At 40.6% G+C, this 276,195-nt stretch overlaps 3 protein-coding genes and 1 long non-coding RNA gene across 9 annotated transcripts; 2 read left to right on the forward strand and 2 right to left on the reverse strand.

The window, feature by feature from the left end:
* The first annotated feature begins 11,215 nt into the window (after positions 1 to 11,215).
* Positions 11,216 to 45,183, forward strand: BRD7 (bromodomain containing 7). Of its 2 annotated transcripts, XM_038368488.2 has the most exons (17): positions 11,216 to 11,571; positions 14,311 to 14,519; positions 17,948 to 18,077; positions 18,527 to 18,584; positions 20,776 to 20,920; positions 23,588 to 23,698; positions 28,408 to 28,589; positions 29,922 to 30,045; positions 31,105 to 31,180; positions 32,311 to 32,418; positions 34,163 to 34,295; positions 36,747 to 36,858; positions 40,452 to 40,505; positions 41,730 to 41,838; positions 41,984 to 42,127; positions 43,630 to 43,773; positions 44,971 to 45,183. In XM_038368488.2, exons 1-17 carry the CDS (start codon positions 11,523 to 11,525, stop codon positions 45,033 to 45,035), a joined length of 1,953 nt encoding a protein of 650 aa, XP_038224416.1. In that variant the 5' UTR covers positions 11,216 to 11,522; the 3' UTR covers positions 45,036 to 45,183. The 2 variants fall into 2 exon arrangements, 1 of the variants encoding a protein (XP_038224416.1); XR_006275093.1 differs by lacking the exons at positions 41,730 to 41,838; positions 44,971 to 45,183 and having other exon boundaries at positions 43,630 to 43,765.
* Positions 45,184 to 50,235: 5,052 nt separating this feature from the next.
* Positions 50,236 to 169,517, reverse strand: ADCY7 (adenylate cyclase 7). Of its 3 annotated transcripts, none has more exons than XM_043494964.1 (27): positions 169,369 to 169,517; positions 104,272 to 104,799; positions 102,889 to 103,095; positions 100,679 to 100,843; positions 93,134 to 93,283; positions 88,372 to 88,520; positions 87,754 to 87,865; positions 84,774 to 84,901; positions 82,870 to 83,028; positions 77,820 to 77,952; positions 73,040 to 73,225; positions 71,860 to 71,903; positions 69,985 to 70,065; positions 68,774 to 68,846; positions 66,982 to 67,079; positions 65,371 to 65,455; positions 63,195 to 63,332; positions 62,160 to 62,222; positions 61,076 to 61,138; positions 58,531 to 58,703; positions 56,756 to 56,837; positions 55,327 to 55,482; positions 54,175 to 54,321; positions 53,536 to 53,643; positions 51,922 to 52,036; positions 51,086 to 51,210; positions 50,236 to 50,967 (listed from the first exon to the last, which is right to left on the reverse strand). In XM_043494964.1, exons 2-27 carry the CDS (start codon positions 104,440 to 104,442, stop codon positions 50,821 to 50,823), a joined length of 3,258 nt encoding a protein of 1,085 aa, XP_043350899.1. In that variant the 5' UTR covers positions 104,443 to 104,799; positions 169,369 to 169,517; the 3' UTR covers positions 50,236 to 50,820. The 3 variants fall into 3 exon arrangements, with proteins under 3 accessions (XP_043350899.1, XP_043350898.1, XP_038224340.1); XM_043494963.1 differs by having other exon boundaries at positions 102,889 to 103,100; positions 104,274 to 104,799; positions 169,369 to 169,499; XM_038368412.2 differs by lacking the exon at positions 62,160 to 62,222 and having other exon boundaries at positions 169,369 to 169,500.
* On the forward strand, positions 64,339 to 69,615 carry LOC122456285. The gene is made up of 3 exons (XR_006275094.1): positions 64,339 to 67,411; positions 67,618 to 68,468; positions 68,791 to 69,615. It is a non-coding gene; the product is annotated as an uncharacterized LOC122456285 (long non-coding RNA).
* A 24,915-nt stretch (positions 169,518 to 194,432) lies between the features above and the next one.
* On the reverse strand, positions 194,433 to 247,289 carry TENT4B (terminal nucleotidyltransferase 4B). Of its 3 annotated transcripts, none has more exons than XM_038368404.2 (12): positions 246,617 to 247,284; positions 222,348 to 222,471; positions 218,670 to 218,716; positions 214,644 to 214,764; positions 213,501 to 213,608; positions 204,801 to 204,929; positions 201,268 to 201,481; positions 200,334 to 200,460; positions 200,133 to 200,236; positions 199,163 to 199,350; positions 198,428 to 198,592; positions 194,433 to 197,183 (listed from the first exon to the last, which is right to left on the reverse strand). In XM_038368404.2, exons 1-12 carry the CDS (start codon positions 247,129 to 247,131, stop codon positions 197,004 to 197,006), a joined length of 2,022 nt encoding a protein of 673 aa, XP_038224332.1. In that variant the 5' UTR covers positions 247,132 to 247,284; the 3' UTR covers positions 194,433 to 197,003. The 3 variants fall into 3 exon arrangements, with proteins under 3 accessions (XP_038224332.1, XP_043350784.1, XP_038224333.1); XM_043494849.1 differs by lacking the exon at positions 246,617 to 247,284 and adding an exon at positions 237,971 to 237,988; XM_038368405.2 differs by lacking the exon at positions 198,428 to 198,592 and having other exon boundaries at positions 246,617 to 247,289.
* Positions 247,290 to 276,195: the final 28,906 nt, after the last annotated feature.

Below are 276,195 nucleotides of genomic sequence, written 5' to 3' on the forward strand. Positions count from 1 at the left end.
GGCTGGAGGGAGCTGGGATGCCACCTGAATTCTAGTACCCCGGAAAGAGACTCCCCTGCATAGCTCTGCGTTTGGAGGGATGTTAGAAGAGCGGGGTGAACTCCATTGAATTTCCTTCCCTACCCAGGGCTGCAGTACCTGGTGGAGCTGGGCAACCAACTGATTTTTTGGTTTGATGGTAGTTCCAAAAAAGAAAAAAGTCATTTGGAGTCAAATTAAATCTGATGGAATTTTTCAGTGAATTAAATAAACCCATTTCAGGTCTGTTCCAGAGTAGGGATTCAACTTGCATCTCCCACATCACTGCTGAATGGCCTAATCACTCAGCTAAAGGTTATCAGGAGATAGGGCAGAGAACAGCCACCCCTAATGTCCACATTTCGTTCCTCTGTATAGTCCGAGGGGATTTTATTGAGTCTATTTGTGTAAGTAAGGCAAAAGTAACTTTGGTAAAGTTGTTCACATTTGTACTAACTCATAAAATTACATTAGCTACATTCCATACACTGGCCAGTGACTTAAACTGCTGAACCACTGGGTTTGTTTTCTTCTTGATTTAGAAGACTTAAGACCAATTTAAAGCACGTTTAATGATTAATTAACCCCATATAATATGCATTATCAGATGTCAAGCTAAATAAATATATACTAATATATATTAAAAACAATTATGGTTATCCATAGTTTTTAATACAAAATAATCTCACTTAATCCAAGGGCAAAAGAGGCTGTCCACGGATATACCTGGATTTTATTTAATATTTTCAAACATCAGCTCTATTTATAGAAGGATAACGACTCATTTATTATCTAGCACTCTTACTCTAGTTGCTATGACACCGATTAAACTAAAGAACACAAAGCTCTGTAAAATATGCAGCAGATTGAAATTATTGCCACAACATACTAAAACAAGAATGACAGTTTACATTGGTTACCAAACTCATTAGTAGTAACCAGATTAATATATATGCTCTCCATTGGGCAGGTGGAAAAGGCAAACTATGTATTTCAAGAGTAGGAGGATGCAAAGGCTCACCTTTACATAGAAAACTCAGTAGTTTAACCCCTTAGATTATTTCACTTTATTGGGCATTGTCTAAATACAAAGTTGTACCCCTTTGACTATACTGCTATAGTTTGGTATATATACACACATTATACTGGTATGGTTAACATGGTACAACTGCCCTAGTGTGGGCACAGTTATATTGGTATAAATGTGCTTACACTGGTATAACATACTCTAGTTTGGGAAAGAAACTATAAACATGCTATACCAGTATAATCACATTTACACACTTATAACTCTTCCACTCTAAGGGTTATACCATTATAACTATATTGGTTAACAAAAAACCCTCTCTCAATTTACAGTTAGATTGAGTGTAAATCAAGCCTTGAAGTAACAAAGAACAATGCTTAGGAGCCCTACTAAACCCCTCATCCCCTCAACCACACTTCAAAGCATCAAAACCCTCAAAGATCTCTCTTCTTCCCTCTTAGTTGAATTTCACGTTCCTTTAAGAAGGATTAAAAACCTACATTTGTTAAATGCCCTTTTACTTTTCCATAAAATCTGTCTCAGAATTCTGCAATCAAGTTCTTATACCCAGGTTATAGAAAATGCATAGCCATTCTTTCACCAGCAAGTTAACAGATGTCTAGCTTGTTATAAACAATTTAGTCAATAGTCTGTGTGAAGGTTCTTCTATAATCAAGGTTGTGACAGGTTATCCCCCACTGAGCCTGCCCATTCCACCAGCCTGGGCTCCCTCACCCTGTCATGCTGTGCTAGTCCCTCAAGTCCCCTCCAGCACACACACAGATAGGGACACACACAGCTGCAGAAAGACTCAGACACTGAGATCAGCTCTGTGTGGGAAGACTCAGCTCAGCGATTGCCCAATACTCAAGTGCACACACCCTCTGGAGCATAAACTCAAAATTGTATTGTCTTGCACAGCACAAAAATCTGTACAGCATAAACTCATGAAAATTGCCCCCTCCCTCAGTGTGGAGGAAGACATGCACAGCTTTTTGCCCCCTCCCCCCACCAGTTAAGAATAGGTTTTAGAAAAAAACCCAAGTTTATTAACTACAAAGGATAGATTTTAAGTGATTATAAGTAAGGCTGCATGTCTGTCACGGAAGGTCACGGAAGTCACTGACTCCGTGACTTTCCATGACCTCTGTGACTTCTGGAGCAGCCGGTGCTGGCTCAGGGGCTGCCTAAGTCGGGCAGCCCCTGAACCAGCAGCAGCAGTTTGGGTGTGTGGGAGGGGGCTCAGGGCTGGGCAAGGGGTTAGGGTGTGCAGTGGTGCTTACCTGGGAGCGGGGGCTATCTCTTGCTCCCATAGTCCCTGCCAGCAACTGATCTGTCCATCATCCTGCCACTGCTTCAGCAAGGAACACAGTCCTTACTCCTCCAGTTCCTCTGATACTGCAGCTCCTTTTAGATATCCCTGTGGGCCCTGATTGGCTTCTCCCTGCAGCCTCCTTCCAATTGGGTGCTTCCCCCGCAGCCACTATAGGCAGCCTGGAGGACTTCTCTACTGTTCCTTTCTGGGATGGAGAATGGTACGTGGCCTCTGGGCCTAGTACTGTACACCTGTCACACATATGTTGTAGATAGACACAATTGCTATATAAATCACACCAGTGGGAGCCAGGATTCCTAAAACTTGAACCAAAGGAAAGTTTCTGTAGCTGGCAGGAACAGCAGTAGGTCCTCTAGCCTTTTTATGGGGTAGTCACTAGAAGGCAATATTGTTCAGTAACTCATGCACACCAAAGAAGTACACTCAAAGAAGTACATCCTTTACAGCCATTGAACCCATTTTAAAAGCAATAATTATCCTGTATGTGGTTGTGTGCCTTGGAACATGGCATTTCAGTAATTTCATTTTGTAATTACCATTCTCAGTCACTTTTGCATACAAGTGAGGAATGCCACAGGACAAACATGTCACAACTACTTGCCAAAATGGGAGTAGGACAAGCTTGGTGTTTGCCAGTATATTGCACCAATTATATAAAAAATCTTAAAGTAATTAATAACTAATTGGTAAAAGGAGATTACTAGAAGAATCCATGACATTTGGCCAAGCAGAAATTAATGACTTAGCAAATTACAGAATGGTATTTCTACTAGTAATAGAGAAGTGGCATGATACAATATTACTATCCAGATTGCACTCAATATTGATTAACAACAGTAGATTCGAAAACTTCTCAGCACTAAGTCTTACTGAATTTGGAGTCAAAGCATGCTTCTCATGAAACAGAGTTGTTTTTCATTGTTAAAAAACTGTACACTACAAATGCCCTCAGCCTCTCTCAGGTTTGTCAGTTTCAGTGCAAGTATAGATCAATAAATGTTTCTTTTTGAAAAAAAAATCAATGTGCAAACTCAAACACCTTGCCTGTCAAGCAAAGTTTGCTAAGAAAAATGAAAGTCCTTCAGCACTTGAAGAAGGATCTGCATCTGATCAAAACCAAGATTTTGAATCAAATCCTTGCATGCTGACATAACTTAAATTGCAAAGCTAAGAGAACAAAGACTGTTATGATTATCAGCAGAGATGCGCTGCACAGATTAACACATTTTCCCTTTTGTTATTTAAGTTTTTTTTAACAAAAAAGATTCAGAGCAATGTGCAGGGGAGGGAATGTTTTTTTTTAAATTAAACTTCAGTTTGGACCAATACCCCAATATTCAAACATTTTCTAAAACTTTTAAACCTGCAAGGTTAGCGTTCACTTTCTCTAGGGCACAGCCACATGACAAGGGGAGTCCAGAGGAAGACCACCACAGAAGATGATGTCAGAGGTTTTGCACCTATATATATTCTTAACCCATCTATTCTTGGCATGTGGGGATCTACTCAGGACCATCAAGCAAACAATAAAAATGGAGTGCCCCATATTCTGAACCAATACAATCTTTAAATGATTTTACTAGCTGTATGAATTTGAAGAAGCAGGATGGCGGGACACTTCAAGGACTATTGCTACATAAAGGAAATTTTTAAACATACGTTGTCTGTACAGGTGGGCCCAAGTCACAAGGTGCGGACTGTGAACAGTATTACCAATCCAAGTAACGAAAACTCATGAGTCAGTCCCCGCCAAATCATTAGATTGTCTTAAAAAACATGATATTTAATAAAATAAAAACTGGATTAATTTTATTTGACATCTGAGCCTCTAGGGTGCAGTTTGCTCATGTTTTCAAGCTTTCCCCCCACAACTATAAGGACTACATGCATTTTTGTTTGTTTGTTTGTTTGTTTGTTTGTTTGTTTTTTAAATGAAAACTGAAATTCCTACGCAATCACATGAATGCAGCTGGGGCTTTAAGAAAAAATACCAGATAATGTGTTGGCATTCTTTCATCTGTGAGAGACTGTGGGAATTGCAGCCTATGATGTAGATGGTTTGCAATGTCTCATGTAACTGAAGAGGCCAATCTGAGATTTGCATGATCTTTGGCAGTTATTGCAAATGTCTGTGGCTTGGTTACTTCCTATGGCTCTTTTCTCCTCAAGTTGTAGGAGCTAGCTCCTGTCATGGAATTTGATACCCTGATGGAGACAATAGCGCCACTTGTTACAGTCACTTGCCAAGATTTCTCATTGATCAGGATCAATTTCAAATTCCTTCATATCTCGCTTGCATGTGTCTTTATAGCAAAGCTTAGGATGTCCTGTTGTTCTTGTTCCCTCTGATAGCTTCCTGTATAGCATGTCCTTGGGGACGGGTCCGTCTTCCAACTTATTCAGACAGCCCAGCCAGCGCAGTCATCTTTGCTTGAGCAGGGCTGTCATAATTGGTAAATTTTCCCTTTGAAGAACCTCTGTGTTGGTGACTTTATCTTGCCATTTGGTGTTGAGTATGCGGTGTAAACAACATAGGTGGAAACTGTTCAATCTTTTCTCCTGATAAGCATAAGTGGTCCATGTTTTCTCACCATACATAAGAGTGCTGAGGATGCAAGCTTGGTACACTAGCATTCTGGTCTTAATGGTAAGTTTAGAGTTGTTCCATGCTCTTTTAGTTAGTCTGCTAAAGGTGGTGGCAGCCTTTCCAATGCAAACATTTAGTTCTTCATCCAGTGAGAGGTTGGTGGTCACTGTAGAACCTAAATAGCTGAACTTCTGGACTACTTCTAGCTGATTTGCATTTAAGGTAATTGAAGGACCTTGTAGAACCCCCTGTCCTAATATAACCGTTTCCTTGATGCGGATGGTGAGAGCAAATGCCTGACAGGTACTTGAAAGGCAGTCCATGAGTTCTTGTAATAGATTGTCATTGTGGGCTATGAGGGCAGCATTGTCAGCGAATAGAAGTTCCCTGATTAGCACCTTTTTGACTTTGATCTTTGACTTAAATTGGGACAGGTTGAAGAGTTTCCCATCTGATATTGTGTGGAGATATACTCCATCTTTCATGTCCTTAAATGCACAGTTCAAGAGTACTGAGAAGAAGATTCCAAAGAGTGTAGGGGCAAGAACACATCCTTGCTTCACTCTGCTTTTCATCTCAAAGCTGTCTAAAGTGGACCCATCAAACTGGACAGTTGCTCTCATGTTGTTGTGGAATGAATGTATAAGATTTAAAAGGGTTGGTAGACATCCTATCTTTTCTAGTATCTGCTGACTATGTTGAATGCTTTGGTTAGGTCCACAAAGGCGATGTACAATGGTCGGTTTTGCTCTCTGCACTTTTCTTGGAGTTGACGCAGAGAAAATATCATGTTTATAGTTGATCTTCCAGCCCTGAATCTGCACTCTGATTCAGGGTAGATATGATTCGCCAGCTGTTGTAAGGGCACTAAGATGACTTTTGCGAAAGCTTTTCCTGCTACACTTAGTAGCAAGATACCCCTGTAGTTGTTGCAGTCACTCTTTTCACCTTTATTTTTATACAAAGTGATGTTGTTTGTGTTGCACATCTCTTGTGGTACCTCACCGTCTTTCCAGCATTTAAGTAGCAGCTGATGAAGATATGGTAATAGGTTGCCTTTCCCACACTTGAGGATTTCCACTGGGATGCCATGTTTTCTAGGAGCCTTGCCACTTGTTAGCAAATCAATGGCCTTGCTTAACTCTTTTACAGTGGGCTCCACATCTAGCTCTGGCATGACCTGTAGAGTTGGTATTTGGTCCAGTGTTTCACTGGTGATGTTTCTTTCTTGTGTGTATAGCTCTGAATAGTGGTCAACCCAACAAGACAACTGTTTGCTTTTATCTGTAATGATTTCACCGCTGTGCAATTTGAGAGGGGCAACAGTGGGCCATCTTTCTTCAGGTCATCATACATGACTTTGAGGTTTCCTGTGTCTGAGGCTGTCTGTATCTCTTCACAGAGATTGATCCAGTAATGATTTGCACGGTGTTTGCTTGCTTGCTGTATCTCGGTTTTTGTATGTCGAAGTCTCACTTTGCTGCTCTCTGTTGGCTTCTTGTTGTATTTCAGATAGGCTGTGTTCTTAATGTTGATGAGAGGTAAAAATCCCATTTCATTTTCTTCAAACCAGTCCTTTTTTGATGGTCTCTTTCCCACAAATATAACTAAAGCTGTTTCATGGATTATTGTTCTTAAATCTTCCCAAAATTCCTCTGCCTTCTCTAGTAATGACTTCCCATGCATGCTAAATTCAAAAGCCTGCATAAACTCCTGGCATTTCCTCTGTTTTTTTGTGTTAATAGCATTGATTTTGGACTTGCTCCTAGGTTTTGCTCTACGTAGTTTCTTGAAGGAATCTTCACTTTACTAATAATCAAGGAGTGGTCAGTGTCACAATCAGTGCTGTGGAACACGTTAGTGTTCTGCACTAAGGGTAGGTCTTTCCTCCTGATAACAAGATCTAATTGGTGCCAGTGGCCTGATCGTGGATGTTGCCATGACACTTTGTGGTGATCTTTTCCTGTAAAATATGAATTGGTAATGCACATTTGGTTTTGGGCGCAGAATTCAAGAAGTCGTTGGCCATTCTCATTCATCTTGCCAATGCCAAAATGTCTTAGGCAATCTAGCCATGAGTTGTTGTCTGCACCAACTCTTGCATTAAAGTCACCAAGAAGGAAAAGTTGCTCAGTTGATGGTATTCTTCTGATGACTTGATGCAAAGAGTTGTAAAATATATCCGTTTCCTCAGGGCTAGATTTGAGTGTTGATGCATAGGCACTAATGATGTTCACAGAGCCAATGGTCTTCTATAGTTTAAGTGAGATGATTTTCTCTGACTTCCCAATGGGTATTTCTAGGAGATTTACCCACTTGTTTCTCACAGCAAAACCGAAACTGTGCAGACAATTTTCTTCACTGCTTTTACTTTGCCAAAAGAAGGTGTAATTAGCCTCTTGGATAGAACCAACATCTGCAAGTCTTGTTTCCTGAAGTGCTGCAATGTCAACATTGAGTTTGTACACTTCACAGTCTATCAAAGCTGACTTCCGTATGCTGCTTGTGGACTGTAGATTGTCATCGTCTGTCAATCCCGGACACATGATCTTGACATTCCAGCTGCCAAGCCGGAAAGTTCTTGGTTTCTTATTTTTGCCAAGTGCAAGATTTCCATCTGCCATTCAACTTTTGGTCTAGCCCCATACACCCCATGAGGCAGGCAGACTGTGGCGGGTCAGCACCTACCGTCCGGGGGCTGCCTGGCTTTGTGGCGGGTGGTAGCTGACCAATGGAACACAGTGATTCCTCCCACCGTCGAAGGTGACCCATGGTGCCCTCCTCTATGCCAATCAAGTGAGAGGTTATAACCCATAACTGCCACCTTCTGTGTTGTGTCCATGTTGCCAGCAAGGATGGAGTGTCCTCTCCATGTGATGTGGCTGCAAGAGCCTGGGAAGTTGATATGGAGACGCTGCTTTGCCCATGTGTCAGCGTCCCCCTCTTGACATCACTGGTTTGGAGCAAAGAAAGGATGGAAGTTGATATATTTGGAACCAGCTATGCTGCAGGAGTTGCCAGAGCAGTGGACATCTTCCATCTGCCTGCCTTTCAGGGTTCCACTCCTAGACTGGTTATCAGCCACAGCTGAAGGACCCAATCTGTCCTGCATGGATGTCGTTGGGAAAAACACTGAGTGAATTTGCTCATCCGCCTTTTGATGGCATTTCCTTCATCAAGGGTTCCACTATCCTCCTCAGGTGCTCATCAGCCCAAAGCTGTTGGCACTTCCTGAGGTTTCTGGGTTAATTAACCACTGGCGAGCACGCAGATAATGTGAGACTTGCAATAAAACTGCAAGAGCTAGCAAAACTGTGAATACTCCAGAGTTTTAAATAGTGCTGAGTTTAGGCCTGACTCTCCATTACCCAGCATCTTATGTAGTCACTTACACCTGTGTAAGGTGCATGTAACACTATCAAAAACAGAACTTAGCATTGTGTACCCACTTTGCACTGGTGTGGTGAATACATAAGGAGCAGGTCAACAGAAAATCAGACTCCCAGAGTTTTGGATCTGTCTGGTATAAAGATAGAAATCCAGATCTGAATTTCCTATATGGACTCTTAACACACCCAGAGTTTGGGGATTCAGATCCAGAGTTTTTATCTGGAGACCATTCCTAATTCAGTGTGTTACGCTGGGCTATTAAACCTTACAGTCAATTTCAAAAGATCCTTTCAGATTTGTAGAAATCATTCCTCAAGTTGCTGCTCCATTTGTTCAGCAAAACCACCACAAAGAGTATTCTAAGAAAGCTATATCGGAACACAGGCAACTGTCCTGTAATGTCATGGCTTTTCAAAGGACAAGATGTTGAAGATTGAGTGGAAGAAAACTTGTCCCTTGAGGCCCACTGACATAACAACCGTACTACTATGAGGGACATTCCAATGAAACCCAAGGCTACATTAACCCTTTCCTGTCCCCAAAACAAGAAGTAATATAGATCCCTTCATTCTTTTAAGTGTAAGAGATCTTTAGTCAGTCTCCTAACCATCTCCAATTGTCAAGTTGACCACCTAGCCTTCATTTCTCATTAGGGAAACCAAACATACTTTTACAAATTATGTGATGGAACTGGAGTTGCTCAGCATCTCACAGCTTTGGGCCTTTAATCTGACAAGCCTTCGATTGGACAGAGTCTATATTCAGCAGGATAGATGCCAATTCAATGAGAAAGGGCACATAACATGAATCTCTTGTGTGGACCTGAAGTGTTCAGGTAGTGCCCTACTTCTCAAATACTTATAATGCCACCCTCTTAGCATTTTGTTGAATGCTTTGTTCCAGATCGTGCCCAGCCTCTGTGTTGGCATGCAGGGGTCATGGATCCTCTCCCCTTTCTCTCTGCAAACAACATACCAGCCAAGCACAACCATTCTCAGCAGAAGGCAAAGACTGCAAAGACTACTCTCTAGCTAGCAGTGCTAGCATTACTAGTCACCTGAAAAGGCATAGTGTGTGGGAAGTATGCTGGACCATAACTCCTTTCCCTCGCTCCCCACTGCTTCCACACAACCAACACGCAGTGAGTTATGATGGGGAGCACATTCTGCTTCCTGTAAATGGTTAGCACAAGGGATTTCTGAGACACACGCTCCATCCTGGAGCTCCATCCCCCCAAAGCAGGACTGTGCTTTAAAAGCACCACTGAGTTCTCAGTGTTTTGGAGAGGAAAGGGAATGTTACGCTGAGAGTGCGAAGGAGACCTGGAGATAAAGGGAAACAAAGGTTTATTCGGGCTGTGAGTGTCTGTGTCAACAGTTAAAATTTCTACTTGTAAGATGCAGGATGTGTCAATAAAACTGACAACTAAAAGGGTATATTGCACTCTCAAAGGCTGGCAACAAGTCAGACTTACTTGGCTATGCTATAATTCTCTCAAATTTCAGTAGATTCAGGACAGGGTTAGTCAGTAAAATTCAGAAGAACAATTGTACAAATGTTCTTGCCATGTAACATGAAAGAAACCTTGGAAAGTTTACCAGTCCCCTAGGGGGAATGGAGGATACAGACACATTTTTGTTTGCATTTTATGAAACATGTCCTTTAAACATTTACTAGACTTGTATTTTTACATATGGCCTTATACCCAGACAAAAACTCTCTGCCTCCTACAGAAATATACTTAAGAACATATTGTTGTGTTTGTAATAAGAGTATTAAAAAGTCCAGATGTGAATTAGAAAATCAACTGATTTTATTAGAGCTAAATTTCAAACTACTGGAATAAGATCAAGCAGGAAAGTTGTGGTTTATTCCAGGCCCCCACCCACACAATTCTCCTGGTAGAATATTGAATAACAACAAATCTAGCCAGTGAAACACAAAAGTATCACATCATCCAACCAAATTCTCATTGCCTCTGGCCAGGATTGTTACCTTGTAACTCCCCAGAGCTGCAGGCTTTAAAAATTAACCATTTGCTGCTGCTCTGTCACCCACCCACAGATGTCTAATTAAAATAAAAATAAATAATCCTTTCATCTATAAAAAGTGGTATATGACCTAACAAATCTGACGAGCTCTAATAGGACCAGTTTTCAGAGTAGCAGCCGTGTTAGTCTGTATTCGCAAAAAGAAAAGGAGTACTTGTATTTGTTAGTCTCTAAGGTGCCACAAGTACTCCTTTTCTTTTTATTAATAGGACCAGTTTGTAATGTTCAGAATGAAAGCTTTTTCCTGGTGGAACAGAATCGATTTCTTAGCAACACCTTTCTGATCACCTCCCTGTATCTTGCCTAACTCAAATTCCAGGTGGCACTGGAGAGTAGATCCAGCAACATCGCTATGGTGGCAGCATCTGCGGGATCAATCAGAGGGTGAAATGCCAACAGCAATAAAAGCAAGTTGGGAAAAGCACGGAATAGAACCTTACAATATTTGGGGGGAGAGGAATAGCAAAAAGAGAGAGAGGAGGAGGAATTCGGAATCACTGAAGAAACAGACACTGTTGAACTCCGATGGGCAGCAAGAGCTGCCTGCTGATGGTCTGGAGCTCACTGGGAATACTCACCTGTGTAATTTCAGCACATAGATAAACGCTGACAGGAGCCAAGCCACATGTCGGGCTTGTTTACTACAGCGGCACAGCTGCAGTGTAGACGGTACCAGTGCCGACAGCAGGGGTTCTCTCCCCTGGGCATAGTTAATCCACCTCCCCCAGACCAGGGCCCTCCCTGGGGGGGGGTGCAGGGCCCGGGCCATTAGAAATGTGGCCCCTATCTGCGAATAGTACCATCTACTCTAGGGGTACTCAGCCTACGCCGGGGCCCGCCTGCTACGCCAAGGGGAGTGCACCCCAGAGCCGGCGGGATCCGCGGCCTCGCGCCCACGGCAGCCGCTGGGCCGGCGGAGTATACAGAGCACGGGGAGGGCGCCGCGCCGCGCCCTGCGGCCGCCAGGGGGCGCCGCTCACGATCGCTCTCCGGCTCTGCGCTGCCGGCTACCCTCTTGCCGCGCGCGCGCGCGCGCGGGCGAGCTCGGCGGCGTCCCCGGGGTGACGCGGGGAGCTGGCCGGGGAGCGGGCGCTGGGCCGGCCGCGGGGCGCCATGGGCAAGAAGCACAAGAAGCACAAGTCCGACAAGCACCCGTATGAAGGTGACGCGCCCTCTGGCTCCGGGGGCCGGGGAGGGTCTAAAGGAGACAGGAGCGTTCCCGTGTGGGGATGGGGACCCCGGTGGGGGAGTGGAAACGGGGGGGGGGGAGGGATAGAAAGTTGAGGGGAAGGGAAATGGGGCGTGTGTTTGGGGGGAGGTGGGGAAATTGGGGGGTAGTAAGTTTGGGGGAGGGGGAGTGTGTTTGTGAGGGGGAAGTGGGGAGTAGGGGTGGGATAGTAAGGGGGGCAAGGGGGAGTGTGTTTGGGGAGTAAGTGGGGGGCAAGGGGGAGTGTTTGGGGGGAAATTGGGGGGCAGTAAGTGGGGGGCAAGGGGGAGTGTTTGGGGGGAAATTGGGGGGCAGTAAGTGGGGGGCAAGGGGGAGTGTTTGGGGGCAGTAAGTGGGGGGCAGTAAGTGGGGGGCAAGGGGGAGTGTTTGGGGGCAGTAAGTGGGGGGCAAGGGGGAGTGTTTGGGGGGAGTAAGTGGGGGGCAAGGGGGAGTGTTTGGGGGGAATTTGGGGGGGCGGTAAGTGGGGGGCAAGGGGGAGTGTTTGTCGGGGAAATTGGGGGTAGTAAGTGGGGGGAGGGGGGGTGTTTGGGGGGAAATTGGGGGGGCAGTAAGTGCGGGGCAAGGGGGAGTGTTTGGGGGGAAATTGGGGGGTAGTAAGTGGGGGGACGGGGAGTGTTTGTCAGGGGAAGTGGGGGAAGTAAGGTGGGGAAATGGGGAGTGTGTGTGGGGTGGGGTAAGTGGGGGTGGGGAAATGGGGAGTGTTGGGGGGAGGTGGGGAAATTGGTGGGGGTAGTAAGTGGGGGGGAGGAGCAGTGTGTGTGTTGGGGGGGAAGTGGGAAGTAGAGGTGGGTAGTAAGGGGGGGAAATGGGGAGTGTGTGGGGTGGGGTAAGTGGGGGGTGGGGAAATGGGGAGTGTATTGGGGAGGTGGGGAAATTGGTGGGGGTAGTAAGTGGGGGAGGGGGAGCAGGAGTGGGGAGTAAGGGGGGAAATGGGGAGTGTGTGTGGGGTGGGGAAATGGGGAAATTGGTGGGGGTTATAAGTGGGGGGAGAGGGAGTGTTTGTTAGGGGGAAGTGGGGAGTAGGGGTGAGGTAGTAAGGGGGAAAATGGGGAGTGTGGGGGCTGGGGAAATGGGGAAATTGGTGGGGGTAGTAAGTGTGGGGGAGGGGGAGTGTGTTTTGGGGGAAATTGGTGGGGGTAGTCAGAGGGGAGGTGGGGGAATGTGTTTGTGATGGGGGGAGATACTGGAGTGGCTGGACTGTTTTTTATGGTTCGTGGATTCATTGAGGCTCCATGTTGCAGATACGTTTAGTGTCCTGGGTTCAGCGCATCTTCCCTCGGGGGCTCTGGGTGCCTGGGCTGGGTAGAAAAAGTCGGGATTTCTGTTAAAGTGCCTTGAAGAAATACCACAGGGAAGAGATTATCCATGTGTTGTGTATTAGGTTAGACAGCTCAAAAGTGTAGATATCCTGATTTTGTTACAGAGCAGCCTGTTTATGCCACCAACTTGTTCTGAGACATAGAAAGTTAGTTACCCGCTCAGGTTGATAGCATGTACGTCATAACCTTTTTGGAGGGTCGCAAACAATGGGCATTGAATAGGGACAATACGAAAATTTTCTTCCATTGATCTAGCTAGTGCTGCCTGGGGAGGTGGATTATCTACCCCAGTGAGAAAACCCTCTACCTCCCCCCCATCCCCCATTGGTATAGGCAGTGTCTGTGCTGAAGCGCTACAGTGGTAGGTAATGTCTCTGCTGAAGCAGCTGCACCACTGTAGCATTGTAAGGCTACACCTACACCACACTTTCATCAGTAAACTTTTTGTCAGTCAGGGATGTGAAAAAACACACCCCTAACCAACGAAAGTTTTACCAGTGAAAAGACACTCTCCTGCTGACAAAGGTACTAACCCATAGCGGGCGGTTTTATTTTGTTGTCAGGAGAGCTCTCTCTCCTGCTGACAAAGAGTGGTTACAATGCGTACCTTAGAGCAGTACTGCTGTAACGGCACAGCTATGCCACTGTAGGGTATGCAGTGTAGACATAACCTTAGATGTAGAGACTCTCACTGAAGAGATAGAAAAGAGAGGGGGGAAAAAAACCACTTGGAAATAAGGTGAGAGAGGTGCCTGGCTACTTTTAATCTGGGCCTAAGTACCTTCACTTCAATTGAATTTGATGGGAGGTCTGCCCTTGGACTTCAGTGGACTTAGACTCAGGAAAAATGCATTTTTGTTTTGGAATATGTTATCTGAAAACAATTCTACTATAAAACACTCTAGTAAGTTTTATCTGGAACTATTTTTGATTTGGCCTAAGTGTATGAAATGTAACAATTTTAATAAAGACCGATAGGAGTGCCAGTTTTACCAACTGTTCTCCGGGATCTAGTTTGCCTTTGTCAGTAGCCAACACCTAGTGAGTATGAGAAAGGGAAAAACGTCCACAATGTCAGATAACTGTGCAATACTTGGGGGGAGGAGGGTGTCATTCCTGGTGTAAACTGATTCTCATAGAAGCCATTGGACATGAGCTTTGATTAGCCTTGGTCCATATACTGAATTTGACAGATTCTAATTGTAATTTCCTGTTGATTAATTATAGACCTGTTCAGAAGTAGTTTTATAATGTCAGAAATAAATATTGGAACACTATCCAAATTGGCTAAATAAGAGTATGTTCTCTGATTTCTATGCTTTAATCATATATCTCATTTCATTGATGCTTTAAGAATATGTAGAAAAACCCTTAAAGCTGGTACTAAAAGTGGGAGGAAATGAAGTCACTGAACTCTCTACTGGAAGCTCAGGACATGATTCAAGCCTCTACGAAGACAAAACTGAACATGAAAAACACAAGGACAGGAAAAGAAAAAAGAGAAAGAAAGGAGAAAAACAGGTTCCTGGAGAGGAAAAAGAAAAAAGAAAGAGAAAAGTAAAGGTAGCTAATGTTACATTATGTACTTTAGTGCTAAAAGCTTCACCTTGCCCAAATATCTAAGTCAGTAAGGTGTAAGAGAACAGTTAAATCATGAAATGACTTGCCACTTTTGGGAGATTTTTAGGATCAGGGCCTCTAGTTTACTAGTAATTTGGACAAAGGTGAATGCCATGTGTGCTTCAATCTGAGTAATTTAAATTTCAAAACATTAATGTTTTGCTGATTTGTCCTCCAATCCCCAAACTATTTAGATCAGAAGAATATGGGTCTTGGATATATGAAATTATTTTTCTCATCTGCATTAAAATATTTTCTGGCATAACAATGAAACAAAGCATGATTTCTTGTTCACTTTCATTTAATGAGTAAATCCAAAGCAATATAAAGACCTTATTAAACTATACATTTAGTAAACAAGGGAAAGTACCATCTACTCTAGGGGTACTCAGCCTGAAAGGTCAAGTCTTTACATCTTTCATTTAAAAAAAACGTTTAGTCCTTATAGTTGTGGACAATATAGAAAATATGAACAGTGTGTAAATTGATGAATTTATGCCTGTCTGAATCTGCCGACAGCCTGAAACAATCACTCTAAGGGCAGATCTTCACTACCCGCCGGATTGGCAGGTAGTGATCGATCTATCGGGGATCGATTTATTGCGTCTCATCTAGATGCAATAAATCGATCCCCGAACGTGCTCCCCATCGATTCCGGAACTCCAGCTCGTGAGAGCAGAAGAGGAGTTGATGGGGGAGCAGCAGCAGTCAACTCGCTGTCATCCTCATGGCCAGGTAAGTTGACCTAAGATACACCGACTTCAACTACACTATTCACGTAGCTGAAGTTGTGTATCTTAGATCGACACCCCCCAGTGTAGACCAGGGCCAGGAGAAGTGAACTGCATCATTCATCTTAATCAAGACCCTGTCGACTGCAGTTCTATGGCCACAGAATTTGCCATTTTGTTGCAGCCAGGGACCCAATATTTTGTTTTATCTCATTGCTCTTTTGGGATCTCTTTGTATTTTCCTCTTGCTCTCTAACTTCCCACTACAGGGGTCAGCTGCCCTATCTGTCATGGTATAGGGCAAGTTGCAGTGCTATCCCCTCTCTGGGTCAGTGCTCCATCACAGGTGACATGCCTCAAGTTTGCATCTCTCTTGGGGTGAAATCATGAGATTCCCCCATCTTGGATCTGAATTCTAGACCCCTGCATATTTACCATGATTACCTCGGCAGACCCAGCTTAGGTTCAGGACCTGCAGTTCTGCCCTCCAGGGCCTGTGGTCAGTGGTTTATACAGAGTGACCATACAGCCTTTTCAAAACACAGTATTATTTAATCTTCCCAGTAGGATCATTTCACAGTATAAGAGAACAAGGATTTTAAAACAATAAAATAGTTTATGTGCAAGTCTCTGTACCTAGAGTTTAGCATCCCCCGATGTTAGCCACATAGATCCAACTTCTTCATACTCCCTCTGCATCTTCTCTTTGTGTCCGTGTTGACATCCCTGGAGAACTTACCCCCTCCCTGTCTAGAGAACTTTTTAACTGTTTGGTGTCCTTTTGATCTAAGTCTCCCACCCTAGCAAAATAAGCCTTTTAATCTTGTGGGAGCCAGCTAGGCAATTAATAGCCAATTTATAGTCCGGCCTTTGTTGCCTTGAGGACCTTTAGGTAGTTTGCCTCTTAGGTTTCTTTTCTTTAGTCACTGTTTCGTTTCCTGCTTGTTTTTCCTACTAACCCCTTTTTTACTTAACTCCTTAGACAAAAAAAAACAACTCCCTTACAGCAATCTGGCAGTCATGTAGCATAGCATATTTAGTGTTCATAAATTAATACAGAGCCCCACATCCTCTGTGTTGTCAAGCATCCTGCCATGCCTTTTTTGTTAAGTTGGTGGGAGGGATTCTGGTTATAAGGGCAAGGGGCAGTCCACATCTTAGCCCTATTGTTTTGGTACCAGTAGAGAAACACTTGAGACCCACTGATCTACCTAAATTCTTGAATTATAGAACTTAAGATCAAAATAAAGTAATTTCAACAGAATGAGCTGCAGATACTGATAAACTAATATAAATTGAAGATACTTTGCCTCATTGAAGTCCATTTCTTTGACATGATGCAAAGGTGTTCCTTGGTCCTTCATATTAGAGCCCTGTGGGGGGACTATTCTTTTAATCCTACTCCTGTCCTACCCTGCAATACCCACTCCCACATTGTTTCTTCATTTTTATCCCACTCCCACCCACAAAAATCTTAGATCCCACAAAAGAGAGCAATTTCCCCTATGTTACTAAAAAAATAAAAAGCCTATGGTTTAATATAAACAGAATTCAGACACAATTTTTATATGGTAAACTGATGAGAGATTTAGGGTTTTCTCTCAAATTACTGCAATCTGTGGGTTTTGTTTTGTGTTTTTTCCCCACCCAATCCCACTTGCAACAAATTACATTTTACCCACTCACGCTATTATGGCAGCAAGTCCTATGGAACCCACAGACTCCCAGTACGGCTGAAGGGCTCTACTCCATATCCAAAAGTTACTCCAGTTTCACTTTACCCTTACCTTGCACAAGTGATCAGAGGAGTGGATTCATAGTATTATAAAATGTTTGTTGCCAGACTGTGGAATTCAAATAGACAAGTCACTTTACATCCCAGATATGCATGATTGCACAGGTGATATTGAAACGGAAGAAGATTTAAGGTTGCTGGGGAATTTGAGTATAACTAATATTCAGTTTTCTGGCTTTCTAATGGCTTGTAATGAACTAGTGTGTTTTTTCCCAAAAGTTTGTGTATTCTTAACATTAATCTTAGCTTTAAAGGTTTGGTTGTTTTTTGACAGGTTTCAGAGTAACAGCCGTGTTAGTCTGTATTCGCAAAAAGAAAAGGAGTACTTGTGGCACCTTAGAGACTAACAAATTTATTTGAGCATAAGCTTTCGTGAGCTACAGCTCACTTCATCAGATGCATAGCCCCTCTTTTTTCCACCAAATGCATCCGATGAAGTGAGCTGTAGCTCACGAAAACTTATGCTCTAATAAATTTGTTAGTCTCTAAGGTGCCACAAGTACTCTTTTTCTTGTTGTTTTTTGTGTGTATGGCAGGGCGAGGTGGGGGGGTTGGTGAGGGTACCCTGGGGAGAATTCTCTGTGTAGGAGGTTGCTCCTGTCACTCAGTAAAAATCTCAGTTGTATCACAAATACCATGTAAAAAGACTCTCTAAATGATAGTTATTCTGCTATCTGAATTACTCTATCTTCCAGCAGGTAGAGACAGTGCCTTTAGAAATGTGAAATCTTGGCATTCCTGTCCTTTGTTTCTTGTCTTAAGTAATCTGAACAAAGCATTAGTTAGCCAACAATAATGCAGTTTCTACAGCATCACTGAAATTGCTTATCTTTCTCTTTTTCTAGGAAGATAAAAAGAAGCGAGATCGGGAACATGCTGAAAGCGAGGGAGAAAGAGAACTGAAATGTCAGACTCCTGTGAGACTGGAATTGCCACCAGAGAAACCACTGGCGAGTAGTTTAGCAAAACAAGAAGGTAGAAATCATTAAGAACTAATTGGTTTTGTTGAGATGCTTTAAAAGCTGAAATTGGTTCCTTAAATAGAATGTCCTGTAAAAGATGGCTAGTATTCAGCTTTAGTAAAGTCCAATTTTCTTGAATTGAGAATGTTTTACCTGTTCTCATCTTCATATCAAATGACTTGACCTTTGATACCATCCAAAAGTAGCTGAACTTTGAAATACTGCTACTATGGTGGCATTTTCAAAAAGAGGCTTGTTGCTTGTATACAGGCATCACTACAATGCTTAATAAGGCTAATTAGAAAGGTAACCCCCTACTCTGTTTGCTGTGGTGCATTTAGGGTAGTAAAGTTAATATTTGACAGAATGCTCTAATGTAAAGCACTTTTGTAAAATCAGATGATCTTGGGGTGGGGGGGTTTTGTTTCCTTTTTTCCCCATCTTACTTTTTTCCCCCCATAGAAGTAGAACAAACACCACTTCAAGAAGCTTTGAATCAACTCGTTAGACAGTTGCAGAGGTGAGTACTTGCTCTATCAGGACTATGAAAAGGAAATTGATAACATTAGTTGCTAAAGGGTATAGCAGGAGATTTGAAAATTTTTAAGCTATGTGGCCTATTAACAAGCTTGGTCAATTTTAAAGTGCTTGATAAATATTTGCCTGGCAGCAGCAGAACTACAAACTATCAAGCATTCAAATGTCAGCATTTTATTTGCTTTCATTGGCAATTTGTAGGATATTCTGTAAAGACGACATAAATTGACAGTGAACCTCTTTTTGTTGGTAATGTTAGCTATGCATTCTAGGGTTACAGCTGCATACAAATAATCAAAAGTGAGGGGAACTTACAGAGCTATTTTATAAACTTGTCATAAACCGGTCCACACAAGAGATCCACTTCCTGGACACTACGGTGCTAATAAGCGATGGTCACATAAACACCACCCTATATCGGAAACCTACTGACCGCTATTCCTACCTACATGCCTCTAGCTTTCATCCAGATCATACCACTCGATCCATTGTCTACAGCCAAGCGCTAAGATATAACCGCATTTGCTCCAACCCCTCAGACAGAGACAAACACCTACAAGATCTCTATCATGCATTCCTACAACTACAATACCCACCTGCTGAAGTGAAGAAACAGATTGACAGAGCCAGAAGAGTACCCAGAAGTCACCTACTACAGGACAGGCCCAACAAAGAAAACAACAGAACGCCACTAGCCATCACCTTCAGCCCCCAACTAAAACCTCTCCAACGCATCATCAAGGATCTACAACCTATCCTGAAGGACGAGCCATCGCTCTCTCAGATCTTGGGAGATAGACCAGTCCTTGCTTACAGACAGCCCCCCAATCTGAAGCAAATACTCACCAGCAAGCACACACCACACAACAGAACCACTAACCCAGGAACCTATCCTTGCAACAAAGCCCGTTGCCAACTCTGTCCACATATCTATTCAGGGGATACCATCATAGGGCCTAATCACATCAGCCACACTATCAGAGGCTCGTTCACCTGCGCATCTACCAATGTGATATATGCCATCATGTGCCAGCAATGCCCCTCTGCCATGTACATTGGCCAAACTGGACAGTCTCTACGTAAAAGAATGAATGGACACAAATCAGACATCAAGAATTATAACATTCAAAAACCAGTTGGAGAACACTTCAATCTCTCTGGTCACTCGATCACAGACCTAAGCGTGGCTATACTTCAACAAAAAAGCTTCAAAAACAGACTCCAACGAGAGACTGCTGAATTGGAATTAATTTGCAAACTGGATACAATTAACTTAGGCTTGAATAGAGACTGGGAATGGATGAGTCATTACACAAAGTAAAACTATTTCCCCATGGTATTTCTCCCCCCCACCCCACCCCCCACTGTTCCTCTGATATTCTTGTTAACTGCTGGAATTAGCCTACCTGCTTGTCACCATGGAAGGTTTTCCTCCTTTCCCCCCCCTGCTGTGGGTGATGGCTTATCTTAAGTGATCACTCTCCTTACAGTGTGTATGATAAACCCATTGTTTCATGTTCTCTGTGTGTGTGTGTGTGTGTATATAAATCTCTCCTCTGTTTTTTCCACCCAATGCATCCGATGAAGTGAGCTGTAGCTCACGAAAGCTTATGCTCTAATAAATTTGTTAGTCTCTAAGGTGCCATAAAATATTTGCTTTCAGAGAAATGCAAGAATTTTTAATTAGCATTCTGTCAAAATTGCAACCTCATTTAACTGAATATGAATTTGTGTAGTCTCTTAATCTTTAAAGTAAAAAGGTAAATGCACATACAAAGTAATGACTTTCTAAAGCATACAGTGAGCATCTTTTTTGAATAAGAAATTCAGATTTCCAGATGATGGTGGATTGGGGATTTTTTTGGTTACAGTTTTGCAGGAAGGACCAAATTAAGCATAAATCATCTTAATTTAAGCCTTCTCCATTTAACTCTGAATTTGGGAGAGAGGTTCACTGTCTGTGCCTGACATACAAATAGCAGATGATGGGGAATCAGGTTAAGAGATTTTGTTAACCACCCTAAATTCTCAGGTTTTCTCCCACTCTTCCAGACTCCGATTTAGATATACAGTATATCTAATTTAGTCTTCTCTCTTCTATTTAATTCCAAGCTCAATATGTTCTTATTTATAAAAATAAAATATAAAGAGTGCATCTTTTCATATCTTAACAGAAAGGATCCAAATGCTTTCTTTTCATTTCCTGTGACTGATTTTATTGCTCCTGGCTACTCCATGATCATTAAACACCCAATGGATTTTAGTACCATGAAAGAGAAGATCAAGAACAATGGTTACCAGTCCATAGAAGAATTAAAGGTGCTTATAAATTATATTTTTGCTACAGAGAGGGATTAAATGATGACACTTGGAGGTACAAGCAATTGCATTGTACAAGATTATTCCCTCTTTTATTCAGTTTTCCTTAAATGTTCATATTCTATGAATATATGAAATTGGCAGAAATCAGCACATGTGCCTTTAGCAATGTTTTCTGTTGACCTTGTAAGCAAACAAATTCTGAAAATAAAAAATAAATTACACTTCCTGTTTTCAAAAAATAATCTGGATGGCAAAAACAAATATGTATAGTATTGGTTAGAATACAATATAGAAACGAGTTATATGTATGTTAATATGGTATAACTAGAATCGTTTCATGAATGATTGCCCATTGGTCTAAGTGGACTTTTTTTTCCCTTCTATGTCTACTGCTTGTAGGATGTAACCCAATGAATTTTCAGAATTGTACTAATTGGGTTAAATATTTACAGCTCCTCTAGAACCCAAAATACGTAATGTATTTATAGCCATGTTGGTCCCAGGATATTAGAGAGAGGATGTGGGTGAGGTAATATCTTTTATTGGGAAAGGTACTTTGAGTACCAAAACTGAAGAACTCTGTGTGGCTCGAAAGTTTCTCTCTCCAACAGAAATTGCTCCAATAAAAGATATTAAATCACCCACTTTGCCTCAGCCCAAAATATAGTCTTATACTATTAAACAACACAATGTGCAAGTCAGAAGAAAACCATTCCATTTGATGTCTTTATTTCAGAATAAAACTGCAAAATTTACAATGGACTGAATATAAACAGAAAATGTAAGGATTGAGATGAATGAACTTGTCATCCTTGCCTACCTCTTACTACTCCATCAGATTTCCCATTCCCCTCCCCAGAAATAGCAAGTATTTAAAAGAAAAACAAAATACACATATGGCCCTTTTACTGCTGTTTTCTGTCTGAGAAGTATAACCGTGTGATCTCAGGGAAAGCTGTCTATGCCTGGCATTGCCTTTACCTTACCATTAATATTAAAGAGGTAGTCAAATGTCTGTCAAATTGCTTTGGCCTCAAGAACAAACTGGTCATCTCAAGAAGAGATGAGCTCCAATCTGCAGGCCTTGGTGCCTTTGAAGATGTCCAGTGAGTTAGGGAAGAAGCTGCCCTTTTGCTGGTATATCTGGGGAACTCTCGTGCTCAGTGGAATTCACTGTTATCAAGAAATTGGTTAAAGATGCTACTTCTGACAGTCCATGTTAAACTCAGGAGTTTCGCTGACATACTGATGTTTCATGGCTTCTCAGAGTAAATTTGGCATTCAAAAATGTCCCAGAATAATAGCTTGTGGAACATAGATCACCCCCAAAGAATATCAGTGATCCAAAACACCTGGGACAGATGGCCATAAATCTGACATAACTGGGGTGAGCAAAGTTGAACCCACCTCTAGGGAAGGGGTTACAGTGCTATGATGTCTTGACAGGTCTCCTGTTCCTGCCAAAGAGGATTTCCTCTGAGGATTTGTAATTAGTTTCCAGGAGCCAACAGTCATTGAAGCTTAATTTGACAAAATTGAGCCCTCAGGGCATGATCGTGTATTCCATGCACACCAAAACTCCCAGCAGTTTAGGATGAATGAGGAATGCGAGCTTGGGTTCCAAAACTCTTAAGCTATGTATCACCTTTAAGATCTGCTAACTTTCTAGTTTGTGCCCCTTTCCTGGAAAATTTTGAGGATATAAAGCACCTTTTATTTATCAGGATGTGAAAACAATATAGGCAGAATCAGAATCTTTTTGCTCATTGGTAAGAAGAAATACTTTGTAGCCCTTCACCTGCCTGATTGGGTTTAAGTGGGGCCCTCAATTGAAATTTCTGGCTATAACATGTTTGCAGTCTGGATTACTGTTAACTTTTAATTTTTTTTTTCCAAATATATGTTCTCACTCAAAGCTTTGAAGCTGAAGAAAACATTCCTTTGTTGTTTCAGCTGCTTCAGATTAGTCTGGCACACAGATCTACAGAATCTATTTCTCCCTGCCTTTTTGGGTTCTTCGCCTTTCACACATAACTGCACTGATTCATAGTGGAAGATATTTTGCGCCAAAACGTCAGTTTTCATTTCAGCTTTGACATTCTGTGTGGATGGTTGAATGGGAGGTCTAGCACATCTATGTAGAGAAAGTCTGACATAGTTCATCCTTTCTGTTAAACAGTCTTTGGGATACCCCTTGCTAAGCTTAGGAGTCTGTATTTCTTTTTCTCATTGAAATACTAAGGAGACACAACTGACACCTCAATGACTAAGTGCAATTCAGTCAAGTATTTATATATTTTAAAAGTTTGTTTTAAGGGTTTGAACCAAGATTTTTAAAAATAGAGACCAACATCAATAAGTAAGTACTTAAATAAATGGCCTGATTTTTTTTCTGAGAATTCCTGAGCACCCAAATCTCATATCAGACTGCTTATGTGGGTGTCAACATATAGATCTAGACCATTTATCCATATGTTCTGAAAAGTTTGATCTTAATATTTAATTACTTAAACATCTTTGAAATTGCCACAGGCGTTTTTTGGAGCTGTTTGTTACCTTCAGCTCAAGACACCACTTGTATTTCCTCCAATTATTTTAATATAGCATCATGTATGGTCTAACTTAACTCTCATTCAAAATTCATTCATTTTTTTTTTTGTACAGGATAACTTCAGATTGATGTGCACTAATGCCATGATCTACAACAAACCAGAAACTATTTATTACAAAGCTGCAAAGAAACTATTGCACTCAGGGATGAAAATACTTAGCCAGGTAATGAAAAATTTAAATAAAATTTTGTTTGGCCTGGGTTTTTTTTACTTTAATTGAGGAACAGAACATCCATCTGATTTATTTGTTTTTTTTGGAACAGTAAATGTGGTAACATTAAGGAGTAGTGGATAGGGCTCTGGACTTGTAGTTAAAACCTGGGTTCTGTTTCTGGTTTATTACTGATCTCTCTTCACATATGTAAAGTGGTGAAACTATTCTTACCATCTTTTGTAAAGCACATTGAGATATATGGCTGATAAGTGCATTGAAAGAGTAAAGGTTTTTTTTTTTTTGTACTTTAACAGTTGCATGAAGATCCTCAAACTTTCTTTTCAAGATGGACAGGAATAATATTGTAAAACGGTGTAAGATTTGTCATTTGGGGCCTGATACAGTGAGGAAGGAACCATAGTATTTCTTTGACATAATTTCTTCATTATAACTTTTTGGTGAAAACCATTTGCTGTTCTCTCATAAGGCACTCCAATTGTAGGGAATTTGTATATGGAACACAAATACTAAATCCTGGAAAAATGTTGATTTCATTGGTCAAAACTTTTAGTGAGAAATCTTGCTTTTGCGGTGAAATATGTGGGATCCATTTTCTTAGAGTTTAAGGACTATAACATCATTTAAGCTGATCTTCTGTATATCACAGGCCATTAAATTTCACCCGGTTATCCCTGTATTGAGCCCAATAACTTATGTTTGACTAAAGAATCACTTCCAGAAAGCATCCATTTTTGGTTTGAAGACTCAAAGAGATGGAGAATCCACCACTTTCCTGGGTAGTTTGTTCCAGTAGTCAGTCACCCTCACTGTTTTTTAATAAATAAATAAATAAAAAATTGTGCCTTATTTCCAATTTAAATTTGTCTGGCTTCAGCTTCCTACCGCTGGCTTTTGTTGTGCTTTCTCCACTAGACTATTGAGCCCTTAGTATTCAGTGTTTTCTCCCTGGGAAAGTGCTTATACACTATAATTAAGTCACACACATACACACCCCTTTTTTTAATAAGGTAAACAGATGGAGCTTTTCAGGTCTCACCGTTAGACATTTTCTCTAGCTCTCGAATCATTTTTGTGGCTCTCTTCTTTACCTTCTCCATTTTTTTTTCAACATCCTTTTTAAAACAGGGAAACCAGAAGTATATAGTATTCCAGTATCAATCTCAGCAGTACCAATACAGAGGTAAAGTTACCTCCCTACTCCCCTATTTATACTTCTGTATTACATATAATAAAGGACAAAGTGCATTGCATATAGAATAGTTAGGAAAAGCTATTTTGCTTTGTATCTACTTCACTTTTATATTTAGAAGAATAGAGTTCCCAAAGCCACCAAAAGCTATTTACCACTGTAAAAGACGGATGAAAAATTGTAAACACTCTGAAACCATTTGTGCTGAAATAGTGCTTGTCCATTTTAATTTACAACAGGTATTAATTTGACAAGTACACTCTTTCATAAAAAAAATCAACCCATTAACTTGAACTTGATACGTGTTAAAGGAGAGAATTCCTTATTTACAGCAGGAGGCACTCTACATGCATTTGATTTTAACTATTGATAATATCTCATACTCAGTTTTCTAGAGTGTACCTGAGATCTTGCAGTTACTCTAGCTACAGTTTTGCCCCTCCTCCCTCAGATCTCATGTGAGCAGCCAAAATAGCACTTTGGTACATTTGCTGTTTACATATAAAGGTGACCACAAAAGGAAATCCGTTAGAATCATGCAGGTTTTCCTCTGTAGCCTTTCAATGTAAAATGCTATTTTCTGCTTTCAAAAAGAGGAGGAATAAAGAGCAAAAGTGAGAAAACAGGAAGATGACTTAACAAGCAGCATGAAAAGAGAGAAATTCAGACACTACTGGGTAGGATATGGAAGGGGAGAAAGGATGTCAAACAATGTCCTTAGTGATGGCAACACATATCCCTTTTAATTAATAATTTTGTGGGAGACAAGATGAGAGAGCTAGAAATAATATTTTTCACAGGATCCAGTGAAACAATTTGATATCTCTGCAGATTGCTCTAAAGCAGGGGTCCTGAAACTTCATTGCACTGTGACCTCCGTCTGACAACAAAAATTACTACATGACCCCAGGAGAGGGGACTGAAGCCTGACCCTGCCTAGTCCCACTGCCCTGGGTGAGGAGGCCAAAGCCCAAGGGCTTCTGCCCCAGGCAGGGGGCTTGTAATCTGGGCCTCGCTGCCCAGGGCTGAAGCACTCAGGCTTCGGCTCCAGCCCCAAGCACTAGCAAGTCTAAGCCAGCCCTGACCACCCCATTAAGATGGGATCACGACCCAATTTGTAGTTCCAACCCACTGCTTAAGAATTGCTGCTCTAAACAAAGCATCTTTGAGATGTAAGAGGCAAAATAAACTTAAAAAAAATCTTTACATTGTTCCTTCCCCAAAATCTTCTAACACCTCTACTATTGCTTCTCCTCTATCCCTACCCTTATATTTCCTTGTACCATTAGCACTCAGACCACCTACCCTTTGCTAAAATCTTGGGGAGGGAAGGGTTGACATTACAATATAAACACACCCTTTAACTTATAAATAAGGAGGAGTTTTTTGCACCCTTGTCACTAGGAGCTATGAAAAATTAAGACATTAAATCCAGTATCAGATACATTAGAGATGGATCAGATGTAATGTGCCTTAAATATAGGAGTATAGAAATCTATACTGGTATTAATTAAAATAGTCTACATAGAACATTAATAATAGTATAACCTTTGTGCTTTCAGTTTAACATTTTAGTGCTTTATAAATTGTAGGTATCTAAAGTAAGTTTTGTTTTACAGTGGTGCCTGTGGGTTCCACACTAGACCAGAGAGCCATTCTGCTGGATTCTTTACAAACACAAATAACAGTCCTTGTCCTAAAGAGCCTACAGTCTAATAGACAAAATAAACCAAGGGTGGGATAGGAGACAGTGGCACAAAACGGTAATGTTATTTGCCTGAGGTCACACCAGGTCAGTGGTAGGTTCCCTGAGTCTTCATTGCTTCTTAAAGGAATAGTGATAGAAAAGTTCTATTTTGAGATTTTCTTAAATATAATCTGATTAAAACTTGTTTTATGGTACATCTGTTAAGTCACAACATTGGTTTTGCTTTGAACAAACTATGATTTCAAAAAGCAACAAAAAGTTTAAAGATGAGAAACAAACAAAAGCCAGGAAATTCAACACCTTTATGCAGTCCTTTTCTTTCTGTGGCTGATTCTACGCTCATCATTGTTTTCAATTTTTTAATTTAATAATGCTGTCAAGTATTTTCTTGCTCAAAAGCCCAACCCTTCCTACATTACTTTGTTTTCTCCTTCTCGATCCTGCACAGGAAGGATTCATCAGCTTACTGAAAATTTTAAGAAAAATTGCTCTGTTCTTGTTGCAGCTCTTAGCAATGAGAGGCAAATAAAACAGCAAAATATGTCACTGCTAAAAATCCCCTTTCCTTTTGTCTACAAAACCCAGCTGTTCCACTCAAGCTATAGTGACATAATTGCACAACATGTGCATTTTATTGCTTTAATGTTCACGTTGGAGATTGGGAGAAGTGTTCCACACTCCCATAAATAGTTAGGTGGGGAGAGAGGAATAATTTTATTTTTCTGAAGGCTGTAACAGTTCCTGGTTGGCTTCTTGGATGAAACTAATAAAAATATGCTACTTTATAACAAAACATTAAATTACATATAAGAACATCCTCTACATGTTCAGGAGTTCATTAAACAGCAGCTTCTTCACTGTGTTTTCTTTCATAAATTCCTGCAAAATTAACTTAAAAAAATACATCTTGCTTTTGATTCATATGCAAAAGGTTAAGCTAAAGTTTAAGATGGTTTCTCCATGCTGAACTAACCTGACAGTTTATTTTAATGATGCACGGGATGTTTAATGTCTTAGGCCTTGTCTACACTTTAAGGGTTTGAGAGTATAGATATATTAGAAGAGCTATATAATCATGTCTCGCCTCCCAAAATGAAGACACAGAACTCTTACTGCAGTAGCTTAAACCAGTTTCCGACTCAGAATAAGCTATATCAGCAAAATGACTTTTTTATAACTGCATTTACACTAGGGCTTTTGGCAGCACAGCTATATTTGTTAGGGATGGTGCTGGTTTTTTTTCCTCCCATATTCCTAACCAACACAACTATGCCAGTAAAATTTTCTAGTGTAGACCCACTCTTAGCTAGTTGCTAACACTACATAATAAGTAAAATAGCACTCTTAACATTGACTATTATTTTAATGAAACACCTTGACAAAATTTAACTGGCCACAGGCATTACTTTGTTATAGCTGATAACTTTTTGTAGCTACTAGAATTGCAGCCATCTGTAAACAGCGATATCACTTAAGTGCACATTTCCTCTTGGCCCTTTTTTCCATGTTTTTCATTGCGTGGATCCCATTTAGATTAGTGAAAATGTAATATTTCTTTGCTGTATGCTACACTGGAATTGAGTCTCACTCCATTATTTTAAGTGTCATGCTTCAGTACTGGTGCCAGATCACCTCTTAAACACAGTGTCCATATTAATCTATTAACCATCTAATGACCCAAGTTGTCCTTTCTAGTTGATAGTGTTGAAAGAAAAGCGTTTAACTTAAATCTTTGTGAACCCAAGTTATGAAAGGGTTAATTGGAGATGTGAAATGAAAACATGCCTTGTATATTTTTAGGAGAGAATACAGAGCCTAAAACAGAGTATAGATTTCATGGCAGACTTGCAGCAGAGCAGAAAGCAAAAAGATAAGATGGAATTACAGCCAAATGGGGAGGATGACAATGTTCTTGGGAAAGACGAAGAATCTATGGAAGCTGACATCAAAGCATTCAAAACCCCCAACAAGGAACATAAAAAGTAAAGTATTGTTTAAGTAATGATTTAAAATTACCCACTCTAATTCCATTGAAAGAAAGTGCTTGTAGACATGGCCTGTTGCATTTCTGGCACTGTTTATGTACCAAGAAACTCTGATTCCTAGACTCCTGGAAATTACTTTTGTTTTTTTAACTCCATTCCTTTTTCTTCTAGCCCTTTCCTTTGGCCAAAATAATCATGAATGTGTTTTTTTTCTTTTTATAGAAGGTCTTCGTTTTGCATTATCAAGGTAATTCTGCACCAAGACTAACTCATTTCAAGGTTTTTGGGGGGGTTTTTGTGTCTAATTGTTCCCCCTCAAGTAATGCCAGTTTGGTGCAAGCTGGCAAACATGACTTTTCAACGTTTTGATGCATTTAACAATATGTAGTCTATTGAGAATTTCAGCTGGCAACTACTAGCTATTTTTGCTGTCAGATATGTCTTAAACGCTGCAGAGAGTGTGTGTAACAGCAGCAATTCTGCTGTATTGAAATATCCTCAAATACTTGAAAATATTTGCCAATCAGCGGCTTCATTCTTCTGAATGTTGGGTACTCAAGATATGACAACATAGCTCCAGCAAATCAGAGTTTAAACTGTTGTAATATATGTACGAAAACTATTCTTTGTAGTTTATGGGAATGCAGCTGCAAAGCATGGCAATGCTCCAAACTGGCAAATCTCTAACTGGAGAAACCCATGTGTGAAGACAGCTGTAAAGAGACTAGCACACAGAGAACCAAATTATTTCTATAAATCCGCTCTGGCTTATAGATTGAGCAGGCAGGAAAAAGTATTCCCATCCAGCAAGAATTTGAGATTTCAACATTTTTTACAATCCAATAACCTGAAAAAAATTCCATTTTGGATCAATCAAAACATTTTGTTTCAATTCTGACTTAACTTCTTTAGTATAAATTCAATTTCAAAACAAAGTAATTCAATCCAAACCAAACTCCTAAGATTTCTTGTTTTGAAAATGGGCCACTTTGACAATTTTGAAACTTTTTTCAACTTTTTCGAGTTGGAAAATGTGTCAAAATGGACCCTTTCCCGCAAATAGTTTGTTTTGATGTACTGTCGTTTTTCAGTGAAAAAACATTTTGGCGAAAAATTACCAAACAGCTTTACTTAGAGATAGTTTTCTAATGCATATTTTCTCCTGTTTAAACCTGCTCATACTGATTCCTTTGTACATACCAGGTACTTGACATTCTGGTGTAATCGTCTGACACAGACAGTTTCTCCATTTAACCTTTGCCAATACTTGTGACTCAGTGACTTCACTAGTTTGAGGCAGATAATGTGAGGAACTGTATTTATTTCCAGGAAAGACAAAGATCTACTTGAAGAAAAATTAAGGAATAATAACTTAGAAAGGGAACAGGAGCAGATTGATCGTATCGTTAGAGAATCTGGAGGAAAGTTAACAAGAAGACTTGTGAACAGTCAGGTGAATAGTTGGGTGGATTTCGAAATTTCAATTTTACCCTTTGGGAAATGCCCATTTAACATTGTGTAGCATTTGAAATTCTGGGTGTAACTGCTATAATTTGCATTGAGTTTTACTCATGTCTAATCTTGATTCAAATCTAACATTTTAAACATAGGAAGTTTAAAAAAAAGTACTTTTTAGCTGAACATTTCCTGAACTTGTTGAACTACATAAGATCTCTACTGTGGGCCCTTACACTTCTTGACTTCAGTTGAAATAAAATTTTGAATGAATTTTAGAGCTCAGTCATGCAGCACTGCTAGAAACAGTTTTAATCAAAGATTAAACTTTGAGTCACTTGAAGTTTATAGTAAATGGTACAGTGCAGAACCACTAAACATTTTAACTCTAGCATGCAAAAAACATTGTTTCAGAATAGTCCATTCTAAGCAAAGACTGCTAACTGTATCCAATGATACAGGGATCTTGTGCTGAAGACTGGTGTTAAAGACACTAGACTAACACAAACAGGCCCATTTAATTTGTGATCAAATACTTGAATGCAGCCTTGTAGATATATTATTCCCTTGTACCTTGTTGATGAAGGAGAAAAACATTGAGCTATTCAGAGCTCTTTTTCAGGTGAATATTAGTCATATCTAACGCAATAAATCTGTTCAATCTTTCATAACAATCATTTCTATTTGCCCTATTAATAAAGAAATTAAAAATTTTCACAAATTGGTAACTGGAGGAGTTACAAATTGTAGACAATTTTTTTTAAAAAAAGCCTGATGAATTTTGACATTTACCATTTAAATGATTGAATACCCTGGATTTAGGCCATCTGTGAAGGTATCAATTGAAGAATAAGTGTAAGCATAGCAAAGCTACTGTAACATTTAAGTTTGTGGGTCAAATCTGATCTCTTAATACTCCTCACTACAAATATGTATCACTGAAATTTTTCCCTATACTATCTAAAACTCTTAAATCTAAGTTCCTATCAGTTCAAATATTATGAATCCAAAGTTGTTTGTAAAATCAAATGTTTTTAATAATTTAATTTTATTTCAGTGCGAGTTTGAAAGAAGAAAACCAGATGGTACAACAACACTGGGACTTCTTAATCCATTTGACCCTAATGCAGGAGGTATGTTTGTCTGTTGAGCATGTTAATTATCCATGGCTAGACCCACTCTTGGTGTGTGCTTCAGTTACCACCAATTTTATATACGTCTCCATTGGTGTAAGGAGCTGCAAACCTGCTGGAACAAGCCATTGGGGAATCCTTGGATAACTTAGGCTGTGTCTACACTAACGTGGTAAGTCGACCTATACTACGCAATTCCAACTACGTGAACAACATAGCTGGAGTCGATGTACCTTAGGTCGAGTTACCCCGCGGTGTAGAACCCACAGCATCTCCTGTCCACTTACCTTACTCTTCTTGTCAGGGTAGAGTACAGGGATCGACTGGAGAGCGATCTGCAGTCGATTTGGCGGGTCTTTACTAGACCTGCTAAATTGACTACTCGTGGATTAATCTCAGAGTGTCAGTCCCCGCTATAGTGTAGACCTGTGGTTAGATGTGCAGTGCTATTCCCCTCCCTGCCATGTGGTTTAGGGAGCATTTCCAGCTAAAAGGGGGCATGGCTAGAGTTTTTGGCTATTCCTAACTTGTGCCAGTGCTGCACTAGTTCCTGACTAACCCCAAAATGGGAGGAAGTATAAAGATGACATAACGCTGTCCCTTCCCCTCCCCTGGTTTCTGCACCAAGCAGAACTTGGCAAGAATGAAGAATTGGGATCCAAGTTATGTTACATTCCATATGAATTTTTTTTTTTGTGCTATCTCAGATAGGGTAGTGTGGGGAGGAGGGAAAGAACTTTATATTAGCAATGAATTATCTGTGGAAGGTGGTGGTAATTGTTTACCCAGCAACTCTTTATAGTATTACTGATAAATATATAAATGTTTGTTTAAACATATTTAACATTAAATACATAATCAGAGACTGGTATTATTTGGGTCTGTCTTACACATCTGCAAAAATTTAAGTATCTGTTCATAATGGCCTAACTCAAACAGAGAGTTAATGCAATTTTGAGAACACCTGATTTTTATTTTTTTGGTATCTATATAGTTTGAACTTAAATCTTTGGAAATTGCAGACTGACAGAATTTGTGCACTGAACTCCCATATTAAGTTGGACATTTTGCATCTGTTTAATGTTAACTATTCCTTGGTCACTTCTGTTTTGTGATGTGCTGTATTGTAGAACCAGGTTACAGCCCTGTGAAGTTAGGTATGACAGCTGGAAGACTACAGTCAGGAGTTAATACATTACAGGGGTTCAAAGAAGACAAAAGGAACAAAGTTACTCCAGGTGAATGCTATGTATTTTCTTTAAACCTTTATTCTCTTACCTAGCTTAGATGAACTACTGCTGTTATTTAAACCTCACGACAGCCAACAAAACAGCTTGGAACTGGGTTTTATGCAGCTGTTAGAGCAAAATCTTAGTATTCTCAATTGTTCTTTGAAGCAGATTATTATTACATATCCTATCTATCAAATAACTACTTAAGCAGATCTAAAATATTTTCTAAACTGCACATGCAAAAATGTACATACTTACATGCACAGATGCAAATGATCAGGTCGGCACAGTTGTTCCTTTTAATGTGTATTGGTTGATCACGGGACTATGAGCTGCAATGTGATGTGGCTGTGAAAAAAAGGCTAATGCAGTCCTACCATGCATCAGGCAAGGTATTTCCGTTAGAGATAGGAAAGTGTTAGTATCATACAAGGCACTGGTGAGACCTAATGTGGAATACTGTGTGCAGTTCTGGTCTCCCATTTTTAAGAAAGATGAATTCAAACTGGAACAGGTGCAGAGAATAGCTACTAGAATGATCCAAGGAATGGAAAACCTACCTTATGAGGAGACTCAAAAAGCTTGGCTTATTTAGCATAACCAAACAAAGGCTGAGGTGAGATTTTTTTTTTTTTTTTATAGAGAACAATCATATCAGATGGATAAATGCCAGGGAGGAAGAGGAGTTACTTAAGTTAAGCACCAGTGTGGACACAAGAACAATGGATATAAACTAGACATCAACAAGTTTAGACTTGAAATTAGATGAAGGTTTCTAACCATCATAGGAGTGAAGTTCAGGAACAGCTTTCCAAGGGGAGCAATGGGACAAAAGCCTAACTTGTTTCAATACTCTGCTTGATAAGTTTATGGAGGGAATGGTATGATGGGACTGCCTACAGTGGCATGTAGCTGATCTGCAACTGATAGCAACAAATATCTCCAATGGTCAGTAATGGGACACTACATGGGGAGGGCTCTGAGTTACTACAACAAATTCTTTCCCAGGTGTCTGGCTGGTGGGTTTGCCCACATGCTCAGAGTCTAACTGATCACCATATTTGAGGATTGGAAGAGACCCTAGGGTTTTTCATCTTCCTTTGCAGCATGGGGCAAGCATCACTTGCAAGTGTAAATGGTAGATTCTCTCTAACTTGAAGTCTTTAAACCATGATTTGAGGACTTCAGCAACTCAGCCAGATGTTACGGGTCTATTACTGGAGTGAGTGGGAGAGGTTCTGTGGCCTCCAATGTACACAAGGACAGACTAGATGCTCATGATGGTCCCTTCTGTCCTTAAAGTCTATGTGGAAATACAGATTTGTGCACACTCAGTGATGGCATGCATTTTTACATCATGCTTTTTAGAAAATCATGCCCTTAATGTTTGGAGAATTCAGCTTTAGGTGGGGACTGTATCTTGTAGAAGCCAAATAACTTCTACACAGCGAAGAAATGGGATGGAAAATCTCTTTTAAGTCATCTGGTCTGTATACCTGCCAGTGCAGGACTGTACTTCTGTATGTATTCTAGTGCTTTAACCAGATATAGTTGATAGAATGTTTGTATGTAAGAAACTCTTTGGAATTAAATTGATGCAACAAATTAGTAAAAACTTGTAAGAAATGCATTGCTTAAAGGTTCCCTGTTTGGGACAACTTTACAACACTGAATGTTACTCCTAATGTTAGAATCTGATATTGTGCACACGTAAGATAAGATTAATTAGTGATATTGTATTATTCAACAGTGGTATACTTGAATTATGGGCCCTACAGTTCCTATGCTCCAGCCTATGACTCCACATTTGCAAACATCAGCAAGGATGATTCTGACTTAATCTATTCAACATACGGGGAAGATTCTAATCCAGAATGTTTCAGGTAAGTAACAAAGATCTGTATTCCAGTTTGACAATTACTGAAGTTATCTTGAGAGTAAGTAGAGTTTGTACAGACTTCTTTAAACCTATGCATATCTAGGAAAAAGTAAATATACCTGTTTCCAGGAGTGAAAGTAATAAATTCTTACCAGTTCTGGGGGCCGGTGCCTCGGGCAGGGCTGAGGGGTCAGTCTCCCCCAGCCAGCCCATCCATGTTGTCTGGCCCCCGTCGCCCAGGGCTCCAGCAGCGATTTAAAAGGGCCTGAGGCTCTGACAGCTGTCCTTTTGCCCCCCACATCTGTGGCCCGGGAGGTGGAGGAGACAAAAGGGGCAACGATGTTAAAACACTCCAGCAGCGCTTTAATGTTCCTGCCTCCCCTGTTGACGACCCTGCTGTTACAGACCCTACTGGCAGGGCCGCTATCGGAGGAGGTGAAAGGCAGCGCTTTAATGTGGACTACATACGGGCCGGTACTGGCTCAGTTTCACCCCTGCCCGTTTCCCTATCAATAGCAGTTGCAGCATCTAATTCTCCTTTGCGATGAAGAGATCCCATTTCATCTAGTATGCTTACCTTTAGCAGTAAAACAAACTAATCTTAAGTTAAAGTTTCCAAAATAGTTTGAATAAAACAGTTGTGATAGTCAAATATTGATGGTAAAGGCTGTGTCTTGCAAATTGAATGCAACCAAACAAGATTCTGGTTCTTACTCATAATTCACCTACTCTGCCTTTTAAAATTGGTGCTATTTTAAGACATAGCTCCTTTAATAACAATGCACCTGTGACATTAGCAAGGGAAGAGCAATCTTAGGGAGTTTGATAGTCTTGATCCATGAAGTGCATGAAATCAAAAACTCCATTGCAAAGGTAACACTGACTGATGCTGGAAAACTGTATTTTACAGGCTCTTAATGACTGCCATAAATTATGATAGATTTTCACGTGTTTTAACCAGTTTGATGGCTCTGTGCAAATAAATGAGTCATCTTTGTATTGACTCACTTAGTTGCCATTGCCATAATCCAACAATGTGTAATTCCACAACTACTTTAAAATAAGACTGCAAGTGTCGTTTACTGGAAGAAAAAAAAAATCCTTTTCTAAGAGCTAATCTTTAAAGCTATCTATCCAAAGTATAAAGAAAAGGAGTACTTGTGGCACCTTAGAGACTAACAAATTTATTTGAGCATCGGATGCATCCGATGAAGTGAGCTGTAGCTCACGAAAGCTTATGCTCAAATAAATTTGTTAGTCTCTAAGGTGCCACAAGTACTCCTTTTCTTTTTGCGAATACAGACTAACACGGCTGCTACTCTGCAACTTATCCAAAGTATATGAATATGCAGAAGGTCTGAGGGACATCTGCATATTTAATTTTAAAATACTACTTAATTCCCCCCTACACACACAATTGTATAAATGAAATAGTTAATGAGTGACTTCAAAAAATAATCTGGGTTTCACTTTCATCAGAACTTAATAGTTTTCTTTCAGTTAACTATATTTCTGTATGCTTATATTGTTAAATACTTAAAAGTATTTTTGCACTTGGATGCAATGGTGATATGCTTGGTAGAAGTCCCTAGATAGTTGCTTAGTGTACAAAGATGTTCATAAAAAATGAAAATACACTCCCCTGCAGTTATTTCACTGGTGAAACCATTGCATTTTTGAAATCTTAGAAAATGTGCCATCCTGCTTTAATACCGTTCAGAAACTGAAGAATAGTGTTGATGGCTATGGATGTTTAGATGGAGTACTTTTTATTACTTCTAAGGAACCTGGTTTTATTGTGTTAGACATGAGGCACCTTTACTACTGGTGTCAAACGTCAGTTCATGAACCATGGTGGTAGCTATGGGACATCTCAGTGCTACACAAACTTCAGTTTCAAATATAATGTATGTAGTGCTTGAAATGATGATCATCAGATTCATTATTATGAGCAAAATGACTATAATTGTCTCACATCTTTTATAACCACCCTTGATTCTAATGCCTCTACTCCATGAGCATTTATTTGATAGTTACGAATACACCTTTGTCTTGATGTGCTTTAGAAGCATCTCCTGAAAGAAAATTAGAAAACTTTCTAGTGTTAATACTCCATGATATAGCTCACTTCAAATACCTGAATTGTTTAAACAAGTGCAATAGCAATAATGAATATCAAACATGCAAAACTAATTGCAGTTTGAGAACTTGCTGCTTTAAAGCACTATTCAGTTGCATTGTAGGCTGCATTGGGACTCTAAGTTAAGCCACAGGCTACAAAAGCCTTGGCTATTTAAACAAAAAGTAAACCCATTAGACTGAATCCCTTGCCAGTCTTCTAATATCAGTATTTTTAAAGTTCAGTATGGTGGTTTGACATACTAACCATTTACAGGGTTTTTTTTCTATCCTCCATGCTTGATATGAAATTGATTTCTTTGTAATTACCTTTCAGTATTCAGAATTTTTTGGCAAAGTCTCAAGATTACCCATGTGTAATGGCTGATGGTTTGCTGGATGTTTTAACTAAAGGGGGACATTCTAGATCTCTGAAAGAACTAGAAACGGTAAGAATTGTGATTTGGGAACTTTCTGGTGCTTGGTTTATCTCTAGAAGAGAACGAAAATTAAAAGTTCTGATACCAGTTGGACTGATGTGATTTAGAAACTGGTATTTCTCATTCTTAGCTAATGTGTTTTTGAACATGACCCATTTTCCTAGTCTAGATATACCCTATCACGTTTTAATTAACATGCATCCACCCTCAAGTCGATGATTGACAAATTAATGGGTTTTGAAATGTGTTAAACCCTGTATGTCCTAACTATTAAAACATATTTGTTAACCCATTGTTAAATATGATCTATTGTCCTAGGTTAGATAAGGCCTTAAAGTAGTTCTGCCAGGATATGGTGTAGATTTTTTGGGTGTTGGATGCTGTTGTGGCAATTGTCAAACTGTTTGATTTAAGGATTAAATAAAAGACTTCACCTCGAGTAGCTTTAAGTTTTCTGCCTTTCAAGATCAAAAAGGATATTTTCTCATACATTCATACACAAGTCCTTGGAACAATTCAGGGCTTACATACATATTCAGGGCTTGGGAGTTTCCCGTTGGTCCTCACAACACATCCCATTATAGGCAATGAGTTACAATTATTAAAAGATTTAATCTTTCCAAAAACAATTCATAGACTGAATGAAATGTTTTAATCTGGTTTTCATACTCCACTGACAGTGAAGCTGAGAATATAATTTGATGTAAGAAATTCACTTTCAGATCATTTCATATACCTCTAGTTATGCTTTTGCATTTTTAAACTTTGTTATAGAGAATACTGGGAGGGAAAAACAGTCAACGTGTAATAGTTGGGGGTATTGTCCAGCAATGTCACTTAAGTAGGTTGAAGCAGGAAGTTGACAGTGCTATTAGACTCATGATCTGAAGCAAATCTCATCATAACAGTTTGATAACTGGTATGGTTTTCCAGAAGATAGCTGTAGCAAAAAAAGCTGGAAAGAGAGATAGTAGCAAACACTCACTGCTTTCCAAAGGCAAAAATGCAGTTATGCCAACTTGATTTGCAAAAATTGATTCAGCTTTATGTATTGTTGTACGCAGTAACTTTTATAACCTTATAGTATGTAACTATTACCCAACTTTATATAAAACCACATGATGGACAGAGTACATACTCATAAAACATGGCTTCATAGCATAAATTGACACAAGCCTTGTCAATTACTTTTTTAAACAAATAATTCCACAGTGAACAGTTGAAACTCTGCAGGTGAGCATTTTCAAACTTAATTTTTATAAGTAGTAGTAACTTACCGTAAGCAGAATAGTTCCTGAGTGCAGAAGATGGGCACCAAGCAGAGGTATAGTCTGTTCTGTATGCATAACAACTTTTGAAGAACTGAGCCTGCTAGCTGATGATTAAATATACAATATGGTTCTCGTCTCTTCCCATGATGTTTAGACTTTAAAATTTGATCATTATGACATATAGAAAAGGCAGAGGAGTTCTAGATGCTTTGACAACTTACTGGTTCTAATTTTATTCGTCCCTCTGTCTGTGTGGTTCAATTCATGATACTAAGGTGAACCTGGCTTTACAAAGAGGAAGTACAAAAAGCAAATGACTTCAACTAAAATTGCTCTTCTGTGAACTATAGCACGAGCAAAACACACTGTGTATTTTGCCACTTGTATGCAGTCATTCCAAACACAATTTTTATACTACAACATCTAATGCAGCGTTAAGTCAGACAGTTAAAATAAAAGCCAGGAAATGCAGAAGGGAAGGCTCCTGTAACAATGTTAACGTAGGCCATGTCTGAAATAGTACAGATGTGCAACTGTTGTTCCAAATGGGCAGTTGAATGTATTTAATGTATGTTATAACATGCGGGAAGTGCATTCTCCTTTTGTAACTGAGCCCTAATGTTGCATTGATGTAACTATTAATTAATTTAAATTCTACTTTTCTAAAGAAAAAATTGTCCCTTCCTTATAATATTTAAATAGTCACAGTTAAGCACAAACCTCTGAGATGAATGGGAGGGGAGGATTCTTGCCTTTGCTGTTGGTGAATGGCTGGAAACGTTTTTTGCAGGGTTTAACCAGCCATCATCACAGCTTTATATTATGACAAATGTGTCTTTACAATAGGAAAATATAGGACTAGATCATTGTCACTTCCATTTCCATAAGCAGGATAATGGATCTGATTGTGGTGCATCCCCAGATCTAATGAAGCTCTTTTGGGGGTATTCAGCTCTGCAGACAGGAAAGACACTGAGGCTGCTGTTCATTCTGGCATTGTGCCCTGGTACAATGGTATTAGCAGAGTCAGGAATTGACCCCACTGATAGGTTCACCTTCTCTTGATAAAAGGTTGAAGTGGAAATTGAGTGGCATGTCTTTGGTTCCTTGTGCTTTTTTTTTTTCTTCTTCTTCTTTCCAACCTAGGAGACAGACAATCTGGCCCTCAAGTTCTGTAACAAAGTGAAAACTTGCAAAATGAACCAAGTCCCTTGCCCCTCCCTATTGTAATGGTCTCTGAAGAGTCAGCCCACAATTTTCTTTTGCCTTTACTGGTAAGGGAGTATAGTTTTGCATTTTTGGGAGCAGGAGGTTTTTGCTCAGTTTCCATTAAAAGTTTAGTGTACCCTCAGCAGCATCCCATCTGACTAGCCTAGGAGAATGAGTCCGTCTTGAGGTGAATAAAAGGGCAGAGTATTATTATTCTGCTAATTAAATACTTAGTTATTTACCCATCTAATCCTCCTGGATCCCTGTGAAGTTTTAGCAAGTGCTCATGCTGAATGTTCTCACCAAGCAGAAGGGCTGATTTGGCAGGAAGGAAGTGTGGTAACAAAATGCTGCCCACAGTCCGAGAGTGAGCTGAAAACCTTTTAAAAACAAAAACGGTCTAGCTAACTATATTCCCATTTTTAAAGTATTAAGTTTTAGAGTTTCACACCGTTGAAAGGAATGGGGAGTTCATAGCTCTAAGATATTAAATTAATTGATCAACATTTGAAAAATTGTTGGCTGCCCTTATGACTGAAGATAATTTTTGGCTGCAAATTAGTCAGTTTCATACCCATGGACACTGGGCAGTGAACCTCTGCCCAGAAGTACTATTTATTTAGTTTTAATTTTTCTTTAACCCCAGAGACATTATCTCAGGACCACTTACAGGATTCAGTCACTTTTGCTTTAGATGTAAAGAAAAATATGATTAGAATTTTTGGAATAGAACATTTCAATCTCTAACCTAGAAAGGAATTTTCCACCAAAAAACCCCCAAAACAAAAAACTTTCATGCATGCAAAGAAAATTTTGGTTCAAAAAGGAAACTTTTGCAATATTTACTGAAGTGGTTGTCATTGTAGTAAATTACACTAGTCTGGTTCAAGCAACTTAATAGAAGGAAAACCCCTTATTGCTAATTTCTTGTATAAGACAAATATAAGGAATGCTCTCTCCATAAAAACTGCAGTGTAGTTTTTGTTACCAATGAAAACCCATAACACTGTTTTGTCTCCCTCCATTTATGAAAATCCCACTGTAAGGTCTGGTTTTGCTTTGTACTTTAAAATAGGAACTCATTTTAAATGTCATACTAAATACTTTTTCTCATAATTTCAGCCAATGGTGGATGCAGAGAGACATGGGAGAAGTGATGCAACAAAAGATGTGGAGGTGATATTTTCTATCTTTTTCCAAGCAGCTACTCCAAAAGGCATTTTTAACCACTGTTCCCTCTAAGCTGTGTGTGCGAACCTAAACCCTGCGTGCACAAAAATTTGCTCAGGAGAAATTTTTTGCGCACACTGCCTGTCAAAAATTAGAGGGAACATTGCCCCTAACTGCAAAATAGCTTAAAGCTGGAGAAATGTGTGCAGTTATATAAACAGATGTTGGGTACCACCATTCAAAACTGCATGCTTTTTATTGTAACTGTTTTGTATTCCAAGTTCCAAGGATAAAGTCCAAAAGGTAAATCTCACATCAGAATGTAGATCTGATTGGTTTTGATATTCATCTGCGTAGCAGAAAAATCTGAAGCATTTATTCTTAAGTAAAATCTTCCATTTTTACAATACACAGAATGAGACATGTACAAGTTTATATTTGTTGTTGTGTGTCATTTAGAACTTTGATTACAGGAGTCAATATTTTCCGGTACCTGCAACATACTACAGTAATTTTGTACAACTTGTGTCATTTAAGATACGGATTTTAAACCTCCAGTGCCCCAAATTGCTTAGGGCCTGGTTATCTCAAACTGCCTGTCTCCTTGCGTTACTGAACCAATTAACTCAACAGCGGGTGTTCAGTTGGGAGGGGGCTGGAGCCAGTATTTTCAGCAAATGGACTGTACTTTGGAATTTCATCATCTTTTGGTGCTCCAGAGCCCAAATTGTTTGATCTGCAGCTTATTTGCTAAATGACTTTTGGGGGGGAATGCGGGTTGTGGGAGAGTCCTGGTTTGGGATGGGTTCAGGAGGAGTTTAATGTTTGGAACCTGGTCGTAATTTGTATGTTTGTTACATTACTTTTATATGTGTGCCCAGAGCTCTGGATACTTGCAACTCTGAAAATACATAAATGGGATGGAATAGTTAACTATAGAACTGTAAAAGATTATTGTTGCTTTGATGTGAAGAACAAATGGGGTAAATCTAAATTAGTCAGTCGCCCAATATCTGACAGTTTTCTAATTTACACATTGCAAAAGCGGTGGCATGCATCAGCGTTTGCGTTGCACTCCCAGTCAGTACCCAGCCTGGAAAGCTACTGATACAACCAGCAGATCAAATTAGGTGATGAATCCTGGTTACATGCCAACTGAGGCACTTGCGCATACACTAAGATGACTGCAAAAGCATTTTTTAAAAACTTCATTTAAACACTTATTTGCAGATTATAGAAACAGATGTGGCCAACAAGTTGGACTCTAATAACGATAGGCTTACAGCACTGAAAGCAGTAACAAATTTTGGAATTCATGTAGAGGAATTCGACTCTGAAGGTGAGTAATCTATTGCAATTAGGAATGCAAGTGCTATTTTTGGGCACATTGTATTTTGTATTCTGTGAATGTGTGTGTGTGTGTATATGTATGTGTCTATATATAATCTCCTCCTTTCACTGACATGGGCTTTTCTTTCAATCAGAGGCTGAAATCTTCCAGAAGAAGCTTGATGAAACCACAAAGTTACTCAGAGAGCTCCAAGATGCTCAAAATGAAAGACTGAGTACAAAACCACCTCACAATATGATTTGTCTTTTGGGTCCATCTTACAAAGAAATGCATCTGGGTGAGTATAACATTTAATTGATGTTTAGAAAACAATTAGGTCAGTTGGAATTTTTATAAAGTTATTACAGGTTAATAACTTCCTAGTAAATTTGTACATTGGGTGAAGGTAGTTAAGAGTGACTTTTTGGTTAAACTGTTATCTTTAGTGTGAAACTGAAGGTGAATTTGTTGAGTGTTGCGTTAAAATAGGACAGTCAGAACGAGAGGCCCCACTTATCAATTCTGGCCAAGGAGCACATGAATCAGGTGGCTCCTGTTTGATTTTCTTTCTGAATAATTTTGTCTCAGATAGTGGCGTTCTAGCTCCTTCAGTTGAGATTGCAAATCGATGTGCAGTGCACCACCTTGGATTGTTGGATGTTACAAGTTATGATAGAACTCTAACTTTTAGTTGCTTATGCTGACTATTAAAGCCTTGTACATCTGAGGATTGAGTTATTTTAGTGTTAAATTCTCAGTGTGATATAAGCACAAAATAGAGGGCCTGGGTACTAATCCAAACTCTGATATTGCCTTAAAGCAAGCATCCTCTCTACTTCTTTTCCCTATTTGGAACTTACTAATCTAGAAAAGTAACTGCCTTCTTGAGTTATTGTGTGCGATGTATCTAAACAGTTGTACAATGTGAAGTGTTCTGCTTGTCAGCTACGGTCAAGTAAATATTTGAGAATTATAGCTTCATTCTAAAATGTCATGTCAGTTTGAGAGGCTTTTAGCTCTTGTGCATTCTCATAGTGCATTTCCTCTTCCATTAGCCACATAACCTTACCAATTTCATGCAAGTCTAAAGTAGACCAAATCCTCCCTTTCCTGAGGGGAAAATATAGCTGATGTGACATACTTTACAGCTGTGGGATCTGAGAACTACTGCATTTAAAGTGACAAGGGGCAATAGCCGTGGCCTCTTGTTCACATGCAGGATTGAGAACCCAAGGCGAAATACCCAAACCCAAAGATCAGTGCCCTGAGCGCAACATGGTCATTTTGTCATTGGTTTTCCACCAGCTGTTTGCATTGTGACCCTTATGATATGGAGCACAGTTAATGATGCTTGAAGCAGCATTACCTTGTGCTTTAAATCTGCCTCGCTTCTGTTGCTTCTCAAAGGGGTCTTAGAAAGGAGCTGTTTCATATCCTTCTCCTTTGTCCTGCTCTCTACGCTAACCCCCCCCAAATCTGCTGGTAAGTAACAGTTTTGGAATGTGCAAGGAAAATGCTGCATTCTCTCCCCCTCTGGTTCCTAGTGCCTTTACTATGTGATTAATGCCCATCTGCTCCCCTGCAATGCCGAGTGCAACACAGGAGAAGCAAAGAGCCACTAGATTTAACTGTCTGAATGACAGTAAGATGTCTCTGCTATTATAGGAGCTTATTTAGTTTTTATATAAATACAAATTCATCAAAGCTAAATACTATTTACAGCTGTGCTGAAAGGCAGACTTCAACTCTTCTGGGCAATTTGTAAAAACACAAATTAATTTACAGTATTTAACTTTCTAGCGGAGAGAGTGACCAATAATTTAAAAGAACTTGCACAACAAGTGACTCCAGGTGACATTGTAAGCACGTATGGAATCCGAAAAGCAATGGGAATTTCAGTTCCTGTACCCGACACTGAAGCCAGCTTTGTGGATTTAACAGATGGTGAGTATAGAGTGTATTTAGACACGTGTTGCAGTAGAGCAAAACTACATCTGCAAGTCATAGTAGTATTGTTGGTAGCAACTGCAGAAGTTAAGGTGGAGTCCCAACTTCTGGTCTCTCTCCCTTTTTTAAATACTTCTTGGGTGGAAATTTGACATGGTTGTTCTCAGCCCAAAGGTAACTTTGTTGTTTAGAGAAAAGTGTGTAGAATTGGTGCAACCACTTAAATTGAGTAAGAAAAAGTTTTCCGTCTGTGCATGTTGCAATTTTTGCATTTGCACATCTGACTGAAGATGAAAACAACCCAAGTAGAAAAAATTGCATTGACTGCTCTTAAACATTTTTAATATTAATTTGGCATGTATGCATTATAATTTTTCCTTTTTTAAGCTTTCCATTTAAGGGTGCTCAGTTATGAAGCCACCACATATTGAAAATAGTGAAAAGAACAGGAATTAAAGATTTAAGCCGTAGTAATGTCATTTTATGGTTGGCAAGTCAGTCATGAAAATTACTAAAGTTTTCTACTGCAATGTTTGTATTTATACTATTTTGCATTTGTTTGCCTTAAATACATACATCCCTTTTTATGGCCTAGGCTATACAACGTAACATGATTATTGACACTGCAACAGAAACTTTGACTCTTTTGAATTAGCAGATGTCTCAACATGTACCCTGCATTAAATGCTAGCTTTTCAATTTCATTTAGTATTTTTAGGTCAGTCTTGTCTTGTTTAAAAAACAGTGAATAGTGTACAATGCCGTACACGCCATCCCTCTTGTTTGTAACAGGTTTTAGTTAAACTATGCTACTGACAGAGTAAAACCATTTCTTGATAGTTTTTTACTCTGAAGCAAACTTTTCAAGCAGTTTTGCATATTTCTTAAATGAAAAACTGACAATCAATCATACTTCTGCGATCAGTACATTTATAAAAGATATTTATGGTGATGTATACTGCAAGAGTAATGCCCTATCCGGTTACTTAACAGGAATAGAGCAAGAAATATTATGTCCTAGTATAATTACTAACTCCTTAATACTAGTGGATTCACTGCATAAATTGATTGATTCATGCTGATGCAGGAAGTTGACTTCAGGAGTAGTAAGGGAATTAGATAATATATACTACTTTAAGGGAAGTTGAATGGAATAACTGACTGACCAATCTGTGTGGAATAACTTTTTTTCAGATTGTCAAGAATCTAAAAAGGCTGCCATGGTCAGTGGAAATGAATCTGGTCCAATTGGAATTTGAAACTTCAGTTGTTTTAAGTTATATATTTGTATTTGGTCCTATTAAAGAACTAGATTTAAATTTTGTTCAGGATGTATTCACTGAACATTTGTACATTGAGTTAGAGGAAATATTTTGTCTATTAAATTTTGGAACTCATTAAACTAAATCAAAGGTCATGATGGTTTCATGTTAGATGTCAGTTACTTCTAATGCATACACATCTAATCGTGAATTTGGATGGACTAACTCATCATTTTCAAGGGATATGTCAGGCCCAACGTAATTGTGGCTACATAATCTGCCTATACCACTATTTATCCAGTAGTATTCCAAAGCCATTTACAAACTTTCAGATCTGGCCCACTTGAATGCACGCAAACTTTCTTTTAAATAAGTATATAGCCTTTATGGGTGCAAAAGAAAAACTTCTTTCTCAATGGAAGCTGCTTTAATTAGTGGAAGATGCTACATTGAGGCTGTATAAATGTAGCTTAGGCTTCTTTCATGACCTTGCTCTGTTTATCACTTTCAACCAACTAGAGTGTTTATAATGTTGCTGCTAATTATTGCAGCTATCAGGACAATAGGTTAAGAATGCCTAGCCAAGATGCATTACTCTGAGTAAGGTAATTAAACAGTGACATTAACAAATCTCTTGCCAAAAGATTCCATAAACCTCTAAGAGGGCTTGAGCACTCAAAGTTTCAAACTCCCAGACTGTGAACCCAGCTCAGATAATTAGCAGTTATTTCCTAGGTGACTAAGATGGAGAGCTTTAACTCAGTTGGAATAGCTGAGCTGGTGTAGGAGAGAGACAAGGAAAGTACTGTTTTAATGGCTGCCATTCTCCACTGATCCTTAGTCTACTTTGGTGACTAAGTTGAGGATGAGTAAAACCTGCAAGCTCCCCAGCATCACTCTGATTAAGCATGTACCACTTCCTTTCCCAAGGTAGGTTTGCACTGTCATTGCATATCATGGGTCCACTCCTTCTCACAGCCACCAGATTTTTCCCAAGCCCCTTTCTTCCACAGCTTCTCTTGAATGTAATCAGGCTCCTTTCTCTTATTTCCACTATCCATAATCCTGCAATAATACACTATCTATTCCCCTTTATTTTGGAAATACAATTTCTCCTCTCACCTTTTGTCTTATACATACCTGTCTCAGGTTCCCAGCAGTCCCTATCATGTTGACAAGAAAATGCTTGAACTGCACCTAATCAGCAATTATGCAGTTAGTGGAGATGGGCTGCACATGATTTGTGAATTTACTTTGGGGTGTTCAAGTGCTCTATGCTGACTACCTAGACATGCAGTTACTACATGTTCTAGTGCACTATGCATCTAGGCAAATACTCTAAATTAGGAGATGATAGAGGCGTAAACCCACTCTGGATAAATTAGAGAAATTACTCTCCAGTTCTCAAAAGATCAATCATGAGTTCATGATTACATATTTTCAAGTGAAGAGTCTAGTTGTAATTAGGCTTAAGTTGCATAACAGGTGAAGAAATATGAAGGCTCATGTAGGAATCTGCTTTAGATGTTATGTTCCAACAAATAATTACAAGGCAAGCAAGTTTCAGAAAAGTCTTTATTTTAAAGTAAAAAAAAAAAAAGTTTGTTCTTTCTGTGCAGTAGTTAACTTACTCCATCCTTAAAAGTTACAGTATACAATCAGCTTTAAATTAGATAAATTGGCATTTCATATTTAAAGACTTGACAGTTTGTTTTTAAAGTCCTAATAGGTAAGTTTCACAGTTCTGGTAAAAGCATTCTGTATTACTAAGGCTCCATTTAAGACTTTAGCCAAAGAAATGACCCTTCATGTACACAATCTAAACATTTTAAAGTCACTCAAGGTGTCACGCGCCCCCCCCCCCACCAATATTCATGGCTTTCCAATGTTTCTGTGGGTGAGTCTTTCATATCACAAGGTGAATTGAGGATACAAAATGCTGTTAAATACTCTACAAAATTTCAAAGAGCTTAAGTTGATGTCCCTTTAAGATCAAATAGCAAATACAACCGGTAACAGAAAGACAACCCTACTTAATTTAGTCCAAGAGCTACAAGCTACTGAAAAATACTTTACATCACTTCCATAATTGAGAGCAAGCTGCAGCATATTAGCTTGAATGGCAATGCAAAGCAGTTCAGAATGTTGTTAAATATAGTTTAGTTCCACAATCCTAATTACATCTAAATCTCTAGTACTATTGTGGACAGTGCCATAATTTCAGAACTGGCTCTGTCCATAAGCAGACTTCATGATTCAAAATACTGAGGCAGTATGGTCTGTCAAACTGAAGTACTGTAGCAAAGGCCACTGAATGAAGCCTTAATGCTTCTTATAAAAACAAAAATAAATTAACATCTCAAAACTCATGCTTGTTAAATGTCTATCACCACAAATAAACAATATAAAAGCAATAGGGAACTGAAAGCTATTTGATAGAAATATACAAAAGGATACTAAATTACACTGACCTTTTTATTAGCACAAAGTTTAATACTTAAACTAGTTAATATATTATGAATCTGTTGACAGAAAGGAAACAGCCAACCTCAAACTAAAGTTGTCTAATATACTTTTTTTTGTAGGAGACTGCAGCAAAAGCAGTTTTGACCAACCACCCTCAGTAAGGCTTTAAAAACTAAGTTTTTAATCCACAGTAGGACATTACTCAGATTTGTTCCTGTCATGAAACACAGGCACTTTCCAAGAAATTACACAGTAATTAGAAAACAGCAGTGGTGCAGGCAACAATTGTTAAAGAGACAATTTGGAGTCATATGCCCTCATACTAAAATTGAAATATTGGCAAATGCTGCTTTGTGTGTGGTGTAATAAATTATCTGAACATAGCACTTTATACTGAACAAATACTTGAATTTATTGTAACCACTTCACTTTCTAGTCACAATATATACAGGGAATGGAGGAAAAGCAGCCTTTCCTGATTAATGTTTATACTTGAACACCAGGTGTTATCTTTCTGAGACACTATCTTCCTCATAACCAAAATTTTGTAGTAGGAGGTCTTGACATGATTATGTATAGTAGGAACTTGTTAGTTGAAATTTAAAGCTAATTACACTCACCTGAATAAACTTTAAAGGAAAAATATGAACATTAAACTAATAGAATTGGACTTACTATAGATGACTGTTTAACTTTTACTAACACCCACCATGGAATAAACTAAGTGGAGTAGCTCTCAGGAGCATGGTTCTATTATGTAGGCCATGATGAAACATTTCCACCATAAAAGTGATTTTTTTCCACACATCCTTCTGTAATATTAAATCGAATCCTTTAAACAAACAGAACAATCAGATAAAATTCAGGTTTGTGCTATGTATAAAACAGTTACCTAAATTGAGCATACAAAATGTATGCGGAGTAATTAGGGGCACAAAATACAAGTTGAGTGAACATATACATCATATTGGCTATTCTGTTTTGAAAGTTTGTCCCTTGGCTCCTTGCACTAACTCAGATTAAAGAAAAAACATTTTTATTTGACCTACCGTAAAATAACTATAATAAAGTATGTCAGATTCTACCTAGTTCAAAACATTTTTTGGCCAAGAATTTCACTAAAGATGTACCCCTTCTTCATGTAGGTCCTACTACTAAAATGTTTTGTGCTCTGGTTCTGAAGAGTTAATTAAACAAAGGGGTACCATTTCTAGCAAATAGCTAGTTAGCCCAAAGCTGAATACTTGCATATTTCTTAAAAATTAATGTACATTTATATACATCTATGTCTGTACTTTCCTTGTGAGATACACACCTCATAAGGGGTAAAATGCTGAAGATCAGCTGTATCCTTACTCTACAGAGAAATAGTGGCCCCAAGTTACAAATTTGCCTCAAATTTTTTTAGAACCTATGTAATATGGAGCTCAGTTTGATTGGCTGTTTCCAGAGTTGTCCCAATCCTTTAAAGACTGCTGGTGCAAAATGGTCAAAAAAAAAACATGTTGAGGGCATTTATTCCACAGAGAACATAAAATGGAAAAAAATACATATTGATAACATTGACTTCTGAAGATATCAGACATGTCAAATGTTTAGAAACATGCACAGCTCTGAGAACACAGGCATAAGTGATTAGTTTGGAAGGGTTGTCAAAGGGTAAGTGCAACCTAGCTTCAAAGTTTGCCTCAGGTCACAAATCGGGGGTGGGGGGGGGAGAATTGGTCTTGTATTTGCCTTTATCACAAAAACACTACACAATTTGAGTGGCTGTTTCTTGTCAAGAGAAGGTCTGAGCAGGAGAATAGCTGGCAGGTCAGAATTAAGGTGCACTGAAAGATCTGTTAAGGGAAGTTTGCACATCAGCTGCTGGTATCCTGCCTGACTGGCCAATGCAGTTTATACTTTCACCTTCATAAGCACCAGATCCTGACTAATACGTTAAATGCAAAGGTTGTTAATGACAAGAAAAAAGTTGGGATAGCAATTCTGTATGCCTCAGAAACAAATCAGCAGTTTGAGGGACTGGCCTCATCCAGGCAAGGGAAACCAAATGAGAGAACCACACGTACTCCTTTTCTTTTTGCGAATACAGACCAACAAGGCTGCTACTCTGAAACCTGTCATCACAAAACACAGTATAAATATACACAAGCAAAGGGCATGATTGCAGTGAATGCAATACTCACATTTCTGTGCTACTCCCATTTACTGTCTCACTGCAACATGCACATCCCTAAATGGGCTTTCACTCTCCGGAAATAGTCTGGATTTCTTCAAAGTCAAAAGACTAATTCTGAAGGTCAAAGTGGCTTACTTCCAATACCTACTAAAACAGTTGTTTTCATCTCATCTAAGAAATGAAATATGGTTTGTCCCTTGGTATAGTGAAAAGCAGGGTAAAAAAAGCAACATGGGTTGTATTCATACAAGGTATTTTGAACCAACTTCAGACAAAAATCATTTCCTGTATAACTGCTGATCGAGAAAGGCTTTACATAATGTGGGGGGAGGCATAAGTTTGTGGAAAAGTCATCAAGGGACAGAGGAATGTGAATTATTGCACAATTACTCTTTCCAAAAGGAGCTAGAATATAATCACCATATAATAAACTGTAGTTTGCTTGTGAACCCCCCCTTCCCCAGCAGTCTTTTGTCATGAAAACAGCTTTGCACTAAAGACCATGCATGGTCCAAATGTACTGTCACTTTTTCTTAAGGTCTCTGACAAGTGCAACACTGCTAGCAGATCTAACAAAGAATGAGGCAGTGGAATCATAAGTATAGGATTAGAAGAGACCTCAAGAGGTCAAGTCTAATCTCCTGCACTCAAGGCAGGACTACATAATAACTAGACCATTCCTGACAGGTGTTTGTCTAACCTGTTCTTAAAAACCTCCAATGATGGATATTCCATAACCTTCCTAGGCAATTTATTCCAATGCTTAGCTACCCTGACAGTCAGGAAGTTTTTCCTAACGTGTGTTTTAACTGGGAAATTAGTTCAACAGTGCATCTGCATGTGCTATTAAAGCCTTTAATCTACCAGATTGCATGTAGGAAAGGAAATACTAGGAAATGCTGCAAGACAATTCCAGAAAAATCTTGAAATTATCCCAGAAACAGGCAGTCCACAATTGCTTCAAGGCATTTTCTGACTTCTTTTAAAGTCAGTCTCCTACCTTGAGATGCAGAGGGACCATTAGTAGTACACATACATTTGGAATGATCTCCTTTACATAAGGAAGGAAATTTTAAGACTTCATAGAAGGGAAGTGGTGGCTAAAAATACTTTTTGACAAACTTCGTTACAGATTCAGTTCAATCCAATACCTTGGGATTTGGCTGTATCAGTACACACAAAGTAAGTCCTTAGTTCTCCCTTTCCTTTGACATTAATGAGTCCCCTACATTCACATGAATATCCCAGTTTCTGTAATATTTTGCTCGTCTCTTCTGTAACCTGAGTGAAACAGAAATAGTGAAATTCTTGTAAATCACCATGGAAATGAACTTTGAGCATTAATCAATAAAAATGTAAAAGTAGTTTTCTAGAAACATCTGAATGCCCGTCTTTGTACCTGGATTTTTCCAAGTTCACCAGTACTCTCCATCCTGCTAGCGACATTGACAGTGTTGCCCCAGATATCATACTGGGGTTTACGAGCACCAATCACACCTGCTATTACAGGCCCATGGTTTATCCCTACAGAAATAAAAGTACATGCCCTTAGAGTTAATATAATTTTGCACTTCAATAACTCCTTCCAGCAGAGGACCACTTTAGTGACTTAGAACCATCAATGAATATAGCCTCACTGCACCCTTTGGGGATAAAGAAGCACAGAGAGGAAGTGACTTGCCCAGGGTAAAGGGAAGTTTGTGGCAGAGTTGAGCATGTCATCCAGATCTCCTATCTCACTGACCTGTGCGATAAGCAAAAGTCCACCCTTCCTGCACTTCATGTAGAACATTAACCGTCTAATAACAATCCTAGAATTGCCATGTAACGAGCCAACAGCAGCACACTATCCAGCTCTCTCATCACCCCCATATCCAACCAGCAAACAAACCATACTCTCCCTCTCCTCCCCATTTGCAGCTGCAGCATTATTTCCCCTTTTTCCACACCCAGTACCAGAACATCCCTGAATATTGCAGGAATATCAGGATGATGAGACTACAGCCACAATCCAAGGTTAGATGTGGAACCTCACGGCTTGGCGCATTTCAAAGCTGGACTAGACAATGTTCTGTCTCTTAGTATTTATATTATGCTTATTACCATAATATTCATAATGTTCAGTGTCAAGAATAATTCAGCACTGACTGGTCGCTTGACCATCTAATAATCCTTTTCCAGCTCTAGTTTTTGCGAAGCTTCTAGCATTCACATCCTGTATGAAACTGAACTTACCAACCCGTAGGCGGAAATTGTTAAAGGAATGTCTGTTGATGCCATCTAGTTTACTCATCAAGGCAATTCCATACTCCACCATGATCCCAATTTGAGCATGCTGTCTCTCCTGGTCCTAGGTAATTTATAATGGATATTAATGCCTTAATATGCAAGACCATGTCAAGCTCTCAGTGTAATGAATGGCAACTGTCCGTCTCAAAGGACAATGATGTAAGCACCAAAGCAGTTCAGTTATTGTGTGTCGTGCTACTGCAGCATGAATGGTCACTGTAATGCTGTTTTCTGATTAAGTCCAGTACTATCAATTAATTACATATCAATTTATAAAGACTGGAGGCCAAATCCATGTCAAGCCCCAGGTGAAATAAGATACCATTACACAATCACAGCTCAGATCAGTTCAGATGAACATGCACAATAATTAAAATGATTATTAAAGTAAATTGGGTCTGGCTGGCAAAAGGAGAGCCTGCTCTGCTTAGTATTCATAAACCTGGCTCTTTACATCTCTTTCCAGACTTTAGTGCAGATTTAAAATTAAGTGTCCTGTATGTACAGCACATGTACTCTCACTCCTCACACCAAAACCTCCTGGTGATGGGCCTGAACCAAAAGCCTGGTTTTAAACACCTCTTTGCTACAGGGTGTTTGAAATTTAGATCTGATTTTTGCTACTTGAGTTTATTGTTATACCATGTTCTCTACATAGATAACAATTATATTAGTCAATTTGCCATCAAATCCTGAATCCAAATCAAACATGGCTGAGGTTGTTAGTTCTTTGGTATCAATAGCCCCTCAGTACTCCTACCATTCAAGCTATTCTGTTGCATCCCCAGGAACATTCAAGCTCCTGTAGTCAAAGATTCTTGAGAATTTAAAGAAAAACGATGTTGGTTTTTGATTTAATATCTGCTCTCGAGGAACAGAACCACAAATAAATGAAAAAAGAAAAGGAGTACTTGTGGCACCTTAGACTAACAAACTTATTAGAGCATAAGCTTTCGTGAGCTACAGCTCACTTCATCGGATGCATTCAGCTGTAGCTCACGAAAGCTTATGCTCTAATAAATGTGTTAGTCTTGAAGGTGCCACAAGTACTCCTTTTCTTTTTGCGAATACAGACTAACACGGCTGCTACTCTGAAATAAATGAAAGTTAGTCAAAATCACAAGTTTCCCAGTGCTTTGAATCACAGAATAATGTAGAAACAGTTGTAAACAAGAAAACAGCAAATTGATTTTAAAGGAAATAAGCTGACACCAGCTTCACTGGTCTGGTATTAAAGAGTGATGAATTCTCTGCTGTATGTAGAGCTGTAATTCCATCACATATGACATCTTGGTGACATTTTAAACCACAGTATTAGTTCTCAACACCAGAACTCAAATATTGGAATTATAGCCTTAATTTTGGAACATTTTAGAAATATTATTTATAATGTGATACAAAATACAGCCTCAGAATATATTTCCCATCCTCCTCTTCCATACCTGAGACTACGATTGCTGATAACTTTCATCTTCCTTTCCATCCCACTACACTCTGTCCCCTACATAGATATGGACAATTAGAATTCTAAATGTGTTTATATTTCCAAAGGGATCATACCTGATTGTTCTCTTGGCCTGGTGCAACACTAAGGCCTGCTGCTGCCATGTAAGTGCTTCCAATGGTTTTGATTTTTTCAACACCACTAAATTTAGGTTTTAACAATAGCTGTTTGGAAGAAAGAAACTAAATTATAATTTGAGACCTTAATGCCTTATATCCCCATGTGTTCTCACCAGCGATCTTGTATTCCCCCTACCACATTCATAAGATTTATCTCTAGATAGAATACGTCACTATTGGAGAAAACATACATTTTAAATAACAAAGCATGGAAGATTTCTTTTACTGCTGTTTCCCTCCACCCATCCCCTTTTTTGGACATACATCATAGAAATGCAGTAAATCCTGCAACCCAGTAATAAAATCTGTGACAGATCAGAATTTGCATCATGAGGAAAAACACTAAGTCTTGTTTATACTGTACTATTAAAGGGTTAGATGGTCTAACTACATGAGTACATCAGATGGAAATGATTAGATTTCACTTTCCAAGACGAAGGCTGAACTGAGAATCCTGGTTCATCTTACTACATTCTTTCACTTTTCATGGTTCCTACATTGAAACACTGCTCTAGACAGACATTTTATATTGTAATCATGTAAATCCAAGCTAGGTGTGCCTGAAAGTTGAAATACCTCATCAAAATCAGCAATGATTTCGTTCAGCAGCCGCAAGCACTCCAGTCCCTCTTTATTGACATCACATTCGGTATAAAACACCTTAAAATCAGGTACTGATGCAAACATGACACAGACACAGTCATAAGACTGATGGTACCAATCCTGTTGGAAAGCAATAGTAATTTCACAGGTTTCAGAGTAGCAGCCATATTAGTCTGTATCCGCAAAAAGAAAAGGAGTACTTGTGGCACCTTAGAGACTAACAAATTTATTTGAGCGTAAGCTTTCGTGAGCTACAGCTCACTTCATCGGATGCATTCAGTGGAAAATACTGTATTTTCCACTGAATGCATCCGATGAAGAGAGCTGTAGCTCACGAAAGCTTACACTCAAATAAATTTGTTAGTCTCTAAGGTGCCACAAATAATTTCAGAGTTTCCCTGTAATCCCACAGTGTGTAACCAAAATTGCATTCAGCTTTTAGAACCTTTAAATACACCTATGACTAGACATTAACCAAGTTAAGCCACTGGAACTCAGCAAAATTAACAGGAGGACCATATTTTCCTATTTTTAGGAAAATCAGAATTTTAAGTGCTGAGAATGAAATCCAGTCAGATACCCCCAGCTACATTCTGCACACTGACTTCCCTCTCTGCTACAATAGCCCCCATCCTGCCAGCTCAGTCAATCCAGTGACTCACTATGGAGGTGTTGGCAGAGTGAGGTGCAGGGTCTAAGAAGCGTCGCTATCATCTGCCATCAGGGTGCTGCCAAGTGGATGCTGTCTGCCCCTCAGCTAGCTCCTTATAGGAATTAAATGAATCAGCTCTGTCAAATGGGGTCTTTGGAGAGGTGAGTCCTAACATCACCTCTGAACCAATTATCAGTGCCAAAGCCAATGATCATTTCTGATGTGGATTTCCATGCCCCACTCTTGCCAGTGCTAAAAGCAAGCATTCATTTAAACTGAAGTCCTCTTAATGCCATGGGGGTAGCAGCTCCTTGGGCTTGGGAAGGCCATGGGATTCTCATATCGTGGGTCAAGAAGAGGGAGGAACAGAGGAAGCAAGCAGTAGCTTGTAACCCATTCATGGGTGGTGAGGTTCCATTCTCACTGGAGTCTCATTTACCATCCTTCCTACGAATACAGTAGATTAAATATACCTCATTTAATTTGTCACCAATGAAATGAGCAGCAACATGTGCCGGAAGGACATTTTCCAGCAAGAGCCTGTTTACGTTCTCCATGGTTTCAAATTGTTCATGTTCTTTTTTAAATTTATTCTTCCACAAGCAATCTAGTCGACAGTAATACTCAATCTGCAAACAAGAATTCATACAGTAAAATAAACCCCCAGAGCTCTGAAATAAGAGTTTACAGGTTTCAAATCAAGTGCAAAAGTGACAGCCAAGTTTTGTCAGGACACTTCGGATCCAAACGGCCACTGAAATTATGACTGAAAACCTGCACAAGCACCTGTTTGTGAAAACAGAAGTCACATCTACACAAGCCAACAGCCATTTGTGCATGCAACTCAACTGGCATCAGATGTACAATTTGCACATAGAATCAGAGGACTGGAAGGGACCTCGAGAGGTCACCTAGTCCAGTCCCCTGCACTCATGGCAGGACTAAGTCTTATCTAGACCATCCCTGACAGGTGTTTGTCCAACCTGCCCTTAAAAATCTCCAATGATGGAGATTCCACAACTTCCCTAAGCAATTTATTACAGTGCTTAACCACTCTAACAATTAGGAAGTTTTTCCTAATGTCCAACCTAAACCTCCCTTGCTGCAATTTAAGCCCACTGCTTCTTGTCCTTGTGACGTTACGTTTAATAGCCTTTACGCAAATATCCTTATGACGCATCTTCGTTATGTCATATCTGTATTTTATGCAAGATGGCTCATGTAAGATATCATTGGAAAGGTTATGATTTACTGAATGGGATTATCCAATTTGTATGCATGTACCATTTCTGTATCTAAAGTTAGGAATATGGACTAGGTAACAATTACAACTGGATGCATATTGGGAAGACACCCACCAGATGACAGGCCACCAGATTTGATGGGCCATTAGGAAGGAACTACAAGACTGTGAAGATACTAATCTCTCCCCCTCCTGGGATGTAACTGTGACACTATTAGGTCAGGTGGTCTTGTCACTTGATACTAAACATTATCTAAATCATTGTAAAGCACATCTGAATTTTTATTATAATTCAATTTAATAATTACACTTTAGTTTAATAAGTATATTTATTTTGAATATTGCAGAGTCCCAAACCACCCTGCCAGAAGGGTAGAAGGTGATTTATAAATACAATTAAAAGTGACTAGACAATGTAGATTCTGGGTGCCCAATTTTGTGAGTGCAATATCAGAAGCCACTTTTAAAAGTTTGTGTCTTCAGAGTTAGAATCCAAAATACTATTGAAAAATGTGTAAAAATCTTTCCCTCCTTTCCCAAACACTATAAAAATGATTTTTTTGGTGTCTAGGACAAACTACAGAGATAGAAAAGAGGTGTCTTTTATTTAACTCAACTATCATTGAGTGAAAAGGACTGTGGGGTTCTTTTATCCATACCTGTCTTGAAAATAGGATCAGAGTTATGTAAAACAGAGCCAGGTATAACTTAGTCATCTCTACTGGATCTCTCATGAAAAACCTGGAATACAGAAAAGCAACATACAATTGTCATTTTGAATATTTTGGAATCTCTGGATGTTTCGAAACAGAACCTCCTTGTGTTCCAAAGTACTCTTTAACAGAAACAACACAAGTGACAGTCCCCCAATTTTAACATAGCCTCTCTGCTTATGGGTCCTGTCTACATAGCTATTTGCCTGCATCTTAATGGAGCTTTTCAATCATATTGAGCTAACACATTTGAAAATCACACCCCTTTTTGCCCAGCAAGACATAACCACAGAGGCTTAAAGTAGGAAACAGCTTCCTTGCTTGTGATGGACAAAGAGACTAAGAGCTTGTCTACAAGAAAACTGGAACTGAAATCAATCAATCAACCTGCTGTAGTTCACACCTTTAGATATTTCAGTGCAAGTCTGAGTGGACACACTTATTTTGGAATAAGAGTATTCCATGTCACACTTCCCATCCACTCAGATTCTCACTGAAATAACTAAGTGTGAATTACAACTGGTTTAGCTTTGGTTCCAGTTTGTGCATTAGACCAGCCTCAAGTCTCAGCACACTCAAGCTATCTTTTGGCTTGATCCCACAGCTCAGATAACTGCCACGCTATGAAACAACTTTGAGATTGAACCCAGAAGATTTGCAAATGAGCACACAAAGCTTCCCACATGGTACACGCAATTTATTTTATGGCTTTGCCCTGTTCAGTTAGACTGGAGGAGTTAAATGTTTGGTTTTTAAAAGTATTTGGAATCAGGAAAGTAATTTAGCAACAGTTAACTGTTGTGCTGATAAAAGTGGTATGATTAGCATTGCAGCAGATCGATTGATTGATTTCAGTTCCAGTTTTCTTGTAGACAAGCTCTTAGTCTCTTTGCCCATCACAAGCAAGGAAGCTGTTTCCTACTTTAAGCCTCTGTGGTTATGTCTTGCTAGGCAAAAAGGGGTGTGATTTTCAAACGTGTTAGCTCAATATGATTGAAAAGCCCCATTAAGATGCAGGCGAATAGCTATGTAGACAGGACCCATAAGCAGAGGGGCTATGTTAAAATTGGGGGACTGTCACTTGGGGGGTGTTTCTCCACAAACACTCATTCCCCATCAGCTCCGGACAAATATTGAATATTCCATGAATATAAATATCCTACCATTTTCATGTACAATGTAGACAAAGTGCCCTAGACTTTGCCACGCCATTCTTTCCCGATGGAAAGTGGAGCACAAAGTACCACACATCTTAGGGTTATTACATTGTGAAGTTTATTTTTAAAGACTATTTTAAAATGTGTGAAACGAGCAGCTATAGTAAGCTCACTTAAGAACCAGCTAAAGCCGATCTATTGACTGAATAACTCAGTATTATGGAGAATACCGCAGTTTTATGGAGGAGAATAGTCTTCTTCATAGTTATAGGTTGAGGCCAGCTTCCCCTGATAGGCTCAGTTTTCAAACTCCCCTCTAAAATTCCCAAAATGAAACCAGTCTCCCCAAGATTTCACATCCCACATCACAACTCATGCATGGTACAATTTTTATGGGAAGTCTGGTAAAATAATTTTTTTCTAAGATTATCATGTATAAAAAAATGTCCTAATGGCTTCTGGCTCAAAGTGTTGCAGTACCTCAAAATTCCAATGAAAGTGAAGGAATCTATCAACCCTTTTCCCAGAGAATTATTGTCCACTACTGGGGACTTCAGAGCATACCTTTCAGGATTAGCGGTGTCATTGGTGGAGCTTGCACTCAAGCTCTGATGGGTATTAAAGATGATGATGTACACAGTAACAGCGATGGACAGAAGGAGAACTTTGAGTTCGAAGCTCATCCGAAGGAATACAGAGCAAGCAATAAACCCTAATATGCAGCAATAAGTATAATACTGTAACAGAAGAAGTTAATGAGATGCTGAATAATTCACACTCTTAGGACAAAGTATATTTTACTGCTTGTAAGGCTAGGAATTTCATGGCTATCATAATTTAGATCAAGTAAAGAATTAAAGCAGTTGTCAGATAGAATCTGTTTTTTAGAAAAATTACTAAAAGACAGAATTTAGGCTTTTACCAATTTACCCTTTGATTTATCCAACATAAAACATCATTATATAAAAACCAGTTAAGCAACTCCTGGTACAAATGAAAGCAAAGCGCTTTTGACAAGGGGCTTTGTTTTCTATAACTTATTAGTTTTAAAAATGGATTTCTATTAATGTTTTGAAGATCAAGACTAATTTAGAGAAACAACATAGTCTAGTGACTTAAGCACAAGGCTGGGAACCAGGAACTTCAGGATACAACTACACTATTAAAAAAACACCACACAGCAGTGAGTCTCAGAGCCTGGATCAACTGACTGTCTTGTGCTTTGGAGCTAAAAGTAGCATTTTAGACATCGCTATTCAGGCAGAAGCCTGGGTTCCGAAACTGAGCAAGGCTCAGGCCTGAGCAAGTACATCTCCACTGCTATTGCTAGCCCATAGCAGAAGCCTCACAAACCTGATTCAGCTGACCCAGGTTCTGAGACTCACTGCGGTGTGGGTTTTCTGCAATGCAGATGTACTCTCAGAGTTCTAATCTGATTTTTGACAGTGACTCCCTTTGCTACCTTGGGCAAGTCACAGCCTCTTGGTGTCTCAATTTCCTCATCTGTGAAATAAAGATACTACCTCTACTTATTTACTTACCTGCTGGGTGGCTTTAATTAATGTTGTAAAGAATTTTGATGACTTGATCCAAAACCCAGTGAAGTCAATAGAAAAACTCCCATTCACTGCAGTGGGCCTTAGATCAGACTTTAGGCAAATCTTAAGTATTGTTTCACTTTCAAAATATTTACCAGTTTTACAATCACATTCTTTGTTTCTTTTGAGTATAAAGGAAAAAAATATGTACAAGGCACTGAACAAATTACTAAGATCTTTGTACCATAATGGTGATAACAGTGCAGGTATAACAAAGATACAGGGGCAGATCAATAGAGCTATCACAATTTACACCAACTGAGGATCTGCTCAATAGCATGTGATATACTGATTGGGCCAAACGTGTCCCATCAAAAGACCTTTGGCCTGATTTTCATAGATTCAGAGGCCAGAAGGGACCATTGTGATCATCTTGTCTGACCATCTGTATAACACAGGCCACAGAACTAACTCAAAATAATTCCTAAAGCGGATAGTTTTTAGAGCAACATCCAATCTTGATTTTAAAATGGTCAGTGATAGAGAATCCACCATAATGCTTGGTAAATTGTTACAATGGAGAATTACCCTCAATGACAAAAGTTTACACCTTATTTCCAGTCTGGATTTGTCCAGCTTCAATTTCCAGCCTTTGGAATGTGTTATACCTTTCTCTCCTAGATTGAAGACCATTAGTAAATTATTTGTTCCCCGGGTAGATACTTACAGACTGTAATCAAGTCACCTTTCTTTTTGTTCAGCTAAATAGATTGAGCTCTTTGAGAACACCGTATTCCAGTAGTGGTCACACCAGTGCCAAATACAGAAGTAAAATAACCTTTCTACTCCTACTTGAGATTCTCCTGTTTATGCATCCCAGGATCACATTCAAAGGTGCTGAGCGCTCAAAGTTTCCATCAGGCCTTTAAGAGTGAAATTCACTATAGGTATGTCAACACTGCAGCAGGGAAAGTACTTCTCAGTGCAGGAAGACAGACAATGCCAGCTCTACATGAGCCAGCATACAAAGAGTAGCAGCATAGCTGGGGGTAACCTAGGTGGCAGCTTGAGCTAACTGCCCAGTATGTACCAGGGGCTCTTGATGGGTTTGTACTCTGGCAGCACCTTCCCAGCTGCAGTGTAGACACACCATATATGCAAGAGGTCAGTGCATATTCATGTACCATTTAAGCCCTTCCCCCCCAGTATACCCAAATACACTTTGCAGTGCAATAAATGAGCCTGAATCAATATTTCAGTCATACCCACCATTTGTGTTCTTACTGCTTTTCTCAAATGCCAGCTTTGCTTTTCTAAAGTCTGAAATTTCCTGAAAGAGAAGCTATAAAAGCATCTTCTTTAGATTCTACCTAATGCAGGTAAATAGTATGATCGATCATAGACAGGACAGCTGGACTTGCAGAGGTGAAGCTTTGTGCACTCAATAATTAAAAAGCTATATTTTTAAAGAGCAAGGGGAAGATACCAAGCACCTGCCAGCTGTCAATATTAAACCCAGCATTTGAGATGTGTGTGTTTTAATCTTGGAAGAAAACTGGTGTTCTACTCACCGGCAAGGTGACATCCTTAGTATAGGATCCAGTAGAGTTCACAGTTGTACTTTTTTGAGTAGCCTGATTCACAGGCAAGAAAGAAAGGAAAAGTTGATTAGCAGCAGAATGAGATGTGTCCCGTACACAAACGGCACATCATTAGAGTGATGAGGGATTGCACAAAAAGGTCATGTCAGAACTTGCAGCATGTGTTTCAAAAATGGACCTAACTCAGAGCTGGGACACCAAGTGAGAAAACTTATTCATGACCATTTTGGTGACACTTCAATAGACTTTCATTTCTGAACATTAACTGCCAAAAGCTGAATACAAGGCCCCTGAAATCAATGAACAGACTCCCTTTGGAGGTCAATGGGAATTGGGTCAGTTCTTAAGTAAGTGCTAACTATTCTTTAATTTTAAAATATTTCCCACCTTTAAAAGCACATTCTTGTCTGTTTGGGCTATAAATTGAAACATCTACAAGACTAAACAAAAGTCCCTCAGGGGGAGGGATAGTTCAGTGGTTTGAACATTGGACTGCTAAACCCAGAGTTATGGGTTCGATCCTTGAGGGGGCCATTTTGGGATCGGGGCAAAAATTTGGGATTTGTCCTGCTTTGAGCAGGGGGTTGGACTAGATGATCTCCTGAGGTCCCTTCCAATCCTGATATTCTATGATTCTATGAAAAGACTAAATTGCCCAATAGGATTCTATGTAAAGTTTAACAGATAGATAATAGTACACTCTGTTGAACTGTATCAAATTGGTCCCCTAAGAAGACCTGAATTTCAAAAGGTGGTGAATACCCACAACTAACGACTTCAACTGGCGTCAGGAGTGCTCTACACTTCTGGTAGTTCCAGAAAGATGAACTACAAAACCATCTCTTGTAGAACCCACATAATGCAGGGAATTACATCTGTCAGAGCAAGCAGCTAGAAATGCTTACTGACAGGAGTTAACCTTTGTGTTGTCAATCATTTAAAAGCTCTATTTTCATAAAGGGAAGGGAAGTTACAGAGAACCTGCTAGCAAAATTACACAGAGCATTCCAGATCTCCGTTTTTATCTAGGAAATGGAAGCGGTGCTCTACTCACCACGAAGGTGACAACCTCATCATTTGATCCAGTTGCGTTTATGGATCTACTTTTTTCAGCAGGCTGATTCATTGCCAAGAAAGCATATAAAAGCTGATTAGCGGGCAGGGGCGGGAAAGTGGGGAGAGGGTCATTTGTTACAAATAATAGCACCAGCACCCCGGGGCCCTGGTCTGATTGCCCTCTGGGCCCTACTGTACCATAAATATTAAATATCAAATATCAATGAGGATGCTCTGTACACATGTGGCACATCGTCAAAGTGATCTGGGGTTGCAAGAAAAGGTCATGTCAAAACTTGACACACATTTTTCAAAAGTGAACCTGTTTTCAGAGCTGGGTGACCAAGCGAGAAAAGTTATTAATGAATATTTTGGTAACTTCTAAACAGATTTTTGCTTTTCAGTTTTATGGGCCAAAAGTCCAATACAACATGTACATTGAAGTCAATAAAAAGACTCGCTTTGGATTTCAATGAGAATTGAATCAGACCCTAAATCCTGTAGTCCTTACTTAAACTGAACTCCCACTATGGGAGTAACAACTGAGTAAACACGCCTGAATAGGACCATAAATATACCATAATGGCTTTGTTTTAAAACAGGGTCCGATTCATACTTTCCTTGATTTTCCCCCTCAGTGATCTTAGCTAGTGCAATGAAGAAGTGCCGTATTGCCTATACTTCATAAAACCACTACCCACTCACGCCAAATAATTTAATGTTATAAAAAAGCTGCAGTTCTCTTATAGAATAGTAATTATAACCAGCAGATACTATAAACCGACAGCCTGAAACAAAGAGAATGTGATATAATATATGGATTTCTGGTTCTACAAATTGTTTGGGTGTCTTTCCTCAGCATTCTGCTTTGCTCAACATACATCAGTTCAATGTTAAAAGCAAGTAGTGAAGAGTTAAACATCAGAAAATAGGGCCAAGAACATGGTAGATAGGAGAGGAGTGGGGTGATCAAGTCTGCAAAGGTTATAAAAGGAAAGAAATGCATAGAATAAAGACAAATGCAAGTACTTACCAAATTAAAAATGGCTATAATCAGCAATGCACCTATAGTGATGATTGCTAAAGGGAGTCTCACTAGAGGCATTGTTTCTACCTTATCCGAAATAGCACAAAGGTGGCGCATAGAAGGCCATTGTTCTGAGCAGCATTTCTGTAAAGGAAACAAGTTTGTCTTAACAAGATGCATTACATGTAGGCTTTAGTGTGCCAAGAGTCATAATTCTAGATACAAGAAAAAACATTTTGTCCATTGCACACACAGAAGTCTCAATATAGTATTAAACAATCACCAGAGCACAACAAGAAAATGTTATCTCTGTTTTAAACAGAGAAGTGTTGTTCTCTAATGGTCAGAGCAAGAGACTGAGAGCCAAGACACTAGGGTTGTATTCCCAGCTCTAGAACCGACTCACTGAAAGACACTGGACAAAAATCACAACTGTGCCTCAGTTTCCCCATTAATAAAATTGAGATAAATACTTTCTTATTCCACAGGGGATATTTCCTGCGACTCAGTTAATTTATGTTTTCAAAACATGTAACATGTCACCTAATGAAACATGCTAGAGAAATTATTATTAAAATGTTTACACTAAAATTTGCTAATTTTTCTTTTATACTTAAAACTAACAACTTAAAGGAGACCAAATAAAATAAACCAATCATACACCAAAAAGACCCCAAACCGGCACTTCCTATTATGGAAAAAAAAAATCTCTTTGCTAACGCATACATCTATGCAGAATGCAAACATTATGCCAATGTAACAAAAGCTTCTTATTCTGGGATACTGAATCCAAACTGTCCTTTTGTAGTACCCAGCTGCCAAAATCAAGCCTAATGCAATGTTGGTTATGGATTTCTTCTTTTTTCTTCCTTCCTGTGGCTCAGCAGAATACAATACAATACATGCAATTCAAGAAGGGTCTGCTACTTAATCCTGTAACAAAATTACCATTCATATATCAGGGTGCAGTGAATGCAGTATTTTGGCCTAAGAGTTTGTCTACACTGAAATTAGACACTTGCGGCTGGCCTCTGCTAGCTGACTGGGGCTCACAGGGCTCAGCTAAGTGGCTGATTAATTTGTGATGTAGACGTTCAGGCTCAGGCAGCAGTCCAAGCTCTGGGACTCTCCCACCTCGCAGGGTCCTAGCTCAAAGGTCTATACACTGTAATTAAACAGCCCAAGACCTGCAAACCTGAGTCAGCTGGGACTGTCAGCCACAGGTTTTAATTGCAGTGTAGACATACCCTAAATGGCTTAGCCCTGGCTACCTAAGAGAACCATCTCTTTCCACATCTTTTTTCATGGTAGCTGAGATCTGCCATGCTGGGAGTGGCTGATGGCAGGAAGTTCTCAACAAAGCTTTAAAATTCACTTCCCTCCTTGTTCCACCACAGCCAAGTTTAGTGACCTTAAGGACGCACAGTAACGCTCCCCTGTTCTCCCAGGCATTTCCAAATCAGAGGGCTGATTTGGGGGTGGGTGATGGGGAGGCTGGACTGGAGGATGTTGTCTCTTTTTGTACATCATAGGACTTGCACTCTGTTTTTGTGCAGCCAGTTTTAATTTTATTAAAAACACTGTTTGCATACATTTGGTAATGTACCTGTGCACCACAGCACAGTCAATTCAAATACTAGTCATTTTACTTTCTAGAATTCTAGGTTTACTTAGGTCCAACTTTAAGAGCGTTACCCTTCAGCCAGCTATGGAATCACCACCATTACAACATTCATGAATTTGCATTTTTCTTATTTGTTTATGAATTCTTATATGAATCAAGTCCTAAAATCAATATGCACTCAAAACTCCCTTTCACTTAATGTCAGTTTCAGCACAGAAAACTACAGGATCCATACTCAGGATTACCACTACATAGGGTAAAACCCCCAGAAAATATGACTGCAAGAACAGAAAGGACTTTTTAAAAATCCAGTTAAAAGTGTGTTTACAGCTGTATAACAGCATGTAAAAATTATGATCAGAATTTTCAAATGCAGATGCTGGACATTCAGTCCTAATTTTTTTATAGGCATCTAATATGAATATCCTGACTGTGGGAAGTGCTGAGTATCTGTAACCCTTACGAAAGTTCGGCACCTCTGAAAAACAGGTCATTTATATTTAGATGCCAAACTTTAGCCATCCGCTTTTGAAAATGTTGGCCTATGTTTTTACTTACCAGGCATTTATCAGCAAAACACACACACAAAATAAGCACAATTATGACTGCTACAATTCCAAATGAAAGTCCTAGTTTTGTGGTTCTAAAACAGAGAGAGGAGAACAAAGTTAAACAGAAGTGTTATGCATATTGTCATAGTCAAATTGCAACTAACCAAGCAACAGTCACTAATGCAGTTTCCCATAACTAAAATAAATATCATTGCTGTTCTTTTGGCATTACATGATCATGAGAAAGGGCCTTCCATGGACGTTTATTGCCCTCTCTTGGCAAAGATTCACTTTCAGGTATTCCACTCTCTCATTGAAATCATGTGCTGTTACCCCATGGATAAACCACACCACCATCATTAGTGTCACAGCAGGGAAAAACAGACCTGGCAGAAAATTTAAAATACCAGGGAAAGTCAGCTGTCTCCGAGCTGTGACAAAGAGCCATTTAACAAACCTTCTCTGACCTTAGAATCAGATTAAGCAACTATATTAATAATGGTATCCATGATCGGATAGGAATACTAGAGCTAATATTACTAACCTAATTCATAATCCTAACATTATTACAAGAGATATTTGTGGTGAGAGTTTCCTTACTGCTCCACAGCCAATTACACGTGTCTTGCCCTTCTCTCCCATGATCCAAATTCTCACCAAATCTGGTCTTCCTCCTCCAAGCAAATCTGAAGGTGTCTCCATCCTGACTGCTTAAATCTTTGTCAAAATTTGGGCCATCTCTACTGATCTACTGCGTCTTCGCTAGCCTCCGCAAATCTTATCACCAGTCTACACAAGATGCCACTGCTACAACTAATTTCTTCTAATGATTACAACAATAAGAACGTCTAGTAGTTTCCCAATATGAATGTATAGTAGTCCCCAAAGATTACACTGTATCGTTGAGCTAGTCACTTACATAATCAAACCCCTTCATTGATTTTCTTTCCTTCCACATCAGATTCAGGCTTCAAACCCTCCTAAACTGCCTAACCCTACTCTCCTTTGTTCATCTTCAGTGATTAAGGTGATGATCAGAAAAACAATCTAAAATGCACTTCCTTACTTAATAGATCTTCTCCCTCTGTATACTGAGCATAGCTAAAACACACTGCTAAGGAAACACTGTCCACTTAGATTAGTGCAGCTGTCCAGGCTGAGGTGCAAAACTACCTATGAATGCACCATACTAACAAAGAGCATGTCACAATTAAGAATGAATATGTATTTGTGTATGTATGTAACTTATTAGGCCAGGTCTACACTAAAAAGTTAGGTCAACCCAGCCACATCATGCAGGGATATGAGAAATCCACATCCTGAGAGACGTACGTAAACCAATCAAACCCGCGGCAAAGACAGCTCCAGGTTTATGGAAGAATTCTTTCATTGACCTAGCTTGGGGAGGCAGATTAACTACAGTAACAGTAGAACCCCTCCCATCACAGTAGTGCATGTCTACACTGAAGCACTACTATAGCGGTTTAAGTGTAGACAGCCTTAGCTACAGCCCTTCAGGATGATCCGTAAGAGCTAAAGGTGTTGCTCACATGCAAGCAGCGTTTGATCCAGAGAATCCATTTAAAATATAAAGAAATGCAAAACACCACACACTTACTTTGGCATGACAAACACCTGTATTATAAATATACAGAGCAACACAATACTGGCACAGCCAAAGTAACTCCTCAGTCCGGGGATGGGGATGGTGCGATACTGAAACAAAGATTGTAATAATTTAATAAGAATAATTCTAGAGTTTGTTTTTGTAATCTGCTACTTGTATTTTTTTAAATTCTACCACAAAGTATCTTTGCACCGCACTATTAAGCCAAGAATGTGAAGAGAAACCAACCAACCAGATAAAATGTACAGTTAGGCATCATTGAAGAAAAAGTCCCCAGTCCAACAGAATCAATTTCTAACCAGCTGGGGACACCTAATGAGGTGCAGTAACTGCACAACGGATCATTACACAACATGTAAGTCAGCTTCCAAACTAATACTTACTATACGAGTTGATTATATGACTATTTATATTATCATAGGTTTCAGAGTAGCAGCCGTGTTAGTCTGTATTCGCAAAAAGAAAAGGAGGACTTGTGGCACCTTAGAGACTAACAAATTTATTTGAGCATAAGCTTTCGTGAGCTTCATCGGATGAAGTGAGCTGTAGCTCACAAAAGCTTATGCTCAAATAAATTTGTTAGTCTCTAAGGTGCCACAAGTCCTCCTTTTCTTTATATTATCATAGTGATTGGGGGCCCCATCCTGTGTGAGTAGATTAATACACACACAGTGAAATCTGTTTTAAACTACCACACGAGATATCAGAAGAACAACTTTTAGGAGAAGTTCATTTAACTGAACGCTACTCAAAACTGAACTGAAACCTTGAGGACACTGACAGCAGCCTCAAACCGAGAAGGCTCTTGATGCAAGTTTTACTATATATACATATTCCTCATGAATGTGTCCATATGCGTGAATCACTCTGGGTTTAACCAGGGCTCTCCTCAGACTGCAGTGGTTCAGTGAAGGCTCTTATTTTTGGGGGGTACAGGGATGGGTTGCGAGTCCTCCTGAGTTTGGGAAAGGGCGAGGACTAGAATGGTAAAATATCGTATACATAAGGGCATTTGAAATTCAATCCTGCCTCCATTTAAGCTATGACTCAGGATGTTTTAAGTATCAAGGATAATGTTACCATTCATATAGAGTATTTACGGTACCTACCAAATATCATACTGATGTATAAAGAAATTATCATGGAAAGCAGAATCCTATTTGCTACAATGTATGTAAAGACACTTTTTAAATACCTCATTGCTTTTTTATAATAAAAGATGTTCAGACTAATGCTGGACCCACTGCCAAAACGTCCATTGACTTTAAAGGGCCAAGGTTTAACCCTAGATTATTTACTGATTCCTTTAGTCCATATTAACAACATTACCAAGAAGGAGGGAATAAGCCAAGTGAACCAAGAGATCTGCATTACATCATGTCATCTAAGATGCATTTGGGGCTGCAGTCACCTCAGGAATCCCAATATAGGAACGAACATAATTTCAGTTTCAATTGTCCTTTCATGTTTCTATGAAGGTATGTCTACAATGCAGCTCCCAGTCCCCGCAGACAGACACGTGTGTGATAAAAATAGCCATGTGGACATGGCAGCCCAGGCTAGCTACCCAAGTTCAGACCCAGAGCTTGGGCTTTGACATGTGCAGCTAGCCCAAGCCAGCACCTGTGCCACAGTGTCCACACTGCTATTTTTAGCACACTCAATCAGAGCTAGTGTGTGTCTGTCTGCCCAGACTGGGAAGCATGCTCTCAGCTCCCATGTACACATAGTCCTTTAACTGTAACTTAGGATAACTAAAAAGATTGCTTAATCTCTTACTAACCTCTTTTTCCAATCCAGATTCTACAAAAAACAGTGAGAATCCACAGAAGTCATCTGAGTTATTATACCATGGTCTGCATTAAAATAGAAATAGGTTATACAAAATGTATGCAATAAACTAACATAACAGAATGCAAAAATCGTATGTTTCAGGTTGGATTCCATTGTTCACATAGTTAATGACTTGTTTATCATGGTATAATGTTTTTCTGAACAGCTGACAAAGCACTTTAAGAGGCTTTACATTTCAACTATCAGTGGTTTTGCACTAGTGGTTTTGCACCAGTTTAGTTATCTCATGGTTGCATCTCATGGTTTTGCACCAGTTTAGTTATCCCTTTGGTAGTACAGTCATCAGTAGAAAAGGAATCCAGTCTGAAACCTTCTTGGCTGGGTACCCTGTCATAAATACGACAGGGTAAAGAGAGATATTAGAGATGGATTAGAGATACTAGGTCACCCATGCCTTCACCCTGCAAATACCTGCCATTTATTGGGGATGGTTTGAGTACAAGTATATCAGTCTTCCCATAACCCAGTAGAAGGGATGGATGGCTCCCTCCCAATTGAAATGATTCTATGTTTGTATAGATCATAGGAATTTCTATGCTAGAATTCATTTTAAAATATATAAAATACAGCCCTCATATGCTTTTTACAGATATATTGTGCCAACTGCTGTGCCTGCTATTAGCACTGATACTCCATGTACCCTCAGTGAACCAGCCATGGGAGTCATATCTGCAGTGCTCCCAGCAGTTACCCATGTGCTCCTGACCTCTGCCCACATGTGTGCCCCAGCTGCCTCACCCTCTGACCTTCCCACATTTCCTGTGACCTGTATTCAGCCCACTATTGTGTAATGTGCTGGGAGATGCCTAGAATATTGAATGTGCTGGGACAGTTAAAATGTAGTATTCAACATCTGTACTGGAGATTATCTGTTTTCAGTTACAATTTCTTGTTTTCTCACAAATGAACATTTTTCTGTAACCTGGCTGAGAATTTCACAATGGAACTATATTATTAAGCTGTACTTTAACACAAAAGAATCCCCACTGTACTCAAGTTAAAAACAAGCACACAAGCAAACAAACAAAATTTTGAAAGTTGACATTTACGTGTAGCTTTAAAATTGAGAATGCAGGTTCTCTGTGGAGAAAAGGGGAGCTGCTTTTAAAACCTAGAAAAACAATTTAAAAAATTACATACTTAGTCGAACTGAGACCCTCAATGGTCGACATCATTTCATCATAAATATCTTCTTCCATTCTTCCCTTCTGGGACGTATTTCTAAATCGAGAGAGAGAGACAGACAGACAGACAATATTAAGCATCAAATCAATTTCTGGCTTATGAATATGATGCATCTTTACTCAGACTTCCAAAACATGCTGTAGAATATATGCACAGTGTAGCTCTCACATACTGCTATGGTTATTCATCATTGTCACTTAATTACAAATATCCTCAAAAATATATCAGAACAACAACATGATCTCCAAAATAAACCCAAGAAACTATTTAAACAAATATAAATAATTCCAATACTTTATTACACACTGAAGCCAAACTCAGGGCTTATCAAAGCAAAAATACAATTACCTTATGTCAATTTTCTGAAAATTTTCAAACAAAACTTTTTAAAAACTACTGGGAATATTCTCAATTACTGCGAATATGAAAATCAAAAAGGAATGGCACACAAAAGTATAAATTTCTCTAAAGTTACCCTCCCTCCTTACACAAACAGCATCTCACTTACTTTCCTGTAAAAAGAAGGATATGGAGTCAGTGAGGAAATATAGGGCGTCCAGAGTGACAGAACAAATACAGAAGTAAAAGAAGAAAAGTGGAACTCACTTATAGTTTACAAGTGAAGAGGAAAATAACTGTTCTTGTCTAGATCCATGCAGACTAACACAGAGAGAGAGACATTTAATGTAATACAACAGCTCTAGCAGATTAACAATAATCAAATTAATCATTCAAGACAAAAATTATTTTGAAGGCAGCCTTTTGTCAAGATGAAAAATCTCTTCCTAAAGAAGTTTTCATGAGAAGTCTCAAAGGCCAAATTTGGTGTGGTTGGTTATTCATGAGAGACATTAGCTGCAATATCCATCATTCAGAAAGAGTCAGCTCTAACCTAATAAAGCATAAGTGCAGCTAAGAAGCATCTTGTGATTAAATGCAACATTTAAAAATTGTACTTTACGAAATTGTTCTACTGAAGATGGATATGCAGCCTGTATATGCAACCATGAGATATTTTAAATGTCTCAGACACCAGTTCATCTTGAAATGATGTACCCTGCAAGCTGGAGAACCATACAATAACTTCATCTAACAGAGTATGTATAAAGAAATCGCCAAAGCTTGCTATTGTGAATGAGAATAAAGAGGGGGTGTAGGAGGTCTGCCTGGAAAAATTCTGTCCCTGACAAGTTAGTGGGATGACTATGTCACACCAGAACACAAGTAGGGAACAAGTAAACCATGCAGAGCTCAAAACTAGTTTTACGATTTTCAGGCTCATATAACCACTGTATTAGCGGGAGGATGGTCCAGTGGTTAGATATTTAGCCTAGGACCTGAGTTCAGTTCCCAGAGACCCCCTCCCATGTCACTTTGGCAGGGAGGGATAGCTCAGTGGTTTGAGCATTGGCCTGCTAAACCCAGGGTTGTGAGTTCAATCCTTGAGGGGGCCATTGAGGAATCTGGGGCAAAAATTGGGAATTGGTCCTGCTTTGAGCAGAGGGTTAGACAAGATGATTTCCTGAGGTCCCTTCCATCCGTGATATTCCATGATTCTATGATTAAACACGTCTAACTTACAACCAAAGTTATTCTTCAACCAAGATCCAATATTTTTCTTGCTAAACAGAAGCAGGTGCAGTGTATCTGAAATTTATCTAGAGTGAAAGAGTGGGGCAGGTACTGTTTTATTACTTCTTTGTACAGTGCCTACCACAATAGGTCTTCCTGCCAATCTAGGGGTTTTTTTTGTTTTAATAAAGTCACATAATTACAGCATATCAAATTGTAATGGGACCACACAGTACATAATAATGGTGCTGGACTCACCTATCTGAAGTCTTTTGACGACCTGTAGAATTCAAAGGTATCTCCTAAACAAGAGGATTTGTGAGTGAGTTATACATTGCATAAACTGGAAAAAATATTTTATATGGCTGGTAAGAGAAAGCTAGTTAGACACAGTGATACAGCACAAGGGGGAGGAACTCAACTGACAACTCATACTGCAGCACTTTGTTCCCCAGTAGGCAAGCAGACACAGAGGAGCTGCAGAGGTGTTGTGTACAGCATTACATGGTATTTGATTAGCATATAAGTATGGGTTAGCTGAGAGCAAGATGCATCTCTTTCATTTACTTTTCAGCACCAGAAGACCAAAGATTCAAACACCATATCGTAACTTGGTGTTATGTAAGCAGTGAGGGGGAAAAGAGGATGCTGCAGAGTTAGAGATGCTATCCTTCAGAGGAGACATTAAAGTGAGATCTCTTTTGGGTCTAGTGGGTCCTCAGGTGAAAGTTAAGATACAAAAAGGACAGAGGATAACTGATAAACTGGAGACAACATCACCTCTCTCAGTACGATGAGCTTGATGGTTGGTTGATTTATTTACTTACAGTCATTGCACTCCCATGGCCCGGATTCAGCAAAGCACTTAATTAAAATAAAGCCGGACATCAATAGAATTTACATGTGCACTGAAGTTAGGCATGGGCTTAATTACTTGGCAGAATCAGAGCCTAAATTGTTACCTTTAAAATCCTCTCTGAAATTCCAGGAGTATGAAAAGATGAATAAATCCTGTTTTATTCTTCACGTTAGCACTGTCAAGCTAATTAGGGTTCCCATTGGGAAAAGCAGTCGTGGCCCCCTCCAGACTGGGGCTACGGTTTAAATTGATCCAGAAACTGAAGCTGGTGCAGGATGCAACAATCCTCTTGTTACATGAGTAACCTTTCCATTCATCCTGTGCTCGGTTATCTGCACTGGCCCATTCATTTCTGGGTTGATTCTATGATGTGGTTATATGATCACTGGTGTGTATGTGTATGTATGTTGCCTTCCTGCTTCGTACTCCCTATCCCTGTTTTGTTTTCTGGTGCCCTCTTCCTGAACTCAGTGTTTCTGTTCCTGCTTAAAGCTATGGGTGTGTATGCATTGCACTGGATATCACTCCCCCCTCCCACACACCTACACACACACTATGCAGTGCCAATCCAACCATCACCTTTCTTTGTCTCCCACTTGGAGCTGAGGAGTCACTGCTGACACTTTCTCTGTGGTTCAGATGGGCAAAGGGCCTGGCTGCTCCCCAGGACTCCAAATAACGTGTCATACGGACAGAGGCACGCATCTTCAGCCCATCGTTCACTCGTGTTTTAGGAAGATGATTATTCAACATCTGCTGTTTAGACTAAAAGTAAGAGAGACACACATTTACATTCCAAAAAAAAAGTACACTGCATTCTGAAGCTCTGTTGGATTGTACCTGAGAGCCACACAGCTATGTAGGACCTTGGTCTCCAGGGACATGGCACTAAATACATCAGCCAGAGTGCCATCCTTGATTCCCCATCCCTGGTCTTGATTAACTCTAGTTTAAGCAAATCATAAACTGAATTGCCTGAGGTTCCCTGCTTTGAACTGCTCTGATTCAACCTTCTGGCTTTCTGGACCATGTGTAGCATTATCAGAGATCGCAGAGCCTTGCAGACAGATGAAGGGGTTTCCTCACTGTCAGAGGAAAAAGTCAAGGCAGAATGAGACCATAAGCACAAGGTCTTGGGTACATGACACAGAGGGACCCACACAATGGTTGGGAGGAAGCTGGACAGAGTTCTACGAAGCTCAGCCCTGGATTGCAACAGAGATTATGGCCTTCTGCCATGAATGTGTAGCAAAGGAACATATAAAGCCTCATATCGCCCTTTCATGTGACCAAAAGCAGCTGACACATTAGGAATAACTGGGGTAATAAAAGCATCAGATCTCAGATAGTGCACTGATGAATAATTATATCCCACATTTTAGGCATCTCCAGGAGTGCAAGACCCATTTTAATGGAGGTATATCAAATCCCGCTAATGAGTATACACACAGCATAGTGTGCCAGTAAAAATCTAATCACAGAATAGTGTAAAGCACCCAATCACCTGCATGTTTTTGTAGTATCCAGTCTGTAATTTAAAATAGCTGAAGAAGATCATTTGATTTGTTTTCTGCTAATTCTTTTTCTTTCCAATCTTTGGATACTTGGATTTAAAGGGAATTACGTGGCCTCAGTTACTAATTACAGGGAGATAAAAATTTGCATACTGCTTCAAGCTATTATTAATCAATGAGATTGTACAGGGATCATTTGATGATTGCCCTGTTCTGTTCATTCGCTTTGAAGCATCTGGCATTGGCCACTGTCGGAAGACAGGATAGTAGACTAGATGGACCTTTAGTCTGACCCAGTGTGGCCATTCTTATGATCTTAGGAGTTCTTGTGATTATTTGGAAGTTGTAAAAATAAGTAGCACACAAACCACTTCACCTCCCCATAAAGCTGCGGGGGAGGGGAATATTACATTCCCTTGGAAATGTTATGTACCTTTTAAAAAAATAGCACATCTGACAACTGTGTTGTATTTGTACACAACATGTGTGTAAGGAAGTGTATCTAGGTATGGTAATAAGTACTAGACACCAAGCATGCAAGAGAAAAAGCAGGTTGTTACTTATTCAACATTTCATAGAATTTCTAACTCTCAGTTGTTCGCTGAACACACACTGATATTTTGGTCTCAGTAAAAAAGCATGATTACGGTCAGAAATGTGATCTGTGAAAAAGGCACCTTTCTTACCCCATAGAGCAGTCATCCAGCTCTGTATATTCACAGTCCTATCTGCTTGCCTTACTGACCAAGATAAAATTCTGCTCTCAGTACCACCTTCATAGAAATCAATGGCACTTAAACAAACAGTACTAAGGATATAATTTAGAGCTATGGAAGAGGGAATTCAATTCTATTCTGGCTGAGGTATTAACTGTAAATTAAATTTTAACTGCAGACTCTTTACTACTGATGACGCATAAGGGAGAAAGGCCCCAGCTTGGTTTTAGATCTCAAGTGGAGTTTTCAGGACTAGCAGTTTAGGGACAAAAAACAAAAATATACTTTCATTTGGGGCTTGTCTAGACAGAGAAAATTTAACCTGGAATATACTATGGTGCCATTTTTTTTTCCAAAACGCTTTTCAGAATACCAGTTTAACTGCACGGTGGGTGGCAAAGATCATATTATTTAAATTACGAACAGTTTGAATGGCCTGTTCTGGCAATATCACTGAAGAGAGAAATTTGAAAAACGGCCCGTGACAGTTCATATCCCCACATTCACCCTTTGTACAAAACTCTTTTGTAAAATGATTTTGTACAAAGAATGCCTTATGAGGGATCATTTGAAAACTCAATCTGTTGATCATTATTGTCCTGGTAAAACGTGTGTGACGATGTTGTATGTAAAGTTGCATGTCTACTGTATGACATTCCTGAGACATGTTCCCATTTCAGAAAAGCAGGCACAAACCAGTTCCTCAGAGACAAAAGGCAAACTGACACCTCAGCCAGCTGTCAACAAAATGAAATGGACTATCATCTGGCTAAGCAGCCATTCTTTGGCAGGAAAAAGGGTGTGAGCAAAAAATGTACAACTTGGCAAAGGAACAGCTGAAAGTTCCCGTGCAATCAGACTTTGTCTCCTGAGCCCCAGCTGGAGATGATTTTCAAAGAAGAGAATTGCTATGAGAAAGGGGAGCAAACTCCCCAGATCTCTCTCTTCATTTCTATTCACAGCATCGACGACAACACTGGAAAGATAAAGGAAGCATCATGGGACTGGGGAGAGATCCTGGCTGAAAGATTCAGCCAGTAAAACTGCTAGAACATACAGTGAGAGAGCTCCACCAGACCCACCCTTCCCACACTCTCTGCAAACACATTCTGCAGTGAGAGGAGCTCCTTGAAGCTGCCCACATTCCCTCCCTGCTCCAATAGTAATGCCTAATGTAGCTAGCCACAGTAGTAGCTCATGGGACCTGGCTGGGGACTCGGGCAGCTGCTTCGCTCACCAACATAAATTTCTTGCTCCCAAGGTACTCAGCTCAACCACAAGATACACCAAGTGGTAACTCCACCCCAAGGTGCATATAGATTTCAGCTGAGTTAGAGGAATGAGGGGGAGAAAAGAGGGGAAGTAACCAGAGCAGAGGGACCTAAAAACAAACAACAGTTTGGGGGGGAGGAGAGAAAGATGGCTCCTAACAGATTTAGAAAGTTTCTGACCGATGCTCTAAGTGTCTGCATGCTCTGGTCTGGCTATTCATTTTTCTTACTTCTATCTGTTAAATGGGAATTTAATAGCAAACTGCAGCACTTCAGTATGATCAGTGTTTAAAGAATGGCTTTCAGGGCTATTGACCCAGAATACAGAAATGAGTGAGTTACACATGGAGGTTATATAAAGCATCCTAGATAGAAAGACTAATCAAAACAACAAAGATAAAATCATCTTCAGAGTCTCTGCTACCTGAGCCACAGAACTCCTATCAGGGAACATAAGAACAGCAAGAGCTAGGTTTCAACAGGAACAAAACTTTCATATTTCCGAGGGCATAATAAAGAAGGATCAGTGGTACCAGTCAACAGGGTCTGTGTACAAGAAAAAGCTAAAGAAGCCGAGCTCTAGGCATATTACTTCCATAAACAAAATGGCAAATGTTTACTCACAGTCATCCAGTTAATTAACAGTTTTGCTATTGACAGTTAATTAACGTTTTGCTACCCTAGATGGATGTCTGTTCTGTCTGCAGTGCTGAGCCAGCCCTGACTGCACTAGCATACCCAGGGAAGCTCAGGATTGACTGCAAGGGCACGTAATCCATGCTCGGGGAACCCAATGAAATACAGGAACTGTTGGGTTTCATTGCAATAAACTTCACAAGCCAAGCTCTGGATGTGACATAGCAGAGCCCAGTCTCAGATGGTATTTCAGGAGTGCCCCAGATTCTCTTCTTTTGATTTTTTATTTGCTTTTCATCATAAAACTCTCAAAACTGTTAAACACCCAAGTGGCTTATTTTGCTTGTTTACAGATAGCCAGAGAAAAGCATGAACTATAGGAGGAGATTTAGATGCATCCCTTTGTTTCATTTGTAACGCTAGCACTTCATCCTGCAATGGAGTGTATTGGGGTAATAATGAAAGAGTGAACAGTGTGACTTATTGAGGAAGGGCTAATGGTGATGAAGCCCCAGCTTGGCACTAATTCAGAGATTAATCATACTAGAGAACCCTTGTAGATGTGGATGAATTTTCCACTTCTGGCACACAAGAGGAGGATTGAGGAAGGCTTTAAGGAACAAAGAGGATCTCTATTGGGCAGACAGTCTCAGTAGTTAACAAATATTCATGTGTGACCATCACCCTCGAACATCCCTTTCTGGGGACAGCAGTAATAAATGAATGGTTAACATTTGGCTACTGAGGCATCTATGGCGAAGCTACTTGTATGTCCTACACTGAATGCTATTTAAAACAAGCTTTCCTTCAGAGAGAGCAGGCAGATCAATTTCATAATTATTTGCTTTAGGAGCTTCAGACATTTTTGAGATGGACTTTATGGCAGAGTTTTTCCTTTGAAATTCAGGATTATTATATAGTTTAGCTTTATGCAAAGCCTTTATCCTTAAACTGCTTTGCATGACACACACACATCAAATAATAGATATGCATGCATTTTTGTCCCTCTCTAGCGGCTGGACTACGCAAGACATTTGTAAGTCAGCTATTGCCTTCAAGCTATTGGACCTTTAATTCAAACAGTTCAGGCACGTGCTTTTAGATCCAGAGGTCCTGCATTCAAATCACACAATGACCCATTCTCTCTCTCTCTCTCTCACACACACACACACAATATTCCTGAACTAAAACACAAACACACACTTTAAATGTAGACACATACCCTTGGGTCAATTACCAAGTAGGTTTTGATGTTCATTGCTTTAAGGTATGGGTCTCTCAGGTGTCCATTCCCTTCTTCCACTTCGTAAGCTTTGCCTAGGTGATTTAGCGTTGCTTCAGTGATGTGTACACGACTAGAGTGGGGGGAAAGAACAAAATTCATGGAAAGGTCAGTTTAAGCAACTCATTTACATTTCAACAGCTTTGGCAGATGACTCCAGGATCCTGACAGCAGTTCAAACAGCATTGCTTATTTATGATCCTTCATGGTATATTATACAATACAACTTTATTTGTGTTGCATCTTTCATACCATGTGTATCCCAAAACACTTCCTGGTACTAAGTAATACATGAAAGTAAATAGCAGAGAGATAGAGAAATTAAGAGGTGCAGGCAAGGTAGAAGAAATATCATCAATGAAGATTTGATGACTGACAAGGCAAAGGAAGGTTGTTCCAGATGACAGGAGCGTCAGAGAATGTGCGCGCGCTCTCTCTCTCTCTCTCTCTCTCTCTCTCACACACACACACACACACACACACACACACACACACACACACACACACACACACACAAAACAATAGTTAAACTGTGTGGAGGGATGAGTCCTGTGCTAGAAAGACAGACGGAATATCAGCAAAGCGGGCTAGAATAAATCCATGGAAGGTTTAACAACAAGGAGGGGAATTCTGAACATGTATTTTTTTCCTGGAGAGATCAATCAGAAGCACAGCAGCAACAGTGCAGGTCTCTGAACAGGATCTGCTAATACTCCCATGCATTCATTCTGATCACATGAGTCTTGTCTTGAATATTTCGTTGCACTAGGTAATCACATGGAATCAGGTGTTTGTGCAACCCCTTTCTATAGAATTGCTCAATAAAAGACATTCCAAATAATTAAGTGTGTTAATATAATAAAATAACAATAATGATCCTTTCACTTATATGCTTCTCTGTAGCTACAGATTTACCCTATTTTATAGATGGAGTAATTTAGGCAGAGAGAGGTTAAATAATCTGCCCAAGGTCACCCAATGAATCAACTATAGAGCTGGGAAGAGAACCCAGTCACTGACTTTAAAATGGAGTTTGTGAGAGGGTTCTGATGGCTTACCCAATTACAGCAAGAAAGAGGTTAACGGCAGCTCCCCACTCCCTTTCCCTGCACATGTGCTCAGTGGAAGGGTTGGAGACTGCTGACCAATCAGATTTCCCAGGAGGAAAGGTAGCTCTTTGGGAGTCAATAAGTGAGAATGCCTCGGAGCAGGGAGGGCTGAACCCAGTCCTGACTGCACTTAGGGTGACCAGATGTCCCAATTTTATAGAGACAGTCCCAATTTAGGGGTCTTTTTCTTATATAGGCTCCTATTATGCTCCATCCCCGTCCCGATTTTTCACATTTGCTGTCTGGTCACCCTAACTGCACCTGACCCCACAGCAACTAGAGATATTTCTGTTTTGTTTACTGGCAATTGGCCTATGAGACTATTTTGCTGCAATTCTTATCTCAGTTTTAACCAGCCTAAGAGGACTTTCTAAAATGAAATTTTATAAGATGCCCTAAATCATTATTATTTGTGTCCAGTAGCAACTGTAAAATGCTAGGTGACACCCCAAAATTAACCGAGGCTTATTTAGATTCATTCTCCCATTCAGCAAATTCTTTAGGGATTTCCAATAGATTGGAAGCATTCAAATGCAACATCTGTTAGACAGTATCTTGATTGAAGAGTTTGCTCGGCTGCATATTACGATTAACATCAGATGCTTTTTTATGCCTACAGAATAAATGCAGCACACTTCAGACCTTGATGCAAGCATGTCTTCTGTCCTTCACTTAAACTCCCATTGTAAAGTAAAGGTCAGTATCATACAGACTATATTGTTTATAAGATTACAATCATCAGGTCACAACAAGAGCTGGTCATAAAGAAAAGCTTTTTCTATATATTTAGAAACAAGAAAGGAAATATTTCCACAATTTCTGAAATGATTAAGGGAGCTTTATTTGCTCATGGACATTACTTTAGCCTCACTGAAAAAGGGACAGGCATATAATGCCAACTGCTGCCTCAATGCCATTTCTGGTCACTTCCACAAAACAGTAAATATACTCTCCCCTCCTCACCCAGCCTTGAAGACAAAGAGGCTACTCGCAGTAAGGATTGCAGGGCTGGGCCTAAACTAGTCAATGTTTTTTAAGTCAGCTTGGTCTTCAGATGAAGAAAAAAAGCTATTAAGCTAAATTACAACAAGAGTGATGTTTCAAAGGTTACGGTAAAACACTTTCTGATCTTTCAGACACATGCAGAAATGGCCATCAGTAACCAGCTCAGCAACACCAAATGCTTTCAAAAAATTATTCAGAAGCACAGAAAAGAAATGAGGCCACATTACTATGGTACAAAGAACTCAGCTCTAGGTCAGAAGCTCATGTTTCCATAGAAAAATGGCTATTTGGGTGCACCTCAATAAAGTATTTTTGGGTGCATTTGTACAGGGACACTGAAAATTGAGAACTTTAAAAAAAAATTCACCAGTAAACTAATAATCGAATACTGCAGATCATTTGCAATGGTTATTACACATTGTACCGAGAAAAAAAATCAGATAGCAAAACAAAAAAAAAATCACACCCTACAGTAAAATGAACAAACAATCAGTTTTGCATATAATTCTGTTATAGTGTGGGGTTTTCCATAGCGCTCAGTGTCTGCCTCGCTGCTCCCCATGAAATAAAACTTCCATTAACTGCAGTGATAGCAAACTTAGCCAACACTGTGTGCTTATGGGAATCTCACTCACGCTGTATTTTCTTCACAGGAGCTGTGTAACAAGCAGCCCCCCTGTGAGGCTACGCCATAACCCCTGTGACACAAAATGTCCCCTTCAGTCAAGCAGTGTAAATTTTGAACCCCATGACGACCCAGTGCTACGCACACGTAGAAAGTGCAGTATTACACGGTGCTGTTTCAGCACAGCGGGCCAACCCAAACCAGTCATAATATTAAACAGAGAATTAAACATATGCATGTATAAGGGAACAGAGCCATCAAAGCTTTATGATGTGGTTATGGTCCTAAAATGGATTGTAAAAATGCACCTTCTGACTCCCTCACTGTATTTGGAGTCATGCTAGCTTGCTTTACAGGCAAAAAAAAATTCTTTACAATTCTGTACTCCTGTTAGCATTGCAGAGTCAACACAGCACACAAGCAGCGTGCTCGATTCTACTGTGGCTGGCACATCACAGCCACAACTGGTAACTAACCAATTACTTTACATTCTGGCTCAGCCACCTTCACCAGTAAACAACTCAACTTTCAGATTTCCTGTTGAGTCTGCAGGGCTCTTTCTCCATTAGTAAACTCATTTTATTACTCTAAGCTGAGCAATCTGTAGTCACTCAGGCAGGTGGTAACAAGGAACCATCCCTCAAGACCGAGCTATGCTTTAAGGGGTTTTAATGGCAATCATAGATTTATGTAATTGTCATTCCACAAAACATTGTTAGAATTGCACAGGCTATGAAAGCCCCCAGAAAATTACAGAATCATTTGGGGTGGAAGAGGGAAGGGATAGAATCAGCTTCCTTGGTCCTGTACAGGTTGGAGGAAAAAAGAGAAAGAAAAAAAAAACAGGTTTCTTTGCTAAATCCTGTCCATAGCGCTCGCGCTCTCTCTCTCTCTCTCTCAAAGCAGCAGCTATAAAGTATCATGTTGTGAAATAACGCTGTAAATTACAAAACTAAAACCCCATAAGTGTATCTCTAGATTACACATAAGCATCTGACTCAAGGTAATAAAACTGCTGTTCTAAACCATTTTACACAGAGGTAGCATGGTTCATTGGCTAGGACACTGGCTGAGAGCCAGGAGACCAGGCTTTCATTTCTAGCCCTCCCACTCACCGGCTGTGTAGTTTGGACAGGTCACTGCACTTCCTCATGCCTTTGTTCCCTCTTCAATATTGGTTTCTCTTGTCTGTTTAGACTTTAAACTCTTTTGGGCAGAGCTTGTCTCTTACTACACATCCGTACAGAGCCAAGTACAAAGGGGCCAAGCCCTCAGTTGGGGCATTTAGGTCCTACTGTAATTCAAACAGTTAATAATAAGAGTGTGTGCAAGCCCAGGACATCTTTATTTGTTTTGTTTTTAAAAAACAGAATTTGGGGTATTTTATAAATCACAATTTCAAATATTACATACACTGCAACACAGAAAAACAGTAAGTTGCTATTCTTTCTGAATAAGGGAAATACTAAATGGTTGTGTTTTAAAGAATAATTACATTTCATGTTATTTTTAGTAAGTATCTCAGATAGGCAGCTTGAACTAATGGATAGACCACTGCAGTGGGAGTCCGGAGACCTACGTTCTATTCCCAAATTCCACACTGCCCTGCTGGGTGATGTCAGGCAGGTCACTTTACATCTCTGCCTCAGTTTCCCCAACTATAAAAATATATAAACATGCTTACTACCTTCTTTTGTAAAGTGCTTTGTGATCTATAGATCAAAAGTGCTATTAATTATTAATTATTATTATAGACAAACTACACATAAACCTACTGTTTATACATCATAAGGCTGCATTTTTATCTCAGTTTTCTTGATATCTCTCTAGATAAACGTATCACACTTGATTTAAATCATCAATAGAAACACTAAGTAAATATACAGCCTTGTATTGCCGACAGAAGCTGTGTATGTGTTTTCATCTCAAATTTACAAATACAGATATATCTTAATGTACAATTGAATCAAGTCAGTAAGAATATAATAAAACACAGTTTCAGGGATTCAAGAAAGATCAAGAGCTATATATGAAGCATTCACTCACATAAGATCAGAGTTCTATGGATCAGGTGAGAAATTATCAAGAGACAAACATTTTTCACAGTAGAACTGGACAGACATTTTTGCCGATTTCAAACCTTCATTATTTAAATTAAGTGTAGCAGCCCAACACAATATAATGAAATACTGAAATAATATAAAAACGATCACTGTAGAACTGAAGAAGCAGCCAAAACAAATATTCTTACCCAGGTATTCCTGAGGATTCCATACGATTAGCTAAGGAAACATCATGAGACCACACATCATACTGCCATTTCCGGAGTCCAATCACGCCACAAAGCACATTCCCAGAATGGATACCAACTCTCATACTGATGTCCACTCCAGTGGCTTCTTTCACTTGTCTAGGGGGAAAGGGGCAGAGGGGAGAAAAATCAGAAGATAAGCTATCTGCCCCATATATATACACATTACTTACTAGCGTTTGATTTCCTCCATTCACTAAAAAGCAGGTGTGAAACTTACAATTGCTGAAGACAGGAGGGGGAAAAATGTGGTGATTTATTAAAAGTATGCAAAGATTTTACGGAGACTTCCTCTGATTTGTGCATCTGAAGCTTTTCTAATTTTATTGCATAGAATAATATCGTTACTATGGTCTCCCAAATACAGGGTAGACAAACAAATTGATTCTCAGCTCACAGCACAGCAATTCAGAACAGCAACTAATATTAGAATACACACAAGGCTCACTTTCATAATGAAAAGAAACATGAATTTAGGATGGGATTGTCAAAGCCCTAGGAAGTGGTCTAACTCTGCTCCTACTGAAGTCAATGGGTACAAAGTTAAGCCAACTTTTGGCTACCCCTGGGCTAAAATATACAAGAAAGGAGAATTAAATCCTAGGAACTAAAATGTAATTTACACCCAAACAAACCATTTTGTGTTATGTAGATGTTAGGCTGCTGCTAGAGTTTAAATGTTGTGAAGTGTTCTTAAACACATGTCCTTTCTATTCATGCTCGGGTTAATAGAGGTTGTAGGTGGTCTCATGGCAGTATTTGAAAGAGTTGTCAGTAACTTCAGTTGTCCTAGCCAACTTTGTTCTCTTTAATATAAGCAACAACATAATTTAATTACCTTCACCACTGAAATTTAAGCCTGAACATAAGACGGTGCTGGAACGTAATAACTAGTCAATCCATTCTCACTGTATAACCTTAGAATGAAACATTACAGAATCCCACATTATTGTGGGAATGGAACCATACCTTTGCATTACCACCTTGACACCTGACCTTGCACTCCTTGTGCATCCAAATCTGCATTCCTTCTGCACACAAGTGTGCAGGCCTGGTACACTACCCTCTTCTCCTCCTCAATACATTTTGCGTGCTAAGCAATAGAAATAATAAAAGGTATGGTGACTGCTCTAGATATGTGGAAACAACTCTTTTTAAACCAAAAATAAAGGGAGCTTGTCTATATAGCATTGTCAAAGTGCATTAGACGAGTGTGATTTGTAGAGCACAACACATCAGAGTGCTTTAACTGCATTGTGTAGATCCTGCTGGCATGCTCTAAAAGGTGTCTTGTTCATGCTAATGTAGATCCTCCAGCAGGGTCTACATGGGGCAGTTTAAGCACAACACATCAGAGTGCTTTATAAATTACACCCCTCTGATGCAGTTTGCTGCACCAGGCAGGAAAGCCCAAAGGAATACTATCATCATCAAGCAGACTTTGCCATTTTTGGTCTTAAGGATTTATGATAAATCATGTATAACTAAAAATAATAAATTGGCTTTAAAGTATTTAATTCAGCATTTTATTCTCTTCTGATTTCATCTCCTTCCTATATAAGCCATGGAGACCCATGATGTTCTGCTCTCGTAATACATACTTTGTTTATAGAAAAGAGACTGGAGCCATTTGAACTTGACACATGCAAAATGAAATAGCATAACTGATACAATAGTTAGTGAATCCACTCTAGACTGTCCACACAAAAGACTAAGAATGATCTTATCCAATGGCTTCATGACCTTTTTAAAAAAAAAAAAAAATCCCAGTCCTACATTTCTAAGGTGCTTGTCTATTTTCTGAGTGTCTATAGGTTAAAAAGTCCTTTTTACACAATACATACTTTATAGCTTCACACATGTCGAGTCCCATTTTCACACAGTTCCGGGCATGAACTGGTAAGGACACAGGTAGGCCTGAGACACAGTAATAACAGTCTCCCAGAATTTTTATTCTCATGCATTCATTTTCCTGCAAAATAAGGAGAAAGAAATATAACAGGAAAAAAGCACTGCTTATATGCATCAGTATGTACACAGAGTACATAACAGGAGACATCATCACTTGTTAATGTCATTTTGAGAAAAGTTAGGCAAGAGATGATAATAGCTCATCTTAATTAATTAGCCTCTTACAGTTTGTATGGCAACTTCCATCTTCTCTGTATCTATGTATAAATATATCTTCTTACTATATGTTCCATTCTATGCATCCGATGAAGTGGGCTGTAGCCCATGAAAGCTTATGCTCAAATAAATTTGTTAGTCTCTAAGGTGCCACAAGTACTCCTGTTCTTTTTGCGGATACAGACTAACATGGCTACTACTCTGAAACCTGTCTTTATGAAATTAAAATCACTCCTATTTTCCTGACATTTCTGCACCATTTTGTAAGAAAATAGGTTTTGCTTCAAAAATATCAATAATTGATTTGGGAATGTTATGTAGCCATATTACTGGTGTCTCAAAATATCACAAAAACTTCGGGTAATGTTTGAATTCAATCAGGCAAAACAACACTGGAGAAAGTTTAATTAAAACATTTCCACAGTTTTGTGAAGTCCAAAATACATATGTATTCAGCTGAGCCTTCACATCGACAGATGCTAATCACAAGACATAAGGTAACCTATAAAATATATTAATAAATCAGCTGTAGAGTATTTTGAGATTTTTATCAACCATTATACAAAAATAAATTATTCTGTTTTATAAAGGCAATTCACCTGTTACTTTTTCTGAACCTAAAGAACCATTACAAACAATGCCCATAGTTATCCTTTCAATTCATTTTAATTTAAAAAAAATCTATGCTTATTTTACTGATTTTATATATTTTTATCCTGCAGCATAAAAATCCCACGCAACTGAATTAACAGTTTTATCTAGCCATGTGTTCATAAGGGTTGTCATACAAAAATATAGCTCTAATAAGAAGGTTAATATTCTCCAGAGCTTGCAAAGCTGTAATTACAACTCAACTCCTGGAAATACTATATGAAAAATTAGAAGTGTGAGGAAAAGATAATTTATTGTTTACAAGGCTCTAATGTGTGCTATTTTAGCACAAGGGATACAGTACATTCAACAATCTAATTTGCCCACATCCATTAAGATTTAATTTAATTACTTTGTTAAGGATTCTTCTCTTTCAATTATTTATAGCATAATTACACAATACTTTAACAGCAGCATAATCCCCTATTCTAGAATTTACAATTTCTCCTGCTTACTTCCTGGAAAGCTTTACAACTTTACAAACTAAATGAGATTTTTTCCAACCTCATTAAATTCTTCTAAATATGCTTCAGTTTGTTACGTATACCCAAATATGCTCAGTTTATAAATCAAACCACAATCTTTAAAAAAAAATCAAGGATTGGAAGTTCTGAAAGCCAGGCTTTGGTCTTTCCTTATTCTTCATCAAAAAAATTTCTAGAACCACAACGTGGCTGGCATTTACTTCTTGTACATTACAGGACAAAATAAAACGCAGCTTTACTCTTTTGAAGCTATATTAGCTCCATAACACGGAGAGTTGGAAAATCATTAGTTAGGACTCTCAACAGCCTTCCACCTAGTCCAGAACAAGGAGATGCAAGTGGAACAGCTTTAAAGGAGTAGCCAGAGTTAGCTGAATAGCAAACCAGGGAGATTCTAGAGCTAGCCAGGAACATAGCAGTTCCTAGACATGTAAAGCTCATTCTATGCTACAGTCTTAAATTCTGGTCATCAGGATATTTGAGATCACGTCAGTAAATAAAGAGGCATTTACAAACTATGCAAGTTAGGGCAAGAAGTCATTTGCATACATTCTCCAGATTTCTGAGCCTTCAGTTTTAATAGGCATGTTCTTGCTGGACACTGCAATCCACATTTTATAATTTGTTCCATACCTATCATAGGTACAGACAAAAGTAATTTTGAGAACATTGGCAGACAGCCCATGCCATCACAAGCAGTATTTTTACCAACATAGTTTCCAGTTTAGCTATATTAATTTGACGTTTTTGGCACAATATTCAAAGATAGATTGTTCTGAAATTCTTTACCCATTTGCTTCATAAAAGTATATCAAAAGCAGATGTTACAATGATTCATTCTGCCAGCCTAAGGTCAAATTGTATATACGCAAATGACTAATTACAGAGAAAACAGGACAAAATATTCTATAATGTGACTCAATCACTACATTATACTGCAAATATAATTCCACTCTAAAAAAAAATCAATCAAATAGCACAAACCCCTTTTTCATGCTACATTGTCTCTGACATGGTTTTATATTGTACAGTTCCCAATGTTCAAATTTTATTACTGTATTACATAACTAAAATATCCCAATATTTTGCACTTCATACAGTGCTCTTTAGAGGACTTCAAAGCATTTTAGAAATCTTAAGGAATTCAGCATCGCAACACCCTGTGAGGTTTTGCAGATAAGTATTACTGCTCCCATTTTCCCAATGGGTAAACCAAAACACAAAGAGTTAGGGAACTCACCCAGAAATCCACAGTAATTCAACAGAAGAGCTGAAAAGTAGAATCCCAGAGAACTATCCTGGTTTCATACCACAAACCCTCCTCCTGGCACTCAAATAGCTTTCCTGGTTCTTTTAGAGATTTTTAAATCAATTTTGCCTTTTGCTGGGATTTTTAGCTTGAAAGTCAGGTCAAGCAGAATCTCCAGTGAATACTTCCTACCCTGTGTTTTGCATCACCCAGACTTCCCAATGCGGGAGGACTCACTCCCAGGAGCTTGGAGCTAGTAGTTTTCTAACAGTGGCATTTACCCCCATTCACATAATGAAGAGCAACACCTACCTTTGCAATTTGATCAAACTTCCCAAAGAGCTCATTCAGCATCACTACCAGCTCCTTTGGAGAGCAGTCACTAGCCAGACGAGTGAATCCCACAATGTCTGCATACAGGATGCTGGACAAGGACACACTATTTAGTCACATTTTAATTATCTTTGTTTTCTCATAATAATATGGACATTTAATTGCATTGTGGTTCAATACTAAAGATCTCTAACAGAGCACCTCTCTCTCTGGGTTTGTTTTTATTTAAGTTTAAAATATAGCATGCTAGTCTAGGGCACACAGTCTTCAAAACAAGCTCACTTCGGCATGAAAACACAAAAAAAACCCCTGACTTTACCCAGTCTAGGATGTGGATTTGGACAACTAAAGAGGGTAGGTAACTGGGGTTTTTTACCATTGCAATGAAAAAAAAATCCCAAATCTGGCAAAATAATTTCAAATCAGTTCTCTTCCCTCCTCTCACCTTGACAGATGTGTTCAGAGCATCTGAACATAAACTCTTCATTCAACCTGTCTGATCCCAACCATGACACTTCTTACCATCAGTAAATAGACCAAGTATTAAAAAACAGAAGCATATCTTAATGCAACCATTTGTCATGTTTCTTTACTTACCTAACATTCTGATGCCTTTTCACATATAGACTATGGAAGTTGTTATCATGCATTTGCCTATCGTCATTGGTTTCCTTCAGTCGCTCTATGATGGCTAGTTTCATTCCCATTGAGATATGAGCTGGCAGAATAGATAAAAGCAAGCTTTCCTGAGAAGAAAAAAGATTTAATAATGTTAAGTTATTTGAAATGCCATGTTAGGAATCTCAGTGTTTTAGAAAATTATTGGGGGAAGATAAAAAAAGAAGTCTCCTTAATTCAGCAGTTTCTGAGTGTTGCAGCGCAGGCTTTCAATAAAGGATTCTTTTTTCTGCTCTCAAAATGAGAGTTATGAGTGTATGCATTATTTTTTTAAATATTACATGCACCTCAGTTTACCGGTTTGATGTTATCCTGCCTGAAGGCAACAAAGGAGACTGTACGGGGGAAAGCAATCAGCAACTGAAACAATGACAAAGAGAACAATGTGGGCAGCTATTAATTGGAGAATGCCCCTGTTTGGCTCCCTCCAGATTAGCAAAAGTTTACTCTTCCACCAACGAGTATACTAAACCCTTAAGCATACGCAGGAAGGAGGTTTGAGTGCGCCATCAACATGCTGACAGAGGCCCATACTGACAGAAAGAGACACAAAGAAAGAGACAAGCATCAAGCTGTCTGTTTTTCCTAACTCTGAGATGGAGGTAACTAGGCTGAGTGGAGCTTACCAAAGCTTGCAAGGAAAAATTCAGGATAAGTAAGGGGATATGCATGTATAGGCCTTTTTTGTTTTTATACATTTGTTTTGTTTTATACATTCGCTCTGTGTGCTTTGTACCTTTGGATGAACAAATGCTTTGTTTTGAGGAAGCTGTTTCTGTGTCACTGCAAACTTATTCTGTCACAGGCTTCTGGAGGAAAATTTCTTACAGATACCGCTCACAGTTGGGCTTGTTTGGTGGCTGGCCCAGTAGTGTCCATTGGGCCAGGGTTGAAGGCAAGCTAGTTACCAAGCTGAGTCAGGTACTAAGGTCAAGCTGGGCCAGGGTAAAAGGCAGGAGTTGGGAGCACAATCGGGCAAAAAGGAGAGATCTTTAGCAGTAGGAAGCCAGAGTCTGCACTGTTGTTCAGATGGTTCCCTAGGGCAGATTTCTTGTTTAAATAGTTGGTGTTGACCAATCAGGCAGCTGCAGGGTTCTGTCGCTCGCCTCTTCAGGCAGTACTTCCTGCTGTGCCTAACCTTGCAGTAATTTTGGGATGCTGCTCTGCCTGGCTCTCCAGTGGAGTCATCAGTTGCCCAGGACCCCACAATCCTGGAGTCTAGACCCGCAAATCCTTATACTGTTAGGTTAATACAGTTGGGAAGTGGGGGCATAGGGGCTGCAGCCCAGAGATCCAGTCCCAGCGTGGTTGAACCACATGGCTCCGCCCAGAGTGAGATGCAGGAAGCCAGACCTATCACCTGAGGTATGCACTCAAGATGGACTAAACAGGGTCTAAAGCACAGCTTGCCCAGTCAGCATGAAACAAACATTCTTCTCTCAATTTTTTGCAATTCTTCTCTCAACTTCTCCTCAGCAGGCTTCCAGCATCTTTCGATAGAAGTTCAGACTCAAAAGCTCACTCTGTAGAAGTAACAGACTATAAAATATTCAAACCATCTGAATTCTTAGCACATGATGTGAAGAATTTAATTGCCTTCCTTGCTGGATGAAGCATTGGATTAATTCAGATACTGGATAGGAGACTTTAAATAGAAAAGTCTACTGCCAAAATGCTAACACAACTTAAAAGAACTGAGTTACTCAAGGCTATTGAGGTACAGCCTTTTAATGGAATCCTTTCCTCAGAAATTACTAATGTTGCTCAGCTAATCGGAGATCAATAAAGCTTTGTCCTATGTGCCCAAACGAACACCTGGTAATGAAATTACACCTCTGACCGGGGAACAAGTGTCGGTGGACAAGAATAAAAGAAAAGCAGGAGTATCAGTGCTTTCAAGTCATTTGCTGCTCCCTGCAGAGGAATGAAACCAACAATACTTTGAAGAGCTTACCTGGAATAAAAAGGATCATAAGATCCTTCAAAGAATGAGCACACTCAGAACTGATCCAACATTCTTCTCCACAGACTGCAGAAATCCCTTTGCTGAAGCAATTAAAGGAGGGAATTAAGTTAGCCTCCTTGGCCTGGTAGACCAAGGTCGGTGGTCAGGAATTCTTACTGCACCCCATCACTTGGAAAATATAGTCGAATTTCAGTAAAATATTGTTTTCCTTTTAAAAACAAGAAAATACAGCAGAAGATGGAAAGCCACAGCAGCGGCAGTTTAGGAAGCTGACAAATGGTTCTGGGTACCAATCTGTAGCTTGTGCAGGGAGAAGGATTCTCTCTCTCTCTCACGTACAACATTGTCTAAATAGTTATGTGTATGTGATGAGTATGGGTTGGGGGGAAAAGGTCACCTTATTTCTGAAGCATCAAGAACTCCTCTTCCTTCTGCTGTGCAGGAGGATTAGACAGAAATATAGTTTGATCTTGTTACAGAGAAATCTACATTCCACTGCCTCCCCAAGGAAAAAGAAGCCAAAGTCTCCCTTCCCTTCCCTGGTATTTTGGGAGACTTGAGGTTAGTGAACAATTAGGATGACAACAGAACCATACTGAACTTGACAGAACAGTTCTTTAGCGTGAGATAATGTTACTTTACCGGTTGATGTCATTTGTTCAGAAATTAAATTGCCCTTCTCACATCTTCCTGGTTGGTGGGGCAAGGAAAATGGAAAGCTGGGAATCTGACAAACAATGTAGGTGGCAAGGAAAACTACATGTAGGCTGCAAGACAGCTAGCTTTCAAGTAGGGCACCAGGACAAAAAAAATAAAAGGAAAAAAAAAAAAGGCAAGTTCCCATAGCAGGATCAATCAAGTGGGTTACAGAAAGCTTGATACTAGTGCAAGCTGATTAGATGCTTCCCTAGCTACTATCTGTGAAAAAAAAATTAGCATTTATAGCAAGATTTTTTTTTTTAGGGCTTTGTCATCTCACCTGGTAAGATAGGCAATAAAGGGCAAACTGGACATTAGTAATGTGGAGTCATCTTCTTTCCAATTCAGCCAACTCAGTCTTTTCAGCCTTTGCCTTTTAACTCACAGTTTATGAGCTGAGATCACCATACACATGCAGCACTCTAGATCAGTGGTCTCTAAACTTTTTGACTTGTGCACCCCCAGGGTGAAGACCGGAAGACCTGCCGCAGGCGCGCCGCTGACGGAAGAAGACCGGAAGACCTGCCGCAGGCACACCGCCAGAGGGGGAACACCAGCTGTGGACGTGCAGAGCTGCCGCCGAAGAAAAAAAAATGGCAGAATGCCGTCCAACGGCGCTCCTGCTGCCGCACACCCCAGTTTGGAGACCACTGCTCTAGATCAGCAGTTCTCAATCTTTTCCATACTGGGACCTTTCCTTCCATTTAGCAATATGGGAAAGGCAGGATAGTTGTGACCTCAAGATAACTGTTTGCAACCCCCAAGAGAAAAACCCATGTTTCTAGTTCATAGGGTCCAACAAGCATTTAAAGAATCACCCCAACAATCCAACCATTGCTATAAAATTTCAAAAGGTTTTCTTTTTCTTCCACCATCTGCAATTTTGAAACTCTCATTTTATCAAGAAACACTGTTTGCAAAAAAAAAAAAAAAAAAAAAACCACTTGGGTGTGTTTGTTAAAAACGAGTCAGCAGTGAGCCCTCTTTGGATCAGTGTTTTCAGGATTGGCCTCATTGTATATGCAACGAACACAAAAACGTTGTTAAGCAGCCTACAAGAGGGGAAAAGAAAGTGTGCTGTGTATAAGACTAACAGTCTGGCAATAATAGTCTTTGTTTGGTGAAGTAGCTAGAGGAGACTGCAATAGCTGAATCTGGGTAAGTAAAATGGACACACTGAGATAGGAACAAAAGAGCCTTTAGAGCAGCTGATCAAGGTAGAAAAACACCAAACCCAGATAAAAAAAAATTTCTCTGCCTACCATAAGGGGTTGGCTCCTGCCGTTAGAGCTTTACAGTAACTAGCCATCAATGCTAGTTTACGACTGAATTATACAAAATTACATTTTACATCAGTATGAATATCAAAGTTTCATAGTGTTTAATGTTATTCACTTCTATCAATGCAAAGCAAGTAATTATTTGGCACTCAAATGTTTTCAATGTATTTATTTTACATAATAAAAAAATTTTGTTTACTTGGTTGGCTACTTTAAAAATAGATTTCTATCTGTCTCTGCATTAGCAGAAGAACAACATCATCTTCAAGTACTCTTCCAGGAAAGAATAAGACTACAGAATTTCAAACATCCAACATCTGCATAAAGAAGGCAGGATCGTTGCTGAATTTAATTAAAAAGGTTTCTCATCAATACAAATCTGAAGACTAAGAATTACTTTTCTTCTGAATTGCCTGAGATTATTTTACATTTTATTATTTTAGGAAAACAGGTAAATGATTGATAATCAACTTCGGGTTTCGAATACTATGTCTAGTATGTACAGATTTGTCATTTTTTTTTAAAGTTTTTAAGTAAGACAAACCACACACAAAGCAGCTTTTTCCCTTTAATTTCCCCCTCTCTATTGTCAATGGCATGGTTGTTTTTGACATTAGGTGGTTTTCATAGGGATTGGACCACGCCTTTCAGTGTGCATTAGTCACAAACTTAGAAAAAAAGACACACGTCACCCAAAAGAAAACACATAACTCATGTAATAGAGGCTTTTACTCACTTGTTGCCTCTTTTCAATCTTCAGTTTCATTCGGACTTGAATGCACTTTAAAGTGTATCTGTACAAATCCCATGAAGCATCTTGCATCCGATGCTTGTGAAATGCACCCATCAGGTTACCACAAAGAAAAATTACAGCATTGGCAAGTAACTGCAAGAGAAGAAAAGTGCCGCAGAAGAGTTTGATTAGTATTCTATACTGAAGAAACTTAAAATGTTTTTGTCCAGAACATAAGAAAAAGCTTAAGTTTTTCCCATCCTTTCAAACAAGCTTTTTCAAACCACCACCAAACTTTGTGTTAGCCAACTTGTGTGTGTTAAATACACGCTAACTCAATAACATGAGTACTTCTATTTAACTCATTCATGTTAGTCCATTAAAACACCAGAGGGATTCAGTCACATAATTTAAGGCCCATGTTTGCAAACATGTGCCTGCCACTGGGACACGTGTTCCCAATATGATGCAGCTGTGAAAAAGGCATATCTGATCCTAGGATGCATCAGGCGAGGCATTTCCAGTAGAGAGAGAGGGATATTAATGCCATTGTACAAGGCACTGATAAGACTTCATTTAGATACTAGAACGCGTACAATTCTGGTCACCCATGTTAAAGGCTGGACAAATGCAGAGAAGAGCTCCTAGGATGGTCAGGGGAACAGAGGGCCTATTTTATGAGAGGAGACTGAAAGAGTATAGCTTCTTTAACCACACAGAAAGATGGCTGACAAGGGGATGTGATTTCTCTCTCTAAGTACATCACAGGGGTAAACACCAGGGAGGGTGAAGAGCTATTTAAGCCAAATGGCAAAGTTAGCAGAGAAGCAAACGAGTATAAACTGACCAGGAACAAATTCAGGCTGGAAATTAGAAGAAGGTTTCTAATCATCAGAGGTGAGAGGTTAGCTTGGGGGCTAACTTCATTAGTTGTAAGAGAGCTGGACAAATTTATGAGTTCAATTGTATGATAGAGTTGCTCAGAATAGTAGGGGACAGGCAGCCCTAGGGATCACTTCCAGTTTATATCTTATATTCCTAAAAGCTCATGCTTCAAGTTTTCAACTAACCATTGCAAGGATCAGGCAGGGATTTCCCTATACCCACCATGCACTCGGGGGGGGGGGGGGGGCGGGGGGGGTGTCTCTTTCCTCTAAAGCATCAACAATGGCCCTGACTGGGGATGGGATATCAGGCAGAATGAGCCCAGGCTCCGATGTGGCACCAAGCATTCTCTCTCTCAGCTGCATGGCCAGCTGGTTCTTGCTCACATGCTCAGGGTTTAACTGTTCGCCATATGTGGGGTTAGGAAGGAATTTCCCCGAAGTCAGACTGGCAGTAGTAACCTTGCAGCGTCTTGGTCTTCCTGTCGTGTGTGGGTGCAGGTCACTTGCCAACATGATCTGGGTGTATCTCAATCATTTTCCTGGCATTGCAGCGGCCTCAGCACACCTCAGTCACTCCTATTCTCTCCCTGTGGCACACACTAGTCTAGTCTCCTGCGAGCTGTAATACTTTGGTCTCATTTCCGTTGCTGGGTTTAGTGTGCAAGTGCTGGGTAGTGCTTGTGACCTGTGATATACAGGAGGTCAGACTAGATGATCTGATGGTCCCTTCTGGCTGTCAACTATGACTCTCTGTTTTAGGCACAGAAAACTCCATGGGCACATACCTATGCCAAAAGTACATGCATGTATGCGCATGCAAGTTACCACCCTACACATGTATGTATTCATCAGACATGGACACACCAGAAACTGTTCAAACTTGCTGGGTTCTTCTGTGAATGCACCCTGGTAAGTGTTCAAACAAGGAGAGACTAATGCTGCTGACTCCTTGTAACGACCATGGCTCATTAACTCCAGTGTGGATTGACGAGAAGTGGAAGTCACCCTTTTGAGAGATGAGTCTAGGGTCTGGGTCTGAAAGGAACCCTTGGAACAACAGCCAAGTCTGGGGGCAGGGATTGGGCTAGAGTTTATTTTTATATTTTGAGTTATCCCAGGAGCAGCGCCAGCCACTTCCCGGTTGGGGGTGGCCTCAGGGGGATCAGACAGAAAATTGAGTGGTCTGCTCCCCCCTTGCCATGAGGCCCCTCCCTTCTCCATGGCTCTGCCCCCTATGTGGCCCACCCCATGGCCATGGCCGAGCAGTGTGGGGCACTGGCTGCTCGCAGCCAGCAAGAGCCACCCAGGCAGGGGAACACTAGACCCTCTGCCTGCCCAGTGGGCAGAGACACGGGCCGGGAGTGCTTTCAGGCATCCCAGCCTCCCGCCCAGGCTTTCTTCTCCTCTGCTGCTGGAGCTGGGCACCAGGCCAGCAGCCACCTCTCTCCACTCTGCCTTCAGAGATGGGCAGCGGGAGAGCGGCAGCTGCTACAGGGTGGTTACAGAAGATCTAAGGGACATTTTGAGGTGACTATAGCCCTCACAACACCCCCCCATACTGCCGGAGCTACCTGGTTAATAAAGCCAAACCTCAGGAAGCAGGCAAGTTTTGATCCAACACAGCATGTTTGTTCTTGGTGTTTAGGAGGGAGAGATATGGGGGAAAGGGCACAAAGGTGCTACTGGCTCTCTGTCCAGTCATACACTTAGGTGTACAAGTCTGAAAATGCGTGCCTTGATTTCTTCATCTCAAATGAATCAGTCTCAAAATACCAGAATATGCCTTCACCTAGGTCTACACTCCAACTTATGTCAGCATAATTTATGTCGCTATGGGGGGAGAATAAATCACCCCCCTAAGCGACATAAGTTACGCCGACATCAGCGCTGGTGTGGACAGCACTATGCCAGCGGGAGAGCTTCTCCCACCAACAGCTACTGGAGCTTGTGGGGGCTGGAGTAGCTAAGCCAACGGGAAAGTTGTCTCCTGTCAGTTTAGAGCAGCTGCATCAGAGAGCTTACAGCAGCACAGCTGCATCGGTAAACTCTCTAGTGTAACTGTGCCCTAAGTAACCAAAGCTCATGTGACAGGTTATAGCAGGTTTAATTCTTTCAGTATATGTACTTATCTAATTTTGTATCCTACTTCAATCTATAAACTCTTCATGGTCTCCCAGCATGGACTTTATTTGCATGTGAACAAGCCCTTTCTGGTGTTACCTGAACTCGTTTAGCAATACCAGAGTGGTAGTAAATTTAAAATTACGTGTTTACCTGAACGAAAGGTACCAGGAAAAATAAAGAAAATCATAGGTAAGTTTATTTTGGCAAAACATCTGAAGGTCAAGAGACCCTGTTTGAAAGGGGCATGATTTAATAACTAATAAAAGAAAATTAACCATGTCAAGTAGATGCATTTTGATGAAGAAGTAATAGGTGGTATGACTCAAGAAAAAGGCAACTACACTTTCAATTGTAACATCTAAAGATCAAAGAGGAACTGGCCTATCTAGGAGGATATTGAACCAAAAATAGGAGCTAATAGACAAATCCACTTGATGGCAAGCTATAAGGTTGAAACTGGATCACACTTGCCTCTTGGATAGGTACAATCCAACTGACTGGACTATAAAAAATCCATTAACCAATGACAAGTGGGAAACATTCCCTCCAAACTCCATGCTTGCAACAGAAACATAGGGCTAAACCAATCATTTTTGCAGATCGCAAGCATCTTGGTTTGTTTTTTTTAAATTGTCTAGCCTTTAAGGGTTGTGAAATTAACAAAAGTTTGGTAAATTTTCACTGCTGCTATTCAGAAAAGTGTGTGCAGAAGCCACAGGATCAATCATGTCTATTTTATTTTGCTACAGCATGGGAAAGCTACAAGACTTGCAGCCGATGCTGGCCAGGGAATTATTCAAGGGTGAGATCCTCTCTCTCCCTATGAACATTGCCACAGTTGCAGTTTGCAGGGCCACTAAACTCCCCTTGAAATAATACAGAAGAGACAGCTGGCAGGCTGAGTTCTGGGCCCCTCTAATGCCCTTCGATCCCTGCTCTGAAATAGCCTGGATTTACTGAGTTCCAGGAAGCACCGCAGAGCCGCTGCAGCATTTCAAGTGTAGACAAGGCCTGAGCCACCTGAAATCACTATCACTTCTGAAAACATATGCCAAGTACAGTTAGTGAAGTCATTTAGATTAGACTCTGACTCCTTTACTATGGGAGATTTTAATACACAGGAGCTGCTCTGGACTGTGATTAGTGTACTGAAAACAGATCTGCTGCTAACAATGGAATGAGTATCAAATGTTACAAAGAGCAGTGACCTCACTCTACCACAAGCATTTGTCTGGGAAGGAAACAAGGTTGTCATGAGTTACCTCATTTACTGAGACATGACATGCATGTATAAAATATTCAGAGAGCCTAATTCACAGCGCTTGCCCTCCTTATTCTAGCTATTTATCTTTTTTTTCAAAGTGGAAGGATAGATTGGTGGTGGCGCCTGCCAAATGATTGGGGAAACTCACTGACAAGGTGGGGCTGGTACATACCATATGCTATTAGGAGCTGTCAGATTGTTACCTCTCCCCCCCCACCAACCCAGCAGTTTAGGGAACACACATCTTTTCCCTCACCTTCCAAAACAGACACATGCACACACACTCTTTTATTCTGGCACTTAATCAAAAATACACTATAAAAGATTTCTGCTCCTCCTGGTGAGGGAAAGGAGCGGTGCTAAGCGCTGGCTTTCTTCTGAATATGTTGATAAATTCAGGTTTGTGTTTTACATTCTCTTTAATTACAGTAGAGTGATCATGTGCAGCTGCAGGGCTACATTTCAGTACCTTTATTCCAAAACTGTGACCGGACAGTAGATTCCTGTCTTTGGATTAGAAAGAAAGTGGCCAGGAAGGAATGCCCTAATAGGTGTTTTCACTGTTTGATAAGGGTGCCCCCAAATTAGTTATATTCACTTCAAGTCCTTGAATGAAGGCCACTAGTATTACTGACACAGTGATTTAACCATACAAAGTACAAATGGAAAGAAATATATTTTTAATAATCAATTCAGCACACGTCATCCACAAGGCAAATAAATTGAAGGAAACTGTAGTAAGTGTTTTCCCATATTGTTCCCTAAGACATGTAAAATGACTGTTGGCTCTAAGCGAAAAGAGCTTGTCAATTTCCAAAATGCCTTTTTGTCTGACTTACACTCCCCCTCACTCGTGCAAAATCCCCACCAAGCTCACGTGTTTCATGATGGGGGGAGGGGGAATACAATAAATACCAATCAAAAAAACTTTTCCTTTAGAAGGAACAGACCATCCCTTCCCTTAGTAACTGAAAATATCCTAAATGGCAGCCACATAAAGACTTAATTCATCTTTCAATAGAGGATGACTGTGCTAAACTCAAATGGTATGTCCCCCTGACAATGAAATAGCCAAAAGGTTACAGCAGTAGGTCATTCTGCCAATAATTAATGTTTCCCCCTGCTGTGAGATGCAATAGAAAATCTAATTATTTTTAAATGCAATAATGAAACAAGGATGATGTGCTTAGAATCCTAACAAAGCTGCTAGCATTGGACTGTGCTAATCAAGTTTAAATTAAATTAAAAGGGGCAAAAAAGAAAATTTGCATAAAGTAGCAATGAAGGTGGGGGGGGAGAGGGACTATGACAATGTTTGTTTGTGAAAATTAAAACAATCAAAACACATGATACATGAAAACATATTGCAGCTGTAAGAGAAGATCACAGGGAAAAACTGATAAGCATAGCCAAGGCAGACTGCAAACAAAAAGATTGTTCTTAAAAGAAGATCTACAAAAGGACAGCTGCAAATCACAGATGTCCATGGTATAACTACATTAGATTACTTGAGGATAATTTGGTATCTTGTTTATATTTACTACCACATACTTATTTCATCTGGTAATTTACTGCTTCTCATATTAATTTATTTTATGGGTTAGCTCTCTCATGGAAAAATCTCGGGAAATTCTAGAATTTCACAAGTTATCTTTATAAAAAACACAAAAAGGAATTTGCAGGATGAAACTTACCATAGTATTATCAGTTTTTGAAATCACAGTTCTGCCTTTTGGCTACAGGTCTACCTTTTGTCTTTTAGCCAAATGGTACCACTTGCTATACTATTGTATTCTATACTATACAGCCAATCACATGTAGTATTGAGTGCTAATATTCTATTCTACTGTTCTTATACTGTGTTCATCACCATGGTATCAGAGTGACTTCCAGTAGTATATTAAGTAATGTGACTAATATATGTCACACGTTTATTCAACAAATTGCTATTTCCTTTTAGAGAAGCGTGCAACATGAGGACATGAATACAGTGATTCTAGAAGCCACATTTTTTTTAGAGTGATCTAGATCAGGGGTTCTCAAACTTCATTGCTCCACGACCCCCTTCTGACAACAAAAATTACTACGTGACCCCAGGAGTGGGGACTGAAGCCAGAGCCAATCCAAACCCTGCCACCCAGGGGGCAGTGTCAAAGCCCAAGCCCCACCACCTCGGGCAGGGGGAAAAGACAACACTCAAGAGCTTCAGCACCAGATGGGGCAGCCTGTAACTGGGCTTCAGCCCTAAGCAGTGGGGCTCAGGCTTCAGCTTCCGCCCCAGCAAGTCTAAAGCCACCCCTGGCGACCCCATTAAAATGGGGTTGTGACCCACTTTGGAGTCCTGACCCACAGTTTGAGAACCACTGATCTAGATACAATTTTATCACAAAAAAAGGTACAGCATTCAGTTTTAGGAGACGCCAGTGCATTTGTTCCAGTCACTAATAAAAACATTTCATTCATTCAAAAAGGAAATTTCATTTGATAGACTTGTTCGGCTACTACATACACTCAAGTAACTAGTGATTTTTTTTTAAATGTAAAATCCTCCCTGAAGGCTGCAGCATACTTTCTAAAACCATGGTATGAATGCAACTAAACTACATGTAAAGTTGTACTTTTCCTATCTCCCGAGGGTCTATGATCAAAGACACCTTAAACACGATGCTGTTTCTTAATAGTCTGGAAATCATAATGCTAACAGAAATACCTTTCATTATTTTTTAAAATTCTGTTCTTAATGTTGTCCCAAGATTATTTTTTAAAATTGGTCATCCCTTTTGTTTTCTGTCTCCTCATTTGTGTTGAAAAAAAGATATGCATAGTACATAAAAAGTAAGTATTTACCAATGGGTATCATTTGCCATTTCTTTTAGTGAAGCATGCAAAGGAAGGCACATCTACATCTAAAATGATAAGAGCTTTTGCTGTAGCACTACAGCGTAGGCACTACCTACGCCAACGGGCGGGCTTCTCCCAGTGCCATAGATAATCCACCGCCCTGACAGGTGATAGCTAGGTAATGGAAGAATTCATCTGTCAACCTAGCACTGTTTACGCTGGGGCTTACATCAGTATAGCTATGTCTCTGAGGGGTGTGGATTTTTTCACATAGCTATACTGAAGTTAAGTTTTCCTTGTGTACGAGGTGGACCCAAACCCTTGAACTAAGTGGAAGCTTGCATCCATATCTGAACTTTGCTCTTTGTGCCCAGTTCTACTGGAAATGCTGCCTATGACATTTGAATATTCTAACAAATAGCATTTCCTTACCTGAAGTGTAATGGGTTGTTGGCCTGGTTTAGGATATAGTGTCACTGTAATGCTTAGGGCTACAATATGGGACACTGCAGAAAGGATGCTGATGATGACAGCATCTCTCATCCCAAAGGGTAACATGGTGTAAACTGTGAAGATTATGAACAGGAAGAATGGCACCTTTAAAGAGAAAAAGGGGAAATCTGTTATTAGGTGCCAGAGCAAGGGGGAAAACAAACATTCTGACTTTTCTTCAGGCTGCATCCTCTAGCACTGGCATTTCAATGGAACAATTAAAATCACAAGGAGTGTAGTGTTCATAAAAGCTTTGAGGAAACTGGATAAAGTTATAACACAAATGTAGCCAAACCAGTTGCTTAAAGAGGACACTTGACCCTTAATTTGTCTCATTCTCCTTTGGTAAAGCTGCAGATATACTGCAGACATTATCACCACAGACATCATATGACATAACTTACATCTGAATTATGTATCAAGAACAGTACAAAGCAAGGATGGAGCTACCTCATTCAATTTCAAACTTCCCAAGTGCTTTAAGTTCTTATTATAATACCAAACAGTTGCGTGTGTTTATTTGCCAGATATTTTATTGACCCGAAAATCAAATAATCCTTCATGGAGTTGAGACAACAGAGTAATCACTACTGCATATAAACGCACATTTGAAGGCACAGTTAAAGAGTTTACAAATGTCCATTGGCCTGCTAAAGCATAATGGCTCAGAAGGCACTATTAAAGTCTATCATTAAATCCATATTTATGGATTTCTGTTGTAGCCTGTGGTACCTATATATGGGGCCTCATAATACTTGAGTCAAGTACTGTGACAGACACACTGCAAGACTGCCCGCTCAGCTCTCCTGCTTCACTTCAACCCCAGCTTCTTGTTGTTTCCAGACATCAGCCTCATTTGGGGAGATTCTCACTCATGGCAAATTCTAAATACCATATGATGGTTTTGTAACATGGACAAACGAAGGCCAGATAAGGAAACACGCAAAATCAAAGATACTATTTAAAGTCACATTGGAAGGTGAAAGGCAGAAAATTCCTGTTCCAGCTGACCTCTCATAATATGGTCTTCACGTTGAAAAAAGGTATTAAAGGATGGATTTACATATTATCATCACAGTCTGACATCACTATTCTGTTAGACATTCTGGAGCTACTCAGTTTAATTTTGCAGAGAGATGTTGCCCCTCTCCCTTGTATCAGGTGTCAAAGGCATTTTCATAGCCCTAGAGTGATGCAGGAAGGCATGCCTAAAAAAAATTGTTTGTAGATGTCAAGCAACGGGTGAGAAGGGGTGGGGGGGAAAGACTACTGAGCCGTACTGTTACAGTGGCTAAATTATAGTCTTTTTTGTAAGATTTAAGAACAGGGAATAATATACCAAGAATATTCTGGGTATACAACCTCTATATCATGTATCAAAAATCACATTCTGATTGTCTAGTAGATAATTTCTAATTTTCATTATTCAGAAAAGGATGGGCGGGATGGGAAGGGTCAGTATAATTAGATAAAAAGTAATTTTTCTTTTCTTAAAAAACAAACACACACCTGTTCTGCTTATGTTATCAGAGCTTAGGAGGAGTTTCCTACAGGTTATGACTTTTTGGCTTCATAAAATTGTCAGTTTTCTGGTCGCAGACACCAAGTCATCAACTCCAGCCGCACCCAGCAATGTCCGGATGGGTCATTAGTTCTTATGGTTCACTTCGCCCTCTCTACTGGATTTTAAAAAACTTTCACTTGGCACACCCAGCTAGAGAGGTTTTTTTTTTTAAAAAATTACTTGAACACCACTTGGTAATCAGGACTCTAATCAGCACCCTATCAAAACACTCAGAATCATGAAAGAAATAATTTACTTTTAAGGTACATTCATGACAAGTAAAACATTTTTATTTGGGTAATTTAAATTAAAAGCATAAGAGCTTACAAAGACTTTGGCACATGCTTCATTTTACACACTGTGTGGAGTAGTCCCAGTGAAGCTAATGTGAATGCACATAAGTCTTTCCAGGATCAGGGATAGAGAGAGTTAACAAAAAATGTTATCCTGTAATCCAATATAACTGGTTTGGGGAAGAAGTAAACCTAAAATGAATTGAATGAATATTATATAATTACAATTTTAAGAACAAATATATACTAATTACCACTTCTAAATGTAAGTGCATCAAACAGGAAATACATACTTGTTCCCATGCATAGAATGAAGGGATCTCTGTCCTTCCAAAAACTGACACATATCCTATGGTCAGGAAACAGATCCAAATCAAAATCCCAAATAATTTCAGCCATCTCCGAAATAAGGATTCAATGCATACAAGCAAGTACATGACTGCAAATATTACAAGAGCAGTACATACTGTAATAATGAAAGCAAGATGATCTTGTGGTTTCTGTTAAAAGCAGAACAAAAGTGTTATATTAGTACTGTACTTTCCTTTTAATAAGCGCAAAACTGAATTGTGTGTCTAATGTCACCCATGCAACTATGATGTCACCATATTACATTAGAGATGAAAAGCTATTCCTACAGCAATGTTTATGCAGATGTACTTTCTGTCACGTTATATGTGGGACCATGCATGTTTTCAAATCCTAGGACCAGAAAAATCCCTATTAAAACTAAAAGAAAAAACACCCCAATTTATTTCTGCAATTTCACTTGCTAATACTGGGGAATGCCATCCATTACACCAACATTTTTATTAATATCTAATACTTAGAGCATTTTTAGAGAGTTTTTCTATTAAATTATGTTAAAATTAAAGAAAATTGTTAAGTCATTACTACTGTTATTTGTAAGAACAAGAAGGGAGGGAGAGAATGATTGGCAAAATTCAACACACTTCCCTCTAGAAGTACCACAAATCATGGGTACACTGTCTAGGTCCTCAGTTCTGAAGACCTGATTCAACCTGCACTTGAAGAGGAGTGTTAAAAAGTGACAGGGAAATTTACCAGCCCTTTTATCACCATCTTTTCCTTTTTATCACCTGTGAATTTGACTCTTTGATTCTATTTAAGAAAAGCAGACACTCCTTCCAAACCTTACATCTATTTCATTAAATTAGCCAGCAAATGATTCTGGTAGCCTGTTCACATATAAATTTTGGCACAATGTATTTTTCTGAACCCCCCACAAGCAGTAATTCCATAAACTTGGATCTATCACATAACAAAGTGATGTCACTCCCAGCTAACTTAACAATTTTACTGTTTCCATCCTAAAAGAGTTTCCATAATAGTTTTTTTCCAAACAATTAAACTCTAAAAACTGCCACCTACAAAATCAATCACTAGAAATCATAACCAGGGAACCCATCTGTTATTTCACTTTTTAGTTTGCTGTACTTTTAAAAACATTCATATTCTTGAATCTGAAGTTAGAATTTACACACACACAAAGTGCTGGTATTCCCATGGACACAGCTACCACTAACCTGAAGTAAGGGTTACACTATTCTAGCCCAATGAAACATGTGACCAGTGAGTTTCTGTGAGCTTTGATACAAGTTCCTTCTTACCTCACACAATGTACAGTACAAACTGAGAACCCTGGTTATACTCACATGCAAGACAAAGATCATTATAATTAGCGTAATACAGAAAGTAATTGCAATGAAGAGCAGCAGGAGAAGAAGCGGATGCTGCTGGCTGGTGTAGCGATACTTCTCATAAAGTGGATCTGTTATCTTGCAGTCTTCATTTTCATTAAAGAAGTATTTGCCCTTAGCTGGCATTTTATTCCAGTTTGGCTTTGACTTCTCTCTCAGTTCCCAGTGATGACAACAAAGCAAAGATAGATCTATCCTTCTTTGAAGAGCACTTCTATCTTCTAAGGTAGCCCTTGGTTCTGACCTGCTTGACCACGCTGAGTGACTCACATTCTGCACTTGCACGTCTCCTCATGAGCATAAAGTTCAGATCTCAACATAAATGAAAGGGAAGAGCCCTCCTCTGCAGAGCCACATCCTACTCTTTAACAGCTCCATGCAAGTTTTTTCTAGATAGATTGATACTTGTGCTGCTGCTGTCGAGTTTTATTTTGCCACAAGCTGTCAGCAAGTCCCTTCGGGTGCTTTTTCATGGGATAAACTCTGTGGAGAGAAAGCATGATTAAAAATAAGGCTTCAGTTAAGTGGATGGATTTTTGTCTGAGAAAAATATATTCTTTAACCTCACTGTAAATGACCTTTAACAAGGGGACAAAAAATATTACTTGGCCATGAGAATTAGGCATAACAGTCCTGCAACATTTATTACTTTCTATTTAACATAACATACAAACTCTAAAGCAGTGGGTCTCAAACGGTGATCCCGGAGCACTTGCTACAGCTGGACATATGGGCCTGGCTCACCTTTTTCTAGCCGTTGAAACACTTAAAAGAAGCTAAAAATATATTAAATACTTTTCTAATGTTACATTCCCACATGAGCAATTGCTGCAGTTGCCACAGGCACATTATGCAGTTGCAAATGGTAGGGGAAGATGGTCCAAGCAATCAAAAATCGTAAGAGAAGTGACCAACGCTATGTAAAAGTTTACTCCCCCCTGCCCCGCCCACCTCTAATAAAAGCTTAATTCCAGCCTAATTTTGAAACTGACTGCACATACAGACATGCAGAATTCTTCTGAGATTGAAATAGGCAGAATAAATTGAGCAGTGCAGTAGAATACTACTCTTGCATATTTAATATTTTGATAGGCTAATATATTTGACTTTGATATTCAATTACAAAAGGGTATTAACTATATAACAATCATGTATTGGTCATACTAAAAATGAGGAACATAATATATTCATGTTTAAAAACTGGCTGTTTAAAGCCAAAACAATGTCTGAAATTCGCCTCTGTACCCCAAATTATTATTTCCCACCCAAAACTAACAAAATGGGTCTTTCCAAAGAGCAGATTATTTACTTTCCAAAACACTTTCATGGTTTCTTTGCAGAGAGTTTCCCCATTTTACAAGACTGCATAACATGGATTTAAAGGTGTGTGCATAAATCATAGTACATTCACTTAAATAGCAGAAAGAGCACAAATAAGTAAAACGCACAGTCCCTTTTGGCTAGATTTTGCCACCCTTACAACAAATGATATCTTACTCCTCTAGCAGTCCCATTGAAATAGATTTAACAGCTCGTGGAAGAAGCAACTACTCAATATAAGAGTGGTGGTCATTTGAAATCATTCGTAATCAGTGCTAAGAACTGATTTCAGTTCTTGCTAATTGAAGGACCCAATCCTGCATTCCTATTCAGGAAAAATTCCCTGGAACCTTAAATATGTAATAGTTTACTCAGACTGAAGCAGCTTTGTTTCTTCTTGTTAAAAGCAACAGGACATACTAGATTATCAGTTTTTAAGGAGAGCTCCCTGAATCAATGGAAATTTCTGCCTAAAACTGACAGTATGATATGGCCCAGCATGTACAGACAATTTCATTTTTATTCACACTATCTTGTTGTTATTCCATTGATTTTTACAACATAATAAAAAAACCTTAACTTAAATTTTTTTAAATTAAATTTACCTCCTTAAAAATATGAAACAAAAAATAAAATAGGAAAATAAAGTATAGCTGTCAAAACCAAAACCTACTACACTAATATTTGAAGCACAGATTTGTTTAAAAACAGAAACAAAAAAACCATAGTTCTTTCACATCTAATTTATACTATTTCTATGGCAACAGCCATGTTAAGGTAACAATGAAAATTAAGGGATAAGTTACACTGTTAACTAGTAATGACTGATGATTTTCAAATAGCTGCTTGAATATAGTTCATTCTATGACAGGGGAGACTTTTTTAAAAAGAGCCAGTGAAGCGTGAGAAACAGGATTTCAAAAAATGTTTTATTAGGACTTGATAAAATAATTACAGCTTTCTTACTGTTAGATTACCATCACCATGGTGTTCTAATGTTGGCTTTTCTCCCAAAAGGTATGGCCTGATAGAAGAAAACTTGCTGAAAAGCCAACTTAAATCAGTTACTTTCAAGTGACAAACTGTTTAACCACATGCAGACACAGTGGACACATTACAACTGGAGATGGTGCTGGGGCTTTTTTTTTTTTCTTTTTTTAAACCATACCAAAAGATTTAGACTACACCAATATAACGAAATTCTAGAACGTTACCCATTAACAAGTGAATTTTCCAGACATTAGCCTCAGGTGAAAGCAGAAGGCTCAATCCTGCAATTGTAGCAAGTATGAAACTCCCATTGACAAACATGTTGAGCACTTACCACAATGTTCTGTAAATCTGCATTACTTACAAAACAAGAGGACAAGGTAGAAGAACAGAATCTGTTAGATTGTGAATTATTGTGAATAAAAAAAAGTGATTCCTATCAATCATCATAAAACAACAACATTTATACACATACTTTGCAAATGAAAGGAAGTCATGGTTAGGAAAAAAACAAATTACATTTATTAACTGTAATTGTCAAAACCTGGTTTACCATAAGTGACAAGTTTTAAAAAGCCTCCAAATTAGTAACCTCACAGATACCTATTTGCATATACACATTGGTCCATTTGCAAATTCTGTGGATGTAGTTTTGAAGGCATCTTTCAAAATCAAACTGAAGGGGGGCAGGGAAGTGATTTTTTTATATATGCACACGATGCCACATTTCACTCTCTCATAGTAGTAATATATAAATATAAATCTGTAAATGCACATCTACTTTTTCTTGAGCTACCAAATAAATAATGATAGCACAACTAGTTTTGAGAATAAACTGATATGGGCAATTCAGCACTGAGTCTTGTGCCTTGCCCCTGCCCTCCTTTGGTATTGTCAAAGAAAGACAAGTTATCAGGCCAAATATTTTTAAATATGGTAACAGATTTTTCTCAACACAAGAGAGTAGATATAAGTGCATTTGCGAGTCACGCAATTGTTAGAAGAGATGCAATACACATTTACTCCAATATGCCTTCTCCAACAATAGCTTATTAACTGTATTTCTCAGTGGAAGGTGACAATTCCTATAATCCTATTTTCGATGTCTCCGACTCAAGGAATATTTCCAACACACCTCTGACCAACATATTAACCCACAGAGACCTTCCTACCAACACTGTAAAAAGAAGGATTCTGGGTGGACTCCTCCTAAAGGTCGAAACAGCAGACTGGACTTCTACATAGAGTGCTTCCGCCGACGTGCAGGGGCTGAAATTGTGGAAAAGCAGCATCACTTGCCCCATAACCTCAGCCGTGCAGAACACAATGCCATCCACAGCCTCAGAAACAACTCTGACATCATAATCAAAAAGGCTGACAAAGGAGGTGCTGTCGTCATCATGAATAGGTCGGAATATGAACAAGAGGCTACTAGGCAGCTTTCCAACACCACTTTCTACAAGCCATTACCTTCTGATCCCACTGAGAGTTACCAAAAGAAACTACAGCATTTGCTCAAGAAACTCCCTGAAAAAGCACAAGAACAAATCCACACAGACACACCCCTAGAACCCCGACCTGGGGTATTCTATCTGCTACCCAAGATCCATAAACCTGGAAATCCTGGATGCCCCATCATCTCAGGCATTGGCACCCTGACAGCAGGATTGTCTGGCTAGGTAGACTCCCTCCTCAGGCCCTACGTTACCAGCGCTCCCAGCTATCTTCGAGACACCACTGACTTCCTAAAGAAACTACAGTCCATTGGTGATCTTCCTAAAAACACCATCCTACACACTATGGATGTAGAAGCCCTCTACACCAACATTCCACACAAAGATGGACTACAAGCCGTCAGGAACAGTATCCCCAATAATGTCACGGCTAACCTGCTGGCTGAACTTTGTGACTTTGTCCTCACCCATAACTATTTCACATTTGGGGACAATGTATACCTTCAAATCAGCAGCACTGCGATGGGTACCCGCATGGCCCCACAGTATGCCAACATTTTTATGGCTGACTTAGAACAATGCTTCCTCAGCTCTCGTCCCCTAATGCCCCTACTCTACTTGCGCTACATTGATGACATCTTCATCATCTGGACCCATGGAAAAGAAGCCCTTGAGGAATTCCACCAGGATTTCAACAATTTCCATCCCACCATCAACCTCAGCCTGGACCAGTCCACACAAGAGATCCACTTCCTGGACACTACGGTGCTAATACACGATGGTCATATAAACATCACCCTATATCGGAAACCTACTGACCGCTATTCCGACCTACATGCCTCTAGCTTTCATCCAGATCATACCATACGATCCATTGTCTACAGCCAAGCTCTATGATATAACCGCATTTGCTCCAACCCCTCAGACAGAGACAAACACCTACAAGATCTCGATCATGCATTCTTACAACTACAATACCCACCTGCTGAAGTGAAGAAACAGATTGACAGAGCCAGAAGAGTACCCAGAAGTCACCTACTACAGGACAGGCCCAACAAAGAAAACAACAGAACGCCACTAGCCATCACCTTCAGCCCCCAACTAAAACCTCTCCAACGCATCAATGAGGATCTACAACCTATCCTGAAGGACGACCCATCACTCTGACAGATCTTGGGAGACAGACCAGTCCTTGCTTACAGACAGCCCCCCAACCTGAAGCAAATACTCACCAGCAACCACACACCACACAACAGAACCACTAACCCAGGAACCTATCCTTGCAACAAAGCCCGTTGCCAACTCTGTCCACATATCTATTCAGGGGACACCATCATAGGGCCGAATCACGTCAGTCACACGATCAGAGGCTCGTTCACCTGCACATCTATCAATGTGATATATTCCATCATGTGCCAGCAATGCCCCTCTGCCATGTACATTTGTCAAACTGGACAGTCTCTACGTAAAAGAATAAATGGACACAAATCAGACGACAAGAATTATAACATTCAAAAACCAGTCGGAGAACACTCTCCGGTCACTCGATTACAGACCTGAGGGTGGCTATCGTTCAACAAAAAAACTTCAAAACCAGACTCCAACAAGAGACTGAGGAATTGGAATTAATTTGCAAACTGGATACAATTAACTTCGGCTTGAAGAGAGACTGGGAATGGGTGAGTTATTACACAAAGTAAAACTATTTCCTCGTGTTATTTCTCCCCCCACACCCCACCCCCCACTGTTCCTCAGATGTTCTTGTTAACTGCTGGAAATAGCCTACCTTGCTTGTCACCATGAAAGGTTTTCCTCCTTTCCCACCTCCTGCTGCTGGTGATGGCTCATCTTAAGTGATCACTCTCCTTACAGTGTGTATGATAAAACCCATTGTTTCATGTTCTCTGTGTGTGTATATAAATCTCCCCACTGTATTTTCCACCAAATGCATCCGATGAAGTGAGCTGCAGCTCACGAAAGCTTATGCTCAAATAAATTTGTTAGTCTCTAAGGAGCCACAAGTACTCCTTTTCTTTTTGCGAATACAGACTAACACGGCTGGTACTCTGAAACAATTCCTATAATGGAACTGACAGAAATTTCCCACACAATGTGTTCTGAACTGCTAGTGATCAGTTTATGATCTGAAGCTTGAGTACAGATAGACCTGGTTGTTTTTAATGCCTGCTAGCATACAGCAGATACTATTTTTATTCATGTGCATCTAAACCCCACCCTACCCCCTTTTTAAAAAAAATTCTGTTAGGTTACATGCTTTGATAAAATGCGCTCTGAACAGTGAACGTGACAGAACGTTTTACACACTGTGAAAAAGTTCTATCATTTTTACATTTCTCTCTCTCTCTGCTAATGGTAAGAAGCTTATGTCAACTTTTCTACAAACAGAGATCTGTTAAAATTTCCAGTATATATTTGAAGATTCAGAACACTACAGCTGGCATGGAATGAACATTATTAATACACACTCGCTACAGGTACTTGTGATAAATTAGTTTTACTGAACAGCCAGATTGTGGAAGGGGCTGTAAAGTACTATCAAAATAAGCAGTTTTATTGTACAATAATTTCAGTAATTACTCCAGTGTCTGAGGAAATACAACACAAACACTGCTGTAATGAGTCATACATAATCCTTTATAGGTACCACTCAAGTTAGATTTCAGAGTAGCAGTCTGTATTCGCAAAAAGAAAAGGAGTACATTTGTTAGTCTCTAAGGTGCCACAAGTACTCTAGTTAGAGTGGTTGGTATTTCACACTAAATTTTGAGGGAGGTTTCTCCCATTCACAGATGTGGAATTTATGCAGATAATTACAGTGAACACTAAGATTCCACTCAACAAAAATAAAAGTAATGAGTTGTTGATCTAGCATTATTCATCCCAATTTCAGCCCTGACACTAGGAAATTACCTACATATCATGTCATAGCTACTTACAATAATCCCTCTTAAAGCCCAATGGAAAGTATAAAAAAATCCACCTGAATGCTCCACATTTTCAAAGTTCTGGTTATGTTTCTTTGCTTGGCAATTCATCAGTCCTCCTATATTTTCCGTTTATGATTCTTTTCTCGAATTTACTGAACCAGGAAACAACAGACAACAAACAGCTTTTCCCACTCAATGGGACTTCAGCATAAGCTTGAAATTAAGCAGACGCTTAAGTGCTTTGCTGATCAAAGGCCTAATTGCCTCCTTTGCACATCCTCCTATCACATATACACATATACACACACAATTATCTAGTAAATTACACCTACAGTTTCATAGACTTTAAAGGACAAGAAGGGACCACAGGATCATCTCGTCTGACCTCTTGTATATCACAGGTCATTAAATTTCACCCCATTACCACTCTATTGAGCCCAGTAACTCGTGTTTGGCTAAAGTAGAACTTCTAGAAAGGCATCCAGTCTTTATTTGAAGGCATCCAGGTCAATTATCCAACACTTCCCTGGATAGTTTGTTTCAATGGTTCAACACCTTCACTATTAAAAATCTGTGCCTTACTTATTTCCCTGGCTTCAGCTTCCAGCTAGTCATTCTTGTTCTCCACTAGATTAAAGAGCCATTTAATACCCAGAATTTTCTCCCTGTGAAAGTTCTTATACACGATCATCAAGTCACCTCTCGATCTGCTGTTTGATAAACTAAACTGTTTGAACTCTTTAAGCCCCTCACTGTAAGGCATTTTCTCCAGCCCTTCAATCATTTTTGAGGCTCTTTTCTTTATCTTCTCCAGTTTTTCAACACCCTTTTTAAGAACTGTGCATGCAGTATTCCTTTATTGGTCTCACCAATCGCACACAAAACGGTAAAATCACCTCCCTACTCCCACTCACTACACCCTTGTTTATACATCCAAGGATGTTTGTATATCAGCATCAATTTGAGAGCTCATGTTACAAACTTTCATTTTTCCAGCCATGGTTCTGCAGACTTGAACCTAGGACCTGTGTCACAGTAAAATATTCACATATAACCAACCTCCCAACAGCATCACTGGCTGTTTGACTGTTAAATCAAACCCAAGCTCCACTGCAGCTGAAGTGCCAAATCCTGACCACCAGACCATTGAAAAGAAGCCACGATGCTGTGGGTATCCCGTACCTCCATTACAAGAGCAGCAGCTGATAGAAAAGCTGTATTTAAATGGGTTAGACTGGAGCAGGAATAATTTGTTACTAACCTCTAGGTTAATACATATCTATATAAAAAAAAACAGTAGGGAGGGTTAGGAGTCACACCACAAAACCGTGCAAGAGAGTCTTTACAGTACCAGTGACAGCAACTTGGCCAAGACCTGCGTGTGCTCTGTAATCAACTGTATACACCAGTTAGTGTGGTGATAATTTAGGCCAAGTAAAGAAACTAGGCCACTGAGATTATAGCACATAACGGATGCACAGATAATGAAAGGAAAAGAAAAACTCCCTTTACAAGACGACAAGATTCTTTCCAATCCAGAACAGAAGAGTAAAGCTTGCTACATAGAACCTGCTCCCTAAGTTAGTGGGGGAAGGATTAATAAAATCACAGCCTTTAAGACCAGAAGAGACCATTATGTGTGTCTAGTCTGACCTCCTGCACAACGCAGGCCACAGAATCTGACCCACCCACTCCTGTAACAAACCCATAACCTATGTCTCAGCTATTTAAGTCCTCAAATAGTGGTTTAAAGACTTCAAGGTGCGGAGAATCCTCTAGCAAGTGACCCGTGCCCCACGCTGCAGAGGAAGGTGAAAAAACCCCAGGGCCTCTGCCAATCTGCCCTGGAGAAAAATTCCTTCAAGACCCTAAATATGGCGATCAGCTAAACCCTGAGCATGTGGGCGAAATTCACCAGCCAGACACCCAGGAAAGAATTCTCTGTAGTAATTCAGATTCCACCCCATCTAACATCCCATCACAGGCCATTAGGCATATTTACCACTAATAGTCAAAGATCAATTAATTGCCAAAATTAGGCTATCCCATCATACCATCCCCTCCATAAATTTATCAAGCTTAGTGTTGAAGCCAGATATGTCTTTTGCTCCCACTGCTCCCTTGGAAGGCTGTTCCAGAACTTCACTCCTCTGATGGTTAAAAACCTTCGTCTAATTTCAAGTCTAAACTTCCTGATGGCCAGTTTATATAAATTTGTTCTTGTGTCTACATTGGTACTGAGCGTAAATAATTACTCTCCCTCCCTGGTATTTATCCCTCTGATATATTCATAGAGAGTAATCGTATCTCCCCTCAGCTTCTTTTGATTAGGCTAAACAAGCCAAGCTCTTCCTTTCATAAGACAGGTATTCCATTCCTCGGATCACCCTAGTAGCCCTTCTCTGTTCCTGTTCCAGTTTGAATTCATCCTTCTTAAACATGGGAGACCAGAACTGCACACAGTATTCCAGATGAGGTCTCACCAGTGCCTCATATAACGGTACTAACACCTCCTTAGCTCTATTGGAAATACCTCACCTGATGCATCCCAAGACCTCATTAGCTTTTTTCAAGATTAGCTTTTTTCCATATCACATTGGCGGCTCCGAGTCTACAATGGGAACCAATACAAGTAGCATCAGACTAAATTTTTAATGGAAACCAGTTTGCTTCAACTAGAGCCATACTAGAGAGTCAACGGAGATGAAGATGTATCTTTTTTTTTTTAGACCAACTTCTGATGGTGAGAGAGACAAGTTTTCGAGCCATACAGAACTCTTCTTTAAGTCTGGGAAAGGTATTTGGGGCGTCACAGCTAACATGCGAAACAGAACAGATTGTTTAGCGTAAGTAGGCAGCACATAGTCTAAGGGTTCTGTGTGGCTCAAAAGCTTGTCTCTCTCACCAACAGAAGTTTGTCCAATAAAAGATATTACCTCACCCACCTTGTCTCTCTAATATCCTGGGATTGACACAGCAACAAGCACACTAAATAGAGCCACAGTAAACACATACAGAACTTGTGCGTGTAGTTCTCCTGATTTTTTTAAGGTTCCATTTGTAGGTTACTCATCTAAGTTCTTAAAAGGAAATTCTTTTAGTATCTTTTCATATTTTAAAACATCAGTCTTGGTAAACTGTAATCTTTGTATCTCACTCAGTATGGAGGTTTGATTATTCCTGACTGGCCTACATTTTCACTCACAGGGCAGGTCTACACTACCACTTACATGATCTAACTTATGTTGTTCAGGGTGGGAAAAGCCACTTCCACAAGCAAGGCAAGTGGCAGTGACCTAAGAACTGTCCACACCAGTGCTATGTCAGTGGCTTTCCTACCAACATCACTTGCAGAGGTGGAGTAATTATACCGCTCTCCCATCAGCATAGAGCGTCTTCACCAGATGCACTATAGCTGCGCCACTGTAACGCTTCTAGCATAGACAAAGTCAGAATAACCAACACTGAAACTCTGTAGTGTCTCCACGTCACAAAGACAAAGGGGTCTGTTGCAACAAATGGAAAGGTAAAACTATAATCAGGCTGCTGGGTACAGATTGAATCCCATTTGTTCTCAGACTTATTAAAACCATCTATAGTGCTTCATGTCACCACATAATTTTTCTCAAGACTGGGCCTGGACTCATCAGTCACAGAATGGACTGACTACACTGCAGAGCATGGGTAGAAAAAGTTATGGACAGACCAACAGAAATGTGAAATTGAGGACAATACTCAGCAAGTCATTTTCTGAAATGAAAAGAGGCCTCTTTACTCATCTTAAATGAGCTGCAAGAAATATAAGAAAATGTGAGCCATTTCACAGGGAAAATTGGCATGGAACACATACCATGCAGATCAATTCGTTTATCAATGCAAAAGCAGAAAGTTTGGCTGAGACAAGAGGAGAATCAATTTATGGTGTGATAACATGATTCAGGAGTTTGACTGATGTTCCTCCAAAGCAGCAAGAATTCTTACTCCTTGTCTCTCTTCAGCCTGGTGAAAATCAAAGGTGAACAAAATGCTCAGTATATAACCAATTAACAGCTAACAATTTATTACTGAACGATACTTATATTGCAGGTAGCAGCCACCTCTCATAATATTGCTGAGCTACTGAACAAAGTGCTTCTTTCCCCCTGAAGCCTTATTTTCCAAGACAGTCTAATATTTCATTAAGTGGATCCATACAGTGTTTCAGATAGATTCAGATGTGTGCTGAGCTGATCATCAATTTGTTGCACCAAATTTTGCACACCATTCTTCCCAGCTAGCATGACTAACCTTGAAAGAACTCATGTGGCTCTTGACCCTCTCTGCCTCCTTATTCATTTCTAGCAAGAAAACGCTTGGGCGGGGGGGGGAATTCAGCCACCTCCAACAGTGAATTGCACTGCCTTGTGTATACAATATGGCCGGCATAAATGAAGCAGACTATACAAAGTGGATGAAATCCTGGCCTTACTGAAATCAATGAGATTAGGATTATATTCAGTGCCTTAAAATATCAGTGCGTGTGTCTGGTCAGCCATCCTGAGTAATCTCTAGTTTCCTTTGACCCTGGAATTATTACTTCCCTCACACAACATCAAGGGTGAACTCCCTGGAATTTGAGGTTTCTCAAGGAGCCTCTCAAGATATTGTTTTGAAACTAACAAAGATGAGTTCACGTTTTGTGCAAGCCAGTATTCTAGAACAATAATAGAATAGGCTCCATCCATTTTCACAAGGGGACAGGTGAGGATGTCCATCCACCAATTTTCCCTTCATCCTTTTCTGCTCCCTAGATGCCTGCCAGACCCCAAAAGGGCTTGGGATCCCCACCTTATCAGACATATCTGAGGTCTGAAGCAGTGGCTGGTGGTCTACTCTCACCAGCCTCCATTATCTTCTGGGGGCAGGCAAGCTACCCACTTCTCACTCACATCTTGTTTGGGAGTGAGTGGGAGGCCCACCATTCCTCCCACAGACACACCCTTCCTCTCCCCCCCGCCCCCAAATCCAGCAACAGAAGGCCCATTGAAAACCTTCTTCCCAGTCTCCCTGCACTGTCACTTTAAGCACTATATACATATATACTCCATGGGGCACTAAGCTAAGGGAAAACTCCAGAATCTCTGCCTTCACATAGTGCCCAAAAAGGGACAGCAGGAATGGAAGGAGTATTTAAGGTGCTGTCACATCAGGAGATGGGTGGATGCCTACCACAGAAGAGCCTACTCTTGGATTGTGGCAGCAATGAGGATCCTCACAAGCTTCTCCCAAAACAAAACATGCAGGGAAGGGCAAGACAGAGAGCGAAGTTTGGTGTGGTGGAAAATCAGAGTAAGATCAGGCAAGAGCAGAATGCTCTTAGGGACAGGGACTCTGACTTCCTTCCTTGTGTCTGCAGCGCATGTGGCATTTTCCAGGTGCTACCTCCAACTCCATAGTAAACAATAGTGAAGAGACCTGGTGGTCAGGGGCACCACCATATTGCTCTGCTTCCCTGGCAATGAAGTATAACGTGCAGGTGGGTCAAGGATCCCATCCGCCCATTCTGAGAGGAGCTGGGCATGAGGTGGTATTTCTTCTCTCCCACCCTGAGGCAGTTCTCTCTGCAGACAAGGGGAGGGTTAAGAGCTCCCTATCTGAGCTATACACACAGGACAGGTACTAGCCAAACTAACTCTCTTCAGAGTGGGAGCCTGAAAAGGCTTCAGTTTGGTTCTTTGTTTTGAAGTCACTGAATGGTTTGTGTGCATGCTCTCAGTAACTGCCTGAGTAATCACACATGTACTTCTGTGCACATATTGTTTCACCTGGGCCCGGGTCTTTACCTGCTGAGAATTTGTTCCCACTCACCCAAAACTATTCTGTTTGTGTTCTAAAAGCTAATCTGTGAAATCTCATCTTTGAAAGATGAAAACAAGAACCAAAGTAAAGCAGAATTTGCTAACCTATTTTTTTCAATAGCTACAAGACAAAAGAAAGCAGAACCAGTTTGTCCATTTTTAGCTGCCATAGTTTCAAAAGGTAGACAGTATAGTTTTAAAATTTCCATTCCTCCTTTCTTTTGTTTTGTCCAAATGTAATGACTCAGTGTTTCTGAAACGTCTTTAGTAATTTCTATTTATTTCCAAAATAAAGATTATCTACTATAATTACTCACAAGCAGATGTTAAACCAAAAGAAATCCAGGAACCCATACAGGCAGTAATAAAATTAATTGAAAAGGAACATCAATACATGAACTGTGAACCTCAGGAAAAATTAACCCTCTACAAGCTATTAAAACCCACAACTGAATCAGTTTATGAAAATGTATTTTTGCAATACAGAATTTGTTTTAGTAGCAGCTCACCACAGAAAGCAACAATTGTGTTAAAAAGACTTCACATCAGGATGTGCTCCTCCTTTTAGAGTTAGCATTTGCACCCCATCCTGCAGTTACCTCAACCCTAAGTAATCATATCCAAAACTGTGTAGTGAGGAATACCTATTTTGTATTTAGTGGCTTACCTGCTATCAGTAGTGCAGAGAAGAAGCTTTGTTTAAAAAAAAGTTAACCTTCTTCATTCCTTCAGAATGGCTACCTATGTGACACTTCACGATCACATATGAAGCAAACCTAATTACTCATTAGAGAAGGCATTCCTAGGGAACTCAAAAACAATGAGGAGTCCTTGTGGCACTTTAGAGACTAACAAATTTATTTGGGCATAAGCTTTTGTGGGCACCCACTTCATCAGGTGGGGGTTTTAGCCCACGAAAGATTATTCCCAAATAAATTTGTTAGTCTCTAAAGTGCCACAAGGACTCCTCATTGTTTTTGCTGATACAGACTAACACAGCTACCTCTCTGAAACCTAGGGAACTCAGTATTTATTTCTATTTTCCTTCCATTTTCCTACACATTAAGAGTATATTCATCTCCTCGTACCACCTTTTAAAACAAATACCTTACAAAAGTCCAAGTACTACAAAATATTTGTGTGTCTTATAATTAAACTTAATATTTCACAAGTAGGCAGAAGTGTAGACAAAACAAGTGTAGCTGAAACCACCATTGCCTGTGAGCTAAAGGACAGGATGAAACATCATGGGACACTTTCAAATTCTTAGGAAATGTGTTTAAATTTTAAGAACCACAACTGTCAGACTACTAAACGCTTTACAAGTTAACATTCAAACTTAATATAACTTGGTTTTGTGGATATTCACAGTTATAATTCTAAAAAATTGTTTAACTCGAAACCCTTGTCACTATATACATCTCTTAAAATCGGAAGTATTCAAATTATATATAGTGTTAATTGAAAATTGCTCCGTTAGCAACTAGCAGAAGCAGATGACTACAGACTGTAGAAATAAAATTAAAAATAGCTAAGAAAAAAAAAAAGACTGTACTCTGTCCTATGCAGTTTTTTTAAGTATTTACACAACAAATCTAAAGCATTCATGAGTTTGTAGTACTCAAATAGATAAAAGATATTTGTTTTTATTCTCTTCCTTACCCTGTTAGGTGCTATTAACATCTACTGCTTTACATACCAGAGTGATGAGTGAAATGATTTTTTTTATTCTTACACACAGTAGTTTATACAAAATGTTCTGATCATTCCAGAGGACTAGTTACATAAGTATATATTATGGTCATTAACCCCAAAATGGTCAGTTTCTTTATTGCATATGATCTTTATTTAAAAACCACTTCCCAACTTTTGTATTACCATCAGAGGTTTTAAGTAAACTGATAATTATGAATAAGGGACAAAAATAGAATATGGGGGTTTCTCGGTGGAAGTAAATATAAATTATTTTCAGACAGACGAAAGGGAAGAGATTTCTAGGAAGCAACCACAATATTGAAGTCAATGGACTTTTCACCCATGAGCAACGTAGTTGTACGACGGTAAGTTGCTAGTGTAGAACAAGCTAATAAGACCCACTGGTCTGACTCAATTTTTACACAGCAATGCTGGGAAATGTTACATCCAATGCCTCACAAGGATTTTCCAGGACATCACAAATCCAAGTTTATGTGTTCTAGTGTTCCTCTCCTCACACCCACAAAGGGGAAGGGGAGGAGAAGGGACTATGCGCCTGTACTGGACCTAAACTTGATCATCTGCTTAGGGTCAGCAGTGGAGGCGGGGGGAGGAGGGGCGGGAAAGCGGGGAGAAACAGTGCCTTTATGTGGCAAATGTTTTCCAATGAGAGAAGAAAAATAGGGACATTTTAGTTAAGGAAGGCAGAATTCAATCTCAATTTCAACAGGAATCTGCCACCAAGGGCCTCAGTCACAATTCCCTCATTACTACCATGTTGGAAAGCTTCTTAAGAAATATAGAGGGGAACCATGGCACGGCTGAGTTACAGACAAAGCTGGTGATGTGCTTGGCTGGGAGGTGAACCAAACAGTCATGAGAATGTTTCTAAAGTATAAGCAGGATGGAACAGTAGTTAGAGGGTGGGTCAGGAAACTGCCAAGAAAACCTGTAATCTATAACTAATTCATAAACCGAACTGGAATGGATTACTGGAAGAACCCATGTAATCTAAAGCAAGCTGTTGGGCATAAACTTCACAATTCAAATGATAAAGTCTGTTCAGCCTCATAATTAACTTCAATTTTATCCCAGCAGAAAAATACCCGTTTCATAATACTGATTTTGATAAGAAGAAAACTCTAGGCTGCCATGAAACTTCATACCAAAGGGGAAATTCACCTATGCTTTTTGTCTTTCAAAGCCCAAGGGGAGCGATTTCATGATTACCAGACTTCCCATCATGCCTTATGGATAGATTTTTCTGTCCACAGCTAGTTTGAAACTGATCTTACCACTGTACAAATCAATATCCCATTTATTCTTTAAGCTTTCAGTGACCTATTTAAAATTCTCTTCTTCAAACAGCGTCCTGAATAGTTAGCCAACTTTTCATTATATAGATTTTTCCAAATCTAGTCATAGTTTAATTTATCCCAAGCAGAATGCCTGAGAGAGAATTGCTGGATTTGTTTGACTAGCTGGGAGTAAAGAGAGCAATTAAGGAAGATAAGGATATCACAGAGAAGGCAAAGGAGTTTTTGCATCAGTTCATGTTGGGGAAATATCCACCTCAGTTCCATTCTTTTCAGGTAATGAAGATGAGATGCTGTCAGAAACCGAGGTCAACTCGCAAAGCCCCTTCCTGCTTACTCTCCCATTGGTCCAATATTCCAGAACGCTTGGGCCCAAAGATGCAAGTCTTCCACTGGCAGAACACTGTGCCCTCAATCACTGCCTATATAAGTCAATAGTTACTGTCGTCAAAGAGACTCTGTTCACAAGTTTGCTTGCTGGTTTTAATGCCACTTTGACCAATTATAGTAAATCAGCTTTATATTGGTGATCAACCAATCTAATAAAAAAAACAATTACTCCCTTCATTGAACTCTGAAATACAGAACTCACTGAAGTGGAACGACGTGAGAAAAAAATCTCTTACTTCCGCAGGGTGAGGGGGGAAAGAAATGTAATCTGTGGCGCCAAGATTCAATTAGAAAATTCTTGGTTTTTTAAAACAAAACCAAAAAAAAAAAAAAAAACCACACCTGATAATCCCTGATTTTTTCCAGGAGGTTGACAGAAACATGTTTCATTCTCTCTATGAAAAACTGCATTCACTAGGAGAGAACTGACATCATTTCCCCCTAAATTAGAAACATTAATTAGTAAAAATTATTTTGGGACAGGAATATTCAACAAGACAAAAAAAATGGTGGTTTTGCACATTGTACACTTAGGGTTTGTCTATGTTTAGAAGGCTGCAGCAGCACATCTGCACTGGTGCAGCACTGACACTGTAGCGCTTCAATGAAGATGCTACCTATGCCGACAGAGGGGTTTCTGTCTCCGTGTAGGCACTCCACTTCCCGAAGGCAGTCGCTAGGTTGGGGGAGAAGCCCTCCCTGTCAACGTAGCACTCTCTACACCGGGAGTTAGGTCCAAATAACTGCATTGCTCCGGGTGACGTAGTTATACTGACATAAGTTGCTAGCATAGACCAAGCCTTAGGCTATGTCTACACCGCACTTTCGTCAGTAAAACTTTTGTCGCTCAAGCGTTTGAGAAAAAACTCCCCTGAACAACAAAAGTTTTACTACTGAAAAGCACTGGTGTGGACAGCGCTATGTCGGTGGGAGATGCTCTCCTGCCGACAAAGGTACCACCCCTCATCGGGGGTGGTTTTATTTTGTCAGCAGCTGCTCTCTCCTGCCAACAAAGAGCAGCTATACTGCGTGCCTTACCGTGGCAAGGCTTTAGAGGTACACACACACAGCCTGAGTGTTAGGGGTACAGCAAACCAGAAAATTATTAAGACTAATGTAATACAATGTCCCAAAATGCATCTGGAATAAATCTCTCTCTCTCTCTCTCTCTCTCAGGTGATACTGCTCCAGTAAATCCCAACCCCATCCTGATTTCTAAGCAGGCTTTAGGATTCCCTCTCAGCAATCAAAACAGGAACCACAACCTTCTATCACAGAGGTCCCCAATCTGTGGGGCGCACCCCTCTAGGGGGGCACGGAGGAAGGTTGTGGGGGGCAGGGAGGGAACGCCACCCTGCTCCGCTACTGGCTTGGGTCCTGGCTGTCGGCTCCACACCTGGGACCCCACCCCCGCTCCCACCCCCAGCTACGGCCCATGCCTCAGCCTCCTTACTCCTGTCCACATTTCCCCCTCCCAGAGCCGTGGCTAGGGTCCGGTCCTGGCTAGGGTTGCCAATTTGGGTTGGATGTATTCCTGGAGGTTTCATCACATTACATAAACTTTAATTAAAGATTACTCTAATTTCTGGAGACTCCAGGACAATCCTGGAGGGTTGGCAACCCTACTACTGGCCCTGGCTTCTGGGGGCAAAGCAGGGGACTGGACAGGAGTCAGGGGGGACATGAGAAAAGGTTTGGGGACCACTGTTCTACCATAAGAGACACAGACAAACTGGAAGTAACCTGACTCTTCCTCCTGTGACCAGAGGATGAGAGCATGTCTGAGAAGTTAGAAGTCTCCATGAGCCAAAGTGCAGCACATACCACACACAAATCTCTCATTACATTTCAGCTATTTTTGGAGAACCACTGCAGCTTCAGGTGGGACTGAATAGGTATTTACTCAGTGAAGTGTGGTTGTAATGTGGGAGAGGAATAGGGGTACATACGAGGGAGTGAGAAGATAAATCTTATCCTGAGGCAAATTAGAGATCATTTATTGTTGGGCTGATTGAAAAGAGCAAGAGAACAGGGAAGTGCTCCAATGCAAAACTTCCTCTCTCTGTCTATAATACCTACAGACTATCAAAATAAATAGCAATATAGTCCACAACTGACCACTCACAACTCAATGACTTCAGAGGGCAGTTGCTTGGCACCTCAACATCTGTCCCCAAATTTCCACAGGTGGACTTTCATTATTATTAACGACCAAGTTTATTAGAGGAGAAATACTGTAGTATTGGCCTAAGGACCAACCAAAAATGGGGTCCCATTGTGCTAGATATGATACAAACACAGAGTAGTTGATAGTCCCTGCCCTGAATAACTTGCGACTGAAAACAGACAAGACAGACAAGACAGACAGAGAGCAGAGGTAGAACATACAAGCCCTGCGAACAATGTGATGGAAGCAAATGTCGTGTTAGTGCCAAGATTCTTTTTTAAAAGATGGCTTTAGTTAGGAGGGGATAAGACAGAGGTGAAAATAAGCCAGTATGGTCCAGTACAGCGTACCAGCAAGAGCCAGTATGCCGTGCCAGACCGGACCGGCTTCCCCAGGCTGGTGATTTAAAGGGCCCCGAGCTCCACGCAGTGGACAGAGCCCTGGGCCCTTTAAAGCGCCCCCTGAGCCCTGCTGCTGGAGCCCTGAGGTAGCGGCGGCAGGGCTCCAGCGCTGATTTAAAGGGCCAGGGGCTCTGGCCACTACGGGGAGTCCTGCGCCCTTTAAAGCACCCCCTCGAACCCCTGGGGCTCCCCACAGTGGCCAGAGCCCCCAGGCCCTTGAAAGCGCCCCCGAGTCCCGCTGCTGGACCCTGGGGTAACGGCAGCAGAGCTCCAGCAATAATTTAAAGATAATTTAAAGAGCCCGGAGATCCAGCCTCTGCAGTTGGTAGCTCTGGGGGTGATTTAAAGGCCCCAGGGCTCCCAGCCGCAGCCCTGGGGCCTTTAAATCTTGATTTAAAGGGCCAGGGTTTTTAAAGGCCACACCCCTTCCGGTCGAGGCCATGCCCCCGGTCAGGACTCTGGAATACCGGTAAGTCCTTTAAGTTGCTTTCACCCCTGGGATAAGATAATTGGAAAGCAAAATGAAGGGAGAAGGCACACTGAAAGGAAGGAAACTCGGGGGAAGGGGAGGCGATAAGAACATTGAAAAAAGGCATTTGACCACTGAGGCTGCAATACAAATGGCATGTTTACATAGGGATGATCAGGAAAGTTAAGGTGAATCAACTAAAGATGTGAAGTCAATGCACCACCTCCCTGCCCACATGGACCCTCTCATTCAGGAGTAAAGTGGCCTAATCTGGCCACTACTTCAGGGTGTAAAACAGCAACATATCTCATCTCCGTAGCTGCACCCATTGCTACGGCAGAACCAAGCATTTTTAAAAGTCATTTTTCAGGCACAATAAATTAATTTAACGAGCAAAACAAAACGGAACAAAGCTGAACAATAAGCCATAATACAATAGCAATAGCGTTCAAGCTTACTGCCAAAGGCAAAAATTGTTCTTTCCATTTAAATTTCTGTTTAGGCTACACTATAACAGTATCTGTACTACAGCAAAACACCCTCTTTCTCCAGCGGCTGAGTTAAAGGAACCTGTTGAGACAAGTTATGCTGGCAGTTTCACGAATGGAAATCAGCCATAGCCAAAGGTCAGTACAGTAGACAACAGAAAAGGGCAGTCCCACAGCTGCTGCAATGTCTACAGTAGCTATTTTTTACCCAACAGAGCCAATTTCTGGGTTGTCCAGATCCTGGCCTCTTGTACTGAAAAACCGTTGCCAATTCTCACTCTTTAATCACAAGTATCATGATATTTGGTGTTTTTCATAAAGCCTCAGCTCCTGGACTAATGTGAATGCATGACTATCTTTTTTTCAAATGAAAAGTAAGGTGAATTTCATGGTTGCAAAGAAAATCATGACCATGTGCAACATAAAGTTTCAAAAACCAGTAGATAAATAAAAAGAACCCAAAATGTATTTATTTTTTAAATTCCATGATTTTTTTTATTTGTGGAGGCCTGACCCCACAATTTGATTTTTGAATGTTTGGTGTTGGCAATAATGTGTTTATGCAGCACGAAACGCGAGTCAGCTGTGAGATGAATCAACAACTCCCATAAACCATAAAGGGTATGTCCTGCACTGAAGCGGAGAGCAAGTCTCCCAGCGCATGTAGACAGATTCGCATTAGCAGGACTCAAGCTAGTACACTAAAAATAGCAATATGGACATTCAGGCTTGAGCAGCTCAGGCTGTCAAGTACATCCAACCCCATAGCTTGAGAGCCCGAGCTCCAGCCCAAACTGGAACAGCCACATTTCTATTTTTAACATGCTAGCTTCAGCTCTGCTGGTGCTAGTCTGTCTACCTGGGCTGGGAGGCTTGCTCCCTACGCAGTGAAGACATCCCCAAAAAAGAGACGACATGGTAAATCAATATAACATGATTTTACTGTGTCTGCAAGGAAGTGCCATTTTGCTGAGAAAGGAGACTGATTGGGATTACTTCTCATCTTTAAAAGTAGTTTTGAAATATCTGAAGCCATCACATTGTGTAGTGAATAACCTATGAAATCCCATAAGCACATCATCAGTATCTGTGCCCTCCATTGCTTGTTCACTCCTACTGCCAGTCACACTCACTTGTTGCATCCAGGCCCCCTCAGCAGTCCAGAGAGGCCAGAGCCACTTCCAGCTTTTGAGGCCCCTAGCCATAATAAAAATAAAAAATGACGACACATGAAAACAAAATAAGACACCAAAAAAAGAGTGAGACATAATTTGAATATTTTTTTATTTAACAAATGCTTTTCTGGTCCAATAGAGATGCGCATAAAAACAAGTTGCAAAACTTATCAAATGCCAAAAAATTAACAAGTGTCTAAATTTGAAGCCCCCTTTGAGCTTGAGGCCCAGGCCCTCCTGCCACCTGTCCTCTCCACCACCACCACCCCCACCTCCTCGATTGGCCCTAGTTGCATCTTATCTCAAATCAGATTGTAAGCTTTGACAGGCAGGGACCCAAAAGCTTCCTAGCATAAGGAAGCCCTCAGATACATATTTTGTATCAAGGTATTAAATACCTTCCAATTCCAGATAGAAAAAGCCTGCTCGCTATTTATACAGTCCTAAAACAAGAAAGAAAAAGATACTCCAATACATGAAAAGAATCCTTCAATCAGCATGGAACACATTCACCTCTGAGGTAAACTGTTACAAAGGCCAAAAAATGAAGTAAATGTTTTTCAAGTGTGGTTTTAACATGATTTGTAACGGAGTAGAGTTTATTTAGAGAGACATTTTAATTTTCTCCCCCCCTCAAGCTCCTTTGTCAAAGCACAACCATGCAATATATGTTACACCACAACATCTGTACTCTATAGTCAAAACTAAAGTAAAAGTAAAACTACAACCTCCGCTTAAGCAAGCATTTCTCTCTCTTCTGAGGTGAAAAATCAAGTGGCATAAAAGTGTGCTTTCCTGTGTGAGCCATTCTGCTAAGGAGCAGAAGTTTTGCAGTTAGACATGATTTCACAGAATAATACAACAGACAAACCAGCATGATCGATTTTAAAATTTTATATCATGTGTTTTTGGAGGGCTGTTTTCCCCAAAATAGGTGCAACAGGACACAAAGCTCTGAGTACTTCCTATTTTTTCAGGAAAACTTAATAGCTGTGAAGATTTACAGTAAAACATTAACTTTAGTGTTATTTCAAAATACTTCCTCACTTTACAAACTAATGTTAATTTGGGAACTGGAAGAACTTGGTATATATATATTGACAACACTTAGTCCTTCTGGCAACAAGACTATTCTCGCTGAAGGATTAGATTCCCAAGCTTAGTTACTCTGAAGGTAGTAGAAATATAGCGTGTACGTTTTCAAAAGTATTTATCAACAGTTACCAGGAGGGGTATCTGAGACACTACATTTCCTATACTTAAAGAAAGAAAGAACAGTGGTATCTCACTGTAGCCAAGCACTAGCTTTGTATATGACTTATTTGCTGGTCATATCACTATTTTTACATGGCAGCACATCACTAGTGTTAGTTTAACAGAGAGGTGTACATAAGTGCCAGTTAAAGTGAGAAATGCTAGAATTAGCAACAAAGCGACATTAAAAGTACATACAATTGCTAACAGTGGATATTCACACATCCACCACAACATAATCCATGCGCCTGCTCTCTTTTCTAATTCTAGCTGTTCTTCATTTTGAATGACATTGTTTCAACTAGATACTGAGTGTTATAACTTGCCCTGCACCCATCCTGATTCCACAACAACTGAATACACTTTCTCTTTGACATCATTCTTTTAATGGCACTGTTGTTTTATGCTCAGTGGCCATAACAAAACTACCTTCTGCCTCTCCTCGCTCCTCCTTCCTGTAACTGTGTATTAAACCCAGTATATGGCCACCTCTCCTTGCATAGATACTGTATGCAAAATGATGAGGTAACCTTACATCTTTTAGATTTATTTAAACATCCAGGCAGTTCAAGAATCTCTGGAGCCCTCACTGAATCCATTGGGTTGGGCCAGTCACTACAAGATCTGGATTTAATATACAATTTGCTTTGCCCCACTACCAGCTACAAACTCGTATGCCAGATGGGGAAGCACAACTGAAGCCCACAAGAAGCAACAAAGAACATGCCTAGAACTGGCAGGTATATTTACAAAGAGAGCTAGTGAAACTGAAGATGGAGCCCCAGTTTCTTCTTCACTTTGACAGAGACAGCAGCATGCTCAGGCAAGGCCAAGATTAAGGTGGAGAGAACCTCACTGAGAAGTTGTCAGTCTGCAGTTCCAGAGCAGCGTCTCACCCTAAACTCCATGTAGCACTGGAACACGTGCACCACATAGGACACCAACATTTCCGTTTCCCCTTTTGGGTTGTGGTCCCTGTGGCCCCTCCGGCTACAGTTTAGTAGGATCAGTCAAGGCAATGCTGCCAAACATCATCCCTGCAATTTTAAACTTAACACTGAACAAGTTAGACAGACCATTCTACCAAACACTACCTCTCATCATTCCCCACTTTTGTTTTTTTTCCCATAGGGATTTATTTCAAATCTCAAAACACTGTGCTGCTAAGCTACTTGATAGTGTGTAAAAGCCAATTCCATCTATGCAGCCATAGAACTCAAATGCTAATTATACCCATAGACTAGATCCTTGGCTCTCAGACTTCGGTTAGCTATTCAGACACTTTGAATATGCATCTGAATGGTAACTATTGTTGTATGCAGTGTTGTTGCAGCTGTTTGGTTTCCAAGATATTAGAGCGACAAGGCGGATGAGGTAAAACTTTTACTGGACCAACTTCTGTGGGTGGAAGAGAAGCTTTCAAGTTTACACCTGTGTAAACTCGAAAGTTTATCTCTCCCACCCACAGAAGTTGGCCCAATAAAAGATATTACTTCAATCCCCCCTTGTCTCTCTAACAACTATTGTGGCTCCCCCGTGTTTCCAGTAACTCATAATATCAAGTCCCATGATGCACAAAAGCCTGGTGCTCTGCCAGCAAAGCACGGATCAGCTCATAAGCATAATGGAGCACCAAGCTGACTCGATCCAGGCACTCGTAGCCATGCAGGCGGAGCACTACCGCACCCGACCCCATCCTGCAGCCCTTGTCCCAGAACTCTTTCCCCTGTGCCCCCATGTCGCCTCCAACCCACTTTCTCCAACATTCGGAGGCAGCTGGTGGCAGTAAGAACCCAACACCTGTAGCTTCACCACCCAGCTCTGAAAACTATGACCCTTACCCTCTGCACTCAACCCCCATCACCATGCAGTATAGCCATCCTGAAGTACAGCACTCATTGCACAGCACTCCAGACAGGAAGGCTGAGTATGATAACAGGACATACACAAATCTGTGATTGTACTGTTCCCCATCTCCTTGCCCTTTCTGTTTCCCAAGCATTTGTGTTTCTTTTCAATAAATGAATTTCCTTTTCAATAAATGGATTTTTTGGCTTTGAAAACATTCTTTATTATTGCATAAAGTAAAAGATACCTTAGCCCAGGAAAGAAACAGGCACTGCAAGTCAGCGTAGCAAAAACAGATTCCTACTAACATTGGAACCACTGCACTTCACTCCTGTGCAGGGCACAAGACATTACTGGTGGCTTTCAGCCTCAAATTGATCCCTCAAGGCATCCCTAATCCTTGCAGCCCTATGCTAGGCCCCTCTAATAGCCCTGCTTTCTGGCTGTTCAAATTCAGTCTCCAGGTGTTGAACATCCAAGTTCCATGCCTTAGTGAATCATTCACCCTTCCCTTCACAAATGCTATGGAGGATACAGCATGCGGATATAATGGTGGGGATGCTGTCATCAGCCAGGTGCAGCTTCCCATACAGAGAGCGCCAGCAGCCTTTTAAACGGCCAAAAACACATTGCAGTCATTCTACACTTGCTCAGCCTATTGTTGAACCACTCCTTGCTGCGGTCAAGGCTCCCTGTGTAGGGTTTCATGAGCCAAGGCATTAAAGGGTAAGTGGGGGTCTCAATGATCACAATGGGCATTTCGACTTCCCCTACGGCGATCTTCTGGTCTGGGAAAAAAGTCCCGGCTTGCAGCTTTCTGAACAGGCCAGTGTTCCAAAAGATGCGTGCATCATGCACCTTTCCGGGCCAGCCTGTGTTAATGTCAATGAAACCCCCACGGTGATCCACAAGCACCTGGAGAACCATAGAGAAATATCCCTTCCGATTAACATACTCGGAGGCTAGGTGGGCTGGTGCCAGAATTGGAATGTGTGTGCTATCTATCGTCCCTCCGCAGTTAGGGAAACCCATTTGTGCAAAGCCATCCACAATGTCATGCACGTTACCTGGAGTCACAGTTCTTCTGAGCACGATGAGATTAATGGCCCTGCAAACTTGCATCAACACGATTCCAGGGGTCAACTTCCCCACTCCAAACTGGTTAGCGACTGATCGGTAGGTGTCTGGAGTTGCCAGCTTCCAGATTGCAATAGCCACCTGCTTCTCCACCGTCAGGGCAGCTCTCAATCTCATGTCCTCGTGCTGCAGGGCAGGGGCGAGCTCCTCACACAGTCCCATGAAAGTGGCTTTTCTCATCCGAAAGTTCTGCAACCACTGCTCTTCATCCCAGATTTGCATGCTGATGTGATCCCACCACTCAGTGCTTGTTTCCTGAGCCCAAAAGCGGCGTTCCACGGTGGTGAGCATGTCCGTGAATGCCCAAGCAAACTCGTGTCATATGCATTACTCGAGTCGATATCATCATCGGAGCCCTCACTGTCACTTTAGATAAGGAATAACTCGACTGCCAAACATGACGTGCTAGCAAGACTCGTTAGCATACTCCTCAGCAATTTGGGCTCCATTCCCACAGACTGAAAAGGAAGACAGAGCGCACAGTACAAATAACGTTGAAAGATGGCGCCAAATGTGGACGGGAGCACAGGGATTGCTGGGTGCAAGCCGATGCATCACGGGGCATTAGGACAGGACCCAGAATGCCCCGCGCCCCCTTCCCACAAGCCACAGCGCCAGAATGGGAAGAGGTGCTCTGTGGGATAGCTGCCCATAATGCACCACTCCCAATGCTGCTTCAAGTGCTGCAAATGTGGCCACGCCAGTGCACTTGCAGCTGTCAGCATGGACAGACTGCAGCGCTTTCCCTACTGTGCTCTCCAAAGGTGGGTTTAACTCAAAGCGCTCTACACCTGCAAGAGTAGCCATGCCCTCAGAGTGTCGCAATGAAATACAAGATAGAACAGATTGTTTAGCATAAGTAGTTAACACACATTTCAACTGACCATTCAATGTGAAGTGGCCATTATTTGGCTAACCACATTTCAGGCATTTTGTTAAAGCTTCAGTGATAGATTTCTCTGTCATTCCAGGAACAAGAAATCTTTCCAAATCAATGTAACACTTCAGTGTGGGCTCTCCAAAACATCCTAAAAGAGCTGGATGTCTAAGGATTTGTCTATGCTTACAGCGCCCCAGCTTGGAGCAGCTGTGCTGCTGCAGCACTTAGTGAAGATGCTATTTGCACCAACGGGAGAGCTTCTCCCATCAGCGCTCCCGTTGAGAGAGCGCTGTCTACACCGGGGTTAGGTCAATATAACTACATCGCTCAGGGTGGGGATTTTCCACAGCTCTGAGCAACGTAGTTATACCAACATAATATACATTGGTAGTGTAGACCAAGCCCGAGGTTGAGACATTCAAAGTTTCCTAAGGGAGCTAATGCAGCAACCTCTACTTGTAACATTAAATTACCTCTAGGAAAAGGATATTATTGGGTGAAACCCTGGTACCATTAAAATAAGTGGCAAAACTCTCAGTGATATTAGTAGGGCCAACATTCCACCCAGTCTCATTACAGTACATTGAATTTTTATGATGAACTGAAAGTACAATGTTCACTAGCTCCCCGATCTAGCAAACACTTATGCATGTGAACAATTTTATGTTCAAATGGGGAAGTTGCTCATGTGCATAAAAGTCTTTGCAGGATCAGACCCAACAAGTATTTAACAGCATATAAAGACACTGAAAAGAAAAAGATAGCAAGTGTGAGAAATATACAAAGTATTTTAGTTTACAGGACAGACCAGAAAAAAAGGTTTTATGTACGTTTGTGAAGAACAGCTTTCAAGAGTCAAAGGAACATTAGCATTCTGTGTCTTGCTGCTCATCAAGAGAGGAGAATTTCAGGAAATAAAGTGACATGCAGCCTGTGTACTTTAAACCACTTTCTGATCTGCAAGTCACACAAACCCCCCTGCATTCATCACTAACCACAGGCACCTATTTCCCTAGCAACAGTTTGCAGGCCAATTTCATTTTGACTGAAGAACATTTAACAAGTTACATAAGGAGCACTGCACCTTGGAGCTGTAACAGCAGCTGGTTTTCACACTTACCCAAATGTTATTTACATAGTATTGAATGGGCCAATACTTTGCTGCAATTACAGAACCTAAGACAAAAAATTACAAATAGAAGTGACTAATCCATATTAAACAGTAACATTAAAAGACACAAACTTTGTTTAGCCAAGTTTTAATATAAAGCAGATTTCTCTTTATTCTTCAACAGCACATTTAGTCTGTTACTTTATTAAAGCAAACCTTTCCTTTGTCCAACGAGATTTGAGAATCGGACTAGATAGCAAAAGAACAAGACAATACAGCAATTAAATGTTAACTTTAGGGATATTTTACTAGCTACAGAAATTAACAAATTTTACATAACCATTAATATCCCAAATCTATAGAAACCCCAAACTGTGCAGATGACCTGAAGAAGAGCTCTGTGTAAACTCAAAAGCTCATCTCTTTCACCAACAGGAGTTGGTCCAATAAAAGATATTATCTCGCCCACTTTGTCTCTCTAATATCCTGGAACCAACACAGCTACAATACTGAATACAGGATAGTGTCTGTATTAATAAACCCTAGGCTTATACTGGACCAATTGTAACATCTGTCTGATTCACAATACACATTTCCAAACTTATTTGATCCTTACCAGACCTAATCAAGACATCGGGTCATTGACTGAACTTTCACTGGCATGGTATTAACTACATTTTGGACACACAAATTTAATTACATGGTATTTATGTCAATAGTGTTAACAATACATTGGAGGGAAGAAAAAGGGAATGGAAAATGGCAAAAAGGAAAAAGTCAAGTCAAACAAAACCAGTTATGAGATGTATTTGCTATCCTGACCTTTAAGTTCATTTTTATTCAAAACATGAATGATACTTTAAAGATATTTGCTGTAATAACTGTTTAAAAATATAAAAAAAATACAAAAAAAGAGAATTACTCAAGCACTGCATGGTTACCAGCTGTGGAATCTTCTGATTAGTTCAAAGCATACTCCTGTCAAGGTTCCTTCCCCACTCTGAACTCTAGGGTACAGATGTGGGGACGTGCATGAAAACCCCCTAAGCTTATTTTTACCAGTTTAGGTTAAAACTTCCCCAAGGTACAAACTATTTTACCTTTTGCCCTTGGACTTTATTGCTGCCACCACCACACGTCTAACAAATATATAACAGGGAAAGAGCCCGCTTGGAAACGTCTTTCCCCCCAAAATCCTCCCCAAACCCTACACCCCCTTTCCTGGGGAAGGCTTGATAAAAATCCTCACCAATTTGCACAGGTGAACACAGACCCAAACCCTTGGATCTTAAGAACAAGGAAAAAGCAATCCAGTTCTTAAAAGAAGAATTTTAATTGAAGAAAAAAATAAAAGAATCACCTCTGTAAAATCAGGATGGTAAATACCTTACCGGGTAATCAGATTCAAAACAGAGAGAATCCCTCTAGGCAAAACCTTAAGTTACAAAAAGACACAAAAACAGGAATATACATTCCATTCAGCACAGCTTATTTTATCAGCCATTTAAACAAAACAGAATTTAACGCATATCTAGCTAGATTACTTACTAATTCTAAGACTCCATTCCTTTTCTGTTCCTGGCAAAAAACAACACAGAGAGAGAGAGAACCTTTGTTTCTCCCCCACCCCCCTCCAGCTTTGAAAGTATCTTGTCTCCTCACTGGTCATTTTGGTCAGGTGCCAGTGAGGTTATCCTAGCTTCTTAACCCTTTACAGGTGAAAGGGTTTTTTCCTCTGGACAGGATGGATTTTAAAGATGTTTACCCTTCCCCTTTATATTTATGACAGCTCCCCACAAGCCTACTTCAGAACTGATCTCAGTTCTACGAGTTTGTTTGTTTTTTAAACCAGTCTATACAAAAGTTGGGATGGAGTCACGAAGAAAGTATGTACGTAGGACTGGCATAGTACGATAACATGACTCCCGTACTGAACACTATCTTCAGTATTATGGAGAGGCAGCTGCCTCTGTATAATTGTAGTTTCAGCCAATTTCTGTGATAAATCATTATTTTAGTACTCCCATAACTTTGGCTTGAGACTTATGTTATGAGACTTATGAGACTAAGTTCAATGATTTTCTTTAGTCTTTGAAGAAACGGTCACTTTTGAAATAGAGCTCATTAAAAATGACTCTGAATAGAAATGTTGATATTTACCTTATGTCTGTCTCTACATGCTAAAACATGGTTTTTCATTTGGTTTATCGGGGAACGGCACTGGGCATATTGTTCTTATCAAGTGTAAATGTTGTGTGCATGCACATGTGTATATGTAGTATATTTTACCATAAGCTTAATGCTGAACAAAAATAAATGCTATTCTTTCATCAGTATTTTCAAAATATATACACACACCACAAAACATTTTGGAAAATAAAAAAAATTAAATATGTACATTAATGACACATCATTGGTCAGCATCCAAAGCAGGTCCTCAAACACAAATACTTTTTCCATATCCTGATAAAGTTATACACTTGCCCACTCAACTATCGATACAAAATTATTCTCAGCAACAGTAACTGTAAATACTGTTGCCATGCTGGAGCATAGCTTCGCAGGAATATGATATGGAGATCAATCATACTGAGGGTTGGAGAACAAGCTACCCGACACCCTGTCCAGAAAAGAGGGGACAGAGGTGAAGCTTACGTCATGGCCAATGAACAAAACTCCAGCAACAAATTAACAAAAGGAGGTATGACAGTCAAGGTCCAGTCACCCCAATGGGAGAAAAGGGTGGTCTGAACCCTAAAAATAAGCAATTGAGTCAACCGATTGTAGACAATGTTATGGTGTATAAAAATATGCCAAGTAAGATCTTTTATGAAAACTTGTAATGCCCTGAACTTGAGGTCATTAAGAGAGATGTATACAGGTTATGGCTATGAATGTATGCATGTATATAGATGTAGAAAATTGTAATTGTAACTATAGTGCAACTGCATCATCACCTCACTGCAGTGTGGTGAGGCAATCAGGCAGGGAAGGCACTTCCCAGGCCAGGTGTTTACACAAAACCAGCTCCAAGAACTTAGCATTATCCAGCCAGATACAGACAATGGTGGACCATTAAAGGTAATGGGAAAACACTGAAACAACTTGAAACTGAAAAGAAAAACCCAGGGTTTATCTACACTGGCACTTTACAGTGCTGAAACTTGCAGCTCTCGGGGGGGGGGGGGGATTTTTTCACACCCTTGAACAAGAGAGTTGCAGCGCTATAAAGTGCAGTGTAGACAGTGCACCAGCACTGGGGGCTATTCCCCTCATAGAGGTGAGTTTTTAGAGCGCTGGGAGAGCATGCCGCGACTACGCAAGCCATGTTAAAGGGCTGCCTCAAAGAATTCTAGTAGATTGTGAAGGGAAATCATGCCTCACCAAAAAACCATGTTAACTATTCCCCAACAATTTATGTTCATCTACGTGTCTGACAATTTTGTTCTTTACTCTTGTTTCAACCAGTTTGCCCGATATCAAGTGGTACCAGAACATCTCAATATCAAGGATGGTACAAAAACATTCCCAAAGGATAACAGGAACACACTGACCCCTCCTAAAAGATAAAGTCAGGATGACAGTACGTAATAAAAATGTTTTTATCGAACCAACATGTACAAGGTGATGGGTGATAACCAGCCACGTCGGGGGGCAGTAACTACGGCAAAGGCAGTACGTAATTTTTTTGTATCAGGCCAGTGTATAAAGATTTATCTCAGAGGGAGTATCTTTGTCCAGCTGACAGGGAAATGGAAAGTCCCACCATTCACCGAGCTGCATCCATTGTCACGGGCATACATGTCTTAGTATCCTTGTAGAGTCTGCCAGGTGCTATTACCATGCTTCGCCGACAATAAACCTAGCCTGGTACCTTTGTACCTTAACGGATCTTGTGGTCATTGGGCAGTTTGCTCGAGGTCTGCTGTGCCGGCTATCTGCACTGAGTTGGGGCAGCACACAGGGAAAACACACACAAGCAGCCAAATATCTAACAACAATATCCACCCTGGACCTGATCTTTTCTAGGAATAAACATGAGGTATCATCAGAGATTGAGCTATCAGAAAAAGAGGCACTGGAACAAACTGAAAATTTAAAAAGCAATAAGTCACTTAAGCCAAATGGTATACATCCAAGAATTCTGAAAGACTTCAGGTATGAAGTATTTGAGCTGCTAACAATATAGCCTCTCATTAAAATCACCTGCTATTCTACAGCATTGGAAGGTTGCAAATGCTGTCCCTAAAATTTAAAAGACGATGTAAGGGGTGACCCAGGGAATTACAGATTAGCAAGCTTTACATCTGTACCTGACAAACTGGTTGAAATAATAATTAAAAATAGAATAATGAAGCACCTGGAAGATTATAAGATCTAATCAGCATGGCTCTGCAAATAAAAAAATCTCACTAATCTATTAGAGTTGTTTTGAATACATCAACAGACTAGTAGATAAAAGCTTGTTGATATAATTTATTTAGACTTTCAAAAGGCCTTTGATAAGGTCTCTCACATGACGCTAATAAAAAAACTAAGCAGTCATGGGGTCAGAGGCAAAGTATTGTCATGGATCAAAAACCAGCTCCAAGATAAAATAAAGAGTAGGATTAAATGGTCAATTTTCACCATGGCAAAAGGCTACCAGTAGGGTACCTCAAAAGTTCCATACCAAGTCCGATGTTGTTTAATATGTTTATTAGTAATTTAGAAATTGGAGCGAGTAATGAGTTAGCAAAATTTGGAGATGATACAGATTTATTTATGTTGTCCAAAACCAGAGAGGACTGTAAAGAACTTCAGAGACGTAACCAAGCTAGGTCACTGGGTAATATGGTGGCAAATGAAGTTAAATGTTGATATATGAAAAGTAATACACACCGGAAGGAAAAATTAAAATGTAGTCATACTCCTTAGAAAATTCTAAATTAACTGTATTAGAATACCATAATATAAACCAATGCTCTGCCTTCATTTTGAGTACTGTGTAATGTACTCCCCACCCTCACCATCTCAAAAAGGATACTGCAGAATCAGATGGAGAAGAGCAACAAGAATTATTAGAACTAAGGAAAAAAATCTATCATCTGAAAATTAGAAAGATCAGGATTGTTTACCAAAACAACAATGGTCCTGATTACAGAATTTAAAATAAGAAGAGTATAACAGAAGGCAGATAAGGAGTTTTGGCCTCCTGTCTCACAACACAAGAACAAGGGAACATTCAATTCAATTAAAAGATGGCAAATTCAAAATTTATAAAAGGAAATACTTTATCACATGGTATGAAATTAAACTCTGGGACTCAATGCCATAGGAAGTAGTTAAGACTTCATAGTACATTCTTAGCAAGTTTCAAAAACAGATTGGACATTTTTGAGGATAACAAGAATATTAAGGTCTGGTCTACACTACGAGTTTATGTTGGATTTAGCAGCGTTAAATCCAAATTAACCCTGCACCCATCCACACAACGAAGCCATTTTTTCGACGTAAAGGGCTCTTAAAACCGATTTCTGTACTCCTCCCCAACGAGGGGATTAGTGCTGAAATCGACATCGCCATTTTGAATTAGGGTTAGTGTGGATGCAATTCGAAGGTATTGGCCTCCAGGAGCTATCACAGTGCACATTGTGGCCGCTCTGGGCAGCACTCTGAACTCAGATGCACTGGCCAGGTGTACAGGAAAAGCCCTAGGAACTTTTGAATCTCATTTCCTGTTTGGCCAGGCAAGCTCATCAGCACAGGTGACCATGCAGTCCCAGAATCAAAAAAGAGCTCCAGCATGGATCAAACGGGAAGTACTGGATCTGATCACTGTATGAGGAGAGGAATCCGTGCTATCAGAACCACATTCCAAAAGATGAAATGCCAAAACATTTCAAAAAATCTCAGAGGCCATGAGGGACAGAAGCTACATCAGGGACACAACACACATGCCGCGTGAAACTTAAGGAGCTCAGACAAGCATACCAGAAAACCAAAGAATCAAACGGACACCCCAGGACAGAGCCCCAGACATGCCGCTTCTACGCTGAGCTGCATGCAATTCTGGGGGGGAGGGGGGCCGCCACCACTACCCCACCCTGACTCTGATGATGGGGTGCTCTCCACCATGGCTGAGGATTTTGCAGATGGGAAAGATGAGGACGACGACGACAAGCTTGGAGAGAGCACACAGCACACCGTTCTCCCCGACAGTCAGGATCTTTTTATCATCCTGACTGAAATACCCTTCCAACCGAATGAAGCCAGAGAAGGGACCTCAGGCAAGTGTACTTTGTTAAATACAATACATGTTATAAAAGCAAGTGTTTTTTTTAAAATGATTAAGTAGCCCTGAGGACTTGGGATGCATCGTGGCCAGTACTGCTACTGGAAAAGTCTGTTAACATGTCTGGGGATGGAGTGGAAATCCTCCAGGGACATGTCCATGAAGCTCTCCTGGAGGTACTCTAAAAGCCTTTGCAGAAGGTTTCTGGGGAAAGCAGCCTTATTCCGTCCTCCACGGTAGGACACTTTACCACGCCATGCTAGTAGCAAGTAATCTGGTATCATTGCATGACAAAGCCTGGCAGCATATTGTCCCGGTATTTGCTGGCATTCAAGCAACATCCGTTCTTTATCTCTCTGTGTTATCATCAGGAGAGAGTGATATTGTCCATGGTAACCTGGTTCAAATAGGGGAATTTGATTTAGGGGACATTCAGAGGTGCCCGTTCCTACTGGGCTGTTTCCTGTGGCTGAAAAGAAACCCTCCCCGCAGTTAGCCATGCGGTGCGGGGGGGGGGGCATAGGCGCTGAACTGTTTGCGTTTGGCTAGCAGGGATCTTCCCTGATACCAGCCATGCGGTGGGGGGAGGGGTAAAGCCCTCAGAGAATTAGATGGGGGGAGGGCGTTAGTTTGGTTTCTGCTGCTGCACGTTAACAGGAAAACTGCAGCACTGAATGGCCACTCAATGGGCTTTGCTTGGTATGGGAAAGGAGGGGGCTGCAGTTATAAAGGTTGCAGAAGCCAAAAGACTATGGCTTACCATGGCCACCTGCAAGCCGAATTCTGTTGCCTGGCACTGCATGTGTGATCTCTAGCACCAAAGCTGCAGGCACTCAATATAAGATGCAAAACGTGACCTTGTACCAAAATCACATGTGCTACGTAATGTGAATAGTGTTGGTCACCGTGAAAGAGTATAGCCATTGTTCTGTAAAATGCATCTTTTTAAATACTTCAATCCCTTTTTTTCCCCCAGCACCTGCAAATGTTTCAAGCCTCCCTCCTCCGTCCCAAAGGCTATCTCAGATAAGGCAGCGAAAAAAACGCATGTGCGATGAAATGTTCTCTGAGCTCATGGAGTCGTCCGGCACTGACAGAGCTGTGTGGAGGGACACAATAGCAGAGTACAGGATGGTGGCCAATTAACGTGAGGAGAGGTGGCGGCAGGAAGATCAGAGGAGGCATGAGGCAAGGCTGGGGCTACTGCGGGATCAAACGGACATGATCCGGTGTCTGGCAGAGGTTCATGAACGGCAGCAGGATCACAGACTGCCGCAGCACCCCTTTTTAACCGCCCTCCCACCTCCCCAAGTTCCAAAGCCTCCTCACCCAGACGCCCAAGAACATGGGGGGGGGGGGAAGGGGAGGCTCTGGGCACCCAACCACTCCACCCCAGTGGACAGCCCAAGCAACAGAAGGCTGTCATTCAACAAGTTTTAAAGTGGCCTTTTCCTTCCCTCCTCCCACACCCCACCCGGACTACCTTGTGAGTTATCTCCCTATTTTTATAATCAATTAATAAAGAATGCATTTTTTTTAAAGGATAGTGACTATTTCCTTTGCAAGCAAGCTGTAATTGAAGGCAGGAGGGTGGGTGACTTACAGAGAATTAAAGTCAACCAAGGGGGCAGGTTTTCATCAAGGAGAAACAAACAGAAGAGTCACACAGTACCCTGATCAGTCATGAAACTGGTTTTCAAAGCTTCTCTGATGCACACCACTTCCTGCTGTGCTCTTCTAACTGCCCTGGTGTCTGGCTGCGCATATTTAGCACCCAGGTGATTTGCATCAACCTCCCACCCTGCCATAAACGTCTCCTCCTTACTCTCACAGAGATTGTGGAGCGCACAGCAAGCAGCAACAACAATGGGAATATTCAGGTTTCAGAGTAGTAGCTGCGTTAGTCTGTATTCACAAAAAGAAAAGGAGGACTTGTGGCACCTTAGAGACTAACAAATTTATTTGAGCATAAGCTTTCGTGAGCTACAGCTCACTTCATTGGATGGATTCAGTGGAAAATACAGTGGGGAGATTTATATACACAGAGAATATGAAACAATGGGTATTACCAAACACACTGTAACCAGAGTGATCACTTAAGGTGAGCTACTACCAGCAGGAGAGTGGGGAGGAAAAAAACCTTTTGTAGTGATAATCAAGGTGGGCCATTTCCAGCAGTTGACAAGGAACAGTGCGGGAGAGGAAATAAACATGGGGAAATAGTTTTACTTTGTGTAATGACCCATCCACTCCCAGTCTCTATTCAAGCCTGAAGTTAATTGTATCCAGTTTGCAAATTAATTCCAATTCAGTAGTCTCTCATTGGAGTCTGTTTCTGAAGTTTTTTTGTTGAAGTATTGCCACTTTTAGGACTGTAATCAAGTGACCAGAGAGATTGAAGTGTTCTCCAACTGGTTTTTGAATGTTATAATTTTCTTGATGTCTGATTTGTGTCCATTTATTCTTTTACGTAGAGACTGTCCAGTTTGACCAACGTATATGGAGGAGGAGCATCAGAGGCTCGTTCACCTGCACATCTACCAATGTGATATATGCCATCATGTGCCAGCAATGCCCCTCTGCTATGTACATGGCTCCATGCTTGCTGTGCTATGGCATCTGCTCTTGCTCAGGCAATCCAGGGAAAAGGGTGCAAAACAATTGTTTGTCGTTGCTCTGGTGGAGGGAGGGGCGACTGACAACATGGCTTATAGGGTTGGCTTACAGGGAATTAAAATCAACAAAGGGGGTGGCTTTGCGAGAAACAAAATGACCCCCTCAAGGATAGAACTCAAAACTGGGTTTAGCAGGCTGTTGATTTCATGGAGGGAGGGAAGAGAAAATGAATACAAAACAAATCTGGTCTATTTCTTGTTTTGAGCCACTTCATCTATCTTTATACATCCCGCTGGCAGCAGACCGTGCAATACGACCGCTAGCCATCGTCATCTCCTGGGTGCTCGGCAGAAGACGGTGTAGTATGACTGCTGGCCATCATCTTCCGCTGGCTGCAGATTAAAAGACAGTGCACTGCTGATAGGACTGAATCACCAGGAGACGAAACTTAAAAGGGAAATGATCTGGCTGAGTCACTCCCATGTTTGCCCAAGCACTCCTGACCTCATCGAGGTTGGTTAAAAGAGCACCCAGGACTACGTCGATGACGGCTACCAGTCATACTGCACTGTCTGCTGCCAAAAGGCAATAAACTGCTGCTGTGAGGCAATGCAGTACTGCGTCTGCAAGCACCCAGGAGACATACGGTGACGGTTAGCTGAACATGCTCCATGCTTGCCGTGGTATGGCATCTGCACAGGTAACTCAAGAAAAAGGTGCTAAATGATTGTCTGCCCTTGCTTTCACAGAGGGAAGGAGGCCTGACAATATGTATCCAGAACCACCTGCAACGTTTTAGCCCCATCAGGTACTGGGATTTCTACCCAGAATTCAAATGGGTGGCAGAGACTGCAGGATAGCTACCCACAGTGCAATGCTCCGGAAGTCAACTGTTGCCTCGGTATTGTGGACACAGTCCGCCGACTACATGCATTTAGAGCATTTGTGTGGGGATACACACAATCGACTGTATAAAAACGCTTTCTACAAAACCGACTTCTATAAATTTAACCTAATTTCATAGTGTAGACAAGGCCTCAGAGTTATAGTTATTACTTGACAAACATTCTGGAAGGGATATTAAACCTCAAACTTCAGGCTTAAATCACTCTCTTATCATTAAGAGATTAGGATGTGGCCTAATGTAGATGGCAGATTATTCCACATCTGACTACTGCAAGATTCTTATTGCTTTTTCTGAAGTCTCTGTCAGAAACAGGATACTGGACTGCATGGACCTCAGATCTGATCCAGTATGGTAATTCCTATGTTCCTAAAAGACAAGCTGTGACCCAAAGATTTTACAATCTAAACTGACAACACAAAGAGCGGGGTAACAGAGGCGCAGAGGAGTCATACATAAGATCAGTTGCAGAGCTAGGAACAGAACCCACTCTCAAAACTCCTAGTCCATTGCCTTATCCACTACACCATACAGCCTCTCATGAAAGAGGACACTGTTTAAGTACACAATTTAATGTCCCACTTGAAACTGCTTAACACCATGCAGGATCAAATCCTAAACCACAACCCTTCCCAAAAACAAGCACACTCACACTCGTCTCAAGAAATTATTAAACAACTACATCCTGTGGTTAGAATGTAACTGATTCCCAAATGAACTTCTTGGTAATCCTCTCTCTCCATTCTGGGCACATACATGAGGTCTAACAACCTCAGAAGCCACCAGACCATATGGAGCAGGAATGGTCCATGTGCTTAGAGCAAAGGACTCAGGAGAGCTGTGTTCTAATTCCTGCCAGTGCCACAGACTTCAAGTGTGGCCTTGGGCATGACCCATCTTCAGTGTTCCTTTTTCCCCAGTGGGGATAACACCACTTTTTCCAAAATGGTGTTGACAGGCGAGCTTAATATTCATAAGTCACTTCTGAGGGGTACAGAAGTTCAAATAATTATCTATTATGCACAGATAATTTAGACTGTTCTTAACACAATAGTAAACATCATTTTTGGCATTTTCATAATTCCATTGGACTGCATTTCAATTTGTCTTACTTTGGCTTACACAAATTATCCCTTGAGGAAAATTTATGAAAAAACAATTCTGGCCTTTAAAATACCATGTGAAATAACAATTAAAACATTCCACACCTAGGCTGTGACTAATATTTTGCTATCCCTACTGTGCATGCAGCTCTCCTGTTGACATCAAGAGCTGGGGAGTTGACGTATGGAATAGCAGCATATCAGAGCCTACATCAAAAATGTTATTACAGGACAGACCAGTTCTTTCATTTGGGGTTTGTTACATAGTGCTTTGGAAAACAAAGTTTGGTTTTGCAACAGCAAAGCAAATCAGTACAACTTAATAGGATGCGTAGCTTAGGGCGAGGGATACAATTAGGACTTTCCTTCCAACCTTATGATAAGGGAGCCACAACTTCTTTAGATACCAGGCCCGCCAAAGGGGGGGTGCAAAGGGGGCAAGTGCCCAGAGGTCCGAGGGCACCCAGCTGCTGCTGGCATCACAGTGGGGCTAAGGAAGGCTTCCTGCTCACCCTTACTCTGCACCGCTCCCAGAAACATCCGGCATGTCCCTCCGACCCCTGGGGAGGGGATCTCCATGCATTGCCCCCACTCCGAGCACAACTCTGCAGCTCCCACTGGTTGCTTTCGGGAGCCACCTGAGGTAAACACTGACCCCCTGGTCCCCTTCTGCACCCCAATCCCCTGCCCCAACCTAGAGCCTGCTCCCTCACCCCCTCCCAGCACCGCACCCTCCTACACCCAAACTCCCTCCCAGAGCCTGCACCCCACACGCCCTCCTGCACCCCAACCCCCTGCCTGGTGAAAGCGAGTGAGGATACGGGAGAGTGAGCGACGGGAGGGAGGGGAGAAGGACTGACTGAGCAGGAGGCAGGGCCTCGGAGAAGGAGTAGGACAGGGCATGGTATCAGGAAAGGGATGGGGCGAGGCAAGGGTCTTCGGGTTTGCGCGATTAGACAGTTAGCAACCCTACCGGGTGGGCATGTGGAAGCCCAGGCCGGGCCAGAAGAGCACGCCCAGCAGCTTGCTGGGCACCAGCCAGCACAGATGCAGCACCACCCAAATGTCAGGTGGACCACATCCACAGCCTGGGCGTGCATGGGGACCCATTGACCGTTCTGCCCTGGGGCCCAGAATTGCTTTCAGCAGGTCTGCTAGGTACAATTCTGGCCACCGCATGAATCATCATCAATAACTCATCTCTTTATAAAGGGCTATTACACTGCTCAAATACACTAAAAGCAGCATTCTAGTGAAGTGAGAGACAGTTTCATTTGTATGGACATTCAATTAAAGAAGTATTCAAACTGTGGCAAATGCATGATGATTCAGTGACTAAGGTCGGAAATAAATTAAAAAGTTCAAATCACAAGCTTCAACAGAAATCTAAAGAGGAAATCCTTGTCCTCCCTCCTCCCCCACAGTTGATTTTCTCCCGGAGAATCTGTCTACCAGTTCCTCAGACCTTGTTTACCTTATGAGACCAGATACTGTTCAAAAAGTTGCTGGACAAAGACCAGCAACAAGGACCAGCCGCCCCCCCGAGAAAACTCCAGTATTACGGATTTGCCAAGCATGCAGTCAGGGTAGTTCTGCAATTCCCTATTTTAACTCAGAACATAAATAGTTACTCAATGGTTCAGACAGAGGCAACCGCTCTGCCAAAGAAAGGAAAAGAAAAAATAATTTAAATGACGAGAAATGATGGAAAAGGGATGGGGAAAAAATAAAACAGTCAGAGATGAGCAGAGTTAATAGAAAAGTCCCTGCAGACAGCCTTGAAAACAAGCTAGAGAGTCTGATGGACATACGCAGCGCAGAAAGGGGAGTGAACTGAGGGAGCTCCTGAATGGAGAATAGCTTGTCCTCAGTGAATGAGAATAATCCACAGTCTGGGAGGCAGAATCAGAATTAGGTCATCTTTCTACACTGAGCAGTCTCCATGATTCTGGGAGTAGCTCTCTTCCTTCTGAATGGGAACTGAATCAGTCAGTGCCTTAGAGTGGAGGCACTGTGCTGCTGTAGGTGGTGACTTTCACATGGCACATAAAGCTGAGACTGCACCTGACCACTTGTGCTCATTTCAAAAACCCACATTACTTTTCATAAAAAATAAGAACACGATGCCAGTATCCTAGACAAATTACACCTCTAGCAAATTATAATATTTTCATTTCTATAACACCTTCTGTCTCCATCCAGGGATCCCAAAGATCAGTGAATAAAGAATTACTGTCCCCGTTTTTTAGATAAGGAAACATGGGCACAAAGAGGCTGAGCTGCCTTAAGTCACACCAGGAACAGAATATAAGTCTCCTGAATGCCAGGTTTATGCTTTCACCTCTACATAATGTTTTCTTTCTTCTGCCCATCTGAAATTACACTTGCAATTCCAAGTAGAGAGTGAAAAGGAGTACTTGTGGCACCTTAGAGACTAAAATTTATTTGAGCATAAGCTTTCATGAGCTACAGCTCACTTCATCGATTGCATTTGGTGGAAAATACAGTGGGGAGATTTATATACACACACAGAGAACATGAAACAATGGGTTTTATCATACACACTGTAAGGAGAGTGATCACTTAAGATGAGCCATCACCAGCACCGGGGGGGGGGGGGGGAAGGAAAACCTTTCATGGTGACAAGCAAGGTAGGCTATTTCCAGCAGTTAACAAGAACATCTGAGGAACAGTGGGGGGTGGTGTGGGGGAGAGAAATAACATGGGGAAATAGTTTTACTTTGTGTAACGACTCATCCATTCCCAGTCTCTCTTCAAGCCTAAATTAATTGTATCCAGTTTGCAAATTAATTCCAATTCAGCAGTCTTCGTTGGAGTCTGCTTTTCAAGTTTTTTGTTGAAGGATAGCTACCCTCAGGTCTGTAATCGAGTGACCGGAGAGATTGAAGTGTTCTCCGACTGGTTTTTGAATGTTATAATTCTTGTCATCTGATTTGTGTCCATTTATTCTTTTACATAGAGACTGTCCAGTTTGACCAATGTACATGGCAGAGGGGCATTGCTGGCACATGATGGCATATATCACATTGGTAGATGCGCAGGTGAACAAGCCTCTGATAGTGTGCCTGACGTGATTAGGCCCTATGATGGTGTCCCCTGAATAGATATGTGGACAGAGTTGGCAACGGGCTTTGTTGCAAGGATAGGTTCCTGGGTTAGTGGTTCTGTTGTGTGGTGTGTGGTTGCTGGTGAGTATTTGCTTCAGGTTGGGGGGCTGTCTGTAAGCAAGGACTGGCCTGTCTCCCAAGATCTGTCAGAGTGATGGGTCGTCCTTCAGGATAGGTTGTAGATCCTCATTGATGCGTTGGAGAGGTTTTAGTTGGGGGCTGAAGGTGATGGCTAGTGGCGTTCTGTTATTTTCTTTGTTGGGCCTGTCCTGTAGTAGGTAACTTCTGGGTACTCTTCTGGCTCTGTCAGTCTGTTTCTTCACTTCAGCAGGTGGGTATTGTAGTTGTAGGAATGCATGATAGAGATCTTGTAGGTGTTTGTCTCTGTCTGAGGGGTTGGAGCAAATGCGGTTATATCGTAGCGCTTGGCTGTAGACAATGGATCGTGTGGTATGATCTGGATGAAAGCTAGAGGCATGTAGGTAGGAATAGCGGTCAGTAGGTTTCCGATATAGGGTGGCGTTTATGTGACCATCGCGTATTAGCACCGTAACGTCCAGGAAGTGGATCTCTTGTGTGGACTGTATCAGGCTGAGGTTGATGGTGGGATGGAAATTGTTGAAATCATGGTGGAATTCCTCAAGGGCTTCTTTTCCATGGGTCTAGATGATGAAGATGTCATCAATGTAGCACAAGTAGAGTAGGGGCATTAGGGGACGAGAGCTGAGGAAGCGTTGTTCTAAGTCAGCCATAAAAATGTTGGCATACTGTGGGGCCATGCGGGTACCCATCGCAGTGCCGCTGATTTGAAGCTATACATTGTCCCCAAATGTGAAATAGTTATGGGTGAGGACAAAGTCACAAAGTTCAGCCACCAGGTTAGCCGTGACATTATCGGGGATACTGTTCCTGACGGCTTGTAGTCCATCTTTGTGTGGAATGTTGGTGTAGAGGCTTCTACATCCACAGTGTGTAGGATGGTGTTTTTAGGAAGATCACCAATGGACTGTAGTTTCTTTAGGAAGTCAGTGGTGTCTCGAAGATAGCTGGGAGCACTGGTAACGTAGGGCCTGAGGAGGGAGTCTACATAGCCAGACAATCCTGCTGTCAGGGTGCCAATGCCTGAGATGATGGGCATCCAGGATTTCTAGGTTTATGGATTTTGGGTAGCAGATAGAATACCCCAGGTCGGGGTTCTAGGGTGTGTCTGTGCGGATTTGTTCTTGTGCTTTTTCAGGGAGTTTCTTGAGCAAACGCTGTAGCTTCTTTTGGTAACTCTCAGTGGGATCAGAGGGTAATGGCTTGTAGAAAGTGGTGTTGGAAAGCTGCCTAGTAGCCTCTTGTTCATATACCGACCTATTCATGATGACAACAGCACCTCTGTCAGCCTTTTTGATTAAGATGTCAGAGTTGTTTCTGAGGCTGTGGATGGCATTGTGTTCTGCACGGCTGAGGTTATGGGGCAAGTGATGCTGCTTTTCCACAATTTCAGCCCCTGCACGTCGGCAGAAGCACTCTATGTAGAAGTCCAGTCTGCTGTTTCGACCTTCAGGAGGAGTCCACCCAGAATCCTTCTTTTTGTAGTGTTGGTAGGCAGGTCTCTGTGGGTTAATATGTTGGTCAGAGGTGTGTTGGAAATATTCCTTGAGTCGGAGACGTCGAAAATAGGATTCTAGGTCACCACAGAACTGTATCATGTTCGTGGGGGTGGAAGTAGAGAGTGTTCTTCACTTCCAGTTTCTTCACTAAACTGCAGTATGACGGTATGACCTGATAAATTGTCCATGTGTTGCATCCCAGAAGCATCTACATTTCAGTACAGGGACGGAAGTGGGAGGGAGATAGAGATCCCTGTTTAGTTTGTAAAATTTCTTTGGGATCCTTTGAGCTAAACAGCGCTATTCAACTCATGGGTTCTCAGGACAAATGTTTTGGTGGCCTCAGAGTGTGGCCATCAACTCTTGCTGGTCAACGCTCTTACAATTTTTCCTAAAATACTTAATAAACTTTAGGAAAAACAAATAAATGTGCCCATAAACATGTCCAAATCATTCTAATTTATTTATTGCTAGCTAGTAAATCAGTTATGAAAAGTGAATTACCAAACAAACATACAAGTATCACTTTTCACAGCAGACTTACTCAGCCCTATCAAGCCTGGAGACAAATTAAGCCCTGGATGTGGGGTTTGGGAAAGGCAGGGAGGGCCAGGGGCAATGGGGGAGCGGGAGGCACCAGGGGGCTTGAGCCCAAAGCCCTGCAGCTGGAGGATGAGGCCTGGGGACGGACCATGAAGCTGCATGGCCAGAGCCTGGAGCCTAAATCCCAACCACCCCGAGACTGGAGTCCAAAGCCTGGGTCTCAACACTCCTGGGAAGGTGGGGAACTAACCAACTGCCTGCTCCTCCAGCATTGTGCCCCAGGTGTCTCCAGAGGGGGGCAGAGCCACCCTGCTGTCAGCCCCAGCAACCAACACCAAGGCGGTGCATCCAGAAACAACAGGGAAGAGGGTGCCCACTACTTTGCCCCTCACCCTCTATCACAGCCCATGAGGTTGTGGCCACAAGAAAAGCCCCTGGTGGTCGCTTGCAGCCACGGTGGCTGCATTTGAGAAATGCTGGTCTACGTCATTCTCTCATTTAATTTAATGGAAGTTTTGCCCACAAATAAAGTGGAAGTTATCAACAGTTTTTAACATGATTTCAAAACTTATAGCATTTATTTTGCACATAGCATCCATAGGTAAGCATCAAGTTACAAGAATTTTACATGTACTTCAAAGCCTAGCATGAGATGTCATTTATAGTTCCATCAAATTGAAATCTCATTTGTTTTGAACTCTCTCTCTCTCTCTCTCTCTCTCTCTCTCTCTCTCTCTCTCACACACACACACACACACACACACACACAAATGTAAAAGATTTCAGGGGACAATGTAATATTCAAATTGATGGTGTCCCTTGAACGTTTTCCTCGTCTAAAGTTAGACAAGTTTAATCATAACCTATGACAAAGCTACATTAGGAAATTCAGTAGTACCCAAAAGAAAAGTGATGACTCAAAGGCAAACATTTACAATGCCGGCAGAAACGACTGTATTCAGTATGACAAATCCTATGCTCGTAGGTGCATCAGACCATCCTGCTTCTGCAGAAACCAAATACCCAGTGCGCTAGAGGAAGGACAAAAGTAATCCATATGCAATCCTCAATTACCTAACTCATTACATAAAACAGGTAAAAACTACCTTCTTAACTATATATACCAAAGAAAACTGTAAACACTTAAAAGAAATCAATGTCTCAGGAGTTTGGTAATGGGACACTGATCCTTTTATTTCTTGAACACCATTTTAAAGCCAGCCTACCTCAGCATAGCATAAAGCAGATCAGAAAACGGGGGGAAAACCCCCCATAAACAACTAAGGACATTTTCATTTCCATTGTTTGTTTGCTATTTTGTCAACAATTTCTGACCAGCTCTTCAAGTGACTGAAAGTGGGTTGCCATTTGCTATACGTACATAGACACACAAATGCATACACACATGCCACTACTACCTCATGAAGGTTTGTTTAAGAATCCATTTAAGTTTTTTGAGGCACAAGAAACATTTGAAAAAAATAAACTGGACTTTCAAAACCTGTTTTACTATATATAAAAATTACAAAGAACTCAATGCTTTTAAAACTAGATGTTAATTTTAAATCAAAACACTAAAATGTCTGAATGTGCTTAATGACAACCAAAGACTGATATTTTATTTCACACAAGACTGTCAGATGGAGATAGAAGCCATAAATGAGATGCAGAAGATCTCAAAGAATTACTCTACTGAAAGCAATGGCAATATTATAGAAACCAGTAGAGTAAACTTGGGATGTTGAAAAGAGAAAAACTCTCTGTACTACATCAGCACAGGATATTAAATGCAAAGGAAGCCATTTGAAGTAAAAACTTAATTTTTTATACAACCAATAATGATATATATATTATTGGTTGTATAAAAATTAAGTTTTTATATATAAATAAACTAAATAAGTTTTTATATATAACTAAAATCAAACTGGGATCTCCATTCCAAAAATAGATTTATGCAACCCTACTTATTAGATAGCATGATAGTAAAAGCTGTGTTGCAACCTTCCATCTCCAAGCACAAAAGATAAAGATATATTTCCACACAGATATTTGCATGGATTGTGGACACTAGATAGTGATGACACACTATAGTTGTCATGGTTAAAAATTAATCATGCTGCATCACAATGAATACAAATCAACATCTTTAATGATCCACACCAAATACAGAATTACTGAAGATTTAGAGATATAACCTTTACAGTAGCAAATGTTATAGTTCAAGGAGCAAATCAACTTTCATCTTAATTTTTGTTTGCTCATTTGTTTGTGGTTTTTTGTTTTCTTTATTAAAGAAAAAAATCCTCTCCTTTTGTGTTGGTGTTTCCATGCTTGATCTCAGCACAGAGGAAAATATTTTTGAAAATACGAGAAATCTGTTCTCTGAGTGAGGTGAGCAGAAAACAATAATATAAATGATGTCTCATTTATTATTATATACAATATATACACAGATTTTTTTTAAAAAAGGCATTTTGCTCATAGCTACAAACACCTGTAAATAACTGTAAACTCCAGTCTCTGCATGTGGTTTGTGCCATGAGGAATGGACATTTAGGCTCTGATCTTGCGATTGTTACTACTGAACCCCTCCAGAGTCCCACTGACTTCAACAGGGCTCCTCATAGTATGAGTAACATCCAACCTCACGCTATCCACTGCAAGTTCCAGGCCTTAGGTTCTGATCCTCCTAGCTTTATGCAGAACCTTGCTCCATGACCAGCCCCACTGAAAACAATGGAACTATTTCCCATTTTACCTTTTCATTATCACTCTGCGTGGGCTTCTGGGTTTTGGAGTAAGCCTGATCTACCACAGTACAAACTGAAAGGACTTCTGCAATTAACTTTGGTACAAGCACAATGAGGCTGGGGAGGATTCAGTAGAAGCCATATTAAAGAAAACAGAGTGCATGGAAATCTTTTTGAGACCAGAATAACTTCACTGTTTCAGGCTGGTAAATCCAGAATAAAAGAATAGCACTACTCTGGGAGGAACTACTGCTAAATGCTAGATATGAAATTCGCTGACACAAACAGATGTTTGCTTCTGCACCACAACCCATGACAAGCCACAGCCCCAGTTCCTGTTCAGAGCTCAGATACGCTCAAACTACTCCCACTATGAGCTACGTTACAAGTACAAAAGAGTAGCAGTATCAATACAAAGACATCTCACATGCTACAGTATATGGCCCTTGCCAGATGTTTCTATTTCATGCACCACTCAAGTTGTATACATTTGCATAGATATTTTCATATGCTAAAAGATGTAGCAATGTTGTGTCACATCAACATGTCTTGCAAATCAGTTGACTTCTCTGTGAAGAAAGAAAAGAGCCTACACAAATACATTAACATTGTTCACAAGGTCAGTGCTGGAGACTCAAATGACTTTATAGTGCATCTTGCAATATGTGGTAGTTTTCTTACAGCACCAGCTCCTGCAGTGATTATTTAAAGATGACATTTTTACTTTTAAAAAAAAAAAAAAGGTAAGTTTCTAGTTCTCAGAGGGGCGGAGAAAACCTTGAACGAAGTTATATAAAGGCTCAAAAAAATCAGAAGGTAAATAAGTACCAACCTTATTTTTTCTAAAATCTTGTGGATTTTAAGACGTTCATGATTTTGGGGTCTTGACTCATGATTTTTTTCAACACAATAATTCAACTCTCTCTCCTCCCAGGTCACTGCTTTGTAAAAAGCTTCGCCCATTATAGAAAAACATATAAATAACCAATACTAAATTACTGTTGCCTAATTTTCTGCCCTGAAATCTGCAAGGCTATATTTTCACAGTACAGGGACTTTGCAGTAGCTACTCATCTATACAAAACTATGGGAGCACAGTGAAATATCCCGGCACCTTGGAACAACATGACTCCAAAAAGGTAATCTGCTTCCAAAAATTTAGTTTTACATACAGGGGGACTGGCACGATTTCAAGCTAGAAGGACATGTACAAGAGCAATATGTTAGACGCACAAAGAAACCAGTCCAAGATATCCGGATGTTAGAGTAAGAAAGTCACTGGATAGAGAACATAGGTTAAAGCCTGAATGAGTTATCTGTCCAATTATTGTGTCAGTATTACTATTTCCTTAATTGTCTAATTAGTCTGCTATTCTAATTGTTCCAAGCACACCTGGTTGGGGTTAGACATTATTTAATAACCAGTTTATAAAATGGTTTGGCCAGGCTGCGTGGATGGAGACCAAAACAGGTTAATCCCATGTTCAAAAACAGTATTTAGGGCTAGTCTGAGAAAACAGTTTGGCTGTAACCACATTTGAACTCTGGTTGAATATGGTTTGTAAACGCTCATAGCAAGTGAAGCTAAGACCAGTGCAAATCAATCCACAACGTGTTTTAAATCTACCAAGAGCTTTGCAACACTAACATGAAGAAAAACAAGATTTCCCCAACTATCCTTTTCAGTACCGTAGAACCTCAGAGTTACTGTCAGCAGAGTTAGGAACTGACCAGTCAACCACACACCTCATTTGGAAACCAAAGTACACAATCAAGAAGCAGCAGGGACCAAAAAAAAAAAAAAAGCAAATACAGTTTAGTACTGTGTTAAATGAAAACTACAAAAATAAGGGGGGGAGCAGCATTTTTTTTCTACATAATAAAGTTTCAAAGCTGTATAAAGTCAATGTTCAATTGCAAACTTTTGAAAGAACAACCATAATATTTTGTTCATAGTTACAAACAACCTCCATTCCCAAGCTGTTCGTAAGTGCGAGTTTCCACTGTACATTATCTGTGAATTCCACTGTAAGCCAATTTATATACCACCATGGAAACTATCTCACTGGTCATCATCATACCAGAATCATCCCGCTAATCCCCTCAACCAGTTCTGCTGGAGGAATCTACCCATACTGCCACAAGGTGTTCTAAAATGGTAAGTGAGTTCTGAAAATATACCTAAGTTAACAATGTGTAAGCTCTCTGGGGAATGGACCTTTTGTCTGTCCAGCACTATGCACGTTTGTTGGACTATAAATAAAAATATTCCATTGAATCTTATTTTGATTTTTCAGATAGTTGCATTGTTTTCCACTTCCCTTAGAAGTTGAAGTGGTGTTTGTACCGAAATAAAGTTAAAAAAATATATTTTTTTTAAAATCACAATCTCAGAGTAACTCCTAAATTTAATTACTTTCCAAAATATAGAAATCTCAAATGCATGCAGGCAAAGAACACTGAAAACCTGAACCTTACATCCAAACACAATGCATTCCATTAACCTGCAGCACAATATGAATCAACAAATTTGTCACTGCAGTGGGACAAGGGGGGGGGCATTTGTTAGTAATAGCCTAAGGGGTGGAGAGTTAGGTTTTTTTTGGCAGTTGTTACTGTGCAAATGCTAAGCGGAGCACAGTCTATAAATAAAAATGACTAAATCTGAAACAAGATGCTCATCAGGAACTTGTCAAAAAAAAAAAAAGTACAGATCAGTTTAAAAAGGCTACACTGAAATATTTTTTACATTTAGTTTCCTGCTGTACAGGCAGAGTTAAATACATAAATCCTTTCATCTGTGAAAAGAACTGGAATTTTGCTGACAATTCTGTTGATGATACTTGAACCAGAATACAATCCGGTTCACTTCCACTTGCTCAGAGTGGTATTTCTGCAGCGCCAGCAGACATCAAACCTCATTTGGGTGTGCCTCTGAATACAAAACCGGAGTAAAAAAGGTGCCATTTTACAGAGTCACTTCTCATAGCAAAACCACATTTATATTTCTAGGCTATTCCAAAGAGAACCAGTTCTGTCCTTTCATACATATGCATGACTCCTGTTGACTTCAGTGAGACTGAGGCCATGTCTACAACTAACGAGCTTACAGCAGCACAGCTGTGCCAATACACTGCTGTAAGATTGCTCACATAGCCACTCTGTGTCAGAAGGAAAGAGCTCTCCCATCGACATAATAAAGCCACTGCCATGAGCAGCAGTAGCTATTCCACACCGGCGCTTCTGTCTGTGTAATTTATGTCACTCGGGGAATGTTTTTTTTCCACACCTCTGAGAGAGAAATTATACTGACAAAGGTGGTAGTGTGGACATGGCCTGGCATCAGATGTATAAAAGAGCACACTTGGGCCCCAAGAGGCCAAACTTAAACAAGTTCATGAACATCTGAAATTACTTTTAGATCTTGCTGATTTAGGGGAAAAACTAAATTTCTTCACATCTAGGTTCCACTTTCAGAGAGGAAGAGACACTGTGCTCAGAAATAGCCTCAATTCAGCCATCAGTGGGGGTAGCTGTACCGATGTTGATCCCAAGATGTAGACAAAAATGAGACGGGCTTTGCTCAGGTCAGCTAATTGGGTCTTACTGCTGCTTCTAACAGGCCTCTTTGGATCAGCATCCCCAGTTCTCTAGAACCCCTCTGTGAGTAAGGGGGAACATACCACAGAGCTGCTGTCCTCCCACATAATGACCCCACAACCCCATATATGCCTGACATAGTCCTCTTTCATAGGCAGCATCAGGAGGGAAAAGGGGAAGGAGATTAGGGCCAACATTTTAATTTATTGTAAAATTAACTGTTTGAAATCATTTTCTCATGAACTCATTTTCCCCCCCGTTGACAGCCAGATTGTCAGAGGTGCTCATATTCCCAGCAGGTGCCAAGTGCACACTCTATGGCATATACACACTGACCTCTCGCCCAGATGTCTAACTAAAATGAGTCATGCCAGTAACCTATAACACCTTATTCCACAGAAGTAGTCTATCTCAAATGTCAACCCATTAAATTGATTACCTGATTGGAAACTCCACGGGTCATGTCTCATGACTACCTATGAAAAGACTCCATTTTTCACCTATAGTTAATATAACAAGATGCTAAGCATTTACATAGATTAAAATAAAAAGTACCTGAATCAATCCATCTGATTTTCCTCTTTTAAAGAAGGGCTTTCACCATGGAACAAAACTTTCAAATCTATCAACATTTAAACAAATATATGCACCTGTCACATGTTTTTCAACAAAACCAGGCAGGCATCTTATTAGGCTAGAAACAGGCTTGTAAACCAAATCCCAGATCCAAACTCCCACTCAACCTGAGGAAATTCAAGCTGGATTTGTGTTTTGCTGCTAGGACACATTTCTTATTAAACCCCATCTAACTTCAATTGCAGCTAGGGTGAGCAGATGAAACGGAGAAAATATTGGGACACATGGGGGAAGCAAAACAAAACAAAAAAAAAAAAAGAAATAAGCAGTCGGAGTTGCCGAAGCAAAAAAAAAAAAAGAAAAGAAAGAGAAAAGAAAACACCGGAGCCAAAGCCGCAATATCGGGACAAATTGAGTCCCGATCGTGCATCAGTCGGGACGCGGGACAAAGACCTAAACATCGGGACGTCTGGTCACCCTAACTGCAGCAATGGATGATGGGAGAGAGAGACATACACAACCCACCAACTATTCTCTCTGTATAAATGTTTTTCTCCTCTCACTGCCTCCAACTCAAGTTTGCTTCAGCATTAAAGTCCTCCATCCTGTGAGCTGTTAGGCTTACTCTGTACAAAGTGCTGAGTGCCCTCCACTCCAATTGATGCTGAAGGAGTTAACCGTGTTTGGCACCTTGCATGAAGCACTCAATACCTTGACAAATCAGAACCATAAGGCCTGACCAGAGCCAACTGAAGTCAATGGAAAGGCTCTCGTTGACTTCAGGGGGCTTTGGATCCAGCCCTCCGACTTCTGCCTACCCGTATCCAATCTTTTGTGGTTTACCTTGCCATTTTATTGGAAATATTTTTTTCTTCATCATGTAGGTTATATGGATGGAAACTGTATGTCCGAGTTAAAGAGACTCATCACTAGGTGGGGTCTGATCATTCACCAAAGTTCTTTGAAAATAAGCCTCCAGCATAACAAAGATAAATTCCATATAAAAGCAAAACAATAATTTGGACAAAAACTCCCAGCATCCAGCAAATACAGTGCAAATGAAGACCATGAGCTGCTAAATACCATTACAATAATCCCTTGAACTGGTTAAAAAAAAACAGATTAAAATCACGACCAGTATAATCATCAGTCATATGTCATCTCAAGTTTATCAGTCTATCTTAGGCATTTATGATAAGGCTGCTCCCGATACAAGACGTACTCTCAGACCTCCCAGCCTAATCAAAGTCACTTTTACAAAATACTCTTTACGTTACTTCTATTGCTATTAGATCCAAAGCCCTTGGCTCTGAACACCAGTCTTTTACAAAAGGAGTATTATAAATAGGAATGTAATACTTTATTAACTAAGTATCTCAGAGAAATACAGAGTGTTTTATGGGGCATTGGATGATTCCTTCACTCTTGGAAAATTCTTGACAGTCCCATGGTGACTCACACACCTGCAAAAGGCTGTTGATGCATGTCTGTCTCAGTAGCACTTCTGCTATTCCAATGATGCCACAACGTATTGCCAAGAGGCATCTGGCAGGTTTCCTGACAATACAATGTTGCTGAGAAACGCTAACAACGTGCCTCGTTTAGTCAACCGCCTTTCAGTTTATTTACACTTCCAATGAGTGGAAAAAAGTCTGACGTTTTTGTGTGCATGAAAGTGTTCTTGTTCTTACATGGCTGCTGATTCAGTTTGCTATGCTGTTTGACCTCTGTACTCTTTCATACACTCAAGCCCTGTTTCTGACCCCAACACACACACTACTTTTGGCCTGTCATAGGTCCCAGGAGACTTTTTCTGTAAAGTCTTAAGAAATTTAGGCAAGCCATTTTAGGGGATATTTTTTCAGTAAATTTATAACAAGTATACTGTATGGTAGATATTTCAAGCCACATCCCAGCGAGGCCAGGCTTTCCACTGGTGTTCTGCACAGCAGCATGAAAAAATCCTTCCTTCACCCACCACTTTAGCTGAGGAGCAGCATGGAAGTACTTTAAAGCCCCCTGCTGTTGGTATGCTCCCACTCCACAGGAGTGACTATCCCGTGGATTCATGACAGAATAGATCCATCAGTGCAGCTGTCCCTACACACCACCACCAGATGCCCTTAATTTCCATTCACACCTCTGCCAGCTCCTGCCCACACGGGTGTGGCTGGGCTATATAGCCGGGTAACAAGACTAGGTGCCTTGACGTATTCAATATATCTAGATGCATAGGAAAGGATTCAATGTTGTCCTATTCAATTACTGACAAAGCCATGACCCGATTCCCTAGCAGAAAGTGTTATAACAATTTTGCAAATTAGAAGACTCTGGCTTGTACAATTCACATGCTAAACGGCAGTTATCTACATTGCTCTTGTAACAGAAAATGATACAAGAGCCTGTATTACTTTTTAGCAAAAAGTAATACATAGGTTAGTGAGAATTTGAATACATAGTAAGTTCAACTTCAAATTCAGCTTCAGCAACTTGTTAGTAGAAGGGTACAGAAAGCTGCTTAAGTATGACCAGCAAATATACCCTATAAACCTCCAGCATATGGAAACTTCAGTGCAACATTGATTCTTCATTGCCAGGAGTATGTTCAATCAGGTTCACAGGAACAACAAGTTCCTATCTGTTATTTAACTGTTTCATTATAATTTGGGTGACCCCAGTCATTTTTATTTTTACCCAGAATCTGCCATTTATTCACATAAGAAAAGAAAGAGGGCTAAATAAAACAGTTTGATCCTCATTTCTAGTTACAGAATAATAATTACGTGGCATCCTGAAATGCCTTACAGCTACTCATACGTACACATAGTAGCAATGAAACACAGCCCTCTCTTGACTCGGGGGACAGGCACCAGTGCACAGTAGTATGGGGAGGGAAGAGTTTTTGCCATTGATCCTGAAGGAAACAGTACCTTGAATCGGGTTGCTTTTTTGTTTGTTTGAAATCACTGGAAAACCCATGCACAATAAACTGTTAGGATTCCAATATAACCCAGTGATACTGCAATCCAATTGTCATTGGCTAACTATTATGGAAGAGAATGTTTGGTTTATATTAAAACAAAGGAACACATATATCTTAACTCCATTACCAAGCTATGAGACAGAGCAATCCTGTGGACAGGGCAAGAACTGAGGGCTGGGAGACCCAAGTTCTAATCCTGACTTTGCCATTCATAATTGCATGACTGTGGGCAAGTTACTTAACTTTTTATGTCTGAAACAGAGATGTTACTTGCTTTGGTAATCATCTACACATGAAAAGTGTTAGAAGTATTATTGAACAAAACAATTATACCAATCACACATCTGTGTGTTCATCAGGTACATTAGTATATATTCAGTGTGCCTATAGCATTGCCCAGAGGCCCAAATCAGTGCTCTTACAACCACATAATTAGAGCCCTACCAAATGCACGGTCCATTTTGGTCAATTTCATGGTCATCAGATTTTGAAAATCGTAAATTTCATTATTTCAGCTATTTCAATCTGAAATTTCGCAGTGTTTTAATTTTAGGGATCCTGGCCCATAGAGGAATTCTAGACCATCTCTGAAGGTAGCGCAGAAGTAAGGGTGGCAATACTGTGACTCTCCTAAACTAACCTTGCGACACCCCTCCCCCCCACAACTCCCTTTTGGGTCAGGGCCCCCAATTTGAGAAACACTGGTCTCTCCCATGAAATCGGTATAGTTTAGAGTAAAAGCACACAAAAGACCAGATTTCATGGGGGAAGACCAGATTTCATAGTCTGTGACGCGTTTTTCATGTCCGTGAATTTGGTAGGGCCCTACACATAATAAGAGAGAGTCTATATTCTGAAGAGCATTCTGTCCAATTTAAGATAATGCAACAGGTGGGCTTAGTAAGGCCAGGTCTACACTACAAACTTATATCGGTATAACTACGTCATTCAGGCATGTGAAAAATCCATGCCTCAGAGCGATGCAGTTATACCAGCATAACTCCTAATGCAGACAGAAGCTTTCCCATTGGCATAGCAGAATCTTCACTAATGCATGATGAAGGTGAAACTGCAGTTTTTTAAGTATATTCCTGCCCAGAAAGAAGGGAGCTAGAAGAAAAGCCACAGCAATGTACACAAGTTAACTGCACAGTTTGCAGTTTTGAGTCAATTTTTTTAAAAGGTGTAAACAAAAATATTAATCCTAACAGTAATTCCGACTTGCCACATGCTTTTAACCAGTACCAGTTGTTTATTTTCTATAATTCTACTGTGATACATATGGTAACACTGCTATTATTTTCCATTTACATTCCATATGTTCCAAAAATATAGGAAACATGCCCCTCTCCAAATGTTTTGGGAAGTACCTCTTTTGGAACTCTTCAATGACAGAAAAGTACAAGTTCCCATATGGAACTTTAACAATGAACTTCCAAACTGATCAAGAAATTAACCACAATGATCCAGTAAGCATGGGGGGAAGCTCTTTTCTTTTAGCTAAGGCAACAAGAGACTGAAAATTAACTAAGAACTGCCGCAAGCACTAAACCAGATCACAAAGACCTTCACAGCATTTTATCAATCAGAAGAGAGTCTATTTTTGTATTTTATTTACAGATAAAGGCTCTGATCCTATAATATACTCCCCATTGATTTCAGTGGGTCTCTGCATAGGCAGAGGTTTCTGTCTATGCACAGCTCACTGCAGAATCAGTTTCATATTTTCATTTATACCTCAGGTATGTTAAACCACTTACATTTTAAATTTCAATAAAGGAAGTTTACTCTTCAAATTCAACAAAACAGTTGATAACAATGTACTCAACCCTAATAAAATTTCAATCAAAAAGCCTCTCACCTGAATTATAAGGTTCAACAGCTCAGCCTTTTATGTTACATAACAGAAAATGTGTCCAATATTTTGAAATATCAGTTTTAGTGTACAGTGCACGGTCAAGTTTAAGTTGTGCCACTTTTAAAAAAAACTGAATACTTAGAATAATACTAATAAATTGTGAAACTCATCATGAACTTTCTCTGGTTTGTGACTGAAAATTTGTTTTTTTAAACAATTTAACTTTGAAGTTAAATTCCATCTGAATACAGTCAACCGACAAAAGTCATAACTTGCACAGGCAGCTGCCTAGATCTGCAAAACATTGCATAAAGGATTCTTACATTCAATAGATGAGTGCTTGTAATGTCTTTACGTCAATTCCCCACATACTTCAAAGTCAGTGTACAGCAAATTGTTCACCTACTTAAAGCTCCATTCTTCGCAAGTTGACAGTTAGAAAGAAGATAAGCAATATATCTGAAGATGGAGTTCAAAATACAGATGTATTCCTAATAAAACCCCAATCACACAGAGACTTGCATGCATGCTTAGTTGGCCACATCAAGTCAGTGAGACTATTCACTGAGCGCAAAATTAAGCAGTTCATAAGTCTTCACAAGATTGGATCTAAAACCTACAAAAATATCCAAACTTGATACAGATTTTAACACTTTCCTGAAAAAAAAAGATTCCTACAATATGGTTACTAAGCAGTAAGATCAATAAATTCAAGTATGATAAAGATTTAATATCTTCAATATCACTTGTATGCACAGGAAAAGCTACAATGGTGAATTTTTAAACGTATGTTGCTACATATCTCCCATTAAGAACCCTACTGAGTAGTTTTGAAATACTCAAAGTGTTTGCTCTTTTTGCCCCATTTCGAACAGTAAAATGTATGCATCAGTGAACACTAGATTTCAGGGTTTCATGGAGGTATTAATTACAAATTACTCTATTTTTGAAAATGTATTAAGCTGAGGATGAAAGTGCACTTCCTGATTTTAATAGATTATGATCTGATTTGACTAACAGGCAAAAATATAAGCTTATCAGCTATAATATCCTGTCAACCTACCAAATAATCATCTTGAATCTTTGTAGCTTTTATCTTTTTCAAAAAACAGATCCTTTGTTTCTTTTATTAATATTCACTGTCCACCACTTAATCTCTAGAAGAAATACTCAGTTTTTGAAACTATACTGCAGTTGAGATGTTTAAAGAACTTTCCTGAAGAACTTTAGTAATGACTGGGCACTTCTCAAGGAAGGTGAGGAGGATAGTAAAGCTAGTTTAGATCAATGAGAGTCCAGTCCTCATGTGACTTCAAATGGGACTAGACACTAAGGGTCAGATTCTAATATCTTAATATTAATATCTTAACCACACTGAAGTCAATGTAACAATTCATGAAGTACAGTGCAACTGAGTGAGAGTACAGGTATCAAAATCTTGTTTTAAATAATAGTAGCCGTATTAAGCATTATGCACGGAAGTAAAGGTGTGCTCAATCAGACCCATAAACTGGGATTTTCAGAAGAAACCTCAAGGAATTGCACCTAACACCTACAATCTCCTCTGAAAATCCTAACCATTGCATCTCTACTCATGTTCTCTCCCTTGGATCCACATCCCCATGTGGATATAAAATAACCCACCTTTGGAAAACCTTGCTCCTTGTCTACCCAGAATGAAGTATCAGGGTTGTATCAGGTGTTAATTCTCCACAATAACCAAACCATTTTCAATACTAGTTAAGGAGAGCCAGAAAATACCCACCGCTGGTATGCAGTACTTCTGATACATAGGGTCCTTCGTTTTCAGTTTTAATTTTATTTAATTTTTCCCAGGGATTTATCAGTGTTTATTACCACCACAACAAAAACAGATAAAAAAAATCAGTGCAAAAAACTATGAATTTTTCTGGGTCAATATCAGGATTTATTTTGGTGGACAGAAAGATAGGGTGGGAGGGGATTATTCAGTAGCTAAATGCTCTGAATTCTGTTCATCAACGTGGCTTGTGGCAGAATTAAATCAGAACTCAAAACACAATGCCACCTCTGAGTTTAATAAAACAATCTCTCTCTAATCCCCAAATAAAACTTTTCATTTGAACAAACAGTTTAATGTTGCAGACATCAAACTATTAGCCTATAAATATTTACATGTAATAATTGGGTCACACCATTTGTAGCGCATACAGTCAACTTCATCCTTTTCTCCTCTTTTTTTTTTTTAAACACTTCCTTGTGTTCTGAAACGTATTCTGATACAGATTTTCATTTTCTTCCCATTTTAACGTGTCAAATCTTTAAACTGTTATCTGCTAACAGCTTGAAATGCGTACGTGGTGGGCGTGAGATTCATCAGTATGTTCAGATGCGCACACGCTTCAGAGCTTGCGAGTGCCTGTTTGTTTATTGTGTGAATCTTCTAGACCAGAGGTGAGCAAACTACAGCCCGCGGGACCGTCCTGCTCGGCCCGAGTTCTGGCCCAGGAGTCTCACCCCGGCCCCTCCCCTGCTCTTCCCCCTCCCATGTAGCCACGCCGCCACATGGGCAGTGGGGCTGTGAGCTCCTGCCGCTCTGAGCAGCATGGTAAGGAGGCAGCAGCAGCACATGCAGTGGTGAGGGGGGGGTTGGGTAGGAGGTCCAGGGGGGCAGTCAGGGGACAGGGAGCAGGGGCGGTTAGGTGTGGGGGATCCCAGGGGGCAGTCAGGCGACAAGGAGCAGGGGGCGGTTGGATGGGGCAGAGATTCTGGGGCAGTCAGGTGTCGGGGAACAGGAGGGGTTGGATAGGGCGTGGGAGTCCCGGGAGGGGGGCGGTTTGGGGCAGGGGGTCCCAGGAGGGAGCAGTCAGGGGACAGGGAGCGGGAGAGTTGGATGGGGCGGCGGTTCTGAGGGAGACAGTCAAGGTGCAGGAAGTGGGAGGGGTGAATTGGGGGAAGGGGCCAGGATGTTTTGGGAGGCACAGCCTTCCCTATCCTGCCCTCCATACAGTTTCGCACCCCGATGCGGCCCTCGGGCCAAAAAGCTAGCCCATCCCTGTTCTAGACTAATACATAGCTTTACTTCAACAGGCAGCTTTGCATATACACACAGACTAATGTATTATCATAATACATACATCTAGAGCCTTACCAAATGCATGATCCATTTTGGTCAATTTCACAGTCCTAGAATTTTAAAAATTGTAAATTTCATGATTTTAGCTCTTTAAATCTGAAGTTTCACAGTGTTGTAATTGTAGGGGTCCTGACCCATAAAAGAGTTGTGGGGGAGGGCGGGTCACAAGGTTATTGTAGGGGGGTTTGCGGTACAGCTACCCTTACTTCTGAGCTGCTGCTGGTGGCGGCGCTGCCTTCAGAGCTGGACAGCGGCAGCTGCTGACCAGGAGCCCAGCTCTGAAGGCAGAGCTGCCGCCAGCAGCAGCGCAGAAGTAAGGGTGGCCTGGTATGGTATTGCCACCCTTACTTCTGTGCTGCTGCTTGCAGAACTGGGCTCTCAGTCAGCAGCCACCGCTCTTGGGCCACCCAGCTCTGAAGGCAGTGCAGAAGTAAGCGTGGCAATTCTGCAACCCCTCCTAAAATAACCTTGTGACCCCCTGCCACTCCCTTTTGGGTCAGGAGCCCCAATTTGAGAAATGCTGATCTCCCTCATGAAATATGTATAGCATAGGGTAAAAGCACACAAAAAACCAGATTTCAAGGGGGCGGGGGGAAAGAACGACACAGATTTTACAGTCCGTGATGCATTTTTCGATGGCCATGAATTTGGTAAGGCCCTACATTATCTCATGCAATGTATTGTGATTTCCTAATAAAACAAGTTTTTTATATATATTTGAATGATACAAAAGTAGAGTGAAAAACAAAACCCAGGAATTTTTATTTTAAAAAATTGGTTTAATCTGCAAACACAGGGGCTTACTTATATACCACTGTCACTTCTTAATCAGTCTACGTGCTTGTGCAGCACAGACAGTCCTTGATATTTTGAAGAGCAAATGACAAGAAAAGAAACCTGTGTCTCCAGTATTGGCTTAGTTATAATTTTATTTCCCTCCCCAGCGACAGGTACCTGGCACCTATAATCAATAAAAACAATCTTTTTAAAAATAAAATCAAAGTAAAAATACAAGCATTTAATATAAAAGCTCCACAACAGACTTTCAACATAAAAGTTCCCTAGGTGCTTAGTGAAGTCTCACATTCATTATATAAATCCAAAACCCCAAAGCAAGCAAACAAAATAAACATTCCCAACTACAAAATGGACTGGATGGCTTTCTAAAAGAAATGTTGCAGCTCAGCCAGGAGTCTGCAACTGACAAAGGAATCACCAAGTGATATTCCATGGCCTGTGTTATACAGATCAGACTAGATGATCTGAATAGTCCTTTCTGGCCTTAAAATTTATTATATTATTCCTTAATCAAAGATGTAACTCAAGAAATAAATCTGTAGCCAGGCAGAGTGGGAAGACCCAGGATTTTCTGTACTTCCCAAAGATATAGTGACAGGTTTCAGAGTAGCAGCCGTGTTAGTCTGTATTCGCAAAAAGAAAAGGAGTACTTGTGGCACCTTAGAGACTAACAAATGCTCTAATAAATTTGTTAGTCTCTAAGGTGCCACAAGTACTCCTTTCCTTTTGCAAAGATATAGTGTCTTTTTTGATGAATGTACAACTCCCAGTCACACAAACATACGTATTAAATGGAGACACTGCTATCTGTTTTCTATTTAGGCTAGCATCTAAATTAATTATCTCCAAATTATCACCTGGTCTTTCACTTAGCACACGTCATATGGGTATCAATGTGTCCATAATTCAGTCCCCAAGTATCTTTCTTGTTTTCTTTTAATCCCATTGTCATTAGCTTCACTAGAAACTAGGGCTGTCAAGCAATTAAAAAAAACTCAATCATGCGATTAATCGTGCGATTTAAAAAATTGTACACTTAATCGCACTGTTAAACAATAATAGAATACCATTTATATAAATATTTTTGGATGTTCTCCACATTTTCTAATATCTTGATTTCAATTACAACACAGAATACAAAGCGTACAGTGCTCACTATTTGTTATAAATACTTGCATTGTAAAAAAGAAACAGTATTTCAATTCATCTAATACAAATACTGTAGTGCAATCTCCATCATGAACTTGCAAATGTAGAATTATGTACAACAAATAACTGCATTCAAAAATAAAACAATGTAAAACTTTAGAGCCTTCAAGTCCCACTCAGTCCTACTTCATGTTCAGCCAATCGCTCAGACAAACAAGTTTGTTTACATTTGCGGGAAATAATGCTGCCCACTTCTTGTTTACAGTGTCACCTGAAAGTGAGAACAGGTGTTCACATGGCACCGTTTTAACTGACATTGCAAGATATTTATGTGCCAGATGTGCTAAAGATTCATATGTCCCATCATGCTTCAACCACCATTCCAGAGGACATGCGTCCATGCTGATGATAGGTTCTGCTCGATGACGATCCAAAGCAGTGCGACTGATGTATCTCCATTTTCATCATCTGAGTCAGATGCCACCAGTAGAAGGTTGATTTTCTTTTTTGGTGGTTCGGTTTTCATAGTTTCCGCATCAGAGTGTTGCTCTTTTAAGACTTCTGGAAGCATGCTCGACACCTCATCCATCTCAGATTTTGGAAGGCACTTCAGATTCTTAAACCTTGGGTCAAGTGCTGTAGCTATCTTTAGAAATCTCACATTGGTACCTTTTTTGCATTTTGTCAAATCTGCAGTAAAAGCGTTCTTAAAACGAACAACATTCTGGGTCATCATCTGAGACTGCTATAACATTAAATATACGGCAGAATGTGAGTAAAACAGAGCAGGAGATATACAATTCTCTCCCAAGGAGTTCAGTCACAATTTAATTAAACACTTTTTTTTTTAAATGAGCATTATCAGCATGGAAGCATGTCCTCTGGAATGGTGACTGAAACATGAAGGGGCATACAAATGTTTAGCATATCTGGCACTTAAATACCTTGCAATGCTGGCTACAAAAGTGCCATGCAAATGTCTGTTCTCACTTTCAGGTGACAATGTAAATACGATGAAGGCAACACTATCTCCTATAAATGTAACCAGACTTGTTTGTCTTAGCGATTGGCTGCACAGGAAGTAGGACTGAGTGGACTTGTAGGAGCTAAAGTTTTACATTGTTTTGTTTTTGAGTGCAGTTATGTAAAAAAAAAAATCTACATTTGTAAGTTGTGCTTTCATGACAAAGAAATTGCACTACAGTACTTGTATGAGATGAACTGAAAAATATTATTTCTTTTGTTTATCATTTTACAGTGAAAATATTTGTAATAAGAATATAAAGTGAGCACTGTACACTTTGTATTCTGCATTGTAATTGAAATCCAATGTATTTGAAAATGTTGTAAAACATCCAAAATATTTAATAAATTTCAATTGGTATTCTATTGTTTAATAGTGCAATTAAAACTGGAAATAATCATGATTACTTTTTTTTGAGTTAATCGGGTGACTTAACTGCAATCAATCAGCAGCCCTATTAGGAACGATTTTAAAAATGCAATGGCTGTTTTACAAGAATGCCCACAGATCCTGATTTCTATCATCAGTAGCCTCTGGCATGCTACATGACATACAGTGGTAACCATTAAAAGTTAACATGAACCTACTACGCCCAGACAGTGGCATTCTGCATATCACTTATTTTCTATTCTGAGTACAATGGAAAATTGCAGTATCACACATGGTGATTGTTGGCCCCTCTTGACTTTAATGGCAACCATTGCAAAGTAAGTATCTTCAAAAACTAACCATTTGTGTCACCACACACACAAAGTGTAATCCATCCTGGGTTTTAACAGAAGACATCATACCAATCTAATCTTATGATTAAAGGAGATGGAAAGAGCAAATAAAAAGTTCATAAGCCAATACTCTTAGACCAGGATGCCTTAAATAAAAGTCATTTTGATTTTGGACATAATTTAAGCCTCTTAGAAAGTTTCTTTTCTTTTTCACAGTATTTGTTATTAAAACATAAATAAGAATATTACCATATTGTCAGTGTCTACCTATCTTCAAAAAGATATTTTATTACAATAGCTGTAGATTTTCTAAATTTGTATCTTGGTGCTGGCCTTAAGTGCATATCCCCTCTTTAGAGTACACTTCAGTATTTTGAACTACAGAACAGGGTATTAAGACTGCTAGTCTGTGTGTGTACACACAATAAAACCTTTGGTTATTTCTCTTTCTAATCAATTATCTTCAAAAATGCTTGCTCATCTTCCAGTGTCCCTGTTACAGGAAAAAACAGTGTCCTGTCTTGTAGTGAATCATAATCACAAAAAGAAAAGGAGTACTTGTGGCACCTTAGAGACTAACAAATTTATTAGAGCATAAGCTTTCGTGAGCTACAGCTCACTTCATCGGATGCATCCGATGAAGTGAGCTGTAGCTCACGAAAGCTTATGCTCTAATAAATTTGTTAGTCTCTAAGGTGCCACAAGTACTCCTTTTCTTTTTGCAAATACAGACTAACACGGCTGCTACTCTGAAAATAATCACAAAACACTGTCTAAATGTTTTTAATATTTACAACTCACTAGAAAACAGCAGATTCTTCCTTACCGAGGCAAATTCAAATCCCGTAGTTAGTATTTATTTTAAAACAGTTCAAAATTGCTTTCAAATGTATTTTCTAATTGTCAGCACTCCTGTTGACCAAGTCCTGGTTTCTTCAACAGATTCTAAATTACTTCCAAAGACCATCGAGTTGTAGAGAGATCTACTTATGAAATAAGCATTAGGCTTGATAGATTTTGGAGAGATCCCTGTCTTCAGTATTAACTATTTGACAATATGACATTACAAAATGTTGTACTTGATTTATCTCAAACAAATAAAAAGTACCAATAATTGAGTTTGATTGCCATGGTAAAATTTTGGAATGTTTTTAGCCGGTTATTAAGCTGAAGTCACATACATCTCCAAAGTGTAAAACTTTCCCACTGAAATTAGAAGTGAATCACAGATGTATGATTCTCTTGGCCTACCAAACATTGACTAATCTCTTGAGAAATGTTTGCAAGTTTTCTCTCTGATTTCCTAATACCCCTTTCAATGATGTGTCAGGCCACATTATGTAGAAATATTAGAAAAAGGCACCCAAAACACTCCACTACTGTTAAGACAGCTTCCTGGCTTCATGTTGTTCTGCTGTGCAAAAGACAAGGCCAGTAAGTTATGTTTTCAATCATCTGGCTTATGTAATCAAGGAACAATCATCCACCCCTGAGTTTACCAGATTTCTTCACATCTACAAGCGCAGGGCATTTTTATTATCAGAAGCTGCAATAGCTTGTAAAATGTAATTAGTGGTATCTCCCCTCATGACAACTGCTTTTAATGGAAAATCATGTATACCTTCAATGAGTCAACATTAACTAAGGCCCTGATCCTGTCAAGATTTACACAGCTGTTTAGCTCCACACACTGCAAGCAGTTTCAATAGAACTACTCACAATACAATCAAGTTAAGCACATGTGTAAGTCTTTGCAGAAAGTAGTCTGTAGAACTACCTGCCATAGATTTCAATATCTCCATTTAGTTAACATAAACCTCTTACAAACACACATTGATCAGGACCAAAAGGTTCTATATCTTCAGTGTTTTATTAGAACTTCCTGACCCAAGTAAGATTTACCAGCTAAACCATAACTTCTGCTCTCAGATGCTGAGATAATATTGTTTGTCTGCTGCTGTCCTCTTCTACAGAGAAAGGCCCATCAATCACTGATTATGGATTGAGAATTTCTAACATAAAGAAAATATTTAAACATGCAGGACAACTTCTGCTCTCCAGTATCCACATAAAACTCTCAGTGACTTCAATGGGAGTTGTGCATGCATATTGAAACGTATGATCTGGCTCACTCCATTTTTCTGTTCTCAGACATGCTTCGCCACATATTTTTGTCACAATTGGTTTTACTATAATTTGCTAACATCAAGTGCATCAACTTCAGAAACAGGTTCTGGCAAGTCTTACATCATCTCTATTCAGATTCCTTGGGTGCAGTTTGTTTGCTATTTGTCATATGGTGAGACATCGTGATTCACTAATTTCCATGTGTGCCCGAGTTACTTTAAAGCTATAATGACAGGTTTCAGAGTAGCAGCCGTGTTAGTCTGTATTCGCAAAAAGAAAAGGAGGACTTGTGGCACCTTAGAGACTAACCAATTTATTAGAGCATAAGCTTTCGTGAGCTACAGCTCACTTCATCGGATGCATTTGGTGGAAAAAAAAAAACTTAAGTGAGCTGTAGCTCACGAAAGCTTATGCTCTAATAAATTGGTTAGTCTCTAAGGTGCCACAAGTCCTCCTTTTCTTTTAAAGCTATAAGTTGTTTTAAAATATTTTATATTTCAGTCATTACCACTTTTAGAACTTTGTATGAAATTCAAAGGGATTCTGACCTAGGTCAGCTCAGAGTCTCATTTCTAAAGCCTTGATCCTACAAACACTTACACACTCGCTTATCTTTACTCCCATTGAGGGAGTACTCAGCATAGTAAAATTAAGCCTGGGTGTGTTTGGAGAACCCGGGCGTAGAACCGCAGAACTTGTCTTCAACGCTGGGGGAACAGGAGAATGGAAGAGACTAGACGGATACACACGCCGCTGTCGCAAACTGAACTTGCTTTAGGAAGAGGCTGACTTTCAGTCCAATTAGCAACTCGCCCTATTCCCCCAAAGTAACTTCTATTCCCCAGGATGAGTTCAGGAGCAGATCGTACACCGGGGAGGGGGGCAGGTAAAGCAGAGGAAACACACAGCTCCGAGCGCCGCTTAGCTGGCAGAGGATAACAAAGACCCTTTCGCCTTCCCTTTCAGCGGCTCCAGCCGGCGGTGCTACAAACCCCTTCCCAGGGCTGGCCCAACCGAGCGATCCGTGGCCAGGAGCCGGCTTGCGCACCAGCAGCGGGGCGCTGTGAAAGGGCAGGTCCCCCCGGGGCAGCTCCCGGGGAGCGGGGCCAGGCGCTTGAGGACGCGAGCGTCGCTGCCTGCCCCGGAGCCCGCGCTCCGCTCCCTTGCCCGCGCCCACGAAAGCGGCGGGGCGCTGCCGCCCGGCGAGCCCGGCCCGCCCGCGCGGAGCCCCGCGGCGGCTGGAGGGGAGCGGGGCGCCTCGGCGGGCTGCGCTGCCCGGGGGCCCCTTCCCGCCGGCCACTCACCTGCAGCGGGTCGCGCCTCCCGTCTGGCTCCTGGGCTAGCCGGGGCGGAAAGGCGCCGCGAGCTCGCTGCCCCCTAGCGGCGCCGCCGCCGCCCAGGTGAGCGCGGCGCGGGCCGGGCCGGGCCGGGCCGGGCCGGGCGGAGGGGCTCGCTCCCGGGGGCGGGGCCGGGGCCGTGCGAAGAGCCGCCGGAGTCCCGGGCGCTGGAGGAGACGGGGGAACCGGCAGGGGTGCGGGGAACGGCGGCAGCCCCAGGGGCGGGCTGGGAGCCTGCTACGGGGGGGGGACGGAGGTCCCCGGAGCGGCCTCCTTCGAGGCATTGCTCCTAGCAACCTCGGGCTCACCCCCCCGGGGCCCGCTTGTCCCGGGCCGGCCCCGGCTGCTTCCGCGAGTGCCAGTCGCGGGACAGCCAGACGCCTGACACTGACAAATGGCCCTGCCCGCCGCGGGGGCGCCAGCCCGGGCCCCGCAGGCTGCGGGAGACGCTGGCTCCTGGGTAGAGACGTCTCCCGCTCCCCCGGGCTGCGCGCGGGCGCGCGGGCGGGCTCCCGCCCCGGTCTCCTGTCCGTGGCCGGCTCTGGAAGCCTGCGGCGTTCCTGGTCTGCGGCGGGCGGGCTGCGCGTGCTGTGAAACAGCCCCTGCGTCGTCGGCTCCGGGCTGCTTTGCAGTTCCACCCCCGGGCCTCTGTTCATGGGGGTATGGAGCGAGCAGGGCCACCCCATCCATCGCCTCCAGGCCATTCCCTTTCCCGGGTACCTTTAGCGTAGCTTCCTTTTATTCGCTGCCTTCAGAACCTAAACAATCCCCTGTAGCTTTCCCAGGCTTCCAGTCGCGTTTGTCGCTCGTCTTTGAATCCCCTCTGGTGCTGCTAAAAGAAAAGGAGGACTTGTGGCACCTTAGAGACTAACACATTTATTAGAGCATAAGCTTTCGTGAGCTACAGCTCACTTCATCGGATGCATTTCCTTTTGGACATAGGGTTGCCAGAACTGAGCACAGCGTTCCCTGGATTTATATGGGGTAGTCTGTTTCAGCTCTATTTACTATCCCATCCCTTATGCAGCCAAACGCTTTGTTTTCTGTTTTGATTTGCATCACTTCTAACAACACATAAAGCTAGAAGTGCCTTCATGCTGCCCCCCCCCCCCTCCGCACACACTCTGTTCCCCTGCCCCCACCCCGAGTGTATGAAACACAGGCTCCTTTATCTACAGACCTTTGCAACCTGCTCTCGCTCTCCTGTTTCTGCAGACTCTTCTACTGGGGCTGATAAGATATATAATTTCATCAACTTGGGCTTCTCAAAACCTCCTTTGTTATTACAGAAGTCAGCTGGCTCAGGAAACATGCCTAAAGTCACAGAAATTAGAGGTGGAAACAGTAACACGGCCCCTTTCTAGTGATAGCCAGCTGAGGGTCTCGAGCATTTTACCAGTAAATTAGATGACACCCTTGGTAAAACACTGAATATTTTGTTCTCCCCTTTTACAGCTGGGAAAACAAAGGACTAATGCTGTCCAGAGCTGGGCACATTCACTCCCACTGAATACAGGGCTCACACCCTGAAAGCACAGAGACTTTACAGCCAATGTTTTCAAAACTGGCCACTGATTGTGCGTGCCCAGACTCTGTGGTGCTCACTTTTTCAGCAGTGCTAAGTACCCACAGCTCCCATTGGTTTCAGCTGGAGGAAGATGCACAGTGACTTTGAAATAAGCTCAAGTAGAATAATTAACTTTAAAGGGGAGTGAAAATGCAGCCCTTAGAGATTTGCTCGAGTCCACACAGTGAGTCTGTGTGGGAGCGGGGAACAAAACCCTGAAAAAGGACATATTCCTTTGATCCCTTACCAATCTAATATTGCTCCACAAACTGTAAATGTTTCTGGATTTCTTTTAAATTAACAAACTCCCTGCGCCTGGACATCATAGCAGTCCAGGGAAGATTCCCCCAAAAGAAAGGTACGTATTTTACAGTGAAAATAAAAAAGGGCACTGGGCACCAGGAAGTGCCATGTGATTGCACAATAACAAATGTGACTCTTCATATACCATCTTCCTCTGTATAGTCTGAGGGTATTGGGCTTACAAAAGTGACAGGTAGGTTACTAAAAAGAAAAGGAGTACTTGTGGCACCTTAGAGACTAACAAATTTATTAGAGCATAAGCTTTCGTGAGCTACAGCTCACTTCATTGGATGCATCAAGTGAGCTGTAGCTCACGAAAGCTTATGCTCTAATAAATTTGTTAGTCTCTAAGGTGCCACAAGTACTCCTTTTCTTTTTGCAAATACAGACTAACATGGCTGCTACTCTGAAACCTGTCATTAAGGTAGGTTACTGTTCATGTTAGCCTCTGGGGCCCTTGTGCAGGGTGAGCAGATGTCCTGATATTAGGGGCTTTGTCTTAGAGAGGCAACTATAACCCACCAAAAAAAATAAAATAAAATGTGACCAGATTTTTCATCTTGCTATTTGGTCACCCTACCCTTGTGCAACGCAATGAAGGATCATAGAAATAAACCTTTCTAAATTGGGCTTTTTATTTCTTTTCATGATTTTTTTCCATTTTTTTGAAACAATATTGATTTCTAGGGACTCTTTTCATTTTGTCTTGCATAGGGCTAATCATGTTGCCTGTGCTTTACAAGTAATAAAATAATAGTTATACTGCGTTGTTAATCTCCAGTATAAGGCCTGATCCATAGCCCATTGAAATCAATGGGCCACCTCCTTGGAAACCGACAGGCAGCCAGTGCAGACAATTGATGCGCTGACATGTGCTCTGTAAAATATACCTCCTATCAAGTGACTGCCACATTCTGCAACAGCTGTGAATTGATTTAAGGAGTAGCCCTGCTTGGAGCATATTGTAGCAACCTAAACTTGAAGTGACAGAGCATGAATGGCTTGAAGTCAGCATTGGAGAGAAAGGGTTACAACACCCTGATTAGATGCAGAAGGGAAAAAGCAGCTCTAGTAACTACTGCTATGCAATAGACTCCAATCTGCTGTTAGACAAACTTTTGGTGCCTAAAATGCAAACTCAAGTGACTAATTGTGGGCAGACATTCTTGATAAGAGAGAGTGACAATCTTTGCCACGTCCCATTTGCTTCTCTTAATCTACCATCCCTTCAGTCTTTGGACTGAGCCTCAGCCAGTATGGTTTTGCCAGTCCCCAGTTTCCTCCAGACACTTGAGAATGGTGTTCAAATGCACTCTCTGAATCAGACAAAATGAAGAAATAGAGCAAGTATCATCAGTATATTGAAAGCACTTTAAACCATGCCTCCTCACTAACCATTCTAGTAGTTCCCTATATAAACTTTGAAGAGGAGGGGTGAAAGGTGGAATCCTTCATAAGACTCTCATGATGAGAGCCATCCATGTGGAATAGCAATTTAGCTAAACCTATCCTCTGGGATCTCTCTGAGAGATTAGAACAAGTCACCAGGGTGGGTTATGATGTAATCAGAGCCTACTTTCCTATTTTAGTAGCCAAAGGAGTGCTTGTTCACTCACAAGGCTTTTATGCAAGTGTCCAGTCAGTGGGCACTATTTTGGTGCTCCAGTGGATTTTGCAGCCCTAATTAGCTAGACTTTGGACATCTAGTAACTGACTCAGAACAAGGCTGGCTCTGCCATACTGCGAGTCTTTCCACTGATTTCGCTGGGCATTGGATCAGACCCTTAGGGGGCATACAGAGTAGCAAAATATTAGCTATCTCAAAATATTTACTAGTCAGGAGTGATTGCTCTCAGACTGTGAAAAGTGGATACTTGTGAGTTTGCCTAAGGCAGCGGAAAAGGTATAGACAACCCCCCGCCCCGGCCTCCCGCCAGAGATAAGACGAAAACCACAAAACACAGTGGGACTTGTTAAACCATAAAAACAACAAGGAGTCTGGTGGCACCTTAAAGACTAACAGATTTATTTGAGCATAAGCTTTTCTGGGTTAAAACTCCACTTCTTCAGAAGTTTTTACCCACGAAAGCTTATGCTCAAATAAATCTGTTAGTCTTTAAGGTGCCACCGGACTCCTTGTTGTTTTTGTGGATACATACTAACACGGCTACCCCCTGATACTTGTTAAACCATGTTAGTAAGGTGAAATTGTACTTGTGGTGCATAATAAGGTATCTTTTCTGTTTATGCCTCCCACGCTGCAGAAGTTGGGCTTTTCAGTAGTGCATTGAAAAGTACACTTGATGTTAGCCAGCAGATAAAAGTACTGTAGGCCAGTATCATGTATCTGAACTTATCATCAAAAGTATGAATCTGCTAATACAAAACTCACATACCACACACACAACATTTTGGCTGAATTCTCTGAGTCTCATTGAAGAGTTGGTGGGCAAATAAAGAGTCAGGGATTTTCTGAGGCTGCCCAATGATTAAAACATTTCTGGAATTAAATTAGTCTTGGAAAGAAATTATGATCCACTTTTACCTATTTAGGAAATATTAAAAAGGATATAGAGGCGAAAGTGATTATGTGATGTAAGCACAGGAGTGGGCATCAATAAGCTTGGTTATATTCCCAGCTCTTCTACAGTTTTCATTTGCAAGCTGAGGTAAGTCACTTAACCTTGCTGTATCTTGCTTCCCCATTTTTAAAATGAGATTAATTATACTTCCATACATCATGTTGAAAAAGCTTTAGAAAAAGATTAAAACCTTCAGACAGAAGGAGCTATATAAGGGCACAGTATTATTCAATAACAACAAAAAATATCAATTTTATAGTCTCCTGGTCACTGCAAGGGAAAAATAAAATCTCACAGGGAAGATGTTGTTAAAAAGAACTCCTTTCTTTTACTGAAACTTGGATTAGATTACAAGATTAAAGAAATGCAGGAAATGGAAAGTATACTGCTGTGCTGAGATCATAGGTGGCCTTATTTCAGAACAGATGGACTTCATTTACCTCTTTAACAAAATTCTGAGGCACTTGAGAGTGGACAGACTATTCAGTAAAAAGAAAAGGAGTACATGTGGCACCTTAGAGACTAACAAATTTATTTGAGCATAAGCTTTTGTGAAGTGAGCTGTAGCTCACGAAAGCTTATGCTCAAATAAATTTGTTAGTCTCTAAGGTGCCACAAGTACTCCTTTTCTTTTTGTGAATACAAACTAACATGGCTGCTACTCTGAAACCTGTCATTATGCAAGACTATTCAGTGCCATATATACATATGTATAAATACGTCTTTATACACCATCGTAAACTAAGATCTAAATGCCCTGTACTTGCCAATGCAATCAATATAGTGTTGTCTTTGAGTAGTTCTATCATTAGTACTAAACCATTCTATAAACAAAAACAATATATACATAACTGTTGAGTGTGGCTACTGCTAGTTTCCATAACAAAGTATGCTAGCCAGACACATCTGACAAATATAAAAGGGGAAATGCTAAACATGGAGTCATGTTAGTTAATATGCAAACGCTATTTTGTTGTAGATGTTACTGTGAGATTGTCCCCTCATGCTTTTTTTTTCTGCTTGTTTATTGTTGCTGACTTATCTTCCAGGCAAAGGTCACTATACTTGACGTACATTTAGGGCTTGATTTTCAAATGGCAACATTCTGCCAATTTTAGTGGTTGGCACCTCGTGATGAGTAGAGTTACCAGATTTGCTTGTTACTTTGGGGTACGCTCATTTAGTAGGGTTACTCTTCATGGGGGGGGTGTCTGTAATTCTATCAGTGTACTGCTTGTGTCACTTGTGTTTTCATACTGAGTTCTACTTCTCCCTTCTGCAAGGTCCCTCCCAATGGAACTATCCTGCAGGGTCCTCCAGCCCCAGAATCAGATGAACACACACACACCAAGGGTGAAAGTAACTCGAAGACTTACCATTATGGGGCCCGGCTCCAGCCCCCGGAAGGGACGGGGCCTTGGGTGGGAGGGGCAGGGCTGGGGGCCTGAGCAACCTCCAGCCAGCCCTTCCACGCCGCCTGGCCTGCGCCGCCCGGGGCTCCAGTGGCGATTTAAAGGCCTGGGGCTCCAGCCACTGCCTCAGTAGCGGCAGCGGCGTCCACAGCCCTGGGCCCTTTTAAATCACCGGCCCCCAGGGAAGCTGCTCCCGTTGCCCCCCCATTGGCAGCTGGGGGGGGCAAAAGGACCCTGCTTTAAGGAGCCTGCTTAAAGCATTGCCATGGCAGCGCTTTAACGTTGCTGCCCCTTTTGCCTCCCCCATTGGTGGCCCTGCCAGTAGGGTCTGTACCTACAGGGCCACCAACGGGCGAGGCAGGGAGCAGCACTTTAATGTGGGCTGCGTATGGTCTGTCCCAGCTCACTTTCATCCCTGACACACACACACACAATAACAGAGCACGTCTGAGCTGACTGGGTCAATCAGCACTTTCAAGCTGCCACCCTTACATGCCCCTGGACTCAGCAGGCTGGGTCGAGCAGCACTTCCAAGCTGCCACCCTCCTATGCCACGGGTTCAGCATGTCCCTATCCCCACTTTCACGTTACACTTGTTCTGGTAGTAACCCACTGGATGAGAAACCCCACAAGATTTTTGGCAGCTACAGGGGTCTTTAGCTTAAGTAAGAGGAGCGTTGCTGCAGAGCAAATGGGGAAGCCAGAGAGAGGGAGGGAGAGAAGCAACCAGCTTAACCATAAAAGTTATTTATTGCCAGGTGTGACGTTATTGACATGAACCGTATAGATCATTGTTGCAACCAAGATCCTGTAGTGGCACCAAATGTTGTATAAAGGGGTAAAATAGGTGTCTAAGACAAGGTTATGGTTTGCTGGTTATGATTATGCTATCTGTATGCATGTATCATTTTTGTATTTAAAGTTATACGTATTGGCTCTGTACTGTCTGTATTTCAAACTTGTGCTATGCTTCTGAGTGACACCCCAGACAATTTGGTATCAGCACGGCCTAGCCTGCTTGATGGCCCATTAAGGACCATCAGCTATACAATTGACCCATTGAGAGAAGACAGATACACCTTTGTAACTCAGCAAGGCATGCAGGGATATGCTTATGGACAAAACTCTAAGGTTTTTCTATGCCATGTGCTGGATAGCTTGTCTTTGGGACAAAGAAAGCAGAGGCCACATGGCAAGAGACTATAAAAGGCTGCTGTATCTCCTCCATCTTGTCTTCAGTCCTGCTTCTGACCTCTGGAGGAATCTTGCTCCAAAGTGAAGCTCTGAACAAAAAACTGAATGACCCATCCCAGCTGTGGATGTACTCCAGAGACTTGATTTGAAGGAGTTTATTCCATCACTGCTACAAGCCTGAACCAAGAACTTTGCCATTACTGTATGTAATTGATTCTATTTAACCAATTCTAGCTCTCATCTATATCTTTTCTCTTTTATGAATAAACCTTTAGATTTTAAAGGATCGGCAACAGCGTGATTTGTGGGTAAGATCTGACTTGTATATTGGCCTGGGACTTGGTCCTTTGGGATCGGAAAAATCTTTTTTCTTTTACTGGGGTATTGGTTTTCATAACCATTCGTCTCCATAACGAGTCGCACTGGTGATGATACTGGGAAACTAGAGTGTCTAAGGGAATTACTTGTACGACTTATGGTTAGCTGGTGTGCTAAAACCAAAGTCCCCTCTGTCTGGCTGGTTTGGTGTGCCTTAGAAGTGGAGAAACCCCAGCTTTGGGCTGTAACTGCCCTGCTCTAAGCAATTTGTCCTGATACTCTCAGAAGTGTCCCACCAAAGGCAGCATAGTTATCCCAGGTAATAGCCATACAAGGAGAGCCAAACAAACAAAACAATTACAATATTAAATCTATCTTAAATTTGATTACAAAAGTCAGGTTTAGAAAACTACACCTGATCACACAAGTCAAGGTTAGAAAGCTATACCTAGAGTAAGAAAAAAAAAAAAAACACAGAGTTGGGTTCTCACCACTATAGCGGAGGGTCTGGAGTGCTGGAGACAGGCATAGCCCCCAGCACCATCAGTCAGGAAAAGATGAAGTCCCAATCGAATTGATACAGATTTTGGATCCAGGCATCAGAACACTTAGTTGAGTTTGGGTAGGGTAGGGAAACAACAGTGGTTCAAGAGAGAACATTAGATGTGTTTATGGGTAAACTGACATCTCAAGAGAGTATACCAAAGTTGTTTTGTTCAGACTAGACTAAAGGAACGGATCATTCGTGGCTACGGGCGGTCTTCCTTTGAGGGAGTTCACAATACAATTAGGCACCTTCAGTATTTTGAATACCAATAAAGGATTTATTACTAGAAGTGGTCTGATAACTACTGAGCTGGAGCAAAGATCCCCCATTATGCAGTGCTTTCCTGCTTTTCTGGTCCCAGAGTTCCATGTGGTTCTTGCCTTGGAATCTCTGTTCTGTATGCTAATGGAGATGCCTCCCTCTCCCATTTTCAATGCAAATGAGGCTAGGGGAGTTGTCTTATTCCTGTCACCCTTATCCAGAGGGCTTTAGGTGTGTCTCCCACTGCCTTTTCATTGCTTTTTATAAGTCTTTCTTCTGATCGGTTTTGGTCCAAGCAGAGGTGGAGGGGCCTTCGTGAGTCAGACATGCTAGATACTGCACCCTGGTTCCCCAAGAACACAGAGATGACAGGTAACAGTAGTCCTATTGAACTCAGCATAAGGGACTACCCCACATGAATCAAGGTGGCCGAATCTAGCCTTTAGTTTGCATAGGAAAAGCATTCCACCCCCAAACAGCCATATAGATGTGTAACTGTGCATTTCAGTGTGCAAAGTGCAGTTGTTGGCCCTACGTGTTTATTTTAAAAACCAGGCCCTTAGTCACCAGAACTCATCTGAAATTACATGGGCCAAATTTTGGATAGAGTGGTGTGTGTATGTATGTTTTTAATTTGCATTTGTGAACAAAGGTATTATTGGCAAGGTTTGTATCTCTAAGCAAGTATCTTAAAAATTAAGAAAGTCCAACAACTTTACAATAATTAAATCAGAGTGCATATGGAAGAGATAAACAAATTTAATGTTCACGTTTCCAGAGTTCATTAAAAACAACTGTAACTAACTTATGATTTTAAAAATTAGAATTCCTTTAAAAATGCTTTTTGAAATTGATAATTTTATTTTATTAATTTGTTTATTACATTAAACGTAGCAAACACCAGCAAGTTTTACTTTTTAAAATTCAGACTAGGTTTCTTGTGATGCTGTTTTATTCCAAATGCAAATTATGTCACTTCGAAAAAAATCAGAATGAAAAAAAAAATACAAAAAGTCTCAGTTTTACAGACATTTCTATTCAAATTTAAACTGCTGGAATGCCAAACACCAAAGATTAAAACATGAAAGAGACAAAGGTCCATAATTTAAAAAGCAGCTGAAATGAAAAAATATATTAATCATCAAAACGATGTTTGACAGATAAAAGGAAACCTCTACTCCTACTAAATCACCGTGGGTTCAATTTGCCTTCAGAACAGGCACAGCTCTGGTATTGGCTTCAGTAAAAGTAATCGGTGCTTATCTGAGAGGAGAACTTGGTCCCAACAAGTCCACTTCCACATTATTTTAGTTACACACTTTTTTGTATGCAGATTTTATTTAAAGTGCTTCCCCTAGATTATTCTGATTGGTCTACAAACAGATTTATACCAGGAGTTTGAAAAGGGCTGCTGTGCAAATAAACATGGGCAATGTTCCTCGATTGCAAACTGCTCTGCTGCAGCACTTCGTGGGCACAGCAGGAACAGCGTTGCAATTTCTGAAAACATTTTTTTCAAATCCAAGGAGGGGATTTGAAAATGCATTGTGCATTGAAATATTTTGCATGTAGGGTAGTTATTAAATAAGTGCAATAATGTGCTCTTAAATTGCACAATGCATTTTCAAGACATCTCTTTGTAGCATTCATCTGAAGTCATGCAGCATCACAGCAGAGCATGCTAGGAAAGATGTGTCCTACCCCACTCTTTGTTTGTAGTGCACCTAGTATCATGAAGAGTGTCCCTCATTGGCATGATGGATCTGTTCGAGGCTGCAAAGGTGCACTAATGGATTATTACAGCAAGACAAAATGACATTTATAGTGTTATTAGAAAGAATCCATTTTCACACCATTAAGTGGATGAGACAGTGTTGAGCATGTGGGTCATGTTTGGATCTTAATATTTTGTTCTCTAACCGTGTCCTTGACTGGGATGCTTTGTTTGACTTTCTTGGACTTAAGAACCAGAAACTCTCCCTATCTTCCCTCCCACTCATGCTTAACATTCTTTTACATGGACAAACTAAAAGGTAAAACAATTGAACTAGTTCTTTGCTCTTTCATGGGCTGTACCTTGAGAGAGGCTGCCTGGCTAATTGCATAATCCCTTCTATTTTTATACATATATGTGATTTTTGCCTGAGTAAGGACTACATAATTTGATCCAAAGTGATCACTAATTAGTATTCGTTCTATAGAGAGACTTGCAAATAGTATGTCATCCCTTTCTGACAGTAATTGACTATGCTAAAGCTGTTTTGACTGTATTAAAATGTAACATTTTCTTCTGAAATCTGAACATTTGTCAGCAATGCTAAATGCTGAAGAACTAGTCCTTCCCTGTTTTAAAAAAAACCTCTTATGCGGTCCTATGGAAGGATATTTTTTAGTTTCCTTAAAACAAGCCCATGTTAAACAAGAGAATAATTGACACAGACATAGGAGGAAGAAATGAGAAGAGAAAAATTAACCTTCCATTTGGCTCCATAATACTGAGGCAAAATTTATGATAAAATGAAAGAAGTTGTGGATATAAGCAACAGAAAGAACAGATTTCTTTATTTTCACACAGAATGACAAAATTATACTGCAAACAGTTTTTGATTTACACTTCTAAAATCTTCTTTGAAGTAGCAGCTGGAAACACATCATAGAAACTAAAACAAGACACTGGCTTTTTTGCAGCTATGTAGAATAATCAGAAAGAAACAACGTGGTTATCTATATTTTTTCCAGTGGAAAATACCTTTATTTAATGAGTCAGATGAGCAGTAGAAACCTAGATCTAATTAGCATATTGCAGAAAACTCTTGGTGAAATCTCTCCTTACTAGATAATGTGAACTTACCAAGCTTTGATTAGTTTATTTTAAATCATTTAAAAAAAAAAAGTTGACCAGATCTTCAGCTGGTATATCTCAACATAGCTCCATTACAAAAATCAAACCGTCAGAATGACATTGATTTTATATCGGCCGGGAGTCCAGCCCTGTGTGTGAATTTATAGTACTCATGAAAGGTGCTGGCTTCTTGGAGATTCATATAGACATTTTTGGTTTAAAAAAAAAATCCCAAAAGATAATAGTCCATACAACAAGGTGCAGGCTTGCACCTATCCTCCAACCTCTGTTGAAGCAAGGACTCTATAGCCTCTATGCCAGAGGTGGGCAAACTACGGTCCGCAGGACACTCCTACCCAGCCCCTGAGCTCCTGGCTCGGGAGGCTCAGCCCCAGCTCCTCCCCTGCTGTCCCCCCTCCCCTGCACCTCAGCTCACTGCACCGCCGGCGCCATGCTGTGGGTTGCGGAGCTGCGAGCTCCTGGGGCAGTGCAGTTGCAGAGCCTGGCCTGACCCGGTGCTCTGTGCTGCATGGTGGCATGGCCCAGCTCCAGCCGGCGCGGCTGTAGTGCCGCCAGTGCTCCAGGCAGTGCGGTAGCGGATGGGGGGGGGTTGGATAGAGGGCAGGGGAGTTCAGGGTGATGGTCAGGGGTGTGGATAGGGGTCGGGGCAGTCAGAGGGCGGGGAACAGGGGAGTTGGATGGGGCAGGGGTCCCGGGGGGCAGTCAGGGGACAGGGAGAAGGATGGGGCAGGGATCCCAGGGGGCTGACAGGGAATAGGGGCGTTGGATAGGGCAGAAGTCTGGGGGGGGGGGGAGAGCCGTCAGGAGGCAAGAAGCAGGGTGGGGGATAGGACGCGGGGGCCGGGCCATGCCTGGCTGTTTGGGGAGGCACAGCCTCCCTTAACTGGCCCTCCATACAATTTCTGAAACCCGATGCAGCCCTCAGGCCAAAAAGTTTGCCCGCCTCTGCTCTGTGCCATGTCCATCGTCAAACACACTGAAGTACCCCAGACCCAACTTGGAAAGATCACTTCCAAAGATAAGAGGATTGTTCAGTCTCCATTCAGCCCTTGGTCTTTTTTCTGATGCAGCCAAAAAGGAGCCAAATTAGGTGATTTTTGTGATGTGGGCAAAAAGGAGATGCTGAAGGCCCAAGTATATTTTAATTTCAAAGCCGGGGAAGAGATTCAGCTGTACATGGAAGATGTGCGAAAAAATCTCCTGCACTGTTTTAAAAATCTCAACAACCAAGAATAAGAGGAAATAGGATAGAGATATACAAAAAGATTCATACTATGAATGAGGTAAAACAGCCTCTTCTACTTACCCTCCTCTATAATAGAAGAGCAAGGGCACATAACTGAAGGGCACAGAATTTAATACTGATAAAAGATAATGCATACAATACAGAATTAACCTGTGGAACTTAGTATTGCTAGCTCTTACTGAAGCACAATCTTTCCATCCTCTCTTCATATGGACATCTTTCTATGCCTCGGATTATTTCATTTCCTCACTCTGGTATTGCTTCTGATCTTTTATTTGCTTTTAGACTGCTGCTTTCTGAGTTTTCACTGAACAGTCTATGACACCTCAGTCTTCTTTCCTGAAGGGTTATGGTTCATGTAGAACCCACCAATGTGTATGAGTACTTCAAATTATTCCTCCTACTGTCCATTAAGTTGTATTTGTCAACAAATTACAAGTGTTCAAAGCACTGAAAAACAGAGATTGAAAAATTGCAATGCCAGAAAAAAAAAAACCCAGATGAAATCATGGCTCCGTAGACATCAATGGCAAACTCTTATTGACTTCAACAGAGCCAGGATTTCACACATAGTTCTTTGAGAAAGAAAAGGGGCTAGGTGTCTCTGAAATTACAGTGACAGGCATTGAGCTGATAAGAAAGGTTTTGTTGGCTCTTCGGTGTATCTTGTGTGTGCAAAGTAATTCTAGAAGAGGTGATTCACAGGCCCTGTCTACATAGGAAAGGTGTTTTTTATAATCTAATGTGTGAATTTAAAATGATATTGTTTTACCAATACGATCACCACCACCCTCACCCATAGACACTCTTATTCCAATATAAAAGTGTCTTTATTTGGTTTTAATCTTATGTTGTGCAAAAAAAGGGGCGGAGATAAACTGAAAAAAGTTATTCTTATACTGGAATAAGAGAGTATCTATGAGGGATTATGATGATGTAACTATGTTGGTGTAACTGGTAGAAATTTCCTATTTGGACAAGGCATAAGAAAGAGGAGAAACTGGGGGTGGAATGGTCTTGCTGGAAGTAAGATCAAGACATAAATACTTCCAGTTCATTAACAGCTGTTTAAAGATGTAGAGCTAGTCATGAACTTTAACAAAATGTTTTTGTTGGAATATACCTATTCATCGAAACCAAAACTTTTCACAGAAGCATTGATTTCAACTAAACTTTCTGAGGTGCAGAATGGAAATGTGGGGGGGGCAGGTGTATGTGTGGGCGGGGTGTTTTCAAGACCCTGCACTCTGCCCGACTTGGAGCAGGTACTGGAACAGCCCAGGTGAGTGCCCTAACTGCTGAGATATTATTTGGGGGGGGGGGTTAGGGAGGGTGGTCTCTTTCTCAGGTCTAGGATGTAATTTCTGGTCAAAACCAGTGAGAACTTCCAGATGAAAGTTTCGTCTAAACTGACGGAGAGGTTTTAAACGGGGTGTCCTGCCTGATTCGGAGCAGGGATTTGAACCCATGTCCCCACAGCCCAGGTGACTTCCCTCACCAATGTGCTACTGATCATTGTGGGGTGGGGGTTTCTCTCCTCCACCTTACCCTCCCAAAATTGAAGAGGTCTTAGGTTTGTTCCACTTTGAATTTAACACAATTGTCTAAACCCCAAGATTTTTTGCAAAACTGAATTCTTGTTTTCCATCCAGCTATGATGAGGTCAAAACTGCATATTCTCTGAGGGTTGAAGCACAGCCCAATGGCCAGCTAGAACATGGGTGTGAACAATATGATTTTCCATGAAGACTTGAAGTGGGTGGGGAATGGGAAACAATCAGGATTTCAGTATGGACAAAAAATGAAAGGAGACTCACTTTCTAATAATGGGACCATAAAATTAAACTGCAACACTATATCCTAATTAATAATTCTTTTAGTGACCATGACTGCTCTCCAAAATAGATGGTGATAATTTTTCTTCAATAAGTAACATTGCACAGAGTCTTTAAAGATACAAATAGTCTAATTAGTGTGGAGAACATGGGTAAAGTATTTTTTTTTCCACAGAGATTTTACTTCTAAGTGCTGGTAACAAGATAAATTAATAATGCAGGAAAAGCTATGGGACTAGTGTTATTTCAAGAATCAGTTATTTTCTATTGTTTTGTACTTCAAAAATAAACCCTTGTAATGTAAAATATTCATTCTTTTACTCAACAGAAATAATTTTTAAATGCTATCATTGCACCAAGTTTTTTTTTTTTTAAACAAACTATCAGTGCATAAGATAAGCAGATAATCACTTTTTCATTAGTAACAGGAAAAAACTGAGTTCCTTCCCTTTTCTCTTAACTCTTCAGCTTCCATGTTCTCAACCTCGATATTTCAGTATACTGTCGAAAAAGTTTGCTCTGTGGTTGATGGATGACTCACCAACATGGCTCAGAACTCAAGAGTTTCAGAGATTATTTATTATTTTTAAACAGTGGCATTTATCTCCCATCTACAAATAAACCTCAAAAGATTTTCTTGCAACTGTAGAGACCAATCTGAACTAGTAACAGATGTGCAGCCCAGCTACAATTTTTTTTGTCATCACTGAGACCATCTTTTAGTTCAGAAGTTGCATTTTTCCAGGTACAGTCTACGGTAACAGTGTGGGTTGACAAATTCAACAGTTTGTCTTGACACTTTGTGTCAAGTTTAGAAGTATTTCACGATTTTTATTGTCTGGTGGTTCTACACCTTTTGCTTTCCACACTATTATTGTACCTTCACTACGGGCTTTTCATCATCCATGAAGCGTGTGTACACAATTAACATACACTGTATGTTCCCAATCCCAAGCATCTGTGGGATTATCATGGGGTCTGCTCACCTCTATTGCACCTCTTCCTGGTCGCTCTGAAGGATTAGCCGATCCAGGTCTGACACCTCCTTTCTGCACACCGTTTACTTTTCTTCCTGGCTCTCAGCAAGGCAAGATGCTCTGTGATCGTGGTTTAGCTCTCCGGCCAAGTCACATATGTCCTGAGGTATCAAAGTCCCTTCTTACAAATAGGCTCAGGCAATCTTCCCGTTCACTGCCCAGCTGGTGCCACTTCCCCAGTGGCTGGTAGAGGAACCCAGGCCTACCCTCTTCTCCGAGTCCCAGTTCAAACAGCCAAGATCTGTTGCATTCTGGACCTTACTGCCTTTTCCCTGAGCCTTTCCTAAACTTCTAGCTCTCCCCAACCCTCCTGAGTTTGCCAGCCCCAAAACTCCCTCTTCCCAGGGAGTAACTGTAGGCTACTTTGGCTCTGCTGCCCCTCAAACCCACCTCCCTTCTCCCAGGGAATGTCTGCAGACTAATTCACTGCTGTCTCTTCTCTGCTTCCAACTTCCTATCTTCATAAACCCAGCCCAGCTCATTCTTCCTCAGACAGGCTCCCTTCATTGTTCAGTGAGGGGATTACTTTTAAGCCACCTGATTCCCCTCAGCTGTGGCCTGTCTGGTTAATTGTCCCCTTTCTTAGTTTAATTAACCCCTTCCGGACAAGTGTGGGGTGAACCCTCATCACAGGGATGTTTGAACATGCAAGGAATACAGGAGCGGGCTCTAATACACAGGGGTTCTCAAACTGGGGGTTGTGAGGTTATTATGTGAGGGTCGCGGTCAGCCCTAGGTGTGGCAGGCCTTGTGCTGTCAGTTTGGGCAGTTGGGACTTGGGCTGTGAGTCCCACAATGCCCCCTACATTTCCCATGAAAATCCCAGTTCCTCATGGTTAAGATTGGCCGAGTGTGACAGACTACACCCCTGTATTCACACCCTACACACCATTGTAATAATCTTTTTACAAAGTATGCCTTGTAAGGTATCATGTAAAAACTCAGAAAGATGGGGTGAGTGCTGGGATGGTGAACTGAGGGCAGTGGCAGTTGATGAGGGCTGGGCAACTGAACTGAGGGGGGGCTGGGTAGAGACAGAACCAAGGGGGGACTGAGGTACAGGATTAATTGCGTGGCAGGAGACGGGCAGAGTTGGGGGTGAGAGCTCCTGCAGCAGCAGCCAAAAATCACTTTATCCAGTACATGTGGAAAAATGGACAACACTAATTGTTCAAAAATCAAGGGACTGGCCTAAAAAAAGCCCACAATATACATATTTTTAATGTCATGATTTTTTGGGCCAATCTCATGATTTTTGGGGGTCTGACTCAATTTTTGATCCCTTAAAACTGGCAATAGTGCTGTGTCCATGCTGTCACCAACTCCTGATTTTTATCAAGAGAGTCTCAATATTTGATGTTCTCCACAAGGCTGCAACTCCTGGAAGCATTTGGTTTGAGGAGAGACTCCCCTTTCATTAAAAGAAAGTTCTAGCCATCATGGTTACACAGGGTAGCTTGAAAACATGAATGAACATGCAGCGTAAACCTCAGAAACAAGCAGAAAAGAAAAAATCCCTAAATTTGTTTCTTTTCTTGTTTGGTTTAAAAATCCTGAGATTTAAAAATCTTATGATTTGTTGGGAGCCTGACTCATTATGTTTGAATGCTTGCAGTTGGTTGGTAATACTGTATCATAAGATTATGCAGTAGTTTTTTTTCTGTCTGTGTACATAGGTAGCTTTTTATTGATCTAGTTTTTAAATTCATTTAAAGGTCAGGATGCTCCAATGATGTGTATTTAGACTGATAAATAAGATTCCCATGACTTTATTATGCAAAACAAGGTAACATAATAAAATGATCTTAGCATGAGTTGATAAAGTGTATCATAGGAAGAAAGATCTAGTGTCAATGAAATCTTGATGGAAAAGTTATTTTATTATAGCAGAACTAATGTTAATTTATGACAATGTGTTTCCAAAGGGTTTGAAAAGAAAATGCACACACAGTTACTGGTGGAGGAAAGAAATATAGTAGAGTTTTCCAGCTGCTGCCGGATTAGCCATCTATAGATTTTCTAACATGCTGTGGTCTTCTCACATCTACTGATTGCCAGGCAACCACAGTTGATTTTGATTTAAGGTCCACTCCAGTGAAGAGAAAAAATCCGAACAGTCTCCTAGATATTGTGGGATTGAACAAAAATACTTTGTTTGAGAATAGGCTGTTAAAAGAAAATTGCAAAGAAATGGCAGATTTGGGAAGTTATAAATGGGGGAAAGGAAATATAAACAGCAATTATTAATTCAGCTCTTTTACTTCACAATATACAATATCAAATACAGCCATGTTCTAATCAAAAGCAAGAGAAAGTATTTGCACAGCAATCTTACACAGCAATCTCCCTTAGGCAGATATCAAAAGAAATTAAGAAAGAGAGAAGGAGCTTTTGAGTCAGAGAGGTAATTCGGGTGCTAGATTGCAAGTCTGCATAAACAATCAATCAATTTAGCAAGAATGTTTTGGAAATAGCAAGAGCTGAAAATCTACTACAGTGAATAAACTCTGAACCAGAGAAGAAGAGAATTGCAGCAGAGTGTTGATTACCTTAAAGAATTTATCAGAACTGTTTGATTAGTCAAGCACCCATAGGGTGAAGAGTCAAACTCTGCCCCATCCATAAATTTGAACAAAAAGGAGGACATTTTCCTAACAAAATATTAAACCAGTCTGGATCAATGGGTTTTCCTCTGCTGTTTGTACTTGCCAGACAGAGTGACCAACTTTTCAGATTTCCTCTACCACCACCCAGAAAACCCCTTTTACAAGCTGGTTTCTGCACATTCTTCAGTTGATTTCTTCTCCTTGTGAGAAACCTCAATTAGATACAGAAACAGATCTATAGAATATAGACTTAGTTTTTCAATGTTCCTCTTAGTTTTTCAATGTTGCTATGAAAGCGGGAAATCACCTTCTGGAGGAAGTTATGGTGCGGACATAGCTGAACCTTATCCTTAAAGACGACTGTATGACAATTCCGACACGAGGGCATGGATTTACAAGACCCTTCTAGCTGAAGTAATGGCCACTAAGAAAGCCGCCTTCCATGAAAGGTATAAGGGGCACGCTGTAAATGGCTCAAATGGGGGACCCATAAGTTTCAATAAGACCAGGTTTAGGTCCCAGAGAGGGCAGGTGCTTGCATTTGGAAGTATAATCTTTCTAGGCCCTTGAGGAAACGGATAGACACCTCATGAAAAAAAAACAACTGACTGGTTGTCGAGCTGAGGGTGGAAAGCCGATATTGCTGCAAGGCGAACCTTGATTGAGGAGACAGCTAAACCTTGCCATTTCAATATAGTAAGTACTCAAGGATGTCCTGAAGCAAGAAGACTCCACATTGGGAAGCCGAGAGAGAGAACTGCTTCCACTTTGAGAGGTAAGTAGCCCTGATGGAGAGCTTCCTGCTACCTAACAGGACTTGATGAACCTGCTCTGAGCAAACCAGCTCTCAAGATTTAGCCATAGAGCTTCCAGCTTGTCAGGTGAAGGGATCGGAGGTTCAGGTGCAGTAGCTGACCATGGTCCTGAGAGATATTACCTCAAGAGCAAAAGTTTGTCCCTTGAGCATGCCAGTTTACAACCCAAAATTCAAAATCTGCCTGAAAAATTCTAAGACAGAGATGATTGGAGTTGTAGTGGGGGAAGATTTTCTATCAGCGCACAATCAAACTCTCCCTCACCCCATCCCAGGCTTTTGGGAAGTGACTAGATGCCTAGTAGATAGGATGGTCCTGAAGTCTGGATTCTCAGTCTCCTGGCCATTAGAGAATGTTTCTCTGGCCTAGGGCGAAGGCCTGGACCCTGAGTTAGAAGGGAGGGAGTAAGCCGGGCAACCTGAGGCCCTGATGCACAGTGCTGGAGGCTGTAATACCAAAGACCAGAGAGGTCATGCTGGGGCAATGAGTACTTTGACTGCCTGAGTTTATAAAGAAAAATCTTTTAAAAAGGACTCTTAAGATGAGGGATTTGGGAGGGGAATCATGATTTCAGGCTCTATGGCAGGAACTTCCAGCTCCTTGAATCTGTTGCAGAATTTGGGAACTTTCCAATTGGTTTGGGAAATGAGCAGATTGATTGCTCAGAGTCCCCCGGTATGTGGTTCTTTGGCAAGTTTGCCTGGGTATAGAGTGCCCCTGCTAGTTTGAACAGCTTTGATGGCAGTTGATAAAGAAAAGTTGCCAATGGTGAAGATGACTGGCTTCTAGGCTGAGGGTCTTTCTGCTGATCGTGCTCTACTAGTTAATGTACGCTACCACAGACATCAGTTCCAATTAAAACTGATTGGGTTTAGCTCTACTGCTGGAATGCTAACCAGTATAGCTAGCAGCTCACAGCCCCTTTTTGCTGACATCCCAATTTTGATTTTCTTGGATCCACAAACATTGGGCTGAGTTGACTAGGTACAATGGGATACAGAGTAAAGAAGGCTATTTGGATTTTGAAAAATGACTTGCATGGAAATACAGTAAAAAACTCCAATATTTAGGTCACTGATAACTGGAAAACATTCTTGAGATACACTATTTACAACTCTGTGGAAGCACTATTTGGCTACAAAATGAAGCTTACAGACCTAGCAAAAGGTCTGTGCACTATCAGTGCCCAGAGATGTGGCTTCAAGAAATGATGCATCTCCAATGTTTTAGAAATTATGTTGCATTCTTCATTAAGACTGCCTTCCCTATTGCTCAATGCCTCTATAGTTACCCTGAAAAACTCCCGTTTTGTTGTACTTCAGATCTTTCATATTTCAAATAGACTCAGAGAAATCAACACTAATAAAATAAAGATAAGTACATGAAGATAATGATAATCCTCAATTGAATCTAACAGATGAGAAAAGGGAGCTGCAGTATAAGACTCACACCAGTGTTAAAAAAATTGACATGCATTATATCCTTAAAGATGAAGGGGGAAAATTTGGACAGCACACCATGGGCTCAGGAGAGGGGCTTCCATAAGAGCTCTTCGTGTGCCATTCACCATTGTTTGAAGATCTCTGATCACTTGCCATGATCCTAAATAGCCTTGTAAAGGAATTCACACTGCAGGAGTGTCTCCTCTTGGCCAGGTGTGGCATAGCAGCTGTCTTCCACTCAGGTGCCCCCTGGTGACAGTCACTCCTTCACTGTGATCTCTCTTCAGTAACTTGGGCCACCAGCCAGGTCACAATTTAGTCCACCTCTTCTGTGGTAAAAGAACACTCACACAAAAACAGTTCAATGTCTTCACTAGAGGATCTTTGGCCCCAACTCTAGGCCTCTGCTCTTCAGACCCTTGCGTTGAGGCTTTCTAGTGTCCTTGTCCCTTTTTCCAGACTCATGCCACCTTGCCAGTGGCAGATAGGGGAACCCAGGCCTTCCCTCTGTCATGGTTTCCACCCCAGGAACCTTGTAACCAGGAGCCAAGGTTGGTGCAATCCCACTACTGGTTGCAGACTCCCTGGGCTCCTTCCTACCCAGACTTTCTCAAGCCTTCTTCCCTGCAGTTTTCCTAGGTTGACGCTTCTTTCAGGGCTAGGATCCCTGAACTTATTTCTCCTCTCCTTCCCCTGAGCTTCCTCCTCCCCACCTCTCTGTTGCCAAAGAGTGACTGCAGACACTCTCCCTGCAGCTCCTTTCTACTACAAACTTAACTCTCTTTACAATAACGCGCCTGCTCCTACCCAGATGGGCTTCATGCCCCAGGTAAGCATGGCTCTCCCTTCAGGTGCAGCCAGGTAACACAACTGGCCTCCAAGGTCCACATTAACCCATTCAGGGCCTGAGTGGGGTGCATACCTCATCATTGACTTGTATTCTAAATTTATGCTGGAAGTTGCCCAGAGTAATCTGTAATGAGCCAGTGCTACATAACGTACACATTCTCAGGCATCCTGTAACGTAAACCACATATGTAGCACTGGGCATAGCATTCATAACCTATGGCTCCCAAAGCACAGGCCTGTGCCACGTAAGATAGCTTCTTTAGGTTGTGACACACGAGACTTCCCTTCCAACATGCAGTGATTAAAAGCTTTGACAGCAGGATTGAAAAACAAAACTCGTGCCTTACCTGATAATTTTCTCCAACTCTGCCCAAGATGCAACAGATGTATCCACTCTCCCCTCCACATAGATTGGGGAGCACAACCAGACAAATTCGGGGCTCAGCCATGCTTCTTTAGATCCTTTCTTGAATACACCCAGAGCTATAACAACACTGAGTAAATAAATGCTCGGTGTTTGTGATTTCAAGATCTATCCCACTATTCCAACAGCAATGCAAGTTGAATAGAAAATATGCATGTGGGCCAAACCTGCACATTAGAAGAAAAATCATGAAGTAACGCAAATCTCTCCCCAGCATATGCCTGACTGCCATTCCTACTTTGTGATTTAAAGCCATAGCTACATAGATGGAGGAGATTCTGCAGGCTGAACTGGTGCTTAGGTCTCTTCACTTACTTGTGTGTCTTAGCAGCCATTTGGGAGCCTGCCTAACATATCAATCGAGGTTTCTCAGAAATGCAAAACCCACACCCCATACCAAAAGGTAATTTAGAAACTTAATGTCATCCGCCACTCTTAAGAATAAATTACAATAGCTGGACTTTGAAATACAGAAGATTTAGACCTGCCCACTTGTTGCAGAAAGATCTGGCAATGGTCTAAGGCGATCCAAGATTAAATGTTTGGTATGCTTCTGCCTCTCAATCTGACTAGATACAGAGTAACCACAGTGGGGTTGGCAGATATGAGTAAGCTATAGGAGTGGAGAGTGACACACTAATAAGAGATGACGTGACTAAAATGGAAAAGCAGAAAATAAAGCAGTCTATGGAAAAACCAAAGTGTAGCATAGAATATCAACCAAAGATTTCACAGAACAGAGTGGAAGGGCAATGCAGAATTATCAGTTAAAGACCTTTGGCTCTAGAGTTAATTATCCACTTTTATGCAGAAGGGTCAATCTATTGAGACAAAAGCTGGAGTCAAAACACTTTATGTAATGTCAATCATCTTAAATTACTGGGTATTTTTATTTCCAGTTTATCACTGGGATGTGGCTGAATAACTTCTGATCACATAGTTGTGTGATCTGTTTCAGGATCATAAGGAATGCCACACATACAAGTGGGAAGAGTCCATTTTTAAAATATCAGATGTAGCAAAGAACTTGACACAGGGATATTTTCTAAAGTCATTTGTTTTTCCAACAAATTACCTCCCACAAGGTTTAACAAAAAGAGGTGTTAGAAAAAAAAAATCATTAAAATAAGAAGCAAGCCTTGTAAATCCTCAGGAGCCTGCATAGAAAGTGAAGTTTGGGAAGACAGGATCTTGCACCACAGTTCCAGAGTTGGAGCGTCTAACCTTCTCGGGTACAGCGGGGGGAAGGACTGGCAGATATATCACCTGGATTACAATGTGAGCTTCTCCCAAGCAGTAGAGGCAGCATTGATGTTTATTGCTGAGCGAGAAGGAACCTGGGCAGGAGGCACAGATTTTAAAGCCTGGGGTCTTCAGCGTAGTCCACACGGATACAGGGGGAAAAAAAACAAAAACAAAAACCCAAACTATCTATCCTACTCAGTAAAACTACCATAAAACACTATAAATTGCAAAATTCTAAAACTAGGTACAATAATTTTTTTTTTAAAGGTGAGTCACAGACTAGGACACTGAAAGTTCTGATCTGAACCATGTGGTGGTGAGATGGAACTGGACGCAGTCGGTCCACCCCATTCTTTATCAGCTCAGACAAAACCATGAGGCAATCCAGGGTGTATGTGCAGACCAATGGATGCTACTTTCAAGTTCTCCAGCTCAGAATACATTGTGCACATTCATAAAACCCTCAGTGGAACACAACAGGGACACAAGTACTCCTTTTCTTTTTACAACAGGGACCATCGCTCAAAGAAATTTTGTTTACTGGCTGGTTAATTTGTTTCTTTATAAAATAAGCACTCTATGGAGAAGAATCAGGCTTTTTTCCTATAAACACTACAAGAGTGGTATGAGTAGGAGAACAAACAGCTTATATAAATTCTATCCTTGTAAAAATATTCAAACTTTTTTTAAATCAACCAGTAAGGAAGTTAAACTTAAAGGAACAATAGTCTGACATCCTATGAAAGAATATTTTTTAAACGTTTCTTATTTTTTCTTCTAAATACTTTAGCTGTTCTTGGTAGCTGAAGCAGCAAGAAATCAGAAAGAGCTTTGTTATTCTGGATTTTGAAAGGTTCATCAAAGAACAGGCATTGAAGTATCTTCAAAAAAGTATGTGTCTACCTACTGGCTGGTTTTCCCCTCTTTTTGAATTTAAAATTGTAGAATCATGCATTGGTACAATACATTGATCTGTTTCAGGGCAACTGAGAGCTTCAATCAAAACTAAACTCTGATACAAGGACCATCTCTGTATATGTACTATATCTTTGTACAACACCTAGCACAGCAGAGCCCCAGTCCTGAATAGGGTCTCTTGCTGCTACTGAAATACATGGCTAATGTGATGCAGCTGTGGCACAAGTGCCAACTTCCAACTCTGACGATGAACCAGATTCATCTGACCAAGCAAGTGCAGCTCTTGTTGGTGCCGCGGTCCGGAGAGGATGGCATTGGTGAAATCACTGCCGGCTTGCCTTTCAGCAACACTGTATAAGGGTACTAGAGTGCCCAGAGATGCCCATGGTGCCAGGTGCTGAACTCCAGTAGTCTGCAAATCCTCGTGAATGACTACCCAAAGCAGGTTAAATGATTCTTGATTCACCAGCATTGCTGGTACTGAAACTTGGCAGATTGCATGCCATGGCATATGGCCTCAGGGGGTGAATGCATTGGGATAGTCTCTTGCTGTTGCTGAGCTAAACAAAGATGCCACGGCTGAGCCAAATGGTTTCACCGTAGAGGTTGATCTCAACAAGACAGATATTAGGGCCAGAGTCAGCTATCCTGTCTGAGGTGCTATTTGTCAGCATCAAATGCACTCTACCCTCCTTTCCAGCTGTTTGCTGGACTTCAGTGCTGGGGACCCCAATGTTCTGGATGCTGTGTTCTTTGATGCTGTCTTCTGGTGCCTCTTCTTCGGTATTGGAAAAGATAGTTGTCGAGCCTCTGCCAAGACTGGAGGAGTGCTCCTAATCAAAGCAAACATGCTCAGTGTGTGCCCCAAACAAGAAGGCTCTAAGGAAGACATAGGGTTGCCTCCATCAGAAGGTTCCTCAGCATGATCTCCCTGTCCTTTTCAGTTCAAAGTTCCTGCAGATTTAGCACCTGTCCCAGATCTGAGTTTCTCTTAGGCACCTGGAGTGTGTCATTAACCAGCACTGGCTTCTGGCCTCCATCGCAAGACTTGAAATCTGGAGTCTGAGGCATGCCCTGGCACCAGTACCCAAACAGTGGGAACTGAAGAGTACACAAAGTACTCCAGTAAAAGGAAACCTAATATTAAAAATATCCTCATACTCAACTATCAATTAGTAACACTAAGAACAAGGTAAAATTTGCAGCAGTAAGGCAGAATGCTTCAACAACAGTCCTGGGCAGTAAACAGGAACTAAAGGGGGTTGGCTCTGCCCTTTAAACCATCACACACAAGCATGAGGCAGCAGAGGTTGCGTGTGCGCCACCGTCAGGTGCTGCAGATGAAAAAGTCTCCAATGCTAATGCACTGGGCATGCACACACCTGAAGTGGTATGGACATACACAATCACTCAAAGAAGAAACAGTCATACAAAGAGGAAGTACATCAGGAAAAATGAATGAGAAATAAAATCATACTATGAACAAGAGCTTTTAAATAATCTGTTCTATCTACGATATTGCAGAAGAAAAATGTGTGAACGTCAAGAATGCTGATAAACTAGAGTATTTAGATTAAACATTTATTTTTTCATATATTCACAAAATCTTCACAAAAGTACTGAAACTCAAAAAGGAACTAGACTTGAATCAAATACAGAGATGAAATATACAAGACAAATGAGCAGGCAAACTAAAAGGTCTTGAAAGTATTTTACTTCAGATTGAAAAATGAACAGTTCAACTGTTCTGTTTAAATAAAGATTTGCAAGATATACAGTATTTTATGAATACAATGCTGGTCATTTGAGGCAATGTAAAATACACCTCAATTTTTCCTTCATGCTTCTTTTCTCTTTTAGAAAGATACTGTTTACCAAAAAGAAACTTGCAGTCCTGGAAAAGCTATTTTCCATTAAATTTATGAAAACCATAAATTGAGGCAATCCTAAGATTCCCAACGGAATCAAGATTATCTTCCCGCTACCACCACCTTAAAATTATCACATGCTTACTGGAACACTAATATCTGCACCCTAAGAGTTCATCTGCTTTCAACAATGAGGGTGATTCTTTTTAAAAACACTTCAGTGTGGTAAATGCGATACAGATCTTTGCAAGTATTAAGTGTTTGGAACAGTTTTGCTAATAGCAGCTAACAATACTGGATTAATATAATTTATAAATAATTGTTCCCTAAGCGGTGAACATAAATCTACACATTCACAATAATCTAAAACAAAATAAATACTGTGATTATGCATAATGTGGTACAACGTGTACTAGTTTCTATGAACAAAAGCGCAACATCTTGTTAATAAAAATTATCTGATCAGAATAAAAATGTGAATCTAAAATTTAAAACATTGTCAAATTAACATCACTTTTTAAGCTCTTAATGTTTGTATGAGTAAATGTTATGAATTTCCATCTTTTGGAATATATATTTTCCTTTTTGAAGTAAAACACCAATATGTTGTTGAAAATGTTTATTTCAGTGATGACATTAGTTTGGGTCTTGTTTTAGCATTATTTTATTTAAAAAGTCATTGCACTGATCACTGCCCATTAAAGATCAGGTTGGTCTGCAATGTTTTGTATATGTATATAAAAAAAGTAGTTCTAAAAGCTAACAGTACTTTTTATAAAAACATCATCTCCAAGACAGCTGCATTAAATGCATGCAGGTATGCTGAACACAAACTCTTCCCTCTTTAAAGAAAAAAATGTTGAAGTAAATGCCACTTAACATTCTGTCATTAAAGTGCCCCCAACTTCTTTTTCAAACTATACACGTGAAGGTAATCATACATTTAATTTGCTTTCATGGCATTAATTTATTGCAACCAAAATTTAAAGTGTAACTGAACCAGAAAGTGTTAAAACTTTTGATTAAAGGTAACAAATTCAATGAAGTGGTACGAGGAGGCTAGGAAAGGCTTGGGTCTTTAAGGCAATACAAACTATATTTCTATTATTTGAAGACTAATTTATTAGTGTCAATATAAAATGCTTAAAAGGGGAATGAGAAAAAATATTTTAATAGGAAAATGTACTTATAGCTTTAACAGTTATTCTCTCCCACATGAGTTTAGCAAAAATATATTAAAGACCAAAAAAATGACTCTGAAGGAAAAATGGCACAAACAAAAGGAATGGGATTGGAGCAGCCCAGGAATGCAAACATTTATAACAAATGGAGTTGGCTTTTACTGCAACGAAAAGGACATTTCGGACAGTGGCTTTTTTTCTTTAAAAATGGGAGACTGCTGGCGGGGTGGTGGGAAGAGGATGACAGACAAACTGAAAACCCCCCACTGCCTAAGATGATGGAACTCTAGAAAATAAGGTGAAGGTTATTTGTCAGAGATGACCAAAAAGTCAGTGTTTACACAAAAGTACATGTACACTTTATACAAATGAGACTTCGTTTGCCACCATAAACCTTTTTCTTTCTAGAGGAACAACTTCTGAAGATCATAAATGTTCTATTAAATCATTTCAATGTGAAGGAAAAGCAATTCTGAGCAATATAACTAGTAGTGTCTTTATATAGATGTTAAGATGACAATTCAGATTTTCCAAACTAATCCTGAGAAAAATTCTGTTTACAATTTAAACAGTAATGTTATGTAAAAAGTATTAACAAATCCACTATTACAAATGTCAATTTTCCTATATGGTCATCTATATATACACACAATAAAATGGTATATGCAAAAATAATAAAAAAATCATGCATGAATTACTTTTTCATCTTTAAAGGCTGGGTTTCCCTCAAAATACAATTTTTCACCTTTTTTTCCCTTTTTTTTTTGTTTTGTTTGTAATCTGCCAAACACACTGAATACTACCTCTACAGTTCAGCATGAGCTGATGGGAGATAAATTTATTTTACATTCAAGATTTTATATGCTAAATGACCCTGTCGTAGCATATGACATCAAATGATCAGCCTTTTTTCCTCTTTTTGCAGTGATCTATCTTCATGATCCGTTCCGTGGCGAGCTGGGAAAAAAATGCAGTTGCTAATCAATGTCTGAACAGTCTGAAGCTCCACAAGAGATCCAAGGAGTCACTATCAAACTATCCTGTAGCATGAGATCATTGCACACAGAAGAACAGTCATAAAATAGGCAACTATCTACAAAGGTCAGAAAGGGCCACGTCTCTCTTGTGTTTCCTCTTTTTGACATGGAAACACTGATGTGATTTGCTGCCTTGATGCTGTTTGTTTGTCACTGAGGTACCGTGGTTTGCGTTTGTTGGACCCTGGAAGCCTTTGCTGGAGGAAGAGCGAAATAATCTTGCTGATCCATGCTGTAAAAGAAAAGGGACATGGTAAATCAACATTAGAGTAAATAGAATATGGCTGTTACAACACTTGTATTACTGGTTAAAAAAATAAAAACCACTACAGCTTCAAGAGACAGTGCATTTGAAAAGAGCTTGACATGAAGGGAAGAATCACATCTGTGCTTAACCTGCAGCACAAGAAGTTCTCTTTCACTTCAGCAACCTCAGAAGAGACACAAACAAGATGCTGGGCTCCAGCCCTTAAATAATACAATTAAAAGAACGACAGGATTACATAACTTAATTCAAGGTACAAAGTGAAGTATTAGTCCCTGTGTTTTAAAAAGGATAAGACTGGTTTTACTTATGTGCTACATGCAAGCCAGAACTGTAACAGTTGCACTATACCTTACTGAAACAGATTCAGAGTCAAGAAAATGGGAGAGATGAGGATCACCCAATGGTATTTCTTGCACAAGGAGAGGGCAACATTCACTCACATCACAATGCACAGAAAGTTCTTTATGGTGCACCCTTTAAGATACATGGGGCCTAGTTTGCAAATGGTCTAATTTACTATTCACTGGAAATCTTTAACAGATGTCTGTAAAAATATTTACATCTAAATAAGTAGAAAAATAGTTCTGAAACTCTACCATTCAGGAATAAAGTTCCAGACTAATATTTAAGCTGTTCTAACTATATTCCTGTAAAAAAATGACATGTCACCATAAAACTGAAGCTGTACAAATTGAACACTGCTTTGAAATCATGATTTTCCAGACTACTGTATTGTCACAGGATTACTGTTTAACAAGAGGAACTTCGCCTTTTGGTGTTTGAGGTTGTTAGTCAAATTATTTTTTATCAATTTTTTTTGGGGTGGGGGGGGAGTTTGATCTTTATGCTAAACTAATTAAATATGCATTTCTCCAATAAAAACTGAAAACTTTTAATTTGGGACGCAGGTCTTAAATTTGAATACAAATCTTATAGTACAGCTAATAGCAGGTGATAGCTAACATGTCAGGCTCATTTTCTCTGGGATAATCACACAAAACTCTATTTGTGCAATACCTCATGAGGAAAAACAGCCCTCTTACTCTACTGTGGTTTAAAAATAGAAATGAAAGTTAGCAGGAAAAAAAAGAAAGGCTCCACATTTTCACCACAAGCTGTCCTTTCCATAAGGTCTTCATACTTTCAGGAGAACAGATACCATTAAAGTTATTAAAACGTTTAAGATTTCTTTTAAACATTTCACAAACCTGAGATTTGTTTGTGCTGTTGGATGTATTAGCTGTTTGGCTGCTTTGCCTTTTCCCACTGGACTGGGAGGATTCCAGTGCTATTTCTTGTGACCCCACTCTGTTTGTAGTAGATTGATGGCAACTCAACTGTTTAGAGGTTTTGCATGGTGTTCCGTCAGAATCCTTCATGCAAATATAGGTATTAGTAAATTTATATTTTTTAAATAAAACTAAAGTGGACAAAATTGAGGAGATAAACATGCTGGTCCTGCTAAATATTAATCCTCTTAATCCAGGACTCTAAAAAAACAACCAACAAATGGGCGCTGGCTTGCAAATACATTGATGCATGACTGATTCCATGAGATCTTTAAATTAGTATATTAAACCAGATTAAAGAAATAAAAATGGAGAATCTATTCAAACAGGTGTTTATGAGTTATTTTTGAAATTTTTCCTACATTATATTTATTTCTACCTATCTCTTTTGAAACACAGGTATTTTACAGATGAAAAGGAGGCAAAGAATGTGACTGTACTCATATAAGGGAGAGCACTTTTCATACAGATGTAGAAGTACATTATGTCAGTTGTGTGTTTTCTGGCAAAAACAATTCATTAGAATAAATAGGAGTTATATGAAGAGCTTCACCTTATATACATCTGAGATATGTAGGAAATGATTGGTTATGCCTATATTGTTACACTTGTACATATACAAAAAAGAGAAAATAAAAAACTTTTAATACTTACTACATCACTAGAGCTGGACAATGTAGAAGATGAGGAAGACAATGGACCTGATGAAGAGTTTGAAGAATGTTTACTGAGTGTTTCTGAAGTTTTACTTCTAGATTTTCCCAGTGCTTCATTCACTTCAGAGAGATTATTGTTACACTTGTCCAGCTGCTGAGTATCTACTATCAAAGTTACTCCATTACCTTGAATAAAAGAGTAAATGGAAGAAAGAGTATTAATTTCTATTAAGTGCTGCATTTTGTAAATGTAGCAGAGCATTTCCTCAGGAGTAGTCCGACTGAAGTCAATGAACTGCACATATGAGTAAGAGCTTCAGGACTGGACTCGTACTCAAAAACCCCACTACTGTATGTGATGAAAAACTGCCACCAACTATGCATAGCCCATGAAAATTCAAAAGGGAAAAAGCATTTCTGGGGTCTATCAATTAGCTTTCCTTGCCTTGGATAGGACTGATTTGGGATAGATTTTCAAGAGTGCTCAGCTATCTACGAGTCTAAATAAAATGACCCAATTTATAAAGTGCTCATCACCCAGAAGCTCCCATTTTTACCTCAATGGGATCCCCTGGGTGCTCAACAGTCCAAAAAAATCTGGCTTCTTTATTTGGGTTCCTAATAGGAATTATTGGGTGCAGAGCTCTTCTGAAAATCTCGCCCTGGGTGTTTTTGTGAAAAGTGGTAAAATAAGGAGCAAGAGTAGAGTAGAGGGAGAATCAGTCACATCAAAACAGGGTAGACTGTGTTAAGGCAATTCTCATTATTGTATAAAACTAAACTGTTCCTGTTTCTTACATATAGACAGAAGCCGCTTCTTTAGTTATAGATGAGATGTAAAATGCACTGTTCATATTTAGACCTATGCCCTTTAATTGTTCTAGGTCAAAGGCAGCAACATTTTTTTACATTGCTGACCATGCAAAAAGCTTGCAAAGCAAGCATCACACTGGGTAGCCAAATCTTACCATTGCATGAAGACTCAGTCCTACTCTGCATTCCCCAATGTTTTGATATCCACTCTCTGTATGAGGCCACTTCTTGCGTTACTCTAATTATTCTACCTAATATACTGTAAAGAAAACAAAAACAAAAGCAAACCACGGATTAGTTTTAAATACACAGGAATATATGTAACTAATGGTTTGACTTGACATTTAAACTTTTACCTTTCCGTTTCATTGTTGGGATAACATTTAGCTATTGGTGATACAGCATGGCTCAAAACAACATATGCATAATCAAAGGCCTGTTTCACTTGCATGGCACCATATGAACTCCTCCCAACATCATTACCTTAAAAATAAATACATAGATAATCCATTAATTCTATGCAATGCTTACTGACTTTGAAACACTGGAATAAGAGCTCACAGAAAAATGAGCTTTTAGAAAAAAAGGATTTACTTTCTTTGAAATCCTGACCCACCTTAAATCATTTCTTGTGTGGGATAAAATTCAAACATTAATGAACTGAGAAAAATACACAAAGGAACCTAAAACCCCAGAGATAACTGGAATCTAGGATACAAGTAGTTGGAAAATCCATACACAATGTGAAAAAGAAAGCATATACTGTATATAAAGCATAAATACACCTATTTTTGTGTCATCTTCCACAGGAGGTTTCAGATAAATAAGGCTTTGTAATAGCCATAATCACCCTTTAGTCACTGTCAATTATACCAAAAACTGAACCCTATTAATGGAAAATCAGTGTTGTAACAACACACAGTGAAATCACTAGGTATTCAGAAAAAAGAACAGGAGTACTTGTGGCACCTTAGAGACTAACAAATCTTTTTGCGGATACAGACCAACATGGCTGCTATTCTGAAACTAGGTATTCAGGTCACTTTAACTCATGCCATAGTGTCCTGTTGGTTTTATAGAGATGACAGGCTAACCCCTATTTCTGGAATGCTTTATAAATAAAATGAGCATTTTCTCTTGGAATTCATAAACACAGTCTTCAAAAACTGAATGAGAATTTAAAAAAAAGAAGTTAAAGAAAATTACTTTTCCTGTTTAACTCCTTTGGGTTAAATTTTTGAGCCTAGTCAGTATGCCATAGTTGACATTTTGCAAATTAAGCTATGATACCTGGCTGTAGTGGATCTTCAATATATAGCATTGATGGTCTATAGCCATCCAGCATACTCTTTTGCACTTCATCTTTAGCCACATATGAACCACCATCCTTTATTCGGATTCCAGTCTTCAGGTAATTGAAGTGACGTCCATATAATTCAAAAAATTCTATTAAAAGGACACCATAGTTGGCACTGTGGATGCAGGCATCTTCCCTGGGATGTAGCTATTAAACAAGGAAAAATAAACTTGTTTTTTCTTATCTTAAAGTTTCCAGACTTCAAAAGTTTTTAATATTCCTTTTTACGGACCAGAAATAATCTCCCTTGACTTAAGCTGTTTAAAAGTATTTAATAGTTGACAGTACCAAAGCATTTTACAGCATCCTTGTGAGGCAAGCAAGCATCCCCCAAATTTTACAGATGCAGAAACTATGTGAATTTCCTAGGCAACCAGAAAAGTTTGTGTCAGAGCATGGATTTCAACTCTGGAGTTCAATTCCCAGACCTGTGCTTGGAACACAAGCATAATTTAGCCTGGCCAGCTGTCTAAACATGGGCCATACACTATTGTGTAAGGATTCTGAAGTATGAGTAACTGCCTGAAGCTGCCTTTTAGAATATGTAAAAACTTAAGTGGATATCAATGCATTTTACTGATCACAAAAATGCCATTAGTCATCAAAAGCGAGATCTGAGTTGAGAACAACTAAATGTTCTTAAAACTATGTATGCTTGCTCAGCTCATTTGCTTAATACCCAGAATATTCTTTTAGTTGACCACTATTTCACAGCTGCTGTGGGGTTCCAACTCTAGGAACAGACTAAAAAGTCTGATCATCAAGCTATTCTACTACTATGAATATATGAAAATATATTTACTATTAAAGCATATCATTTATTCAAAGTTAAAACATGTATGGAAAAGCCAGAACATGATATATTCTAAATTTCTGCAATACTTCTCATGAGTACCATAATATTGCTATACAGATATTTGTGCATTATATAATTAGTGCCAAAATATTTTATTACAATTAGCTGAATCCTCTAGAAATGAATAACATAGGTGATCCCATGTAAGTGTTTGGGATAACTAACCAAAGACAAAGGAAACAAAACCATGAGTCACATACTCATAGAAAATATACAGCAAGTATAACCCAAAATGAACAGGTATTATAAAGATATCTGCAGCTAATTGTTAACCTGAGAATATATCCTGTGCTAATTAAATAAAAAAGTGATAAAACGTATGGAGGTAAGCATAGTTTACCATGAATGATATATCTGATACTGATATACCAAAGTGCTTCAATCTGTGGGTGTGAAATCAAATGTTAAAAAGTCTTGAAGATGTTATGCTTTAGTTTTAACCTGATTAAAAATATTTGGGCTATAGGAAATTGAAGATACATCATCATCACCACCACCACCACCATCACCATACCAGCAGTATAAGAACTTATCTTCCCAGGATTGAAAAATGGGAGGAATGAATAGAAAATTAAAATCGTAACAGAAGGGGGGATTTTTTTTTAATTTAAAAAAAAAAATATAGAAGCAACTTAGAAAAGTAATACTATATTGCCATTTTGGGATTCTGGGACATTACAATACACTCCTCTACTCAAAGCATTAAAATGCCACCTGAAACCTCTTGATAACATTATGCAAGCATTAGTACACGATTATCCTAGATACCTGTATATTTTACGTACAGCTGACAAAATGCCCAAGTCGTATACAGAGAAGACAAGATAGAGGAAAGGAAGAGAAGCGGACAAGAAAATAAATCCTGCCAATACCTTAAGTATTTACAATTAATACTTCTATTGGATCTTGGGGGTTTTAACATGGACAAACCACTTGTGCTTTACTCATGACTGTGATATGGTCCAAACCTCTTAATGGAATACAGCTTTAATATGCATTGTTGGTGGGTACATTAGTCTTTATTCCTTAGGAGTTTTCATCTAATTTAAAGCATAAATCACAAACTGATTCCACTGGATTGATTCAGGTTCATAGTCATCAAGGATGTTAAACCACTGAAGACAATTTTTCCCCTCGCCACGTAATTTGTTTTTGGGTTTTAGTGAGATATATGGTTAGCCTTTGATGGATGTTAATCACCTGTATTAATGAAATTTATGGTTGTATTCCATACCAAAAAACCCCACCATCTGAACGGTCTCCCTTTTGCATCTTCTTGAGAGAGAAATGAAATGGTCATGACTGAAGCTACCCTCTCTCTCTCTCTCTCTCTCTGGGCATCTCTATGCTGCACACTCTTTACAGTGGTGTGTAATGTACATACACTGCATGTCCCCCTAGCATGGGTATAAACAACAGGGTAGACAGTGAAGCACTGCTTTAGCAAGTAGCAAATACACACTTGCCAGAACCTTAGGGTTTATACCCAACATGGTTCTCTATATGCTCAAGCAGCAACTCTCATGGCCACACTGCTATTTTTAGCAGCATAGTGTCCCGCTGTTTCCCCACTGCAGGAATCTTTCTCCATCGCAGGGAAAGACTCTGGCAGCAGGGAAAGGATCTGGCAGCTCCCTACAGCAGGGACAGACTCCAACAGGATGGATCTGTCGGAGCCTTTCCCTGCTTACAGCTAAAGACTCTGGCAGTGGAGAAAGGCTCTGGCAGGAAGGAGGCAGCAGGGAAAGGCTCTGGCAACTCACTGTGGCTGGAACCTTTTCCTGCTGCCTCCCAGAGCCTTTCACTGTCATGTGTAGCTATGCATATGCTAGTGGTGTACAGTGTAGACATACCTCTAAGGTGGTCCCCAACAGAACAACATGATGTCTCTTGTGCTACCACTGTTCAGAATGTATCCAGAGTTTAAATAAAGAATTTCAGGCTAAAGGAATGCCAAGAAATTGCCTTGAATGTGGTTCTATTCTGAAAAGTGACTATATAATAAAAAAAGGGTACTCGGTCAACAGAACCATGTGCATGCACACATGCATGTGGTAATAGCACTAAGAATCAGATCTGCCAACTTCAGATAAAAATGTTTAGACCACTTTTTACATTTGTTAAACCCTCCAAAGCAAAAACAGCTATGAATGTGAGATCTGGATTATAATCTGTCATATTTTCACCAAGTTTTTAACTAAATTCCAATTGCAGAACCAAATTCTGTCCTCATTTACAACTGAGCAACTCAACTGTAGACAATGAGGTCTACAGGCGTAGAGTGCAGAGTCTGACCTTCACTGGTAATGTTTCTGATGTTGCATGAGCAGGACAGAAATTCTTGCTTTTCAGAGCGAGGTTCAGCTGGCAGTTAAGGGGAATATTTATATTATTTTAATACTTTTTAACTGAGCAAATTTAATCAGCAAGTCACTGAGTGACAGACATGCAATGCTATGATGCCATTTTTACAGTCACTTTTCAGAGTAGAACCATACTATAAATTTGAGGAAAAATGTAAAAACAAAAAATAATTGTTAAAGTGCTTAAGTAACTTAAAACAAGAAATCCTTTTTGCCCTAATGGCATCAATAATTTCATTTAACTTACCTGGAGGAAGCTGACAGCCATTAAAAAAAGACTATAAGAACCAATTCCACCTGTGAATACTTCATTAAGGTCCCTCTGTAACAGGAACTGTTTTAATACTAAAACTAGATATGGTAATACAGGATATTTCTGAAAAAGAACAACACGGATGTTAGGCTAATATTGTACATATGTACACATTTGCTGTGAAAACTACACCGAAATTGGCTGTTCATAAACATTGAGACCATTATAAACACTGACTCACTATATAAAATGGTAAAGAGATGGCCAAAAGACATCTTTTGGCATTTTTTGGACATGTAACGGAGAAGAGGTGGACTTAACGCAGTTTATGGACAAAACAGTTTTTGCATTTTAATTAACGAGGCGCAGTGGTCTTCTATTACTAATATCTATTTCAATTAATACAACAGTAGAGAGGAAATGATCTGGTTTTGTTTGAATCAAACACACAGACATACTTCTTTTCTTACAAGATTAGACAAATATGCACTGAGAACAAAGGGAAAGTCTGTCCAATGTGTAGCAGGACACTTAAGAAGTAACAAAGCTCCCCACTTCTCAGCTGATATCCAAAACAAACAGAGGTCTCAATCCTGCAGACACTTAAAACTTAACACCTTTGGAGTAGTCCATTGAAGTACCTATTAAATACAAAGCCATTAAAGCTACGAACTATTTCAGAAAGTAGTCACGTACCTTACAGTGAATGGTTCTTAGGAGGTGTTTTGTCTGCAGGGATCCCACTCTGGGTTTCTGGCTACCATTTCTCTCTCTATGGATCTGAGTTTCAGAGGTCTTATGTAAACAGACTGCAGGACTCCCCACCCCAGCACACTAGGCATCAAATCTAGTACCTGGAACTAGTGAGTAGTGCTGGACAGAAGTATGTACTGAAGTTCCAAATTACTGCACTGCAAATTTTTGATACAAGGACATTTCTCAAGCATGCCAAGGAGATCATTTGGGTCCTAGTAGAGTGTACTTTAATATGAGAGGGTGGAGCTAATTAATTTAGTTCATAGGAGATGTTAATGCCATCCAATACCTATTTCATGAAAGTCTTTGGGTCATAACAGTCCACCCTCCAGGCCCGTCCCCAGGTGCTACAAATAGTCTAGGTGACTTACAGAAAGGCTTTGTTCTACGGAGGTAGTTGGAGAGGGCCCTCAAGACAGGGCACGTCTAGTTTTGGTTCTTCATGTGTTTAATGAGTTTTTGTTTTTGTAGCTGTCAAGGGAGACACATTGGAAGGTTTATGAATTGATTCAAAAGGAAGTCTGAGACCATGTTTGGTGAGGTCCAAGAGTAACCTTGTCTTTGTGAAATATAGTGTAAGGAGGTTCTACCATTAACACGTGAATCTCGCTCAACCTTTGAGCAGAGGCAACAGCTACCAAAAAGGCCATCTTCATAGAAGGGTGGCATAAAGAGTATGAAGCTAAAGGTTTAAAGGGGTGGGGGGAGACTAATTAGGTCCAGGAATACAATACTTAGGTCCCAGGAAGGGGAAAGTCCATTACTGGGGAAACTGTGCGGATCACACCTTTTCAAGAATGTAGACATAGATGGATGTCAGAATACACTGGAGAGTGACAAGCAGATACTGTGGCTAAATGAACCCTAACCAAAACTGGCTGAATGTCCCAAATGTTTCAAGGGTAACTAGTCCATAACAGGAACAGATTTCCATGGACTGAAGATCATGCTGAACATCCCAGAGTGAAAACAGTTTCCATTTGTAAATATACTTTTGTCTTGTAGAAGCCTTTATGCTTTGAATCAAAATATCTTGTACCTCTATGGAGCGGCTCCTGTCTATAGCACTTAACCAGCTAGCATCAGATATACAGACCAGGGATCTATGTGTATGATTGGAGTACCAGAACTGATGTACCTATGCTGGTACTATCAATATTAGCCGGCCAATGTCCCGTCTTACTCTTCTGGAGACTAATGGGATAGCAGGAGAGCATACATCAAGTGTCCGTTCTGCTGGATCAGGAATGCATCCAAATGGGAGCCTGGATTCATGTGTCCTTGGGAGCAAAAATGCTAAGCATTTCTTATTCAAGTTGGTGGCAAACAGGTCTGTGGTTGGAAACCTCATTTGAGGAAGATTTGATTGAGGACCAAGTCTTCGGAACTCTACTCATGACTTGTAAAAAACACTTACTGTTGAGTTAGTCTGCCAGATTGCTCTGAGTAGCTGGTAGTGTAGAGCTAGGAGACTGATTTAGTGTTGTATACACTAGTCCTGTAGATGAAACCGATTCTTTTCAGAGAACAGATGATGTCACTCTACCTTTTCTGTTGACATACTGTGTCACTGTAGTCCATCAGGACTTGAATGGTAGCCCCCTGGAGGAGGAGGGGCAGGAAAGATATGCATGCTAAATATATCAAATTCCAGTCCAAGTATAGATGAGAGTCTGCTAGGGATCACCAACCTTGTGTCTGAAGACTGTCTAGGACTGCCCCCAGTCTTGTTTAGAACCATCTGTTAACTGAGTTTTGATGGGAGATGGGAACGTGAATGTAATGCCTTGGTAGGCTTTTTGCAGGTCTTTCCACCAGTATAGAGAGGACAAGACTTCTAAGGGACCTACAACTGCATGTTCATGCTCTAAGTGCCAGGTTAATTATAACTACCGTTGAAGAGGCAGAGGGCAAATTCTGTAATACAGTATCACAAGTGTGAGGATGCCATGTGGCCCAACAACCCAAGAGTCCTTCTCTATGGTTCTCAGTTGACTGTATACATTTGGAATTAAATACACCATGGTGCAAAATCTCCCCAGCAGGAGATAAGCTCTCACTGACCTGGAGCCAAAAACTGCTCCAATGAATATCATTGTTTGAGTGGGCATGAGAACAGAATGATTGATCTTGAGGACTAATGAGAAGAGGTAGAGAACAGTTTGTACTCTCTGGTGATCTGTTGTGGAGGAGTTAGCCCAAATCAGCCAATTATCAAGGTATTGATAAAATGTGGAGGCCCTGTCTTCATAAATAGGCTGCCACTCGGTAGAAGCATTTGGTAACAATTGTTGGTGCTGTGAGAAGTCCAAATAATAATATTCTGTACCTGTAGTGCCCATTTCCACCCGTGAATTAGAGGTACTTTCTGTGGGCTGAATAGACACATGGAAGTAGGCTTCTTGCAGGTCAAATCTCACCTTGTCTACTTCCTCAATGCTGGTACGTATTATAGAAGCTAGAATGATCATCCTGAACCAAACAGATGAATATATCATTCGCCTGAAGTCTAGAATGAGGCATCATTCTCCTTCCTTTGTCAGGATAAGGAAGTACCTTCTCCATTGCACCAATCTGTAGAAAGTAGTCCACCTTTTCTTTCAGCAGTATCTCATGAGAGGGGTCCCCAAGGAGGGACAGGGCTAGAGGATGAAAAGATGTTAAGGACTGAAACTGGAATCCATAGCTTTTGTTGATGAGTTCCAGGATCCACCAGTCTGTAGTGATTCCATTCCAAGCCTCCAAAAATAAAAGAAAGATGGTTGCCAAATGGGGGACAGAGAAGTATACCTCACAAAGATCAGTTCAAAACTCTTGACCATGGTGTCAAACTTGCTGCTTCTGATTAGATACTGTGTGGCCTGTAATAGTAGAGGTGGTCAGTAGCAAGGTCTTTTCCTGGGAGAGTCTGAGGATTGTTCCTGGTAATAGCACAAGGAGACTGGTGTTTGCATAAGTAAGGTTTGACGTCTACCTTGTCTCCTTCTCTGAGCTGGAATCTAGAGATGGAGGGACCGAAGTGTTGTTCTAAAGTCTTTGAATGAGAGAAGTGCTTCCTCTGTTTTGATGTTAAAAAGGTCATGATCTTCCAATGGCAGGTCCTCAATTGTGAGGGCTCAACTTCTTTTGGTATGCCCAAAGATTACAGCCATAGAGACCTGTGTGTGGTGACAGAAATAGCCACTGTCCTTGCAGCTGCGTCAAAAACATCTAGTGCTGTCTGTAATACAGACTTGGCAATCAGTTGATCCTCAAGAGATGAATTAAAGTCCGCGTATACTGAATCCTGTGGAAGTCTGTCCATGAACTGGAAGGTTTGTCCCAATTGAAGTAACCACACTTTGCTAACAATGCATAGTAATTTGCTTTGTAACTTGGAGACTCGCAGAAGAGTAGATCTTTCTTCCAACCAGATCCAGTTTCTTGGACCTTCATCACTCAAATAACTTAGGACAGCCACATTTTGTTTTTCTGCAGCCATTACCATAGATTCTGGAATAGGATGGATGTAAAAATACTTGAATCCCTTTTAAGGGACTTGATAAAGACCATCCATCTTTTAGAATTGGCTGAGGCCTGCCACAGATCCTTGGCCATTTCAAGGATGCCCTCATTTATGGGCATCACTAGTCTGCCTGGAGCCACAGAGTGCAAGATACCAAATAGTTTGTGACTTTTCTTGGACAACTTCTGAAGGGATCTCTAAGATGTCTGCCACTCACTTCAGTAGGCCTTAAAATCATCAACAGTGGATGGGACAAAGGGGTCAACTGATTCATCCAGTAAGGATGAAGAAATCACCACAGGTACAGAAGGGTTTGCTTATTCCTCTTGATGATCACCACTACTCTGAATGTCTTGCTCCAACTTGTGAAGTTGACCCCGTTGAAGTACTTGTGTTGTTCTAGGAGGCCCAGCAAAACGAGGTAGTTTATTTCTAGGTGAAAGGGGTCTTGATGATCGGAGTCCCAAAAATGGAGTTTGATAATTCTATGGTGGCCAATAAGGCCAGATCTGCACACTATAGTAGTATAGCATGTGAGGCCAAGGTGGAGAGATTCAGGGAGTTGAACCCCTCTTGACTCATGTCTCTTACAGTGGGTAGAAAAGTGTCCTGAAATCTCCTCTGGCTCCCACTCATGAACTGATCCAGGGAAGAGAATCATAACCCTGGGAAAAGGGCTCCTGAAATATCCCGATGAAGAGGAAGCAGATGAATAGAGGGGCTAAACTCTGAAGAGAAGGATTTTGAAAAGCCTGGGATGATCTTTCATGAGATACAGTTGTCTGTAGCAAAAGAGGCTGATGTTCCATAATCTTCAACTTACCGCCCAGATATAGGCCTTATAGACGTTATCTGAGTCAGGTTGAGAAGAGAAAATTGTAGTTACGCCCTAATAGCTAAGTCTCTAGACATTATAAATGTACACTGTAGCGAGACTGCACGTACAGAGGAAAGTGATACTGTGAAGATTGACACAGATGAGTCGTGTGCAAAAGAGCATGCATCAGGCAGTAAAGCTGATCTGCAGTGTGGATCAGGCTTTGAAGGAAGAGCAGTGGTAGAGTGACAAGTACACCTCTACCCAGATATAACGCGACCAGATATAACACATACAATGCGGTAAAGCAGGCATTCCTCCCACCCCAAGGTCTGGGAAGCAGGAGCTGTGGGAGGGGGCACTTTTGGGGCCCCCGCAGGCCCAGAGTGGCCTGGGTGATTAGTGGGGGGCTGAGAGCAGCCCATTCTGCTTCCCTCGCCTTGGCCCCAGCCATGTCGCTCAGGGGAGGGGGCTTGGGGGAAGAGATCCCCCCTGCCCCTGCACTCACCAGCAGAAGCGGAGCAGCCCAGCTCCAGCCCGTTCCACTCTGCCAGCTCCCAGCTTCCCGCTGCCGGTGAGTGCAGAGGGTATCCTTTCCCCAACCTCCCCGCAATCACCGGTGGCGGGAAGTGGAGCGCCGCAGCTGGGAGCTGGCGGAGTGGAGGGGGGCTGGGGCCATGTTGCTCCACTTCCCGCCACAGCCAGTGAGTGCCTGTCGGGGGCGGGGGTGTGAATAGGGGTCAGGGCAGTCAGGGGACAGGGAGCAGAGAGTTGGATAGGGGGTGGGGTCCTGGGGGTGATCTCTGGAGGGGGTGGTCGGGGACAAGGAGCAGGGGGGCCAAAGCAAGTTCGATATAACGCGGTTTCACATATAGTAGTATAGCACGGTAAAAGTTTTTGGCTTCCACGGACCGCGTTATATCAGGGTAGAGATGTATGATGACTCTCTCGTCTCCTCTTTGACAATACCAGGGAAGGTGACCTGTGATGTGGCCTTAGAACAATGCCCCTTTCTGCCATGGTCAGCAGCAGAAACTGACTGACTCGTCGAGGCCTATACTGATTGTTTAGTACCTAGAAACAAGGCAGGAGTTCTTCTGATACCTGTGGAGACCCAGGTATTGGAGGCGTCACCCTGACTTCCTGGAGAACAGGTCAAATGATGTTTATAAGAAGCAGAACCACATTCTGACTCACAGTTCTCTGAGTCAGAAGTGCCCTTCATTGATCACTCTGGCAGAAATAATTTCAGGTGAGCATCTCGGGCTTCTCAGTTGAAGAAAGATCTATAAATGGAACACTTGTCAGAAACGTGGTCTTCTCTAAAGAAAAAAGAGGTATTTAGGATGACCATTCATTTGGCCATAGCCAGCTCACAGGAAGGGCAGGACTTAAAGCCCAGATTTTGCTTCATCCATGAAGTCAATGCCTCAATACAGAGGATGCTCATATTTTCTTATTATTATTAAATATTTTTTGCCAACAGGCTAAATAGTACTAAACTAAACACACATTAATCCTAACTCTAATAGAGGAGAGCTACAGGGTTCTAAGTGGACACAGCTAAGATCCATCATTCTGCCACAGAGTTGAGAAGGATCTGAGAGGCAGCTGGGCCCTTGGGTGGGGTAGAGTATGAGGATGTGTAAGGGACAGGTACAACCCCAGTTGACACAGCTGGCCAAAAGAATCCAATCTTGTGCTCCTGGGGCACATGCTCCCTTAAGAGTGTGATCCATGTGGACAAATACTGTACTCACAGAATAATTCTTCCAGTGGAAGGTCATGACCAGTTTTGGAACAGGTGTTTAAATACATTTCTATGCTCTTCCCCTAGTTTAAAGACAAGGACCCTATCTTGTAATACACATGCACAACTTCAGTAACTGGAATAGTCTCGTGGAAGCCAATGGGGCTACTCACATGCTTCAGAGTTAAGCGCATGCATAAGCATTTGTAAAATTGGAGCCTTAGCAAGCGAAAGGTAAGGCTAACATTCTCATCAGCTATTGAAACCCCATAGGTCTGAAAATTTGGTTCACAACCTGATGTTACTACAGCAGAACTATACTATCAATTTTTAGCATTAAGGGTTAAATCCTGCTTGCCTTACTCATTCAACTCAGTAAAGCTTTTCGCAAAGTCAGAATTTTGCTCTGAAGTTATAACTATTCAAATACTTAAAAGACTAGGTGGGTGAGGTAATATCTATTATTGGACTAACTTCTATTGGGTGAAAGAGATAAGTTTTCAAGCTTACACAGGAATAAGCTTGAAAGCTTGTCTTTCTCACCAACAGAAGCAGGTCCAATAAAAGATATTACCTCACCCACCTTGTCTCACTAATATCCTGGGAACAGCATGGCTACAACACTGCATACAAATACTTAAGGTCAGTCTCTGTAAAAGGAAGAGCCAAGACTCAATGAGACTGAAGTGTATCTCTCTATGTATCTACATAGAACAGACAGGGCAAGCTAGCAGATATATATATATATTTTTGTGGCTTTACCAAAAAAGGCTTACCATGTATGTCTAAAAGTCTGAATAAGAGAAAGGGGAAAGGAAATAAGTTCAAAGATTTTGCACAAGGTTTTAATACACAAACCTATTAAACCTACCAGACAGTTAGACTCTGTAGACTAAGTCAAAAAACAAAAATAACTGCAATAAATTTATTCTCATCATTTTCATGACTTAAAATGTCTTTTTCAATTAAATAATGAATGCCATATTTACTACTACTATACAAGCCTGACAATTATTTTGGCTTTCTGCACCAACCTCTGGTATTAATCATTGCAGGCATGAATAACTAGAATAACTGACGTAGTAAAGACAGTTACCCAGAATACTTTTTCTTTAGGTTAAGCTACATAATTATAAACTGTATTACTAGAATGTCTTGTACTCATGCTAAGCTTTACTGTGGAAATTCACTACCAGTAAAATTGTTGTAACTTTTTTCTTTGTATATGCAGAATCCATCAGAAGCAAGATGTGCGCTCTGTTAAATTTTGTCGAATATGAACAGTGTACTAGGTACAGTTACTGCAAATGTCTCAATGGTCTAAGGCTACTTGTACTCTACTGTCTCCTAATATCTGAAATATGTACAAAACTAGAAAAAGAAAAGGTGTGTCCAATGTGTTGTAAACAATGGGAAACAAATATGAGCACAGTTAAGCTCATAATTTGGAACAGAGAAGATGTAACTGCTGCAATTGGTAATGTATAAACTTCTCTATATTATGCTGATCTATCTTTGATTAATAGAGCCTGGTTATCTGCTGTATGAGCAATAAAGAAACTGAACTCTCAGCGAGACACAACATTTAATATTGATGCTAATGCATCTTCTCCTGCAAACATATAGTTAGAATTTCGCTGTATACTTTCCATGAATATTTAATTTCAAATTGTTTAGACAGCAACATGTTCTTCACTTTTTTTGAGCCTTAGGAGTGGCAATATTTTGGTTCCAGAATGACAAAAGATAAAGAATTTTCAAAGAGTGTTTGAATATTTGATTCTGCATTTTACTTTACCCCATTCTTATTATAAAGTGAATTATCAATGTACAACTCCATAGTGTTAGTATAAAGCATTATCAAACCTTGATAAAATCTCTGATGAGTTGGGCTGCTTTAACCCCATTCTGTACATTAAAGCTGATATCGACTTTTACTTCAGTGAAGGAATCTGTCAGTTTAATAATAGGTACCTGACAAAAGAGCAAGAGATAAAGTTAAATATTAACTATCTGAAAGGGAAAAGAAATCTACTAAATTTCCAAGATATATTTAGCTTCATTACTAAAAGATGATGTGCAAAAATACCTACACTAACAAATTTGAACTGTTTTATAGATTTGTAGAAGGAAGGAAGGAAGGAAGGAAGGGAGAGAGAAAGAGGAGAGAAAGATTGCAGGAGCACTGTGAATTTAAGATCTCATCCCTTTTTATACATTTAATTGAATTGGGAATGATTTTTACCTCATACTGAAACTATTTTTAATTTAAAAAATGTAATGAATAACATTGTTCTGAAACATTTTAAAATGCTGTAAAGTCAAAACAGTATAATTTCTTGTGAAGAGCAAACACCAGAGGGAGACAAATGCAAAACAATTAAATATCCCTGATTTCATGCAAACATTCTTAATGAGAAGAGGAAAGAGACACACAGTGTAGGTTTACACTGCACACTAATTCTGGGCTCCCACTCAGGTCTGAGCCCAAGCCTCCTTTACATCCACATAGAAATAAGTCTGTCTTGGGCCAGCAAGCACTCAGAAGCCAGGTTCTAGAACCCTGCTAAGGGGATGGGTCAGAGCCCAAGTTTTGCTGTGGTTTGGGGTCCAAGCTTTGTCGTTTTGCAGCGTGGCTGCAGCTCAAGTCACAGACAGAGTCAGAAGGTCTGTATAGTGAAGTATGGATGCATTAGTATGGCTGTCAGACTCAAATCTAGTAACTATAAGCCCAGGTTTACAATGCAGCATAGAAGCTTAAGACCAGGCTCAAACATCAGCTCCACAAGGTTGGGTCCATAGGTTTCCAGTGCAGTTTAGACAAACCCACAAATATCTCAGCAAATCTGTCCATAAATTAAACAAATTACAAGACACATTATGAGTAATAAAATTGTCACTAAACAAGCAGATTTGATTCTGAACATCACAAAGCAAAATCTGAGTAAAATGATACTATTTTACGAAGTAGAAGTATACCTGAAGATATTAAATTGGAAAAAGACTTACAGTTGCTTTGTCTAGAACCTTTACTGAATCTTCATCTGCTACATTGTGCTTTCTAAGAGCCTCTTCCAGTGTCCACAGAGGCAAAGTCTCCCATTTTCCAAACACAACCAAGTCAATATCACTGAAATTACAAGAGAACATAAAAATAGTAAGTTAAAATATGTACTGATGTAGGTTTGGGGGGTATTTAAAAGTATATGATTGGGAAAATGCCAATAGAAAGTAAAGTAAGTAAAACAGCTCACTGAATTCTCTTAAGCAGGAGGAAAATAAGAATTAAAATACAACATCAGAGTAATTATTTTTTAAATGTTTAAATATACTAAGGAAGACAAGGTAGTAATATCTTTTACTAGACCAACTTCTGCTGGTGAAAGAAGCAAGCTTTTGAGTTCCACAGAGCTATTCTTCAGGTGACCTCAGGTTTCAGATGAAACTCTTTCACCAAGAGAAGTTGTTCCAATAAAAAAATATTACCTCACCCACCCTTGTGTCTCTCTCATAGCCTGGGACCAACACAGTTACCACACTGTAAATATACTAAAATCAGACAGCAAGCTACCATCTTGACAATTTGATAATGTGAAGTGGTACAAATGAATCCACCTTTCCATTAAGAACAATGGAAATAGTGTTCAGAAGAACTATGAGCTTCTAATGTATGAAAACAGTTGATGTAATGACTACATTAATAAGAGTAATTTCTAAGTATATAGAACAACCTTGAAACCTCTGGATTTTAACCACTTTCCAGCCTCATCTGCATCAAATTGGCTCCCCCCCGCCGCGCCCCTAACGAACTGAGAAATATCAAAGATGGAACCCTTCACCAAGAGAGATTACACGCCTATTCACTAAATAAATACTGAAGCAGAGTTCTGAAAAAGGTTAAGTAAGTATTTAGTTATTTAAGGTGTTTTAACCAAGTCTCAGTAGTTTTCCTTTCAACATGAAGATAGCAAGTCCTGATTAGAATTAAACAGAGCATCTTTAGCTGCAGGAGAGAGAGGAATCCATAGGAGCCCAGTTTGGGTTGTAGATGAGATTTGCAGGGGATTATTTTTCTCTGATGGGTACATGAAAAGGAGTGGATCAAACTGATAGCACTAATTGTTAACTATCCAGTATTACACTACAAGTTTCAAGGAAAAACATAATTATTTCTTTATGTGAATGAACTAGCAGTGTCCTCAGACAGAACAGATTTCAGAAATCAGTAAGGATAGCATCCATCTAATGGTAATCACAGCCTTGATGAGCATCTAATCAAAATTTTAAAGATGTCTATGTGACAGTGCAATTTTATTAGGGTCCAAAAGAGTCTTTACAATTTAAAAACAGTGAAAACTTTTTTGGAGGCATTGAATAAGCTGAGCTTTATATTTTTCCAAACTTCTTTTTTGGTTTGTAGTTTAAGGTCTACTTTCCAATCAGGCACTAGACCAGCCTGATTTGGGTAAAGAGGGAGGGATTTAGGCCTAGACAGATTATTCTTTACCAATAAATTGGCTTGCCAAAGTAAACTATGGCAGGAGGGGGAGAGAAATACTGGGGAAATCTACCTTATTTCAGAAGTTACTTTCATGCAGATTTTAGAATTTTGTACATTTATAGAAACCACATTAGGAACTTTAAAATTTGCACGCAATCAGTGTTAGCAACAGACAGGTTTAACAACAGTCCAACTATATACTGTTTAACTGACCAGGAACAAGCACCATTCAGAAAACTATGGTTAAAACCTTTTCAGAAAAAAAATACTTATTTTGTTCTGATCTACACTTTCAGCTAAATGAGTGCTAAATTCATTGCTCATACAGATTGGAACAGCAAAGAATGTTTGTAGTGTGCACCAGGCCAGAGAGAGCAATATATTAACACCCTGAGAATACATATTACCTGCAGGACAACACTACTTGACCCCCATCAGATGAACAATAATTATCTAATTAGTCCTCAACACTGAAGTAATTGGCTATTCAAGGGGTTCTATTTTAGAACAACAGAAACAAAAAAAGGCCAGCAAAGGGTGTTTAATAGGAAAACCTTAGATCTAGACTAACTGTGTAACTAGAGATGAATAAAAAAAATTAAAGAAACAAAAGAAAATGGTGTGCTTGTTAGAGACTAATAATGAAATAGATTGAAGAGGCACAGTATACCATGCTAGCCTACATTCTGTTTTATTAAATCAAATACTCCAAGCATTGGAATTCTTCTGAATAGCAAAGTAGGTAAGCTCCAGAGCAACAACAACAAACAGGGAAGAAAGGCAAGCAAGACAGAAGTGCCTCTGACCACTGCACCAAGTGTTGAGACAGATTGCAATTAAATTCTTACAATGGAGTTTTGGTAGTGAATAAAAACTAACTTTACAAATTGTAATCAAAATCTGAACCACTGAAGGGCTCAGAACAAATGCCAAGCATCAAGACTGGAGCAGCAAGGGGATTAAGTCTTTTAGACATGTGAATAATGATGCATATTTTTCTTGCATTATCAGCACCTAATCTATTTTTGATTAATCCAAATAGTCTGAAGAAAGAACAAAGCCAAATTTAAGCAGGCAACATGTTTTCTTGGGGGACCTGTGCTTCTAAGAGGCCTACTTGTCAGAAATTTAACAACTCAGTTTTTCTTTCTTTCTTGTTGCTTCATAAGTCAAAGCCAATTATATGAAGAAGTTGCTTTAAATTAGTTCCTAATTTTATTAAGCATTTTCCTCCTAACAGGAGATGAGAAACAAGAATAGTGAACAGAGAAGAATATTGTAATAAGGTTTGGGAATCAACTAATTACTCATTCTGAAATGTTCCCTGGGAAAAAATGTTTTTAAAGGTCTTTAAAGTATAAACTACAGCCTTTGAATTGCTGATAGGACTTTATCCTGTAACCATTAGGGCTTGAAGCTTACTTATATATTACATTTTTAATTGGCAAAATTATTTCAAATTCTTACATACAAGATCTTAATGCAATCTTCTGATGAACTTTCTTTAGATGGAAATTAGTAATGGATTTAACTAAGTCCGCAGTTAGCTACTTTAGATTTCTCAGTGATAGAAGCTTGAGTGGGACTAAATAGACACGCTTCATCTTCAGCATCTGGTTAGTGTAGATGTTGATAGCTTCAAGAGTTCTTTCGGTTTAACTTGTTAGCTAAAAAATAGCCTCCTCTTTTGTTAGGCTCATTGTATACATCATTTAAAAAAAAAAAAAAAAAAAAAAAGCCTGGATTCTTATAAATGGCTTTATTCCCCTATAAAGACAAAGACATCTACAATCATTTAAGTCAACTAAACTGACTAGGTAATATGCTGATGTTTTAATTTCTTCTTCTAGAAATTGGATTCAGATTCTCTTTTAATATGATAAATAGCTTAATACCTGACCTCAAATGTCAGGATTAAAAGATATCACGTGCTGGAAAAATCACAGTGAAGTGGGAGAAATCTAAAATTTTACTTTGATTTAATCTTATAATTAGGCTGAGTTACAAAACTAAGTCTATTCTTGATAAAATGATCAAAGGGGTCACATTTTATATTATTGCAAGCAGGATCTAAACAGGTGATGTGTCCTATTTCATATAATCCATCAATCATTCTTTATATTTTTACAAATGTATTTGATTGGGAGGGCTGAATAAAAGTATAATATTTACCTTTAGGCTTGAGCAGTTTTCAGGAATAGTCAGACATTTTAAAGTATGAGGCAGTCTTTTAAAAAAAAGAATATCTTAAACATCACTGAAACAGGTACTCTATAAAAATGCCTGTATACAAGTCAGCTTTGAATATATATATTTTGATACAAAATACATGATATAAGTCAGTAGTTAGGAAAACAGTAGGATGACAAGTACATATTTCACCCTAGGAACATTATTCTATCTCGGCACAGAATAATGTTCCTAGGGTGGAACAAATTCAGCATTCAGTAATGGGGGATAAAGGTAAACAGCAGAGGAAGAGATTTCAAAACATGCCTAAACAACGTATAAGAAGTTACTGGAAACGTACTAACCTAGTAGGTAGATATAAACCAGTTTTAAAACTTCCAAATATCTGCACCTGTAACAGAGAAATAGGGCATTAAAATGCACCTTTTAAATTTCTGAACAATTATCTAATCGAGTGACTAGTAAAGTTTGACTATTGCTACCCTCCACTGGTAGTTTTAGGCATTACTAAATGCATCCGATGAAGTGAGCTGTAGCTCACGAAAGCTTATGCTCAAATAAATTTGTTAGTCTCTAAGGTGCCACAAGTCCTTTTCTTTTTGAAATATTTAACATGACCATAAAGAGAGGAGTTTGGCAAAGTCAGGTATTTACATCTTTAACTTTAAAAGAAGATTAAAAATAGAGCAACGCAGCAATAGGCCTAAAAATATTCACAATAGAAGAGAGTATCAGAATAAATATTATTTCTAATTAAAGTGCTGCTCGAGACAGAGTTCTCGCTCCCTCAGCTTTTCCATTACAAATCTCTCATTTTAAAAATACTTAAGTGTGTAAGAAACTATTTTTAAAAATAATAATACTAGAGAAAAGCATCAAAGAGTCTGATATAACATCCAGGCAAAAGAGTTTGTGTTCTAGCTCTCAAGCCGTTTATACCTTTGTACTACCCAAATATATATTACCATCTACTTCACAGAAATGTTGCAAGTGCTCCATGAGTGCTATTAATACTATACTTCAGCATTCTTATTGTGTTGGTGCAGGTGCATTTTTTTGCTTGCATGTAAACTATTTATATTTTTGGTAACATCTTTACAATCGTAGTGCATGTCTACACTTAAAATTCTACAGTGGCACAATCACTGATGCAGCTGCGCATTGTAACGCTTCAGTGAAGACACTACTACACTAATAGGAAGGCCTCTCCTGTCAGCGGCATAGGTTCTCCACCTCCCTGAGAGGTAGTGTATGTTGAAGGGCGAAACCCTCCCATCAACATAGCACTGTCTACACTGGGAGTTAGGCTGGTATAACAGCATTGCTCAGGGGTATGGATTTGCCATACCCCTGAGCAACAGTTTTACATAAGTTGCTAGCATAGACCAAGCCTTACTGACTTCTTCCTTCTGTCTTGGATTTTGCAGACATTAACACAGGGGTTCTCAAACTGGGGGTTGCGATCCCTCAGGGGGTTGCGAGGTCATTACATGGGGGGTCGCAAGCTGTCATCCTCCACCCCAAACCCTGCTTTGCCTCCAGCATTTATAATGGTGTTAAATATATAAAATAGTGTTTTTAATTTGAGAGAAGGAGGGGGATGTCACACTCAGAGGCTTGCTATGTGAAAGGGGTCACCAGCACAAAAGTTTGAAAACCACTGCATTAACACAATGCTAATGTTTCTGAGAGAACCTTTACCATACAATGTATCCTGAGGTACTTATTCTAACAAAAACAAATCCTGACAATACCCACAATTAATGCAAAATAGGAACCCTTTGCAAGCCAGTTTATATTCCTCTCCCCTCCCCCCCCAACATTTAAAACAGTGAATCTTATGTTTGCCAATTTAAATAGACTTAAGCTTACTACTTCCCATCTTGTGTCCAACTATGGTATTGTCATAATCGCACAAGGTATGCAACATCAACTATTCTCTGACCAACGCGGAGGACTGCGTAATATCCAAGTACAGTTAAGGATAACGTGACAAGCTTTTCTCTGAATTTCATTGTATGACAACTTTTGTTTATACAATACTAGCAAGATTTAACGTTCACTTTGTCAAATTATTTTAAATGCCTTCACTTAAAATCACTAAATGTAGTTCTGTTTCAGGGTAATTAAAGCCTCTCTCACGATGGAACCCAGTTGATGCCAAGAACAAATCTCACTTATTAGGAATGTTTCCTTCTAAGCACATCCCCCTCAAGTAAGAGAGCAAATGACAATTGCTGATGTCTATAAATAAAGTTACAATTTAAGATATATAGTTTTACCCAATCAACTTTTTATCCCTTTCTTTATTGCGGTGGGGAAGCATACACTGCATGTGCCATGTCTTGTTTTAACGTTTCATTCATGGGAACACATATTTTATTTTGTTGTTTGTGCTCATAAATGGTTTCAGCACATGCTTGTTCATAGTGTTTACACCTTACTGGTTATATGTTTTGGTGTCAAAGTATACAAGAACAGTTAATCTTAGTTAATTTCAAATTCAAGTTACACTGTATCTAGATTTGTCACATCTGAGACTTACAGGGTTTTAAAAATAAACAAACAAACTTGTATGTGAAGTTGATGTGAATAGCACTGGCTAGAGCCATAGACAGAGACCAGACACCACTCAAGCTTCCCCCAGTAAAACACCTACCAACTAATATCCTTGGGGCAAGTGAAACGATATTGGATTTCTAAATTACATTCTATGGAGTTAATTTATTGTAGTAATGCTTTATTTAAAATTAAACAACAGAGTCAACAGTTTAAATTTGAAAGCACATGCAAAGATTTTACAAAATGAGAACAACAACAACAATTTTAGTCATGAGCTACAACATTACACTATCATCTACACCACTGTTGCTCCTAGATGCACTGCCTTGGTGCTGGCTGCTACGGCTGCAAGTAGGGATCGGGCCCTGCCCCTTCTGGAGACACCTGGGGCACAATGCTGGAGAAGCAGGCAGCTGGTGAGTTACCCACCTTCCCAGGGCAGTGGGACTCAGGCTTTGGGCTTCACCCCTGGGATGGTAGCATGGCAGGCTCTGGCCATGGGGCTTCGGGCTCCAGCCCTTGGCCCCAGCTGCACAGTGAGGGGCCCCAGGCTGTGGCCATGCAGTTTCAGGCTCCATCCCCTGGCCACAGGGTTTTGGGCTCTGGCTACGGGGCATCAGGCTCTGGCTCCCAACTGTCTCCCCCAACCCAATCACCCCGGCTCCTGTTGTCTCCCCTAACCCCTGAATCCAGGGCTTAATTTGTCCCCCGGTTTGTTGGGTCTGAGTAAATATGCTATGAAAAGTGATATTTGTATGTTTGTTAACATCACTTTTAACAACAGACTTACAAGCTAGCAATAAATAAATAAATAACAATGATTTTGAACATGTATATGTGCATATTTTTTTGTTTTTCCTAAAGCTAATAAGTATTTTAGGAAAAAGTGTGAGAGCGGCCATGAGCAAGAGTTGGTGGCCACACTCTGAAGCCACCAAAAAAAACTGTCCTGAAAAACCCTGATCTAAGTCATGTGTTCCTTCCTACATCATCTCTTATACCTGTATGAACATAAGCTTCTCTTTTCCAGCAGGACAAGCCACTTCAATGCAATCGGGTAGGCCTCCCACATCAGTCATGTTCTTCAACACTCGTCCCTTAACTTCTTCTTTTTTTTTTTTTAAATGTTACTTAAGAGTGTGAGGCAAGATGATGCATAGTAATGAGGGATGCATAGTAACACACCCATATATAGTTCTGGTTAGATTTCATACCCTTCCTTTGTTGGTAGTATGTCTAATTTAGTTTCCCTGACCAGGGCCTATGTTCATATATATGTCTAAAGTGCCAAGCTCAACTATGGTGTCATAGAAATAGTGAATATCTTTTATATCACAATTTGAGCATAAAGTTATTTTTGTAATAAAGGGGGAAAAGTGATAGTGTAACAAACAAAAAAAAGCTGTTTACAAAGACCCAGAGACCAAGCTTTTTGTTAGAGCATGCCAAGTCCTACTCACATCTGCATTCGGCCAGAGCTCCTTAATAACGTTTTCTATTCTGTTCACCACTTCCATTCGCATTCTTTCTTCTTCCGGTCTGGGAGACATGTACTTGAAGAAATCAATGATTTCTTCATGAAGACTGAAGAAAAAAAAAGATAAAAGTTAACTAAGAGAGAGGTTTCAGAGTAGCAGCCGTGTTGGTCTGTATTCACAAAAAGAAAAGGAGTACTTGTGGCACCTTAGAGACTAATAAATAAATCTGTTAGTCTCCAAGGTGCCACAAGTACTCCTTTTCTTTTAACTAAAAGAGAGAAAATTAAAAAGGCTGCTATTATCTCAAATGGTTTAGAAATATTTCAAGGACATTGAACGTTAATTTTAACAAAACTATTGTCTGCCTTCACAAAGTAAATTCGGATTTATGGAAGTTTAATTTCAACACATTAATCTACAAAACATAGGATATGCTTATATCATGTTTCCAAAGAATACAGAAATTAATCAAAGCTGCTTTTGTTCACACTGAAAGTGAAAGAAATAGCACCACTAAATATGTTAACATCAGCGAGATATATAAAGCTTTAAATCTTCAAGGAAGTCTAATGAGGAGTTCAGGGTACGCTCAATATCCAAATATTTAAACAAAAGCCTTTTAGCTAACCTTTTCAGTTAGTCCCTTGTCACCACTGAGTCATCGCCTGTGTCAGCACAAGCGATTTGTTAATCCACACAAAATCAACTCAGACATTTAAACAAATGTGAACTAACAAACAGTTGTCTGTAGTTAGAGTCATCTCAGTTATATGTACCTGTTTGCTCACTGCTAAGTAGAAACGTTCACACTAAGCACCGTATTCTCCTATTACTGTTAAAGAGGAGTTGTGTACACACATCAGCAGAACACAGGATAGAATGAAGTTGGCAGTCAGCTGATCAGCTGCATTATTTTAAGAATAAGCCCCCCCGCCCCCACATATTTTGGGTGGGATTTTAATAAATTATGCTTCGTATAGCTGTTTAAACACAAGTCTCATTACACAAGTCCAGGAAATTTGTGTATCCATTTGCACTAGCACATAGCAACATCCTCCTGACTAACCAGAGGACTAAAGCCCATTTTTCACCTGTCAACACCACCAAATTTAAACAGTTACTGAATTCCTGCAAGATTAAATAAATCCCTGATATAGGATTGATGAGTTTATTTCACTTGTTTCCTACAGTGACCATTATAGTAGCAGCTAGATGTTTTTAAGAGAAATTAAAAAAAAAAGTTATTTGTAAAAACAAATGCATCTTTCCTGGAAGCTCTGATGGACTGCCAAGAGGAATGATTTACAAAATTGAGATCCTCAGATGGGAGGTGAAAAAGTCTTCCTAGCCTCCCCCACTGCCCCCGTCTCCCCACACACAATGGAAGCCATACCACAGATGTCATGAAATAGATGAAGGACATCCGAAAGGGACAGAACGGTAAGTATTATGACTAAAGAGATACACAACTCAGATTTCATCTGCCTGAAACATTTTAATATTCTTCTGTTACAAGTAACATCATAGATTACTAAAATTGACAAGAGATTAGAGGATCAAATATTTTCTTTATTTTTGACTTAGTATTTATCTATGTTCTTTGTATAATTAGTTTAATTTCTTAATTTTTTTAAATTTCTTACTCTTACACTAGCATGATTAGGTCATGCTTATGCATGACATTCTATTCCTCAGGTATTGCTACAGAGTGTTTCTAACAGCAAATCTGCTCTTTCAGTGTTCACTTGGTTGTTACTATAAAACTTGTCTTCCTACTGTCTTACTCCTTCCTCCTCTCCCCATTGTATTCTTCACTCAAAAATCTTCAACATGAGACCAAAACACACATCCCTCAATTTATGGTTTGTGATCTGCTACTTAGAGGTATTTGCTTACCTAATCATTTGGTTTTTCAAAAGATCTCCTAGTCCACCACTAATATTTCCTCTTAGAAATCCTGATGCAATTCAGTCTGTTGGTAATATTTTACAAGTTCTTCTAGCACTATAACCCTATCATGATAATTAAGTTTCTGTGAGATGCACATACTGGGGAACTCTAGTCTGAACACTCCATGGCCAACAGATCTTTTAAGGTAACATTTGATTTTTCAGTCATTGGGTCACATTACCACTTACTACTGAGATTCTGAGCTAATGGCCAGGAGTACAGAGATTAAATGTACAGATTTACTGTTAAGTACAGCCTGCAGTGACAAAGGAAGAGAAGGCTAATTAAACAGTCAGTCTTCCAGAATTTAAAACAAAACAAAACAAAACACAAAAAAGCGCAATAACTTAGCTCTTCCTCTTTGTAATTTAAAAAAGGAAAAAATAATTATAAATTGAATGTTTCCAGAGGTTATGGGAAAAAGCAGTCCATTAATGCAGTTACTTGATTAGTAAATAGTGAACTGAGTGACACAGTTTGGTTCTCATGCTTTAAAATAAGATTACTCTGTTACAGATTTGTCTCCTATAGTTCTTAATGGACATTACATTCCTGTTAACTCAAGTAGCAACAATTCTGTAAGAACAGAATATATGCAGAATATCAACTGAGCCATATACAACAATTGTTTGATGCATCACCTGACCCTGATCAGGGACCTTCTATAAGTATTGTATTTGTTTGAGATTGTCATTTATCCAACCAAATTATGAAAAATACCCACATCCCATTTTCCTCTAAAATGTTAGCATGTCTGATTTTGCTAATTGCTAATGGTGCAAGCTACAAAGCCAAGAGACAGAAAATTAAGTAACACAAGGATATACAACCATAAGTCAGAAGTGCCCTGGACTCCTGACAAGTTTCAGAGTAGCAGCTGTGTTAGTCTGTATTCGCAAAAAGAAAAGGAGTACTTGTGGCACCTTAGAGACTAACAAATTTATTTGAACATAAGCTTTCGTCAGCCACAGCTCACTTAATCAGATGCATGCAGTAGAAAATAGAATGGGGAGATTTTATATACACAGAGAACATGAAACAATGGGTGTTACTATACACACTGTAATGAGAGTGATCAGGTAAGTGAGCTATTACCAGCAGGAGAGGGAAAAAAAGCCTTTTGTAGTGATAATCAAGGTGGGCCATTTCCAGGAGTTGACAAGAACGTATGAGGAACGGGGGGGGGGGGGGGAGGAATAAACATGTGGAAATAGTTTACTTTGTGTAATGACACAACCACTCCCAGTCTTTATTCAAACCTAATGTAATGGTGTCCAGTTTGCAAAATTAATTCCAATTCAGCAGTCTCTCATTGGAGTCTGTTTTTGAAGTTTTTTTCGTTGAAGAATTTCAATTTTAGGTCTGTAATTGAGTGACCAGAGAGATTGAAGTATTCTCCGACTGGTTTTTTGAATGTTATAATTCTTGACGTCTGATTTGGTGTCCATTTATTCTTTTACGTAGAGACTGTCCAGTTTGACCAATGTTCATGGCAGAAGGGCATTGCTGTCACATATCACATTGGTAGATGTGCAGGTGAATGAGCCTCTGATAGCATGGCCGATATGATTAGGCCCTGTGATGGTGTCCCCTGAATAGATATGTGGACACAGTTGGCAATGGGCTTTGTTGCAAGGATAGGTTCCTAGGTTAGTGGTTCTGTTGTGTAGTGTGTGGTTGCTGGTGAGTATTTGCTTCAGGTTGCGGGGCTGTCTGTAAGCAAGGACTGGCCTGTCTCCCAAGATCTGTGAGAGTGATGGATCATCCTTCAGGATAGGTTGTAGATCCTTGATGATGCACTGGAGAGGTTTTAGTTGGGGGCTGAAGGTGATGGCTAGTGGTGTTCTGTTATTTTCTTTGTTGGGCCTGTCTGTAGTAGGTAACTTCTGAGTACTCTTCTGGCTCTGTCAATCTGTTTCTTCACTTCAGCAGGTGGGTATTGTAGTTGTAAGAATGCTTGATAGAGATCTTGTAGATGTTAGTTTCTGTCTGAGTTTCTGTCTGAGGGGTTGGAGCAAATGCGGTTGTATCATAGAGCTTGGCTGTAGACAATGGGTGGTGTGGTCTGGATGAAAGCTGGAGGCATGTAGGTAAGTATAGCGGTCAGTAGGTTTCTGGCATAGGGTGGTGTTTATGTGATCATCGCTTATTAGCACCGTAGCATCCAGGAAGTGGATCTCTTGTGTGGACTGGTCCAGGCTGAGGCTGATGGTGGGACGGAAATTGTTGAAATCATGGTGGAATTCCTCAAAGGCTTCTTTTCCATGGGTCCAGATGATGATGTCGATATCATCAATGTAGAGTAGGGGCATTAGGGGACGAGAGCTGAGGAAGCATTGTTCTAAGTCAGCCATAAAATGTTGGCATACTGTGTGGCCATGCAGGTACCCATAGCAGTGCCGCTGATTTGAAGATACACATTGTCCCCAAATGTGAAATAGTCATGGGTGAGGACAAAGTCATAAAGTTCAGCGACCAGGTTTGCTGTGACATTGTTGGGGATACTGTTCCTGACAGCTTGTAGTCCATCTTTGTGTGGAATGTTGGTGTAGAGGCTTCTACATCCATAGTGGCCAGGATGGTGTTTTCAGGAATATGACCGACTGATTGTAGTTTCCTCAGGAAGTCAGTGGTATCTCGAAGATAGCTAGGAGTGCTGGTAGCGTAGGGCCTGAGGAGGGAGTCTACATAGCCAGAATCCTGCTGTCAGGGTGCCAATGCCTGATATGATGGGGCATCCAGGATTTCCAGGTTTATGGATCTTGGGTAGCAGATAGAATATCCCTGCTTGGGGTTCTAGGTCTGTGCAGATTTGTTCTTGTGCTTTTTCAGGGAGTTTCTTGAGCAGATGGTGTAGTTTCTTTTGGTAACCCTCAGTGGGAAGTGCCCTGGACTCCTGACAAGTTTCAGAGTAGCAGCTGTGTTAGTCTGTATTCGCAAAAAGAAAAGGAGTACTTGTGGCACCTTAGAGACTAACCATTTTATTAGAGCATAAGCTTTCGTCAGCTACAGCTCACTTCATCGGATGCATTCAGTGGAAAATACAGTGGGGAGATCTTATATACACAGAGAACATGAAACAATGGATGTTACCATACACACTAACAAGAGTGATCAGGTAAAGTGAGCTATTACCAGCAGGAGAGAAACAAAACCTTTTGTAGTGATAATCAAGGTGGACCATTTCCAGCAATTGACAAGAACATGTGAGGAACAAAGTAAAACTATTTCCTCATGTTTATTTCCCCCCCCCTTACTGTTCATCACCGCTTCATGGTCAACTGCTGCAAACGGCCCACCTTGATTAAGGGTGGCCAGCACAATCCCTTGGCCCACGCCACTTCCCTGCAGCCTCCATTGGCTTGGAGCGGCGAATCACGGCCAGTGGGAAGCACGATCAGCCGACCTGCAGACGTGACAGGTAAACAAACCGGTCCGGGCACCAGGGGCTTTCCCTGAACGAGCGCAGACCGGCTTTGAGAACCACTGGTGTAGAGTACATATGCTACATCCCACCCCACAGCACAAGTATAAAGAGCAGATGGTGAAGCACTGCTTTTGGAAGTAAAGCCATGCCTGAACCTTGCGGGTATGTACCCTACACAGTTCTCTACATGTCCAAGCAGTGCCTTCCTTGTCTACATGGCTATTTTTAGCTGTATAGTGTCCTGCTGCCTCTCCACTACCAGAGCCTACTCCTGCTTTAAAAGGCAGGGGGAAGGCAGCAGGAAAAGGCTCCAGCAGAAGAAGGCAGCACCAAAGCCTTTCACTGATTTGTGTAGCTACACTCTGCAGCGTAGACACAGCTTGCTTTTCTCAGATGCATGTAGCTATGCATACACTTGCAAACAAATTCAGCACTCTTTAAGAGTCTAGTTAGGGTACATCAACACTGCACTGGCAGTGATGTGCAGTGTAGATGTACCCTAACTAGACTATTAAAGAGAGTGCTGAATTTGTTTGCAAGCGTCTCAAGAGGAATTCTAAATCTTTAGCTTAAAGATGAAAAGTATCCACAAATTAGTTCTCGCAATATGACAGTATTTTCTTACTGTTTAATTGCCACTGCATTCATTAAGTTACTTTGGATATAAAACAAAGCCTTGGTTGTTTTTGTTTTTAAAAGAAATTGTTACACTGCAATAATAATTGTTATACTGTCAAAACTCATTGGAAGCAAGGAGTCTTGTGCAGCAAGTCCCTTGCTAATGCAGTAATAATTAGTTGTTCAACTCAAATTCAACTCAGAAACAGATGCCTGGTCTTTTTAAACTGCACAGCAAAAAACAGTCTGTTCAGTGGTCTCACCACACTGCCCTTCTTTTCCAGGTGACCACTCTTTCTTCAGGTGGCAGTGCTTCCAGCAGGGGGCAGAGAAGGAGCAGTGTAACCAGTCACATTTCTCTTCAAGGAAATGGCTATATAGCCATATAAAAACACTCTCACAGTACTGTTTACTGTATTTTTAATTGGATTTATATTCACATATATTAGAAATTCACCTATTACTAAATTGTCTCTTGATCAACTGAAGTAACATAATGCACTTGAAGTACTGTAAATCCAGTACTGGGATCAGTGAAAGTTAGCAGGAACATTAAGGGCTGTATGTTTTCATGAAAAATGACTGAGATACTGATTATAGATGGAGTAGTTTTTCTTTCACAGAATCCTGGGGCTGAGCAAAAGTTCAACCCAGCCTTTTAAGAGATTAAGTTGACTTTGTAGAAAGTAGCCATATCCTTATCAGTTTTCAGCTTCAAGTAGTTATGCAAATCTGGTAACTGGATTCAGATTTACTTATCTCATTCTGGACCTCAGTAAGAGGCAGACCAGTTGAAAGTCTCGGGGTGCAGAATAAGGAGGAAAACAAAAGCAACCAACAGGGGCGATGTGACATCCACAGGAGCAGAAATATCTTGTTTCTAAAATGCCAACCCTAGGTTCAATGAAGGCACAATTTAGATTTTTAAATTTGTTAAAAACCCTTCTTGGGACATTTGTAAGCAAGGATTTTAAAAATGATTTTTATACCAGCTGTACCTTTAAGAATGGATTTTACAAAGGCTCAACTCTGTATCCACTGAAATCAAAGGAAGTTTTACTATGGATTTAAATGGGTGAAAAATCAGATGCCTCAAAAAAGGAACCCCATTTTTCATGGGAAAGCTAGAGGCTACAATATGGTATTTTGGGGGAGAAGAGATTCACAGTCCTTACAGCTCAGAATGTTATTTGATTAATAGTTCAGATGATTAAGTTTCCAGACCAAGTAGAATTTTTGGAAGTACCTAACTGATTTAGGAGCCCTTTGAAAGTTATTCCAGATAGTCAGTGAACAGTTATAAACTATTTACTTTTCATGGTGTGTGACTGGTTATTCTGTATGTTTTCTGCTTTCTACTGAACATTTCTCTCTTAACTACAAAAGAGGGGGGCTGCCATTATTCACAAATTTGTACCAAGTATGTTTTCGTGTAGACTGGCTGTCACATGAATATTAGTGAATAAGTAGTATGACCCCCAAAACAGCATAAAAAATGAACCAGTCAATTATTCACTATTTTTTAGAACTTTTCAAATCAACTAATTAAGTGGTTAGAGAGACAAAATAAGCAAAAATTCTGCTTGATGGGTATGCATTTGGCAAGTGTCAAGGAAAGAGAGGATTAAATCTGAACTAAAGTCTCATTCCTGGAGTTTTAATGAAGACTCATGGGAAAACATGAACTGTAGGACCATTTTTATTCCAAAAAAGATATGAAGTACTGTTTCAGACTATTTTAGAATTAGCTTTGCCTCAATCAGGATGAAAGTTGTTTCATTTAGTAGATTCAGGATTGTTTAAACTCAAGAACACAGGCAAATTTCTTCAGTGAATCAGAAGCCTTATCTTCCACTGACAGGATAAGAATAAACTTATTCTTGAAGATGTCTGCTTTCTCTTCTAGAATGAGTTCAGAAAAATTCCGAGTTGAGTTTTAAAACTTAAGTCACAGCTTACTTCTTGCTTTCTTTTTGAAAAGAAGAAATTTCTATTAAATACTGAATAATCATAGATAAGGCTGCAAGACTGTCATGGAGGTCATGGATTCCTTTCTTATTTGTGACTTCCTGCAGTTGCTGGTGTGGCTGGCCCGGGGCTGCCTGAGCAGCTTGGGCATCCCGTAAACCAGCCACACTAGCTGCTGCTGGGCCAGTCTCAGCAGCTGGAGTTTTGGGTGCTGGGATAGGGCTCAGATCTGGAGTAGGGGCACAGGAGGAGGTGAGGGCTCAGAGAGCGCTTACCTTGGGGCTCCCCATAAGTGGTGACATGTCCTCAGCTCTGTCCTAGGCAGAGGCGTGGCCAGACAGCTCTGTGTGCTGCACTCCACCCATAGGAACCACCCCCACAGCTCCTGTTGGCCACAGTTCCCAGCCAATGGGGGCTGCAGAGCTGGCGCTCAGAGTGGGGGCAGCACACCGGCTGTGCCTCCGCCTTGGAGCCAAGGGACATGTCGCCACTCTCGGGAGCTGCATGGAGCCAGGTACGGGAGCGTGCCAGCCCTGCCAAGACCCTCCCCGCACCCGTGTGCCCCCAGCCCCAGAGCACCCAAGATTTAGTCTGGGTATTTAGTACAAGGCACGGACAGGTCACGGGCTGTGAATTTTGTTTACTTGCCCCTGACCTGTCCATGACTTTGACTAAGAAATACCTGTGACTAAAACGTAGCCTTAATCACAGATTTGATGGGTATAAAACTAGTCTTGTCGCAGAAAACAGTTATACAATAGTTATATTTACAGTTATACAATAGTCAAATTTTAAAATTTATTCTGTAGTCTGATGTTTCAAACAAGCAGATCACCAAATCTAAAATCATTTGATCTAAACAATATCACTCTGCTAACATTCTTTGGTAGATGATATGCAACTTCACATATCTTTAAAGCTTTCTATACAGCAGTGGAAAATTCCATTGCCGAGTCCATAATTAGTGTTTTTTGGTCCTTTCTTTCCTTCCTTCTTGGTCCTTGTTTCTTCTTTCTTTCACATTTAACCTCTCCAAAGCCAACAAGAAAATTGCACAGCGTTGATTCCAATCTGAGATACATGCCTAAACATATGGGCATATCTCAGAGGTGGGCAAACTACAGCCCGCGGAGCACATCTGGCCTGCAGGACCCTCCTGCCCAGCCCCTGAGCTCCTGGTCCGTGAGGCTAGCCCCTGGCCCCTCCCTGATGTCCCCCCCCTCCCCTGCCACCTCAGCTCACTGAGCCCCCAGCGCAATGCTCTGGGTGGTGGGCTACATGCTACCTGGGCAGTGCAGCTACAGAGCCGGCCTGGCCCGGTGCTGTGTGCTACGCAGGGGCGTGGCTGGTGCATCGCAGCCATTTGTGCTCCAGGCGTGCAGTAAGGGGACGGGGGGGTTGGTAAAGAGCGAGAATTGGGGTGGAGGTCGGGGGAGGGGTGTGGATAAGGTCAGGGCAAGCAGAGGGCGGGAACAGGGGGGACTGATTATCTGTCATCCCTTTTTATAAAGAGATCTTGATACTGAAAAATATCACTCTCCAAATCTAGAGCTGTTAAAAGCTAGAACAGTTAAAAATCCTAGCTGAAGACTACTTGGTGGTTTTTGCAGTTGGGTGTGGTGCAGTACTATGCAAGAGACTGGCTCTACACACAGTTTCCGTACAAGTATAAAAACTGTCAGTTTTGTGTTTTTTTTTTTAAACAAAACCAAAAAAATAGTTATACCAATTAGAATCCAGAGCGTAGACACAGCTATACTGGTATGGAGGTGCCTTATGCCGTATTGCTCATTTCCCTTCCAGTATAAAAATAGCTATATATAGATATATATAATATATATATATATCTATCAGTATACAAACCTTTATACTGTTAAATTATACCAATACAGATAAGCAGTTCTTGTGCTTATTGTGCTTATATAAGCCCAGAGAGGACTCTATCACTCCTTGAGGCTATCGAGGTTATGTCCACAGCAGGTCTATTATATCTTGTATGTATTGAGGATGGGATACCAAAGTGAGGAACTGCTATTGTAACATTACAACTCTCACCTCAGGAAGTTATTTTGTTGCCCCTATTTTAGAAGGGAATGGAAACATCATATACAGTTTTTTTTTTTAAAAGAGCAAGATTGAGGATGTGGTGGGATTACTTCTGACAGTGTCCTTTAAAGAGATTCTTTTAAGCCACCATCACCTTTCAAGAAAAGTTTCAGAGTAGCAGCAATGTTAATCTATATTCACAAAAAGAAAAGGAGTACTTTGTGGCACCTTCAAGACTAACACATTATTTTGAGCATAAGCTTTTGTGAGCTACAGATCACTTCATCGATGCGATCCGATGAAGTGAGCTGTAGCTCACGAAAGCTTATGCTCAAATAAATGTTAGTCTTGAAGGTGCCACAAGTACTCCTTTTCTTATTCAAGAAAAAGCACTGCCGCCAACCTTACTAGCTACAGACATCAGTTCTGGAGGCTCAAGGAGGAAGGCACCCAATGCGGTGATCAGTTTGTCAATTACTTCAGTTTAGACTGCAACAGTTATGCCTGAACACAGATACCTTTCAAACCATTTCCAATGATCTAGCTCTGCCAGTAAATTCTAGTGGCCATTTCCACATTTACAGGGGGTGTGTGTGTGGGGGGGGAGGAGGGGGGGTTTAAAAATCATTTATCAAGCTTAGTGATAAAAAGATTCTGGATAGATGCGTTTTCATTACTGATAACAAGAGGATACATAAAGGCTGTCTGGCATGTCTGGAAAGTCTGTCTGGCATGTATTATATCTAAACAAGAACAAATGACTGGTTTAGCTTGAAAAGTCCGGTTACTCTCAAGGAAAGGGATCTCAAATGTAGCACCAGTGCAATCCCTACTGATAGGAATCTGTAGTAAAATTGTTCAAAAATATGCTAGTCTATAGGGATACTGGAAATGAGTAAGTGACTGCAGTCTTGGGGTTTGGCTGTTCATAATTAAAATGTCAAAGCCTGTTTCCCAAAGCTATTAAAAAATGCTATTGCTTTGATGGTTACTACCATAAAACTGAAGAGTGTCAAACCTCAGAATATACTGTCCCATACTAACAAACAGGTTCATGTATGATTGTGTAATAGATCTGCTTACAGCTATACAAGGCCAAAAGTTTGACGATGGCTGCTAGTCTCTAATTAATTTTGTTCTGAGTTATGATTACACAACAAAAACGAAACATCAGGCAGCATTTACTTCGTGGAGCAAGTTAAACTAGACTCATCCGTTGCACTAAGACTGTCACAGCAATTTTGATCCTTTTAAACTTTAGTAAATGTAGGGCAAACTTGCAAGTAATTCATGTTTAATTAGCAGGAAAACAATTATTTTCAGTATGATGTCCTTTTAACAGCTATTTGTACAGGTAGCCAATGGAATTTTTCAAGTAAAATAGATATACTGTTTGCTACTTGGAAACCAAGGCAATGGTCAAAGCTTTATGAAATGTTTTCTGCATTACATTTTGAAATATTAAAGTGATCTAAAGAAGAGTCCCTATAAATCACTATTGGATTCTCGTATTAAACGTTCAGTCAAAGATTTTTATAAAGGATTAAAAGCTATCACAGATGATTTTACAAGAAGTTTCAAATCTAACAAGGCACCATATGCAACTTAAGTTACAAGCAAAAAGTTCTGATACCAACAAGCCCCACTGGAACGGGATTATTACACTAGAACTGCTAATCATACATATATTATTTGCATCCAGTGCTCTATTTAGACATACTTTACAATGTTAATACATGATAGGCTGACTTGACCTTTTCTCTCTAAATCCAGTCTCAAAGCAAAGATTATTTCCTCTTCTTAATCATGTGACAACACTTCAGTGCCACTATGATAGCACACATTAGAAATATATATATAAAAACAGATAGCAGAGAACTGTATTTTTGCAACTTGCACAGTGCAGTTTGTCTATATTACAGATATGCACATCATATCCACATTCAGCAACCCTGGAACCTGTAGGCAAGATCTGTTTATTTTCCCACACAATAGCCTCCCTAAAGCAGACACAGCAATAAACTAAAACATATTGAACCTGTTCACATTTTTTATTTATTCCAACAGGTGCTTCAAGATGTTCTATCCTGTAAGGGGAGAAACACTCGTGCACTGAAAGGCATCGGATATACTCTCCTGCACTCTCACAGTTGCAGGTGCACAAGGAACAAGTCACACATCTGTTCCAACTGCTGGACCACATCTGGACCTTAAGACCCTGTGACCACTGCCAATACAAAGGCACCAGTGCTCTGAGAAGATAAAATGCTCAATTTCACTCATATATTCAATAACAATTATTTTTTTCTCCATTCTGGTTTTATGGTTAAACTGAAGGTTCCTCTTCCCTTTCCCCTTAAGGCAGCTGGGACATGGGGAGAAAGGGGGAGATGTACTTCTTGGGATGAGTAAAACGATAGATGAGTGCAAGCTTTGTTACTCACTGTAGAGTTAGTGATCTATTTCTACTCTTTTTCAGGTCTCAGATGTTATTGGAGGTAGTGAGTGGAAAGCTGTGGCAACCCTAATAAAATACGCACACTTTGAAAAATTTGTGCATGTCTAACTAACCAACCAACCAACCTTTGGGTTTTTGCCCTTTTTCCCCCCTCCAGCTGATATGCCATGAGACAAAAAAGTTATCATTTTCATTCCATCCATGTCCTCTGTTGCCCCGGGGGCTCAGGAGCTAGTGGAAATAGCTGAGCAGAAGAGAGACCAGTCAAATACCACCTCAGTTGCTCTTCGGCTTGCATGTAGTCATCTTGACATGGGATAGAACCAGTACTCTAAGCCTCCAAATCTGTAACTGAAGGATAAGCAAGAGCATTGAGAGATTGCACTGGATCGGGCAAGCGTAAAGCTGAAGCAGTTCAACCAGCAATTACATCAACAAGTTGGCACAGTACTGGCAGATGTAACAATTTACACTTGGACTGAGCAAGTGCAACTTCAACAGCAGTGATAATGTCTGTGTGCTGCCAGTAGCAACTGTGTGGTAAATGGTGTGGATAGAACTTCTCAGTGCGTAGACTAAGCCCATCTAGATGAGGGCACTGAATACGCATGCTGTGGGAAAGTTCTGGAAGCTGGGGGGAAAACCCCAAGAGCTCCAAAACGAACACTGATATGGAGCAGAGCACCATTGTTCTGGCCACATTCCCATGGCAGGTCCCTTGAAGCATCACAGTGGGAAGAGAGAATCTGTGTGGAGACCAGTGGGTCCTGCTTTGGAGTTGTGATACGTAAGATCCCACCTCTGAGTCCAACAACAAGGATTCCCCTTCCTCTGACAATGGCAGGGCTGATCCAGTGAGTGCCAAGGACTGGTGCTGAGAGCCTGGCATTCAATGGAGCCACCACAAAGGCACCAAGGGCAATGTCTTGGGTGATGGGAGTGATCAGGTTTCCCTTTGATAGTACCAAGGAGCTTCCTGTCCTCCGGTGGTACAGGAGGCTGAATTGCAGGCACAAGTGGCAGCAGTCCTGAAGGACCAGACTCCTGTAAGGAAGGATACACCTGCACCAAGAGGAAGAGCAGGTTTCTTTCTGCCACAAATGCGTCTGGGGCAATTGGCACCAAGTTGGTCTCTTGCTGTGGTGCCAAAAAAGTTGACAGTGCTGCCTCCGCCGAATTTGAGACAATGCCCCTTGCAGAACCAGAGCCAACTAGGCTTTGGTACCAATTTGAAGGAGTGCTTAGGTTTCAGGTGCACTCTTCTCAACTCCCTCAACTCTCTTACCAGACTTAGAGGGTGGAGACCTTCCCCTGGCCAGTGCCCCTCCGGAAGCTTTGTATGTCTTCCTCTCTTCAGGCAAGGGGAAACAGTACTGGGATTTCACTAAAGTTGGAGATCATTTCTCACTGAAGCCACAGTACTTGGCATAAAGTCAGACCAGGATGGCTCCAAGAGTGGCTGGAGCATCACCTCCCCCAGCTGGAATTTCAGCCTATCCTCTCTACCCTTCTTCGTCCAAGGCTTGAACTCCCTGCAAATCTGGTACTGGTCCTTCATATGTGCTTCCCTCAAGCACTTCAGAGAGCTATTGTGCAGGTCGCTCGCTGGCACAGGACTGAAGCAAGAAGGCTTGAAACCCAGTGACCAGGGCATACCTTGAATAGAAAACTTCAAACGAGGAAATCAAATCCAAAAAAATAAATTTAAATGATTTTTATACAGCTAAAGACCAGACTAACTACATACAGTTCACAAAGGTTGAGAGAAATAACTATTCTGCTTTAGATGAGAGTTCCAACAAAAATCACAGGCAGAAAGAAGGAACAGAGTGGGGCTGAGGATGGCTCTGCCCTTGATAACTGCATGTAGTGTCATGCAGCAGCAGCAGGAGCCCAAGTTGCATAACAGGTATACCAAGGGAGAAAATTTCCAACATGCACTGTGTGCACTGACAGTTGAACAGATATTGAAGTCCAAACCACAACCAAAGTAAACATCAAGCCAAGTCAATAAGAGTTTTTCTGCATAGACACCTTGAAATACATTAATTCAACAGTCCAACTAAAAACCTGAGAAATAATTAGAGAAAAATCCAGCTTTATATCCAATGGTTTTAAGCCTGGCTCAGATGTTGACCAACGCTCTATTTGAGCATTTGCAGTCACCATCATTATTCAGCTTAAGACAGTTTTCCCCATTGCATTAGACTGAGCTCAATACTTTAGTAACCTTCATGCATTTTCAGTTAACCAAAAATATCTGACTCCACAAGGATAAAATCATTCAACCATAAAGGTACAAGTTCATGTGAAAACTAAACACAGTTTTCAGAGATAATTTATGTATCAATTTTAGACCAAAACCATAGAAAGAAAACAAAATTGTTGTCTCGATACACATATACGATAATTTGTTGCACACACATCTACAGAGTTCAGAAAGATAGACTGTCTGTTTTGTTTGGACCATCCAAGAAAGCACTGGCTGCTTCTAAAGCCTCCACAAAAGGATTTGAAAGCTAGTGACAAGTTTTAAAAAGTGACCTTGCCCAAGCAAGGGCTTTCCTGTATCAGAGGCATTAGGGCTCACTTGACTGCACCAAGGGAAACGTCTTGGTTGGTCAGAGTGATCAGTAAAACATGATTAAATATTCACTCTATTCAAGCTATATATTTACTAACAACAGGATTAACATCTAGGTCATCAGAAAGTACCTTTTGGGGTCAAAGGCTCCTGCATGACACGGCCCAGCAATATACAACATTTACTGTAATTACAGATGGTGTAAGTGCCAGTACTCCTGTACTGAACCAGAGGAATGCTCCCTTAAAAGGAGGAGTTCCTCTGCCTCAGTCCAGGTATCTATCCTGTTCTAAGGTCCTGGTATTCTTGGGAAAGATTGCTATTGGAGGTTCAAGTTTCAAGATGATTTAAGGTCAAGTTGCTCCTCCTGTAAAATTATTTCATTTGAGAAAGGATGCCAACGCAGCACTCCTGGTCATCAGGATATCCTCCCACCCTCCCAAGGAGAGACACATTAAACCATGCAGATCAGTAAGTCAGAGCAACATGCAAATAAATCAGAAGAAAACCATTTTCAGGCACGACAAAATTCCCCTTCCCTGCAGCCAACTTACATTAGATACGTATGCAGTGCTGTTGTAGCCACATAGGTCCCAGGATATTAGAGAGACTGTTTCATCCTGTATTTAGCTGTGACACTCTGAGTATGTTTCCTAGATCGGATGAAGAGCTCTGTGTAAGCTCGAAAGCTTGTCTCTCTCACCAACAGAAGTTGGTCCAACAAAAGATATTACCTCATCACCTTGTCTCTCTTACTTGAGACATGTCATCTAAGATTACAAGACTTTATCTAATTTAAGAAGCCATCATGCATTTAAAACATGCTCTCCAACAGTTTTCACATTAAGAACAAGAAAGCAGTGTTATTATAATGCTTTTTAAATATAATAGAGGGTCTACATTTTGTTTTCTTACAGCTAGGAGTTCTATACCATGTGCATATGTAAACAAAAGCTAAAGTCAAAGCGAATTCTACAGTTTTTTGTTGTTTTTGTTAGTTGTTTTTGAACAAATTTAACTATCCAATGTTGAAAAGTCAAGATTTATTCTCATTCTGTTAATTAGGAGGATAAGAAACGTTTAAAAACAAGTATGAAATATGACAAAACTGCATGTTTTGTCAGTTAAAAAAAAAAATCACATGTACATCTTCCTAAAATTTACTAGATGCCTTTAAAAAAGGCTTCAGAGTTGAACCAGTGAGTCCTGACTTTTACCTTATTATTTCTAAACTAAATAGGAGTTAAATATTACATGATTATGGGTTATTTTTCAATGGTTTCTTTTTCTTTAGAAAAGATAAGTAATTTTTAATTTTTAGCAATTAGTATGGCTGTTCGTACATTTTAATTTAGCTGCCTGAGCTTGAAATTATATGACAGGCTTTGAGTTGGACTTTGTCTTAATGTGCCATATGAAAACTAGGACAAAGATACAATCCTAACATGATAGTAAGAGAGGATTCAGGGTGAAGGGATTCAAGGAATGAAGATCCTAAAACCCCTTTCCAGACCAGACATTGTTATGGAAAAAGAGTCCACACTTAGAAGTCTGAGGAATCACCAAAGTACACAAGAGCGGTGCCCTTAAAACACTGCTTAATATGTAAGAGTTGATTTGAAAAAAGAACAAAGTAATGCCTGGTGTTTTGTTGTTCTTTTAGACTAAGACACCACTTACCTAGAACCATCCCCAGGGGATGAAATGCCTAAGTCATGAAAACAGAAATAAAAAGTAAGTACTTTTTTCACAAGAACAAAACAAAACAAAACAAAAAAAAACCACCATGGTTTCTTTGCATATGTAGAAACCTGCAGGCCTCTCAGAGTCCCCTTTAGTCATCTATATAAACACGTTGAACATTTTGGCACTGCAAGATTTTTCATGTCCAAAAAAAAAATTGTTATGTAATATTTACAGTATACTTCAAAAAGGTCTCTCAAACTGCCTTTAGCATTACATTTTGAATCCTGTCCCATATTTGTTTTATCTCACTTCTTGAAATAGAGGAACCACCACCACATGCCTTTTGAGATTATGGGCAAAACTCTGATTTTGACTTCCCACAAAACACAGTTAATAGACTGAGGCCAGGTCTACATATATAACTTACATCAGTATAACAACATCACTAGGAGTGTGAAAAATCCACACCCCTGAGTGACACAGTTATACCGACCTAACCCCCCAGTGGATTAACCAGGCCAACAGGAGACGCTCTCCTATCGGCACAGTAGTATCTTTAGTGAAGCTGCGCTGCTGCAGTGCTGTATGTGTAGGCAAGCCCTGAGACGTCTACACAGCCAAAACAAGCTATAATTCTCTTTAATTCCAATAGCAGTCAAGTGACAAAATCAAAAGTGATGGTGGATCTTGTCAGATGTATAAGGAAAAGGATTTGTGACCCAGACACATTCTTGCTCTTTTCCCTCACCATCATTTTCACGTTTTAATACATATTTGTCAGGTTACCAAAAATGGATGAGGCCTTCCTACGAAGCGCAAATTATTCCTTGTGGATTTGTTTAAACAATCTATTCTCATACATTAAAACATATGCAGTACATTCAACTGCAACCTTCATATTATGAAAATCAAGTTCTCCACACATTCAGCAAAACAATGCAACTGCTTTTAAATGAGAAAAACAGTTATCTGTAGAAGTTTACAGGTTTTTAAGTTATTACAATTTTTGTTTTCTACTAAAAATGAAGGACTTCCAAACCTCTAACATGCAAGCTAATCCAACATCAAACCATGTTTAATCACCAACAACTTTTTAAGTCATCTGGTTAAAAAAGTTAGTTGCATAAGATATGGAACTGTTTATGATCAATGACGCCATCATAGACACCTCCCCACAAGACAGTTTGTAAGCCTTCTGGTCACCTTTCCTAAAGAAACAATGCACACCTACAAAAAATAAATAATAATGAACTTCCAAAGTAATCTTCTGAAATCATGGATCATAAATTATGTCACCAGATGTTCAAAATTCCTTCATCTATGGGGATTTTGGGGTATATCATTTAGTACAACAGTGATGGGGTTATCTAGTTATTACAGAAAGCAGGAAGGTCTGAATTCTAATCATCACTTCTTCTATGGTCTAGAGCTATTCCCTTTTGATAGTGTTACCATGGTTCACATTTACATGTCACTCTCCATTTTACCTGACTGCATTTAACATCATTTAAATTTAAAGCCATTAACATTTCGAAACAAAGAACAAATACACCCTATAACTCACTGGCCTGTGCACCTAAGAACACTCCAGCAACAAAATTTCACTTCTCTTCTCTTCACGGCTTCAGTTTTATCTGCTCAAAACAAACAAACAAACAGATATTCAGTATATCTAACGTGTATTTCCCCTTGATGCAGGATCTCCTCACGGATCTACTCCCAACAGGATTACACTCTGCATGCTGTCTGCCTGGGAATGAGGATGAGCTGCTCTGTTCCTTTCTAGCCTGCTCCCTGTGGGATTACGCTCTTTAGGCCATCCACCTGAGAATCAGAAACTGGGTTCTTTCCTTTGATCCTGGGACTCCTGCAGGAGCCATCTTATTCCCTGTGATTCGCCACCTCAATTTAGTTACTTGCTGGTTTTTATAAGGACTATGTGATTTTCAAGCTAGTACCTGGTCCCTACCCTCATACCATCAGCGGAGAGACAACTGAGGAGTCATAGGTGGGGCGAGGCCAGCAACACTGCAATACACCACAAACCTCTGCTGTGTAAAAGGAAAAAGCCAACCAGTCAGCTAAGCATCCAAAACTTCAGAACTGAGTGTGGAAAGCCTGGACAAAGATGCGTCTTGCAAGAAATTCTTAAATGTGGCCACTCTTGGGGTTATATGCATTTTGAATAGAGTGAATTCTGAAGGCGCAGGACAGCTGCTGAGGAAGTCCAAATTCGGCTCACAATCTTCAGCTTTCGCAAAAAAGAAAAGGAGTACTTGTGGCACCTTAGAGACCAATAAATGTAGTTGAGCATAAGCTTTTGCTCACGAAAACTTATGCTCAAATTAATTTGTTAGTCTCTAAGGTGCCACAAGTACTCCTTTTCTTTTTTACGAATACAGACTAACACGGCTGCTACTCTGAAATCTTCAGCTTTGACAAACATTACTGAGTAGCATTTGTAACAGAGCACTATCTTTTTAAGTCTAGTCTACACATAGAGACCAGCTACTTGTATTTCATCCAGAAGTGTATTTTCAGTCTAGAGTAGAGCACGGATATAATATGCTCCAACAGTTCTGCCCAACTCAGACGTTTACTTTCTCTGCCTTAGTTCTTATGCCATTGTATTATAACATCAGATACTGAATTAGAAGGATGAGAAGATTCGTTTTGTAAACACTTTACCGGCTTCATTGAAGCCCAGTGTGGTAGCAGCCTCTGAAATTCAGAATGAATTCCATGATCAGCCTAAATTCCCTCCCCACATTCTTTTGCATCTGAAATGTTGGCGGAAACATTTCAGTTATGCTAATATAGGAAAATACACTTCTCATATGTTTCAATGTGTGCTTTTTTTTAAAACACTTAAGACTGTATAAGCCAGAAACTCCAAATTTAGCTTGTCTTGATTAGAACTCACTGAAATCTACAAAACACATCTCTAATTTTCTTCATACTTTAAAAAGATATATATATCACTAAGACTACTTTAGTGCTATTTTGCCACTATAGCTCAAAACAATACACTACTCTGCTAAGGTACTGTGGCAAAGCAAATTCATTTAAGTAGTCTTTGCCAGTATCAAATATATGTCTCTAATCTCACACATATATGAATTACAACTTTTCAGTTGAGTTTTTGATTTTATTCTTTTTAACACCACCATTGGCAAAGTCTGAAAAGCAGGTATTATACACAAGGTAAATTTTTGGTGTAAAGCAATTTGTTAATTTCACAGGTCACTTTAATGTCAAGAAATTTACAGGATCAGTTAGGAAATTGCCAAATTAAGGATTCTAGAGCATGGAAAATAGGAATAAAAGAATGTATCCATGTGATATTTTCTATTCCCTTTATCTTTGATAAATGCAAGCTTTAATATATTATTGTTTGTTAGCAACATATACCATACAACTCAGAATGCATACTACAGCTCACTTAACTCTGCAAGAGCAGCATTAACTTTTAGAATTGACTGACTTTTGAATGCTTAATATTTAAGCCTTGATAATGCAAAAAATTGTATGAAGTTACGTACACTGAAGACACACCATAATAATTTCTGAATCTTAATATTACAGATCACAAGTGTATCATTTTAATATTCATTTAAATTCGTTACATCTGTAAAACATTTTAAAAACAAATATTATGTTTCTCAACCCAAATCCAAGATCAAAACAGAAACACAGATATACCTGATGGAACATGATGACTGTCGAAAGAGATAAATAATATGCATACCAAAATATTGTCAATATTTCAACATGCATGTTTAATTTAATTTAGTCCTCTAAACTTCAGTGATCACTATTACATACTATTAAGTATCTACCCATACTGTCCTTGGAGGTAAGAACTATGGACCTGATTTTCAGAATGTTGAAACCCTAGATCCATAAACGGTTTGTTTGTATTCCCACTTGTACACCCATTTTGCACAAACACAGTTAAACATGCAATTGTTATCACCCCATCGGAATGTAAATATCACATTGCAACTGTGGTAACTGTGTAAGTAAAGGAGTTTTGGAAATAACTCATCTAATTTTTCTGAAAATTATGATTATGTATTCCGTAACTTCACACTAAGTAAACTAACACAAAAGTGAAAAACAAACAGAAACCTTCAAATTACATATACTTTTTTATATCATCAATGTCAGGGCTTTTCTAATTTCATGTCAATAATTTGTGTAACATAATCACAAGCAAACCCAATGGCCAGGCTTTAACTGGAGTTATCTTTGCTAAAAGAAGAAGCTGTGATTTTTTTTCCCTATCTTGGAACCCTTTTGTACAAAGAGTTATTTTTAGGACAGGTTCAACATGGAACCTGTATACCTCTGACAGCATCTTCTTAAATCCCTGACAGCAACTAAAACACCTTTCATCTAGTTAGCAATTAAATTGTAAACCAACTAACTCTCCTAATTCATATTTAAAAAAAAAGTACAATCTGCACTGAGTTGCAGTTACATTACTTCCATCTGGGGGTTCTGGTGACACTGATTATCCAGCTGCTCTTATGATTGATGTCACCCAGGAGGCCTAAGTAATAACTTGCTTATATTTCACTGAAGCTCATCCAGTGTTTTCTGGATCTTCAATAGTGGGAAAAGTTACAGTGGATTTACAAGCAGAAAAATATTTTTAAAAAATCCTCCCATCTCAAACTAAATATATGACAGAACAGAAAATAAACGCAAAAAAAAGCTATTTTCCAAAATTAAGCGTTGGACACGTTCTGACCAAGTAATTTAATAATAATTTTTTAAAAACTGTCCATTCCCAGATAAAACTATCCAGCACTTAAAACTCTTCACAACAGTTATGGAAGATTTCATTCTCTAAAGACTGCAAAACTTTAAACAGGATCCCATCACTTACAGTGTAACATTTTAACTAAATAGCCTAAAATTAGAAGTAGAGGGCAATACAAGAATTGACAGGAGAGTAGGAAGCCTCTGGTTACATAGTTGTGACAGCAATATTAGGTACCCAACTTGAGACACCCTGAAATAGCCTTATTTTGAAAAGGCAAATGCACACCACTTTCCGAAAATCAGGGTCCTTTGAGACATTTCAAGATGGGCACACAAAAATTAAGCTACCCAAAAGCACTAGTAATTTCTAAAAATACAGCCCATCTCAATGAGCCCCTGGAAGACACATGAGCTCAACAGCTGGCTGCTCAACATAAGTGCACCTTGGTCTTAGGAAAAGCCCCATTCACATTACATCCAGCACGTGAACCATGCAACCAAACCTCACTTTGTGAAAAGAACTGAAATAGGGAAAAAGAAAAGGAGTACTTGTGGCATCTTAGAGACTAAAATTTATTTGAGCATAAGCTTTCGTGAGCTACAGCTCACTTCATAGGATGCAGCTGTAGCTCACGAAAGCTTATGCTCAAATAAATTTTAGTCTCTAAGGTGCCACAAGTACTCCTTTTCTTTTTGTGAATACAGACTAACACGGCTGCTACTCTGAAAACTGAAATAGGGAAATCGCTGAACTAACCAAAGACACTCCACAACTGACATGCTCCTGTCTTGCACTAACTACAAAGACAATTATCCAAAGTTAGATACTATATTTTGCAACACACAAGCTTTAAAAAAAAAAAAAAAAAAAAAAGTCATCCACCACCATACAATCTCCATTAAGAGAGTATGTGAATGTGTGCGTGAAGTAAAAAGAGTCCAAGTGGTTCTCCCCAGATCTCTCACATACAACATTAGGTGGATCTATGCAAATACTGTCACCTTCATATAGAAAATGGGAATATGACAGCAGGTGATGTTTGTTCATCTACCTCACCCACATGTTCACCCATCACCAGATGGTGTGTTAGACAGAGTACCAAATATATATATACATACAGCACAGAAGGCAATTTATACAAGACATCCAGAGTTAGAAGAGGTCCATATAAACCACACATGGACATTCCACCAGATTGTGTTTCTGCCTCTCAGAGAGGGAAATAGTGTCAGCTGGAGAGCACTGCAGAAATGGCAATCTTGTATCTGTACCATCAGACCTCAGCAAAATATACTCTCTATGTAAGCGTATTCAGTGTCAAAAGGAAAGATCTGTGAAGTACGTGGACTGTTCTATTAATACAACAGGACATAAAAGCAATCAGAGCAAGAGGGTGGTGCAAAATGTCTCACCAAATGATTTGAACACATGTGCAATTTTAGTAGAAGATATGCGAAGAGTCATAACTCTGAAAAACATGCTCATCTCCTTGATGCGAGTGTACATACATGCATGCAACGGCAGGCTGTTTCACAGTTTCCCCACCACCATATACCATACGCACAACAGGTGATGTCTGAGAAATATGCCTCACCCCTCCCATGTGTATGTGCACTCACAGTGACATTAGGAAGGTCTTCTACAAATAATAAACGTATATACTAAAGCTTCCCCCGCCCATCTCCAAAGTGCTTTGCAGACATTCATTAATTAAACCAAGGGTGAAACCCACAACACGAGTGCATGCAGTGACAACAAGAGGAGTCTGCAAGGCAATCCCTCTCTCCTGCATATAGGCGTGTCTGCAACATTAGTATTCATACAGACACCTCCCTGGGCATTTCCAGAACTGCATATGTTTTGTTGTAATTGAAGACTGTCTTTACATACTCTGAAACTAGATACTATTCCCTGCCAGTGTCTGCAATCAAATTAGAAGATTTCCATCCACTAGGGTCCTTAACCTCACATGTACAATATGCTTCCTAACAGTCCTATCCTACATATGTCTGGGAGCAGAAAAGGCAAGGACTCCTGCTCATTGGTGTATAACATGTTGGTTGTGCAATATACCCCTCCACTTTTCTGTGTATCATTCTCTCAGATATTTTTAACAAGCCCATTGCCATGGTGTGCAAGAGAAAACAGATCAAGAGGAAATGCCTTTGAAATAATTCTTCCTTCCCCCAAATGTGAGCCTGCCTCCAGGCAATGACAGCCAGAGAAGATGCCAGAGTAGGTAACATGCCTCCCCTCCCTCTCCCACCTGAGTGTGCATCTGTGCAACGGCAGCAGGAAGCGATGCCTGTGAAAGATGCTCCTGATGTGTGACAGCAGAAGGTGGTTATAGAACAGTCGTGTCTCTCCCCACCCCCCCAATATGGGTGCCTGTGCAATGACAGCAGGAGGGCCTGCAACAGGCCCCACCCACTCCCCACAGATGGGTGTCTGTGACAGCGGGGGATGGGGACTGAGCATGCTCGGCTCTCCCTCCCACCCCATGTGCGTCCCGTCAGGGCAAGAAGAGACGGCGCCATGGGAGCAGATGCCCCAAAGCGCCGGCCGGCTCGGCCCCCCACGAGTCGCTTCTCCTCACATGTGCGGAGTTTCCCTGGCCCTGCGGGGCCTCCCGCCCCCTTGGATCCCCTAGGCCTCTCCCTGCCCCACCAATCCCCTCCCCCGCCCCAGTTGCTCCGTGTCGCCCGCTGCCCCGCTCCCCTCACGGCCACGCCGGGGCGCTTACCCCACGACTCCCGGGCTGTAGTTCCTCCCCTTCCAAGGGGTGTCGGTGAAGAGCGGCTGGGCCTGCTCGCTGGCGGCCGGCCCGTCCCCCGGGGCGGGGGCCCCGCTCTGCTCGGGGGGCCCCAGGAGGATGGTGTAGTTGAGCCCGAAGGTGCTGGCCTTGTTGTCACGTTTCCTCTTGTTGCCGGCGGCCGAGGCCGAGGCGGCGGGCGGCGCCCCCCGTGCAGGCCGGGCCCAGGCGGTGGGCCCCGGGGGCGGCGCGGCCTGGTGGCGGCTGTGGTTGTGCTGGTTGTTGGCGTTCTCGAGCGGCAGGAAGTCGGGCTGGGGGTCGATGCGGGGGACGCGGTACATGCCGGGCGGGGAGGCCGGGCCCACCCCGGCGGGAGCGCTCTGCTGCCGCTGCTGCTGCTGGAAGTACAGGTTGCGGACCCCCTGCGTGGTCTCCCAGATCTGCATCCACAGGCGGTTCGAGGGGCCGAGCTGCTCTGGCTGGAACCAGGCGATCCGGGGATCCATCAAACGGGGACCAACCCCGGCTGCCTCCGCTCCCGCTCCGCGCCGGCCGCCGTCGCCAAGACCCTGTCACCGGGTCCCAGCGCTAATGGCGGCTCCTATGGAAAGGCAGCTCTGCGCCCGCCTGCGCTCCACACAGCCCCCGCCCCTCACGGCGAGCGAGGCGGGGCCCGCCGCGGCCCCAGGCCTACGGGCCGCGCGCAATAAAGGGGAGGCGGTGGCGGCCGCAAGGGGCGGGGAGCCGCGTTATTCGTGGGCCCTCTAGTACGTGAACCCCCCCCCCCCCTTCCAGCAACCTGGGCCGTGTCCCCTCGGCCCTCTCCCGCCTAGTGCTCTTCGCTCTGCCCGTCTTCGTGCGCCTAGCCCCGTTCCCTCCACCCCATTGATTCTCCCATTCCCTCACCCCATTCTCGCAGGGCCATCGCTACCCCCGCCCCCCCATTCTCCCCCCCCGGGGGCCCCCCTGCTCTCCCAGCCTCTCCCTCATTGCTGTGTTTTTGAGCCGCTCAATATTCAGTCGTCACACATTAAAGCACTATCCTCTGGCCTGACGCGAGCCCCGCGAAATTGTTAGGGCGTCCAGGTGCCAAATCAGATGTCGGGAACAGAAAGCCCCCTCCAGGAAACGTTTCATTGCAGGGAAAACAGGTACGGTGCCCTAATCTTGCACTATGGGGATTCGCCCAAATGGTTCTTTGCACAATGGGGCTCCTCGAGCAGACGGGGCCACGGGGGCCGATCCGGTCTCGGCCTCAAGATCTTGATTTGGATTTAAATATCACCCCGCCCTGTGTGCACTAGTGTCTGAAAATGAGAGAAAGTGAATCGGATTACAGACAAAGAGGAATTGAAATGGAAAAAGTAAACAAACTGCATAAATAGTACGAAGAAAGTTTGATTTCCTTATTAGTAACAGGAGAGGTATTTTGTTGTTCTAAAGGTTTAAAATCGTTTTTTAAAATATTTACTTTTACCTTCCTATTGTTCAGTCTCATTACTGAGTTAGAACCATGCTATTCTTGATAGTTCAGGAAGATGTGCTTTGATAATTATTTCATTATATTTTTCCTTTAATTGTTATAATTAATTCCATAAAATACATGCAGATTGGTGGATTTTTGAAAGCACTATGTTTCCACTTCCTAAAATACTATAACAAATCTGAACTCCGGGCCAAATGGGACTACACAGCAGCAGTGAGGGTAGAAATTGAATTATTTGGCCCTCTCATGGCATGTGAACTATAAACGTCTGAGTCCATGCAGAAGAACACATACAAATTAACCAGTTTATTAACTATGCAGAATATTACACTGCTAAATTGCAAGGAGGGAGCATTGCATAGGCATGTTATTATTAAATGGTCCCAACCGTGCAATGAAGTTTATCCCTCACTTAAGCCTTGTAAGTATTACTTCATGGTCCAGACCATGTATACCTGTTCAACTGCCCTTGTTGCTGACACCTGTTGTTAGCAATAGATTATTTTCTTAGCATAGCTAAAGCCTGAGATAGAGTAGAGTTCACACCTTTGCTGTTGCTATTTTTCGTTGGAGATCATTCTTTGCAAGACTGGGTTAAAGGTGACCTACAAAAAAGTGGGGAGGGAAATAGGGTTTTTTTGTTTTGTTATGACATATAAAAAGGCCTGGACATTTTTTGGAGAGGTTATTCTGGTTTATTTTTACTTTAGAAATTCAAGTTTTGTCTAACCTGTAAATTTATGGCTGTGGATAACTGAATCTGGGAATAAGAATGGGAGTAAGAACCAACTGCCCTCTAGTTTTCTAGACTACAGTTCCTATCATGGGTTTCAGAGTAGCAGCTGTGTTAGTCTGTATTCGCAAAAAGAAAGGGAGTACTTGTGGCACCTTAGAGACTAACAAATTTATTTGAACATAAGCTTTCGTGAGCTACAGCTCACTTCATCGGATGCATTTGGTGGAAAATACAGTGGGGAGATTTATATACACACCCAGAGAACATGAAACAATGGTCCTATCATAGGGTCCCTAAAGCATCTACTCCAAACTGTATTGGAAAACCTGTGCATAGTTGTGAACATGTCGAGTTTGGACATAAGGTGTGCTACAGATGTTCTGGGGGGCTAAAAGATGGTTAGGATGCCAAATTTCTCTAGGCCTGTAAAGACTGGAGAATTAGGGAGAAATGTCAAAAAGCCAAGAGAATGAAAATTGAGCAATTAGAAGGAGAAAGGGTTTTTAGTTAGACTTAACTGTATGTTTTTTGTTTTATACTTAATATCTGTCATATAATTTTATACTACCATCAATCTTTATAGTATTTGAATACCTTCCACATAAAATCAGTAGCAGTAGCAAAGTCCTTAGTGGATTTAATGGAATTACTGGCACTTCTCCCTTAAATCTCTGCTTGGGTTAGGTTTTGGGTTTTTTTGTTTTTGGTGGGAAGGCTGTGAGAGGTCTGGGATAAAAGGGGTGTTTAAATTATGAATGTCACTTACACTGGAAAGGCTTTCTCAAAGAGGAAGGCTTTGCAACATTTCCTAAAGATGATTAGACTCTGTATTCACATGATGTCCTGTAAAAGATTGTTCCATAGCTGGATCCCCTCAACAGAGAATGCTTTGTCCCCAGCTCTCATGTTTTGTCCTGGGCTTTGCAATCCACATTATTGCAGTGGAGCACAGCTACTCTGATCAATATTTTGTCTGATGTAGCTGGGGCTTGATACATTAATTGCTTTGAAAATTAGGACTAAGGCCTTTAAACTGGCATCACAAACTGATTGGGAGCTAGTGTAGGGACTTGAGCATAGCACATCTTGGAGAAAGGAAGCCATTTTTATATACTCAATATCTCTGTAATTAAGGTACAAGCACTAACAATATATATTTTTGGAGACCCCCAACAAGTTCTGCAACAAAATCACAGAAGATCTGAGTTGATGTTTCTGGTATTTCAATTACTTAAAAAATAAAAAAGAGGCAGGATTTTTTTTTTAAGTTGCCTTCTCCTTCCAGTCTCTTTACGTATGATGAAGAAAAAAAGATGGGCACAAGTCCAATTTAAAAATAAATTGAGATCACCCATAAGAGGGCAGTAAGCAATGACAAATTGCAGCTTAGACCCCGATCTTGCAAACAGTGAAGCCAAATTGATTTAGTTTACACTCGCATGTGTAAAGTTATACATGTGCCTAAGGCCCCGTTTGTGTGGCAAGTTTGTGTGCAGTAAAGCAGCTTTGAGCACTGTAACTCCTGAGGTGTACACACTGCCAAGCCATTTAGTGCGCAGAAACTACGCAGATGCATCGCTCCACCCCGATGAGAGGCGTAAAGCTTTCTGCACCAGGGGTGCAGCACTGTGGTGCCAGTGTAGACACCGTGGTGATTACAGCGCTGCAGTTAGCCTCCGGGAGGTGCCCCGTGTATGGCTTCATAAGCCACAGCATTAAGGGATAGGCGGGGTTTCCCAGGATCACGATGGGCATTTCAACTTCCCCTATGGTGATCTTCTGGTCCGGGAAGAAAGTCCCCGCTTGCAGCTTCTTGAACAGGCCAGTGTTCCAAAAGATGCATGTGTCATGCACCTTTACAGACCAGCCTGCGGTAATGTCTGTGAAATGCCCACGGTGATCCATAAGTGCCTGAAGAACCATTGAGAAATACCCCTTGCGATTAATGTACTCGGTGACTAGGTGGTCTGGTGCAAGAATTGGAATGTGTGTGCCATCTATCACCCCTCCGCAGTTAAGGAAGCCCATCTGTGCAAAGCCATCCACAATCTCATGCACATTGTCCAGAGTCACGGTCTTTCGGAGCAAGATGCGATTAATGGCCTTGCACACTTCCATCAACATGACTCCAACAGTTGACTTTCCCACTCTGAACTGGTTAGCGACTGATCGGTAGCAGTCTGGAGTAGCCAGCTTCCACAGTGCAATCGCCACATGCTTCTCCATTGGCAGGGAAGCTCTCATTCTCGTATCCTGGCGCTGCAGGGCTGGGGCGAGCTCATCAGACAGTCTCATGAATGTGGCTTTCCTCCTGTGAAAGTTCTGCAGCCACTGCTCGTCATCCCAGACACACATCACAATGTGATCTCACCACTCAGTGCTTGTTTCGCAAGCCCAGGCGTTCCACTGTGGTCAGCACCTCTGTGAATGCCACAAGCATTCTCATGCCGTAGCTAGTACACGTGGCGGATCAATGTCACACTCCTCTTGCCTTTATATTTTTAGGAATAAATCCACTGCCACTCGTGACGTCTTGGTCAGTGCGAGTAGCATTCATCAGCTCAGGATCCGTTCCTGCAGCCAAAAAGAGGCAGGGCAGAGCGGGTAGTACACAAACCGTTGAAAGATGGTGCCAAATGTGGACGGAAGCACAGGGATTGCTGGGATGCAAAGCAATGCGTCACGGGGCATTGGGACAGGACCCAGGATGCCCATGACCCCTTCCACCTTCCCACAAGTCTTAGCAGTAAAAGAAAAAGAGGTGCTCTGTGGGATAGCTGCCCAAAGTGTACCACTCCAAATAGCACCGCAAGTTGAACACGCTATTGCACAGGCAGCTGTCAGTGTGAACTCACAACAGCGGTTTTCCTTTGGTGCTCTCTGAGCGGCACTGGAACTTGGCAAGGGTAGATGTGCCCTAAGTCTTTGCAGGACTGGGGCATATTTGAATCTTCTGAAAAACCATGTTGTGTATGTTTAATAAAACACTTAAAATCCATCGTTTGAAAGGTGTCCCAGCACTAATCCTTAGGCCGGGCAAAGTGAGGCCAGGATATCTGAAAAGTGTGATGTCACAAAGGGAGCAGACTTCATTAGGCTGTCCAAAAAAACCCATACAAAAAACCAACTGAGCATCCTCAGAAATGACTTTTCAATCAAAATTTTTATTCTCCACCTCTCCCTCAAACCTAGTAAAAGGCCAACCTGTCAACGAAGATTATTTACTTTAAAAAATAGCATGCAGAATTTGTTTTTAGATCAGCCATTCTTAAGTTAACCAATTACAGCAATAATTAAATAAATAAAAATGCTGAAAGTGTTTTTCACTCTCCAATAACTCAAAAATTGCTAGTATAATTTTCTTTAAAAGTTTTTTTAAAAACCCATTCATCTCAGGGATAAGCAATGGAAAGTTTTAGTCCCAGAGGAGAATTTTTAGCAAATCAGTAGCATGAAAATGGAACTCCCACCAATGAAACCCCCATCAATCTATTTAAATCTAAGCACTTATACCGCCCCCCATTACCCCTAAGTGCCTCACAAACATGAGTGGATTTATCTTCACAAATGCCCCTGTGAGGTAACAAAATCCTTTTAGCAATCACAAAAGTTATAACAGTATATAGAATACTTAAAATGGTGTCTGCTGTTCAGATGTGATGGAGATTTATTCTGGGGCATCTCAGTACTTGTATCCCACAATGCAAGGAGCTCCTGAACTCCCACTTAAATAAAATGTGGTGCACTGTATGTCATAAATAATACAGCAAAGTCAGAGTGTTGGCTACTGGGTTGTATCATTTTCCTGGTACTTTTCTTAAACAAGATGCCCATTTGAAATACAGATCCCTAGTCTATATTCATAATTGTCTCTCTCTCCTACTGTTTCTCAAGTAGTGGACTTCCTTCCCCCAGCTCCACAACCACTCCTGCTCCAGGCCACTAGTAGCTCCTTTCCTCGATGGAAATCATAACGAACAGCTCAGATTTGCTTGCTTTACATAGAAGATGCTTCTCATACAAATTAGAAGGGTCTCTGACTCAAAGCTCTCCGGTTATACAATTTGAGTCACTGAAATACTATTAACAATGTCAAACTTTCTTTAATATTACAGGCAAAGGAACGCAGGCCAAACTTTCCAAAAGATCTGTATGTGAAAATTCGTATAATAAATATTTTTCTTTCTTGATTATGTATATATTTTAGTTATCAACATAACTTCAACAAGATGTAAAAATAACAGTCTATCAGGAAACTATTTAACAGCATAAAAATTAAACATATTCAAGGCCCTACTTGAATCGTGAGAGGATTGTCCAAAAATTGCATCTGAGTTGCAGAAAAGCCATGGATAATCATGGAAAAATAATAATGGACATTATTTGCAGTTAAAAGGTCCATTATTACTTTTCCGCAATTTTCCACTGTGGGCCACCCAGGGCTGAGAGCAGGGGTCCTGCTGTCAACTAACCCCCGCTGCTCCCACTGTCAGCCCCACACATGGCAGGACTCCCACTGTCAAAATTGCAGTGAAAGTCTAATATTGAGGGATCTGCATGAGGTGGGTTCCCCCTGAGGTGACACCTGGAACTGGGGTACCACTGAGCCCTCTGACGCACCAGCCTGGACTTCCTCTCACACTATGCTGCTGTGACATGCAGCAGACCTGCTCCTGGTTTTACATGTCCATTGAGATACACACAGATAGGGACAAACTCAGCTGCAGTTACTCGCAAGCTCTCTGCCTAGCCACTGCACAAACCAAAAGTAGAAAGGCTAAAGCCAAGGTAACTCTCAGCTTCCCAGGCACGCACCCCCTCTGGAGCATAAATCCAAATTATATTGTCTTGCGCTTCATATGGAACTGTATAATGCAAGTTCATAGAGTTCCTTCCCGCTCAGTATGGAGAGGAATATGCAACAACCCCTCTGAGCTCAGATTCCCACACACTTTATTCCAAACTCACTGGTTTAGATTAAAACATAAAAAATTGACTACAAAGATAGATTTTAAATGACAGACAGATCAAAGCAGATTACCTAACAAATAAACAAAAATGCTAACTAAGCTTAATATACTAGATAGATTGGATACGAATTAGCAGATTCTCACCCTAACTGATGGTACAAGCAGACTTGTAGATTTTTAAGGCACAAGCTGCATTAGCTTTACAGCTTGGGTTTCTCAGGTCTTCACACACAGGCTAGAAATCCCTTTAGCCTGGGTCCAGCACTTTCCCCAGTTCAGTCTTTGTTCCTCAGGTATTTCCAGGAGTCCTCTTGTGTGGGGAGTGAAGAACAATCGATGATGTCACTCCCTGCCTTATATACTTTAGCATGTGGCGGGACCCCTTTGTTTCAAAACATGGTTTCCAGACCAGTTTGTGGAAAAATATTGACATTTCAAGATGGAATCCAGAGATATGTGGTCTGGTCACATGACCTTGCATATTTTGCTGAGTTATAGCAGCCATTACTTACAGGCTGTCTTGAAAGTTCACAGGGAGGTTAAGTTCTTCCAGGATCCATTGTCTTTGCTGATGGGCCATCAGTCCCGTCTGGTTTATTCATTGTTGTACCTGAAGGGCTGGCTGTAGGTGTTTCCCAGAGTAAGCCCATTTGAAATACAGATCTCTAGTCTATATTCATAATTTCAGATACAAAAATGATACATGCATACAAATAGGATAATGATATTCAGCAAATCATAACTTTTCCAATGACACCTCACACAACCTGTCTTGTACAAAATGCATCATAATTATGCCTTAATTATATGATAATATCATTGTGAAGAATATGGAGTACAGTGTCACATTGCAATTTCCATATCATCATGAATTAAGTAGGGCCTTAAACATATGACATTTCATACTACCTTGCCAGAAAGTAATTGATTGCTTGTCTTGTTTATTACAGGACAAAATTAAAACAATTAGGGGAAAAGATATAGAAGCAAAATGATATTAAAGTGTAATTAGTTTTCAGAAATAAGTTCTTGATTGGTGCAGAATTCAGGTGTTTGGGATGAATTTTAGGACTTCTAAAAGGAGTTGGCTTGACAGCCCTAGGGTTTCATTCAGAGAACAAATACAGACAATAAAAGCTTTCCCACACAGCCTTATCAATGTGCCTCAGCTCTGATCATGATGCAGAAGTCCTCTAAGAGTGAGAGAGCAGGTCAGTCCTCAATCCCTGGCCTCTGTTGAGACTGCCACAAGAGTTTCCAGTCAAGTGTTATGGTTTTTATGATGTGGACTGAGAACACCTGCTCATTTCACATATGCCAGAAAAGAGCCATCAGATAACTCAGTACTACCCTGAACTGGATTTGAATTTGCAACAACAGGTACAAGGCTCTATATTCCTTATAAATCCCCTGAGAATAGCTGTCCTGAAAATCAGTTATTGAGAGAAACTGAATTTTCAAGTACATGGTTTTTTGTTATGTAACATACTAATATTCCACAAGGTGTGCGCTTCATTTACAACTATAACAGTGAATTGCAGAATTCCATACAAATTCTGGTTTTAATGTAATAGTTTTTATAACAATATTGTGTTCTCTCACTTCACATCCCATCTTTAATTTGCTCTCACTTTTGTATCTTAAGTGGGAGAACATCACATGCTACAAACAAACAGACCAATACTGCTTAAAAGTTAGGCCTTTTGGAGCAATGGACAGTTAAACCAGTTAAAACCTTAACTTTAATGTAAATAAGTGAGGCATTTTCTGAATTTGTCAAAGCATGACAAGTCAACTGTATTTTAACAAACACTTTTTGGAATGTTTCTGACTGGTGTTTATTTTTACATCTGCAAAAGAAAGCCAATAGGGACAATTATTCCTTATTTGTGCAACCTGGGATGCATCAATTCGCAGACTGAGGAAAAGGCAGAGAAGCAGCAAGTACAGCCTGCCCTACTGTTACTAGTGGGGAGCAAAACAGGAAGTTCACTTTCCTGAATTCCTTTCCTTTGGGTAGTGGGCCTACTTATTATTAACTGGGATCCTAATTTTCTGTGATAAAAAACAAAACAAAAAATACCCCAAATCCACATTTTCCGTAATTAAAATGAAATGCTGAATTTAGTTCCCCTAGCCAACACAACAGTTAAACATAATGCTGTATTGATATATTTACAATTTTTAAGCTGACAACCTGAGCCCCACCATTTCTCCTGGATTAGCCAAATGTTTGATTATCTGATCCGACCCCGATCCCAATTAGATCAGATAATTGGGGTTCCACTGTATATGTTTTTTTTTTCCCCAAAATATAAAAACTAAAGATTCTCTGTAAAAATGCGAATTCCATGTTTTACCGTGCTAAGCAGATTTCTAGGATCCCTGATTATTAAACACATATGGCCATACTGGATCAGACCAATGGTCCATCTAGCCCAGTATCCTGTCTTCCAACAGTGGCCGATGTCAAATGCTTCAGAGGGAATGAACAGAACAAGGAAACATATCGGGTGATCCCTCCTCCTCTGTCATCCAGTCCCAGCTATTGGAAGTCAGAGGTTTAGAATCACCCAGAGCATGGGGTTGTATCCCTGACCATCTTGGCTAATAACCATGGATGAACCCATCTTCCATGAACTTATCTAATTCTTTTTTGAATCCAGTTATACTTTGGCCTTCACACTATCACATGGCAATGAGCTACACAGATGGGCCATGCATTGTGTGAAGAAGCCATCAAGAATACATATTGTGGGAGTGGCCAAAGGTCTCAGGTGGGATCAAAGTTGCATTATGCTGAGTGTTATACAAACACAGATAACAGGACAACCCCCAGGCTGCAGGGTTTGAGACAGACTGGGGTTGGTGACAGGCATAAACTGACAAGCAAATGAATATGGTATCAGAGTAGGCATCTGAAATATATTTACTCTGTGTGACTGTATGAATTGATACAGGATGTTAAGACCACAATAGTCTCTGCCTTCTCTCTGGATCCTCACTGCAGGCCATATCCAAATCATTCCACTTTTTCCTTCATAACATCTCTAAGATCTGTCTTTGTCTGTATCCAGATTACCAAAGTTCTTATCTGCATCCTCTTCATCTTCCGCTTGGACTACTGCAACCCTGTCCTCCTTAGCCTGGGCTACTGTAATCTTGCCCCCACTTTAAATCAATTTAAAAGGCTACTTTCAAAAATAATCTCCCTAGCTCATCAGTTCAGTTGTGCCATTCCCTCTTTTAAACCAACTCCTAATCCTTATTTTATCTTTGCAAATTAGCTCCTCCTTACTTTTCCAGTCTCTTATCTCACTAGGTCATTCCATCAGGAATGAGCAGCCTCTTTGCTGATGTGTAAGTGGGAAAAGTGTACATTTTCTTCCATCCTGACCTGTATGCATGGACTACACTCCCCTAATTAAATTACACAGCCACTACCACATTCTCCCCCATGACCTCTCTCTTCTATGAGGTCAAAAGCACAGCATCCAATGAGGGTGATCAGGTAGGTGATATATTAAGCTCTGTTATTCGCTTTATTTAAAAAAAAATATGAACTCTCCAAACTGTACACTTGGCTAGTTATTTATATTACTATAGTGCCTTGGAATTTCAATAAAGGTCAGAGCCCCATTCTGCTAGGCGTTGTACAGAGAAGTAACAAAAGCAACAGGCCGTGTCACAGAGATTTTACAAACTAGGTCTGAGGGCATAGTAGATGGATAGAACAGATTAACAGGGAGGGGTACAATAAAAACAGAGTTTAGCATAAAAGCTGAAGTCTGTGCTCACTACTTGCCTAATCAATGACAGATGGTGAGGATCTAGGAGGGGTAGTAGGGTCATCTTGCCAGGTCCTATATAAATCAGAATGGATTACAGTCCAGGTTCCCATCCTCTCAGGTAATGGAAGGTGCTGAGTACTACTGGTGAGAAGGAATTAACAAAACTTGTTATGGAATGGGTAGGTTTCACCAGGTATCCCTCCAATTTCATCCTGAGTACACAATGACCTCATGCGAATCAAAAATGGCTTTTTTCACTTAACTCTATTACACTCACTGTGAGCTTCCATAAGACCCTAAGAGACCCTAAATTCCCATTGGCAGAGGGCCCATTATACTGTAACTCATATCAGGCCTAATACAATAACTATCACCAACACAGAGTTATCACAATATGTATCCAAAACATACCTTTTAAGATATCATAAGTATCTGGTGACATGCTGGTCAGGAATATCTTTGATTGATGTATGTATGGATTATTTGTAAATAATTCTGTATGTGTGCTGGAAATATATTTATAAAACGTGTTTTGGAAGTGGTGCATAAATTAAGCCTGCCCTAGGCAAAGGAATGTGAATTGACCTGTCTGACCAGCTTGACTGCAGGCAGAGGACAATGAAAGTACAATTACGTATAAGATAAACAAAGCAATCAAACAAACAAGTGATAGAGGACGGTTTAGTGAAAACACTGGGGGACAGAGTCTGCACCCCGAGAAAGTCTTCCTGGCCCTTGAGGCAGAGACAATGGACTTTGGGAAACATAAGGGAAACCAAAAGGCATTCTAGTTGTCCATCACTTAGAAAACAACAGGAACTGTGAAAGTCGGATCCCCTGGCCTTGGAGGGCTAGAGCTGCTGGTAATTTGATGTGAAAAAACTGCTTAAATAAGGATTGTAACATGCTAAAAAGAAAGTGTATCTTGTTTTGTTTGTAATCATACCTGCCTGTTTTTTCTTGCTTAGTATCATGTAAATCTCTTTATGAATAAATTTGTGATTAGTTTTTACTGTAAACCATCTCAGTACGGATAACCTTATAAACTTATAAATAAGAGTAAATCCTCAGCTAAACTAACAGGATGGTATGTGTGCTGTGTATCTTTAGGGGCTGCAAACTTAAATTCTGTGAGTGGCCAGGGAGAGGGATTGGACACTAGAGATAGACGTCTCTGGGGAACTCAGGAACGGGGGTTCATGCATTGTTACTTGCAAGACAAAGAAAAGGCTTTACATGGTAGAGTCGTGAGCTTGCAGACTACACTCTTGCTGAAGCCGAGAGCTAACACAGTGGCTTACAGTTCTGGGTTCCATAAACACAGTGCCACATTCCCCACACCTAACAGTTCTGCCAGGGAGCAATAGTCAGTGCTGCTGTGCAGCTTCTCGTCTATTAATGCAATTCGTAGTAGCAGGAATACTATTTCACAGGAGTGGTTTGATGCTCTAAATGTTATCAGAGTTGAAAGTGAACTTGGTCATTCTCAGGTTTCTTGGCTACTACTGGGTAAAGCTGGGTCTGCTCAGCCCAGAAACTGGCTTTTCTGTGATTTGCTTCTGTAGTGTAATTGGACAAAAACCTCTTGAAATGCAGCTCCCTTGTCACTGATTTCTCTGTCTTCTATAAGCATTTCTGACCTGCTTTGCTTTTAAGCAGAAAACTCCCAAAGCGGACAGACTCAGTAACCTGAAGTGTAAACCTGGTATCTATGAGAAGGGAGGATTATGGGGATTATATAATCAGTCCCAGAATCTGAATAGGGGAAGTGGGGGGCAAGAGAAAACATCATGGAAAGAACACCCATAATCTTCTCTAATAGCAGCAGCGGCTGAGGCACTATGGGATAGTTGTCCAGGTTTTCCCCAATGCACTAATACAAATAGTGCTCAGTTGCATGGGAGATATGGAAAATCCAGTACAGTTGACACTTGGTTGTATTATGATGAAAGCTGCTGTGTGGACACAATTTTGTTGTAACTAGGTCAAATGAGTGTATCATTACCTGGTTACAAAATTGTGATTGTATTTGTAGACTGCAGAGGGCTTCGGAGAAATCAGGAAAACAAGGCTTATAGCAGTAGAAATATACTATATTACAGACCACCTGCCCAGGATGGTGATTGTGATATGCTCTGGGAAAGCTATGTTGATTTTGTTCGGCTAAACATTCTAACTGTTCAGGGTCAGATTCTGGAGTAAGGTACTACAGGGGAATAAGGATAGCATGGCCCACTTCAGGCATTGCTTCTAGGCAGTGTTATGGAAAGTGCTAACTGTATTTTCAAAATTTAAGTAGTACAATTTTAATCTCAATATTTATGATTACTATGGAAGGTCACTTCCTGAAATGTTAAATCATTTCTGACAGAAGCACCATATGGGGAGCTCAGCAGGCAAAGTCATTAACAGCGTTCTGATTTGCAGTTTAAGAGAATCTTGCAAACAGGTCCTACTACTGAACTTCTAACTAAGAGTATACTGCAGGTACTAGGCCAATGTGCTCAAACACATCTGTCCAAAGAGAAACAGGAACCCACTTATCTATTCATGGGGATTTCTGAGTGTTTCTCTCGTCCTCTCTTTCTCCAAGCCTCTTCCTTTCCTCACTTCACAATGTCAATTATTATGACATGAGAAGCACTTCAAGATACTTTACAACACATACTCTCTATATGCTAGGTGTTATAGATAGGGAGAGTGAGGAATAGAGGGTGCTGAGTGACTTGTCCAAGGTCACACAGCAAGACTGTCCAAATTGGGAGTGGAACACAAACTCCTCTCATCCACTCCCATGCCTTAAACACAAGTCCACCCTTTCCTCCACTTTCCACATTTACACAATCTATGCTACTTCCCATTGTTTTCTCCCTGCCTCACACTTTCCTCAGTCAATTACACTTCCTTCAGACCCCTCCTACTTCCAACTGCCACAGAACCTTCTCATTCCCTCCTTTTCCCCCCCACTAGTGGGGCATCCCAAAGCACATTTTACCTACTCTCTGAGTAGTAGTAGGAAGGAAAGGAATTTAATTGTAATCAGCTCCGTTGGATTAGATTTACTTTCTCCTCCACCCCATTCACTCACTTGGCAAAGTATTTTATTTAAAAAAAAAATCACATAATTTGTATACATTTTGAAACTATTCAGTCAGCTCTTTAACCTGCTTTCCCCCCCAGCAATAACTGAATTGGAATAAAGGGCACTATTTAAATATAAACCACCCTGATCTTTCCCAGTGGGTCCTTTAATTTGCTGGATCCCACAAATCCACTTGTGAGTTTTCTATTGCCTTCTATACAGTAGCCAGTTACCGTCTTGGTACACAGCTCACGCTAACAGAGAAGGCAACAAATAATAAAGCATATAGCATTTTTCATCTAGATTATTTTGTTTTCTTTCTGCTATGTTGCCAGTAGAATTTAAAAAGAAAAGTCAATCAAAAAAGAGTATCCACACTTTCTAACATTCAAACCTTTAATATTAGAACAAAAACACAAACACAAATTTAGTATTTGATTAAATAAAACATTTTTGGTTCAGTGAAGCATCAAAAACAAGGCTCAGGGTTACTAATTATAAAAATCTTAACTTGCAGTGGAAGGAAGGGGCACGCTGTTCAGGTAGTCCGCAGGTGATGATGGGAACATATGAAGGATCTAAAAGTGACAGTAGTGGAAATATATAGGACATATAGGATATACATTGAAAAGCATAGATAATCTTTACAAGGAAGATTTGAAAGAGGGCAGCAGGATCCTCCACAGGGGAGTGAGAAGAAGGGCTAGAGTTTGAAGATAAAAGATCAGCAGAAATCAAATGCAAAAGCTGCTGTCTCTGCAATTTGTCTTCCTCATTTGTGCCTTTAACATAGATTTGGGCTCTGGCCCACAGAGATATGGATGCAAATGTCATACAGCGGTCTGATTGTACAAATAATTATTTTAATAGTACAGGGAAAGTATGATCCTCTCTTTTGTATTGGTTGCCTCATGATTGTGACATACTAAAGATCTGCAGACTCAGGCCATTGTAGGGTTGCCAATGCAATTCACAAGGTAGCTCTTTTAGCTTGTATTGGGGCTCAAAGCTTACAAGTAGTAGTAATTTACAACGTGGATTAGAATGTGCAGTCCAAGGGATCATGAAGGATCATGTTCACTCAACAAAAGTGCTTTTTGGAAGGAAAAATTCAAGCAGCTCATCAGTCTTGCAAGGGGAAATTGTACCAATATTAGAGCAGGAGAGAAAGATTGAAGCAGGTAAAGGCTGGAGGGAGCAGACTACACTGCAGAACATACTATTGTGGAAGTAGTTCATTTTTTTTATTTTTCTAGTGGTAACAGTAGTTGGTTTCATAGTAGCTCCTTGTCATGTTCTGGAACAGTCTTTCTTCTTCTGTGCTATCTAAATTAGGATACCTTTGCTTCTGTCTTCATACCTCAAAACCATGCTACTGTTCCACACATAAAATGGACAGATAAGGATGTTTCCACACAAATTACAGGGGCAGCACGGACTATTAAAAAACCCTCTTAAGTTTACTGTTATGGACCAATTCTGTGCTGAACTACACACCCATTCAAAGTGATATTACTCCTGATTCAAACACCATTTATGATCAAACTTCTAAGACATAAGATAGAGTTCAGCATCTTTAACATCTGAATCGTGGACACTTCTAGGAAATATTTGCATTGCTAAAGCAGGTCTCTCTAAAAAACTGCTGAAGCCAAAGTGAGAACAGGGGTGCCACAACTTAAAATCCAAACTCCAGGCTCAGAAAACTCACATGCCTTGCTGCTCTTTAACCCCAAATGAACACAAGCTCAACTCAGAAAGGAACACACTTTCATAGGGGTAATGGAGGCTCTTAAGAATTTAAAAACATGGTTCAGCCATAGATACACAGGAATACATTTGATAAGTAAAACGAAAGCTTATGCGCTAATAAATATGTTAGTTTCTAATATGCCACAAGTACTCCTGTTCTTCTTACTTTGGTTGGTGTTCTTCCACCAACTAAGTGAAGAAGTATCTGAAAAGTAAATACCAAGCAGTGACAATTATGTGAATCAAAGAGGGGGGTGAGTAAATGCAGAGATAGAAGAGGTTAGACGCAAGGCATACATAACACAATCTCGGGGACACAGCTTCCAAACTCCTACCTCCAAAGTTTAAAAAACATCTTTTTCAAGTGGTTAAAGCTTAACTTTGAGGCAAAGGAAGGGTTAAAGAGGCTGTAAATAACCCATTTAATACTAATTTGTTATAACAGTATATCTGAACTCAGCCTTATGGGATGAGGAACAGAAATTGCATGCACATTAATTAACCCCATATAGTAAAAGGCTTAAAACTTTTCAGTGCAATTCTGCCATGAGCTGTGACACAGACTAATCAAAACAAGGGAGTAACAATTCTAGATATTTTTCTTTCAGATATTATCCAAGCCAAACTGATTAAATGTCAATCTGAAATTAACTGACGTATGGATGTAACTGCAAAACTGTTTTAACATTTAGTCCTGATAATGCAGTCATGTACAATACTGGAAGACGGCTCACTGACTAAACGCCATGCTCAGAGAAGAAATAAATATAAACCCAAGTTAAACTGAGGTGATAGGTACCCCAACTAACAATTTTCAATTCATTAAAAGCGGCAAAGAGTCCCGTAGCACCTTATAGACTAACAAACGTATTGGACCATAAGCTTTCGTGGGTGAATACCCACTTCGTCGGATGCATGAGAGTTTCATTAGAGTTTCCTTTTTCCACTCAGATAAATTGGAAACATTAGATAATTTCCTTATTTTATCACAAGTCCAATTAATCAGTGAATTTTCAGTCTGGATAGTTAATAGTAAGATTAGCTCTGAAAAGGCTGTCATTAAAGCTTACCAAGTGAACACTTGGCCTTCTTGTATTTTATCATCTTTACAGTATTTGTAACATCAGTGACATTAGACATTCATCCAGCACCTCCCCCGCCTATTACTGTAAAATTAAATCAAACAGAACCAGATACATTTTACTTCTTTTTATGTGTGTCTAATGCTATTAAATGACAGAAACCACCTTCAGCAGTCTGAAGAGGAAGTTACACACCAAGTAACTGACGTTCACCTTTGGGATGTGCTTCTCTCTGGTAGTGAGCCCAGAACAATTGTTAACAGTTACTGTTGGAGCATGAAACCTCACCTTCATGGAAACCTCAGGGAGGTTAGGAAGGGGAATGGCTTCCAACTGCCTCAGCTCCTTTCCAACTAGTCTGTAAATTATATTCTAACAGAGAAAGGAGGAGGTGCGGATCAGTGGGAGCAATAGATACAGGGACATCACTTAGTAGTAATCTTTTAAAGAATTGCCTTCCCAGAGCCCCACCTTTGGGAGATTAGCAAAGATTGCTAAATTTGAAGGTAGGTAAATGAGTAAACAATATAAAACTGACCTTTCGACCTGAACACCAGACTTTGATGCCAAGACAAGGAGGGAGTGTTTTGTAAAATCTGAAAACAACAACATGTAGCTGATCTACATGTTATTGTACATGGAATGTGATTTTTAATTAATTAATTTTAACAGCTGGCCACAGACACCTGCCATTAACTGAATATGCCTGGAATCCTGATGCTGCAGCCACACCACCTAACCCATAACACTTCTGGATACTATCATGTTACAAACCATCTAGGAGTTTCTGAGTTCCTGAGGAATTCATTCCCACCTAAGAGCTTCTCTCTACTTACCAGGGAATCTATGCGCAGCAATCAGTCCCGCAGGGGTCAAGTTAGCAGGTCTAGTGAAGACCTGCTAAATCAACCACCGTTCACTGTCCTGTTGACTTCAGTACTCCATCGGAACGAGAAGCATAAGGTAAGTCGATGGGAGAGTTTCCCATTGACCCAACGTGGTGCAGACACCGCAATAAGTCGACCTAAGGTACATCGACTCCAGCTACGTTATTCACGTAGCTGGAGATGTGTAACTTAGGTCAACTTAGAGCAGGTTTACACTACAGCACTAAGAGCTAAGCACCTTGTTCACATCTGAGGTGTGTAACCTGACCTCCCCAGATGACCATGGGGTTTTGGGAATAATACTGGTAGGTTGTTTTGGCTCTAAAGAGCATGTTTATGGACCATAGGCAAGTAACTTCTTGCTATCCTAGGGCCTGTAAGGGCCATGTGATTTTCCATGTCTAAGGGCTTTTACACAGTATGGACAGTTACGAAGGCTGATTTAGCATCCTACAGTTTAGACCTATCAGATCTTACTTTTCAATGCCCTAAATATCCAGGGTATCAGCTCCCGAGGACAAAGCCTCTTAAGTTTGAAATGACCCTTTCTGTCTTCACAGACTGTAGAAGACAGGACAGCGCAGGCCAGGCAAGAACTCAGTGTAGCTCTTTTCTCATGAATTCTTCAGGCTAAGCCATAATCAAACCTTGAAAAGGCCACAACAGGCTGCTAGGCTTAAATGACAGAAAGATACTGAAAAACAAAAACCTGAAAACCTAGTAACAGTTAAGCTAAGAACTGCAAAACCAAAACCTAGCATCAAGGGTATGGACAAAATTAGGCAAGAATTTGCTGACCGTGCTATTGCAGCCAGCTGACCGTGGAAGAAACCGAGGCAGTTGGGCACCATGTAACCTCATGGGGTTTCTGTATGCATGGAGCTCATCAACCGAAGTCCCTGGCAGAAAATGGGTCTGGGCTTGTGGCCAAAGTTGCATTATCTTAAAGGGTGGGGCCTATAAACAGATTTATAGATAAGGCTAGAAGGGGCCACTGTGATGATTTCAAAGATAAGATTTCTTACCCAATAATTTCCTTTCTGCTAGCAACATCTTCCATAATTCTGATACGTATTATCTACTTCCCTATCTGCGGGTTCTGGAGCCAGTTCAAACCTATAGCACAGCCAAGGCTAGCCAAGCCCCTCTTCTCTGGCCTGCTGCCACATGATTCATTACAAAACTGTGTAAAAAGTCATACAATGTGATTAGTAACAATAACTTCAATGCCAAGTAATAAATTATGTACAGTACACTACGGCCTACAAGTGTAGCTACCAAATTAAATACTGTTCATTGGCTATTAAGCCATTCAGAGAGGGTAGAATTGTGGAAGATACTGCCAGCAGGAAGGAAATTATCTGGTAAGAAATTTACCATTCTGCAAGCTCAGCATCTCCCACTACCATGATAGTTATGGGAAGCAGCAAGCACTGAACAGAAATAGGGATGGATAAAAAAAACAGAATGAGATAGGGAAGAGCCCTGTGATGTTTCTCAGGGCACCCAAAGCTGAGAGTCACCTTGTTGCCACTGTCCTATAGCCTGAGGGAATCTTGTCTGTGCCAGCTGAATGTTAACTCCCTAATACAACCAGCCTGTCAACCATCAGACAGCTGCAGCGGCACAGGAGCTAGCAAACAGAGCTCTAAACAGGGGAGTTTGAGTGGGAGTTCTGTTGGAGGAGAAGGTAGTTGTACTTGGTTTTGTATTTTTAGTATTTGTATTTGTGTGTGTGTAGGGGTTTTGTGCTGGGAGAGCAGCTGAGCCTGATTAGGGGGTCGGGCTTTGTGCTGAGAGAGCAGCTGAGCCCTGCCTAGGGGGCGGGGCTTCTGACTAGCGGCCCTATAAAGGTAGCCAGCCAGTCAGGCAGCAGCACAGACAGCTGCAGTGGCACAGGAGCTAGCAAACAGAGCTCTAAACAGGGGAGTTTGAGTGAGAGTTTGTATTGTGGTGCTTGTTTGGGGTTTGCTTTTGCTGGGGGGGGTGGTCTTTTTGGTGTGGCTTGTGTTTCCCAGATTAACAGGATATAGGTGGGAAGGAGATGACAGATACAGAGGCAGCTGTGGGAGTGACTCCTGCAGTGAAAGACACATTGAGGATGACTGGATGTGGAAGCTGTGGTATGTACATGATCCTGGAGGGGGGAACGGGTAAGAGTTTTTTCTGCATGAAATGCCGTCTGATAGAGCTGATGGAGGAAAAGATCCGAGGTTTGGAGATGCAGGTGGAAAGTCTGGTTGAGTTTAGGAAGGGGTTTGAGCAGATGATGGAGCAAAGATATGAGGTATCTGAAGGGAAAAGCTCAGACTCGCAGATGGAAGCAGGGCTGGGGAATTTTGAGGAGAGACTGGATGAGGCAAGTGGTCAGTGGAAACATGTGACTCAAAGAACCAGGCAGAGAAAAAGATGGGCTAGTGAAGGAGAAATAGAGCTTAGGAACAGGTTTGCAGAGTTGGAAAATGAAGAAGTGTCTCAGCAGGTACTTGTTGAAGGTGGAAGGGTAAGGAAGAAGAGAAGAGAGGCTAGCCCTATAGAAAAAGGTGAAGAGTCAAGGGAGACTACACTAAATATGAGCCCCAGGAGAATACAGGATGGGTTGAAGAAGATTTAAGGGAAAATAGGAATGGAAAGAACTTGCAGCCAGAGAGAACAGGGGAGACACTGGAGAATAGCACTGTCACCAGGAAAAGGCAGGTCTATGTGATCGGGGACTCTTTATTGAGAAGAATAGACAAGCCTGTAACTAGAGCTGATCCTGAGAATAGAAGGGTGTGCTGTCTTCCGGGGTGCTAAGATACGGGATGTAGACCTGAGGTTAAAAAGGATCCTAAAGGGAGCGGGAAAGAATCCCCTAGCTATCCTTCATGTGGGAACAAATGATATGGCTAGATTCTCGCTGGAAAGTATTAAGGGAGACTATGCTAGGCTGGGGAAGACGCTTAAGGAAATTGAGGCTCAGGTGATCTTTAGTGGGATCCTTCCTGTTCCTAGAGAAGGGCAACAAAGGTCTGACAAGATTATGACTGTCAACAGATGGCTTAGGCAGTGGTGCTATAAGGAGGGCTTTGGGATGTATGACCACTGGGAGGCATTCACGGACAGAGGTCAGTTCTCTCGGGATGGACTTCATCTCAGTAGGGAAGGAAATAGACTTCTAGGATCGAGGCTGGCACAACTGATAAAGAGAGCTTTAAACTAGGAATTGGGGGGAGATGGATGGGAGATGTCCAGAAAATCTCCACGCCAGATTTTAGCATTGAGAGGGAAGAAGATGAAGTAAGAATGGATACAGCCGTGGGTAGGAGAATGTATATAAGGAGTGAGGGCGGTGTGGATACTAGTATAATAGGTTATACTGGATGTAGAATGACTGTGCCTAATAGGGTACAAAATGTGAGCGAGGCCAAACAGCAAAAATTAAGATGTTTGTACACCAATGCGAGGAACCTAGGTAACAAAATGGAGGAACTAGAGCTACTGGTGCAGGAAGTGAAACCAGATATCATAGGGATAACAGAAACATGGTGGAATAGTAGTCATGACTGGACTACAGGTATTGAAGGGTATGTGCTCTTTAGGAAAGACAGAAACAAAGGTAAAGGGGGTGGAGTAGCATTGTATATCAATGATGAGGTAGAATGTAAAGAAATAAGAAGCGATGCAATGGATAAGAGAGTCTGTCTGGGCAAAAATTACACTGGGGAAGAAAACTAGTAAAGCCTCTCCTACGATAGTGCTTGGGGTGTGCTATAGACCTCCGGGATCTAATTTGGATATGGATAGAGCCCTTTTTAATGTTTTTAATCAAGTAAATACTAATGGAAACTGCGTGACCATGGGAGACTTTAACTTCCCAGATATAGACTGGAGGACCAGTGCTAGTAATAATAATAGGGCTCAGATTTTCCGAGATGCGATAGCTGATGGATTCCTTCATCAAGTAGTTGCTGAACCGACTAGAGGGGATGCCATTTTAGATTTAATTTTGGTGAGTAGCGAGGACCTCATAGAAGAAATGGTTGTAGGGGACAATCTTGGCTCAAGTGATCGTGAGCTAATTCAGTTCAAACTAAATGGAAGGATTAACAAAAATAAATCTGCAACTAGGGTTTTTGATTTCAAAAGGGCTGACTTTCAAAAATTAAGGAAATTAGTTAGGGAAGTGGATTGGACTGAAGAACTTATGGATCTAAAGGTAAAGGAGGCCTGGGATTACTTTAAATCAAAACTGCAGAAGCTATCGGAAGCCTGTATCCCAAGAAAGGGGAAAAAATTCATAGGAAGGAGTTGTAGACCAAGCTGGATGAGCAAGCATCTTAGAGAGGTGATTAAGAAGAAGCAGAAAGCATACAGGGAGTGGAAGATGGGAGGGATCAGCAAGGAAAGCTACCTAATTGAGGTCAGAACATGTAGGGATCAAGTGAGACAGGCTAAAAGTCGAGTAGAGTTGGACCTTGCAAAGGGAATTAAAACCAATAGTAAAAGGTTCTATAGCCATATAAATAAGAAGAAAACTAAGAAGGAAGAAGTGGGGCCGCTTAACACTAAGGATGGAGTGGAGGTTAAAATTAATCTAGGCATGGCCCAATATCTAAACAAATACTTTGCCTCAGTCTTTAATAAGGCTAAAGAGGATCTTGGGGATAATGGTAGCATGACAAATGGGAAGGAGGATATAGAGGTAGATATTACCATATCAGAGGTAGAAGCGAAACTGAAACAGCTTAATGGGACTAAATTGGGGGGCCCAGATAATCTTAATCCAAGAATATTAAAGGAATTGGCACCTGAAATTGCAAGCCCATTAGCAAGAATTTTTAATGAATCTGTAAACTCAGGAGTTGTACCGAATGATTGGAGAATTGCTAATATAGTTCCTATTTTTAAGAAAGGAAAAAAAAGTGATCCGGGTAACTACAGGCCAGTTAGTTTGACATCTGTAGTATGCAAGGTCCTGGAAAAAATTTTGAAGGAGAAATTAGTTAAGGACATTGAAGTCAATGGTAAATGGGACAAAATACAACATGGTTTTACAAAAGGTAGATCATGCCAAACCACCCTAATCTCCTTTTTTGAAAAAGTAACAGATTTTTTAGATAAAGGAAATGCAGTGGATCTAATTTACCTAGATTTCAGTAAGGCATTTGATACCGTGCCACATGGGGAATTATTAGTTAAATTGGAGAAGATGGGGATCAATATGAACATCAAAAGGTGGATAAGGAATTGGTTAAAGGGGAGACTGCAACGGGTCCTACTGAAAGGCGAACTGTCAGGTTGGAGGGAGGTTACCAGTGGAGTTCCTCAGGGATCGGTTTTGGGACCAATCTTATTTAATCTTTTTATTACTGACCTCGGCACAAAAAGTGGGTGTGCGCTAATAAAGTTTGCAGAGGATACAAAGCTGGGAGATATTGCCAATTCGGAGAAGGATCGGGATATTATACAGGAGGATCTGGATTACCTTGTAAACTGGAGTAATAGTAATAGGATGAAATTTAATAGTGAGAAGTGTAAGGTTATGCATTTAGGGATTAATAACAAGAATTTTAGCTATAAGTTGGGGACGCATCAATTAGAAGTAACGGAAGAGAAGGACCTTGGAGTATTGGTTGATCATAGGATGACTATGAGCTGCCAATGTGATATGGCTGTGAAAAAAGCTAATGCGGTTTTGGGATGCATCAGGAGAGGCATTTCCAGTAGGGATAAGGAGGTTTTAGTACCGTTATACAAGGCACTGGTGAGACCTCACCTAAAATACTGTGTGCAGTTCTGGTCTCCCATGTTTAAAAAGGATGAATTCAAACTGGAGCAGGTACAGAGAAGGGCTACTAGGATGATCCAAGGAATGGAAAACTTGTCTTATGAAAGGAGACTTAAGGAGCTTGGCTTGTTTAGCCTAACTAAAAGAAGGTTGAGGGGAGATATGATTGCTCTCTATAAATATATCAGAGGGATAAATACAGGAGAGGGAGAGCAATTATTTCAGCTCAGCATCAATGTGGACACAAGAACAAATGGGTATAAACTGGCCACCAGGAAGTTTAGACTTGAAATCAGACGAAGGTTTGTAACCATCAGAGGAGTGAAGTTTTGGAATAGCCTTCCAAGGGAAGCAGTGGGGGCAAAAGACCTATCTGGCTTTAAGATTCTACTCGATAAGTTTATGGAGGAGATGGTATGATGGGATAATGGGATTTTGGTAAGTAATTGATCTTTAAATATTCAGGGTAAATAGGCCAAATCCCCTGAGATGGGATATTAGATGGATGGGATCTGAGTTACTATAGAAAATTCTTTCCTGGGTATCTGGCTGGTGAATCTTGCCCAGATGCTCAGGGTTTAGCTGATTGCCATATCTGGGGTTGGGAAGGAATTTTCCTCCAGGGCAGATTGGAGAGGCCCTGGAGGTTTTTCGCCTTCCTCTGTAGCATGGGGCATGGTTGACTTGAGGGAGGCTTCTCTGCTCCTTCAAGTCTTTGAACCATGATTTAAGGACTTCAATAGCTCAGACATGGGTGAGGTTTTTCATAGGAGTGGGTGGGTGAGATTCTGTGGCCTGCGCTGTGCAGGAGGTCGGACTAGATGATCAGAATGGTCTCTTCTGACCTTAGTATCTATGAATCTCTTTAAGCACTCTTTTCTAGGCTATATCAGTCTTGACTGTTGACAAGAGATGCTACAGAATCCCTTCAAAGTGTCCCCTTGGTGTGTCCAGGCCCTGTTCACTGGATACCCACAGGTCCTAGATCTCCATTCTCAAAGGAACAATTCACTCCAGTTAGCCAGTTTTAACTTAGACCACCACTCCTGCATCACACACAACACCTCAGTTCAACCATAGTAAAACAAAAGGAAATCTATTTTAAGAATAGAGATTCAAATAGATTCTCACCCCAAAGTTTGCTGGCCCCAAGATGCCAGGGCAGTCTTTCATGAAGCATCCCACTGTTTCAAGGTGCCTAATCAGCAAATGGCTCCAGAGTGTCTTTTTCCACCCCATGATATACTGACTCAGCCTTTTGTCCTTACTCACAGACAGGGCGATCCCCTCACTGTCATACTGTTCCTCTTCACTTCCAAGTGGTTTCCATGGGTATAGTATTTCTCTGATGTTTTTCCATTGACTCTTCTATGTTGTTGCAATAGTAGGCAATTAAACAATACATTATATAATCCCTTCCTGCTTGAATAGACCATCACCAAGACATACAACTCCCTGATGACTCACTTGCACTCAAGACCATGCAGGCATAATTGTCAAAATAGTTACGTTATTCCTTAAATATTACTCATACACACATCTTGCAATGATTATGGGTATCAATAAGTTACAAGCTTTCAGCAGACCTCATACTATCCTTCATGGATAAATACCATGAAAGTGGTGTAACAGGTGCAGTGAGTTTGTTAGGTCTGAGACAGGAGCTGCTTGTAAAGAACAGTGAGCCTTCTGCCAGTTGGCACCAATGAGCCTCTGTGTCACAAGCCCCTAGAGTTAATTGCCCCAAATGGCAGTGCTATTACTAGATCACTGCCTGCAGCACCTTCTGCTAAAGGAGGTCTCTGCACCAAAGTTGTTAGGGCTTTTAACACCAGTGGTAAATCACACTAGGAGAGTTTGGTCTAATCACAGGTTTAGCCAGCCTGACTGCTCTAAGAAATCTCGATACCTGAGGGTTCTCTGTCAAGGAACCGAAGGTCTTATAAATAGAACGCTACTTACAGATGACACCTGATATGCTATGGAGCTGGGCTGAAATCCCTTGTCTATGGCTTCTTGAAGAAAAATCCAGGATAACTAGGATAGCAGGATCCCTGGGATTTTGGGTGTTCTCAACACCATAAGCTAAACCTAGTCCAGATGGAGAAGTAGGCTGTTAGTGTAGAAGTTTGCCTGCAGGAGAGTAAAGTTCCAATCACTGTGGAAGACAGTCCAAGCTAACACTTCCCTTTCAATAGCCAGGCTATTGCTTGTAGCCAGTGTGGGTCTGGATGGAGGAATGGGCCTGAGTAAAAGATGTCTGGTCTCAACGGCAGCTGCAATGATAGTTCCAATGTCAGTTCAGAGAACCATGGTATTCTTAGCCAGTGCGGAACTCACACAATTGCCTTTACTTCTTCTCACTTTATCCTCTGGATCACCCACCTTCCCCAGAAGAGGAACGGGCAGGCCTTGTGACCATCTGTGTGAAGAGGATCCCTTTCCAGGGATTTGGGGTCTGCTTCCAGGGTGAAGTTCTTTGCCCAGTTTTTGTTCTTATGATTGGCAACCTGGTCAGCTGCTGGAAGACTGCACTCCTATGAAATCAGAGTGAAGACCCCCTGAATCAGACATCATTCGGAGTTGTTGACTGCACCACCTGAGTCCTCTCTGCCCATTCCATTATCTCCATCACGTATGTGTGTGTGGAGTTACACTTGTTCTCCCTTGGGTTGTTGATATACACCACAGTGATCCTGCTGTTGGATTGGACCAGAACACATTCACCTTTTAGGTAGTTCTGGAACCTCTGTATGGCTAGTTTGACAGCTCTGAGCTCCAACAGGATGCTGCTATGGTAACTTTCCCTGGGTTTCCAGGCACCTTGAACAGTTTCTGTGCCCCAGGTGCACTCCCCTTCCTGTCAGGCTGGCACTGATTGTACCTCCTGGTCTGGAAGGCCTATAGGAAGACCCTTGCCGATGTGCTGTGTGATTGTCCACCACTACGGAGAGATCAGCACCTAGTTCGGAACCATTACCATGCTTTCCAGTGACCAGTTCCATACTCTCAGGAGAAAGGCCTAAATGCACCTGATATGGGAACTTGCTCATGAGGCGATTCCTGAACACAAACACAAGAGATCAAGTAGTTGCAGACAATGAGCTATGGTCAGCCTTGTACACTTTACCAACATGGATATCAGGTTCTGGATCTTGTGGAATCGACCAGTGATGGGTACACCTTTAGCACAAAAGTGTCTATTTCCACTCCCATGTGAGCTCTTTTTGAGGAGTGAGTCAAGCAGCACTTCCTGGTGTTTATCACAAATCCACATGTTTGAAGCAAATCTAGCATCTTGATTCTGGCACTGTGCAATGTTACTTGGGTTGGAGCTCTGATCAAGATGTCATCTAGGAAGGGATACAAGTGACTACCATGAAATCTGAGCCTGCCTATCTTGGCAAAGACCCTGGAGGATGAAAACGCAAAATAGGAACATTTAGTATTGGTAGTGGACTGTGCCATATGCAAATCTGAGCTGTCTGTGGTGGCATGATTTTATGGGAACGTGGAGATGTGCATCTAAGTCCACAGAAATGAGGAAGTCCCTTGGGACAGGGATGCTAGTCTCTCCATCTGATTTTCTTCATCTAGTTGTTGAGCCATTTGAGATCCAGGATGGCTCTGATACCCCTCACCCCCTATTTGCTTCTGGACAATGAAGAAAATGAAGCAGTCCTAAGAATCTTTCTTCTGAGGGAATCCTTTCTATTGCTCCTATGTTCAGGAAATAAGAACATAAGAACGGCCATACTGGGTCAGACCAAAGGTCCATCTAGCCCAGTATCCTGTCTTCCGACAGTGACCAATGCCAGGTGCCCCAGAAGAAATGAACAGAGCAGGTATCATGAAGTGATCCATCATCCATTCCCAGTTTCTGGCAAATAGAGGCTAGGAACACCATCTCGACTAATAGCCATTGATGGACCTATCCTCCATGAACTTACCTTTTTGAACCCTTTATAGTCGTGGCCTTCACAAAATCCCCTGGCAAGGAGTTCCACAGGTTGACTGTGTGTTGTGTGAAAAAATACTTCCTTTGTTTTAAACCTGCTGTATATTAATTTCATATGGTCACCCCTAGTTCTTGTGTTATGAAAAGGATGCGAGATTTTGTTTAACACCAACTCACACTGAATGGAGTCACTCAAGAAGGGGGATTGGATAAAAAAGAGAAATAGCATAGGGCCCTGAGTTCAAGGGAGTATTTACAACTCACTACCTCTCTCAGCCACCTGTTTGTGGTTGACTGAAACCATTCTCCTTAGGGCAGGTCTACGCTACCACTTAAGTCAATCTAACTTATGTCGCTCAGGGATGTGAAAGACACCCACCTGAGCGATGCAAGTTAAAGCAACCTAAGTGCTGTCCACACTGGCACTATGCTGGAAGGAGACACTCTCCTGATGACATAGCTTCTGCCTCTTGTGGAGGTGGAGTATTTATGCTGATGGGAGAGTGCTCTCCCATCAGCATAGAGTGTCTTCACCAGATGTGCTTCAGCGGTGCAGCTGCACCAATGTAGCGCTGCTAGTGTAAACCTGCCCTGAGAAATGGGAAATTCTGCCTTCTAGATTCAGGCCTGGGAGGAGGCATGATCGTTTGTTGTCATAGTGGGCTCTTAAGAGATGATGGATCCACTCTGGATTTTTCACTTGATCCCCAGTTCCAGGGATTTCCCCAGTATACCTGCTTTCCTCTGGTACATTTGTGAGGCAGATAGGAGGAGCATTTTTGTCCGTTGCTGGGTTTGTCATCCCTTCTCAGAGTACTGAGTGGGGAGGGGAGAGGAGGGGAAGGACAGTTTAGCAGCTCTTTCTGCCACTATTTTGCCTAGTTTTTACCCAAAGAGGAGAGAGCCTGTGAATTTAGATGATCACAGAATTTGTTTGGAGCGAACATCAACCTTCCAGGAGCAAAGCCAGATGTTGCATCTGGTTGATGAGTTGTATCCATGGCTCTGGATGAAAATCACATTGCATGCATTGTGGCATCTGCCTCTAAAAGCTGTGCTAAGGAAATTTTCTTAAGTGTAGACAGAAAATCAGGATAGTCTCTGTCCTTCATGGCTTTAAGGGTATCAAGCCAGGACACTGGCTTTTGCAAAGAATGTAGCCATCAGGGATGCTCTATGGATGGCCAAAGAAGCTGAAAAGACCATTCTGACAGTGGCTTCCACATTTCTATCAGTTGGATCTTTGGGAAAGAATCCCTTTCAAATGGGATTATCCTATATTTTGCTAGAGATACCACTACAGCATTGACCTTTGGTGTACTTATAATGGCATTTTTTGGCTCTTGCAACTTGTAATATCTAAGTGCATGCCTGCTTATGCATTTACCCTTATCCGTGCTTCCCATTCCTCTCTGATTACATCCATGAAGGATGGGTGCAGCAGGATTTCTGTCTCAAGCAAGGATTTACAAGGTAGGTATCTGCCTTTGGGCTTGTCCTCTAGTGCCTGCTTGGGTTGGATCTACACTGTGGATGCACGTGGTTTCAAACAGGAAGGTTAGACTAGATGACCTTTGCAGTCCCCTTCTAACCCTAGGATTCTATGATCTCAGGGAGAAAAAAAACTTTTGTATCTTTTGAATGTCCTACTCAGAATCTGAACCCAAGAGCTCCCCTTCCTCAGTAGGGGATAAGGTGTCAGAATCAGAGGAAAAATACCATTATTTTATCTTTTCTTTTCCTTTTTGTTCTGCTCAAAGTCTCCAGATTGGGCTTTTCTGTGCTGAAGTAATGGCTTCTTGAGTGGATGGGGGGACAATACCCAACATGCCTACCCAATTAAGTGCAAGTGTCAACTGGCTGAGAACAGGCATAATTAGTTCTCCAAAGAGCCTTTAAAAGCTGTCCTCACAAACAGAACACTGCTTGGATTTAGCTCCATATTTGCACAGCTCAATATCTGAATCAGAAGAGAGAGAAGAAAGAAAGGCTGCATGCTACTGCCAGACAAAATGGAAAGAAAGATCAGAAGCCAAGTGAACAGGCACTTGACTGC

This window comes from Dermochelys coriacea, chromosome 12, assembly GCF_009764565.3.
Source record: "Dermochelys coriacea isolate rDerCor1 chromosome 12, rDerCor1.pri.v4, whole genome shotgun sequence".
NCBI lineage: Eukaryota > Metazoa > Chordata > Testudines > Dermochelyidae > Dermochelys > Dermochelys coriacea.

Excerpts from the sequence above, each read along its gene's own strand:
- BRD7 (XM_038368488.2), top strand. The coding sequence starts at position 11,523 with ATGGGCAAGAAGCACAAGAAGCACAAGTCCGACAAGCACCCGTATGAA. Across the intron at positions 30,046-31,104 it reads GAAGACTTGTGAACAGTCAG|TGCGAGTTTGAAAGAAGAAA; the intron begins GTGAATAGTTGG and ends ATTTTATTTCAG. Across the intron at positions 34,296-36,746 it reads TCTAATCCAGAATGTTTCAG|TATTCAGAATTTTTTGGCAA; the intron begins GTAAGTAACAAA and ends ATTACCTTTCAG.
- ADCY7 (XM_043494963.1), bottom strand. The coding sequence starts at position 104,442 with ATGCCAGCTAAGGGCAAATACTTCTTTAATGAAAATGAAGACTGCAAG. Across the intron at positions 93,284-100,678 it reads AACAACCCATTACACTTCAG|TTACTTGCCAATGCTGTAAT; the intron begins GTAAGGAAATGC and ends CTTCTCTTGCAG. Across the intron at positions 77,953-82,869 it reads GAATCCTCAGGAATACCTGG|TCGTGTACACATCACTGAAG; the intron begins GTAAGAATATTT and ends CCCCCACTCTAG.
- TENT4B (XM_038368404.2), bottom strand. The coding sequence starts at position 247,131 with ATGGATCCCCGGATCGCCTGGTTCCAGCCAGAGCAGCTCGGCCCCTCG. Across the intron at positions 198,593-199,162 it reads TGTCCAGCTCTAGTGATGTA|GATTCTGACGGAACACCATG; the intron begins GTAAGTATTAAA and ends ATTTGCATGAAG. Across the intron at positions 197,184-198,427 it reads ACAGCACAAACAAATCTCAG|CATGGATCAGCAAGATTATT; the intron begins GTTTGTGAAATG and ends TTTCTTTTACAG.